At 44.3% G+C, this 288,358-nt stretch overlaps 3 protein-coding genes and 1 non-coding gene across 10 annotated transcripts in view; 3 read left to right on the forward strand and 1 right to left on the reverse strand.

Annotated features, from left to right (window-relative positions):
- Window positions 1–28,930: 28,930 nt before the first annotated feature.
- Window positions 28,931–173,156, forward strand: CNOT4 (CCR4-NOT transcription complex subunit 4). 7 transcript variants are annotated; one of them, XM_056123900.1, is made up of 12 exons: window positions 28,931–28,951; window positions 89,996–90,258; window positions 102,924–103,121; window positions 109,484–109,570; window positions 110,273–110,374; window positions 110,829–110,954; window positions 113,877–114,010; window positions 135,840–135,897; window positions 138,207–138,456; window positions 139,322–139,822; window positions 170,879–171,091; window positions 171,769–173,156. In XM_056123900.1, exons 2-12 carry the CDS (start codon window positions 90,085–90,087, stop codon window positions 172,068–172,070), a joined length of 2,145 nt encoding a protein of 714 aa, XP_055979875.1. In that variant the 5' UTR covers window positions 28,931–28,951; window positions 89,996–90,084; the 3' UTR covers window positions 172,071–173,156. The 7 variants fall into 7 exon arrangements, with proteins under 7 accessions (XP_055979875.1, XP_055979874.1, XP_055979876.1 ...); XM_056123899.1 differs by lacking the exon at window positions 28,931–28,951 and adding an exon at window positions 29,542–29,783; XM_056123901.1 differs by lacking the exon at window positions 28,931–28,951 and having other exon boundaries at window positions 113,877–114,001.
- On the forward strand, window positions 66,814–66,875 carry LOC130032528 (U7 small nuclear RNA). The gene has a single exon (XR_008793842.1). It is a non-coding gene; the product is annotated as a U7 small nuclear RNA (small nuclear RNA).
- Window positions 173,157–216,472: 43,316 nt separating the features above from the next.
- LOC130032419 (solute carrier family 23 member 1-like) lies at window positions 216,473–274,391 on the forward strand. The gene is made up of 12 exons (XM_056123973.1): window positions 216,473–216,580; window positions 222,094–222,234; window positions 224,964–225,121; window positions 241,979–242,138; window positions 257,570–257,751; window positions 260,226–260,346; window positions 262,040–262,196; window positions 262,696–262,949; window positions 270,218–270,382; window positions 272,170–272,278; window positions 272,377–272,472; window positions 274,126–274,391. Exons 1-12 carry the CDS (start codon window positions 216,539–216,541, stop codon window positions 274,389–274,391), a joined length of 1,851 nt encoding a protein of 616 aa, XP_055979948.1. The 5' UTR covers window positions 216,473–216,538.
- A 4,763-nt stretch (window positions 274,392–279,154) lies between these two features.
- STRA8 (stimulated by retinoic acid 8) overlaps window positions 279,155–288,358 on the reverse strand; it is a 10,332-nt gene continuing 1,128 nt past the window's right edge. The window contains exons 2-8 of the mRNA XM_056123974.1: window positions 287,700–287,775; window positions 286,841–286,925; window positions 283,896–284,093; window positions 282,679–282,946; window positions 281,439–281,512; window positions 279,472–279,583; window positions 279,155–279,226 (exon numbers count right to left, since the gene is read on the reverse strand). Of these exons, the coding sequence (XP_055979949.1) occupies window positions 279,155–279,226; window positions 279,472–279,583; window positions 281,439–281,512; window positions 282,679–282,946; window positions 283,896–284,093; window positions 286,841–286,925; window positions 287,700–287,775 (885 nt within the window). The remainder of the gene's footprint in view (window positions 279,227–279,471; window positions 279,584–281,438; window positions 281,513–282,678; window positions 282,947–283,895; window positions 284,094–286,840; window positions 286,926–287,699; window positions 287,776–288,358) is intronic.

Consider the following 288,358-nt stretch of genomic DNA (forward strand, 5'->3'; position numbering starts at 1 on the left):
TGTATGCTTAATAATAATTCGAGTATGCTTATTATTAAGACTTTCAAAAATGCTTGCCAATCTTTACCTGCTGCTCAGGTGTTTTAGATGTGCATTCCTTTAATCCTCGTCACAGCATCAGGAGACAGGTCCAGTTACCTTCCCCGTGTTGTAGACGAGAACTCTGAGGAACAGAGACAGGAAGGAAGTTGCTGAAGGTGAGGAATGAACTGATAGAACCAGGAGCCTCACCCCAGGGCGGGGCTTCCTAGCGCTGCTTACCCTTGGAACAGGGTCTGCAGAGCTTCTTCTGGGAACAGCCAGATTGCTGTTAGACCTAATCCAAGGCCATCCTCCTGTCCCGTGCTCCCTGAGCACCTGACCCAGCTGCTGGTCTGTTGCCTCCCACTTGCTATGCTCAGTTGCCCTCATCTCTCCCCCTTCTCTCTGAGTGACAGAGGCAGATTCTCTGACTCATTCACCACTGGATTCCCAGCACCTGATCAATGCCTGAACTGCTGGAGAGAGACGATGCAAGCATTTTTACTCCATAACTCCCCTCCCTCACAAACACTTCTTGTAATATTACTACGTGCCGTGTCCTGTTCCAAAGAGCAAATATTAAACCGCTCTGTGAAGTACATGCTATTTTGCAGATAAGGAAGCAGAGGCACAGAGAGGTTGGGTAACTTGTTTGTTTTGGAAGTCACCTCAATGCTCGGAAGCTACCCCCCTTGTGTACACAGAAGTTACTCCCTATGAGGCTTGAAGGGCCCGGGGTGTCGGGAATTGAACTTGAGTCAAGGTCACGCAAAGCAGATGCACTAACCCTTTGAGCTATTCCCCTGGTCCCAAGTGTGGGTAATTTGAACAAGGTGACACAGTGGTAATGATGTCGAGACCACAGCCCAGGGAGTCTTACTCCAGAGGTCATGTTCCTCTGGTGGGGTGCTGGAGCACACCTAGTGATGCTCAGGGGCCACTCCTCACTCCTATCAGTGCCAAGGATCCCTTGTGCAGTGCTGGGCTTAAACCAGGGTTGGGTGCATGCAAGGTGGACACCTAACCCCTGTGTTATCTCTGTGCCCCATCTGTCTATATCCTTCACCATTAAGCAGAAAGAAAGAAAGGGTGGGGGGATGGAGGGAGGGAGGAGGAAGAAGCAAGGAGGGAGGGAAGGATGGAAGAAAGGAAGAAAGGTAGTAAGGAAGGAAGGCAGGAAAAAAGGAAAATAAGAATAGGCTGGAGAGATAGTACGGTGAGTAGGGCGCTTGCCTTGCACTGGCCAATCTTGGTTTGATCAATCTCTGCCATTTCTTATGGTCCCCAAATACTTCCACGAGTTATTCCTGAGTGCAGAGCCAGGAGTAACCCCTGAGCATCATCAGGTGTGCCCCCCCTCAAAAAAAAAGAAGGAAGAGAGAGAAAGAAAGAAAGAAAGAAAGAAAGAAAGAAAGAAAGAAAGAAAGAAAGAGAAGGAAGGAAGGAAGGAAGGAAGGAAGGAAGGAAGGAAGGAAGGAAGGAAGGAGGAGAAGAAGAAGAAGAAGAAGGAGGAGGAGGAGGAGGAGGAGGAAGGAAGGAAAGTGAGAGAGTGAGAGGAAGGGAGGGAGGGAAGGAGGAAGGAAAAGAAGAAAGTAGAACAGAGAGAAAGAAAGAGAAGAGAGGAGTGGAGGGGAGGAGTAAGGGAGCAAGGATGGAAGAGAGGGAGTTAGGAAGAATGACAGGCCATATGCACTATATTCTGTCATGGTGGCACTGCTGTTCCTTAGGCTTTTGTGGTCAATTATTTTCCTGGGCGACTTCCTGTACAGTGTGGGTGTGTGATTATTCACTGACCTCCTCCAGTGAAAAGATGATGTACATTACAATTGCAGCTCTGTTCAGGGAAATGCCAGATATTTCTGTCTCCATTATTCTGCTTTTTACTAAGTCTCTAGAAATGTCCCCAGGTGGAAATAATTGTTTAAATCTTAGGGAAAAACGAATGAACCAAATTCTCATAAGCATTGCTAGATGTTGTAGAAGGCCAAGTGGGGAAAAGAGGCTAAAAGGAATTATTTTATTTCCAGACACGCCATATTATTTCTCTGGCTTGGTAGTTCCCCAATGCACCAGAAAATTGTGAAAGACATTGAAAGTTATATATGCTTCATTTATTTGATGTGGGGGCCATGCCCAGTGGTGTTCAAGCCTTAATCCTAGTTCTTTGCTCAGGGGTCACTTCTGGCAGTGCTCAGGGGAGCACATACAATGTTGGGGATTTAACCAGGCTCAACCAAGTATAAGACAAGCACTTTAACCCCGGTGCTATCTCTCAATCCTTTCATATTTTATTTTCATTTTCTGTTTATTTCTTTTGGATGGGGTTACTCTTGACTTTAGTGCTTAGGGACCAAGCAATGTTGGGGTTCAAACCCAGCTGGACCTCCTGCCTACAAAGCATGCATTCTAACCTGTTGAATGCATGGTCATAGCCCCTGTTTAATAGAAAAAAAACAATGGCTGGAGAGATAGTACAGTGGGTAGGGCACTTGCCTTGCACATGGCAGACCCTAGTTCAGTCCCTGGCACCCCATATGGTCCCCTGAGTCTGTGCCAGGAGTGATCCCTGAGTGCAGAGCCAGGAATAAGCCCTGAACATCGCTTAGTGTGCCCCCCTCCTCTCCACAAGAAATAACAAAACTATTTGATATCTACTGAAACGTTGGGAGAAAATAATGCATAGTTTGCGGAAATAGATTTTTTTTTAAAAGTTTTCACGATTAAGTCTCTTTACTGGTTTTTCAAGGACTTGGAATGAGAACTGTAACCTGAGTGATGAATCAGGAATCACTGTGATCAAACTTCTATTTCCTTCCACTTTATTCTCAGCAGTCGGAGACCTGTTTGCTGCACTCAGCCTATTTCCTCGTGCAGCCCCAAGGCTGGTGCTCCTGTAGGTGCATACATACGTGTGGAAGAGCAAGTGACACAGAAGGAAAACACAGTTAAATACCAGACCTCTAGGTTCTGAAAACCTCTTCAAAACATATACCAGCCCCACCAATGAAAGGGACACCCAAATCCTGTTCCCTCAAAGTTCATGTGGCAATGGAAAACTTAGGAGAAATCCAAAACTGTTTTTACTGTGGACCAAATGTCTTTACACAGAATAACTGCATGGTCTTCAGATGTATCATAAACTATTACAGTTTTTTGTCTCTGGATTTTCCCCCATGAAAGTTTTTTTTTTTAATTTTGGCATCATGTTGAGTGTGCAATTAAAAAAAAAAAACTTTCCTTTTCACTTTTCCCCCAAATCAGTAGATTCCTTCTGCAAAGGGAATTACTATTATTAGTATCATATCTTCTTTGGAGATATTTAAATAAATATTTTCCGTGTTTTCTCACAAATGATAATATACCATTTATATCCTTCTGATTCCTGCTTTTCTTGGCTATGTTGAATATTACATACCAGGTTCTAGATGAAAATAACTACAACTGTTATCATTCTTTTTTCTTTATTTTCTTTCTTTTTTTTCTTTTTGGATCACACCAGGCGATGCACAGGGGTTACTCCTGGTTCTGCACTCAGGAATTACTCCTGGCAGTGCTCAGGGGACCATATGGGATGCTGGGAATCGAACCCGGGTTGGCAGTGTGCAAGGCAAATGACATACTCACTGTGCTATCACTCCAGCCCCTATTTTATTTCTTTAAAAAAGTAATTTTGGGCCAAGCCCAGTTGTGGTCAGGGCTTACTCCTGGCTTTGTGCTCAGGGATCACTCCAGACTCAGGGAGCCACATGTGGTAGAGGGATCAAACCTGGTTTTGCCATGTACAAGGCAAGCACCCTACCCGCTGTACTATCCCCTCACCCCCAACTGTATCATTCTTTTAATTTATTTTTGTTTGTTTTTGCTTTGGGGGGGTCACACCTTACAGTGCTCAGGACTGACTCTTGGCCCTGTGCTGATGGGGCTCAGGGGACCATATAGGGTGCTAGGGATAGAACCCAGATCAGATGTGTACAAAGCAAAGACCATAACCACTGTCCTATCTCTCTGATCCATCTGTATACTTCTTTTTATCGATCAGACTGACTTAAAGATTATATAGAATTCTATTATATGAATACACAATAATTTCAGCTGCTATCACTGGGCACTTGAAAGTTACCTTTTGTGATTATGAACAACACTGTAAAGAACATGGGTAGACAAACACAAGAATTTGAGAGAAAAAATTAACATTAGACAAATACCAATAAACAAGACTTTTTATTTTTGGAGACATTTTGGGAGTGTTTACTTCTACATTCTAAAAAAATGGGGCAAATGTTAAATCTATAGTAATTTAGAAGTGCAATGAAATATAAATAAGAAGCTTATGGCCTGAAAAATAATACTAGAATTTGGAGATGAATTACTACTGTCTATATGCAGAAGATGGTTTGCAAGTGAAGTGAGGTGTTTAGGTGTTTAGGTAGCAGAACATGATGGCTGGAAAAAAAAATAACTTTAGTGACTTCTGCACAGTTTTTCCAGTGTTAAAAAAAATGCTCCCAAAGCTAGGAAGGAACAGAAATTGGGACTACAAATTGGAATCGGTTAAGCCTGGGAATGGGACCTCAACAGAATGAATGGGTTTGAAGAGTTTGACAGATAAACAGCGAAGTGAGAGTTAGAGAACAAGGGTAAGAGCATTCACGTGGAAGCAAGGGCCTGCCTTGAACGGAAAGGAGATAACAATCACATCCTACAGATGACCTAGCAGTAGGGTCCACATAAGGTCAGCATGAAACCACTGGAAGTCTCTTTCTGAATATGCTTTATGAGGGTTAGAGAGATGGCATAGGGGTTAAGGAGTGTGTCTTTCATGTGACTGATTTTAGTTTGGCTCTAGTTTGTTACCTAAGAACTGCCAGGTGCAGCCTTAGGGGTCTCTGAACATACATGGATGCACCCTGAGCACTGTCCCTGGAGACCCCCAAGTCCTGTTGGGTGGTCAGGAAAATCTTCGGCACCAGAGGTTCTGGGACTCCCAGGGTTTCTAAACACAACTAGGGAGCATCCCCCCTGGGCCTCACCACCAAAAATAAACCAAAAAAAGCCATTTGCATTCCAACCCATGATCTATCTGGATTCTTCTAATCTGGGAGAGTATCTGCCAGGAGAAGATGGGACAGCAAAGAGGGTCAATATTGAGGCTGGAGCAATAGCACAGTGAGTAGGGTACGACCCAGGTACGACCCAGGTTCGATTCCCAGCATTCCATATGGTCCCCTGAGCACCGCCAGGAGTAATTCCTGAGTGCATGAGCCAGGAGTAACCCCTGAGCATCACCAGGTATGACCCAAAAACCAAAAACCAAAAAATAAATAAATAAATAAACCACACACACACACACACACACACACACACAAAACAAAACAAAGAAGGTCAATATCTCACCCAGTCTGGTCTGAGCCAAAGCCCAGGCATGTGACCAAAGCCATGTTCTCAGACGCCTTCCCTAGGACTCAGTGGGCTGATGTTGCCTGCATCTCATGTGCACGGTGCCTTTCAAGCCCTCACAGTCAAGGGAGGCTTGCAATCTGGTGCTCCCTTAGTGGACAGCTCCACGCCGCCAGTCCTGGCTCTCCGTTTCCCAGCCAATTCTGTGAGTCATCCGCTGTCATTCTAATAAGCCGGTTTCTACTTACGGTGTGGCAGCCCTTTGCTATTCTTCTCATTCAAGGACCCGACTGACAAAGTATGAAATAAGCTAACAGCCTCCTCTGCAGCTGGCCTCTGACAGACAGAAGGACAGGGGCAGGGCCCCCAGAACTGATATCCTGATTTGGATCATCTCTAAAACTCGGGAATACAGATTTCGTATTCTTCATATAACGCCACAGAAGTGACAAGGCAAGGGGGCAGGGATTAGCTACTCTGATGAGTTAAAGCTAAGAGAGATCTCTGAGCTTAGTTAACTCCTTCCATTGGAAAATAGTGTCCAAAGACAAATATCAAGATGCTCTTCAACTTTGTAAATGGATCCTTGTGGTGGTGGGATGTATGGAGGGTACTGGTGAAGGACATGGCAGAATCCAGAGGAAATGAAGGAAATCCAGGGCAAAACTATAGATTTCAGTCAAATCTCATTGCTAAAGGGAGTGGTAGAAGGGAGCAAAGGGTCCAGACTTGGACACTCCGTGAGCAGCCTTGTACTTCATCTGTTCATCATTCCCACATCAAAGGGAATTAGTTTGCTTTGCTTACTTGGCCACATCTTCCGTGGTGCCCTATATACTGTAGGTCCTTAGTATTTGTTGAATGCTTAGAAGAATTGTTAAAGATTGGACACTGCTGTTAGCACATGCCTAGGTCTGGGCATCTTATATTGGGAGGGAGAGTTTGAGTCTAGATGTCTACATCTGAAGCACAAATCATTCCTCTCACCCCTTATTTTCCTCCTTTTCTTTCCTTTTCTTTTTGTCTTTTTGGGTTGGGTCACACCTGGCAATGTTAAGGGGCTCTTCCTGGCTCTGCACTCAGGAATTACTCCTGATGGTGCTCAGGGGACCATAGGGGATGTTGGGAATCAAACCTGGATCCACTGCTTGCAAGGCAAATGCCCTACCTGTACTATCACTCCAGTCCTTCTTCCTTCTATTCTTCCTTCTCTCTCTTTTCTCCCTTTTGTCGGGGGGCCAAACCTGGTGATTTTCAGAGCTTACTCTTGGCTCAGGGAATCATGCCTGGAAGGCTCCGAGAACTAAATAGGGTGCCAGGAATTGAATTCAGGTCGGCCAAGTGCTCAAGTGCTCGCTGTCTATTCCTTCCTTTCTCTTTTATTTATTTTTTAAGTTTTGGGGCCAAACCTGGCTATAATCTCAGGGATCACTCCTGGTGAAGCTCATAGGACCATATGTGGTACCGGGGATCAAACCTGGGTCAGCTGTGTACTAGGCAAGTGCCCTACCCACTGTACTGTTTCTCCAGCCCCCATCCTTCCTTTCTTTTTAAATTTAGCACCTCTCCCGTGGTGCAAGGTACCAAAGTTCCTCCAAATTCTGAGCTACTGTGCTCAGAAGTCACAGCTCTCAGATGAGTATTACAGCTATGATGCCTAGGCCCCAAGCGTCGCAAAAATCTGCAGGGAAGTTTGCTCTTCAGCGTTGACTCACACCACACACTTCCTCTTTCTTGTGCCTCCACCTGCCCTCGGGTCCCTCATTACTCAGTCATGAACTCATGGAGGGAGCCAAGTGAGGGCACAAGTCTGAATAACAAACGCGACTCAGCATCATCCCCTGGCCCTCCAATACCTGGATTGCAATCTGGTATGCCAGGTTTTTTTTTTTTTAAATGTTATTATTTTTTATTATTAGTGAAACACCATGAAGTATAGTTGTAGACTTACAAACTTTCGTGCTTGGGTTTCAGTCATACAATGATTGAGTACCTATCCCTCCACCAATGCCCATTCTCCACCACCATGGGTCCCAGCATCCCTCCCACCCCCAGCCTGCCCCATCCCCCCACTCCACCCTGCCTCTGTCTCAGGGCATTCACTTTTGCTCACTCTTTCCTTAGGGTGTTGTAGTTTGCAATAGAGGTATTGAGTGGCCATTGTGTTCGGTCTATAGTCTACTTTCAGCATGCATCCTGAGCAAGTCCTCCAAACATCCTTTATTTGGTGTTCCCTTCTCTATCTGAGCTGCCCTTTCCCCCAGCATGTGAGACCGGCTTCCAAGCTCTGGAGCAGATCTCCTGGTACTTATCTCAATTATTTTTGGGGTTTGACTTCCCATTCTGTTACTTTATATTCCCCAGATGAGTGCAGTCTTTCTATGTCTGTCCCTCTCTTTCTGACTCAATTCACTTAGCATGACACTTTCCATGTAGAACCACTTGTATGTAAATTTCATGACTTCATCTTTTCTAACAGCTGTGTAGTATTCCATTGTGTAGATGTACCAAAGTTTCTTTAACCAGTCATCTGTTCTTGGGCACTCGGGTTTTTTTCCAAATTTGGGCCACTGTGAACAGTGCAGCAATGAACATAGAAGTGCAAATGTCATTTCGACTGTACTTTTTTGCCTCTCCAGGATATATTCCCAGTAGTGGTATTGCTGGGTCAAATGGGAGCTCAATTTCTAATTTTTTGAGAATTGTCCATAATGTTTTCCAAAAGGGCTGACCCAGTCGGCATTCCCACCAGCAGTGAAGGAGAGTCCCCAACACTGGTTGTTTTTGTTCTTTTGGATGTGCGCCAGTCTCTGTAGTGTGAGATGGTATGCCAGTTTTTTCCCCCTAAATATTCATCACTCTCAGGAGAACTTAAGAACTTCATCAGACATCATCATTCCCACATCAAAAGTGTGAATCCAGCAGTAGAAACAAATAAGATTCTGTCTGAGCTCCATCTTGGACCCAGTCAGCAGTGTCAAGTATGAATGCCACATGCTTAATATTTTTCATTGGACATAGGATGGAATTTTAGGGGGTTAATTTCACACCTCTGAAGGTGAGTTCTTGTCACTCTCCCCTCTAGTGAAGTTCTGTCCTGGGATTGGTGTTTGAATATTATCTGTAATGAACTACTGTGAACTCTTTTTATGGAAATAAAATAAAAAACAAAACAAAAAACAAAGTTCTGTCCTATCCTATTACCTAAAAGACCTTTGGGGTCAGAGATCTAGTATAGCAGGTAAGGTCTTGCACAAGCCATCCTGGATCGATCCCAGCACTGCATATGGCCTCCCAAGTACCACCAGGGGTGATCCCTGAGCACTGTCAGGTGTAATTCAAAACAAAACAAAACAAAACAAACAAAAGACCTTTCCTCTAATTCCTTCCACCCATCTTTCCCTCTGAGAACCACGATAATTTTCACTGAGTCTAGTGTTAAGTTTGTCATTTCTTTCTGAGAAAGCAGGGGCACACCCAGCGAAGCTCAGGGACTATATTGGCTCACTGCCTGGGAAACTGTGCAGTGTCAAGTATGGAACTTGGGTTTCCTGCATGCAAAGTATGTGCTCCAGGGCCAGAGAGATAGTACAGTGATAAGATGCTTGCTCTGCACAAGACCGACTTGGATTTGATCCCTAGCACCTCAGATGGTCCCCTGAGTCTTCCAGGAGTGACCCCTAAGCACAGAGCCAGGAGTAAACCCAAAAGCAGTCGAATGTGGCCCAGAGGCAAACAAACAAAATACATTCCATTGAACTGTCTCTCCAACACTGTTCCCTTGTACTTTGCTAATCCCTCACTTCAGGTTTTCTTATTGCACGCTTAAGTGATAGCATGCCGGAATTGTGCTTCACTTCCTGGCTTATTTCACTCAGCACAAATCACTTTCACCCCATCTGGATGGATCTTCAGGTGATTAAAATAAAGTCTTTTTAACTTCAGTGCAATAAAATCAACACGATGAGAGCTGGAAATCCAGCTCAAGTGGTAGAGCATCTGATTTGTGTGTTTGACATTCTGGTGTTGGTCCCAGGCAATGCATGTCCTCCCCCCAGCGGAGGGCACACTGGGTGTGACCTTGTGGCCCCTGAGCACTCCACAGGCCAGGATCAATGCTTTCACCAAAACCCATGAAGATGAAAAGAATTCCAAAGCAAGTTTCCTGTTTGTGTAAATACATGTGAAAAACCAGAATGATAGAAAGGTCAGTGGTTATTTGAAATTGGAGATAAGGAGTGAGGATGGACTGTAAAGGGGTGTATACAAGGAAACTTAGAAGGATGAGAAAAGTTGTATGTCTTGATTGTAGTGGCAGTTACATGCTTGTTGTGCCTATTGTACTCACTTAGAGTCCTTCAGAGACAGACAGACCCAAGCAAGGCAAGAACGTGGATAAAGGATTTTGGAAGTTGATTCCAAGAAGTATAGGAAGTAAGGAGCTATGACAAGTGAGAGGTGTGTGTTTGTGTGTGTGGGAGAGAGAGAGAGAGAGAGAGAGAGAGAGAGAGAGAGAGAGAGAGAGGAGACATTCAAGAGAGAAGGCATTCATAACCAGTTGATTATGGTGGTTAACTTGAATGACCTTGAATGACCTCTACAATACTGTGTAGAACCTGCTTAAGCATTGTCCCACCGAAAGAATAAGAAGACAGGGAGCTTCTTAACTGACTCACAAACCCTGTGACTTGAAGGCTATTCCAGCACATTGACAACCCCTCACTTCCAGGTTGTTCTGGCCTGCATTCAAGCTTCCAATGACACAGAAGACAATGAGATACAGGGATGCTGGGGACCGTCTGAACTGTCTGCAGCTGCAGTGGCCTCTGGCAGGCTGGTAGGACATGATGTAATATCAATGGCATCTATAATACTAGAGAGGCATCACGATGGCAATAACAAAAACTGAACTCAAAATGGCCTGAACAACAGAAGGAACAGATCAACAGACTTAATTTTATTTCAGGTCTCTTTCCTAATGATCTGATTTTTCAAATCTGATTGTCTCTGTGTAGGAATTATGGCAGGTTCTTTGTGGCAACAAAATGGATGTTGGGTCTATAAAGCTTAAAGCTCTAGGGTCTATATCGTCTTAGACTTGACATCAGTGTAGTAAGAAAGTCACTTTGATATGTTTTTGGAGCCACTCTGATTGGACTTATTTGGATGATTCATCTCTTAACTAAAGAGTAAAGGAGACAGAAAAATGCTAGTTGCTGAGACTTGGACTTAGGCCAATCGTGACCCATCACTGGCTGACCTACTTTGTTTCTCTAGTGATCAGTACATAGTCACATGTCACACACTGGTGGCTCCATCATTTGAACCCAAGGAACACAGAGCAAAGTTCTATTTTCTGGGGATAAAAGATCAGAAAACAGTTTTTAGAAAAAAGAAATTGGAATAAATGCTGGGCAAGCATCAAACAACTCAAGTCTACTATACCATTAATCTAAAACTTAAACATGTTGGTACCAGAAAGATAATACAGCAGATAGGGTGCTTGCCTTGTATACAGTCAATTTGGGTTCGATCCCTGACAACCATTATGGTTCCCTGAGCCTATGAGGAGTGATTCCTGAGTGCACAGCCAGGAGTAACCAACCCCTTACCAGGTGTGGTTCAAAAACAAACTAAATAAAAAGGTGTATTTTTACACCTTTTTTTTTTTTTTACAATTTTTTTGTCACTCCTCTTTAGGCAGTAGAGATAGTATGGTATCCCATTTGGATTCCTAGTTTTGCTTTTAGATTTTTATCCTTTATCTTGAAAATGTCTCTGTTTGGAGATGCATAAAATTTGTCTATTTCACTTTCTCTTTACTGTCATCTCCTACCAGTCACTCCCCTTTTCCTGTGTAGCTTTTCCATGGCTTTTCTATCCAACCCATTTCTTGTCAAGTGAATTCCTAATTCCTTGACTTCCTTTCTTCGATGACCATTTTCTCTATGTGACTCAAGCCGCCACCAGAAACCTCTGCAAATTTAAATGTGTATGAACTGTGGCTCGTGGGGCATCTTTTCTTGAAGGCAGACCTGCAGTGAATTGCCACAACCTACTCCCAACATGGCATAGGTTCACTTTCTAATTTAAGGTCAGGGAACACCTCTTTCGGGAGGCATATGGACCTCTGGTCTGGCATGTGTACTTGGAAGAGGGAGGGTAATGAGAAGGAGCTGCCATCACTGTAGCTGGTCAAGATTGCAGCTGGTATTTCTCTTTTCTTCCTTTATCAGCAGCTTCCTTCACTCTCGCTCAGCATCTTTGCACTTGGAGGCTTTCATGAGCTGTGATCATAGTCTTCTTACTGAGAAGTGTGAGCTCTTAGTCATTATAACATCTTTTAGTACGGGATGACTACATGTCTCCAGTCAGCTAAACTGAGCCAGGGAGTATACCCGAATGTACAGTCTGTGTTCAGACTTCTCTGTCCTCATTGTGTAAAGACAGTCCAGGCTCTGTTGTTGATACAGGCCAATTACCCTCGCCAAGGTGGTGTTTTCTCTTCTCACCTGTTGGTCCCTGATCACAAGAAGAGTTTGAAGTTTGCTGGTGACAGCAGTAATTTAGGTTCAACGAGACCCTTGTACCATCACCCTTTTGGGCACCAGGTTCCCTTCCTTCCTTCCTTCCTTCCTTCCTTCCTTCCTTCCTTCCTTCCTTCCTTCCTTCCTCCTTTCTGTCACTTTTTGGGTCACACCTGGTGATGCTCAGGGTTACTCGTGGCTCTGCACTCAGGGAATTATTTCTAGCAGTGCTTGGGGGACCATATAGGATGCCAGGGATTGAACCTGGGTTGGTCACATGCAAGGCAAATGCCCTCTCCACTGTACTATCGCTCAGGCTCTTCCTTCCTTCCTTCCTTCCTTCCTTCCTTCCTTCCTTCCTTCCTTCCTTCCTTCCTTCCTTTCCCTCCCTCTCTTTCTCTCTCTCTCTTTCTTTCTTTCTTTCTTTCTTTCTTTCTTTCTTTCTTTCTTTCTTCCTGTCACTTTTTAGGTCACAGCCGATGATGCTCAGGGATTACTCCTGGTTCTGCACTCAGGAATTACTCCTGGAAGTGTTTAAGGGACCATATGAAATGCTGGGAATCAAACCCTGGTCAGCTGCATGCAAGGTAAATGCTCTACCTGCTGGACTATCGCTCCAGCCCCAGGACACCAGAATCTTTAATCCTCCAGAGTCCAGCATAAAAGAATGGGTCCACCAAGTCTCCAGAGGTCAACGGGAGAAAACTCTGGATTTCATCTTGATTTACATTGGCCTCATGTTCTTTCTCTTGAGACACAGTGCCACACTGGGTTGGATTTGATGTATACTCTGCATCTAATCCTAGGTGGGCTGGAGCGATAGCACAGCGGGTAGGGCGTTCGCCTTACAAGCGGCCAACATGGCCGACCCGAGTTCGATTCCTCCGCCCCTCTCGGAGAGCCCGGCAAGCTACCGAGAGTATTTGATATGCCAGACACAGTAACAACAAAGTCTCCAATGGAGACGTTACTGGGCCCGCTCGAGCAAATCGACGATCAACGGGAGGGCCTTTTACCTTTTAATCCTAGGTATGCTGTCCTACTAATAGAACAAAATACTAATGATATATTAGGCGAGCTGCATTTATGCAATGCCTTCAACAGGTACCCAACACCCCCCTGAGGCTGGCTGGTTCTGCATCATGGGATGGATATAAAGGACAGCATCTGGAATGATCAATCAGCTATTTCAGGCACATATTCTCATCAAAAGACATGTTAGCAGCTCACCTGTATGACTGCCATCATGTTCAAACTGCTAACAACTAAAGATATCTGTGCCTTTAGAACTCATACACAGAGAAAACTCCTCTCAAAAAATGATGCTATGGGCTGGAGCAATAGCACAGCAGGTAGGGCATTTGCCTTGCACGCAGCCAACCCAGGTTCGATTCCCAGCATCCCATATGGTCCCCTGAGCACCGCCAGGGCTAATTCCTGAGTGCAGAGCCAGGAGTAACCCCTGTGCATCGCCAGGTGTGACCCAAAAAGCAAAACAAAACAAAACAAAACAAAAAATGATGCCAAAGGCTGGAGAGATAGTAAAGCAGGCTGGGTGTTTGCCTTGCACTCGTCCAAGCCCCAGCAACCCATAGAGTTTCCTGAGTAGGATTAAGCTCTAAGCACTGCCAGGTGTGGCCTCAAAACCAAACCAAACCAAGAAAAAAAATGATGTCAAAATAAAGATTTTTCAAACTAGCAAAAGTGGAGAGAATTAGTTGATGGGTCCATGTTAAAGCAAATTCTGAAAGCAGGATGATAGATAAGCAACAGTCATACTGATGTAGGGAAATAAGACTGAACACATAGTAAAGATACAGTGGTGGGGGGAGGGTGCCAGGGGAACTGAATGTTCATTTAAGTGGGTCATTTTAAGAGTCAAATCATTTAAAAAGTGGGGGCTGGAGCGATAACACAGCGGGTAGGGTGTCTGCCTTGAACGCAGCCGACCCGGGTTCGATCCCCGGCATCCCATATGATCCCTCGAGCACTGCCAAGAGTAATTCCTGAGTGCAGAGCCAGGAGTAACCCCTGAGCATCGCTGGGTGTGACCCCAAAACCAAAACAACAGCAAATCATTGAAAGTAACCAGTCAAAATAGATAAAGTTGGGTGTGTGAAAGCAACAGATGAAAGGAGATCCCCAACCAGGCAACACACACACTCTTTTTTTTTTTTGAATTATAAATTTTATTGTGTTTTCTTTTCTTTTTTTTTTTTATTAGTGAAACACCATGAGGTACAGTTGTAGATTTACAATTTTTTGTGCTTGGGTTTCGATTATACAATGATCAAATACCCATCCCTCCACCAGTGCCCATTTTCCACCACCATGGATAATATCCCTCCCCCCCATTCCCCCCTCCCCCCCCCCCCCCCCCGTGGCAGGGCAATCCCTTGTGTTCTCTCTCTCATTTTTGGGTGTTGTGGTCTGCAAAAGAGGCATTGAGTGGCAAACATGTTCAGTCCATAGTCCACTTTCGACATGCATCTCCCCTCCTGGGAGGATCCTCCAAACACCCTTTATTTGGTGCTCCCTTCTCTATCTGAGCTGCCCTTTCCCCTAGAATGCCCGGCTGGCCTCTAAGCTATGGAGTAATCCTCCTGGTGCTGATCTCAGCTATTCTTGGGTATTAATCTCCTATTTTGTTACTTTATATCCCCCAGATGAATGCTATCTTTCTATGTCTATTTCTCTCTTTCTGACTCATTTCGCTTAGCATGATACTTTCCATGTTGTACCACTTGTATGTAAATTTCATGACTTCATCTTTTCTAACAGCTACATAGTACTCCATTGTGTAGATGTACCAAAGTTTCTTTAACCAGTCATCTGTTCTTGGGCATTCAGGTTTCTTCCAGTTTCTGGCTATTGTAAAGAGTGCTGCAATGAACAAACAAGTGCAGATGTCACTTCGACTATGCATTTTTGCCTCTCTGGGATATATTCCCAGGAGTGGTATTGCTGGGTCAAATGGGAGCTCAATTTCTAATTTTTTGAGAATCGTCCATACTGTTTTCCAGAAGGGCTGAACCAGTCGACATTCCCACCAACAGTGAAGGAGTGTCCCTTTCTCGCCACATCCGCGCCAGCATCGGTTGCTTTTGTTCTTTTGAATGTGGACCAGTCTCTGAGGAACACACACACTCTTTCCCATTCTCTTTCTGCCCCTTCCCACCAAGGCCCAGATAACAGGACAATAAGGAACTCTGGCTGCTGGGAAGGACCCTGAAATTTAAAACAAAAAAAAAAAAAAAGGAAGTGGTTTAAACAACCCAGTTAAAAGATAAAAGAGACCATAGAAATTGATTAAAAAGTAAAACTCAGGGGCTGGAGCTATAGTACATACAACATGTAGGGTGGTTTGCCTTGCATATGACTGACCTGGGTTTGATCTTTGGCATCCCATATGGTGCCCTAGCACTGCCAGGAATCATTTCTAAGTGTTGAGTAAGGAATAACCCTGAGCATCACCGGTGTGGTCCCAAAACAAAACAATAAAACTAGTATATGCTGTCTACAATGCTGCTGCCACTTCAGCTGGGTCCCTGAATTAACACATATTCTTCATTTTTTTTCTTGTTAAAAATCATTGGGCCTGGGCTGGAGCAATAGCACAAGCAGGCATTTGCCTTGCATGCGGGTCCACCTGAGTTCAATTCCCAGCATCCCATATGTTCCCCTGAGCACTGCCAGAAGTAATTCCTGAGTGCAGAGCCAGGAGTAACCCCTGAGAATCGCCGGGTGTGACCCAAAGAGCAAAAAATAAAATAAAATAAAATAAAATCTTTGGGCCTAATCAATTATATATTGTCCTTAATTAGTATTGGGAAACATTCAACCATTACCTTAATTCCACTTTATCTCTCCTTTCCTTCTGGGATACTAAGCATATTGGGTCATTCAACTTTTTGGATGATATATATGTTTATATTTTGTGTTTCACTTTTAAAAATTTCACGTGCTTCCTTGTGGATAACTCTACCGTCGAACTTACTAATTTTCTGTCAGTACAATCTAATCTTTTGCTCAACCTACATATTGAGTTCTTATCTTTGTTGAATGATTTTTAGCTAAATCTTTTCAACTTTGTATTATCACTTTCTTGTTAATGTTTTTGGGGCCACACGCATGATGTTTGGGTGCTACTTTTGTCTTGGTGACTGAATATGGGATGGGAGACGCTCCTGACTATCGGCCATGGAAAAAGCACACACAAAAAGCAATCCTGAGCTGATCCACAAAGGAACCAAATGTCGGACTTGCAGCTTGGGGCAGAGTTACACAGGTGAGCCTATTTTAAGTATGTTGACCCTCCACCTGATATGCAACTGTATGCGAGGCAATGAAGGATAATTCTCTGTTTATTTTGTTTTGGAGCCACACTGGTGATACTCATTTTTGGCTCTGAACTCAGAAATCACTCCCGGCAGTGCTCATGGGATGCCAAGATCCAACTCGGGTTGGGCCAATGCAAGGTAAATGCCCTACCCACTGTACTATCTATCACTTCAGTCCCCTATCATTCTTTTTCCCACCAAATTTTATTTTATGAAAGCACCATGAATTACAAAATTATTCATGGTTGGGTATTTGACACACGATGTTCCATCACTGATCCCGTCACTAGCGTCAACTTTCTTCCACCAGTATTCCAAGGTTCCTTCTTTCACCCCTGACCCCACCTGCAATCTTGACAGGCATCAGATAAAAGAAAGATAATTCTTTTAACATACTGCTTTTTATTTATTTATTTTTAATTTATTTTATAAAGTAGTTCACAATATTTGATTACATTTAATATTCAAACACCAATCCCGCCAACCATTACACCTTCCCACCACCACATTTCGGGTGTTTCCATCCCAAACCCCAATCCCTGTCCCAAAGCAGAAATGAAATAATATAATATTTCGCTCTAAGTTTGGTTGCCTACTACTTTGAATTCCCTCAAATGTGGTGCGGTACTCTTGGAGCATGGGTAAGGTGGGTGTGTTCTCCTATGAAGTGTTGTGTGGCTGCGGATGTGGCCGCATGGTCCAGAAGGAAGGTTCACTCCTGGGTCAGGCTTGGCCCGAGCATGTGGAGAGTGGCCGTGAGCAGTGGGCGGTTGAGTTCTGGAAGTTTTCGGCTGCCTGGGCTGGTCACTTGGGGCAAGGAGGGGTCTCACCTGCTCAACTCTGGATGCCCCAAATTAAACAGCCTGGTGTGTGGTCCAGCGGCATAGTAACACACTACTTTTTAGGGACACATTTTCTTTTTTAAATGACGCAAAGTAGTTTTATTATTGAATAAAATTTGATTAGGGGCTAGAATGATAGTACATCAGGTAGGCATTTGCCTGGAAGGCCACCAACCCAGTTTGATTTCCAGCAACCCAGATGGCCTCCTGAGCACTGCCAGGAGTGATTCCTAATCACAGAATCAGGAGGAAGCCCTGAGCACAGCTGGATGTTGCCCCAAAAATCAAAACAAAACAAAACATTTGCTTAGAAAGATATGAAAGAGGAGAAAAAGAGGAACTATATATTCAAAGGAAATACATATTCAAGAGTGAACCCAGGCTTCTCCAGAGTGGAAATACATGAAGAAACTCAGAGACAAGCAAGGGAGATCTGTGTTCATGGGAGCGCACAGACTGAAGAGCAATCCTTCAGGGCATTTTTGTGACAATAGTCAATTATGCAACTAATCTGGTTCAGCAGGTATGAGTTATGGCAATAGAAAAAAGGCAATTATCAGTTGATGAGTTCCAGCTTTTTTTTTCTAGCAGATATATTCTCCAACCTAACAATAAGGTTCTCACCATTCCCTAATTACCTAAGTACCTCCTATTTCCTATTTCCTGTATGTAGCTGAAACATCCCAGAAATGTAGATTATCACCTGGGAAACCCCGCTCCCCTCTTTAGGAGGGTACGTGCAATCTACTTACGCCAGACTTAAGTATAAGTGCCTGTGGACTAATTAGAAGAAACTCTTTGTGGAATTTCCAGCATGTTTTCCTGATCACATCTTATGTTTTTTGGGGGGTCATGCCTGGTGGTACTCAAGATCAACTCGTGACCTTGTGCTTGAGGTCATGCAAAGGGCAGCGCTGGGAATCCAAGCTGGGCCTCCTGCATGCTGCCTTGCACTCTAGCTCTTTTGAGTCATCTTCCTGCCCTTCCAACTCAATTTTATTTGACAATATTCACTGTCACTGTCACTGTCCTCCCGTTGTTTATCGATTTGCTCAAGCGGGCCCAGTAACATTGTGAGACTGGTTGTTACTATGTTTGGCAGATCGAATACATCACAGGGAGCTTGCCAGGCTTTGCCATGCGGGCGAGATACTCATGGTAGCTTGCCAGGCTCTCCGAGACGGGCAGAGGAATCGAACCCAGGTCGGCCAGATCGGTAGCGTGCAAGGCAAACGCCTTACCCGCTGTGCTATTGCTCCGGCCCTTGACAATATTCATAATGTAAAATTTGATTTTACACTATAAATATTACATTTATTTCATATTTATTTGGTGAGTCTCTGCATTGGTGAGAACCCAGTAGGACACTGAACAGCATCTGTGATAGTAATGAGCACGCTTCTTAGGGTTTTTTTTTTTCTTGTCCCCTCCTTTCCTACCCTCCCCCTGCCTCCATGGCAGACAATATTCCCCATACTCTCTCCCTCTTCTTAGGTTTTAAAGGAAGCGTTTTCTGAATTCCCCTGTTACGTTTTCTACCGTTAGATTCTTAGTGGCGTAAGAAAGTTCATTTTACCTCTAGCTTACTGAAATATGTTTTAATAATTGAACACTGACTTTAAAGGAAAGCTCTTCTGCCATGCATTAGAATGATATGTGTTCTCTTTTAATCTGTTGATGTGGTAAACTATACTGACTATAGTTTAGTTATAGGACCAAATTCATATATAAGACTATAACTAAATTATACTAACTAGACTAATACAGATACGTTAGTCTTCATCAATAAACAGGTGAGGGCTGGAGAAATAGTACAATAGGGAGTGTCATTGCCTAGCATGTGAAACACCTGGGTTTGATCCTTGCTACTCCATGTGGTCCCCTGAGCCCCACCAGGAGAGATCCCAGGTTGTGGAGACAGGAGTTAGCCCTGAGCGCAGACAGGTTGAATGAGATGAACTATTTGTAGTGTGAACAGGTGATAGAGACTAGCCTACAAAAATATTCAGTTGGTGTCTTTCAGTGAGGGAAACCTGACAATAATTCACGAATATATGCTTGAAAACATTCCTTCATTGGGAAGCATAACACACAGAGAACATACATTTTATTTAATCTTTTTGTTTGTTCGTTTTTGGGCCATACCTGGCACAAGATTCAGGGCAAACGCCCTCCCTGCTGTACTACTGCTCTGGCCCCAAATTTTACTTAATCTTTTAAAACCTAATAGTAAGGAATTCCTAGGTTTCTAGGGATTGAACCCGGTCAGCTACATGCAAGACAAATGACTTACCCACTGTACTTGGCCCACAAAACAAACAAACCTTTTGGTTTTGTTTTGTTTTGAGGTCATATTTAGCAGTGCTTAGTAGCTACTCCTGGTGCTGAGGGGAACATATTTGGCACTGCGGAGAGAACCATGTCAGTCACATGTAAGGCAAGCAACTTGCTTCTCTTAGTATCTCTCCAACTCTCTCTCTTTGTAATTTTAATGCTATCCACGTATCCCTGGAAGATATTATTTTATTTATTTTTGGTGCCATGTGTTGAACTCAGGGCCTTATTCATTCAGAGCATGCATTCTACCAGCTACATTACCATAGAAAAGACTATTTCGTTCTGCCTAATTTTGAACTTTACATGAAATGTATCATAATAATACTGTTCTATATTCATTTGTGGCTTTCTTCCTCTGCATTTTATTTTGCTTTTAAAATATATTCTCTGAAATTGAAATGTACAGCTGTAGTCTTTTATCTTAAGTAAAGCATTAGACTATTAAGTTACTACTATCACTATATTCAATTATTTTATTAAATTATTAATTCATGCTTTCTCTTTCATTCTTTGGGCCTTCCCAGCAATGCTGGGGATGACCAGGGCTACAGCAAGTTCTGGAGACCATGTGGAGTTCTCGACATATCAGATCTGTGCTCTATTCCTTTGAGCTACTTCCCTGGACCATCTATTGTCTTATTGTTTGATATTAGTTCAGTAGTCACAACTAATGTTGTAAAATTCATATATCAGGATAGATTTGTGTATAATTATGAGCTCTATAACCAAACAGATTACATAAGTTGAATGGTTTGCTTACGAAGTACATGCTAGTGGGCCATTTATATAAATTATTTAAAAAAAAAATCTAACTGGCAAACTCTATCCTGGGAGCCAGTCACCTATTTAATAGATAAAGTGTCAGAACTAGGGGCTGGAGCGATAGTACAGAGGACAGGGCATTTGTCTTGCATGTGGCCAACCCGGGTTTGATCCCTGGCATCCCATAGGGTCACCAAGCATCACCAGGAGTAATTCCTGAGTGCAAGGCCAGGAGTAACCCCCTGAGCATCGCTGGGTGTGACCCAAAAAAGGTAAAAAAAAATTTTTTTAAAGTGTTATTAGAAGCAGATTTATAGGAAGAGAAGTGAGGTAGGATTGTGGATAGTATCAGGTTTTGTCTTTATCAATTAATATTTGGCTCAATATACAGGGATTTTATTCATTCACTTTTATTTTTGGAAACGTTAGATCAAATCATTTACCTAAATGCCTGGGTTTTGCTAGTGCTTGTTTAAATTCTGTGCCCAAGGCAAATATCTCTCTCACCTTCTCCTTGTCTCAGCCCTGCCCTGGTAAACCACTCATTAGCTCAGGCTACAATTACCACTGCGCAATCCTTTTCTAACTGCTCTCTCTGCTCTTGCTTCTGCCAACTACCTCCGACCATTCTCTACGTGGTGGCCACCCTAGTCTTTGGGAAAGGATTAGTTTATTTTTATTACTCCTCTGCTTCTTTTTTACACTAATTTTATTTTTTGCTTTTTGGGTCACACCCAGCGATGCACAGGTGTTACTCCTCACTTCACACTCAGGAATTACTCCTGGCAGTGCTCAAGGGACTATATGGGATGCTGAGGATTAAACCTGGGTTGGCCGTGTGCAAGGCAAACGCCCTACCTGCTATACTATCACTCCAGCCCTCACGCCTCTGCTTCAAATCATACTTTTTATTTTTAATCTATTTTGAATGAAATTTGAACAGACTACTCTGCAAAGGGTTAAACACATGTGTTCTTCTTCTCCTTTAAGTTTCAGATGCTCATCTCCCTAGAGGCTTTCCTAGCAAAAAGAAATCTACCAATAGTTCTGTGTATTATGCTTTTCTTTCCTTCCTGATACCATGGTGACATGCACATCAACATTTATTTGCTTATTTAGTCTGCTTGGTTTGCGTGTGGAGGTATGTTCCCTCTCTAAACTTCTCTCTCCTCGCCTCCCTGTCATCCTGCTTCTTCTTTCTCTTTTTCCTCCACCTATATTCCTTCACCTCCTCCTCCTTCTTTTTCTTCTTCTTCATGCCAGTGATTGAACCCAGAGTTTCACACATGCAAAGCAAGTGCTCTGTTGCTGAACCATATCCTTGCTCTCCTTAAACCCATGATCTTTGATGGCGTTTAGTCTGGGTTCACAACCACAAATCCAATATAGAAACTCAAAACTCATTAAAACTACCACCCCAATCCCTCCCCGCAAAAACAAAACAAAACAAAACAAAAAACCCCAAAACTCAGGCTTTCTAAAGATGCTGGTTCACCATTCACTATTCTCCTTTACCAAGGGAGTTATCATCCAAAAGGTCACTTACACCAGAAATTCTGATAGACATACAGCAGGTAGGGCACTTGCATGAGGCAAACCCAGGTTCGATCCCTGGTATACTTGCTGAGCACTGTCTGTAGTACTTCCTGAGTGCAGAGCCAGGAGGAAACCCTGAACATTGCTGGGTGTGGTCCCAAAATAAAATCAAGCAAAACCAAACCAAAAAGAAATTGAAAGGCATTCATGAGATCTCTTCTATTATCTGGCTCATCATGAAATCCTATAACTTCAAACTCAAAAAAGGTATCTTGAATTCAGCACCTCTTTTCTGTCTCACTGCTTTGAGAATCATATCTGCCATCTGTAAAACTGTTACTGTTTTTTTTTTCTTTTTAGGTCACACCCGGCAATGCACAGGGGTTACTCCTAGCTCATGCACTCAGGAATTACCCCTGGCGGTGCCCAGGGGAACCATATGGGATGCTGGGAACCGAACCCAGGTCGGCTGCGTGCAAGACAAACGCCCTACCCGCTGTGCTATCACTCCAGTGCCTGTTACTGTTTTTTTTTTTTAATTCTTACTTTTCTCCTACTCATTTTTCACACTGCAATGGTCTTTTTAAAAAAATGTATAAAACCAATTCATATACATAACAATACATCAACATAGCAATTTATAAATAAAAAGTTATATTCTCCTACTCCTCTCCCAATGCAATCCATCCAAATAAGCAACCAAGCATGAAAGAGTCAGTTTTTATTTTTTGTTTTTGGGGCCTCGGTCCTTTTGCTCCAGGGATCAAGCCTGGGCCTCCTGCAGATAAAGCAAAGCAGACACCCCAGTTTGCTAAGCCATCTCTCACATACCACACTCAATTCCAGGTTTGTGTGTGTATCTTCCCATTCCTTTTTGTGTGCTGAACACAGAGATAAATTCAAGGGCTTTCTTTTCTTCTTAATTTACAGGGCCCACACTTAGAAGTGCTAGAGCAGGGGCCATAGGGTGCCTCGGGTTGGGTATCTCAGGGTATTACGAGGCATGTGTTCTACCACTTGATCAATCTCTGACCCCTATACTCAGAGTTTTTAGATTGATTTTTTTTTATCTTAAAGAATTGATGTAAACACAGTCTAGCTATTCTTTATCTACTAAAACATGGACATTCAGGCAAGAGAAAGCATTTGGGTGCTTTCCTTGCCTGTGGCCAATTTTGGTTCTATCCTAGTCATCCTGTGTGGTCCTCTGAGCCCTGCCAGTAGTGGTCCCTGAGCAGAGTGCTAGGCGTAACCCCTGAGCACCACTGGGTATGACTTCCCAAACCAAAACCAAAACAACAATACCCCAGAGAATAAACAAACAAAACCCCTCAAAACATAGACTTTTTTTTTCAGGCCAATGTATAGTTCTTTCAGTTTCTCTCTCTTTTTTGGGGCGGGTGGGTGGGGTGGTGGTGACACCCCGCAGTCCTGCAAAGCTACTTCTGGCTCTGTGCTCAGGATTTGCTTCTGGTGATGCTCAGAGGACCAGGTGGAGCCCAGGATTGAACTCTAGCCTCCCGAATGCAAAGCCCATTGAGCTCTCCCTCTCCTGCCCTCCTTTTCTCTTATGTAATATTCCGGAGGCTAAAAGTACAAACTGAAATCAATAGCTTTCCCGGTGATGGAGATTCAGTAGCAGAGTTTATTTATTTATTTATTTTTGCTTTGGTTTCTAAAAAGGCATAAAAGTAAAAAAGTTCATTGACTCTTCTCTCCCCCAGGGTATTCTACCAGCTGTGCTTCAGAGGTGAGCGGCCTGACTCCTGCTCTTAAACTCCCTCAAAAATCCTCAGGGAACAGAGGTCTTCATTTAATACTCTCTCCATGTCTTGCAGTCAATCTGAGTCTTTCACATCTTTACATCAAATTCTCCCCATTTCTGGCATGGTCTTTCAAATGCGTAAATCAGATCACGGCTCTGTTCTTCAGGGGGGTTTCCCCCTCCCATGAACTATGATCTCCGTTTCCTACCACACTCCCCAAGGCTCTGGAATGTTGCATGCCTTCGCCTCTCTTTAATTCACTTTCCTTGATTCCACTGTCCCCTTTGCCCACCATTTCCCTCCCACACTAGCCTTTTGGTGAGGTTTTCTTTTCCCCACTGTTTGCCTGTAAACATCTACCCTGACTCTCCTTCGCTTGCCCAGCAATGAAATTATGTTCTTCTCTTAACACTTTATTTTTTTTTCTTTTTGGTTCACACCCGGCGATGCTCAGGGGTTACTCCTGGCTCATGCACTCAGGAAATGCTCCTGGCGGTGCTTGGGGGACCATATGGGATGCTGGGAATCGAACCTGTGTCGGCCATGTCAGTTGCGTGCAAGGCAAACGTCCTACTCGCTGTGCTATTGCTCCAGCCCCATTCTCTTAACACTTTAAATACCTTCATAATACTCATCACCATATTTACTTCTATACAAGAAATTATATTTATCAGCTAGTATTACTTTATGTGTCTGATTACTTAACTTCTGCCTCCTCCCCTGAGCACTGCATTGTAAGGACAGAACAGTGTTTTCCTAACCATTATTTCACTGCACTGATGCTTCAAGGTAAACACCCTCTGCTAGATGACAAGACTTGCTACATGAAGGAGTCATGACACGAGCTACATAATAGAACTGAACTTTTATTTTTTTATTTTTTGCTTTTTGGGCCACACCCGGCGATGCACAGGTGTTATTCCTGTCTCTGCACTCAGGAATTACCCCTGGGTGTGCTCAGGGGACCATATGGGATGCTGGGAATCGAACCAGGTTTGGCCGCGTGCAAGGCAAACGCCCCACCTGCTGTGCTATCACTCCACCCCCTAGAACTGAACTTTTAAAATAAGAAAAATGGTATGAGGATTGTGTTGTACAGATAAGTCTATATATCGCTTTAACTTGTTGGGAATCATAGAAACCCCAGCAATCCACCAACAGTTCTCCTCCTAATCAAAGCAGCAGTAGACATTTCACTTGTTAAAACTTGTAATTATAACATTGGATTATTATACTACATGAGATACTATCTTACAGGGTTTTTTTTTTCTAATCTTAGCTAGCTGTCAATCTGTGAAATAGTTCTCCCATTTTCCCCGGGCCATACAAGTAAATGCTATTTGAAGAATGCTGTTCTATATGTTACACATACACACATAGACAAGTATGTGCAGATATAGAAATGAACATGCATAATATAAAAAGTTGGTAATGGGATGTCTCAAGCACTGGCTTGAGAAGGTAGACCATGTTGCTAATTACTTGGTGACCTAGGAAATGTCCATAGGGTTCAGGGTATCACTGATGACTCTCAGGATGTGTGGCATTGCCCTCTAGTGTTGGATACTCTAGGAGGAACTACTGGCCTTTGGAGGGAAGATTAGCCAGACCAGCATTTCTTATACATTTTCTACTTGGGACACCTTTTCACCAGACATGGTCCTGGATATATAAAAGAGGTATGCTAAGAAAAAAATTTACTGCTAAGTAGTTGTAAATTTATTTTACATTATTATTATTTTTTTTCTGGGGAGGGGGTGCAAATCCAGAAGTGCTCAGGGATTATTCCTGGCTCTGGACTCAGGGATCACTGCTGGCAGGCTTGCGGGCACTATATCGGATCAAACCCAGGTTATCTGCATGGAACATAAGCACCCTACTCATTAAACTATTGCCCTGGCTCCTGGAAATTTATTTTAAAACAAATTTTTTTGTGAGTCACACACTTGGTTACTAAGGCCATAGTGTAAGAAACGAGATGAAAGATTTTGGTGCCCCTCGTTTATCACTTTTAAATGCCCCAGTATGGGTGAAAATCTGCTAAAGATTTTTCTCAGTCGACCTATATTACATATGAGCACAGTGCTGGATTTTAATATAATTCTAATGGTGGATATTTTAGAAATGCATCTTTCATGGACACTGAGAACAGATTATTGCTGTCCATTAGATATAGGCAACTGACACCAAACCTATGTCAAATGCATTTGTAGATTACTCATATGATGACTCATTCTCAGAGATTTTAAGTATAAGTGCAGGCAAATGAGGACTTGAATAAATATTCTAGTGCATGCTTAGCTATTTATGTTGGTCAGTGTTCTTCAACTTTTTTTATATCTCCAGGCCAGGACCTGTCCTACATACTGGCCCGAGGACCAGCAATTATAACAAGGTGGTAGGTCAGTGGGTTTTTTTTTTTTTTTGCTTTTTGGGTCACACCCAAAAAGGGGTTATTCCTGGCTTTGCACTCAGGAATTACTCCTGTTGGTGCTCAGGGGACCATATGGGATACTGGGAATCGAACCCGGGTTGACTATGTGCAAGGCAAACACCCTATCTGCTGTACTAGCACTCCAGTCCCATTATTACTACTACTACTATTATTATTATTAATTATTTTAAACTTTATTCCTTCCTTAGAGATTTTTTTTTTGCTTTGCTTTTTGGGTCACACCTGGCCCAGGGGTTACTCCTGGCTCATGCACTCAAGAATTACTCCTGGCGGTGCTTAGGGGACCATATGGAATTTTGGAAATCAAACCCAGTTTGTCCGCGTGCAAGGCAAATGCCTGGTCTGCTGTGCTATCGCTCCAGCCCCAGTGGTTTTATTTTCCCTCCCACCCTCCCTTCCTTCCTTCTTTTCATTTTTGGGCCACACCTAGTGGTGCTCAGGGCTTATTCCTGGCTCTTTGTTCAGGGATCATTCATGACAGTGCTTGGGAGGGACCATATGAGATACTGGGTATCAAACGTGGGTTGACTGCATGCAAGACAAGTGCTCTACTGCGTATAATACTTCTTCAGCTTTACTGGGATTTTTGGTGGTGGAGAATGGGCACTGTGAAGGTACGGGTGTTTCATTGTATGACCGAGACTTAAACCCGAAAGCTTTGTAACTGCTCTCACGGTGATTCAATAAATAAAATTATAAAAGATGGGGAAAAAAAAGGTGGAGTTCATGCAAAATTCAATCCGCCTAATCAGTGGCTGAATAAATAAATAGCAGGAATCCTACATAAAAAAAAAACACACACATACTTCTCCAGCTTTAGAGCAGTAGTTCTCAACCTTTTTCACCTGTGGACTGGCACTGGCCCATGGGCTGGAGGTTGAAGACTACTGATTTATAAGTGAAATATAAAGCACAGCATTAAAATTATTGTTATTATTATCTTACAGTTCCAGGGATTGAACTTGGGTTTTCTAAATGCATGTCATTCACTTAACCACTGAGTTTGGCCAGAGACTTTTATTTTATAAATAGGGCATTATTTTGATTTAAAAGATAACATAGGCAAGTAGGATATATCATCCATGAAATTTCTTCTTTTGGGTGGGGGTGATGCTAAGGAATAAACCCAGGTCTTTAATCATGCATTACTGCTGAGCAACACCTCTGACCCCATGAAGCTCATTTTAAGTCAACAAGGAAACATTATGGAATACCCAGTAGAAAAAAGAGTATTGTGGAATATAAAATTAGAAACTATTGGTAGTTGGATTAAGACTATTTGCATGTTAACAATAATAGCAATAATAATAGTTATTAGTGTTCTGACATTAATAATGCACTGAAGCACTGTCCTCTCATTGTTCATCTATTTGCTCAAGCGGGCACCAGTAATGTCTCCATTGTGAAACTTGTTACTGTTTTTGGCATACTATACACCACGGGGAGCTTGCCAGGCTCTGTCGTGTGGGCAGGATACTCTCAGTAGCTTGCCAGGCTCTCTGAGAAAGACGAAGGATTTGAACCTGGGCTGGCTGCGTGCAAGGCAAATATTCATATCTAATATAAGTAATAGCGATATTAATCTTTTCTCAGTGTCCTCTAAGATACATTTCTAAAACACTGTTAGAATTGTATCAAAATAAATTATATATACTTATTATCCTTCTAGTTCTAAATGCTTTATTTCTTTAATAATGGAGCTTCTATTTCACTTTTTAGTTTGCATTTCACTATAAAATTGGTGACATATACAAGAAAAACACATTTACAAAAAACTCTTGACACTGAAACTTAGTGTTTAGGTATTTAGCAAAACTGAGGTGAATTCAAATGACTTCCCACGTTTCCTTGCCAAGTAACCATTTCATATTCTGTCGTTTTAGTTTTATGGAAACTTTTAATTTTATGATGAACTTTGATTTTTTACCAAATAATTGTCTCTAGGTTTGACAGTGAAAAAGTGAAAACTAAACTTACATTAAATGAATGGAATGAAATTCCCACTATGACATTTAAGTTCACATTTTTAAAATTGCAACCTCTTTCCCCATATTCTTTCCCTATTTTTTTTTCTTATCAGTTAAGTAAGACACGCTATGCATTTTGTTGATTTGGTTTTTTTTTTTTTTTGGTGGGGGGAACACCCCCGGTAGTGTTGGGGGGGGTAGTCATCGGCGGTGCTGGGGATCCAACCTTGTGGGTTGCATTGAAGGTAAGCGCCTCCATCCGGATCTTTGATCATTTCTTACAAAACTGCCTCCTTGTCCTTCCCTTCCTTCCAACATCCATTCGAATAGGTAAAAAGGAATTTCTAGAATAGCAACCAGGAATTTTGCGTTTCGCTCACCATGGAATTCCAAGGACTATTTGTCGTATGAATGGGCGAAGCATACACGCAATAAGCAAAAGCCCAAAACCCCTAAAACAAACCCCCCGGAAAACCCCCCAAACAGCGGCTGTTTCGGAAAGCGCCACTCCCACCAGACTTCCACGGGGCAAGCAGGATGGACCCGGAAATCATCGACTCCTTTCTGATTGAGAAACCTGTTCGCGCTCGATCGCGCGCGCTCGCAGGGACTACGGGTTGCACCCCTTTTTTTTAATCCTGTGGGATCCGTGGGGGGGGGGGGGGGCGGGGAGGGGAGGGTGTCGAGTTTGTAAACTCCACGCACGGGAGTTAGCAGTTCAGGACAACGGAGCGAAAAACAGTCCTTTGCACACGGACGTCAGCAGAAAGAACGTCCCCCAATTTCTACCGGCGGGAACACTTTATTCATTTGTTTATTTGTTTTTTAAATTCATTTTTTTTTATAAATGCGCGGGTCTTCTGTTCTCTGCGTCATCGGTCCAGGACACTCTTGGTATTTTTCAGCGAGACGTGCATTGGAGGGGAAGAAGGGAGCCGGCAGCTCCAAGAGCGCGCAAAACACGGAAAAGGGACAACTTGGCTCGCGGGACGCCAACAGATGTCAGTTCAGTGTCTTCAACTCTCACCCCTGATCAAAAGCCGCGCGCCCCTTACCTTGCCTTGGTACCCCCGCCCCCTTTAGCTACCTCTGGTGGGCGGGGCACAAGAGGTGTAATTCGGCTCCCCCTGCTTCCCCCTAAATTAATTAACCTCTGCTCGCCTCCTCCCCCAGGTTTCTTATTCCACCTTCCAGCAAACCCCCTTGCCCTGCCCTGCCCTGCCCTCCCCGAGCGAGGAAAAGGAACCACTCCCGAAGCCCGCGGGCCAAATGACAGCGGACCCGCAAGCCCCCTCCCCACCCCCGCCCCCGCAGAGCAGGAAGTCGGTGTAACAAGGAAAGCAGCGAGTCTGGCAGCAGCCACGTGAGGCGGCGGGAGGGAGGGTGGGGGGAAGTGGGGGAGGGAGGGAGGGAGCGAGGGGGGGGGGGGGAAATGGCAGCGCGAACTTCAACTCCCGGCGGGCAGCTGGGCGGCGGCCACCCTCCGGGGACTACAACTCCCAGCATGCCGCGGGGCCGCCGGCCCGCCGCGCCTCCCGCCCCTCCCCCGCCCCTCCCCGCCGGCTCGGCGTGCGCCTGCGCACAGGAAGGCCGGAGGAGTCTTACCCGAATGTAAGATGGTGGCCCGTCTGGCTGTGGAACCCACCGAAAGCTGAGAGGCTCTCTCGCTCGCTCGCTCTCAGCCGTAAAGGTCGGACTCGCGGAAGCAAATCAGGCCCGAGGCCTCCGGAGTTCTCTCCCCCGACTTCTCGTCCCGGGGCCTGTTGGCGAGGACGCGGCAGCGTGGCGGGGGGGGGGCGTCAGCGACGGCCAGAGCGAGGCACAGGCAGGCGGGTGAGTGAGTGTGTGCGGGGCTGGGCTTCGGGGGACGCCGGGGCTGACCGGCTACGAGAGCGCGGAGGCTTCGCAGGCAGTGTGCAGGCCGCACCCCCTCCCTCCCTCCCTCCCCACCCCCGGCCCCCTCCTCCTCCTCCTCCTCGCCGCCCGCTCCCCCTCCTCCCCCCCTCCTCTCCTCCTCCTCCTCCTCCTCGCTCTCGCCGCCCGGCCCGAGCAGTTAGCACCAGGAAAAGCGAGCGGGGCGGCCGGCTTGCCCGCGCGGCGGCGGCGGGGGCCAGCCGCGGCTGCTCCGGGAATTGGCTGCTAATTGGGGGCGGTGGGAGGCGGGTGTGTGTGTGTGGGGGGGGTTGTGGGTGAGTGGGGAGTAGCCCCGGCCGCCCTGTGGGCTTCGGCGCCGTCGACCCCTCTCGCCTTGGGGTCGGGGCGGCGTTCTCGGGTCTCGGGGACTGTGTGTGTGTGTGTGGAGAAGGGGGTGTCTGCATTCCCCCCCCCCCCACCTCCGCGGCGTCTTTACTCCTCCCCCCTCCCCCCAGCCCGCAGCCCCCGCCGACGTCCTCTTTCCCGGTGGCGCCCCCCCCACCAACTCCCCCCTAACCCTCCCCCCCCCACTCCCCGGCTCTCACTTCCACTCGGACCCGCGCGGCCGCTGCCCCGACGCCGCCCCGCTCGCCGCTGCTGCTCCTGCTGCTGCTGCTGCTGCTGCCGCTGCTGCCCTGGGCTCGCTGTTGGCGGGGCTGCTGCGCCCCGGGCCCCGGCTTCCGAGGGAGCCTTGTCCTCGCCCCCGCCCCCGCCCCCGGGCCGCCCCCCCTTCTTCTTTCCCAGCTGCTGGCCGGCGAGCCCCCCCCCACTTCCACCCTCCACCCCCCACCCCCGCCCCGACTCTGAGCACCCCCCACACCCCTTCCACCCTCCCGAGCTGCCGCCGCTTCGCAGCGTCGCCGGGACCCGCGCATCTGTCATTTGGAAAAGCCGCCCCAGAAGTGGCCGCAGGATGCTGCTCCTGCTGCTGCTCCTGCTCCGGGGCTAACCCACCTGTTTCCCCCTCTGCCCTTGCCGGCGCCTCTCCCCTAGACGGCGGCTGGCAGCTCTCCCTTGCCCACCCCGCATCCCCAGGGGGGAAAAAGAGAAAAGGAGGTCGGGGTGCGGGATGAGAGGGGAAAAAAAGAGAAAGGGATGCCCCGCGTGGGCCCCGGAAAAGTCGAGGAAGTTGCGAAGTGGATGCAGCGAGGCGTGGGATCCTGCTTTGAAACGTTATGAATAGATTAATCGTGGGAGCCCGGCTCCCCGGGAGAAGGGTGGGGGGGGGACACAATGTTTTCATTTGGGCTTTCGGAAGCCGGCGTGGAGGCTCATTCTTGTGTGTGTGTGTGTGTGTGTGTGTGTGTTTTGGTGGGGGGGGTCTCACGTCGTGTCTGTGTTTCCCCCGGCCTTTCCCTTTCTCGAATCGCTTTCTCCGCGCAGGCTAGAGCCGCTTGTTTCTGAATTGCCTCTGCCCAGGACATCCCCAAGTGCCCGCTCGGAGTCTGCCACCAAACACGAGCCCGAGCATTTCTAAATAGGATCCATCTGCGCGCGCGCACAGACACGCACACCGACACAGACAGACACACACGTGCACGCACGCACACGCACGCACACGGGCGTGCACATGCACACACACATGCAAACGCACACAGTGCTCACACCTCTGTGAACAGCACACATAAGTGACGTCTTAAGTCTACGCGGGTTGGCCGTGGCTTGCAGCTCCCCTGTGCGTGGCCAATTGATAATTGACTCAGTGAGTAGTATTGATAGTCCGCTTAATTGATGACATTTTTATTTATGGTTTGAGTGGAAATTTCCTCGCTAGCCTCGTATCAGACTCACCTGTATTTTTTTTTTTTTTCGGTCGTGGGAAGTTATCTCTGACAGCATTTCGAGGATAGCAGGTAGCTGAATAAATTCTCTGGTAAACTGAACTAGCTTTGTACGTGCACACACCAAAAAAAGATTTTTGGGGGGGTGGGGGTGGGTAAAATTAAGTTCCCCATTTTACATAGAGAAAAAGACTGGGAAGGGAAATGACAGCTGTGCATGCACATGGGTTTGGTGACACAGTTAATATTTACATTAAAGGACAAAGCTAGAAGTGGCTTATATTTTCCCATTTTTTTTTTTGGGCAGGGTGGTAGTGATGGGGTTTGGACCACACCTGGAGACACTCAGGGCTTACTCCTAACTCTGCACTCAGAAATAATTCCTGGTGGTACTTGGGAGACCATATGGGATGTCGAACCACAGTCAGTGGCATGCAAGGCGAGCTCCCTACCCACTGTACTGGCGCTCTGGCCCCAGGTTGTCCATTTATGATGAAAGCAAAATCGAAATGTCGTGATTAACGTTATTAAAGGAAAGAGCCTTTAATCAAACCAGTGTGAAATACCGGGAAAGTAAACAGTATTATATATCAGATGCATACTTTTCAATTTTAAACATAAGAGATTGTGTTCTTAATATATGAAAAGTTTGAAGTAGCAACCGTATGCTGCAGTTTAAATATTTGCAAAAGTGAAATGCACAGTTGCCTTGTTAATAACTTTTGCACATTATTGCGATTTGTACAGATTTTACCTGTAGTAATTGAATAATATTCTGTTTGACATTATATTCACCTGGTTCTGATAAATGATTTGTTTTTACAAATTGTTAACCAAGATCAGAAGATATTCTTAATTGTTTTGGCCATTTTATTTATTTTTTTGGGTCACACCTGGAGATGCACAGGAGTTACTCCTGGCTTTGCACTCAGGAGTTACTCCTGGTGGTGCTCAGGGGACCATATGGGATGCTGGGAATCGAACCTGGGTGGGCTGCGTGCACGACGAATTCCCTACCAGCTGTGCTATCTCTCCAGCCCCATGTTTTGGCCATTTTAATCTCCAACTTGGGGAAACTTAAGTCCCTACTCTTCTGAGATTTGGAAGCAGTTTATATAGCAAATCTTGTTCTGTTATAACCCGAGGTCTTAAAAACATTGCTTAATTTTAACTGGTCAGTAGGAGCGTATTTAATGCAATTGATCTCCTACTGAAAGTAAAAAATCTATTTCAGTTGTCTTTGTGATAGGTGGAGAAGCTTTTCACTTTGAATAAACTTAACACACAGAATCCCTTGGCAGTCATACTTGGCTGAATTGTAAGTAGTGTGTTCTAGGATAGGATTGTTTAGCAGAAGAGGAAAATTATTTTAAACTTTTTTTTTTTTTTTGGTAAAGATGTCCTGTCTCCTCCCTACCCCCCCCCCCCCTTCATCAAATTCTTAGTTTCAGCACATTGAAGTAAAAATGAATTTACTTTGGATCTTCAGTTTATCTAAAGAAGTTACCTAAAGTTCTTTGTCGTTTGATAGTAATAGAGAGTTGAAACTTAACTCTATTTTATGGTTAAATTTTTTTGATGTGGCTTGTCCATTGCAGCTTTATACTTCAATGCTGTTTGTTTATTTTAGGTTTCTGGGCCTTACCTGATGGCACTTGGTCTGCCACCAGCTCAGTGATGGGAGTTGCTCCTGGCTCTGCTCAGGGGAATCATGTAATGCTGGGTGATTGAACCCCCACATCCTTCTGGCAAATCACGGGCTCCAGCCCATCTAGCTATCTCTCTGACCCACTTTTGTGCTTTTTTAAATAGAAATAGTTTGGAATATGTATTGTCAGGTTCAGTAGTTGATTGAATTGAATATTCTACAGGTCAGATTTCTACAGGAAGGTTTTTGGATAGGAATTAATGTTGACTTACATTTATTTCTGTCAAGTAGTATAGACTAATTTTTAACCTTATTAGCATCAGACAGCTATAATCAAATGGCAGAATGCAGGAAAATAGATTGTTTTGTAATGCCCTTCAATTTCAGTCTAAATGTGTTCACTAGAGATAATTTGTGACTAATCTCTTTGTAGAAGGAGGAGAGAGTTGCTTAATGAACTAGCATTAGGGTAATTTTTTAATGTTTTTTTTCTGGGCCACACCTGGCATTGCTCAGGGTAACTCCTGGCCCTGCACATAGGAATGATTCCTGGCGTGGTCAAGGTACCCTATAGGATCCTGAGGATCGAACCTGAGTCTGCCATGTGCATGGCAAACACTCTCCCCACTGTGCTATTGCTCCAGCCCCAGGGGAATTTTATTTTTAAAACGATTTTACTTGTTAAGAGAATTAGAAAATACCTGTTTAAGTACTATGATTTTGGAAATCTTTTTTCTTTCTCTCCATTTTTAAAATTTCTTCATTTGTTTTGTTTTTGTTTGGGGGTCACAATTGCGGTACTCAGGGCTTACTCCTGGCTCTGCGCTCAGGGATCTGTTCTGTGAGACTTGGGGAACCATATGGGATGCTGGGATCAAACCTGGGTCGTGCCCTACCCGCTGTATTCTGTCTCTGTCCTGCTTGCAGATTTATTTATTTAATTAATTTATTTTTTTTGCTTGCAGATTTAATGTGAAGCTCCACTCCTAATTGTGTTTGTGTGTGAAAGAGATTGTTGTGCCTCTGAATAATACTTGTTTTTAACTGTTTCAGCTTAGTGTTAATATTTTTAAAGATCATTCAAGTCAGTTTTAATTTTGAAAACTTCAGCTTCTATTGAAAATAGTGTTGTCAGTAAGTATTTAATGTATTATCTCGGCTCTCTGTGAGGGAAGTTCCCTTCATTAGCTCAGTTGCTTCTAGAGAAGAACAGTGGGGAAATAGGTTATAGAGATTTGCTGTTCTAGAAATAGTATAACTAGAATATGCTGCATTCTTTTCTCAAAGGATTTCCTAATCTAAGTGGAACTTAAAAATGGTCTTCATCCCTCTGGAATATCATGTGTTAGATAAAACTTATTATTAACACATTGTGATATTTTTTAAAAAATGTTGTGTCAGGGATATTAGAAAAAGCCCATGAACATTCTTAATGTAAAATGTGACAGTATGTCTGATTATCTGAAAGATAGGAATATGTTTGATTTTTCTTAGAAGTTGGAAGTTCACAGATTGTAAGGTTGACATAACTTAATTCTTTGGTGGTACAGAGAAAGATGATAAGTGGATTTTTTTTTTCTTTTTGGGTCACACCCGGCGATGCACAAGGGTTACTCATGCCTTTGCACTCAGGAGTTACTTGTGGCGGTGCTCAGGGAACCATATGGGATGTTGGGAATTGAACCCGGATTGGCTGCATGCAAGGCAAACACCCTACCTGTTGTACTATAGCTCCAGCCTTGATAGGTGGAATTTTTAAATCACATATTTAGTGGGCTTCTGGAAGATCTTTCTTTATCATTTTCTTTACTCATTTATGATGTGTTTGGAAAGATTGTGTGATAAATGTCAAGTTAGCAAATGTGCTAAAATCCAGTGTGTTTGTCACACATTTCTTTTGTAAAATTACTTTATATTTCAATCAGGAAGAGTGTACAGAAAATTTTAGCACTAGGTGAGCCCCTAGATGATTTCTCCTATAGCAGAGTTTTACTTTAACCAGAAGAGAGAAATTGCTTGCTGCACAAAAGATTATTTTTATTTGCTTGGGAAACTTAGCTTTAAACATAGTAAAACTACAAGACAATTTGAGGATGAGTTTACTTTTCCAACTTAAGGAGTTTATTTGTGAGGTTTTTTTTTTTTAAATAAGGACTTAGAAATCATTTTTGTTTCTGTTTGTTTTTGGTTTGGGGGGCCACAGCTAATAGTGCTGGGGCAGCTCCTGTCTCCTGTCCCCTGTTCCCTGTAGTATTCCTGGTGGCGTTCAGGGGACTACGTAGTATAAGGAATCGAACCTGGGGCTCTCTCCATTGAGCTATACTCCCTGGTCCAATGATGGTTTCATTTTTATTTAACTCATCTACCTGGGAGAGTTGACCTGCTTTAACTGCAGCTGCACTTGCATTGGGTGATACAAGGGTGAAACCTTATTATTACTATTATTTTTGTTTTTGTATTGCTTTCACAGGGTTATATTTAGGCTCTGATTGTTTTTGTGTTAATTTTCCCAAGTTAATGATATATTATTACCAGGACAAACCATTTCTTTTTTGTGTGTGTATGTTTATATGATCTTAAAAGCAAAGTTTTTTTGTTTTTTGTTTTTAATTTTTGTCTTTTTGGCTCACACCTGGTGATGCTCAGGGGTTACTTCTGGCTATACACTCAGTAATTACTCCTGACAGTACTCCATGACCATATGGGATGCTGGGAATTGAACCTGGGTTGGCAAGGGAAACGCCCTACCTCCTATACTATTGCTCCAGCCCTTAAAGCAACATTTCCTTTAGTTATGATAACTGAAATCTGACTTCTTGAGTATTTAGAGATGATAAATATGGAGAAGGGAAAATCTAATCAGATGGGTTTGTGGATATGCTTAAAATCAGTTTAGAAGAAAGTCAGGGCAAAAAGTATAATTAGAAGGATAAAATGTCAACGTTTGAAAGTAGTAGGTGTTGTTGCTCTTGGGGGAAATTAGTGAATGATGTAGGGAAAGTGGTGATTGAATTTGGAAAGTAATCATAAACTAAAGGGAATATAAAAGCATTCCTAAGTTGCAACAAGCAGATACATTGTCATTAAGCCACATATTTAAAATTTCTTGTTTTTTCAGTCCTTTGAATGAGGTACTTATTTTTCTGATTACTTGAGATCTCACTAATTCATACCTTATTCAGGAAGTAGGTTATAAATTTTCTGAAAAAAATTGGCTGATTGGCATATTGAACATTGATTATTGTGACTTTTTTCTTTGTCATGTATTTTGTTTATGGATTATTTTTGATTTTGAAGTTATTTATTTGGACGTTTGTGAGTGCTGTATTTGAACTACAAATAGCATTAATTTTGGTGCTAAGATTAAGTTTTTTCTTAGAGATCATTTGAATTTTCGATATATAACTTTTTACTAATTATTAGATGAGATTTATGATGTTGCAAATTCTCTATCTTGTTATATTTTTCAAGATACATTTTTCTTATGTGAAATGGGGACCAGGGCACTTACAAAGTAAAAAAAAAAGAACGGATTTTATGGGCGAATGAATTAGTACAGTGAGGAGGACTTTGCCTTGTATATGGTTGATCTATGCTTCATCCCTAGTACACCGTATGATCCTCCAGCCCCACCAGTAGAGATGTCAGAATGGAGAGCTGGACCAAAAAATAAAAAACAAAAAAAAACCTCACAACAACAACAAAACTATTTTGGATTTGTTTAAAATGAAGTAAAGGTGTCATTACTTTTAAAAGAGACAGGTACTTTAAAAGTACATTAGTACTTTCGAAGCTCTTGCCCGGAGATCTTCAGGCTGTACTTGGGGTGACCCCCAACTGCAGGGTGTAGCCAACCCTCCATATCCCCCTAAAAAACCAACTCCCTCAGTGTGATTTTTTTTTTTTGAGACACTCAGCAGTGCTCAGGACTTATTCCTAATTCTGTGCTCAGGGATCACTGCTGATGGGGCTTGAGGGACCAGAGGGGGACTGGGGATTCAAACCCCTGTTGGATGTGAGCAAGGTAAACACCCTACCAGTTGTACCATCACTTTGGTCTGTCAGCGTAAGAATTTTTTAAAGTTTAAAAAAAGAAATTGATTTTGGGGTCACACCTAGTGTTTAGTCTTGTCAGTTACCTGCAAAGCAAGTGCCTTACCCTTTTTACTATCTCTGGCCCCTAATGTGAAAAATTTTTAACAAGCATGACAGTAGGCTTAACTCTCTCACTCAACTTTGAAGATGATAAACTCAATGTGATTTCACCTCTATCAATGCTTACGTTACTTCTCACCTTTTTCCTCTTTCCCCTGAATTATTTTGAAGCAATTTTTATCTTGTTTCAGATAAGAAACTGTCTTCATAATGGAATACCATGATTTTTTTTCTTTTCTTGGGGCCACATCTGGTGATATTTAGGGGTTATATCTGGCTCTGCATTCAGGAATTAGTCCTGGCAGTGTTTTGGGGGGGGCTGTATGAGGGTGCCAGGGATCAAACCTGGGTCTGCTGCATGCATGCAAGGCAAGTAAATGTCCTACACGCGGGGCTGGAGTGATAGTACAGCAGGTAGGGCGTTTGCCTTGCACACGGCCTACCCGGGTTCAATTCCCAGCATCCCATATGGTCCCCCAAGCACCACCAGGAGTAATTCCTGAGTGCAGAGCCAGGAGTAACCCCTGTGCATCGCCGGGTGTGACACACACAAAAAAAAACAACAAAAAATAATGTCCTACACGCTGTCCTATCATGTCAGCCCCAGAATACCTTGATTTCTTATTTCAGTTTATAGTTTGAATATTGATTATTCAGCTTGTCAATTGTGTTTGAGTACCCATTATAGAACCACTTCTTAGGAAATGGCTCTGCTTCTTCAAAGAGTTTGTTTGGTTGGGTATACTTTCTAATCATTTATCTAAGACTGTTGATGACATTATGCAAATCATATCTGGTACTTACAATCTGTGTCCTGTATGGTAGTGTAAAGGTCTCTTCATATTAAAATTCTGGGGGTGGGGTTTCTGGGGAAATTGGGACTTGACTAAGAATACATACTTTCTGCATAGGCAAGCATCTTCAGAAGGAGAAGGAACATTCCATACATTCTTTGTGGGGGGTGGAAGCATGAACAAATACTTATTTATGGGAACTTCATGATGTTAGAGGGATGTAGGGATTCTGATCTCAGTGTAATGTTAATTTCTGGCAGTGGTGTCAGATAAATTAGTACATGAGGGTGGTAAAGATTATGAATGGAGTGTTCGGGGTCCAGTTGAATGTGATCTACTAATCAGTGAAGAGCCGTTAGAGATTGATGGGGGATAGGAGATAATATAATAAAAGTGGTTTCTAGAAAGTCTACTCTTTTGGTACTGTGCAGCATATTTTGGGGTTGATGGATGAATTTGAAAGATTGAATGGATGGATGAATTTGAAAGACTAGATCACTGGATGTAAGAGGCTGAGAGACAGTGTGAAAATTCTATAGGATTTGGCAGCTGATTAATTCCGTCTTCCCTCCAGTTCCTTGTGTCCAGAAATGGCACCAACGTTTTCGAGATTAGAGAATTGAGGAAACATGATCTGTTTGTCTTTGATAATGAACTGCAATTTGTTGTCTATGCCAAGCTTTGGAAAGGAAGTGATACATGATTACTCAAATCTAACTTTTTTTTTTTTTTAAAGTACCAAATAGTTACCAAGTGCTGGAGAAGTAGTACTAGGGCTCAGATCCTATCTTGCATGTAGCCGACCCCAGTTTCATATCTGGTACTATGTCATCCTCTGAGCATCACCAGGCATGGCCCCCAAACCAAACAACAACAACCAAAACCAAAACAGGTACCAGTGTTTTAAAATAGTTTTAAGTGTTCACTGTAGAATAAAATTTTGGAAAATGAAAATCTGTTCTTATATGTTTGTGGGAGATGGAATAGTTTCCTTTTGTAAGATATATTCTGGGGCCAGAGAGGGTATGGCACTTGCTTTACATGTGGCTAACCAGGGTCTGATCTCTGAAACCCCATATGGTCTGCTGAGTCTTGCCAGAAGTGATGATTCCTGAGTGCAGAGTCGGGAAATCCCCTGAGCATTGCTGGGTGTGGCCTAAGAACCAACCCCTATCCTTCCCCCCTAGAAAAACCCCCAAAATACAAACAGAAACTCCTTAATAACAACAAAACCCCACACTGGCATTGGAAAGGAGAAACTGGCAGGAAAAGCCTTTAAGTAAAAATCTTTGGGACTAAAGAAATAGTACAGAAGCAGGACTCTTAACTTTGCACACAGCTGACCTGGTGATCCCTGGCATCCCATGTGGTCCCTCACTTTCAGATGTGACCCCCTAACAAAAAAATGTGTGTGTGTGTGTGTGTGTGTGTGTGTGTGTATGTATAATATACATGTTATTGTGTGTGTGAGGTCAGGAGTATTAGGAAACATTTTTGTACAGGGCTGGAGTGATAGCACAGAGGGTAGGGTGTTTGCCTTGTTCATGGCCGGCTTGGCTGAGCCAAGTTTGATTCCTCTGCCCCTCTCGGAGAGCCCAGCAAGCTACCGAGAGTATCTTGCCTGCATGGCAAAGCCTGGCAAGCTACCTGTGAGGTACTCAATATGCCAAACACAGTAACAACAAGTCTCATGACGGAGACGTTATTGGGCCCGCTCGAGCAAATTGATGAACAATGGGAGGACAGTGCTAGAGTATAGCCAGTATATATTACTGATCATCTTTATCATTGTGTGTGTGTTGGGGGAGGAGTTGGGCCACATTTGGCAGTTGTCAGTGCTTACTCTTGCCTCTGTGCTCAGGGATCACTCTTGGCAGTACTTGAACCATACATAGTGCCAGGGACTGAACCATGGTCAGTTGTGTGCAAGGAAGTGCTTTGCCCCTTGAACTTTTTTGGGGGGCAGGTTGGTGGGGCCTCAGCCAGTGCTCAGGGATTGCTCCTTGGCTGACTCAGAGGACCACATGAAATGCTGGAAATTCAACCCAGGTTGACCTTGTGAAAGGCAAATGCCCTACCTGCTGCAGTAATGCTCTTTTTTTTTTTTAAATGTAGTGAGTACTGCTATTTATTCAGCCACTAGCTTAGTTGATTGAATTGGGCATGAACTCCACCTTACCTTTTTTTTTTTCATTTTTTATAGTTTTATTTATTGAATTAACGTGAGAGCAGTTACAAAGCTTTCGGGTTTAAGTCTCGGTCATACAATGAAACACCCGTACCTTCATCAGTGCCCATTCTCCACCACTAAAAACCCCAGCAGATCCCCATCCTGCACCCTCCCCCTACCCGTGGGGCAGATGATTTCCACATTACTCTCTCTCTACTTTGATCACATTCAATATTTTGACACCAGACCCACCATTATTATTTGGGATTTTACCCCAACACTCAGATCTGCTGAAAAGGCAACACTAGACAATTTGTTTTCTATTGCTGGTTATGAATAACATGTCACGTGGCCGCTCCAGGCGATAGCATGGCGGAGCAATAGCACAGCGGTAGGGCGTTTGTCTTGCACGCAGCCAACATGGCCGACCCGAGTTCAATTCCTCCGCCCCTCTCAGAGAGTTCGGCAAGCTACTGAGAGTATCTCGCCTGCACGGCAGAACCTGGCAAGCTACCCGTGACGTATTTGATATGCCAAACACATTAACAAGTGTCACAATGGAGACGTTACTGGGCCCGCTCGAGCAAATCGATGAACAACGGGAGGACCATGACAGTGACCATAGCGTGGCTGCAGTAGTGGCCGCGCAATTTTGGAATTCTGAAGTTTTAACAATTAAATCTGGAGGGATATCTGCCAAAACTTGCTGGGTTTCGAGATTTGTTCCTGAATCTCTGGGATCATGGCCGTTAAGCAGCTTGATCAGGAGCCAGAAAGGCCGTTCATGGGTGGCGACTTGGGGTCTCTTCGGGACGGGGAGGAAAGGGCCGGCTCCACCTCCATCCCTTGAGGCTCCGGGCGTCTCGACACTGAGGGCCCAAACCTGACTGCCCAATGGCCTTTGGAGGATGGCAGCCACCAAGCCTCCTACGGGGAGCAGGTGGAGGGATAACACCCTTTCCTCCCCGGGGCAGCCTGGTGACCTACTGCAGAGTCCACACGCATTTCTGGCAAAAGCCACTGGGTTCCAAGTGAGTCTCTGGGATCATGGCCCTTAAACAGCTTGATCAGGAGTCAGGCTGTTCGTGGGTGGCGACTCGGGGTCTCTTGGGGTGAGAGGAGAGGGTCGGCTCCACCCCCATCCCGTGAGGCCACACGTGTCTCGTCACTGAGGGCCCAAACCTTACAGTCCAATGGCCTCAGTAGAAGGCAGCTACTGCAATAATGCTCTGACCCCAACTCCTGTACTATTTCTTTGACTCCTAAATATCTTTAAAGTTTAACAGTGATTTACTTAGAGCAGAAGCAGGGCAGTAAGTACTATCTATTCCATGCTCATTAGGATGGCCAGCAGGCCAAAGAGGAATGTGGAGACACTAAGAAGTGGAAATGTATTCATTGATTTATTTTTATATACTTTGATTTGGTTTTTTTTTGGATACACTTTGGTTTGTGGATGCATTATTGCAAACAGACCTGGTTAAATATCAGTTATATATATATTGTTTGGAATATTTTTTAGATTTTGAGACCCTTGAAGTTACACTTTGTTACCTTTTTTTTTTGACTCTTCACTGAGCTAGTTTCAGCATCTGCTGTGTGTTTCTTTGTTTTTTGTTTTGGGACCACACCAAGCTCTGCTGAGGGCTTACTCCTCCCCTGAGATAACTCCTGGTGGGGCTTCGGGGAGCACATGCTGGGGCTCAAACTCAGGTTGGCTACATGCATTGCAAGTGCCCTACCCATTGTTCTATAACCCTGGCCCTGTTGTGTATAGCATACTTTCTTTGTTTTGTGGGGAAAAAAAATCATACTTTATATTAAGCAGAAAATGTTTCTTCTAGCTTTGTTAATAGTAAAAGAATACTGTATGTATTGCCATTTGTTACAGTCTTCCTGCTTCTGTCAGTATTAAAATTATCCCTCTCTGTGATCGCATGCGATCTCAAGTTTTTGGCAGTGCAGACGTTTGTCCCACCCACTACGCTATTGCTGTAGTTCTGAAATCAACCTTCTTGAATAAACTTTATGAGGTATTATAGCAGTACTTGGTGGCCATGTTGTACCAGGGATCAAATTTACTGCTTTGCTTCTGATACATAGGCTTGTGCTATACAACTTGAGCCTTCTCCTCACTCTCAGTATTGGGTCTGAAAATATCTCAAGCTTGGGATGTTAAGAACTTGAAAATCAAAGCCATCTTACTTGTCAATCATTTTCTTTCTTATTACTATATTAAAAGTTACTAAGTTACTACCGTAATACCATTGACTGTTTAGGTGCTTGGGAAATGGGAATACAAATAAAGATGACGCAATATGCATTAATGCAAAGTAATTCTTTTAAAAAATGACATCCCTTCTTCCCAAAACTTTCTTAATCTTGTTAACAGGATAGTTACTCTGGACATTTTCTTCTTTATTTAGCTGGTCATGTGTCTATCTAGTAGGGTCACAAGAATAGTAAGCTCTTCTCCATGCAGATTTGTTTTGTTGTGTTAAAGGGACTTTAATATATTAATTTTGTATTATTGAATTGAGATCTGTTTTGTGTAGGAGAATCTTGAGCATTATGTATCTTCTTATTGCCACTAATGAATGTGGGAGAAAAAGAAATATCAGATATGCAGCATACAACCTGAGTATTTGAGAATATTTTCAGTAATTGCTGTCAGTCTTTTTCCCTGGGAAAATTTAATTTCATCCCTTGGAGTTACTTAAACTTGTCACTGTGGGGACAGCAGGGATATGGAGTGGCAGGGGGAAAATGGCTCTTTAATCCAAAATTTCCTTTCAAGTTAAAAAAATGAATTAATATATTTTTTATTAACAAGTTTCATTAGTTTAAAATTTTAATTCTTACAGTACTTAGGGGCTAGAGCGATAGCACAGCGGGTAGGGCGTTTGCCTTGCACGCAGCCAACATGGCCAACCCGAGTTTGATTCCTCTGCCCCTCTCGGAGAGCCCGGCTAGCTACCGAGAGTATGTCGCCCGCATGGCAAAGCCTGGCAAGCTCCCCATGACATATTCGATATGCCAAACACAGTAACAACAAGTCTCACAATGTTACTGGGCCCGCTCGAGAAAATCGATGAACAATGGGAGGACAGTGAAAGTACTTAGGGGCTGGAGTGATAGCACAGCGGGTAGGGCGTTTGCCTTGCACGCCCTGGGTTCGATTCGTCTGTTCCTCTCTGTTCCTTGCTCGGAAAGCCCAGCAAGCCACTGAGAGTATCTTGCCTACGCACAGCAGAGCCTGGCAAGCTCCCCATGGCATATTTGATATTCCAGAAACAGTAACAACAAGTCTCACAATTTGTTGTGAGACATTACTAGTGCCCGCTTGAGCAAATCGATGAACAACGGGAGGACAGTGCTACAGTGCTACAGTACTTAGAAGGAGGACTGGTTTTGTATGCTTGGCTTTGGGGGTATTTGCATAGCTTAGGAGGTTCAACAGGAAAGGTGGAAAATAAGGATTTCAAATTCTGACAGTGGCTACTTTCCTTTTTCATGAAACAAAGGCATTGATAGCACAGTTCCTCTGCTGCATACTTGGTTTCTTTTCTAATTAAGGTCGTTAGTTCTAGAACAGAAGGCTATAAACTTTACTCATTTCCAAACTGAAGTAACTCTTGTTTATTTCAGCCTTTAAGTTGTTTATTTAAATTTCTCCAGCTTAAAACTTGACGAGTACAGAGAGTGGGGCACTTACCTTGAACATGGCTGGCACAGGTTCGATCCCCAGTACCTCATATGTTCCCTGGAGACTGCCAGGAATGATCGCTGAGTGCAGAGCCAGGAGTAAGCCCTGAACCTTGCCAAGTGTGGCCTGAAAACTAGACCAATAAACCAAAAAAGTGGATAAGTTTGTATTTTTTCTCTGCCAAAAGGACGGGGGAATGGGAGAGAGCAGGAAAAATCAGATGCTGTCTCTTAATCTGCTCATTGTTAGTGTAATATTCTAGGATTGTTTTATGAATAACTCCTGCCTTTTTATGTTTTATGTAGTCAGTTAACCATTGGCTTCATGATACACTAAATGAATTTTTAGAAGGCATTTAAAAGATCATAGATCATTTAGCTGTAAAGTTGGTGATTGTACCTGTATAAGGTGAATGCTTAGTGGGATTATTTGAAATTTCACTTTTCTGAAAATCTTTTCTATCCTTCTGTATCTAAACTTTGATGTGAGTTTAGCACTGCCCTCCCGTTGTTCATCGATTTGCTCGAGTGGGCCCAATAACGTCTCCATCATGAGACTTGTTACTGTGTTTGGCATATTGAATACATCACGGGTACCTTGCCAGGCTTTGCCGTGCAGGCGAGATACTCTCAGTAGCTTGCCAGGCTCTCCAAGAGAGGTGGAGGAATCGAACCCGGCTCGGCCGGGCCAGCTGTGCGCAAGGCAAACGCCTTACCACTGTGCTATCCTACTGATGTGAGTTTATGTTTCAAAATAGAAAAAAGTAAGTAAAGTTAGTAGTCTTTAACATTGATGTCTCTGTTTTGTATTCAACTCTGTTTTAATGTAGATAAAAATAAGTAACAGTTAAATATTTTAATGTAAACATGCTGACAAAAGAACACTAGTCTTGTGTCACTATAATTTCGTCATGTCTAGCAGATACTTTCAGTAGTCTTCGAGAATATATGATGTGTTTCTATGTACAGGTTATATTCTATTATGTACTACTAAATTCTGCAATTTTAAAACTTGGCATGGTGTTAAAGGAAAATTGTTCTTCAGTACTTGGAGATAAAGGACTGACTTAAATCTTTTCCATCCATGAACATTGTTTCCAGTAAGCTACATAACCTCTTTGAACTCTCTCTACTTTCATTTATTGCTTCTGACAGTGTGTAGTATTGTAATTTGGAGCCAGACCAATTGAGGATGAAGTTTGACACTCCTACTTGTTACTTGTCAAATCTAGAGCAAGTTACTTTATCCTGTCTGTACCTGCTGTTGTTTGGAATGAGTTGTATATATCAGGTGCTTGGAATAGTGCTTGTTCTCTAAAAAGCCCCAAGTAAGTATTTATGTTGTTGTTATTTGAAATTTTAAAGTCTCCCTCCCTTTTTGGGGGGTGAGGGGTCACACCTGACTATGCTCAAAGCTTGCTCTGTTGTAGGGGTCACTTGGCAGTGTTTGAGGGACTCTTGCCTGTGCTAGGAATCAAACCTGGGTTGGCTGTGTGTAAGACTAGCACTGTAGTCATTGTAACTGTCTTTCTGGCCCATAAGATTATCTTTTTATTTAATACGCAGTTTTGTTTGGCCTGGAATTTTTCTGAATCAGTAAAGTCAACCTAGACAGGTAAAGATAGAAAGATATAAAATAAGATAGGAGATAGAAAATAATTATGGACTGTTTTGAACTGAAGCAGAGAAGTTTTGATTTGGTCAATAAGAGGGGAGTCATTGCAAGATAATTTTATGATTTTGTTTTGTTTTTTTGTTTTTGGGTGAATAGATCAATTGCCATTGAAGATGTGTAGGTGGGAAAATGAATTCGATTGCTGGAAGTCTTTTTTTTTTCTTTTTTTTTTTTTCTTTTTGGGTCACACCCGGTGATGCACAGGGGTTACTCCTGACTCTGCACTCAGGAATTACTCCTGGTGGTGCTCGAAGGACCATATGGGATGCTGGGAATCGAACCTGGGTCTGCTGCGTGCAAGGCAAACGCCCTACCCGTGGTGCTATCACTCCAGCCCCAACTGGAGGTCATTTTTTATGAAAGAGAGCCAATGATCTGAGATTTATGGACAGACACTACAAAGTCTTTGCTTTTCTCAAATGAATTTTCTGATTTTATTGCTACTCCTGGAATCACTTGGGAAATCCATTTAGCTGAGGATTTACCCCCCTCTCCCCCTTTTTCACCACACCTTGCTGTGCTGACTTGCTCCTGACTGCTCAGGGATCACTCCTGGTGGTTCTTGGGGGACCATATGAGATGATGAGAGGAACTTGGATAAGCTCTACATGAGGCAAGACCCTGTCCACTCTACTATCCCTTCAGCCTGTCTTTTTGAAATAATAAATATAGAGAGACAGTGACTGGGAGTGTGAACCGCCAGACTGCTGACTTCATTCAGATAACTCGTTCCTCCCTCCAGTATTTGTAGTTTTTACTCCCGTTACTTATGTGAAGTCCAGCAGGGCAACTCATTACAACCTTAATCCCTCTTTTACATCCGTCACCACCAGTCTCTAAGGAGACACACATTTTAATATCCAATGAAAACTTTCCCCTCTTTGTTCTTTTCATCATCAGCAAAGTTGCCTGTTCTTTTCCTTGAACATTTCCTCTATTTTCTACTTTTCTAAAAAACTTTTCCCCTCTATAGTCCTGAATTGTGAGTACTATTAACATTTTCTTTTTTCTCTTTTCTTGGTTTGCTACATCCTTAACAGTAAGCAGTGAGTCCCATGCACTGAGATTTGAAACTGCATTTCTTGTTCTGTCCTTCCGCACTGAATAGGAATTAAAAAGGGAACGTTTCCACTGAGTCTGAAAATGGGGCTCCTCTCCCGATAAGTCCTCTTGTTAGGTGTCATCTACCACATCCTGGATTACACATTTTCTTGACATTTAGGCCTTAGAAAACTGTTAATCTTGTTAAATCTATGCCTCATTTAATGCTTGATAATTTTAATATATGCTAACCATGGTTCTTCTATTCTTTTTTTTTTTTTTTCTTTTCTTTTTGGGTCATACCCGGCGATGCTCAGGGGTTACTCCTGGCTCTGCACTCAGGAATCACTCCTGGCGGTGCTTGAGGGACCGTATGGGATGCTGGGAATCGAACCCGGGTCGGCCCCATGCAAGGCAAACACCCTACCTGCTGTGCTATTGCTCTAGCCCCTAACCATGGTTCTTGTAACACTATGATCATGTTGGTTATTATTTTCTTTTTTTAAGTTCATCTACTATTTTCTTTTCTCTTTAAGCTTTTTTATTGAACCACCGTGAGACACAGTTACAAAGCTTTCATGTTTGATATTCAGCTATACAATGATCCACCACCCATCCCTCCACCAGTGTGATTTTATTTTCTTTCAGATTATCATATTTAATTGAAGGTAGATAAACACCTATTTTACCAAGCTGATTTTTAGACCTGTGTTTTTCAGTGTGGTGCCTACTAGTTGTTTGTAGTTACTGAGTACTCCAACTAGGCTAGATTCATTTAATATGTACCCAAAGCATAAAATACTGGTGTTTAAAGCCATAATATAAAAATATAAAATATTTCAGTGATATAAAAAATACTGGTGATTCATTGAGGATAACGTTTGAAAATATTAATATGGCTAGTCACGGTCACGGTCCTCCCGTTGTTCATCGATTTGCTCGAGCGGGCCCAGTAACATCTCCATTGGAGACTTTGTTGGTACTGTGTTTGGCATATGGAATACATCATAGGGAGCTTTCCAGTCTTTGCCGTGCAGGCGAGATACTCTCAGTAGCTTGCCAGGCTCTCTGAGAGGGGTGGAGGAATCGAACTCGGGTCGGCCATGTTGGCTGTGTGCAAGACAAACGCCGTACCCGCTGTGCTATTGCTCCAGCCCATGATATTACATAAACTTAAATTATTTTTTCTCTGCATTGCCTAATAAAAAAATTTTGTGTGGGGGGGGGGGGCAGGGGCCACTTCTGGCAGTACTCAAGACTTATTCCTCGCCCTGTGCTCAGAAGCTTGGTGGGGCTCGGGAGCCATATGGCACGCTGGGGATTGAACCTGGGTTGGTTGCTTGCACGGCAGGCTACAACCCACTGTATTATCACTCTGCCCCCAGCCTAATAACATTTTGAGGGAGGAGTGTTTTAGAAGGTATTGGAGGTGCTGGCGAGAGAGTATAGGGGTAAGGAATTTTTCTTGCACAGCACTGACCTTGGTTTGATCCCAGGCACTGTGTGATCCCCTGAGAACCACCAGAAGTGTGATGTCAGCCTCGCTCTTAACCAGTATTAATTTTTTTTTTTAAATCTACTTTTTTTTAAAAAAAGAGATGAGGCTCTCAGGTGGTGTGTAAGAGATACCTGGGGGCCCCTCCTGATAATTCTTGGCCAGGTGGGCTAGTGGTTTGGTGTGAGGGCCCACATTGAACCATGTGGGTTGTTCCTGCTCAGGCTGTGGGGTGCCAGGTACGCCTGGGCTACTAGGCTGCATCCAGAAATGCCTGTGAGTGTGGGGTGCTGGGGGTCAAACCAGGATCAGAAACATACAAGCGTGATCCTTACCCCCCTAATTTTTCTTTCCACTTTTTTTAAATTAGTTTTTTAGCTTCCAAAGAAGAGCTCAGGAGTTCTGGGATCCCCAACTGGGTCATCGATACAAAAGTCCCCAAATGTAATGCTTGTCGCCTCCTCTCTAGGGGACAGGTAACTGCCAGCTGTTCTGCAATCATAGGTGTCTAAGCTGTCCTAAATGTGTACATTAGCAGCCATTTCTGCTGCTATTTCCCTCCATGTCTTAATACTTTAAAGATTTATGTTTGTGGTTATATTTATATTTACTCTTGGTCCGTTAAAAAAAAGATTTGTATTGTGTGTAATGAAATGCCTTTTGTTTGGTTTGGGGCCATACCTGGCAGTGTTTGGGGGGCTACTCCTGCCTCAGTGCTTGGAGATAGTTGGGAACCGTGTGGTGTTTGATGTCGAAACTGGGCCTCTGTGTGACATCATGCACACCAACCTTTAAACTGTCTCCCTGACTTGCAGTGAATGCTTTTGTAGGGATAGGTCTTGATTGTTTAAAAGCAAGTGGCATGTAACGCAGATCCAGGTTTTATTTTTCTAAGGAGATGGTTTTTGGGCCACACCCAGTGGTGCTCAGGGGCTACTCTTGGCTCTGTGTTTTGGAGTCTCTTGTGGATGCTATGGGGGCTTTATATAGTGTTGGGAATTGAACTGGGATCATACATACATATACATATATATGTATGTGTACATATATATTATAAATATATAGCAAGTACCTTAATACTATCTTTTCGACTCCAGAACCAGGTAGTCATCCCGTGTCTGGCCTCCCCCCCCCACACACACACACCCAGCAGTGCTCAGGGATCACTCCTGGCAGGACTTGGCGGACCAAGTGAGCTGTCAGGGATTGAACTCAGGTTAGCTGTTCGCAAGACAAGTGCTCGACTCACTATATTACCTCTCTAGCTCCAGAGCTGATTAGTTTTTAAGTGAACGACTGATTATTGGGAAACTCTTATTTAAAGGAAGATGTTGACTCAAAATAATTCATGATGTCATGTCTTACACATATTAACAAAAATGACTTGTTAGGCATTTGAAAATAAATTACGTACTGAAGAACTATTTTTAAAATTCTCATCCATTCAGTCTATAATGCATACCTAGGTATTGAAAATTATATGAAAGCACATTTATAGGTAGAGTATATAAGAAAAGAAAGGTTGGGTTAGCAAGATTCAGTATTTTTTTAATTATTGAAATTGATAGTGTTCTGCCAATCCTATTCAGGATGACTCGAGTGAACAGCTTGTAGATGACAGACAATAGGCAGATCGGGCGATAGTTGCCAATGTCATGGATGTCTCCCTTCTTGAACAGTAGTACGGTCCTGCTGGTTTTCCATTGGGACGGAACCTTGCATTCAGACAGGTAGCGAGTGAAGAGCCGAGCCAGTGTATTAATGAGTACTGACGGCAGGTTCTTCAGGTGTTCAGGTCTGACCTTGTCTGGGCCGGGTGCTGTTTGCTTCTTTACTGACGAAATGGCGTGTCGGATTTCGGAAGGGAGAACGTTAGGAACGACATACCCATCCTGTGGGTTCCGCAAAGGATTCAGCACCATCGACCATATCCACACGGTAACCAAGCTCATTGAGGTTTCTCGGGAGTTCAAGATGCCGCTCTGCTTAACATTCATTGATTTAAAGAAGGCCTTTGATTCTGTTGAGACGGAAGCGGTCATTGAAGCCCTAGCCAATCAGGGCATTCAAGCCCAATACATCAGGATCCTCCGTGAGCTGTATTGCGGATTCACTACCAGGATCTCACCATTCTACAAAGAAGTGATCGTTGATGTCAAGAGAGGGGTGCGGCAGGGTGATACCATTTCACCGAAACTCTTCAGTGCCACCCTCGAGAACATCATGCGACGACTGGAATGGGAAGGAATGGGAGTGAAGATAGATGGTCGGCAACTACACCACCTCTGCTTTGCTGATGACATTGTTTTAATAACACCAAACATCAGCCAAGCGGCACAAATGCTGGCCGACTTTGACCGTGAGTGTGGAAAGGTAGGACTACAGCTGAATCTTAACGAAGACAATGTTTATGAGAAACAGCCTTGTTCCTGACGCCCCATTCGCTCTCAATGGAACGACCATCTCCGAATGCAACAGCTATGTGTACCTAGGTCGAGAGGTCAACATGACAAATGACCTGGCACCCGAGCTGCGCAGGAGGAAGAGAGCGGCTTGGAACGCCTTCAAGAACGTCGAAGAAATAGCTAAGAGGACGAAGAACCTCCGGCTCCGGGCACATCTCTTTGATTCCACTGTTCTTCCTGCATTAACATATGCCTCAGAGACCTGGGCCCTACGCAAACAAGATGAGAACGCCATTCAGGTCTCCCAAAGAAGAATAGAAAGAGCTATGCTTGGAATAACACGTTTCACTCAAATGAGAGAACGAATCCGGAGTTCTGACATCCGTCGACGATCAAGGATCAGGGACGCTGTCTCATATGCCAAGGTGTCGAAAATCAGATGGGCTGGTCACGTAATGAGATTTAAAGACGACCGTTGGACTAGAGCTGTTACTGATTGGATTCCACGGGATGTCAAGAGACCGCGTGGCCGCCCACCTACCAGATGGTCAGACTTCTTTGTCAAGATCATGAACGATCGGTTTGAGGCCCTCCATGTTCCCGGAGCGAAGAGATGCCATTGGGCTACACTAGCACGCGACAGGGACAAATGGAGACGTTACTGGCGCCCGCTCGAGCAAATCGACGACTAACGGGAAGTTAAGTGATTAAGTGAAGTGAAATTGATAGGAAATAGATTTCTGTTGTTTTTGTGTTATACCTGGTGGTCTGTGTGTTGTGTGTGACTCCTGTCTTTTGCTCATAGAACCTTTTGATTCTGGGGATTGAACCAGGGTGCTCTAATGCGAAGCATGAACTCCAGTCCTTTGGATTATGTCTCTAACCCCAGGAAATAGATTTTATAAGCAAGGATAATTAGCTGGAAGAAATAGGTAGAAAAAGAATACAGACAATATAGATAATAGGAATTGTGGGAAACAGAAAGAAAAACTCACTGAAACTTGCTTTCTTAAATGCTCATTGATTTTGTCAGAAAAATAGACAGGTTTTGTGATTGATTTTTAAAATTTTGAAACTTGTCTATTTCTGAATCTTAACTTTTTTTGTTCTTCCTAAGCTTTGAGGAGATCTGATTTTTGTTAATGGTGTAGAACTTAGGTTTGAATTCATCCATGAGAATAATTTCTGGAACAAAATATTATAGTAAAAAAAATTCTGTTCTGTTCATGTTTATATGAACTGTTCTTTTTTATTGTTGAATTGTATTCCATGCTGCAGATTTATCATAGTTTGTTTAACCTGTTGATGGCTATATTGGTTGTTCTAGTTTTGGGTCTTTTACTGATAAAGCAGTTGTGAATATTTGTAAGGTAAAGGTAAAGGCCCTCCCGTTGATCATCGATTTGCTCGAGCGGGCCCAGTAACGTCTTCATTGGAGACTTTGTTGTTACTGTGTTTGGTATATCGAATACTCTCGGTAGCTTGCCGGGCTCTCCGAGAGGGGCGGAGGAATCGAACTCGGGTCGGCCATGTTGGCTGCGTGCAAGGCAAACGCCCTACCCGCTGTGCTATCGCTCCAGCCCGTGAATATTTGTATACAGATTTTTATTTTAAAGCTTTTTTGTCACACCCAGTGATGCTCAGGGGTTACTCTTGGTTCTGCACTCAGGAATCACTTCGTGGGACCATATGGGATACCAGGGTTCAAATTCAAGTCAGGTGTTTGCAAGACAAGCACCTTACTTTCTATACTATATCTCTGCAGCTCCTGTGTACAGATTTTTGTGTGAACTTTTTATTTCTCTAGGATAAATGTCTGGGAACACATTGCTGGATCATCATATAAGGTTATATTAATTTTATTAGTTTGATTTTGGGAGACATACCTGGCAGTGGTCAGGGCTACTGTTGGCGTGGTGCTGCAGAGTCAATCCTAGCAGTGCTTTGGGTTCATGCAGTGCTGGGGGTTGAATGTGGGTCTGTTGCATGCAGAAAGCATTTGCACTATTTCCCAGAGCTTGGCTCACAGCCTAGAGCATATTGAGTGTAAAGCAAAACAACCCAAACTATATACAACTTAGGGCCAGCAAGGTAGCTCAGTGGTCTGGTGTTTGATCTCCAGCACCACGTGGTTCCCTGGACCCCACTAGGATGTTCCTCCAGGCACTGAGCCAGGAGAAGCCTTCAGCACTGCCAGATGTGCCCCACCCCCACAAAATAAATCATAAAGCTGTTGTCTATTAGTGCTGTATGATTATTTAGTCCCATATAGCTTTATGAGTTTCTCTGCTTTCTTATCAGATTGGGTGTTGTCCGGTTATTTACTTCATTGTACTTTTAATTTGTATTCCCTAGTTGTTTAAAGTGTAGAACAGGTTTTCATGTGCTTAACGTCTATTCATACATGCTCAGTAAAATATAGTTGTCCTTGATCCATTTTCTTTTCTTCAGTTTGTTTTTGTTTTTGGGTCTCTCCCAGCAATGTTCTGGGCCTACTCTGGCTCTACACTCAGGGATCACTCCTGGCAGGGCTTGTGGGACCATATGGGATACCAGGGAACAAACCTGGTTTGGCCATTGCAAGGCAAGTGCCTTACCCGGTGTACTATTTTGCTTTGGTCTCCCTTCATCCATTTTCTAATTGAACTTTGTTGTTTTGAAACATATTATCTATATACAGATGTTTGTCAAATATGTGGTTTTCTTCTCTGTAGCTTTTTATTTTCTTTATGGAGTTATTGAGGAACAGGAAGTCTTTAATTTTGATGAGGTCCAAATTGTTTTTCATATATGTATGTGTATATTTGTGTATAAATAGACTGTGTGTGTCTAAGTTGTGTGTTATGCCCAAGTATTTATCTAATTACTTGAGATTTTCCTTTACATTTTTTCTATAGGCGGATATGTAAGGTTTTATAGTTTTACATTTTACATAAAAATGTGCCTGGTTCATTTTGTGCTAAGACACTTGGTTAGATTGTAATTTTGTATCTTTAATCTTATGGAACTCATTTATTAGTTTTAGTGCGTTTTTTTTTCCCTTTGTAGAGCCTTTGGGATATTTCCCCATTTAGTTTCAGTCTTTTCACTTTGATTTTTCTTTTCTTAGCTTATTTTCTAAGTAGAGCTTCAATAACTATTGAGTTATACTGGTGAGCGCAGTCAACCTTATCTGGTACTTTGTGGAGCTAAGGGGAAAAACGCTAAGTGTATTATTAGCTGTAGATTAAAAAAAATAATAAGTGTTCTTTACCAAGCTGAGAAAGTGCCCCTCTACTTCTATCATCTTGGGTTTTTATTGTGAATTTCATTAAATGTTTTCTGTTCACTATATGATAATTTTTTGGATAAAGGTAGATCATATTAGTGGATTTTTCAAATGTTGAACTAGAACTCCATACCTGGAATGAATCCTAGTAATCCTTTGATACTGGGTTTTATTTATTAATTTGTGTGTGTGTGTGTGTGTGTGTGAGAGAGAGAAGAGAGAGAGAGAGAGAGAGAGAGAGAGAGAGAGAGAGAGAGAGAGAGAGAGAGAATTTGGTTAACCCCACTGTGCTCAGGGTTTACTCCTGCTCTCCATTTAGGGATCACTCCTGGCCAGGCCTTCATTGGGAACCTTATGTAGCACTGGGGATTCAACTCCGGTAAGCTGTGTGCAAGGCAAGCACCTTATCTGCTTACCGTCTCTTCAGCCAATTTGTTAATGCACAGTTTTGGAGGTAATGATCTGATTTTTTTTTGTGTCATACCTGCCGATGCACAGGGGTTACTCCTGGCTCTGCACTTAGGAACTACCCATGGCGGTGCTCAGGGGACCATATGGGATGCTGGGAATTGAACCTGGGTCGGCCGCGTGCAAGGCAAATGCCCTACCTGCTGTGCTATCGCTCCAGCCCCCAATGATCTAAAATTTTTGCTTTGGTATTGTGTTTGGTTTTGATGACAGTATTACTGACCTTATAAAATGTCTTAGGAAATGGTCTTTCTTTTTGTATGAGAGAGTAAGTTTAGGATTAATTCTTAAAATTTGGTCAGGGGGCTTTCTGCAGTGTCAGGGTCCTATATTTACCCCTGTAATACTTGGTCAGGGCTACTCGTTAAGGCCTGGTGATGCAGTAGGGACCGCTAGGGTTCTGCTGATGCTTAGCGGTCATCAGGATATAGCGAGTAGTGTGGGGCCTTGTGGGTTAAAGCATATGGTGCTGGGGATTGAATGTGGGATCTTGAGCACAACAGGCATGTGCTCTAGCCCTTTGAATGGTCTCTGCGGCCCAGTTCTTAATATTTTATGCAGTGTCCTCCAGTGAAACCACCTGGGTCTGGGCATTTTTTTGTCCTGATATTTTTAACTATGAATTCAGTTCGTTTAATACAGTGGACTGTTAAGGTTATTTGTTCTATCTTGATTGATTTTTGTGATTTCTTTTAAAGAATCAGTCCATTTTTTTCAAGTTCTAGAACTTCCAAGTATAAAATGTTTTATTTCCTTATTGTCCTTTAGTGGCTATAGGGTCTGTACTGTCAAATCCCCTATTTCATTCTGATATTTGTGATTCCTTCTAGATGTCCTTTTAGAGCAGAGTGCCGCCTCCCCAGTTATTTGGTCTACTGTTTGCTTTACAGGAAAAAAATTACCCAGTGCTTCCCAGTTTATCCAAGCTTACTGCAAAGCCTCTCCCCGTCCCCTCCCAAACGGGTCCTTTGCCTTCCAGGGGTTGGTATTGCCCACTTGGGAAACACTGTTCTAGGGTTTTACCATTTCGGTTTAAAATTATTTTTAATTTGTATTAAAATTTTTTGTTTTGACTGGGTGACTTTTTGGGGGGGGGGTTATTTTTTTTGTTTTTTTTTTGGGGGGGTTACCCCTTGCTGTATTTTGGACATATTCCTGGCTCTCTGCTCAGGGGTGACTTTTGGTTGTCCTTGGGTTCTCATATATGGTCCCCCACTGTACTATCCCCCCTCATTAAAAAAATGTGTTGTTTCTCCCACTCTCTGGTCAGTTGCTTTTCTGCTTCTAGAAACTTTTTGTTGTTTTGTTTGGGGCTACACCTTTCCACACTCGGTGCTTATACCTTGGTCTGTGCTAAGAGATCTTGCTTGGCAGTGCTTGTGGGACCTGCTGAGGGTCAAACTTTGGTTGGCCATACAAGGCAAGCACCTTATGCCTTATACGATCACTCTAGCCCCAGTTGCCTTTAATTTTATTGCAGTCTTCTCTATTTCCTTCCTTTTGCTTGATTTAAACTTATTCTCCTTTTCCAGTTTCTTGAGGCAGGAGAATATTATTGATTTGAAACCATCTTTTTCATGTAAGCACGTAGTGCTGTAAAGTTTTCTCTGGTCTCTGATTTGGGTGCATTCCATAAATTTTGATATGTTGTATTTTCTCTTCCACCAGTGTATTGAGACTTTTTCTTTGATCTATAGGTGATTCAATATCTTGTTAATTTTCCATTTTATCTTTCCAATGTTTATTTCTACTTGAGTTCCACGATAGAGCTTCTCTGAATGATTTTGATTACTTGAAATTTGTTGCAGTTTGGCTTATTTTCCTAGATTTTGTTTATTGGGATCATAGTTTCATAAAGAGAATGCATTGTCTTACTTTTTCCACTCTGTTGCTTACTGTCTCTTCTGTTTAACTCTTTCTTTACTCCTACTCTTTCCTAGATATATGGGTCACGTTCCTGTTGGGTTGTATAATATTGATCCTTATTTTCTATTATCATTTCTATTTGTATCCTTTAGAATTCATTATTTATTTCCTGTAAGTTCTTTATTTCCATGTCCCACATCTCATTTGGCATATGTAGATTTTTCTTGTGTGTTTGCGAATCAAGAATTTTTCACACACACAAAAAAAGTAAAGAAAGGTAGCTTTTATTGTATGAAACTTACTTAGATACTAAAGGAGAGAAAATGTGGACATATGTGTTCAAGAGAGAACAACGGCTTCTCCAGAGTAAAAAATGCAAGCAAGGAAAGATAGAGACAAACAAGTGAGATATGTTTTCAAGGAAGAACAAGGGCTTGTAGAGCAAGAGAGCAGGATAGTTTTTACCGGAACTTGTTTAGAAAAATGTGAGAGGAATGAACGAGAGAAGTGTGTGTTCAAGAGAGAACACAGACTTCTGCAGAGTGGAAATAGGCAAGCAGTGAAACAGAGACAAGCAAACAAGATATGTGTTTAAGAGAGAACACAGCTTGAAGAGTAAACTTGACATCTAGTTTCAAATAAAATTCGCTTACTCTATTCTAAATAGTCACTAGTTTTTATGATGGCATTGTAATCCATACTTAAAGTGGTGACAGATTGCCCTTCAAATATAATCACTCCCAGGTTGACTATGGCAATATATGTTATGTTATTCTTTCAAAAATCTCCTACGAAGTATGACTCTCTGGATAACTTAGAGGGAGTTACAAAAAAACTTCTAACTGGTGTGTATTAAATAGGAGGAAATTCATGTCTCTAAGTGGTGTCATGGGACACACAGTTAACACCACTGCAGTGGTTTAATAGTATGACGTCAGACAGCAGATGCTTAATGTTGAAGTGTTACAGGGGTTCAGAAAAGTAATGATCAGAGAGTGGGCAGAATTAATTTCCGTGGTCTTATGAAAAGATGATAATGAGTGATAGGTGGAGTGCAAAAATTGAAATGCATATGGAAACACTGTTTAAGAGTACTACTCTTAGTAGTACTATAAACACAAAAAGAATATGGAAGAAGAATGAGAAGAACATTTTGAGAGGGAGTAGAATAATGCACAGTAGACAGTGGAGAAAAAGTTTAGGCACAGAAAATAAGTGAAATTGAGGCAGGATGCAGGAGATGATTTAACGGTTCTTAATCTGAAGATGACTGGAACATTAAGATATTCAGCACTGACAAAATCTGGAATCTTGTTAGAAATATAAAATTACAGACTTGCCTCAGGACTACAAATTCTGCATGTCTATTTGTATATGCATTTAGTTTTGTTTTTTGTATAATTTTGGGCCACATCTAGCCGTGCTCAGGACTGACTCCTAGCTCTGCATTCAGAGATGGTTCCCGGAGACTCCAGGGACCTTATGGAGTGCCAGGGATCAAATCCCAGTCAGCCTCATGCAAGGCAAGTAAGTGTCTTACCCACTGTACTATGTCTTTCATCCCTGTATATGCATTTCCAACTAGAGCTCAAGTATGAGTGAGTTTGATAAACACTAGTTTAATAAACTGCAAATTGAATTTGAGTGAAGACTGATTTCATTTAGACCCTAAGTTTGTAGTCCAGTTGAAACGGAGACTAAAGACTATGAAAGACTTATTAAGGGAATAAAATTAATAGGAGTTAGTGGCTGGGAAAATAGATCCAAGTACCTGACTGCCTGCATGTCAAGCATGGAGAGGAGCTGAGTTCAGTCAGTTCTGGCATTACGTGGTCCCCCAGGGTGTCCTAGTGGTCCCTGCACTGGTGGGTCCAAGCAGGTCCCAGCTTAGTACTGCTGGAAATGGCCCCATAACCCCCCAGAACATTGCTTGGGAGGTCCCTTTAAACAAATGAAATGAATAGAACTTAATGACAGTATTTCAGCAGTGTTTTGAGAATGAATGGGAGTGCTGAATCAAAGATGATGATCAAGTTTTGGCACTTATGTCCTGAAAACTGGGTGGGCCATTGACAAGAAGTAAAAAGCATGAAAGCCTTGGTTATTTTTTTCACTTCCATGGTCTGTGAAGTTTTGTTTACAGAAATCAGTATAATAACAACAGTAGAGGAAAATCTTGAAGGAGTAATAAAAAAGTAAATTCCTCCGAATTCTCAAGTCTTAAACAGTTACTTTAAACTTTTTTGCATATTACCTTGGTTTCTTAATCTGTGCCTTGATTATCATTGTTAGCAGTATAAAGCTATTTTGTGTGCTTTTGATTTTAATATTTTAATTTCCTATTTTAATAGAATTTGTTTAAATGATATTTCTCACTTTATTATTATTATTACTTATCCCATTTTTTAGGCTATAAGTGGCAGAGCTCAGGGTTTACTCCTGGCAGTGCTCAGGGGACCATATGCTTTGCCTGCTATACTATCATATCTCTGGGCCTGATTTTTCTCATTTTAAAACACATAACACCATCTAATATTTTAAAATGTAAGTGAAAATGAACATGATTTTTTAATTTGCCATTTTGAATCATAAAGATGAAAATGTTTGGTCCTGGGGACCAGAGATATCTGGTACAGGGGTTAAGATGCTTGCCTGACATGCAGCCAACCCCTTTCAATCCCGAACCCTGGCAGGGCATGTTCCTCTAAGCACAGAGTTGGGAGCAGTCCTGAGTATGCTGGATGTGGCCTGACCCCCCTCCCCCACTTCTCAGTTGCTTCTAGTACTTTAAGAGAAATGCAGATTGTTGCAACTCTCTGTACAAAGAATTTGGCAATAGTTATCAAAACTAAAAATTGCACATACCATACTTGATCCAGAAATTTTATTTCTAGGAATCTGTTCTGCAAGTATATTGGCTCCAGGTCAATCTATGGGCCATTTTGTCAGATTTACTGATGCTTTATATGTGTATCCAGGAAAATATTTTTCTAAGAAATATCGCCAAAATTGCCTCATTTCATGGGAGAATTAAAAAAAAAACTTAAAAAAAATTGTAGGCACTGTGATGTTGATAATGGCAGTTTTATGCATAAAACATTTCAACACTAGCCTCCACAAGTGTCAGCTTCCTTACACCATTGTCCTAATGTTTCTTGTGCTACTCCATCCCCGTCCCATCCTCTATGCTCTTCTTCCGACCTGCCATTTTGGCAATATTGATCCTTCCAGTATTGTCAGTAGATGGTTTCCCATTTCCTCAGGCACTCTTTTATTTCTTTTAGTAGTAATTTATAGATTTCTTGGGGAAAAATTGTAGATTTTTTTAAGGCACGATGTGAATGGTATTTAAAAAATTCTCTTTTCCATTATTTGCATATAGAAAAACCGTGGATTTCTGTGCATTGATTTTGTAGTCTGCTACTTGACAAGACTGTTGTTTCTGGGACTGTTTTTTTTTTTTTAATCTTTAGAGTTTTCTAGATATAGTATCATGATGTTTTTTTTGGGCTTGTGATTAAAGGCTTTATTACAAATACAAATTGAGGGAAATTCCTTCAGCCCCCATTTTATTATAGAGTTTGTTGTTGTTTTGTTGTCATATATTGATACAATCATAATTTTTATTTTTCTTTGTATTGATTATGGTATATTATGTTCATTGACTTGCCTATATTAAACCATTCTTGCATCCTGGGATAGATCCTATTTTGTTGTGGTGTTTGACCTTTTTGATGTATTGTTGGATTTGGTTGCTTAATATTTTGTTGAGAATCTCTGCATCATTGTTCATGAGGGATATAGGTCTATAGTCGTCTTTTTTTTTTTTTTTGTATTATCTGTCTGCTTTTGGTATCAGGATATTGTTTCCTTATTGAAACTGGGAAGATTTCAAGTTTCTGAAAGAGCATAAAAAAAAAAAAGAAAAAATGAGTAGGTCGGTCTTCTTTATTCACTAGTAAATCTAACCTGCCTGGACTCATTTTGGGGGAGAATTCTAATTACTTTGTCAATTTCCTTGGTAGTAATTGGCCTGTTGAGGCATTCTGTTTCCTAGTGATTCAGCCTTGGGAGGTTATAGGAGCCAAAAATGTATTCATTTCTTATTGGTTCTTAATGGTTTTCTTTCATTAATCCCTGGAGCTCTTTTAATCCCTGGAGGCTTCTAGCATGAAAGCCTGCATTCCAAGTCATTGATCTCGAGACCCTTAGTGATGAAATTTTAAAATGTGGAATTCTATTTGTATATGATATATACATTAATCTTTCATAAGATTTTGTTTAGTAGTTGCTCAGGATTATTTTGTTACATAGATAAACACTTGCAAAGGGAGTGGGGTGCTGGAAATATGAATTTCAGACTTTAAAAAATTTATTTAAATAAAATAAATTGAATTAGTAGCTCAGATGCTGGAAATACAAATCTTCGGACTGACTTAAAACAAACTTCAGCTTGTTTAGAATTTACTGCTAAATTGCATTAACAGCTTGAGAAGATTGAATCACTTTTGTTTCTTTAAGTTATTCACTTTAACTGTGTTTCTAGACACAGAATTTCTGGTTAGCCTATAATACTGTCATTGTACATTTTTCATTGTGTTGATTTTTTTTTTTTTTTGGCTTTTTGGGTCACACCTGGAGATGTTCCGGGGTTACTCCTGGCTCTGCACTCAGGAATCACTCCAGGTGGTGCTTGGGGGACCATATGGGTTGCTGGGAATCGAACCCGGGTTGGCCGTGTGCAAGGCAAACACCCTACCAGTTGTGCTATTGCTCCAGCCCCCCCTTTTTTTTTTCTTGGTTTTTGGGCCCCACTGGTGTTGCTTAGGACTCCTGGATCTCTGCTCAAGGATTTACTTCTTGCAGGGTTGGATGACTATAATGGGGTATTGGAGATCAAACCCTGGTCAGCCACGTACAAGGCAAGAACATTTCCAGTTGTATTATTTTTCTCGCCCCTATTGTGTTGATTTGCAAAAGAGGTGAACCAAACTAATGTATCAGCGGTGGAGCCATGCCTCGATATCAGTGTATTTTCTTTAGAAGAAGTAGGTATTACTATTTTCTTTTCCTTTCTTTTCCTTTCTTTTCCTTTCTTTCCTTTTTTCTTTTCTTTTCTTTTCTTTTCTTTTCTTTTCTTTTCTTTTCTTTTCTTTTCTTTTCTTTTCTTGTCACACCCAGCAATGCACAGGGGTTCCTCCTGGCTCTGCACTCAGGAATTATTCCTGGCGGTGCTCGGGGGACCATGTGGGATGCTGGGAATCAAACCTGGGTTGGCTGCGTGCAAGGCAAGCACCCTACCCACTATGCTATCACTCCAGACCCATACTATTATATTTTCTTAAGAATTCAGAATAAAATGATCTTTGTAAATACTTTATTTAAACCTCAGTTTAAGTTTCGTAGGAACATGAGTCAAAAGGGGATTGGGAATGTGTTAACATTTTTTTTTTTCTTTTTGGGTCATACCTGGCGATGCTCAGGGGTTATTCCTGGCTCATGCACTCAGGATTTACTCCTGGCGGTGCTTGGGGGATTATATGGGATACTGGGAGTTGAATACGGGTCAGCCACAGGCAAGGCAAACGCTCTACCCACTGTACTATTGCTGCAGCCCCTCTGTTAACTCTTAAGTAGAACATTTAGTTACACAATCATCTTATGTACTACAGTAATGTTTTGAATAAAAATTGGTTTAAAATAATTAAGATTGGGGCCAGAAAGTTTGTGCAGAAGACAAGGCACTTACCTTGCATATGACTACAACAGTCATGATTCTGGTTTGAATCCCTGTCGCCTCATATGGTTCCTCAGCACTGCCAGGGGTCACTTGTGACCACTGAACCAATAGTAGCCCTGATGGCTGCTGGCTGTGTGGCTGAAACCCTGAGTCCTCTCCACCCCCTAACCCACCACCCCCATAAGATTGGCTATTAGCATAGTGAAACAGAGTGTCCCTGGAAGGAAAGTCAGAGTACTATTGTCCTCTTGAAACAGAGGAGTTTTTTGTCTTTTGTCCCTTCAGGCACTTAATAGAATAAAATGATGCTTTTATTTGGACTTTGACAGTCACTATACTTGAGTCTGTCTCTGTCTACTCTGTTCATTCAGTTAAAATGTGTACCTTTTAATTATTTGCCAAATTATAAACAATATATTTTACAGGGAAGTAATTAAAAAATCTATTTGTCATTTAAGAAAAGTATTTTTATTTATATTTAATTAAAATCTATTAGTGTAGTCTCTTTTCCTAAGCGCCTTCAAATGTGGTTTTCAAACTCAGAATTTTAGTAAGAAGTTTAGAAATAATCTTTAAAACTCATTTTAAATTAAAAATTTGGTGTGGACTCTGGGGATTGAACCCAGGTCTGATGCATGCAAGGCCTACATTTTACCACTGGCTGGTTCTTACTCTAAAATAATCTTTTTAAAAAATATTATTATTATTATTATTATGATTATTGCAGTCTGGCAAACTCCCCATGGTATACCCAATATGCCAAATACTAGTAACAATGATGGGTCTCATTTTCTTAACCCTGAAAGAGCCTTGAATATGGCACTTTAAAATCTCAGGGCTAGGACGAAGGAGACATTACTGGGGCCTGCTCGAGGCATTCGATGAACAACAGGATGATCGTGATCGTGATTATTATTATTATTATTATTTGCTTTTTTGGGTCACACCCAGCAATGCTCAGGGGTTAGGATTACTCCTGGCTTTGCACTCAGGAATCACTCCTGGCGGTGCTTGGGGAGACCATATGGGATTCTGGGAATCAAACTCAGGTCAGCTGTGTGCAAGGCAAACGCCCTACCCTCTCTGCTATCACTCCAGCCCCTAAAATTTTTCTTATTTTTAAAAAATTTTTTTCCCCTTACACTTTATATAATACTTGGTTTTTCAAAGATGTTCATGATGATTTGTTACAGACATGTATCATTCCAACACCATTATACTTTTAAGTTTTGGTTATTTTTTTTGCCTTTGGGGTCACGCCCAGCCATGGTCAGGGATTACTCCTGGCTCTTTGCTCAGGCACTATTCCTGGCAGTGCTCGGGGGACCGTATGGGATGCTGGGGATTGAACCCAGTCGGCCATGTGCAAGGCAAACGCCTTACCTATCGCTCCAGCCCCAAGATAATTTTTTTTTGTTGTTTTTGCTTTTTGGGTCACACCTGGTGATGCACAGGGCTTACTCCTGGCTCTGCACTCAGGAGTTACACCTGGAGGTGCTCAGGGGACCATATGGGATGCTGGGAATCGAACCCGGGTTGGCCGAGTGCAAGGCAAACGCCCTACCCACTGTGCTATCTCTCCAGCCCCCGATGATTTTTATTTATTTATTTATTTTTTATTTTTAGTGAAACACCATGAGGTACAGTTGTAGATTTACAATTTTTTTGTGCTTGGGTTTCGATTATCCCCGATAATTTTTTAACTTAAACATGTGACTAGTTATTTTTCAGAAAGCAAGAAATAGTTAAATAAGAGGTTGAATAAATATTTTTTACTGTCCTGTTGGTGCCTTTTTTTGTTGTTTTGTTGTTATTTTGTTTTGGGGCCATATCTGGCCGGGGGTTTCTCCCAGCTCAGTAATCTTGGCCATGCTCACCTGTTGTGCCATCTTTCTGCCTTACCCTTTATGGCATTTTAAGGACACTTATTCAAACCTCCAACCCAAAGAGTTTATTAAGACCTTATTCTAATTATGTTAATCTTTTGTTTTGCTTTTAACCTGTTTTCCCTTTTCCCTCCTTTGCTACTGTTGTGATAACCTGGTATTATTGTAAACATTGGCTTATGCTTCTCATTCAGTCAGTCTTGGTGCTGGCCAGGGGTCGCAAGCTTTGGTTGCAGTACTTGCGTATGTGCTTGCTGGAGGTCATGCTCATTTAGTAGTGAATCTTGTTTTCCAGTTTACTGGGGCCTGTGGTGCTCACACACGTCAAATGAGGGTTTACACTCCTGGCTGGTGGTGTTTGTACATCTTGAGTTGTTGTGCTTGACAGGGACTGCACATTTATTTGAGGTGCCCGCATGCACCTGGTTATTGCGAAAGTGACCAGAAATTGATGTAGTCCTGGGGAATCACAGACAGATAGCAGAGCAGCCAGGGTCATGGATCATGAGTTTCAGGTATATAGCATTATATTTATACTACATCATGATCATCCACAGAGCCTGGTTTTATCCTAGCACCATTTGTCTCTGTTATATATGTATAACTCTTCTCTACCCATGCATAGAAACTGTTTGGGGGGAGAGATGTTCCCAAGCAGTGCTTGGGGGTCGGGGTTGGAGCCCTCGGTCTGCTGGGGTATGAGCCAGCTAGATTGAAGTTCAGAGCTTGAATCTGAGGATGTGGGGCTGCTCAGACCTGCTGTGGCAGCTCCCATCAGGCTACACTTGCACATGCTCTATAGGTCCTGAAACACTGGGGTTCAGATTTGGCTCTCAGCACTCAACTATCCTATTGGTGCTCTTCCCTAGACTTTTTTTTTTTAATCACTAACTATAACCCTCCTCTATTCCTAGTAGTTTACTTGTAATTTAGGCTCATTGTCTTAAGATTCAGTGTTCTAGAACTTGTATTTGAAGATTTTATTCCTTCCCTCCCTGACTTTAATGTTTTTTTTTAATTTTTAGTTTTTTTTTTTGGGGGGGAGGGAGGGTACATCCAGTGGTGCTCAGGGGTCACTCCTTGCTTTGTGCTCAGGAGTTACTCCTGGCAGTGCTCGGGGGACCACATGGATGCCAGGGATTGAACCCAGGTCGCCCTGGTGCCATGCAAGCAAGCACCTTACCATACTCTGTACTAGCCCCTCTGTCACTTTTTTTTTTTAAAGGGAGGGAATATTTTATTTTTCCCCAAATCTTCACCACTGGCCTAATAGTGGAACCAAATTCCAGCAGAGTAAAGTAGGTGTCAATGTCAGGGCTCCAATCAGGAATGGATTGATAGAGATTTAATGTATGGCTTTAAAAAATGGAATAATCTGATAAATAATTCACATTACTGAAATGCACGAATCTTATATAAGCGTTCAATTAAATTTTGACACATGCCACCTGTGTAACTTTCTTAAGATACTTAACATTCCAGTCACCCCACAAAATTCACTCATATACTTGCCTACTTAGAGTACCTGTCCCCAGAGCCATTCTGTTCTGATTTGTTTTCAGAGCTTAGTTTTGGCTGTTAATAGAATGTTTTATAAAAGGAATTTGATGATTGACATCTACTTAGCATATCAGCAGTTCCTTTTTATTGCTGAGTAATATTGTATCTCAATTATTTGTAAATTGGAAGAGCCTGTGTAAGTCGAGTAAAGGTCGTTACCTATACAGTGCATTTATTAATTATTAATTTTTCTTCACTGAATAAAAACAACAACAACAGCAGCAGCAGCAGTGGCTGATATTATTTCTGATTCATTCTAGGTGCCTAAAAAGATTTGCTGTTTTGAAATTACAGTACATGAACTTCAGTTCTTTGGAAAATTCACAGATGGTGAAAGACAGAGTAAACATTACTAAAAATTGAAATGCTCAGTACTAGAAATGGAAATGTATTTAAGGGAGGAGTACGAGTTTGGTCTAAACATCTAGTCTGCTAGCTGCTTTTAAAAAATTGAACATATTTTTTGTCACTTATCCTTTAGTAAATTATTTAAATATGTCCTAACCAAAGATTTTTTTTTATAGAGCTTGTAATTTTATTTTATTTATTTACTTATTTTTTCTTTTTGGGTTACACCTGGCGATGCTCAGGAGTTACTCCTGGCTCTGCACTCAGGAATTACTCCTGGTGGTGCTTGGGGACCATGGGATGCTGGGAATTGAACCTGGGTTCATTGCATGCAAGGCAAATGCCTTACCTGCTGTGCTATCGCTCCAGCCCCGAATTTTTTTTTCTTACAGTAATATGACTTGAAATTTTTTTCCTTAATATTTTGGGACCTTCCTGGGGGAATCTGGTGATCAGGCAGATACTTGCTGGTGGTTCAGTACTAGGGCCCAAGAGTACAGGGCTGTTCAGGCCCTGCAGTACCCAGGGATGCCAGGGAGGGCACCCACCCGGTGATGCTTGGAAGCCTCTAAGGCACTCTGCAAGAATCATGAGGACACGTAGTGCTGGGGATTGAACTTGTGTCAGCTGTGCACTGTACTGTGTACTTTCCTTACACATTTCATGTGTGCTTTGGTCCTCAGGCACACAGCTTGGGTGTATGTGGCCTCTGAGTGTTGCTCGGGGCTATACCTCCCCCACACCCCCTCTAGCCCCCAAGTCCTTGTGTTTAATTGTAAGACTTAATACTGAATTTAAAAATAACTACACCTCAAAAGTTTACATTTTTAGAATTTTAGGGCTAGAAGAGACTTCAGAAATTTTGTTTATGTAATCTCTTAATTTTTTTACCTCAAGTGCACAGAAAGATGATACAGAAATAAAGCTTTTTGAAACGGATTTTGTAGTGTTACTGCTCTTTTAGAATTTGTCCAGCAGTTTTATCCATTGTTTCTGAAAAGTCCACACAAAAAATAAACAGAAACCCCCCTGTTTTTGTAAGAACCTGAACTGTAGTCTAGATCTTCTACTTTTTTTGGGGGGGGGGGGTCATAATCCTTACTGTGGGTCTGGTTGAAATAAATTGTAGGAAATATATATTTTTTAAATACTAAAATAACTGGGCTGGAGCGATAGCACAGCGGTAGGGTGTTTGCCTTGCAAGCTGCCTGCCTGGCCAAACCCGGTTCGATTCCTGCGCCCCTCTTGGAGAGCCCAGCAAGCTACCGAGAGTATTTTGCCCGCAGGGCAAAGCCTGGCAAGCTACCCCTGATGTATTCGATATGCCAAACACAGTAACAACAAGTCTCAAAATGGAGACATTACTAGGCCCGCTTGAACAAATCAATGACTAAAATAACTAAAAATTGAACTCACTATATAAGACTGTCCAATGAAGCATGATGTCTGGCACATAGAATTTAGAAATCTAGGATAACCTTTCTCCTTCAGCAGTCTATGTAAATATTCTCTAAATTGGAGGTCAGCAAACTATAACATGCAGATCACATCCTGTGTATAGTTTATGTAATGATCCATGAGCTTGTTAGATCTTTTCTATTGTTAAAAGGTTATAAGAAGAAAAAACAGAATTATGCAACCAGGGTTGTATGTGGGATTCCAAAAAATTTCGTCAGTCTCTGATGAACAAATCAGAGAAAACTCTAAATGGTCACATTTCAGGCCATATAGATTTAGATTTATAGTAACAATGATATTTTGTTTTTATTTTATTATTTTTACATTTCTGGCCATTTAGATTAATGGTAAAAATAATATGAATGAATAAAATGAATACAGATGGAATATATGTTACTACATTTTTTTTTTTTTAGATATACAATGTTTTTATTTCCATCATTAGGTTTGATCTATCCTGGGAACACTGTTTACATATAGAGTTGATGATACTATCCTTGTATAAAACATCTTAAAAATTACTACATTTTAGTAACATAATTAGGGCACTCACTGAATTACAGAACATTTCTGTAATAGAAAATTACGTGCTGTGAGTCATCATTCATGCTTTATGCAGAGACATTAATTGCATTTCAAGAATGTTGTGTAGAGTGATCCTTTAACAAAAGGCATATACACAAGTGCATATATAATGTGTAATTGATGTTTATGCAGGTGTCAAACTGTATACTAAATACAATTGGATAGCAAGCTTTTTTTTACCCAAATTGTTGCTTTTTAGTGGGGGGAGTAATTTCTATAGTGAAATTAATGATCGACTTTTGATAATTGAAGAGAGAGAGAGAGAGAGAGAGAGGGGGGTTCCTGCCTCTATGGCACTGGGGGGAGGGGACCGAAAGGGAAACTGGGGACATTGTTGGTGGGAAATGTTCACTTGTGAAGGGAAGGGTGATCCCAATCATAAACAGCTTTGTAACTGTATCTCAGCATGATTCAATAATTAAAAAAAAAATCCCCTTTCCCTTTGTTGGTGTGGTGTCACTTCGAGAGATTTGTGACTTTAGAACATAACATTTAGCTTAAAATGCATGTCTTCCTTTTTCCCCCACTTCAGTTCCCTTTCCTCATTTACTCTTTTCTTTTTCACAGCACATTATTGAAGGATAATTTATATAAAGTAACTTGTTGACCTTTTACTTGTTTATAGTACACTTGTCAGCACTACTTAGATAAGATACTAGAACATTTTCATCACACCAGCATTTCTTGTGCTCTTGTTTATACTAAGAAACAGCCATTCTAATTTTCTCTCAGCTTTGCCTGTTCTCAAACTTTATAACTCTCAAATTTTTGAGATTCATAAAAAGTTACTCGTATGTTTAGTTTCTGTTGTGCGGTAGTATTCCATTGTACAGATAATAACAATTTACCCATCCTGCTGTTGATGGACATTTGAGTTATTTTCTTTTTTGTGGAGAGGGACTCATAAGTATTCTTGCACAGATCTTTTTGTACGCATATATATTGCTTTCGCTTTGATATATACTTAGGAATTTCTGGGTGGTCTGTTGTTCAATTTTATTGCAAATTGTTAATTTCCTAAAGTAGTAATACCATTTTATACGCTCATCTGTGTGGGTTTTTTTTTTTTTTTGGTTTGTTTTTTGGTGGTGGGTTTCCCATCCAGTGTTGCCTTCCAGGGGTTATTCCAGGCTGTTGGTCAGGGGTTGCTCCAGGCTGTTGCTGGGAAGGAGTCATGGGGCCTTTTGCATGCAAAGCTATCTGCCCAGCCTCAAATATGGCAGTACCTGTTTGCTGTACTACCTTTCCAGCTCCTGGAAAGGGGCTGTACAGTTTGGGATTGTACTTAAGGAGTGCCTCTTGGGCACAGAGTGGATAATGCGTATATATGATATAAACTATGTACAGGGCATAAGGAAAAAAATAAACCTATGTCACTTGATCACTTGACATCCCGTTATTCATCGATTTGTTCGAGGGGGCGCCAGCAACGTCTCCATTCATCCCTGTAGCATGCTAATGTAGCCCAATGGGAAGGAACATGAAGCACCTCAAATCGATCGTTCAGGCTCTTGACGAATAAGTCTGACCATCTCATAGGTGGGCGGCCACGTGATCTTTTGACATCCCGTGGAATCCAGTCGATAATAGTTCTAGTCCAGCGGTCATCTCCAAATCTTATTACGTGTCCAGCCCATCTGATTTTTGACACTTTGGCAAATGAGACAGCGTCCCTGATTCTTGACCGTCGACGAAGGTCAGAACTTCGGATTCTTTCTCTCATTTGAGTGAAGTGTGATACTCCAAGCATAGCTCTTTCGATTCTTCTTTGGGAGACCTGTGTCACAAGATAAAATCCCCCTCCCCCCCCCCCCCCCCCATTTTGCACCACACCCAGCAATGCACAGGTGTTACTCCTGGCTCTGCACTCAGGAATCACTCCTGGCGGTGCTCACGGGACCGTATGGAATGCTGGGAATTGAACCAGGGTCAGCCTTGTGCAAGGCAAATGCCCTACCCTCTGTGCTATCACTCCATCCCCAAGATAAATTTGTTTAAAAATTAGTTATGCAGGGAGTTTTTGACATCCAGCTATCTGTGGTTGCCAATTGTCTTATGAACATCTGAATGATATGCTTTGTTTCACGAATCAGTCGTTTGAAGGAAGAAAGGTGTTGTGTCTGTTGAACTAAAACACTTGAGGACAAACTTTTTACTACTTCAGAATTTGTGTATCACTGGAGCGATAGCACAGCAGGTAGGGCGTCTGCCTTGTATGCAGCCAACATGGCCGACCCGAGTTCGATTCTTCCACCCCTCTCGGAGAGCCCGGCAAGCTCCCCGTGACGTATTCAATATGCCAAACACAGTAACAACAAAGTCTCCAATGGAGACGTTACTGGGCCCGCTCGAGCAAATCGATGATCAACGGGAGGGCCTTTACTTTACTTTTACAGAATTTGTGATTCCACACCAGGTTTACGTCTTACAGATTTCTGTAAAAAGTATCCTACTTGGGACTGAGCAATACTACAGCAGTTAGGGTGCTTGCCTTGTATGCACACGACTGGGTTTGATCCCCAGCATCTCATATGGTGTGCAAAGCCTTGCCAGGAATGATCCCTGAGTGCATAGTCAAGAGGAGTAAGCCTTGAGCACTGCTGGATGTGTCTACAACCTCCTTCAGCCCAAATAATTACACTTGTGAAAATTTTGATGTATAATTAGTTTCTATTTTATAACCTGTTCATACAGTAATAGTAATTCATAATAACATCAAAATTGTATCTATGTTTCCTTCAGAATAAATCATATATTGAGCAGCCACAAAAAGACCACAAAAGAAGTCTGATTGCTGTGCACTTTAATGGAGAAAATCTTTGGATGCAGTGGGTTAAGGGTTAAGTTGCTTCATGTTCTTACTGATTCTTGGAATTGTTAGGTTTATTGATTACAGCTGTTCTGCTGATTTATCTCTGTGTGGTTTTTGTATTTTATTTTTTAAATTTAATTACCATGATACAAAATTTGGGTTTCACTCATACAGCGTTCCAACACCTATCCCTTTACCAGTTTACATTTCCCACCACTTATGTCCCAGTTTCCTGCTCTCCACCCCACCCTGCCTTTATGGTAGATCTTTCTCTCCCCCCCCCCATATACCCCCCACTCCTGACTTTATGGCAGACACCTCTCTCTCTCCCCTCTCCCCTCTCCTCTCCCTACCCCCTGCCCCCCTTTTAGGCACTGGTTTGCAATACTTTTGCTGAAAGGTTATCCTTAAGTGTATCACTTTGATCACTCAGTTCTTGTCCAGAGTGATCATTTCCAGTTATCAATGTTAATAGTGGTCCCATCTTTGTTCTAATTGCACTCCTCACACACACCCTCTCCCCATCTTGTTGCAAACTTCCTACCATAGATTGGTCCTCCTGGCCCTTGTTTCTGTTGACTTTGGGGTAGTCTCGTTATTTTGTTATTGTTTTTAGTATATCCTGCAAATGAGTGCAATCATTCTGTGTCCCTCTCCTTCTGCTCATTTCACTCAGCATGATACTCTCCATGTCCATCGTGACCTCATTTTTTCCTACCTGTCTCGTTGTATTCCATTGTGTAGATGTACCATAGTTTCTTTATCCAGTCACTTGTTCTTGGGCTCTTGGCTTGTTTTCAGATGCTGGCTGCAATGAACATAGGAGTGTGCATGGCTTTTCTGCATTATGTGTTTGGGCCCCTAGGTTATGTTCTCAGGAGTGGTGTTGCTGAATTGTAAGGAAGATCACTTTCTAGGTTTTTTTTTTTTTTCTTTTTGGGTCACACCTGGTGATGCACAGGGGTTACTGCTGACTCTGCACTCAGGAGTTACTCCTGGCGGTGCTCAGGGGACTATGTGGGATGCTGGGAATCAAACCCGGTCAGCTGCGTGCAAGGCAAACGCCCTACCCGTTGTACTATCTCTCCAGCCCCTCACTTTCTATTTTTTGAGGAATGTCCATATCCATATTTTTTTCCAAAGAGGCAGTTTTTTTCAGCCCAGCCATGAATGAGAGTCCCTTTCTCCCTGCATCCATACCAACACCGGTTCTTCTTGCTGTTTTGGTTGTGTGCCAATCTCTGTGGCATGAGATGGTATCTCACTGTGGTTTTGATTTGCATCTCTCTGATAAGTAGTGATGTAGAGCATTTTTTTCATGTGCCTTTTGGCCACTTATATTACTTCATTGAGGAAGTTTCTATTCATCTCTTTTCCCCGTTCTTTGATGGGGTTTGATGTTTTTTTCTTGTTTCTGCCATCTGTATGTTTTTAACTTGTGTTTTCATAATGACCAGTGATACTGAAACATCCTATTTTTCTACAGTGTCTTTATTGCTAACATTCCAAAATTTAAGTACTGTGAGCATTCCTTTTTGGGGGGCCTTTAAAAAAGGTGTTAAGGGTATCTGTGGGTCACATCCTGAGACAAACGGGCAACTCAGCCTGAGAATTCAGTGTTTAGTCCATCAGTGTGATGCTGCTCAGAATACAGCAGTCCAGGCTCCACCAGTGAATTCTACAACCACCTCTGAAATTTTGGGGTTCATGAGATCATGTAGTTCCAAGGTTCAGACACAGGTCTTATACATGGAAAATATTGGCTGCTGTCCTTGAAGCTGTCTTCTTGGCAACCATAATTGCCATAATTGAAGTACCACAAAAGTGAGCACTCACTATGTTTGTAATTTTATTGTAAATTTGAAATTTGGTTTTAAAATTCTTCAACTTTGATCTTCAGGATTACTTGAATATTTTAACTCTTTAACATTTCCCTATAAATTTTAGAGTAAGCTGACCAATCTATCGTTCCCTTTCCCCTACTCACATTTGGATATTGGTATATCATTGCCTGCACTAATTTGGCGGCTCTTAATATCGTAAATATTGTCAAGTCTTCCATTTCATTTTATAACTCTTGTATGTTTATTGAGATCTTTTATAACTTTCTGCAGTGTTTTATAGTATATGTAGATATATTTCTTTGCTTTAAAACTTTTTTTCATTGAATATTTGTGAGATGAACCCTTACAAAGCTGTTCATGATTGGGTCTCCTTCAGTACCCCAACCCCCACCCCCAACCTCCCTCAATAGCAGGCATTTTTTCTTATTTCTCTCTCTCTCTCTTTTCCTTTTGTGCATTATGAGTTACAATACAGGTACTAAGAGGTCATTGTGTTTGCTCAGGGCATTTGGTATTTTTATCAGACTGGAGTAGCTTTTTAATTGGGTGGCTGCGTACAGGGAGGTGGGGGGTAGCCCATCCTGACCCTGAGAAAGCTTGGAGGTTTCAGTCACAAAACCCACTTACGCGAATTTTCAGCAGATTATATCTCGGTGAGGTCCATCCCAAGATGGGACACGGCATGATTTTGGATTATGGAAGAAAATGGCTGCTGGGGGCTCTGCTTGGGTGGGCCCCAGGCTAACCGGTCCCCCTCCAATTTACCCTGGTATACTCAGCCTTGCACAGGTCCGTGATTAACTGTGACTTTTGATCTCTTTCGAGATTTATTTATGAGTCTCTGAAGCCAGGCCGATAAATGAGTGTGTAGCTGAGCCAGAGGTGGTTTTGGGCGTGACTACCACATACTTAAATTTTGGCCGTTTAATTTCTTGGGAAACTTGGTCCCAAGCTGTTGGGGTTTGACCAGAGGCACAGTGACAAGTTTGGGGTAACAGGAAGCCTGAAGGCACCATCAAACTACTGATACACTCACCCCACAGGTACAGGTTGATCTCCTGGTGGCACTGTACACCCATATATTTCTTTTGTTAATTTCTACCAGGTATCTTTTTGATGCTATAATAGTATTATAGTTTTGTTTTCTATATCCATGGTATGTTACTGGCATTTAGAAATACAGTGGATTTTTGCAGATTAGTTTTATTTTCTTCAGTCACTTGTCACTTGTCCTGGTTTTCATTGATTTGCTCAAGTGGGCGCCAGTAACATCTCCATTCATCCCTGTCGTGTGTTAGTGTACCCAGTGGCTCTTTCAGCGTCAGGGGAATGAGACCTGTTATTGTTACTATTTTTGGCATTTTGAATACGCTACAGGTAGCTTGCCAGATGCCGTGTGGGTGGGATACTCTCCGTAGCTTGCTGGGCTCTCCGTGAGGGACAGAGGCTCTTGGGGTGGCCTCTGTTTTATTTTCAGTCACTGTCACTGCCCTCCTGTTGTTCATCGATTTGCTTGAGCGGACCCAGTAACATTGTAAGACTTCTTGTTACTGTGTTTGGCATATCAAATACTCACAAGTAGCTTTCCAGGCTTTGCCATGCGGGCGAGATACTCTCGGTAGCTTGCTGGGCTCTCCATGAGGGATGGAGGCTTTGGGGGTGGCCTCTATTTTATTTTCAGTAACTTGATAAATCCACTTAGTGGTTCTAATATTTTGTTTTATGCTACATGTGGTATTACTTGGGGGCTACTCTCAGCTCTGCGCTCAGGGGTTGCCCAGGGCCTCTCTTACATGCTTTGCAATTCATGCGCACACCTAACTGAATTGTCTTATTTTTGTTTTGTTTTGGAGGTACACCCTATGGTCTGTGGGACCTGTTTCTGACTCTGTGCTTGGGACTCAGTCCTGGTCGTGCTCGAGGGAATATCCAGTGCTGAGACTCAACCCAGATGTCTTGGTGTATTCATAGACTCATTGAACCATAGCTGTGCCTGGACTTTTAAAATTTTTTTATTTTATTTACTATTTATAATAGTCTGTTTAGATGGAATTTAAAGATGAGTAAAACAAGTCCTTTGAGTTGAGTAAGTTTGCATTACTTGGAGATAAATCCTTTTTTTTTTAATATAGTTCTTTGTTTTGGCAGGGGTGTGATAGACACATGTATTCACTTTCACTATTATTTCCTCAGTCTGAACCTTAGTAACAGTGATTCTTTATTATTTATAAGATATTTTAAAACTTTTTGGCACATTCTCTAAGATTTTATACAGAAATAAAGGTTGCTTATGTTTTCTATTTGAAGTAGAAGTGAGCCTCTTGTATATGTAACTAAGGTTTCTGGAGTGTGTACAATTACGTAGCTTTATAGTGTAAAACGACCTCTCTAGATTTCACTGAGTCAAAATGGAAACAAGATACACATGGAAATTGGGGAGAAACAAAACCAATTGGAACCTTTCCTCCTTTCCTCCCTGCCTGTTTGCCCTGTTGCTTGCTCTCCTTGCAGTCACAGGTGGCCTCACTTGATTGTGTGGTGCTTGTTTACGTTCTGACTGTAGTGCTCTTGGTGGGCTGCTGTGCTTACCAGGATTTACATCCCGGCCATGGTCTTGTACATCTTTAGCTGTGGTACCTGCACACACGTGACTGTATACTGATGAATATTCTCTTGTGGCACCAAGGGTCCCAGGTGATAATAGCTATTGGGACTGTGCTTGGCACAAGTGGGCAGCACCAGGGATCCAACCATCTAACATTTGCAAGGCAGGTGTTTTTAGCCACTGAGTCATCCCCTGGGCACCCCCAGAACATTTATTTTTGTCTTGTTTTTATAGAAGAACTGGTAGCTATTGCTTCTATGTATTAGGCCCCTTAAAAATATTAATTCTGGAGCCAGAGTGATGGTACAGTGGGTAGCGTGTTTTCCTTGTATGCTGTCAACCCTGGTTTCATCCCTGGCATTGTGTATGGTCCCCTAAGCACCACAGCAAGGAGTAACCCCTGAGCATCACCGTATGCGTCCCCCACCCCCCAAAATACACTATTTTTTTGTTTTATCATGGATAACTGTTAACTTCTATATACTAGGGTATAGTATATAGAAGGATAGTCAAATAACATGCTTCCAGAGAGAATTTATATGTAAGCTTGATTCTTTTATTTAGGTAGAGTCAGTGTTTAAAATCCACCCTCCTCCCCTTATTAGAAATCGTTTACTTGGGGGCTGAAGCGATAGTACAGGGTTAGGGCACTCAGGCCTCAAGCTTATTTTGATGGTTTTTTTTCCCTTTTTTGCTTTATGCTTACCAGGGTTTGTGCACTTTTTGTTGTGCTTGTTATAATCTGGGCATAGTGCTTGCTGATGGCATCACACATTAGTTGTGCTTGCCAGACTTGTGTACTTGGCCATGGCAATCGAACATCTGTTGTGGTACCCACTTGGGACTACAGACTTGGTTGCTGTGCTCATTCACATGTGGCTGCAGTGCCCTGGAGAGTGCATGCGCTGTTACAGCGCAGGGGCCCAGGAGTGGAGACTCACACCTAGGATCGAACCTGTGGCCTCAGGCTTGCAAAGACTGGCACTTTGGTCACTAAGTTCTTGTGTGTGTGTGTGTGTGTGTGTGTGTGTGTGTGTGTGTGTTAAATCTACGACCTGGGTGTTCTCAGGTAGTTTTTTTCCTTAGAAAAAAATGCAGGGTTATAGATTATACTCCACCTAGGATCGAACCTGTGGCCTCAGGCTTGCAAAGACTGGCACTTTGGTCACTAAGTTCTTGTGTGTGTGTGTGTGTGTGTGTGTGTGTGTGTGTGTGTTAAATCTACGACCTGGGTGTTCTCAGGTAGTTTTTTTCCTTAGAAAAAAATGCAGGGTTATAGATTATACTCTTTGTTTTCTTTTCATGACTTAATTGTTATAAATGGTTGTTGTTATAAATGGACATTTTATATAGTAGGTAAAGGTAAAGGCCCTCCCGTTGATCGTCGATTTGCTCGAGCGGGCCCAGTAACGTCTCCATTGGAGACTTTGTTGTTACTGTGTCTGGCATATCGAATACTCTCGGTAGCTTGCCGGGCTCTCCGAGAGGGGCGGAGGAATCGAACTCGGGTCGGCCATGTTGGCCGCTTGTAAGGCGAACGCCCTACCCGCTGTGCTATCGGGGTGTCCTCCTATGCCTCTGAGGGTTTGTTATTTCCTTGATTGTTTAGTGATGCAGTTTGATTACTTAAAGTCTTTCCCAGCTTTCAAGTGTTAAGCATCTTTTTCACTCCTTGGTGTTGCGGGTTTGGGTGTGTAGCCAGGTGACCTGGGGTGACAGGATTCTCTTCTGCTCCCTCTTTCCTTAACCACACCCAGGTAATAAGCTCCGCTAATTGCTAGCTGACTGCTCTCTTATCTCAACAGTGCCCCAGATCACTTGCTGCTTCTCAGCATGATCCAGACAAATTTTGGTACCCTTGAGCTTATTGAAGGATTAATTCTTAAATTCATTGCTTGGGGCTCATTTTTTCCCCTGCCTTTTCCCTGCCACATTTTCCCCTGCTTCTTTTTATTCTCTCCTAAAATTAGCTGTTTGACATTTTGGCTTTATCTGAATTTTCCTCTTGTGTTTCACCGTAGCTTTCTGGTTTTGAGGTTGTTCTTAGACCTAAAGTTTACGCAATGAAGTTTGTGCCTTTGGAGGAGATTGAGAGTTATTTTATAAGGACTGTTTTCTCTCCCTGGCAAAATTTTTGGCTCTAGAACTGGGTAGGAAGGACAGTTGTGCACTGTCAGGGGTTTCTTTTGGCTCTGTTCTTAGGGGGCCCTCCTGCAGGCCCATTGAACCATTTATGGTGCTGGGGATCAAACCTGGGGTTGGCCTTGTGCAAGGCAAGCACCCTACCTGCTGTACTCTTCTCTCCGGCCCCGGCCTCAGGTCTTGTCTTTTCTGGTGTGGCAACTCTGCTTTCTGAGGTAGCTGGGTGGAGGGCAGTATAATTTCTAGTCATTTTAACACGCAGCAACAATGCAGGAGCTCTTTCCCTTGAGTGTCAGTTGGGTGGAAGAGGGGAGGCCCAAATACTGGTTGAACTCACCCAGAATTTAGCTTCTAACATCGGGTAACGTTGTATTAGGCAAGGACAAGAATTGCTGATATCCCTTTTTCTCCTGGAAGATAACTCTTTGGTTGTCAGTGACAGGGAGGGTGCCCTGAATTCTTGGATACCGCAGTCTGGCAAGAAGTTTCTGTTTCCCTGAGCTAGGGGTTTGATATGGATGGAGAAAAGGAGCAGGTCTTGATTTAAATACTAGTCATGCCCCCCCACCCCCACCCCCCGCCCCTGCGAGTATTTTCTAGATTTTCCTGAGTAATTGTTTCTTCACCCGTCGGATCATTTGCAGATAATTGAGTGGTTGGTTTTAAAATAATTTTCATCAGTTTTGTTAGTGAATGGGTTTTTGGACCTCCTCACACTGTGATGCTTGAAATAGAGTCCAGAAAGATGTTTTGAAATGCTGTCAATCCTGCCATTCCTCACTGTAAAACTCCGAGGGCTCAGTCTTTTCTTTTCCTCCCTCCCTCTCACCCTCCCACCCTTCCTTCCTTCTTCTAATGGCTCATAATCAATCCTTGCAATACCCTAGACACCTATCCCTATAAAATTATACCAGCCAGTTCTTTCCTTTGGTTATTCTACTCTGGTCTTATAATTTGCTGCTTTTCAAATGCTCAGGCATGTTCTCTCCTTGGGGCCTCTCCCACCTTTTCCATTCCTGCACTGTTCTTAACCATATATTAGCCAGACTAAGTTGGGTGTCTCCTTTACATGTTAGATGTTCAATGAAGCATTCTCAACTGCCTGATTTTCTTTTTTTCCCTTTTTTGTTTTTTGTCACACCTGGCAATGCACAGGGGTTACTCCTGACTCTGCACTCAGGAATTACCCCTGTTGGTGCTTAGGGGACCATATGGGATGCTCATAATCGAACCCGGGTCGGCCACATGCAAGGCAAATGCCCTATATGCTGTGCTATTGCTCCAGCCTCCTGCCTTTGATTTTAAAGCCTTTCCCTGGTATCTTCTACTTTATCATTATTATCATTTATCATATTCTTTAATGATTTATTATTTAGATCTTCAGATTTAAAAAATAAAAAAAAAAGAGCAGAGATTTTTTTCCTCATATTACTAAAGACCTAGTTTGAAAAGTAGTACGAACACTTTCCTATAAAGAAACTTTTTGCATCATTTTTAGCAGACTATTCATAACAAGCAATACAAAATAAATTATTTAGGTCCTGCTCTGGGGTTGGGGTGGAAACATTCAAAATGTGGGTAGGTGTAATGGTGGTGGGATTGGTGTTGGAATATTAAATGCAACAAGTTATTGTGAACATCTTTATAAAAATTAAAATTTAAGAAAATAGTATGAGCCTCAGCAACTGTTTTTTGAATAAAGATAAAAATTGACTTTTATTACTGCAATTTATTTTTTTTTTCTGCTTTTTGGGTCATACCTGGTGAGTCTCAGAGGTTACTCCTGGCTCTGCACTCAGGAATCACTCCTGGCAGTGCTCAGGGAAACATATGGGATGCCAGGGATCGAATCTGGGTTGGCTGTGTGCAAGGCAAATGCCTTACCCTGCAATTTAATTTTTTATTTCAGTGTAATAAGTCAGTATTTTTTTTAAACCTAAATGAGATTTCTGGACCATCCAGACAGTCCTAAGCTTCGTGTGTGTGTGTGTGTGTGTGTGTGTGTGTGTGTGCGCACATTGACACGTAGATATGCTGGGTATATGTATAATGGTACCTTGTAATTATTTTTTAAAGGGAAGAGATACTAGTGTTGGTATTTAGCAGTGGACCTATTCACTTAGCAGACTTTTTAGAATAACTCTTTAGTCTTTGTGCCTTTATGTTTTGTGGATGTATCTAAACAGAAACAATGGATCGCTCACTGTTTTCTATTTTTGAAGGTTGTCAGTCACAGCTGACATATACCAGAGAACTCATTTCTTTTATTCATTCTGTAGTTACCAATACAAGAGTGCTTACTGTTGCCAGCAGCCACATGTAGCGTCTTGATATATTGTAAATATGATACATCAGGGACTTTCCCTGGCGAGTGAGAACAGTCTGTCAGAGAAACAAGATTTAATCGCTATAAAACAATAGAGAGGTCAACTATAAAGTGTGCTTTATTTGTTTTGTATATTGAATGGTTAAATGGAAAGTTAAAATGTTCTTCAGATATGAGACCAAGCATGTGCAGTCATATTTATAAAAAGCTTTCTGTAATATATAATAATAGCGTGTAATTTTGGATGTATAGTATATTCACCTGACTAATTTCTCTGTAACTATTCAATAAAGTTACATCATACACTCAATGTAACAGTTCAGAAATTCAGCAAATAGATCAGCAAAAGATTAATTACTTTTTTTTTTTTTTGGTTTGGGTGCACACTGGCGATGGTCAGCTACACGTTTCTGCAAAATAAAATTTGGGGCAACTTCGGGAATTACTCCTGGTGATGTTCAGGGGATGCCGGGCAGAGAACCGGGTCAGCTGCTTGCAACTTGTAACTCCTGGTTCTGTGCTCAGGAATCACTTCTGGCAGTGCTTTGGGTTGTGGGGATTGAACCTTGGTTCAGTCTTTATATCTTGTAAGGAAGCACCCTACCTCTGCTCTACTATCTCTCCAGTACAAAGTGTTAATGACTTTAAATGAAACAACAATAACGTTTTTATTTTTATTTTTTTATGTAGGAGTAAAGGTAAAAGGTAAAGGCCCTCCCGTTGATCGTCGATTTGCTCGAGCGGGCCCAGTAACGTCTCCATTGGAGACTTTGTTGTTACTGTGTCTGGCATATCCAATACTCTCGGTAGCTTGCCGGGCTCTCCGAGAGGGGCGGAGGAATCGAACTCGGTTCGGCCATGTTGGCTGCGTGTAAGGCGAACGCCCTACCGCTGTGCTAGGAGTATTGCTGTTTATTCAGCCATTGATTAGGCTGAACAGTAACATTTTTAACTTTTCAAAATTACTGTTAGTCTATAGCTAATCTAATTGGATAGTGTTTTAAAAATATTTTTATTATGATGAAATATTTGCATTAAAAGTGCCATTCTAAGTATTTTTAAGTTTGTACTTCAATGACCTTAAGTGCATTAACAGTGTTGTGTTATAGTCATCATTTTCTGTTTCTAAATTTTTTCTCAGTAGCTATAGAAACTCTGTGTCCATTAAACAGTAACTCTCTATTCCTCACCCCCTAGTCACTGGTGGCCTCTGTTACACTTTCTATGACAATGAATTTGCCTATTCTAGATTCCCCTCACCTAAGACAAGTCTCAGATTATTTTTCCCTTTTTGACTTAATTCATTTAAGGTAATGTTTTCAAGATAGATTCAGTTTATAGCATGAATCATGTTTGTAGCATGAATCATAATTTCATTTCTTTTCTGATTAGTAATGTTCTATAATTTGTATGTATGTAATGTTCTATCATTGTGTGTACATTTTGTTTATCCATTTATTTGTTGATATACTACACTTATTTCTAGATTTCACTATAATGCTTTTAGCAGTGCTATTGTACACTGGTATGTAAATATAATTTAGTCTCTGCTTTCAATTCTTTCATTATATACCAAGAGTGAATTGCTGAATCATGTGCTACTGTGTTTAACTCTTTGAGGAATCAAGTTCTTTCCCACAGTGATCATAGTATTTTGTGTTACAGTTGGGGCTGGAGCGATAGCACAGCGGGTAGGGCGTTTGCCTTGCGCGCAGCCAGCCCGGTCGCAGCCAGCCTGGCCGAGCCGGGTTCGATTCCTCCTCCCCTCTCGGAGAGCCTGGCAAGCTACCGAGAGTATCTCGCTGGCCCTCACGGCAAAGCCTGTGAAGTATTTGATATGCCAAACATAGTAACAACAAAGTCTCACAATGGAGATGTTACTGGGCCCTCTAGAGAAAATCAATGAACAACCAGAGGACAGGATAGTGACAGTGTTACAGTTACTAAAAAACATTTTTTAAAAAATTGTTTTCTCATTGTGTTTTATTTTTGCCCACCTCCTGCTCAGGAGTTACTCCTGGCTCTGAACTCAGGGATCACTTTTGGCAATGATCAGGGGACAATATGGAGTATCAGAGATTAAACTGGGTCAGCCACATGTAAGGCAAACACCCTGCTTGCTGTACTATCGCTCTGGCCCCCATTAAAAGATTTTTATTCCTCCCCTTTCTTTGTCTTTTGACTAGAGTGCAGTCCTACTTCTCTTTGTTGTTGTTGCTTAGAGAGCAGCGGTACCTTATGCTTGATGCTGAAGCTTGCACATTTGGTTGCAGTGTGCATCAGGGATTGCACCCTTTACTCACTGTACTTGCACACACCTACCTGAGCTGCAGTTGGAAATCACTCTCAGTGCCTGGCTCACAGATAGCAGAGCTCTTGGAACAGTGTGCAGTGCATATGAAGGCATTAGGGTTTGACCTTGTCGCCTTGTACTTGCAAGTTCAAGTGCTGCAAGGCACTTGGGGGACCACTATATAATGCAGTTTTATATAAATATTTCGAATAGGTCTTAAACAGATGATCAAGTTAGTATATGGCACTTGAAGAACAATAAGGAATTTTTAAATTTTATTTATTTATTTTAATAAATACTGCTATTTGTTCAGCCATTGATTAAGCTGATTTAATTGGGCATGAACTCCTCATTACTTTTTTTTTTCAGTTGTATCACTGTGAGATAGAGTTACAAAGCTTTCATGTTTGAGATTCAGCCATACAATGATGAAACACGCATCCTTCCACCAGTGCACATTTTCCACCACCCATATCCCAGTCCTCACCCTGACTCTGTGGCAGACAGTTTCCCCAATACTCTAATTTTGGGCATTATGTTTTGCTTTTTTTTTTTTTATTTTTTTGATTCCACTGTTCTTCCTGCATTAACATATGCCTCAGAGACCTGGACCCTACAAAAACAGGATGAGAACGCTATTCGGGTCTCTCAAAGAGGAATCGAAAGAGCTATGCTTGGAATATCACGATTCACTCAAATGAGAGATAGAATCCGGAGTTCTGATCTTCGTCAACGCTCAAGAATCAGGGACGCTGTCTCATTTGCCAAGACATCACAAATCAGATGGGCTGGACATGTAATGAGGTATACAGACAACCGCTGGACTAGAGCCATTACTGATTGGATTCCACGGGACATCAAAAGATCACGTGGACGCCCACCTACAGGATGGTCAGACTTCTTCGTCAAGACCCTGAGTGATCGGTTTGAGGCTCAGCATGTTCCTAGAACGAACAGATACCATTGGGCTATGCTAGCACGCAACCGGGATAAATGGAGACGTTACTGGCACCCGCTCGAGTAAATCGATGAATAACGGGGATTAAGTGATTAAGTGATATTTTGCTCAGAATTTCCCACCACCATTCAAGCCTACCTCCCAGACACTAGATAATTTATTTTCCATTGCTCATTTTGAATATCATGAGAGCTTGTACAGTCGTGATTGTAAATGTAAATTTCTAGATTGTGAATGGTTGGGTTCCAGAGACATCTCTATATGGCACTAATCCATTTTGGGATTCAGTCGGGAGTCTCTGGGCCAGGGCTGTTGGTGCGTTAAGATAGCACCTGGAGACAAATTGGGGGCATGACAGTCTCTTGGGCAGGCGGGGACCAGGGGAGGGACAGCCTGGGTCCTCTGCCACCATGCGGCCTAGAGATTCAGTCCTGGAACCTGCATACCTGGGCCTTGCTTGTGGAAATTCTTGGTCACCAGGATTCCATCTGGAGTAGGTGGGGAGACTGTACCTGCTCCATCAGGGGTGCCCCGGTGAAATTGGCCCGGTATGGGACCCAGAGAGATCTCCAGCACTGTAGTGTCTTCCGGGACTTGCTACTATGTCTCTGGGCCAGGGCTGTTGGTGCGCTAAAATCCACATTACAAAATTTTTAGCAGATTATATCTTGGTGAGGTCCATCCTGAGACGGTTGAGTCAGGCTGGGGTTATGGTGGTGACTTTTTATTGTGGAAGCAAGTGGCTGCCGGGGGCTCTGCTTGGGTGGGCACAGGCCTACCCGCCCCCTCCAATTTATCCTTGTCTGTTCAGCCATGCACGGGTCAGAGCTTTTCTGCAGCTTTTGATCGCTTTTGAGATTTACTTAGGGGTCTCTGAAGCAAGGCTGACAGTAGAACTTACAGTGGTGCTGGAGTTGGTTCATGGGGTGACTGCCAGTGCTTCCATGTGTATTGGGAAGTGGGGGGAGGTAGCTCACCCCAACTCTGAGGAAGCCTGGAGATTTCAGTCACAAAACCCGCATACCAGAATTTTCAGCAGATTATATCTTGGTGAGGTCCATCCTGAGACAGTGAAGTCGGGCTGGGGATATGGCAGCGATTTTGAATTGTGGAAGCAAGTGGCTGCTGGAGTCTCTGTTTGAGCAGTCACAGGCCAACCTGCTCCCTTCTGGTTTACCCAGTCTAGTCTGTTCAGCCATGTGTGGATCCAAGGTTAACTGTGGCTTTGGATCTCTTTTGGGATTTATCTATGGGTCTCTGAAATAAGATCAAAAAATGAGCTTGTATAGCTGAGCTGGAGGTAGTTTGTGGGTGTGGCTCCCACATACCTAACTTTTAGCCCTTTAATTTCTTGGTAAACTTGGTCCCAAGTTTTGTTGGGGTCTGGCCATAAGTACAGTAGCAATTTGGGGGTATCAGGAAGCCTGAAGGCATCATCAGTCTGCTGATGCACTTGCCCCGCAGGTACAGGTTGATCTGCTGGCGGCACCATACCCCTGATAAGGAATTTTCTAACTTGGTTTTGGGTAAATGATTTTTATTAAGTTCACTTGCCAAAAGCTTCTTGATAAATAAGATTCTTGGTGTCTCAGGCACAGTATTTTATACTTTAGAATTTATACTAAAGCACTCTGAAAGAGATATTTATAAATTTTTTAAAAAGGGATAATGTTTTTGGACACTTACACTTGCATATTTTGAGCATTGCATGCTGAAGATAGCCAGCTGTGATTTTTAAATCACACTTTTTTTCCCCCTTCCCCCACACCCACTGATGCTTAGTACTTACTCCTGACTCTCTGCTTAAGGATCACTCCTGGTGGGTTTGGGGATGCCAGGGATTGAACCTGGGGCATCCATGTGCAAGACAAGACAAGCACTGCACCTGTTGTTGTATATCTCTTCAGATCCTTGGATCATCATCCCCCTCCCCCTTTTTTTGGATCAAACCCAATGATACTTAGGGGTTACTCCTGGCTCTGCACTCAGAAATTACTTCTGGAAATACTGTAGACCATGTGGGATTCCGGGGGTCGAACCCAGGTCAGCCCTATGCAAGACAAATGCCCTACCTGCTGTATTATTGCTCCAGTCCCCGAATCAGTCTTTTTAAGTTGAAAAACGTCTGTGTTGTTTAGTCTTTAGTTTTATCTTTTATAAGAGGTATAAATGTGTTTAGCAAATGCAGTGAGGTTAGTGTATGTAAAAATGGATTTTTTTTTTTTTTGCAATTTCAGAATTAAAAAAAAAGTCAGTTACTTCTTCCAGTCATTACATACTCCAAATCTCTCATCCAGAGTGATGATTAGGGCTGGAGCAAGTTGGGCACTAACCTTGCATGCAGCTGACCTGTGTTTGATCCCTGGCACCCCATATAGTCCCTTAGCCTGACTGGAATAGTACCTGGGCTGATAGCTGGGTGCACTCAGGAGTGAGCTCTGAGTACCACCAGGTGTAGCCCAAAAACCAAAGAAAAATTGAAAAAAATCATTTAAAAGCATCGTTTCTGCCACCTATTGTTTCACCTCATTCTGTTTTATTCTTATTTTAAAATTAGTTGACTGGCTTATAAAATAATTTTTCTTTAGGCAACAACTTGGGTTAGGGTGTTTAATAGTGAGAGTTTAAAGTTTATCTTAATAGTTTAGTTCATTGCTTTGACATAATTTTCCTCTATCCAAAGTCCTATTAAATTTTGTTTCTCGGGTATTTTCAGGTGAATAAATTGAGTCTCAGAACTTTGAAATGTCTTACTGAAGATTGCATAGCTTCTTAGAAGAAAGGTTGAGGCAGAAATCAGCTCTTACCCTGCATTATAATAGACTGCATTCCTGCATTTTACTGCTTGTAGGATTACCTCGGGCTATGGGTTGCATGGCCTCTCTCCATGGTGCTAGAAGTGTACAAAACCTATTTGCCTCTGTATTAGCCATCAACACACTTCTTGCTGTTTTCTTGCTGTTCTTTTCCTTCCTCTAAATTGGAGGACACATACTCTTGCAGCCTTTAAAAAAAGATAATAGAAGCAATCAGAAAACAAAACCTCAGCATATCTTTTATTTATAAGAATTTACTTTCCAGGAAGCTCTTTAATTCATAAATCTGAATATATTGTTTTCTTCTCAGCAGCCCTTAAGTTACTAAGGAACTGAAGCTCGTTTATAAATTTTAATTATGGCAACATCTTAGAAGAACAGAGAGCTGGACCCTTGACTCAAAGGGCTGGAGCACATGCTTTGAATGGGGGGTGGTCTCCCAGTTTATTCCCCAGCACTGGGTGGTACCCTGAGTGCCATCTGGTGTGACTGAAGCCAAAACAAGCAAACCGACAAACAAAAAGCCCCATTAGAAGTTTAGACAGCACACTTCAGTTATTCTAGACAGCACACGTTAGTTATTCTAGACAGCACACTTCAGTTATTCTAGTTGGTTTTCTTACTGTTAACACCTGTGTGTCAATCTCTTTTTCCCTGGGTATAGTTTTTGGATATTAAAGTTGGGGAAGCTATTCAAAATAATGTTTGAACTGGTTATCTTATAGATGAGGAAAATGATAGTGACTAAATTGTATCTGTAAGCTAGGATTTCTGAGTTGCCTATAGATACATAAGCTTCTCTTTTATATTGAAATAATTGAGACTTTTAGGAAGATTCTTTAATTATTAACAGAAGTTTTAGATTTTCCTAAAAGAGATAAGAATAATTTCATTTTTGGGGAGAGGGGTGTTTGAGGGGAGCTTGACAGTGCTCAGGATTTGTGCTCAGGGGTCACTCCTGGCAGGCTCAGGTGCCATATAGGGCACTAGGGATTGAACCCAGCCTGGCTGTATGCAAAGCTAATGCGCTACCCACTGTACTATCGCTATGGACCTCGTTCGAGTTTGTTTTAAAATCTAAAACTAAAAGGCGATATTATCTTTTTTGTTTTTTTGCTTTTTGGGTCACACCCAGCAATGCCTAGGGGTTACTCCTGGCTCTGCACTCAGGAATTACTCCTGGTGGTGCTCAGGGGACCATATGGGATGCGTGGTATTGAACTCGAGTTGGCTGTATAGAATGCAAGTACCTGCTGTACTGTCAGCTACATGCAAAAAGCAAGTGCCATCACCCCTGTACTATCTCTGTGGTCCAGATATTTGTCTTTAAATTGTTTTTGCTAGATTTCTATTTATTTTCTGGACACCAGCTCTTAATTATGTACATTCAATTAGTTTTTTTTTTTCTTTTGTATGCTTTTAAATTTGTTTTCTTCTTTCCGTGCTGTTAAGTAATCATGTCATTTGGTTTTTGTACCACACCTGTCTATGCGCAGGGGTTACTCCCGGCTCTGCACTCAGGAATTACTCCTGGTGGTGCTCAGAGGACCATATGAGGTGCCAGGGTTCAAACCTGGATCGGCCATGTGCAAGGCAATACCTTACCTGTTGTACCTCTGGCCCCAATAATCATATTTTATTCCTTCTGAATTTTGGGATTTTGTTGTTGTTGTTGTTTTATTTGGGGGGCTGGAGCCATAGCACAGCGATAGGACGTGTGCCTTGTGCGCAGCCAGCCCGGCTGAGCCGGGTTCGATTCCTCCGCCCCTCTCGGAGAGCCTGGCAAGCTACCGAGAGTATCTTGCCCACACAGCACAGCCTGGCAAGGTACCCATGACGTATTTGATATGCCAAAAACAGTAACAAGTCTCAAAATGTAGACATTACTGGGCCCGCTCGAGCAAATCATGGAACAACGGGAGGACAGTGACAGTTTTATTTTGGGGCCACATCTTGTGATGTCCTCAGACCATACCTGGCATTGTGTCCAGGGGCCACGCCCATCAGTGCCTGGGGGACCATACACGGTGCTGGAATTCAAACCAGGGTTTCTGCTGCAGCTGCATGCTAAGGCAAGTGCCTTAACCTTTATACTACCTCTCTGAACCCTGAGTTCGTTTTCTTACATTAGGAAACCTGTATTTCAAGATTTAAAAAAATTCTCTTGTGATTTTTTTGGGAGTTCCTATGGTTTACAAACTTGTTGGATCTCATATGTGAACTCTTCTAGCACCACACCCATCATCCACTGGTTGTTTCCCTTCACCATTGTCTCAGTGAGACAGACACCCCTCCTCCCCCCACCCCTACACACACAGCTTCCTACTGAAGACAAGTTCTCAGTTTCTATTGCCTTCAGCATTTGTTGTTCTGCTATTCTGTTTCATCATATCCCGCATGTAGAGGGATCATTCTGTCTCCTCCCCCGTCTCTGGACATCCATTTCTGTTCCATCGGTCTGAGAGTCTCCTCATTCCAGTACCACTGTTTTAATTACTGCTGCTTTATAGCATAACTTAAAATCATGAAAGAAGCAGCCTTCCATTTTGTATTTCCCTAGAATTGTTTTGACTGTAACTCTTTATACAGATAATTGCATATTTATTTTGATTGTATTTGATACATATATGTACTATTTTATATGTATACTGGCTATGTGTGTGTGTGTGTGTGTGTGTGTGTGTATACACACTGGATAGTCCGGTATTCTTATTTTTTACCTAGAAATCAGACCATCTTTGTCATATTTATTTGTAATGTCATTCTTATCAAAAATTATGTCTTAAGAATTAAATATTTAAGTGTTTTTTCTACTCGCTAGATATTTTCTTTCTCAGATTATTTAAATTGTTGGAGCTTTAGGGTTTAGAGAGATAGTACAGTGGGTAGGCACTTGCCTTACATGTTGTTGACCCGTGTTCAATCCTTTTTAACCCATATGGCCCCCCAGTCCTTCCAGTAGTAAGTCCTAAGTACTACCCGGGTGACCCCAACCCCCTTCCCCCCCAAATGTTGGAGCTTTGTGGTAGAAAATTGTCTGATGGAGCACATTTGTTTCCACAAGTATCCTAGTATTCTTGTACACCTCTTTATATAAACTTCAGTTAATTTGTCAGATAAGTTTAAAAATCATTTTTTAAACTAGTGTTATATATTTAGTTATATCTTTAACATAAAATAATTGGCTTCAATACTTGAGAGATGGGCTGGAGCGATAGCACAGCGGGTTGGGCGTTTGCCTTGCATGCGACCAACTTGGCTGACCTGAGTTTGATTCCTCCTCCCCTCTCGGGGAGTCCGGCAAGCTACCGAGAGTATCTCGCCCCCACGGCAAAGCCTGGCAAGCTCCCCCTAACGTATTCCATATGCCAAACAGAGTAACAAGTGTCACAATGAAGACGTTACTGGACCTGCTCGAGCAAATCGATGAACAACCGGAGGACAGTGACAGTGACTTGAGAGATAACTCGAAGGACTAAGTGCTTTCTTTGCATTCAGGACTTCCAAGTTGGATCCTCAACACTAGATTTCACAAGCACTGGGCAAGGAGTAATCCCTGAGCACCATTAGGTGTGACCCCCAAATAAAACACCAGCCTAACTTTTTATTAGCCACTTTAGCTTAAATTGGTACATATATAATTTTATTGCCTAAAAATATAGATTATTGAAATTTTAGAACTTGGAACTTGGTCTTTTTTTCTCTTCCCCCTTCCAGTTGTTTTGGTAGGGATTTTGTACCATTACCATAAGAATACTTTGTGCTTATTTTCGCAGGAGTTTTCATTCACGTGTTTGTTACCATGTTCTGTGGCATATTATTTTTCAGCATAGCCTATGTTTTCTCTGGCAAGGATTTGTTATAACATGTATTTGTAGATAACTGACACCACTTCTTTCAGTGTGTTGACACATTTTGAAGTACTGTAGCACTCCTTTATGGGGCAGTCTCACTTACCGGTACGGTCAAGATAAAATGGTTTTAGAGAGTGTTTAAAGTCTGAAGCTACTGCTACTTTATATTTTTATTCTCATAAAATGTGTTAAATTCTTGCTTCGATTAGTACAGAATGTCTTAGCATTTCCAAAAAAGGAAGTTCTTCCAGTTGAATCAGAATAAATTAATAATGCCTTCCTTTTTATTTTGACATGTAGAAATATTAAAAATTCCATTTCTGAATCTAAAATGATAACAGAAATCGGTCTAACTGATTGATTTTTTTTTTGGGGGGGTGGTTCTTATTTTTTGAAAGATATAAGTAAAGCCTATCTTTTCTTTTTCATGCAGGTCTTTGAAGTTCTACGTTTTCGTTCTCAGTGTTCAACTTTCTTCTCCCTTAAATTATTATAAACTTTTGCTGCTGTTTAAACGTGAAGATGTCTCGCAGTCCTGATGTGAAGGAAGACCCTGTGGAATGTCCTCTCTGTATGGAGCCTTTGGAGATAGATGATATCAACTTTTTCCCTTGCACCTGTGGCTACCAGATTTGCAGATTTTGCTGGCATCGAATTCGCACTGATGAAAATGGGCTTTGTCCTGCGTGTAGAAAGGTAAATACTCAAAATAACTTAGTTTCCTCTCCATTGAGTAATTAGATTTTAAAAAGTTACAGGAACCTCAGAGGAGTTGTTAATGCATGTCATTAACATTTTAAGATGTAATAAAGGGGCGGGAGAGATGTACGGGAATGAAAGCGCTTGCAGAATATGTAGCCTGCTCCAGTTAGAACCCAGCACTGCATAGGTCCCCAAAGAACAGCCGAGAGTGACCCCTAGTGACCTCCCAAGCTCTTCAAAAAAACCAAACCAAAACAAAAAAAAAACCCCATCCATAAAAGGATATAGTAAGTGGAAAGAGCAGTGTCTTGGAAGCCGGAGTCAAAATCTTGACTTTGTTATTGATCAGGTATGTGATGTTGATCAGATCATACTTTTTTTTAAAAAATTGAGTCTTTGACTTCCCTCTAACTCTAAAAATCGTGTCATTAAATTTTTTTTCCCCGAGGTTTATTTTAATGAGCAGATGCAACCTTTAAGTTGTAGTGAATAACACATTAGAGTGAGTAGAAATGCTTCATTTCTATTTTGAAGAACTTTGTGACCCTTGAGCTTAATTCAAACATCTATTCTTTGCTTTTTCTTTAATGTCTTTTAATATGAGTTAAAAACTTAATTTTGTTGTTTTTGGGCTACACCCCGTGGTGGTCAGGTCTTACTCCTGCCTCTTGCTTTGGCTTTGATTTCAGGGATCACTTCTGATGGGGCTGTAAATGGTGCCAGGGAGTGAATTTAGGTTGACTACATTCAAGGCACGCACTCTACCCATTGTACTATAGCTGTGGCCCTAAACTTTTCATTTTCCCATTTCAGTGAGTGCTTATGTTTATTATGACACATAAAACACACATCTGGAAATGTGTTTCAGATACTTCTTTTTAAAATTTATATTTTTAGGAGCATTTGGGATCAAACCTGGGGGCCTCACCAAGGCAGGCAGGTGTTCTACCATTGAACTACTCCATTCCCAGTCTCATACTTACCTAATTTTAATTATTTTGCCTCTTAGTTTTCTCACTGTAAGAATTAAATGTCAGGAGGCAGGACTGTGTTCTTTTATTTTTTCCAGTTCAGTGGGCATGTGGTACATATTTTATATATAATTTATAGTGTGTAACATGTAACAGAGATTTATAATTTGTAGTTAAATATGTAATATATCTTATATAGTTAATACATTAACAAATGGGAGATAAACAAGAATCTCAATATTAGCTTTAGTCAAAGTCTAATAACTTTGTGGTTACAGCGATAGTACAGCGGGTAAGACGCTTCCCTTGCACATTGCAGCCAACCTGGATTTGATACCCAGCATCTCATAGGGTCTTCATAGCACTCTCCAAGAGTAACTCTTGAGTGCAGAGCCAGGAGTACAGGAGTAATCCCTGAGCATTACTGGCATAAGCCCCGCTGGGCCTTGTGATTAAATGCCAGAGGCCAAGGAGGCAGTGCTGCTCAGCCCCTGATGTGTCACGGACCACCAGGGTCATCTGAGCCTGCACCTGGCATTGCTGGGGGCCTCCAGGGCTAGTGATGTCCTGTGGTTCTTGGAAGTCCATATGGTGCTGAGGATCAAATCTTGGTTTGGTGCATGCCCTGTGTTAGATTTTAAACAGACGTGCAAGAGTGTGTATGACATCTACATTTTATAACAGTACAGTTATGAATACTTTCCTAATGAAAATTAGGGTTATTGACACGTATAATTCCACTGGTTGAATGAAAGCTGAATCTTCTTTATGCATTACATGATAATACGTAAAATGGAAAAATAAAAAAGTAACAATATAAGCATGCTCTTTAATGGTATGATAGTCAAAGATTAGATCATCTAAAAGAGCAAATAGGATTATTTCCAAGGTGAGACAAATGAGCTGGTATAAAAAGGGAATGGGAGGCTGTTTTTTTTTTTCCTAGTAAATCTTACTGAATTGTTGGATTAGGAATATATAACATTAAAAGTAACCTTGGGGCCAGGGAGATAGCTCTGTGGGCTGGAGGAAATGCATTGCGTATGTGCCTCCCTGCACTCAGTTGCTGGCTCTGGATGGCCTTAGAGCTTTGCTGGAATGGTCCTGAACGCCCTTCGTTATTGCCACCAGCTCCCTGTAGACCCAAGTGCACTGAGCTCTCCTGCTGGCCCGCCTGAGAGTCAGTGGGAACAGCCCCAGGGCTCCTGAGCTTGCTCAGTACTAGTGAATGTAGGGGAAGAAAGAGAAAGTGGGCAAAAAAGAAAGAGAACACAGTAATCCAGACATAAACCGTAATTAAATTTCAGATCAAGCATATTTCAGAGGTACAAAGAGGAAGTTTAGACTGGAGGTAACATGGGGACAGAGGTGGAGGGTCAGTAGCGTGCAAGAGCATTTTACAGTAATATAAACTTGGGCTGGAGTGATAGCACAGCGGGTAAGGCATTTGCCTTGCATGCGGCTGACTCGGGTTCGATTCCTCTGTCCCTCTTGGAGAGCCTGGCAAGCTACCAAGAGTATCTTGCCTGCACGACAAAGCCTGGCAAGCTACCTGTGATGTATTCGATATGCCAAATACAGTAATAAGTCTCACAATGGAGACGTTTCTGGGCCCACTCAAGCAACTCGATGAAAACGGGAGGACAGTACAGTGCTATCATACACTTAATACTGCTTTGTAGCCCCATTACCTAAATTAAAATTAAAATAATTTAAAAAAAATGGTTCCTGAAGTCCTGGACCTTTCTTTGCTTTTTTTGTAGTAAGGACCATACCAGTGATGCTGGAATCCGGCAGTGCCACACCCAGTGGTGCTGCAGGGGTCTTGGGGTGCTGGGAGTGCACCTAAGGGGGTCCCATGCCTGTGCTCTCCCTCTAGGGCTGCCTCCTCAGCCTAATGAACTTTTCCTTATTTATCAGCAGCATTCTTAAGTATAGTGAGCTGACATAAATGTCAGGGAAACTGTATCCACAGTGGAGAGGCGTTCATGTCTTGCATTTTGGAAATACAGATGAACTGTAAAAATGGTAAATTCTGGAGTAGTGAGGTGAGAAGTATGTATATGTTTGTGCATGCACACAATTTTATACAAACACTTTGTATAAAACTTTAAAATTTTTTAAAAACAGGTTACATAGACACAGAAATATTGACTGTTAGGCTGAGTGGAAATATCAGCCAGTAGAACTTACATCTATTTTTTGTTTATCGTGCTTGGATTTGTAGAAAGGCGATTTATTTATTGGTGCTCAAAATCTAAACTATTATGTCTTAAGGTTTTTTTCTTTCTTTCTGGGACCAAAGAAAAAATATTTTAGATCTTTTCTCTGTTTACCATGTCTCTTAATCTCAGGGGAGGGGGGAGAGAGAGAGAGAGAGAGTGTGTTTTCTTGATGCACTGTTGGATGATGTCTTAATTTATCCTCTCACATTTGATTTTTTTTCAGGTCCTGTCTTTCACTAAGTTTTTGAAGTTTTGCCTTTGTGCCTGCCATTTCTAGAATTAGTGTTTGTTCCTTTTTTCAAACTTAATATGCTGTTTTAAAAAACAGACTCTTGAGCACTGCTGACATTTCTCATTTTATTAAGTACTCATTTAAGCAATTAAGCATTAGTGAATGAAATGGTGTCTAGTAGTATCAATAGCAGGAGTCTAGGAAGGTAATGTTTCTGCCGGTGGTTGTTCATGTTGTATTTTTTAATATGCTTGATCTATACTGCTACCTAATTATTGTCAGTGAGAAAATAATTTAGATTTCGCCAAGATTCGAGGATTTGGTCTCCTCTGCATAGGCTTTGATTTGGTTTCTGAGGGATCCCATCAGTGTTGCCATTAGGGATGCGTCTAGTATAAAGATCTTTGTCACTATCTTTCTTAGAGTTGTAGTTTTCACAGCTTCTTAAGGAAGCTTCCCCCCACCCCCCTTTTCTTATTTTCTGTCCAACTCCTTTTTCTTTTTCTTTTTCCTTGGTCTGCTTGTCTGTGGTTTTGATACAGAGACTGAAATTTTCCTTTGGGGATAAACTGTATCTCATCATGTCTCCAGTCTTCTCTACCTTGGATTGACTTTAGGCTTTGAATATTGGTCCCTCTTCGCATTTCTCTATTTTCCCATTTGCTGTCTTCTACTTCTCTCTCTGGATTTGAACTCTAATCAGTCATTAGCTTGGGACTTTCCCACTGCTTGTTATTGCTGTTTTTAGGATGTTGGTTAAAAAATAAGTTATATATTATTTTTTTCTTGTCTTTGGCAAGAGTGTTAATTAACTCACTATTACTGGAAATTAGAAACTCCCAAAATAGTATGATAAAATTAGATGTTAAAAGCAAAGGAGTAAAAAGAAATCCATCTGTAAAATAAAAGTTACAGCCCTCTATTTATCTTGATTCAAAGAGAACAAAATGGAAATTAAAATTATTTTAAATGATAATTAAAATTATTTTAGATCAATGATTTTAACAGTTTCTTGTAATATTTGGAACAAGGCTACAGATATATTTAGAGGAAAAGCTATAAATTATTACTATACAATAACAAAATTAAACTTTCCCTCCACTTAATGAACTAGATAGATAAATAATGAACGTTATGATAGTGGAAGCAGATTTAATTAAATGGAAAAAAAATTACTTTCAGTAAAGGTTTGCTAGTGTGTTCTGTGAAAAGGCCAATAAAGTGCTCAAGCTCTTAGCAAATCTCTGATCAGAAAATTAAGAAAAAACTCATGTAAAATCAATTACATTACAAATAAAAATACGTTACAAAGAAAAATAGATCATAACTTTGCATATGAAAGACATTAAATGTTTACACTAGAGACTATGAACCATTCTAATGGTGTGGCATTTTGTCGCCAAAGTAACAAAAATGCTTTTCGACAAATGCCCTTGCTTATCATTGTTTTCAAATGTAATACACGTGCCCTGAAAAATAAATTTCTGCTTACAAACGTTTTTGATCTCTTATTTGTAGAAAGTTAAGTTTATTGTGTATGTTTTATTCAGAAATTAAATCAAGGGTATTTGTCTCCTTATTGTTTTTATTTATTTATATTATTATTATTATTAGCATTGGGTTCCACTTTTAATTTTCCATTTGTGGGTTTCAAAAGGAAGGAATGTTGGCACGCATGGGACTCCAAGAGCTGTTCCCCTAGCGGACCCAAAGCAGCCGACGGACTAAGGACTGGGGGAACAGAGAAACAGGGCCACAGGCTTGTTGGTAGTCAGTTTATTTCTCTCTTCTCCCCTGCGTAGTCTAATCTCTCCCCTTACTGCACAATTGTAGTCATAGTTTTGCTTGTACTCCCAGTCATCATAGTTTAATCTTCCTTGTCTCCTCTTAGACCTCAAAGTCCTCTACTAGTTCTCATCTAGTCCTTATCTTCATCGTAGTCCCTACTCTCCCCTTACAGTATAGAAGGGTGGAAGTATGCATAGGTCATAACAAACAGAGGTAAAGCCACTCCTTGGTTGGGGTACGGGGGAGTTCTAGGAGATTAACTCAAGGACAAAATCTCATCTGAGGGTTCAGCACGCCAGATTACCAGGAGATCCGTTCAAGGGCGGGATTTCATCCAGGGTGTATTGCTTTCTCCTTTCCTCAGCTAGTAATCCATGGAAACAATCATAGTAAATTTACTTCTTTTAATACTTCTAGTCATTTTGTATGAACACAGTAAGAGATACTAAGCTTAAAGATTGGCTTTTCCTGGGGACATCTCCCTATATATTCCAGACCACAGTCCTCAGGCCAGGTTAGTCGTTCCTAACCCCGATCAGGATCCTTATTCAGTTACTTCTTTTTGGGTCATGACAGAGTTTGTCCCATGCCCATGCTCTTAACTTATACTTAAAGTGCTTAGCTTGTCCCCTTTCGATGCCAGGGTAGCTTACAGCTTGCCCTGGGTCCATCCAGTCCCTTCATCAGGACCCTGTTTTTGGAGTGCTAGGAACTAAGGGCAACTGAGACTTAAGTCAAGAGTACAAGAGTACATTTATTTTGGGGTCAATTCACTTCTGTGTTACAAAGCATAGCATCAACTGTCTTCCTGTGTCTATATGAAAAGGACATTGCTAAACGATGCAAACGATGTAAAGGAAAGAGAAAAGTAATAGGATTATTAGTGCTTGATGGAATTGTGTATGCCTCAGGGGCACTGTTGTACGAGTAACTCAATAAACCTAAGCTCCTGCATGAGGAGCAAGGACATTCCAATGTTATCCAACATCTGTCTTTCCCTCCTTCATCAGTTTAATAATTAGTCTTCTGATTTGTACAGTAGGTATTTTCAGTGGTATGTATAAATGGAATGCATGCTCTTCTAATACTCTTTTATAAAAACTTTATACAAGACTGTAGCATTGTAGCACTGTTGCACTGCCCTCCCGTTGTTCATTGATTTGCTTGAGTGGGCACCAGTAACATCTCCATTGTGAGACTTGTTACTGTCTTTGACATATTGAATATGCTACAGGGAGCTTGCCAGGCCCTGCCGTGCGGGCAGGATACTCTCAGCAACTTGCCAAGAGGGACGGAGGAATCAAACCTGGGTCGGCCACGTGCAAGGCAAACGCCCTACCCACTGTGCTGTTGCTCCAGCCCGTGCTATCGCTCCAGCCCTATACAGGACTAATAAGACTAATTTGATATTTGTGTTGAGATTAACTTGGCCTGTTTCACATTGTCTAGAAAATTTAATTCTCTAGCAACAGAGATGCAGTTTCATAAATACATTGAAATTTTAAAGTTTATATTAATAATTTTCTTTGAGTTGATGGATTGAGTAGAGGGTAAACCATTATACATTAACTTGTCTGATTGTGTTCTAGTATTGGTATCTTTTACGCTTTTGCAGTTCTACTTCAATATAGTTGAGATTTAGAAGTCTGATGGAAGAATATTTACATAGGAAGGAAGAAATAAAATAAGAAGAGTAGAATAAACAGTATTTTTATACATAACAATGTGAACACATCAGTACTGTGCACCACAGTGAGAGTTAATATTGCATTCTGAGTTTTGTTGTCCTTCTTCATCAATATTTTTGTGTTTATGCATTTCTTAGCTTTATCCTATTTTGTATCTTAATACTGTTAATTATGTCAGAGAATGTTTGTGAAGAAAAAAACCAATGGGTATTAAGTTCCCCCATGTTTTCAGAAGAATCTGAGTCATCATCATTTCTCAAATTGTCTCTGGTAAAAAACTAAATTTGTATAGGTACTTCCCACCCCCGCCCCCAGTCTGTTGAGGTTTGATACTGGTCCTCTGACTCATGCCTAGTATGCACCTTGTATCACCTGATCGAGCACACTCACATCTTACTTTACAAATGCTCCACTGACATGTTGGTGCTAAGTTGCCATAGAAGTTTCATTAACTCCTTATTTTCAGGTTTCAGACTTTTTCTTGTCTTGGATTGCATGGTATAGATTGTACTTTGAAATGAAACTAGCAGCAGTTCATATGCTAGATCTTTGCAGGGGGTGAAAGGACAAGAACTTTCAAAGGAACTTAATGCTAAACTCTTCAAAAGGGGCTACCCATAAATTTAATAGTACAAAACATCTTTTCCATGGGCAAATGAAAACATACAAGCAATTTTATGAAAAGATACTTTAATTGGTTTATGCGTTCGTTTTATGCTTCTGCCTTTATAGCTCAAAATAGCATGTGATTTGCATTATCTAGGAACATTAAGGTTTGAAAGACAGTAAATATAGAAAGGTAGCAGAAAAGAGAGAAAGGTCTGAGAGGAAGCACAGAGTGAAAATTTCAGTAGGGGAAGATTGTTCATCTTTGATCAAAGGATTGAACTTATTTTAATAGATCTGTAAACCATTTGGTTCCTTGAATTAAAATGCAAGAACATTTTGAAATACTTTTTCTTTTTAAAAGACAATTAACTGTGCTAAATTGCCAATTCTAGAAAGTAGCATGTTGTACGTTGTGCAAATACTGGATGCTAAAATAAGTGACTCTAACTTAATATTTGATCCTAAGAAAAGTTCTCCGGTCATATAAAAGTTCAAATAAATTACTGAGTTAAGTCTTTTGTATGCTTCTCCCTAATAAGTAAGTATGGAGTTTGCCAAACCGGCTGGAAGATTAGTTTATTTAGCAAGAATATTTAGATACTTAATGTGTGTAAGTGGTATGATATGGATATGTAGAACATTCGGGGCTTCTAAGAATATTATTAAGAATAATATTAAAAGGGGTTGGAGGGATAGGTTTAAGCCTTTGTCTTGCAAGTAGCTGGCTCTGGTTTGATCCCTGGCACCACATATGAACCCCTGAGCACCACCTGAGATAAATTCTGAACAGAGCTAGGAGCAGGCTGCTGGGGGCCCAGGCTGTGGTCTAAGCACCCCATTACCCAAGAAGAAGAATAATAAGCATATGGTCCCTGATTATTTAAAAACAATTTTTTGAGACAGTATGGCATTACTGATTGAAATTAAGGAACATTAAGAGAAATCTCTACTTTCTTTAGCATTATAGTATTATATTCACAAATTTGAAGGTTTTCACTTGTTTTTGGTTTTTGTTTATATGAAAATAACTGCCTTAAAGTCATAGCCAGTCTTCAGACTTTTGGATACTCCCACACTTACTTGTGTCCGTTGTCTCTCTCCCTTCTCTCCCTCTCTCCTTCACCCCATACTTCTTCTTATCGCAGCCCCTCCATCCCTCCCTTCGTATGCACTTACTTCCCTCCCACGTTTCGATGATTTCGTTTCTCTTGGTCCCACTACTGTGTTCTGAAGGTCACAATCTCAGCCATTTCTGGTATCTTATTGTATCATTTCAGATGTGACTTTCATTTCCCTTCTACTGCTGGGGGTGAAGTATATTGGGCTACATACAGCAGTGCTGGGGAAGTCTCCCATCACTGCTGAGGTCAGTGCTCCCTGGGATCAAAACAGGGCTGACCACATGCAACACAGACAATGCCTTACTCCCTGTGCTCTTTCCAGCCCCTCTTCCACTATTTCTTATTATTAATAACGGACTTAATCCATATGAATTTATTACGAGTACAGTAAAGTTGTGCCCTAGGATTACATTCATTAAGATTCATTTTCTCCCCTCTGTAGGGTGTTTTTGTTTTGTTTATTTTTTGACTGAATTTCTTTTGCCACATGCAGTCCTTAGGCACAACTTTAACTCTTAGAGAAATGGAATAAAATACTATGATCCCATTTTATAGAAGAGAAGACTGAGTCAGGTCACATAACTTAGCCAAGGTGTTTTCAGAAAGTAGAGTGAACCAGGATCCAAAGTTGGACAGTCTGACTCCATGACTTTTTTTTAGTACCAGTAACCTTGGCATTAATAATAGAAATAAAAACAATACTCGAATGATAAGAAAAAAAAAGACAACATTGTAATTGCTAATATTTATTGGGGATTTTTGTGTGCCAGTAACGGTAATACTAACTTTGTGAGATTTATTTAATCATTATTCCAACTTTGAGATTAATTTCATTTTACATTGAGAATTCTGAGACTTTGGGTTTAATTAACTTGCCAAAGGCTTTAGTAAGTGATGACACTGAATTTAAAACTGCTGAACCAGAGTATTGGTGGATTGTTTATTTATCTCCCTGTCTCCCTTTTAGACTGGGGATATATTAAAGAATAACCTCATTAATTTTCAAGCGGATAGCTTCTTATTAAATATTGTAGCACATAAACCTATACTTAGGATTTATCTCTCTGGCTGTGTACTCTTTGTCACTATTCTGTTTGTTTTGGGGCCACACCTGACTCAGGGATCACTCCTTGCAATGCTTAGGGGACTTGGTATGCTAAGGGTTGAACCTGTGTTTGCTACATGCATGACCTGAATGCCCTACCCTGTCCTATCTCTCCAGCCCCACTCTGTCACGTTTACAGTACCTTTTAAATTTAATTTTCCTGTACATTGTGTGCTGTGTACTAAAGGGAATTCTAGTCTTGGTTTTCTTACTTGAGAATTTTTGGTGACAATTTAAGTTATTTTTGTAGTTTTGGTAACATTTTTTGCGGTATTAACATTCATGGTTTTGATCGCGTTACCACACCTCATTACCACCAAAATGTCCATTATTCTCCACCAGTGCTTTTTATGGTACTACTGCTCCCCCTCTTCATTTTCCCTTACACCCTAACCACCTGCTTGGTAATCTCAGTTTTGTGTTCTAAGGCTGAGGTTTTGTCATCATTCAATATTTATTCCCCTTGTTTTGTCTTTCTGCATACCAACCACAGATGGGTAAGATCATTGGGTATTTGTGCTTTTCCCTCTTAGTTTGCTTAACATGATGACCTCATTTCCTCGTCCATGATGCCCTCAGTTCCTCTTCCATGTTGCAGCAGATGACAAGATTTCATCATTTCTTAACACCTAGTTTTCGCGTGCGTGCGCGCGTGTGTGTGTGTGTGTGTGTTTGTGCGTGTGCTGCAGCTTCTTTATCCATATATTTGTCATTGGATAGTATAAGGTTATTTCCATATCCTAACTATTGTGTTAAGCAGTGCAGTGATTTTGGGTGTGCATTTATCTTTTCAAAAGTTTCAAATATCTTTTAAATGTTTTCTTATTGGGGGCTGATGGAGATGTGGAATTGCTAGGTTATATGGGAGCTCTGTTCTTTTTTGAGAACTTTCCATACTGTTTTTCCAGAGGTGCTGAGCCAGACAACTTTCTCATGAACAGTGGAAGAGGGAGGATCCATGTTGTTTCTACTCTTTTTGACCTATTCATTCTCACTAGTGCAAGATCATACCTCATTGTTGTTTGATTTGTATTTCCCTGATACTAAGTGATGATTAATGCCTTTTCATATACTCACTGGCCATTTGTATATACTCTTCCAGGAAGTATCTGTACATCTCCTTTGCCCCTCCCCACCCTCCCTTTTTTAACATTTTGCTTTCTTGGTCACACGGTCACACTGGCGATGCTCAGGGGTTACTTTGACTGTGCACTCAGGAATTACTTCTGGCTGCTGTGCTCAGGGTCCATATGAGATACCAGGGATTGAACCTGGGTTGACTGTGTGCAAGGCAAATGCCCTCTCCTCTGTACTAGCACTCTGGCCCCTCCCCAGTTTTTGATGGTGTTACTGGTTTTTATTTTTTAATTTTTTGAGTACTTACTGTGTATCTTGAATATTGATTCTATATTTGATAAATGATGTGCAAATATTTTCTCCCTTTCAGTAGGGTGTTTTTTTAATGTGTTTTTTCCTTTTTTTTTTCTTTTTGGGTCACACCCAGAGATGCTCAGGGGTTACTCCTGGCTCTGCACTCAGGAATTACTCCTGGCGGTGCTCGGGAGTAATGGGATGCTGGGAATTGAACCTGGGTCAGCCGCATGCAAAACAAACGCCCTACCTGCTGTGCTATCGCTCCAGCCCCTGTGTTTATTTTTTTTGACTGTACTTCTTTTGCCATGTCAAATCCTTTTAGTTTGATACTGTCACTTATATTTTTTTGTTGTTGATTGCCATTAGAGTCAAATGATTGAAAATATTTCTGATCATATTCTAGAGAGTTTTGCATTGTTTCCCTCCTTGTAGTTTGTGGAGTCTAATCTTAAAATCCTTAATCCTCTTGAATTTAGTGTATGGTATGGTGTGAGATATGAATTCAGTTTGGATTTTTGACATGTGACTATTCAGTTTCCCCAGCACTGTCTGTTGAAAAGGCCTTCCTTGTTCTATTTTATATACCCATCTCTCTTGTCATAGATTAATTCTCCATAGATCTGAGGGTTTATCTCTGAACTCTTGGACTCTTCATTCTATACCTTTGTTCTGAGAATCTGTCTTTATTCTAGTACTGTCACTGTCACTGTCCTCCCGTTGTTCATCAATTTGCTCAAGCGGGCCTAGTAACGTACCATTTTGAGATTTGTTGTTACTGTGTTTGGCATATCGAATACGTCACGGGTAGCTTGCTGGGCCCTGCCATGCGGGCGAGATACTCTCGGTAGCTTGCCGGGCTCTTCAAGAGGGGTGGAGGAATTGAAACCGGCTCGGCCAGGCTGGTTGTGTGCAAGGCAGACGCCCTGCCGCTGTGCTCTTGCTCCAGCCCATTTAAGTACTACATGGTTTTAATTACTATAGTTTGGTAGAGTGTACTTTCAAGTCAGGAAATGATGCTTCCTATCTTCCTGTTTCTTTGGTGTTTTGAAACTTTTACATAAAAATAAACTGTGCCAAAGTTCCCAAAATGTCTTTTTGGTGAGCACCATATACCCTTACTCCTCCTGACTGTACTCAGGGATCACTCCTGGCAGTGCTTGGGAACGATACACAGTGCCAAGAGCAAAAATGTTTTTAAAAACCATTGTATGTACCATTTAACTCTTATTAAATAAAATATTTTAAGCAATTGAAAGATCAGAAAAGGGGATATTACAGAGGATATTACATATCTGAAAGAAAAGAAAAAAAAGGAAAAAAAGAAAAAAAACACATACAATAACACCCTATTGAAAGGGAGAAAGTATTTGCACATCATTTATCAAATATAGAACCAATATTCAAGATACACAGTAAGTACTCAAAAAATTGAACAATAATATTACATATCCATAATACAGAATTTGGTGTATTTGACGGTGGTTATTTCTACAGTTGTTTGATGTATTTAATGCTAATTTTTATTTTTATATTTTTTTGCTTAAAGCCATATCCAGAAGATCCAGCAGTTTATAAACCACTCTCCCAGGAAGAACTGCAAAGAATAAAGAATGAAAAAAAACAGAAACAAAATGAGAGAAAACAGAAAATATCAGAAAATCGCAAACATTTGGCTAGTGTACGTGTTGTGCAAAAAAACCTCGTCTTTGTTGTAGGTCTGTCTCAGCGCCTCGCAGACCCAGAAGTAAGACCTCTTTTGTTTTCTTTCTCAACTTTACATTTTTTCCTACTTCTTATCCTTATATGGAAATAACAGCTTTCTTTGCCCAACTGCAGGATTCCCTTGAAAATACTAAAAATTAGTGGAAAATGATAAAATAAGCTTTAAATAATTGCTAAGAAACCAGAGACCTGTTTTGATCTTAGGCAAGTGTCATAATCTTCTTTGGCCTCATTTTCTTCGGTTACAAAACTTGACAGTTGAACTAGATCTTTGTAGTCTCCTTTAGTGCTAATAAACTGAAAACTGGATAAGACTCCTATTTTGCTAATGTGAGATATGACCACTCTGGTCCTTTCCTCACCTCCCATAGCTCTATAAGGAGCTGGAATGATTTTGCAGTTACACAAATCCACTAGAAATCTTAATCTGTAGTTAAAAAAATTTTTTTCCCACATAGTAATTCTTGGTTATCTATGCACTTACAGAATTGTTGTAGTATGTCATTTTCATTCACTTTAGATCAGTTTGGGGGAACAGTTGAGAATTTAATGAAGGGAAATAATGGATCGGTTCCTTTTTCTTTATAGACAGAAGGACCTGTCTCTTTTATTTTACCTCTTTTATTACTTCTTTCTCTTGTTCAAGGACAGCCTTATTAAAGTCATTGAACTCATTGCTTTTTTAGATGCTCTTGAATGCAGAGCTGCTGACTTTTAATTTCTAATGTATCAGGATATACTGATAAAGTTTATGGGTAGGCAGAGAGAAGTTAATTTAGGTAGATAGAAACTGATTGACAGTTTTTATAGTAGTAGGAGAGAGCTGGGTTTGGGAATCTGCCTTGTATTCTTGAGAAGGTCTTAAGTGTAGTGCTTGTCATGACACAAGTCAGAGGGAAGATTGTAGTGAATCTGATTAGGGAGGTGGGACTTTTTGTAGTGAATTAAAGGCCCCACAAGGAGAAAATTAAGAAGTCTAAAAATAAATTTTGTGGAAGTTAATTGAGAGAGATTTAGAAATTTTTATTGATAAGTAGTTTTCCTCAGCTTGCCTACGAAGGACATCAGGATCAGGAGAGAAGAAAATAGGGAGAAACCAACAAGCAGCCTCTATCATAAGTAGTAAACATGGAAGCAGTTCAAGATTTAACCAAAGTATAGGTTCGAGGATGTTGGCTTTAGTGTTCTACAGGTTCTTTCCCAAATTCAATGAGGATATGAGTAAAAGTCATACAAGAAAAGAGTTCTTCAGAAAATTTCAAGGAGAGGGCCAGAGCAGTAGTACAATGGATAAGGCTTGTATGCAGCTACCCAGGTTCAGTCATCAGCACCCCATATGGTCTCCTGAGCCCCTGATTGTTAAGCCAGTAGTACATTTTGGGCCTGAGTGATAATATAGCAGATAAAGTGCCTGCCTTGCATGTGACCAATCCAAGTTTGATCCTTGGCACCCCATTTGGTCCCCTGAGCATGTCAGGAGGGATCTTCAAGCCCAGAGCCAGAAGTAAGCCCCAAGCAGTGCTGAGTGCAAAAAGCAAAAAATAAAACAAGCAAAAAGATTTTAAGGAGACCGCTCATTTTGGATTCTACTCAACCCCCATGTACTTCTTTCTTAAAAGAATCCCAGTTAACCTATGACCATTTCCTTGAATAGCTTTGCACTAACTTATCTTTCAGTTTGGCCTTTTTTTTTTTTAAACCAGAGGGCACTTTGTCTTTGGAAGATTTTTAAATAAGCTGCCTCAAATTACTTCTGCTAATCTTAATGACTGGAACCTTTTGCATTTACGAAGCTGCTTTAGGTAAATGTTTAAGCATTTTGTGATTTTGTTGCTGCTCTTTGTTTTGTTTTGAGGCCACACCCAGCAGTGCTTGGGGGCCGCTTGGCCTCTGTGCTGGGAATTGCTCCCTGTGAAACCTGGGGAATCCTGTGTCTTGGATCAGATCTGGGCCTCCTAGAGGTTGAGCTTTCTTCAGCCCCTTTGTTCTTGTATTTATCTTTGATATATAAAAGAATTTGTGTATGCCAAACCAATATATTGTCAATACTTCATTGATCAACAGGTAAAATATATTAGAAGGTAAAATTGAGGTGACGATTATAGATACTGATGATTATTTCTCAGTCCAAAGATAGTACATGTTTAGTATTCCTTCCGTAAATTTACTCTTGAACACTGACCTTAAATTAAGTGCTTTGATGTTGAAGATAGAGCAGCTACCCTTAGTAAGCTTGCAGAATAATGGGAAAGATAGAATTTAAATTTCATCTCATTGGAAATAAGAAACTGAGGCACAGAGAAATTGAGTTTCTTGCTTTTGATCATACAGCTAATTATTGCTGAGCTAGGACCAGAAGACACCGTTACTAAAGCTCCTCTTCCAGTGTATTTTGCACTAGTGATTGACCTGTTACTAATCTATGCACCCATCTATCTGCTTACCAAGTTCTTGTTTTTCTGTGGAGTGTCCATGAACACTTGACTTTGTTCTCAAAGAATATAGGAATTTTGCATATTAAACTTGCCATTGGGTATTACGGATTTTATCACATTACTTTTCTTAATATTTAAAACTGGCTCACTGAAATAAATGGCATTGAATCTATGGATAATGTCGTGATGTACAGAGTGCTCTGCCTATGCCCCATATTCTTTATTCAGTAGAGTACTATTTACTAGTTAACTCTTAAATTTAGACAGAATTTGGAATATTCAACGAAATATAGACAGTTTGACTTTTTCTTTCCTGATGGACCATTTTTTACCAATTGCAATCTATTTACCAGTACCTGGAGACCTACCATATTCAATATTCGGTCAATTTTTTATTTGATGCTAAAACACTTCAGTTTTATATTAAGCATTTATTGAATACCCACAATTTTCCAGGGACTATATAAGACACTAAACATGCAGCAGTAGACAAGAACAGTCTGCTTACATGTAAAATTAATATGCTATGAGAAGCACTGTGTGCTCTGGAGACAGATAGCACCTATCTTTGGTACAGGGGGAGTTATGAGCCCTCTCTTACCTTTGGGGTAAAGTGCTTTGGCACAGGAACTGTATATAAATGCTTCTGGATGAGAAAGAGCTCGGTCTGCAAGTGATTTGTTTTGCTGGAAGATTAGAGTGCATTGGTGAGAGATGAGGCTGATGGTGAGGTAAGTGGTCACAGGTTGGAAATGGCTAACTATACCGAGGAGGTTTGCACTCCATCTTATAGGCAGAGGAAAATTGTTCAGTGTTCTTGGGGGCGGGGGTGTGGGAGGGGCACACACTCAGTGATACTCGTACTCCTGGCTGTGCACTCAGGAATTACTCCTGGTGGTGGTTGGGGGATCCCTTAGGATGCTGGAGATAAACAGCCCAGGTCTGCCACGTGAAAGGCAAGCGCCCTGCCTTGCTGTACTCTCTCTCTGGTTCCGTTGAGTGTTATTAAAAACAGAGTAATGTGGCTAGAATTTGTGATTTGCAAATACAACTCTTGACAGAGTGCAAGTGTAATTATAGAAATCTATGTTGCTGTGTGAAAGTGGTGTACCACATAGTAGCCAGCACTGTTTCTAGAAGCCAGTGATCAGCCGTATCAAGCCAGTACCCCCTTTTCAGAAAACTGTTATTTTAGGGCTGGAGAGAGAGTACCAGGGTCAAGATGCTTATCTTGTATGCAGCTGACCCGATTTGATCCCCGGCATTACATATGGTCCCTCAGCATCATCAGGTTCGGAAAAACAACAACAAAACACAAATATTTTATAAAAACCCCTTGGCTTTCATGAAATGACTGTTGGCATATGTAATCTGAAAATAATATGTAAGAGAGGTATGCGTTTATTTCTACGTGTAAATGTTTGGTATTTCTGCTTTCAAATTTTGCTACTTAAGGTATGACTCTGGGCTGGTAGCATTATTATTACTTGAAAGCTTATTACGCAAATGCATAAGATTTATCCAACTATTGGATCAAAACTACAATTTTCAGTAGATTCTCAAATGATTTGTTTGTATATTCAAGCTTATAGAGCCATTTTCCGCTAAATGAGGTGCTTTTTATCAGTGAGAATATGACAGACTGCAAATATAGATTGTTGCAGGTGTATATATTGCCAATTAGGGTAACATGAAATGCCAGAGCTGTTATTTTTCTGAAATAACACTTAGTAGAATTCCAAACAACAGACTTGTTGACTTCCTTAATTAAATATTGTTTGCTCTTTTGGTGAATCCAGTGTACTGCAGAACTAGGGAGAAACCACCTTGTGTTTATATATAATACAGAATTTGTTTCTGGGCCCACTTTCCTAAACAGGCTTCCCAGCCACATTCATCTCTCCAAAGACCTTTGAAAGTTCTACAGGATGAGTCTGTGGTAGGCAGAACTAACCTCAGCTTTGTAAGGCATCCTCAGCCCCACCCACTGACCTCTTTAGTGTTTCCAGACAACCTTCTCCAATTAAAGTTCAAGATTTCCCCCAAGTGTTCCTTTTGGGGGGAAAGAGCCACACCCAGCTGTGCTTAGGGCTTCTGGCTCTGTTCAGGGGTCACTTGTGGCTGTGCTCGGGAGACCACGTGCGGTGCCAGGATCGGTCCTAGGTCAGCTCAGTGCTAGCACGGTGTCCTGCCCACTCCCTATACTATCGCTACAGCCCCCATTGAGCTCTTCTCTGCCTTTATCGAGAACTGTTATATTGACTCAGATGTCATTTGAGGTGCTGACATGTAATATAACCCAGTATTAGCCCAAGAAACAGATTGAAGCAGGTATTTTGGCCTTGGGGCATTTCCTGAGTTGATAAGCCTCTAACTGGGAAAAACTTTTTGGAATATTAAATGGCCAGAAAGCTTTTGAAACCGTAGTCTAAGTCCTGGCATTAAGCAACTCTGGAATTACTGTCTTCTCCACTGTTGCTGTCAAAACTCCCCTTTGGTTGGATGGAAAACCGATCAAAAACCAGTGTAAATCACTTCACCTTGTAATTCATTATAATTGCGGAGGAGCCACAATATAGGCAGGGGTGCATACCTTCTGTGCATAGGGACCCAGATCACGTTCCCAGCACCGCTTGCTTCTTGAGCACTTCTTGACGTAGACCTAGAGGCACCCAAGCACCACCTGAGTCATGCTGGATTACTTTCGGCCTGGTTGACCTCGTATTGAAAGAAGTGACCTCCAAGCCCTTTGAGCACTGCTTGGGCGATTGCCCCTTCCCCCAGAACATTTTGGAGATATGAACACCTCTGTACTTGCCAGAACCTAAATGAAAGATGGTAAGAGTAATTCATGCGAAGTTATAGACTGTTAAGAATTAGCGACCTCGAAGCTTCGATTCTGTCATGTGCAGAACATACTAGCCAGGTTACAAGTCTTTGAGAATATAATCAAATGTTTGGAGCATTTGGAAAGAAAGATTGCTCAGATTTGGAGCAGAATATTTTTATTGAGAGAGCTTGCTGTTGGGAAAGATTATAGTAGCAGTAGGTCTATATAAAATTCCAGGACAAGAACTTCATAGGGAAATTTTTGTATAGAATTAAGTATTGGTCAGATTAGTTTACGTTAACGTGAATTTTATTGTAAGAGATGCTTAAATCGATGCTCACCGAGATGACAAAATAAAGAAGCTTAACAGTGAAGGTAAATAACTACCAAGAAATAACTAGGTAATAAAGAATTGTAGATCATTTGTATCTAAAGTCTTTTGGGTTTGTTTTCCTGTTACCTCCTGTTTCTTTTTATTATAAGAAAAAGATGAGGGGGTTGAGGGAATTCCCAATAGCTGACAACTAAGAAATGATAAAAATTGACATAAGGAAACTGTGTGTTGTGTGTGTGTGTATGTGTGTGTGCGCTTGCATGCATGTGTGTCTGTGTTTATACACATTGATAATCATAAGCCAGACAATAGAGAGGCATTTTATACCACAGTTGAATTTATAACAATTTAATATATCAAGTATATATAGTAGGTCAATGAATAAAGATCATTTCTACTTAATCTATTCACCAGTTTGCATGTCTGTCTTTAATACATAATTTCATTGTTTTGGAATGATCTTCTTATACAGATTATCTATTAGGAAAGTGTGGTCAAGATCTTTGATCTATTTTGTGCTTAACAAAGTAAGGTCCCATAGATTATTGGTGCATAATAGGTAATTCTAAACTTAGTGAGTGTCCATTTCTATTCACTAGGTTAATAAACTCTTGATTTATTGTAGGTTAACCACAGAAATTGTAATTAGGAAATAGTGACATATTTTAGAAAATTTAAAAATTAGAATTATCCTTTCTTAAAAGAGGGTTGTAAATGTTCCCATTATAAAGATAAAGTTGATGAAAATGGGGACAGTTTATACCTTATTTCTTCTTCTCTTATAGGTTTTAAAACGACCAGAATATTTTGGGAAGTTTGGTAAAATACATAAAGTTGTCATCAATAATAGCACATCATATGCAGGCTCACAGGTAACTAATTATAGGGATTTTTGCCGTTCCTGTTATAGTCCGGGCTTGACCTGGGCTGTTCAGAAGGAAAATGTTCTTTGAGAGAGCATGAGGGTTAAATAATTGAGCGATGTAGTGACCCCTGTTGGTGGGATGGGGAAATTTTGGGTGCTCATTTGACCCCTCCAGTAATTAATTAGTAAATTAATACTAATAAGAGGGAAATGGTAAAAGAAGATTTAGTGATGGTTTGAATGGGAGGGGGAGTTGAGTGTATTTTCCGGCAATATAATAATTATAGATGATTTACAAGTGTTTTTAGATATTGGAAATCTAATACAGCATTTTTTGTTAGATTGATCATAGCCAGTAGAATACTTTTTGCACATTACATTTAATTTTGGTTGAGCAAAATTTGACACCACTGTGTCTTCAAACTTGTGTGTTTTTTTTATCTAAGATTTAAAGTTTGTTTCATAACCTTTGACGAGCCTGTTCAGATAATTAAAAAAAAATTAGTCTACTTAAAGTAAGATAAAATTCATTGAGCATGATTTTTCAAAAAAAAAGGAGCTGCTGTAAGATTTACTCAAGATTTTTAATTATTACAATTATATTTATAATAGTCGTAAAGACGTTTAGAATTCCAGAGGCAAATTGCGAGAGAATCTTTCAAAAATGTGTGCTTAATTTGAAACTAATGACAGTGGGTTTTCACTTTAGGGTCCAAGTGCCAGTGCTTATGTCACCTATATCCGATCAGAAGATGCTCTCAGAGCCATACAGTGTGTCAACAATGTGGTGGTAGATGGCAGAACACTTAAGGTAATATGGGCCTCTTAATTTGTTTTATTTAGGTGGAATGGATTTTATATACCTTCTTTTTTTGGGGGGGGTCAGAGGTTACTCTTGGCATGCTTGGGGGACTATATTGGATGCCAGGGATTGAACTCGGGTCAGCCATGTGCTAGGCAAACGCTCTACCTGCTGTACTATCGCTCTGACCCCTATACCTTCTATTTTGCTCTCAGGGAAGATTTTGGTGCTCCATTTCTGTAGACTGAGATGTTTACTTTTTTCAAATGAGCAAATCCTCTTGAATGAATGTTCTTAACAATAGAACAGTTTACATTGATAGAATTCACAACTGTGTTTTTGTTTTCTTGTGTCCGTGGCTCATTTTTAGGTTATTAGTAAAAACACTAAATATGGAAATTTTCATTGTTGTAACCATTCACATTTTGGTAACTTTTCCCTCTTCCCCCTCTTCTTCCTGCAGGCATCTCTAGGTACAACAAAATATTGCAGTTACTTTTTAAAGAATATGCAGTGTCCAAAACCTGACTGCATGTATCTACATGAATTGGGGGACGAGGCGGCCAGCTTCACAAAAGAGGAAATGCAGGTAGTAATGTGACTTACCACGTATGCAGAAAATGTCTAAATAATTTATCTAAATAAGTTAAAATTGCAGAAGCAAAAGCTAGGGATATTTTATAAAATTGCTATCACCAGTAGCACTTTCTGTTGTTTCATGTTAAAAACCATGTACTAAATTTGAAAATGCTAGGTTAATGAGGGTAAATAGATTTCTTTTCTACAGAACTTCTGAGATGCTTTTAATTAACCAAGGAAAGCATTTTTGGAAATGCTACTTTAAGGGGAAGCATCCGCAAAAATGAAAGCTAAGTGGGATACTATAATTATGCCTCCCCCGCCCCCCCCCCTTCTCCCTCTCTGCTCTTTACAGAGCATACTAGAAAATAGTACAGTTGTTGCCGATAAGCTAACGTGGATTTTATGAAATTTCCCCACGAGAGTGTCTGAGTCAGCATCCTGTAAAGAGTGAACTGAAAGTTTGCCCTCCTATCCTGTGTTCTTTTTTATGTTTCCTCTTCTGTCTCCTTTCAATTTGTAGTATAAACATGCTTTAACAAGTAAAAGTGTTCACCATACGGCATATTAAATGAGGATAATACCAAAGCACAGTGGTGTACTTCCCTATTGTAGATGAGGACTTCAGCTTGTTGCTGTGGACTTTGGCAGGAATACTTCTCATTAGAAGGTGGGGGGCATTGACTGCTACCTTTTGTTCTCCAGGTCACACTGGAGTCTAGTAAGGAGCTCTTTTAAGAGCAGATGGTTAAGTAAAGGGAAATATCACCTTTTTTAAAAAAAATTTTAATTACTATAGGTCAAATCCCATCATGATAATTTGTAGAAGAATTCTTTGACATTTTTATGATGTGTCAAAATTAGGTCACTTTAAGGGGATGGATGACGTATTTCTTATTTATCCCGTAAATGTTCTTGATTTTTTTAAATTAAAAATGAAAATTTTTGGATAAAATGTGAGGTTGAGCCATTTCAGACTGAATTTTAAATATTGAAGAGTGCACTTTACTCACAGATATGATTCCAATTTAAGTCCTGTCAAAGACTTTGAGTCCTAGCTCATTTCATGTTTAAGTATTTCTGAATCATCAAAGAAAATGTTCCTTGGAACTTCTTTGTAATGGAATTTACCCTGCCTCCTTAACTGCCCCTATAGACTCTATTGACTATCAGTTTTATCTTTTGGTGGCTAAGGAAAACCAATGTTCTCAATTATGGACTAAAGAAAGAATTTCAAAGTTTTTCATCTTTTAAAGATAAAATTCACACAAAATATGAAATTAATTTAAAATTTTAAATGAATAAAAATAAATCCACAGCAAGCTGTATTTTTCTCAATATATTAGTATTTCCTGTTGTCCTGAATTTCTTGCTCTTGAATAGCATGTGGATAGTATGTGAATGAGTGACCGGCTGTGCCAATAAACGTCAGTTTAAAATTACTACCCAAAGGGGTTCTTTTGTTAAATCTTCTCACTTTAGAAGGGATTGGACAAATTATGTGGAAAAACTCAGATCTTTCCTTATAACTGCATAATTCAAAATTTTGTATCTCATGAGATATTTATAGATCCTATTGAAACAGGCAAGAGCCCTCTCAGAACAGGGAATGATGCATTAGGCAGTATGTGTTACACAATAGAGATTTATTAAATAGTATGCTTGTTTTTTAAAAATTAGTTTTGTGTTGGTTTTCTTATAAGCCCAATTTAGAATATTCTTTTAAAGTAGTTAGTATCCGTGAAGGTAAGTTAAAAATGTTGTAGTCATGATATATGGGCAGATATACAAAAATGATTCAGGAGCTGAGAAGATGCTTGACGGCACTCTAACACATTAGAAGTCTCAGGTTTGCTCCATAGCACTACTTGGTCCCCCAAACATTTCTGTTTGTGCCTCCATCCCCCCACCTGTAACCCTCCACCCCCCCCCCCCCCCCCCGAGATTCAACATAATGGCAAGTTTTCATTGTGAGATTCAACATAATGGCAAGTTTTCATTGTGTGCCTAATTTCTTCCATATCATATGTGATACTGGCAGATAGCTCTCTGGCTGTAGAGTTCTACATCGAACAGGGTTTTTCTATAAATGATCAGTTAATAAATGTTTTAGGTTTTCTGGGTCATTCGGTCTCTGTATGCTATTCAAATTGCTCTTATAGCATGAAAGCAGTCTTGGGCTGCGTGTGAATGAGTTGCCTGTTCCAATAAACTTTATATACAAAAACACAGTGGCTGACTGTTAATTGCCACCCTCTGGTTTGGAATTTTTAAATATATTAATTTTATCCATAAAAAAGTAATGTGATTTTAACTTAGTCTAAGGATAATTAATGACCGTGTTTTCTTAACTGTGTCTTCCATATAGATTTACTTCTTTTGAAAAGGAAATTCACTTTCAGAAAATCAAAGAATAGCCTAGTAAACAGTTTTTCAGGGGCATAGTACAGCTGGTAGGGCATTTTGCCTTATATGTGGCTGATCAGGGTTCAATCCCTAGCACATCACCTCTTCCCCTAAATACTGTCAGGAATAATCCCCTAGTATCACTAGGTGTGGCCCCAAAAGAAAGAAAAAACAGCAGCAAGAGCAACAACAAAAAACCCCAACCAATTCTTACATCAGAGATGCAGAAGTAGGTCAGTAGGGCTCCCTCTAGTTTTTGAAATAGCAAAAAAGTTGTCTCTTAATAGTTTTCCTACACTATATAGGGGGTTATGAAATACCTCACTGGAATACGTGCAGGTAGTTTTATTGGAAGAATTTTCTTTGATAGAGATGAGACTGTGACATTATTTTCCCATGTTTCTCAGCTGCCACGAAAACCCTTGCATGTTTTATTTAGGATACCTTTAATAATTCAGAAAGTAATTCAGAATTTAATCCAGCCATTTTATGAACCTTATTGCAGTTTAATTTATTCTTCCACTAGGCGGGTAAGCACCAAGAATATGAACAGAAGCTACTTCAAGAATTATATAAATTAAATCCCAATTTTCTTCAGTTATCTACGGGTTCAGTTGATAAGAATAAGAACAAAGTGACCCCACTACAGAGGTATGATACGTAAGTACCAGTATTAGTATTATCAGACCTTACCTTCATGTCTGTCTCTCTCCTCTTTTCATTATTCATCTTTTTCAGGCGGAATCCTTCTTGACAGTGTCTATCATTTATGCAGAATTGTGCTATAAAGGAAATGTTGAGTCACAGTTTCTGGGTTTGAATTTTTGCTGCTGCTGCTCCCTGGTAAACTTCAGCTGAGACTTTTTTGGCTTCCCTTTTGCATTGATTTGCACACTACCTGAACCCCCAGAGCATCCTCATTGCTAAAAAGGAAATTAAGAGATAATGGTTATTCAGAGACTTGTCAACCTAATTGAGGTTTCCATTCCTAACATAATTAGGGGTGGGTGGGGAAATACTGTGGAAGGGAAAGTGTGTATTTTCTGAAGCGTTGTGTTGGGGACATACATATTCAAGGCTATCTGATCTCAGTACTCACAAGCCTTATGTCCTAAATAAGGAGGCTCTCCCATATTCAAAATCTTACTCATTTTAGGAGACAACTTGTTTTCAAATGGGGAACAGTGTGTGTCAGTATTTAAAGAAATTCAGTCTTCAGTGCATTTCCTACCTGATAATGGTGATCTTCATATCTTGGATAGCATTTAGATATAGCCCATAAGAAAACAACATGGTTAATAAAAAGAATCAGTTGGAGATTTTTCCCTGATTGTTTACTACATTAGGATCTTTGTTTTTTAAATTTGGTAAATTTTTATCAAATGAAATTGTTTAAACATCTGTAGTTTTCCATAGGTTGCTTTTCTTTCCTAAAAACATTTATTCCATTTGTGATATTTTAAAATGTTACATGTTGTGGACAAGTGTCTGTTTAGCACTAAAATAATTTACAGATCATTTTTCAAATATTGTTATTAATGCCTAAATAGGCTTATAAATTGCTAAGAGTCAGTTTAGTCAGTTTCTTCAAAAATGCATTTCTGTATCTTAAGATTTTCTTGGCGGGGGGAAGGTTGGGAGGCAGATATTTTGGGACCAAACCCAGGCCACCCAGGAGTAAACCCTGAGTGCATACTTAAGTGATGCACTCAGGGATCACTCCAGGTGGAACTTGGGGGACCATGTGAGGTACTAGGAAGTTAGCCTGCACAGCATGTGCCCTGCCCACTTTACTGTCTCTTCAGTCCCTGTATTAAGTTCCTGAAGTCCTTGCTAATTTATTGTTTTGAAAATAAAGATTATAAAGATTTATTTTATATTATAAATATCTCCTGTCAATAGAGGAAAACAAAATTTCTGTGATCTTTGTGAAGTATGTTACTATCAAAGCTAAAATAAAAGCTAAGCCTTAAAAAGTCTGTAGGGATTGATGAACTTCGATCTTTTTCGTAGATGTTTTTTGTACTTTTTTATCCTTGTATGTCGTGTCATTGTAGTAGAAGTTACATATGTCATTATTTACTTCATGAGTTCCCAGTTCTGTAATTATCCTTTTGTTGTCTGTTTATTTTTGTTTTGTTTTGGAGTCCTCCCCAAGGGTACTAAGAGGAACTCCTAGCAGTGTATGGAATCCGTGTGGTGCCAGGTATCAAATCCAGGGCCCCGGGCATGCCATCTAGGTACTCCAGTCCTTTGACTGGCTCAGTTTTACTTCTTCTTGTGTCTGTGTATGGTGCCGGGGATCAAACTCAGGGCCTCAGATATGCAAGGCAAGCACTCTACCTTTGAGCTTTACCCCCTTCTAGGGTTATTTTAATTAAATTTCAGTTATTGAATTGCTGCTTGGACTCAGTAGTACAGAGAGCTACTCCCTGGAAGTCCTCTGCTTGTTCTGAGGGGCATGTGGTGCCAGGGATCAAACTTGGGGCTTCGTTGAGCTGTCTCCCCAGATTCAGATTATCGTAGTAAAAATTTACTTCAGATTTTTTAAACATTTATACATGTTGTTCACATTAAAAATATTCTAATAAAGTTATATTCTTTTTGTTTGTTTTTGTTTTGGAGCTAAACCCAGCTGTGGTCAGGGCTTACTCCTGGCTCTGTGCTCAGGAATCACTCCTGGTGATGCTCAGGGATCATATGGGATTGAACCCAGGTTAGCCACATGCAAGGCAAGTGCCGTACCTGCTGTACTTTTCCAGCCCCATAATTAAACTTATATCCTGAGTGTTTAGCCACTAGAAAATGCAGAGCAGAAATGAAGACTTTAGGTGGTTGTAAGTATAAAAATTATATATTTTTATGGAAGAATTTGGAAAGATGTAAAAATACGCATAAGAAAATAAATATTACTTATGACCTCAGTTTTCAAATTTTCTTCACTGAAAATGATGTATTTTCATTGTGTGTATAAGTCTTTTTTCCTTTTGATTGTATATATACATAAAAGACTTTGGTTTATTACATTTGAAAATGTTCCTCTATTATAAACTTTTCCCAGTATCACACATAACATAGTTTTTATAGCTGCATAGTATTCCATTATGAGTATTTCAGATTTATTGACTTAGTCTCCTACTGTTACTTGTTGTTCTTTTCATTTTGATGTTATTACTTATAACACTGTGATGTACAAGTTTGTTTTGTTTTTGATCTGTTTTTTATGATCTGAAAATTGTTGAGTCAAAGATTCAAAATACATAGTTCCTTAAATTCAGCTTTCTATTATTCATTTACCAATTTGATAAACAGAAAGCTGTTCGGGTAACTGAATAACCTATTTATGCATTGTGAATTCATTGATTTTGCCATATTTGATTGGTATACCTAAGTGTTCTGTGTGCAGTTTATGGACTTAATTTTCCCCAATTAGTTGACCAATCTCCTTCAGAATTCTTGTGCTTTTAGAATCAACTTTGGAGTAATTTATCTTCTACAATGTATCACTGAGTTTTCTGAACTATTTACATGGCCTGTCTTGGGAAGGACTGTCTACCGGTCTGTCCTCAAGTGTTATTCTTGGCTCTGTGCTCAGGGATCATTCCTGGAGATTCCGGGGACCATATGGGATACCAGGTATCAAACCCCAAATAACCACATTACAAGACAAGCACCTTAACCCGTGTCCTATCTTTCGGCCCTCATTTTCCTTTTTCATGGCACTAATTCCCAATGTTACCTTTTCTTATTTGAGAATCACTAAGCTGAAAATTGAAGAACAGTGTAAGAAAGTGAAGCAAGCAGACTTTTTTTTTTCTTTTTGGGTCACCAGGCACAAGGGTTACTCCTGACTTTGCATTCAGGAATTATTCCTGGTGATGTTCGGGGGACCATATGGGATGCTGGGGATCGAACCTGTGTCAGCTACATGTAGGGCAAACGTCCTACCTGTTGTGCTATCACTCTAGCCCCAACTAGCAGACATTCTTATCCTTTACTTTTTAAGGGATTGCTCCAGTGTTTAAATTATTCACTTTTTTTTAATTCACTCTTAAAAATGGTTTTGACCTTTTATTTGAGATTAGTATTTTAGTAACAATATGAATATCTTACTATTTCTGATTGATTGCTTTTTAAATTCTTGGTGGTGTTTGGGATGAAACACAGGGTCTCACAAATATACACAGTACAAGTCTTCAAACTGATGGCACTGTATCTTTGGCCTTACTGCAGTACTTTCTTTCAAGTGGTAGCGAAAAATTAGAATTTACCAGATACCTTTTTTGGCATTTATGACAAGTATTTAACTTCCTTCCCTTTAATCTTTTTTTTTTTGGGGGGGGTCATCAGTTAAAGAATTATTAACATTCCATTAAATATGTTTTTGTGTGTGTAGTTAGAGCACATTTATAACTGTCTTGGTAGTAGTAGAGAAGTGTTTTAGGACTCCACGTGTTATAAAAAATATAAAAGAATAAAGGGAAGAAAGGGCTAAGTTTAAAACATGATATCCACTTAGTAACAGCCTAAAGTTAGTGATGCTGAACTTTAGTTGTGACCAGAACCTTACCTGATGTCATTACAAATGCTTTGCCTCGGTACATTTTCCTTGCTGTCCCCTCCACAGGGGTGGTGTTTGTTTAATGAGTACCTTTCCCCTATGTCCAGTTAAAGACTCTTGAGGACCCAGGTAACAGAGGCCTTTTTTTTTTGTGGAATAGAGGGCCAGACTTTTTTGTGACTTGCCACTTCCACCAAGATAGTGACTTTAACTGTGAGGGTTGGCATTGGTCTCCATTTCCACATTGCCACCACACAGGGTAGGATCAACATAAGGACCCATTAAGAGGTAGCATGACTCTGTAAATTAGCCACCTTTTTCCTTTCCCATAAGGAAGACTTGTCCAGTGGTATGATCAGTAATGTAATTTTCCATGGGCGTACCAAGAGATGCATTTTCTTATTCAAGATGTAGCACTGTAGCACTGTTCTCCCATTGTTCATTGATTTGCTCGAGCGGGCCCAGTAACGTGTCCATTGTGAGATTTATTGTTACTGTTTTTGGCATATCGAATACGCCTTTGGGAGCTTGCCAGGCTTTGCCGTGTAGGCAAGATACTCAGTAGCTTGTAAAGCTCTCCGAGAGGGGCGGAGGAATCGAACCCGGGTTGGCCGAGTCAGCCGCATGCAAAGCAAATGCCCTACCGCTGTGCTATTGTAATTAAGTTTTCTAGAAGAGAAAGGAGAAGTCTGGTTTTTGATTTTTTCCCCTTCTCCTTTTTTCCTGACATTTCTATATAGAGTAGTAATTTTATAGACATTGCTACTCAAATGTTAAGTTGAACATTTATAATGTTAGTTAAATAATTAAGCTCAAATAAAATAATTAAGTTCAAATGTAACCTGCCCACATGGCAGAGTCTGGCAAACTCCCCGTGGCATACCCAATATGCCAAATACCAGTAACAATGATGGGTCTCATTCTCCTAACTCTGAAAGAGCCTTGAATATGGCACTTTTTAAAAAAATCTCAGGGCTTGGACGAAGGAGACGTTACTGGGACCTGCTCCAGGCAATCGACGAATAAACAGAATAAATGACTAAGTTCAAATGTTAAGAGTCCCATTGAATCCTCGTGGCTTACTGATACATCTGTAAGTAAATTTTTCTGTAATATGTCTCACTGAAACGAGCAAGAAGTTTTAGGGGTTGGAGCAATAGCACAGCAGGTAGGGCATTTGCCATGCATGCAGCCAACCTGGGTTCGATTCCCAGCATCCCTTATGGTCCCCTGAGCACCGCCAGGGATAATTCCTGAGTGTGGAGCCAGGAATAACCCCTGTGCATCACCAGGTGTGATCCCCAAAAAAAAGTTAAAAAAAAATGAACAAGTTTTAGAGTCTTGCTCTTTGTCCCCTCATTATTATGTATTGAGGTTGATATCAGTTAGATTGTATATTGAATATAAGTGCGCAGTTTTTCCTATTTTAAGAAGTTAATTTGAAATGATGAATATAGAAGGTAAGAATGGGGAGTCAGGAAGCCATGCTTAAGGATTAGATATTTTATTCTTTGAGGCTTTGAAATACCCTAAAAGGTAGTTAGGTGGGCTGCTCTGCCCAGGGCACTGAACAGGCCTAAGAAATGTGGGAGGTATACTATAGGGTATGTAGGACACTGAGGTAAGTGCTTATGACTTGCTGCTGTGTCTAAGTTAAAAAACAGTCGCCATTGATGGCAGCTGTAGACTTAAATTAAAAGAGAGTTGAATACACATTAGGTGTCTCTTGTGTTCATTTAACCTCAATAGCCTTGTGTGGTAGATACTGTCATCTTACTACTAGCAATAAAACCAAGTCCCAGACAGGTAGATTGCTCCATAGCTGGAAGCCTGCCTCATGAGCAAAGGGGAGAAGGCAGCTGGAATAGAGAAGGGATCACTAAGAAAAAGATGGCTGGAGGAATCGGTCGGGATGGGAGATGTGTGAAGAAAGTAGATACAGGACCAAACATGATAATCTCTCAGGGTCTGTATTGCAAACCACAATGCCCAAAAGTAGAGAGAGATTATGAGGAATCATATTGGCCATGGAGGCAGAGGAGGGTTGGAAAGGGAGGGTATAGCGGGAATATTGGTGGTGAGGAATGTGTACTGGTGGAGGGATGGGTGTTTGATCATTGTGTGATTGTAACCCAAACATGGAAGCTTGTAACTATCTCAGTGATTTAATAAAATAAAAAAAAAACCCAAGTCCCAGAAAGTTTACATAATATACCAGTATCCTGCACAAGTCAACAATATACCATATTCCATATTCTGACAAAAGTAGCTGCTATTCTTTCAGCTCAAGTGCATTCTTCAACATACCATTGCTTAGTCTGAAAGTCACAAGGTTCATGAGCCTTGTAATAGCACTGCACTGTCCTCCCGTCGTTCATCGATTTGCTCAAGCGGGCACCAGTAACATCTCCTTTGTGAGACTTGTTACTGTTTTTGGCATATCGAATACATCATGGGGAGCTTTCCAGGCTTTGCCGTGCGGGCAGGATACTCTCAGTAGCTTGCCGGTCTCTCCGAAAAGGGCTGAGGAATTGAACGTAGGTCGGCCAGGGTTGACCGCATGCAAGGCAAATACCCTACCCACTGTGCTATTGCTCCATGAATCATTAAATTGAATGAGAACATGCTGTAGCTATATGTTATTTGATCTGAGAAACTCTGGTATTAAACTTAGTTTAAATGTAGTTGAAGTATATAAATTCCAAGGACATGTTTTAAGCAAAACATCCTTGAATTACAGATTGGTGAGTAGAGGATAAGCCAAAGAAATGGTAAAGGAAAATTTCTGTCAAAAGTTGTCATTTGTAGGGTTGAAGCAATGGTCCAGGCGGGAGGGCATTTGCCTGACATCCAGCCGACCCGGTTCGGTCCTCAGCATCCTGTGTGATCCCCCGAGCGCTGCCAGGAGTAATTCCTGAGTGCAGAGCCAGGAGTAACTCCTGAGCATCATCGAGTGTGACTCAAAAAGCCAAAAAACAAAACAAACCCCAAAAGTTGTCATTAAGAAAAAAATGTATATTGAAACAGAGAAGGGTTTTTGCTTCCTGAAATCAACCATAAACTGACGGTGTAGGCAAAGTACCATATTTATTCCTCTGAATGTGTACGGTCTGTGTTCTCCTCTGGCTTTGTTTGGTTAGCGTTAGGTTTTTGGGTTTTTGTAGAGGGGCACACCAGCAGTGCTGAGGGCTTACTCCTGGTTCTGCACACAGGGATCACTTCCGGCAGAGCCCAGGCTCCGTATGTGGTACCTGTGGATTGAAACCAGGTGTATAAGGTGTTGAAGGAAAGCACCTTATCCCGTGTGCTTTTGTTCCAGCCCCAGCCTTGACATTTAGAAAAGGCATGTGCCATAGACTTGTTAACTCCCGAACATTTTAAGGACAGCCGTGTGTGTGAGTGTGTGCACGTACTCACATGCACTTTTTTTGGAGAGAGTAACTGTGACCGAAAATAGTCATGCTTTGCTATTCTAGAGGGCACTGGTATGCCTGTAGCTGTAGGGTACTGAAGAGGGAGTCAAACAGCAGTAGAAAGTGGTGATTGTCTAGAGAAGAATTAGTGGCATGAAAGGTGGCATGTGTGTTTCGTTAAATGGATTCCAAGAAAGACACTTCCTCTTTTATAATGAAAATGAGCTGCAATTTTGTTTTCATTTTTGCATAAAACTAAGGGGGTACTTGTTGGTAATTGAGTAAATGAATTAGTAAGGCTTGCTTAAATTGGATATTTACATTAAAAGGAGTAAATTGCAAATTTCTCAGGTTGGAATTCTCTTTTTTTTCTCACTGTGCTTAGATCACTTACTGCATATGTTTGTATACTCAAAAAAAAAAAAAGCGAACTGAGGAGCGCTGCGCCTAAATACAGTATATTTAAAAAGCTGTAGCAAGCACTAATCCAAAGAATTTTTTCCAGAAGGAAGGGTGTAATAAGTTTTGTTTTTTAGGGAGAGATTAGAAAGCATTGTTGATTAGATACACCAAATGAACAATTATAGATGTGAATTCAACTTAAACATACAGTACATTTTAAAAGATAGTTCTTTATTACTGAAATACAAAATTAAAATAGAAAAACGAGACTTTCCTTACCAATTTTGAAAGTTTGCCACATTCCACAACTGTTTAGGATAGTGAATGTCAGCCTTAATATTAAGATAATTATTTCCACTTCCTAGTATTAAAAATAGATATTTTTATTCATGTTAGGTTGTTCCTAGATTTAAGAGAAAGTTCCAAATATTTGCTAAATTATAATCTGCCCAGGTTTATTTTGACATTTTTTTCCTTGGCCCTGGTTGTATCATGTTATTTCATGTGTGGCCATATTTTAATAGTAAAGTTATACTTTAACATGTATACTAGAATCTTGTACCAAAAAAGATAAACACAATAAAGTCAAGCTACTTATCTATAACTTAAGTTTATAGTAGAGACATTTGGAGCTGCTACTTGCTACTCCGCCATCCAGGTGAAGCTTGCTTCCACTGACATTGGCAGTGCCTACGCTAGAATGGGGGCTAAGACCCTCTCAGCTAGGTCCCAGCAGCCTCCACAACTGACCTGTACCATTTGAGGACCCACACCACAGCTCAGAAGCGACAGATGAGTCAGCAAATTACATGCTGCTCACAGTTACGCTTTCTGTCATTCAGTGAAGATGGGCAGAAATGAACAAGAACAATCTCCATCCTAATACCTCAGTATGTTCCAGGAGTTCTAACTACAGAATCATCACGAGATCTCAAAAACAAGTAGAAACCCACCAAGTTCAATGAGCAAAAGCATTATCACCAGAGACACAATACGAATCAGAAGTAAATTCTCCGACTGTGACTTGAGTGACACCATGAGGAGGATGTTTAGCCAATTCAAAGAAACATTGGCACAGGTAGTCAGCAAAGCACAAGTATAAAAGTGGAAATGAAAAAAAACTTCTATAGTTAGAAATGAAGAACATGGGAGGTGGTATAAAAAACTCAGTATAAGTTCTGAAACAACAGAAGTTCTGAACAGCAGAATAACAGCAACTGAACAAATGATCAAATAGCTCCAGGATGAGAAGAAAGAAACTTCTAGGAAATAGCAGAAGGTGGAAAATAGTCTGAGAAAAAAAAAATGAACAGCACACTAGAGAATTATGGGATAAATTTCAAGAGGAACAGTATACGAATCATAAGCGTCTCTGAAGAGCAGGAATGCAAATTTGATGAAGAAGCAACACTTAAAGGAATCATTGGTAAGAATTTCCCAGACACGAGAAACATAGGCACCAAGATTAAGAGGCCCAAATGGTCCTAACGAAAATAGACTCAACTAGGAAGACTCCAAGACCCATTATGCTCAAAATGACAAGATTCAGAAACAGAGACAAATATTGAAAGCAATTGAAAGGAACTTTCCATACAAAGGAAAGCCCATAAGATGTACATCAGATCTATCAAATGAGATTCTACAAGCCAGGAGAGAAAGAAAAGATAAAGAGTTCAAAAACTCAGTGAAATGAACATCTCACCAAGAATACTCTGTCCAACTAGATCATCATTCAGATTTGAAGGAGACCCTAAAGGTCCCCATGAAAACAAAACCAATTACAAAAATTCCAAGATACATAATACTCAAAATGACAACATCCAGTGATAGAGATAGATTATTGATATTAGGTAGGTCAGAAAAGGAACTTACTTACAAAGGAAAGTCTGTAAGATGTACAGCAGATCTAGCAAATGAGACTTTACAAGCCAGAAAAATATGGCAGGATATAGTACAAAAGCTTGACAGAATGAACACCTCATTAAGAATCCTCTGTCCTGCTCAATTATCATTCAGATCTAAGGCGTGGTATCAAGCTTCCTTGACAAGCAACAGCTTAAGAGTGTTCATAGCCTTAAAACCAGTTTTGCCAGAAGTGTTAAGTTTGTTATATGTCTGCCAAGGGGCAAGCTGGCAGGTGGGAGGGAACTTTGTCAATTTTTTTTTTTTTTTTTTTGCTTTTTGGGTCAGACCCAGCGACGCTCAGGGGTTATTCCTGGCTCTGCACTCAGGAACCACTCCTGGTGGTGTTTGGGGGACCATATGGGATGCCGGGGATTGAACCCAGGTTGGCCGTGTGCAGGGCAAACGCCCTACCCGCTGTGCTATCACTCTGGCCCCACTTTGTCAATTTTAAAAAGAAAAATAGATATTTGAAATAGACATCATGCTGACATCTTTCTTCAGTATTACCTTAGGGCAAGCTTGAGAGTACAGTGGGTAGGGCGTGTACCTTGCATTCTGCCACTGGGTACCACATTGGTTTGCCATGCACAGATCAGGAGCAAGCCCAAAGTACAGCTGGTTGTGGCCTCCAGGCAAATGATCCCCACCCACCACCGCCCTCAAAAAAAGCACCCAAAATACTTATTTACATCCAAAATGTAACCAAGTCATCAGTACAGTCCTTAATATTATTTTGCTTTTTTTTGGGGGGGGGTCACACCCAGCAGTGCTCAGGGGTTACTCCTGGCTTTGCACTCAGAAATTACTCCTGGCGGTGCTCGGGGGACCTATGGGGTGCCGGGGATCGAACCCGGGTCGGCCGCGTGCAAGGCAGACGCCCTACCCGCTGTGCTATCACTCCGGCCCCTTATTTTGCTTTTTTGATTGTGATAAGGAAATTAGAATTTCTCAGTACCGTTTCTATTTCTCTTCTTACTCTACAAAGCAAGCTTTTTCTTTGCTCCTTCTACGGTGTAATCACTTATGTGATAAATTTTAGAAAGCAGCCAAGAGGCTTTTTTCAAGACTTTGTTTAGCATCTTCAGGGAAGTCAAAGGAAATCAAACTCAAGCACTGACTTTGGCCAAGGGGAGAGGGGGGCAAGTCAGAAGCCGACGAAGTTGACTGAGCTTCTGAAGATCTAAATGGAGGCATAGCTGTGTCAGACTGCTTGTAAATACTTGTGAAGTTTAGTGCTTTTATCTGTAAAGCAGGAATGTAAATGAGATACTTGTTAATTTCAGAGAACTGAGGAGACTTGCTGGGGTAGGTAGAAGCTTTTTTACCCTTTTCACTTTCTCTGAAAGTTGTCTTAGCTTAGACTAATTGAGTTAGAAGCTCCAAGAGCAGTCTGGGCAAATACTTCATAGTTCAGATCAATATAAGTAGTTGTAGATTTATTTTTTGAGACGTTCCCATACACTGGATTTCCAGTTGTTGCTTATGAATTGAAAAATGTTTACTGTTTGTGTAACCAAAGGTGGCCTTCCACCTCTTAGTCTTTTCAGATAGACTTGTCATCTGCTGTTTTGTGTGGTAGGTCAGAGGGACTCTTTCTCTGGCGCTGGAACTTCTCTGGGGGAATTGGGAGATGAGAGCAGCTGGGGTGGTCAGAGACCTTAGCCAGACTCAGACGTCAGGCAGCACAGGGAGGTACGCTGCAGGAATCCCAACAGCCCATTCCAGTAGCAGCGGCACAAATAGCTGCTTGTTGGGTATCAAAGCTAGTGTGCTATATTCCTACTACTTGGACCAACTGAAATATTAGTATGGCCAGCATACTCAATATCTTGAGTCCCTTTTGCCACAGCAAAACTTGGGGGGAAAGTCTCTTAGAACGTCTAGACCCAGTTGAGAACCTTTAATTTCTTTGATTCTGGTTCAGGCACAGAGGACTCAGTTGGAGTCTGTGTAGTTCTTGTATGTAGGGCCAGCGGCCTGAGATCTTAGAATGAAGTTTATAATCGAAAAAAAATAAGTGAATAAGCCAGCTGTAAGGCCAGCAAGATGTTTTCTGTTTTGCACAAACCTCCAGGATATATATTATCTTTGGACTCTTCCAAACCCAGGTGGGAGCAGGGAACTGTCAGGTTTAAAGGAGAGAGGATGTGCTGGGCGCCTCCCAGACAGCTAGACCAGTTACCCCAATTAGGTGACTGCTGTCAAAGTTGGAGGTGTAGGAAGTTTAGTGGCACAATGCCTGCATTGGATGGAGTTTCCTCGAAATGGGGGTTGGAACAGCTGGAGAAATGGGTCACAGCTCAGACAAAGTGGTGGTCTTGTCATTGCTGAAGCAGCTGAATGGTCTGAATCATCAAGCTAGCTATCAGGACAACCCTCTGAACAAAGGAGCAGACCTCGGACGCAGCGTTGCTGCATTCCACAAAGCCTTTGTAGTGGGAATGCAACCCTGCACAGCCGAAACTTCTCTCATCCCTCATCCTCAGGATTGCGAATGAGACTCTGGGAAGGTAGTGAGTCACAGATCACAGCATTTCGGTCGTTCCGTTCCATTGACAGGAGTCTCCCTCAAAAGATTTTCACAAGTTCAGCATTCTCACTTCAAACTAGAAAACTTTGACCCCAAAGGAGGGGCAAAGTCAGGGCTTAAGTTTGCAGTTCAGCCACTGAATCTGCAAGAGCAGTACTTCATTCATTGGTTCTGGAAAGGACAGCAATAAGGAGTTTCCCAATATGACAAAGTAACGCGTCGTCAGACTGTGTGGTGAGAGATGCACCTCCCAGGAGTGGGAATCACCTCCAGGTAGTGATTTCTGACATGAACCTCCTGGGCGCCTCGACCGTAGCTCTCAGCGTCAGTGTGCTCAGCTTCTTCTACAGCCCCAACTTAGCTCCAGTGGAGCTTGCTAGATGCTGCAGCGTCTCCGTTGTTGGCTGAGACCTCAGCCTGGAGCCGTTTAGAGTCCTAAGGGACAGCTGTTAGGGCAGATCTCTGGGACAGAGGGCACACTGTTGTCCTGGGATAACTTCATTAAGTGAGTGAGCTCAGCAAACTACCATTCTGAGTATGATTGCACAAAATTTGGAACCCTGCTGTATGACCACCTGGAGGATCTCTGGAAATATGGATGTGTCATGGACTTCATGAGCTGAAGTTGGCAGTGCCCGCTGCTGAAGCAAACCATCTTTGGTGCCTTCCTACAGTCTTCAGTCACTTATCAGAAAGGGCCGTTACCTGTTCCTGGGCAAAATAGTAGGATGATGATAAACTGCTCATCTACCCTCTACACCAAGGAGTGTTTGTAGATATTCACATTAGACACAGTCAACCATCAACACCTGAGAACCTGTTACACTTTTCCCATGAACCCTTGGTACGAGAATTGGGACCCTACTACAGGATAGTTAATCTCCTGGAACAGAGGGAATACCAGAAATAGGTTCATTGTGGTCTCTAGCAGCTGATCTCTAACAGTTTCTCTTGTTGCTTAAGCTAATGCCAGAAACGAAGACGGAGCCAGAGTTGGGCTGGAGTTAGAACCACTAAGCAATGGAGTTTAGTGAAGTAGGTGTAGAACTGGGGCCATACTAGGCATGGTGTCGCAGAGCGCCAAAATCTAGCGCAAGACTAGAACTGAAGATGGCATTCATCATGGACCTGTTCGCAGGGAACCCCAGAGGACAGCTGTTCTAAGATACTGGAGGTGAAAATGAAGTGAGTCCCTGTAGATGTAGCTATTTCCTGGCCAGTGTTTTGGGGAAACAGTATTGTTCATTAAGAAGCCTTCCTGAGAAGTGACTTACAAACTTTGTGTTGACCAAGGGTGTTGTGTGTGCAGGGGAAAGCTGATAGATTGTTGTTGTTGTTGTTCTCTCTTGTCTCAGTAGCTCTTGATCAGAATAATATATTTCATAAAGTAAGCTTCTTCTTTATTAAATGTGGTGTTGTTGAAAGTTCTTTTTTCTCCTTTTTAATCTTCATGGCATGATGATGGGTGCTTATAAGTGAGTGTATCATTGTCACTGTCACTGTCCTCCTGTTCATCGATTTGCTCGAGCGGGCCCAGTAACATTGTGAGACTTGTTACTGTGTTTGGCATATTGATTATGCCACGGGTACGTGGCAGACTTTGAGTGCGGACGAGATAGTCTCAGTAGCTTGCTGGGCTCTCCAAGAGGGGTGGAGGAATCGAACTCGGGTCAGCCATGTTGGCTGCATGCAAGGCAAATGCCCTTCCCGCTGTGCTATCGCTCCAGCCCAAGTGAGTGGATACTGAAAATCAAAACAAATGTATTCAACCTGTAGCTTAAGCAGAGAGCTCTATGAAGGAAGGAAACTCCAATACTTCATTCTAGGAGTATTGTGAGGACTCATGTCTGTTTATGGATATTTGTTTTCTGTCCAGCCATTAGAGACCCAGTTGGGTCACATTTATCAAATTAAATTTGTAAACACCATTTTCTTTCTATTGCAGTTACATATTTATAGGTATTATTCCATCTTTTCCCTCCCATTTTTTTTTTTTTTGTATATTTGTATTTGTAATGTAGAGTTTGATTCTGGCATTTTTACAGCCCACTTAGGAAATAAAGCAATTTCTAGTCTTTGTTTCTTTTGGGGGTGGGGAGAAAGTGATTGTGCCACGTCTGGTGATAATCAGGGGTACTCTTGGCTCTGCAGCCAGGAATTGGTGGTACGCAGGGCACAGATATGGAATGCTAGGGATCAAATCTGTGTTGGCTGTGTGCAAAAGCAACATTGTACTATCTCTCCATCTCCAAGGTAGGTGATTCTACTGGTTTTTTGTTTTGTTTTACTTTTTTTTTTCTTTTTTGGATCACACACCCAGCGATACACAGAGGTTACTCCTGGCTTTGCACTCAGGAATTACTCCTGGCGGTCCTCGGGGGACCATGTGGGACGCTGGGAATCGAACCCAGGTCGGCCACATGCAAGGCAAACGCCCTGACCGCTGTACTATCGCTTCAGTCCTCTGCTTGGTTTTAATCCTATGATACCCTCATTATTTATTCTGACTGTAATATTTTCACATATTGCCTTTGAATTTAGCAAGACTGAATTCATTTCATTTGAAAACTATTATTTAGTACTCCTTAATGGTGGTGGATAGAGAAGCAACATCAAGACACTGACATACTTTTGTAACAGCTTACATACATTTATTTATTTATTTATTTATTTATGTTTCTGCTGCCTGTCAGGTTGAAATCCCCAGTCTCAATTATTTATTTATGTTTCTGCTGCCTCTCGGGTTGAGGTCCCCAATCTCAAATTACAAGAATAGTGCAAATTTGGGGAAGAGGGTAGTGTAGGTAGCACCGGGAATGTTTGCATAATGGGACAACAATTGCATGTACTAAATTTGATGTGAATATTTTGGAATTCTGAGATTTGTTGAAGGCTTGCAACTTCAGGGGAAGACCTGGGCAGTTCATTTTGCTTAATTTCAGTTCCTCAAAAGTAACTTCAGCCTCATCCCTGGCACTGGCAGGGAGCTCATCACATTTTCTGGGGCATTTACGCACAGCTTAAGTGAATTAGCATGGGCAAGAAAACAGTGTAGATCTCTGCTTTAGTTTCTGGTTACTGCTCTTGATGATGTAAGGTGGAGAGAAAGAGACACAGTAGGTACTACTGCACCTGCCCACATAGCTATAGGCCTCTTCTTTGGCCAAAGTGAAGCCCAGGGGATTTGAAGGACTGGCACCTCTCATTCTCCCATTTTACCATTTCTCCTAAAAATAAGGTATTAAAGGCCATGACATTAAATTACAAAACAAGTGCACATGGGGGCTGGGGGGAAATGACATTGTATCCAGGAAAAGATTTAGAAAAGACTAGAGAAGATCTTAAAATTATATCTGAGGGCTGGAGTGACAGTATAGCAGGTAAGACACTTGCCTTGAACTTTGCCTTGAGGTTTATCCCTAGCACCCCATATGGTCCCTTTGTGCGTGCGTGTGTGTGTGTGTGTGTGTGTCTAGAGAGAGAGAGAGAGAGCACGCGCGCCAGAGACCTAGAAGGAGAAAGCTGTAGAGAATATTAGAAGTAATAGCTGACATTGTCTTAGTTTGGAACAGAAATATAAACATCCAAGAACTCAGTGAGCTGGTAGATAAAGAAAACTGTATGTACTAAACCATACTCAGATGTTGATAAGACAAAATCACAGAGAGAAAATTAAAAACAGCAAAAGAAGCCAGTTATGTGCAAGTAATCCTCAAGATACAAAGCAGGTTTGTCCTAAGATAAGCTGCCACTACCCTTGATCTTAGCAGAGAAGCTGAAGAGCAGTTACTGTCTTGTTAGAAAGTTTGAGACCAGGGGCCAGAGAGATAGTACAGTGGGTAAAGTCCTTGTTTTGCGCATGGCTGACTTGGGTTTGATCCTCTGGCATCGAGTTACTCCTGAGCACCACCAGGAGTACTTGCTGAGTGCAGAGCCAGGAGTAACCCCTGAGCATTGCCAGGTGTGGCCAAACAACAACAAAAGAAATGCTGGAGACCAGAATACAGTGTCATAGGAAATTAACGACCAAGGGTATCTGGCAACAGGGTCTTTTCAAGAAAGAAACCCCTCCTATCCCCAATACAAGCTGAAGAAGTTTGTCACCTTGATTCCTGCCTGCCAGAAATGCACAAGGGACCTCTGCACTGCACTGTCCTCCCATTGTTCATCGATTTGCTTGAGCGGGCCCAGTAACATCTCCATTGTGAGACTTGTTGTTACTGTGTTTGGCATATTGAATACCTCACGGGTAGCTTTCCAGGCTTTGCCATGCTGGACCTCTATAAATTGAAATTAAAGGATTTAGACAGTGAGTGAAGATTATATGGAAGAAAAAAATCAATAATTTTTTTTTTCTTGGGGGTGTAGTGATAGTACAGCAGATGGGGCTCTTGCCTTGCAAGTTGCCAACCTGAGTTCAGTCCCCTACACCCCATATGGTCCTGTAAGCACTGCCAGGAGTGATACCTGAGCCTGACGCATGGGCCCAAAACTAAAAACGAACAAAAAAAATTTCTTGTAATGAGGTACATATCAGATCTGAATAGATTTGGAAAGAGACATCATAACAAATATCTTTTGTGACCCCAGGGGATGGAGAAATCATTACCAGAAGGAAATCTGGAGAATTAGGAAAGTTTAGAGATGACACACTTTCATGGTAATCAAAAAAAAAAAATGGATCAAAAAAGAAATCACAAGGAAAATTAGAAAATTCTTAGACTGGTGAAATGAAACACAGAATAACAAAACTTTTAAGAAACAAAAAACGTGATTCTGAGGGGAAAGTTTATAGCTATAAATACATTCATTAAAAATTATAAATAGCAATAAAGGGTGTTGGGAGGATCCTCCCAGGATGGGAGAAGCATGCTGAAAGTAGACTAAAGACCAAACATGATTGCCACTCAGTGCCTCTTTTGCAAACCATAGCACCCAAAAGAAGAGAGAACAAAAGGGAATGCCCTGCCACAGAGGCAGGGTGGGATGGGAGGGGGGGTTGGGAGGGATACTGGGATCAGTGATGGTGGAGAATGGGCACTGGTGGAGGGATGGGTACTCGATCATTGTATAACTGAAACCCAAGCACAAAAATTTGTAAGTCTACAACTGTACCTCATGGTGTTTCACTAATAACAATTTAAGAAAAATATATAAATAGCTGAGCACGGCTGGGTTTGGCCCCTAAAATAGCAAAAGAAAAAAAATTAACAAAGGGGATAAAGTATTAAGATTAGAGACAAAAATTAGTGAAATTAACTTGGTTCTTTGAACGAGTTAACAAAATTGACAAACATTTAGTTCAATGGACTATACAAATGAAAGTGTGAATATCACTACCGATTATGTAGAAACACAAAGGTTGATAAGAGAGTGCCCTTACAATTGTATGCCAACAGGTTGGATAATCTAGGTGAAATGTATGCATTCCTATAAACATGAAACCTGAATAAATAAGGAAAAAATAAATAATAAGTAAGGAGATTGTATCAATAATCAAGTGTCTCAAAAGAAAAACTATGAACTTGATGAATTCTACCAAAGGTGTGAAAAAGAACCAATACTTGTCATTCTCAAGTATTTTTTAAAAAAACTTAAAGAGGTGGGAATAATTCTTAATTCATTCTATGAGGTAGCATATAAAGCCAGACAGATGTCAGCAGAACAAAAAACAGGCCCTTTATCCTGGTGATGTCCTCAACAAACTGCCTGGAAATAGAATTCAGCAGCATATCCCAACCATGAGTCAATTTATTCCTGAACTTCAAGGTTGTTCTAATCAATAAAACTAAAACTAAATCAGTGTCATTTGCCAGATCAAAATTCGCATCATCTCAATGATGCAGAAAAACGTTTGACAAAAGTTGCGCCCTTTATGATTAAAAATAAGGCAACATAAGAAAAGAAAAAGACCTTAATATATAAATACTATGTAAAAAACCCACAGTAATCATCCATACCCAGTGATGAAAGGTGATGAAAGAGTGAAAACTTTTGCTCTAAGATGAGAAACTGCTTTCACTACTGCTATTCAAGATAGTACTAGATGGGCTAGCCATGGAAATTAACAGAAAAGACTTTTAATTTGGGAAAGTAAAATTCATCTCTGTGCAGATGATATATTTTGGAAGTAAGATCTAAAGGTTCCATAAAGACAATAGTGTAACTAGAAATTGGTTCAGCAAAGTGGCAGAAGACAGTGTTGTAAAACATATTTTTTTTAAAGAATGAAATGGGGCCTTACCTAACACAATAAACAAAGCTATTTAGAATGGAATTAATTGTGTACATGTAAAAACTTAGACAATCGATTTGACCCAGAATACATAAAAGGAACTTGAGAAACTCAACAAAAATGAAACCACCTGATTCAGAAATGGCAAAAGAGTTGAATAGATAGTAGATAGTTTTTGTATGTAAATGTATACTTATAATCAGTAAGCCTGTGAAATGCTAATTAGTATCACTAATCGTTAGGGAAACAAATACAGTGAGTAACCATCTCACAAATACTAGAGTGGCTAATTACTGTTGCAATAAGTGGGAATGTAAAACCACTATAGAAAAGAGTATGGCAATTTCTTAGAAAATTAAAAATAAAACTACCTTATGGTTCTGTCAACTCCACTTCCAGACATACATCTAAAAAGAGGAAGGGATAGCGTATGTCTCATTTTATAGCTGTATTATTAACTATAGCTGAAATATGCTATGAGAGAGGTGAGAGCCCTCTCCAACCCAATGGACCCAGCCCCAGCAGCCGACCTCCACTACCCAACCACTGCCACGCTCCAGGCCACTTTCCAGATGTTCAGACCAAGCCTCATGCATGAATGAAGTCCCACGGAACCCAGATGATGCGGAACTTCATGACCTTGGACTCTGAACTCAACGGACCCCAGAGCAGAGATCCTCTGCCTGCTTCCCACAGTCTCTGGTGACTCAGGGATCACACACATAAGCCATACCCTGCCGGCACCATATAATCTCCTCATCGGCCACCCTGTAGAACTCGGGATACTCCTCCCAGACGGGAGTATAAAATGAGGCTCCCAGAACCATGCCACTAGACTCCACGCCAGACTGTGGGGCGGGTGAGAGCCCTTCCCACCCCAAGGGACCCAGCCCCGGCAGCCGACCTCTACTACCCAACCACCGCCATGCTCCAGGCTGCTTTCTGGACTGCGCGGCCGTGCAACACATTATAAGATACTCCCTACCCATTTTCCACAATTATTATACCATATCTGGTGGGGTTCAGACAGTAGGCAACAAATCATGGAGAAAAATACATAAATATATGCCTCTCAGAGAGCCTGGCAAGCTACTGAGAGTATCCTGCCCGCACGGGCAGAACCTGGCAAGCTCCCTGTGGTGTATTCGATGTGCCAAAAACAGTAACGACAACAGGTCTCATTCCCCTGACCCTGAAAGAACCTCCAGTCGTTGGGAAAAGTCAAGTAAGAAGAGGCTGCTAAAATCTCAGGGCTGGGAGGAATAGAGACGTTACTGGCTCCTACTTGATCAACAGGATGACAACCCGTGTGTCTGTAATAGTCAGACAAACTTTGAGGACATCTTTGTTTTTGAAATCAGGTGGCACAAAAAGACAAATACAATAACTCAAAAGGGCTTAGTGAAGGCTGGGTTCAGGTTATGGTGGGAGTAGCCCCTGAGTGCTGCTGGGTGTTCCCCCCACCCCTCCCCCCATGTACACAATAAAACAAAACCAGAAGCCTAGTACAGAATACATTTATAGAGGTACTTAGATTAGTCAAAATCAGAATGACCAAGTACAGTAGTAGATAGGGGGAAGTGAAATGGAGAGCAACTATAGTTTCTCTTTCATGACTTGGAGAGTAAAAAGAGTATTGTGGTTATAATTCCACAATAGTGAAATGTTTTAAATACCACAAAGTTGTGCATTTCAAAATGATTGACATAGTTTTACGGTAATATATGCCCCCTTGTCTTTCAGTACTGGAAGTTTATCTCAAGTTATTTGAATTATGATCATCATACCAAACAACTTTCTGAAACATTGTTTTATAATTTCCATTCATCTCTGTCTCTGATGTCTCATCTCTTTTTGTCCTTAACCACTGTTGTTTCTAAAATCATCCTAGAAGCATACACATCTCTTAGCCCTATTTGTGTCCTTTAGACCTGTGAAATACTTGCTACTTCTCCCTTGTTTTCTTTCTTCATTTTCTTTTCCTTCTCCCAATGTGTGAATCTTTAAAAATGCTGGTTGAATTTGAATTGCCTAAGAAAACATTCCCATTTATTCTACTCCTGGATTCTCTTTCCTTTTAGGAAAGACCTGAGGCATTTAATACATAGTTTGTTTAATAGATGACATTGAGACTTGTTAGTGTGCATCTGCCTGCTTTCTTCTCAAATTAAGTTTAGTGGACCTAGAAAGCTTATCTTTTTCTTTTGGCTGGGGCACCATGTACCACGCTAATGGCAAAAATGACTGTATTCAAGAAATATACCTTAAACTTCCCTCCTGTACTACCTCTCCATCTCCTAGAGGAAATTAAATAACCTTCAATCTTAAGGTTATTTCTATTACCCGCTCTCCGTAGTAACACTGTGGATTGATTGATATTTTGCAGATAACAGTAAAAGTATAAGAGCATTTGGCTATGTAGTTTAGAAGATGTACTTGCTCTTCAGATTGAGTTCTGGCCATTGTTAAAATTTTCTAGAGGAAGTAAATGTAGTATACACAAGTTAATTCTAAGGTTTTTTGCTTATGGTTGTGGACAATAAAACAATTTTGAGAAATTTGGAGTTTTGATTTTGTGTGTGTGTGCGCTTTAATACTGTAACAAATAATTAGTACCTGGGTTCTGTTCTTAATATGTTTGTTAGTCCATATGTTATATTAAAGTTATATAAATGATTTGGTAGGTTAATCTTGTGTAATGTTCATAAATCAGATTTTGTTTCTAAATCAGATTAGTTGGACTTGCCATTATAATTCTGTTACTTCACTGTACTGCATTTTCTTTATATGGAGGTTAAAAGTTTGAATGTTTTCTTAAGCATCAATAGTGTATATAAAAGCTTATTTCTGTTAATTGTGTGTGTGTGTTTATACACATGTATATGCCTTCTCTGGGATTATGAAAAGACATTTTATTGTTATTAACAGCTGATAGAGAACATTTTGATAACTTCTGTACCCATCTTTCAGACCTAGAAAAACAGGGTGGGTATTATTTGAAAATTTTAATTAAGAGTGTTTTTCACCTAGAGAAAGATAAACTTTTGTCGTATTAGAGTAGTGTCCATTTTAATTCATTTCAAGTAGTATATTTTCTTCATAAGACATTTCACCCCATCCTCACTTTTTCTTTTTTTGGTGGTACTGGGCACCAAACCTAGGACCTCCTACATCAGAGGCATACGCTGTACCACTGAGCTACAGCCTTAGCCTCTTTGCCCATCGTATTAGAGAATCTAATGAGAATGAAAGTGTCTCAAAGATAGGAGTCATATTTGTGTCTTCAGAATCTAACGTCATGTTATCATAATGCTTCGAGAAATTTAAGATGATAAGAATACATTTTTCTGACTTCTGGGGAATTTGTTTTCATTGTGGGAGGGAATGGCTTTACTCTGATTTTATTCGATTTTTTTTTTGTTTTGTTTTTTTGTTTTTTACAGCCCCATTGATAAACCTTCAGATTCTCTCAGTATAGGGAATGGTGATAATTCCCAGCAGGTAAGATTTTGATACCTTATCACTTTATCTGCCATCTGTCCCCTCCCAAGGTAATTTATGCTAGTGAATTTTATAGGTTGTGAAAAAGATTTTAAATGCTGGAAATTAAAAAAAAAAATTAGGGCTGGGGAAATAGTTTGAGCGGTAGAATTCATACCTAGTATGTGCGAGGCCCTGAGTTTGATCCCCTGCATCAAATCCCCACCGCGTGCCCCCAGCATTGTAGGGTATGTTCAGACAGCTCCCTGACCACCACTGGATTCTGCACCACAGGTGTGCCCCTGTTTTCATTCTCCCACCAAAAACTTGAAATTTGAAAAAGATAAACTGAAAAAGAAAATGATCTTTTAGTGGATATCTTTTTAAGTGTATTATATATAATTAGCTTTCTTTTTCTCCAACAAATGCAGAGCATAGATTTAGCCCTCTTTTGATAATTCAAATATAATTATAACCATATGTTATTGTACTGAGTTGCAGTACATCAGTCTCCTTAGAGCATGCGGATACTGATCTTTTTGATCCCATACAAAATGATTGCAGAAAAGCATGACTGCTGTTCTTGATGTTAAAAATTACTTTTCTGCTTGTCACTTGGTGTCTAATTTTCTATTTCTCTCAGTATTACTAGCCCCCGTTTCCCCTTATCCCAGTAACTATGGATTTTAAAATAATAACTCATTGTTAATTTGAAAGTTGCAAGCATAATGATATGCAGTGAGCTTCTGGTCTTCAGTGCCTGCTTTATATCATCTTGTTTATTGCTTGTTTTTTCACTGCTTAAATTTCTGTACATCTTTTACATTGGTTTTAAAAAATGTAGTTCTGATGTCTTCCATAAAATATGTCTAGTTCCCCACAGTGTTTGTAAGAAACTTAGAGATCTGTAATGCAGTGCTTCCCTTAACGTTTCTCACAAATTCCATAAAAGAATTTTAAAATTATATTTTTGCATATTTTATTAAGATTGAAGATTTTAAGTAAGTTAAAGTAGTTATAAGATATGCTTTTCAGCAGAGTGTACCTATTGCATTTAAAAGTAAATGTATATTTTTAATTAGTAAAAATTTAAATATCAAAAATTTTGTTACTTCATCAGTCATTTTTTAAAAATTTCCACAAACTCTTCTGTAACAGTCAGAAATTTTACATCATTCTTTTTTTCACTTTAAGTTTACTTTTCTATTTCCACCACCATTGCAGAATTTTTTCTTATTGCAATATAGTTTATTCTTGACAGACATATGTACTTCTTTTAAATAAAAAGGCATAAATTTTGAATCAGAACCAAATATTTTTGCTGATACAGAACTTTAGTTTCTTCTGAATTTTTATTTTTAGTGTTGATTTTATCAGAGTAACTTCCAAGTATAAAATTTTATTTAAAGTATAAGTTTTAGTAAATCCTTAATACTAAAAGTACATTGGAAATTTATCTAAATGAGGTGGATAGAGCCATTTAAAAACAAGTTCTCATTTGTCCATGATGGTTATTACCTGTAGGAGACCATTCTACTTGTGTTTTTAGCAGTAATCCTACTCATATGTTGATTTTTTTTAAAATGTGTACAAAGATCTTGTCCATGTAAATAATATGTGGAGGAAGTAGTGATATTAGCATCATGCAAATTTGTGAACTTCCTCTGATTCTAAATGCCTGGGAATTATAAGGGGATTTATCATCACAATTACTGATTGATTGAATCTCCAAGTGTTTTTTTCAGGAGGCTCAGAACCACTACCAGTGATAGCTCAGCCTGCTGTGCTGGCCTATTGGTCCAGTGCTTGGACCAATACTGGTATGAGCCCACTGTGACAATCCTCGGCAGTGTTTGGGGGACCAGATTGTGCCAGGGATTGAACATGGGCTTTTTCGATTGAACCTGCCCTCCATTTATCTTTCACACAGTGTTTGGAAATAATTTGATCAGATCTTCTTTCCGTTTTGCTCAAAATTGAACCTTTGGAAATTGCCTAGTTTACAAAAGAATCTAGGTATTAGAGTCAGTCTTTTATCACCAGTCTGTTTCCAATAAATATTTATTTAGCTCCCAGAAAGGTTTCACCTTTGAGCAAAATATTATAGTTAGGTCCTGGAGAGTGCACAATCCTGTTTTCTTCGAAAATGAAAGAAAGTAGGTTGTATAAGAAGGAATCTGTTTAGTCTTTTTAGGAAAGAGCACATTAGTTTTCTGTAAATTCGTGCTCATAAAAATACATCACAATTCTACTACATTTAGTTGCAAGCCCTGTTAATTGTGGCATTTTAAAATGTGTGAACTTATTATTTTTTTTCTTATTTCATTTAGATATCTAATAGTGATACGCCTTCACCACCACCTGGTTTATCAAAATCCAATCCAGTCATCCCCATCAGTTCATCCAATCACAGTGCACGGTCTCCTTTTGAAGGGGCAGTGACTGAGTCACAGTCGTTATTTTCGGACAACTTTCGCCATCCCAACCCTATCCCAAGTGGGCTTCCTCCTTTCCCCAGCTCCCCACAGACATCCAGTGACTGGCCTACAGCACCAGAGCCACAGAGCCTCTTCACATCAGGTACAACAGCACAACCTCATGTCAGTCATTCCCTCGCGCTAACAGAAGTCCCTTTGGGGATATGTTTTTGTCTTGTTTTTCACCCCCATTCCTTAAGAAACAAAAAAGAATGTAAACATTAAATATGGAACAGAATTTGATGGTCAGATAAATCACTGTATGACCTGAAACTTAACAATGTTAAAGGATTTTTCAGAAACCAAGACTAGATCATTTTCCTGATAATGAATGAGAGACCTCCTTTAGGAAGTATTCAACACCTACATTTTTTATCTTGTTTGTGTTGGTACAGTTAAGTTGAAATTTTTTTATCTCCTCCAGATAATAAAGACGTATGTATTTTGGCACTACAGTTTTATGCATTTTTCTTATTAGTATGAGGGCAGCATAAAATTAATATTAACAGTTGCACCTATGGAGGAAGCAGTTAACAAAAACTATGAAGATTAAAGAGATCATTTTTAAGTGAAATTACATTTTTATCTAGCAATATATAAGACGTATATTTAAAGTTATATTTTGTCTTCAATAAGTACACTTCAAGAATAAGCTTTAATAGATTTCTAGATATTTACTTTACTTTATTTAAAGAACCTACTTAGGGATTTTATCATAAATGATTCAAGGTATAATTTGAATATCAAGAACTTTTTTGATTCACAAAAATCACTTTATATCATTTATTTGAAATTAATAACGAGTGAAATCATTGCTAGAAGCATATGAGGACTTTTTCGTAAATTCACTGTCATAATGTGCTAAGAGGTTGTGTGATTTTTCATATATTTGAGATTTTCTTGATGCTCGTTAAGTGGGAGAGTGAGCTATGTACTTAAAACTTCTCACTTAATTTTCTTTCCAACAGAAACAATCCCTGTATCATCCTCTACAGACTGGCAAGCAGCATTTGGCTTTGGTTCTTCAAAACAACCAGAGGATGACTTGGGTTTTGATCCCTTTGATGTCACTCGAAAAGCCTTAGCAGACCTGATTGAAAAGGAACTGTCAGTCCAAGACCAGCCTTCCCTTTCGCCCACATCTCTTCAGAACTCCTCGTCTTCACACACTACGACGGCCAAAGGTCCAGGTTCTGGATTCCTGCATCCTGCTGCACCTACAAATGCCAACTCTCTCAATAGTACCTTTTCAGTCTTGCCACAGAGGTTCCCTCAATTTCAACAGCACCGAGCGGTTTATAACTCATTCAGTTTTCCAGGCCAGGCAGCCCGCTATCCTTGGATGGCCTTTCCACGCAATAGCATCATGCACTTGAACCACACAGCAAACCCCACCTCAAATAGTAATTTCTTGGACTTGAATCTCCCGCCACAGCACAACACAGGTCTGGGAGGGATTCCTATAGCAGGTAGGTTCATTTATAGCCTTTGAGAATTTGTGACTATGCCTTCAGGTTGTTGGGCGGGTAGGGGGGGAGCTTCTGAATAACAGCACTTATCATTAGTCTTGGAAATTTCTGTGGGAAAAATTAAAGTCCCTATCATAATTATTTTTTTAATTGGATGGAAGCCTTGTAATATTGAGCTTTATAAGGATGGTGGAGTATTATACCTAGATATGACTTGGAAGCATTTTATTTAATCTAAAGCATTTTACTTTAGAACAGTTGCTAAACTTTCACGTGGCATAGAAATGCAAAAAGAAAAAGAGAAAAAATGGGGGTGTGTGTGGAGGCTTTGAAATTATGGTGCTGTAAATCCAACACCATGGTGAAATTTCTGATTTTACATTCTAGAAGTAAAATGGTTTAAGAATTTTTCAAAAGATGGTGATTAGTGAGAGCACGAGGGATAAAGCCACTCGGGAACCATTTTTGGCAGTTTTGACTATTGCACGCACACATACGCGTGTATACACAAACATTCACGCATACCAGAATTGTGCTACATGTTAATGAACTACAAATTGAGAACTCTGGTTTACTGTTGCACAGATGCGTATATGTGCACAAACAGATTCTCTGTGAAAAAGAAATTGTTCAAGGAAATATTTCCCCATTTGGCCTGTCGTGTCCTTATTTTGTGGGGAAAATGTTAGGTTCCTCTAAAGTGTTGCCAGAATACTTCTGGTTTCATACCCCTTTGCATTTTTCAGAGCTTTGGGTCATAAGGTCCCAGTCAACATTTTTTAGGTTAATTTATTTTCTTATCTAAAGAGGTCATTCTTAACTAATAATTTTTCACTTACTTTGGGCTTTAAAGACGACTGGCAAGAAATGGTTTCTCTTCTGAATATTTTCAAGTAGAATGGAATATTCCCTTCTGTTACATAATAGGCAGACTTAATTTTTATCCTCTGTCATGGCCTCTAAGAGATGGCATGACACATCATTATTTTAATAATGTGATGCTATCATACTAGTGAGGTATTTGTTCTCTTGTGTTTAGCAAAGTTGGTAGGTGAATTTACAGAGATCCATCAAAATTCTTCACCTCTGTTCCCTTACCAACACCATTTAGTTTTCACGACAACTAGGTGGATTAAGAAAGCATGGTTTGTGGCTATTGATAGAGTAAAGTTCATGGTTAATTCAGTGAAATTAACTTTCATAAGCTTGACACACCTAATGCAGTGATTTGCACACTGGTGGGATGCATGATTATTTGTTCGCTTAGAGGTAATAAGCCAGAGTGACATATTTAGTTCTCTCCTATATAATACTCACTTTGAAACACTGAGTGTTCAGTTCCCAGTACTTCTTTCTTCCATTTAAGTCAGCATAGTAGAGTGTTATTTTGTTCTGTTCGGATTTGATCATTTAGAAATGTGATATTTTAATTATTAGTATATTTCCTAACTGATTATAACATTAAAAGTTAAAGTTTCCCTAAATATGCTAAACTTTTCAAAATAAAACATTAAACCAATTATAATGAATATTTGGGTTCCTATCCCAACAATGAACTAAAGCTATGTGGGTAATACAAAAGAAGTATAAAATATGGATACTCTTTCCAGGCACTTTACAGTGAGATTGAAGAGAGAAAATTAAGATTATGTATGAGAGTAATAACTATGATACTGGAATCGGAGAGATCGGTGGAGCCTGTAATTGTTGGGGAGGCTTCATTGGTGAAGTAGGAATTGATCTCTACTGTGTGGTTTCTTGGATTTGGGCTAGCAGGAGGGAATGAGAAAGGCGTTTCATGTTGATGAAGCAACTGAGTGAAGAGCACAGGAACAAGACGTAGTATGTTGTTGCATTAAGCGTTCAGCTGCCCTTTGTGACAGGAGGTCCTTTTTATATATTGTCTAGATAGAATGGACGAGAACAGGGGACTTCCAAGAGTGAGGCAGAACAGCCTGGACTTGCAGTAAAAAGGAGGATGCCTTGCGGAAGTACAGAGCTTAGCTGGCTTTTAGTTGGTTTTGGTTTTTTTTAACTTGTGTTTGACTTATTTTATGGCGACCTTCGAAAAATTTCCTATTCTTTCAGTTTTCTAGTTGTATTCTTACCAGCACAAAAAGAGCAGCAGTAGATAATCTGGAAACAGCAGAGTGCTAGTAAGTAGTCTGATTTGTGAGTATAGTTGTCCTCACATTAGTCATTTGAAGTTTTCATCGAAATTCAGAGGAAAAATGTGGCATTTAGTTGATGGTTCTCTCGTGGGTTTTTCTGTTTTTCTCTTTTTACGTTTACTCAACCATGGAGCACTACTTTTTCAGATAGTCTGAGAAGGAAGTCACCAACTGTAGGTTTCGAATTATATTTTGTGAGAGGTGGGGACAATTTACTATTCAGACTTCGTTTTCTGCTAGCATAGGTATTTGAATGGTGACTGATATTAAACTTATAAATTATATTTAAGACTGAGATGACTACAAAAATTTTAGTTTTAACATACCAAAATATTTTAAATTGTTAACAGGAGTCACACAGAATATTCTCATGGCTTAAAAATATTTTACGAATACTTCAGGAAGCTGAACAAACTCAGCCCTAAAACGGAGTAGTTGTATTATTGTAGTCACATATTTAGGATTTTCAGAAACAATTACAAATGATAAAGCAAAAATTAAAAAAAAACTAAATACATCTAAACAATGTTTAATTGAATAGGTAGGCAGTTTCTGCCTCTCATCCCAAGAAGTTAATTCCTTTTTACTTGAAGTTGAACTGTTGACAGAGGTTCAGTTTTGTATCATTCACTGTCAAGGTATCTTACAAAGGAGAGATGGTCAGTGCTTCATAGTGGAAAGAATGTCCTGTTTCAGGGAGACCTGCCACTGAAGATAGTGCCTAGATAATATTCTACACTGGAAAAGACACATCTGTTTATTCTTAACTGTATTCAGCAGAATAGGATCCCTGACATTCAGGAGCAAATAATCAAAGATGTCGGTCATCTACATTTCACACCGATACTGATTCTATCTTTGTATATATTTGTATTTTAAGGTCTTAGTTATGGTTTGTTTCAGTTAATTACTAAGGATTGATCTAGCTGAAACCTGTCATGAAAAGGCTTTGACAGCAAACGTGGCTTCCATTTTCTTTGCATAATTGAAAACAATTTTGTGTTTAAAATTAGTTATCTCCTCCTTAATTAGGTGAGATCTTTTTAGCAGCATTTTCTTGGCTACATACCTAGATTGCTAAATTTAGAAGTAGTTTTAAAATATTCTTGGGAGGAAACTTGGATTAATGGGCAGCTATAGTTAAGTCTATTCAGATTTTTCTCTCTTAATTACTGGGACTCTGTGCTTTTGTTTAAAAAATGGCTTATTTTGTCCAGTCTTTTTAGGAATGGTAAGGGTGTATTCCAGAGAGGTTAAATGATTTGTTCAAAATCACACTTTAAGTTAGTAGGTGTAGCTAAGAACTCAGATTCCACATTGAGTTATTAAAATGTTTTTGATATAGCACTGCTGCTCTCCTTATATATGAAGATCACAGGATTGTACTTGAACTTGGCTTTCTTCCCGTAGTCATTGATTTTTGCTCTCACACATTCTTAGATCCCTTTATTTCAACCATATCTTTTCGTCAGACTTTATCCCAGGTCAGGAATATAGTCATATATTTTTTAAGTTGTTTATTGACTCTGAAAATGAATCTCTTGCATAGTCCTCGTACCATGTTCTCACCAAAAACTCTAGTCTCAAATTTCCTTTATGCAGTCTCCTTTCTATGTCCTTGGGGTTTATAGAATCTTTGCCAATTTTCTGGAAAAAAAAAAAAAAGGAATCTGTCTAGAGACTGAATGACTTTTTCTTCATGGTGTCAGTTATAACTGTCTTTTCAAATGTAATATTGCAAATTTGTTTTTCAAAGAACTCTGCCATGGTGTTTTTATTCCATAATGCTAAAAATTAATTATCTGAAAAACAAATAATAGTCAAAGTCTGTAAGCATTGTTTTAAAATACACTTAGAAAAATATTTGAAACTGTTTAGGCTTGAGGTTTTTTCATGCTTTTTGTTAATTCAAATTTTACATATGAGAGGACTTTTTCTTTCAATTTTCTTTGTTTCTGAGTTAGCCATTTTAACAGTGACTTGATTGAATTTTGTGTCATGTGAAAGAAGTCACTTGTAATCAAGTAATTATCAATTATAATTAGGAGAACTGATCTCATTTCATGTATAGTTCTCTGACCTAGAAGTAGTCATCTCACTTTCAGTCAATTGGATCATTGTATTTTAGCATTTTACTATTTTCCAATTACTTCAAAAATCTATACTGAGTTTTCAGATGCTGTAAATTCTCTAAATTAATATTTAATTTTAATTTCTTTTTACTAAACACACTTTCAATGTTTATAAACTTGTATTGTCATTTTTCCATTTGAAAAATCACATGATCACCTTGCATAAATTTAGTTTTTAGTTTTACTTAGATTAAAAAAATATATATATGTACTGCTTGCCATTAAAAGTATCTGAATTTCTAAGCGGTCCAATTGACTTGGAAAAGAATGGCTTTCCTGGTCTTTTTTTTTTCTTTTTGTTTATTTATTATCCTAAATCTATTATATTGTTCTTGTCTCTGATAAAGGATTAAAACTAAGGGTGTGTTTAGAGTAATGACTTTCTAGTTACTTGATACGTTTATATTTTAAGATTCATGTCTTGTTTCACACCCAGATTCCAACCTTTAAGCATGTGTTTTGTATATGTATCAGTATTCCAAATATTGAAATCATTTTAAAGGGACTGTTAACAAATCTAGTCACCCATAACTAGACCATGACTGACTTTTCCACAGGGGAAGAAGAGGTGAAGGTTTCGACTATGCCACTGTCAGCCTCTTCCCATTCATTACAACAAGGACAGCAGCCTACAAGTCTCCACACTACTGTGGCCTGACAACAGAACTGAAAGGAGAGGATTAGACTCTGGGGTGCTTGCATGGGCAACCGGATTTTTGCATGATTCCTTTCTGATTTTGCATTTAATGTATACACCCAAAAGAGCCAATATAAACGTTCCTCATGCCTACAACTAGTGTGTTACCTCATAGTTGCTAAAGTATTTCTTCATTAGGCCTTTAACACCATTTATTAGCATAATTTTGGCATTGTTTCTCATGAGTGATAATATTCTTAACTCCTACAAATAAACTTGTAGTTCTAATTAAGATCCCAGATGAGATTAGCTAGAATTGTTCTTATTTTGGCTCTATTATTGAAAATATACAAAGGTAATGGTAGTTCTTTGTTTTTTGATCTGTGAAAAAAATGGTAATATTCTAATATACTCATGAAAATTTGAAAATCAAGAAGATAATGTCTATTGCATTCTTTGAATACCTGAGAAGAATACATATAAAACAAAATTGGTGGTGTCATTTAATGCTCAGAGGATGTTGTCAGAAATTGTTTTTAGTTGTATGGATTAATGTCCAATATTATGCATTACATGTTTAGAAACTGTTTTTGTTCTCTTATTTGCACATTTGCACTTTCTTTTTGAATGGTTGTTAATTATACATAGATGGTTAAAAGATAATTATTATAGACTACATGCAATATACTATCTTTTCTAATGCACTGCCTAGTATACCAGGAAATGCCTCAGAAACAGAATTTTAACTTAGTTGATTTATCAGAAACTTGAATATGGGGGTACATATTGTGTGTGAGAAGCAACTATACTAGTACAATATTTTTATTGAACAAACCATAGTTCTGTGGGATACCTGTTTGGAAATTTCACTGTTTAATAATTTAAAATGTGATAATAAAACTATATCACAAGTACACTTGATCAGAATGAGACTTAAGGTGAAAGAGAAGAAATTGGGATCCTCTAAAATTAGGCCTTGTAACTTGTCATAGATCATTTCAGTTAATCTCAGAGAATAGTGGAGTACTTATTAGGATCTAATGTGAAGCACTGTTTTTTGGATAATTCTTAGTATTTTGAAGTAGGTTTAAAACTGATAATGAAAGAAACGACTCAATTCTGAGTAGTGGGTGAAAGCTGATTCCTAGAGCCTGGGGCTGTATTCTGCCTAACTTGAGCTCTGGGGAGCAAAAAGAAAGTCCTATCTTTTGAGGCTTGTGGGGGGAAAAGAGGAAAAGAAAAAAATCGTTGTGATAAAAGATATGCCTAATTAAAAATAAAAAGGTAACGCAAGTACTAAAAGGGAAGGCTGAAGAGTTAAAATAACAGTAAGCTTTGGGAGGAGATGATAACTTAAAAATCATGTTGGAATTGGAGTTTTTGAGGTCACCTGTAAAAACTAGTTACTCTCTACTAGGTAGAATGCTACAGATTAAATGACTTTGTCCAAGGTATGGTGGAATATATTAAAAATCTAAGCTCTCCTTCAATTTATTTAACTGAGGTTATACAAGAGCTAATTATGTAGTCATTTCAATTGTTTTTATAAAATTCCACATAAATGACAATCTGCTTCTGGAAAGTGACTTTAGGGTGGGAATCATTATAAGAATTTCAGAGAAATATGAATAAAAATCCAGTAGGCTTATAGAAAGAAGCCTTTATCATGGGTTGATTGTGGTTTCATTTTTGCTCTAAGAAGCCAAGAAGTCCTATTGAGGTCTCCTGTGGTGCTAAGGCTCCTGGATTCTTACCACTTTTGGTTCCCTGCAATGACACTTTCTAGTCCGTAGCTTTCTCAGGCTTGATTGCAAGCCTCTCATCGCCTGGATATCTTAGAGTGCTCCGAGGCGCTTCGCTCCCATTTACTCAGTTGTGAGAAAAACCTGTGGTAACTTGCTCTGGCGCGCCCTCTCCCCTCTTTTCTCTTCTTTCTCTCTCTCTCTCTCACCCTTCCTTTCTCTCCCTTTCCCTCCACTTCATCTCTCTCTCACTCTCTCTCTCTCTCTCTCTCTCTCTCTCTCTCTCTCTCTCACACACACACACACACACACACTTTCATACACACACATTTTTAGTGCTCGCCAGTCCTCTGAGTAGATTCCCAGAACTTTTCCCTTGCCCGCTGTTTTTCCCTTCGCACTTCCACATACCCCATACATTGGAAAAAGACTTCTTGGCCAATTAGACTTCCGTTTATATATTTTCACAAAGAATGGCTCAAGGTTATCTATCATTTCTCTAACTTGGTAAATTACAGATTATTGTATGCTTAATAATAAGCTTAGTAATTTTGATTATTTAATATTTGATAGAGTATTTTTTTAAATGAGTTCTTAAAGTCATAGTCATGATTATACCAAAGTGTAGAAGAAATTCCACAACACCTGACAAAAATACTGCTTCACATAGCAAGTAAATTGGTGAAATCAATGATAGTAAAGAATGAGTAATTCTTTAACGTTTCAAATTAATTTTTGATAAATTCTGTATGATCTGTCACACACAGGGAAGCTTTATATGCTTTTTATAATCTTAACCTTTAAAAAGTGACACAAGTCTATTTAAATCAGGAATTTTTAACCTGGATTTTAGAACTCTTTGAAAAGTACGTGCAAAGTTAGTTTTTGTGTGTATATACATATGTCCAGCTTTTTCTCAGAAAAGATTCACAATTACTAGATTTGTAAAGTGTCTGTAGACACCCCCAAGAAAGAAAAAAAACTGTTGCCATAAAATGTCTTTAGTGCCACTATAGGAAATAGAGACTTGGATTGAATGATTTGAGTTATATGGTGAATGTGAAGTGCCTCTTTATTTTCTTGACAAATCCATTAGTAAATATTTCTGGTTAGTAATACTTCCTTTTTCATTCTACTGTTGCATTTTGTTTTTCCAGGTGGTGCTTTTGTATACTGTCCCCTTATTTCAAGAAAGCATTTATTAAATATTTGAGTGCCTATTCTGTGTAGTGACCTGAGCTAGGTCTTGAGGGATACAAGGTTGAATAAAGTACAAACCCTGCCATCAAGGAAAACAGTCTAGTGACAGTTTTATTTCTAATAAAATGGCTTTGTTCCATGGTATAGTGGGGGTAAGCTAACAGCTGTTCGTAGATACCATCCCGTTTGTTAGCTGAGAGTGTCGGACTCTTACTTCTATGAGGTTAGATGTATTTGAGCCCCAGGAGCAGCCGTAGCAGTCCAGATTCACTTGACGACGCGTCACTCTGACAGTGGCAGCAAGGGGTATTGAATACTGATCCCTGCAATTAAGGAATTTTTATGTGGAGAGTTAAAAAACGTCATAGATACAAACTTAATACTTCGGCTTAAGTATTTCTCTGCTGTGTGTGTGTGTGTAGGTGTAGTCATACCTTTTATTCTGAGTGCTGTGAGAATAACGTAGAGCTTTACATTTGATTGCATTGTGTCTGCATGTTTCTCCTGACACGGCTCCTGTTTGTGTGGTCTTCCAAGCACCTGTCCAAACTGCCAGACTTCTTCTCTTCAGCTGTGACATGGGTCATAGGGAGCTGCTCTCACCGAGGTAGGGTCTCAGGAAGCCCAAGAGAAAGGGTGAATGGCACGTGCATTGAAATCTTCAGGAAATGAAGACCATCGTGTTCTTTATGCATGCATGAAACCTGGGGGACACTTTTTTGTTGAGTTGTAAGATCTCAGATGAACTTTATTTGTTTGATCATGAAGCTGCCCCTTACTTGCTTAATTAACTTTTAAGAAATGGATGTCATAAATTGCATATACAGTAACTTAAAACATTCTTAAAAAGAGATGAGAGGTCAGAGTGATAATACAGGGGTTTAGGTGCTGGTGCTTGCCTTACGTGTGGCTCACCCTGGGTTGACCACCCAGCACTGTGTATGGTTCCCCAGGCATCACCAGGAGAGCACTGCCAGGTGTGGCCCAGTCCCCCTTTCCCTGTGGCCTCCCCCCCAAAAAGTGATGACCCAAAATCATGATTGATACCTGTCTTTTTATATCAAATATGACAAAGTCAGTTTGTTGTCCTTAAGTACTGAACAGCTACCCACGACATCTCTCCTTCTTCTGTTTCAATGGCAGCAGTTTAGGCAGGAAATGTGTAGTGAGCTATTCACACATTATGCTGATACCAAAGTAAGAATGTTTCAAGGAAAAAATGTGATCTAGTTCAAGGTTTTGTGAGCAGTAATACAAGTTTTTGAGGGATTATTTAAATTCAGATGATGGGTGATGGCAGAGTAGAGTAAGGAGAACAGATTGAAAAAAGGTAGTCTGTACGGGCTAAAGAGAAGCATAGTAAGGAAATGAACTCTCATCTGTGGTAAAAAGGGTCATCTAGAAAGGTGAGTTAGGTGTTCTACAGACCTACAAACAAGGGGGTAGTCTTGTGTGGATATGGTCGATAGTAGAGAATTACGGGTTTTTAAATAAAAATGTATCTTGTTTATACCATTTTTAAGAATTCATAATATATTTGCTTGAAATTAGAGCCACTTTTAGAAAGTAGCCCCTAGTATGTCATTGTTGGCCATTGCAATAAGATGAACCAGTAACAGTAGGAATGGAGGAGAAATTATGTTACAAATGAGAAATCATGAGATCTCAGAAAAAATAAAGGGTATGGCTAGATCTTGTGACCTTTAAAAAAAATAGCTTTCATTAAAAGAAATGGAAGCCAGATTCTGAGTCTACATGAGGAAAATGTCAAAGATACAGATTCAGTGATCATTGACTACTTACTTTAGACATTTGACAGCATAAAAAGAAAACCAAGATGCTCACTAGATGGGTACTAGGTCTTAGAAGTCATTGCTTTAAGTTGAGAAAGATAGACCATTAAAAATAGCATACAAAGCCAGCTGAAAGGAAAGGACAATACTGAAAAGATTAAATAATCTAGGAGAACAAAGGAGTTAAGTTCTGGTTGAGGCTAAGCTTAAAGAGGTGGGATATAACTTTCTGCTGTTTGCAAGAACAACCAGAGATGATAATAGAGAAAGTAATAGATGAATGCTTATTATATAGGAATGGGAGTGAAAGGGTGGAGTTGTGAGCCTTAGAGAAAATTGACAAATACAAGAATATACTAGAAATTTATTCAGATGAAATTCAACAATTGCTGAATCAAGATAGACCAAATTTAAATTTTTATGTCCAAGTATGTATCTCAGGTTTGACCCAAAGCACTAGGAGTGGACAAAGCTAATACTGAAAATTAGACAATTAAGGAGGGAAGAACACGGGAAAGTATTTGAGAAAACACCATTGAAATACCTGCTTATGGTCAAAAGTTCATTGGTTTTTTGATGGGAGAAGTGATTTGTAGATTCTGCTGAAGACAGAAAGCCAGATTGGATGTTATTAAAGACAATGCTAATTAGGGAATCGTGGTCAGTGTGATGGCTGCCCAGTGCTGAGTGAAAATCAGAGGAAGGATGATGTGGAGCTGTCTTATTCCATGACTAAAGTTGGAAATGTTAGCTCTGATAACCCAGTGGTTCTTCTCTACCTCATTTTCTTCCAGCCCTTTCTTCAGAATAGTGAGACTATATGAGAGAGAAATCTTAAAAAGCACAGGGTTGCCTGGGTCAGGTCTCCTGTAAATTTAAGATGATCCAAAGGAAAACTTCCCACAGAAATATTCCTCAAAGCATGTGGAAACAGTACAAGGGAAAGCTGGGAGAGTCCAGAAGTGATACTGCATCGGCATTGGCCTATGAGATAACGGATCTATAAGCCCAGATGAGAGTAAGGTCTTGGCAGACATGTTACTTGGAATGTGAAGGCAGAGAGAGTAGATAAGGCATATAAATCTGATCGTTTAGGAGCCCATATTTACAGGCATGAGCTATTTCTTCCAAGTCCACACACAAACTGAAAACAATCTGCTTTCCACCTACATTGGAAAGTATCTCTTCTTTCTTAGTTGGAGTGGATCATTCTGCTTTAAAAGAAGTTGGGTGTAAAAGTAGATCGCTAAAACAAGTTGTCTGTAAAAGTAGATTGCTAAGGGGTGGAAAAAAGAAATGAAGACTTTTATCATAGAAGTTCTTTATAAAATACTTTGAGAACCAGAGAGATAGCACAGAGATGTGTGCATGCTTTGCATGCAGGAGGTGGGTATTGGTCCTTGACACAACCAGCACTGCTGAGAATTACCTGAGGCATCCCCCTCTCTCCCACTGCATCCTTATCTGGGATAAAAAAGTATTTTAAAGTTTGAATAGTTTTACCTTATAACTAGGTCCTTTAGTTTGTATACTTTGTGGTGATCTGTAGTACAAATTGCTAAAGGCAAGGGTCAAGAGAGAGATGTAAAGACAGACATGCTGTAACATTATTTTCTCCTTATTTAATAGCAACAGTCCTTTGTTGGAAGTTGCCTTAAAAATATTCCTTCGGAACAGAGCAATAATACTGTAATACTTGCCTTATATATGGCCAACCTGGGTTTGATCCCCAGCACCCCATATGGTTCTCCGAAGCCTCACCAAGAGTGACCCCTGAGTGCAGAGCCAGAGGTAAGCCCTGGTACTGCTAGGTGTGGCCCAAACAAAACAAAACAAAAAAGAATTCTTTAAAACTCACTTATTCTTACATTTCAGTGACATTTAAAAATGATAGTACTTCAGAAGCACAAATCATTGCCTAGGAATACTTCATGAAACTATGCCGATGGTACCAGAAGCCACTGTTCTTGCCTCTCCTCAATGCCCTGTGATCTACTGCCGTGAGCAATATTCTTAGCAGTTTTTTTTCTTGTCTTTGTGTCATACCCTGCAATGCTCAGGGATTACTCCTGACCCTGCACTCCGGAATATCACTCCTGGCAGTGCTCGGGACCAGGCCACATGCAGGGCAAGTGCCTTACCTGCTGTGCTCTCTCTCCAGCCCCGTTAGTAATCTCCTGTTGCTGAGCAGACCACCCTTTACTCAGGAGTGCTTTCCAAAGAATCAATTGAGAGTAGTCAGTTCACTGTGGAAATTCATGCTCAGTTCCAAAGTGTTTCAGAGAATCGTTCGTGGTTTTCATTACAAAAATCTCATTTAAATCTTCAGTTTCTAATCAATGTCAGTCACTCGAGAGTTGGATTGAAGTTCCGGGAACTTTATGAGATAGCTGGAAATTGTTGAACTAGAAAACCAATCCATTTTCTCCAGATTCCTTTAGACCATGCTTCCTAAGGGTAACTGTTAACTTCATTCACATGTTCTGGTCCATCTTAAGGTCCCGGGAGGTGCTAGACTGACCTAGCGACATCCTGTGCTCAGAATAGTTTTGCTGTTCCACCTCCAATTTGGTGCTCAGTGGCACTGTTGGACCGTGTTACGAAACAGCACCCTAAAAGCTTTTCCCTCTTCAGATGATAGCCTATAAATGCCTCAAAAATACCCCTTTTAAAAATACAACATACAGTTAACATAAATTCAATGGCACAGTCACGAATGAAGTCAATAATTAAAGTATAATAGTTCTTTAATGTTCATGATATTAGAATAAATGGCCCACTCCAACTGTGCAAAGTTGGGCTTTTTCCTTCTTGGGGCTCTGGTCAGAGCTGCATTCAGACTCTGTCCCGAAGACTGAAAGGCAAATGTTAACCCTTAAGGTATCCCCAACTTCTCTATACAGCACTGCTTACTCAAGCTGATAGGTCAAGCAACTTTTAAACTCTGTCATTCAAAGAAAGAGGGGAAACAAGAAGCTGTTGGCTAGATAATTTTAGGATTATTGCTCTCTCTTGTATCATACAAGTGTTTGTGAAGCCACTGTCTGAATAGTTTTGAAATGGCAACAATATTCTTTCTTCCTGACATTTAACTAGGCATAGTATAAGAAAAGGTTAAACTCTAAGCCTACCTCTCTGTCTGGATGTCAGGTTGAATACGAGTGTGTGTGTGTGTGTGTGTGTACATAGGTGTTGATTTATATATAGTAGTTTTAATTTTAATCCTTATAGAGAGGAAAAAGTGTCAGCCTGTCTGACTTTCTGTGTATTTATTCCTGAGGTATTTTCATGAATTCATAAATGGGCTGGAGCGATAGCACAGCGGTAGAGCATTTGCCTTCTGCGTGGCCGGCCCGGCCAAGCCGGGTTCGATTCCTCCGCCCCTCTCGGAGAGCCTGGCAAGCTACCGAGTGTATCTCGCCCGCAGGACAGAGCCTGGCAAGCTCCCTGTGATGTATTCGATATTCCAAACACAGTAACAAGTCTCGCAATGGAGACATTACTGGGCCCGCTCGAGCAAATTGTTGAGCAACGGAGGACAGTGCTACATAATTTGAGGTTGGATGCTATATTTATATTCTTTCTCTAATTTTTTTTTTCTTTTTTAAGAAACTAAGGCCCTATTTACGATTTGGAGCGATTGTCCAACTGAGAGGGCATTTGCCTTGCACGTGGCCAACCGGGTTTGATCCCTAGAATCCCATATGGTCACCAGAGCACTGCCAGGACTAATTCTTAAGTACAGTGCCAGGTGTTACCCCGGAGCACCATGGGTAGGGTCTAAAAAATCCAACCCCACCCTCCTAAGAAAAAGAAACAAAGACCCCGGTTAAATGCAGTAAGGATACTACACTAGTGCCCACCTCATCCCAGTCAGGTTTTATCTGAATATTTTCAGAGCTTTCCTCATCAGGTTTTACTCCTAGTAGGCACACCTGTTCCACGCTCATACTCTTTGGGAAAAATATAAGGAAAGGGTCACTGTCACTGTCACTGTTCTCCCGTTGCTCATTGATTTGCTCAAGCGGACACCAGTAACATCTCCATTGTGAGACTTGTTTTCGGCTGAAAAGGGGGAAAAAAGATATTGAAGTCCTGCCATTTTGAGCTCTAAGAATATATATAAAATATATAGCTCTTATATATATAACATATATAATAAAAACTCTGGAGCGATAGCATAGCAGGTAGAGTGTTTGCTTTTCACGCAGCTGACCTGGGTTCGATTCCTTTGTCCCTCTTAGAGCCCAGCAAGCTACTGAGAGTATCCCGCCCACATGGCAAAGCCTGGCAAGCTACCCGTGACGTATTCGATATGCCAAAAACAGTAACAAGTCTCACAATGGAGATGTTACTGCTGCCCACTCGAGCAAATTGATGAACAACGGGAGGACAGTGCTACAGTGCTAAAATATATAACAGTTTTGAACAATTCTCCTTGTGAAGATAGTAAACAAGGCCCAGAGGATTATGATTTGCTCATAACTACGCTGTAGCTACAATTTAAAGTTTTTGTCTGTCCACATCTGAATTAGCTTTCATAATATAATTAATTCAAGAAAAAAGACAAGATTCAAAATACATCTTTTCCTATGTTGTGCCTTTCATTTTATTATAGTAGCTAGCACTAGTCAACAGTTTTCAGCTGTGTATATCAATGGAAATAACGAAGATTTTCTTCAAATGACCACCTATTGGCAACTTCTATCACAGCTTCTATAACTTGTGAAAAAAGTCTTGTACTAAATGTGATCCAAAGATCTTGGAGTGGAATAATTTTAGGTGATGATGTGGTGATAGGAAGAGGCAGGTGTGGTGTGGTGTGTGTGTGTGAGAGAGAGAGAGAGAGAGAGACAGAGAGAGCGCACATGTTGTACACATGTGCGTGGAAGATACCCTTTTCGGCAGTCTTAATGTAATCTTTGAAAAATCACCAGTGTTCGAATCACAATAAGGAAAAGGAGTAAAATAGCTGGATTCCATTTAACCCAGGATTTTTCTACAGTGCCAAAGAGTTTTTATGGACCAACACACATGACCTCTAGACTTGGGGCATTTCTAATATTACAGAATGAAAGAAATCTTAGAGAATGGCACCGAGATGCTCTGCACGCACGTTGAAGAGCTACTGGATGCTACACCTTGTAAATTGAAAGCATATCTCCTCATCACTTTTTCAATCAAGGAGGTGGTTGTTTTCTGCATAATGAAGCTGAGGGAAAGCGCCACAAGGACTTGAAGATGATAATTCATCACCATCTTCAAGAGGATATGCAGGAAAACTGACTGCAATCAACTTGCGTAGCCTAGTGCTTTTTCCTAATATGGTGAGATCTTATCCCAAGAACTATACTAGTGTTGACACTGTTATCAGTCTTGCAAATTCAAATAATGTGCCTACGGAACGGAACATAGTGACCTGGAACATGACTGGGATGTGATTAAATATTGTCATTTTGTGTGTTGGCAAGAAGTCTGAGACCCTGAAGCTGTTTATTTTTCCCTTTATTGCGTTCTATAAGTTAAGTCTGCAGCTGAAGGTAAAGGATGCCATCAACTAGGAAGCTTTCTAACTTTCTACACACCATTGTTTCCACCTACGTTTCCTCAAAAATAGAAGTTCTTGTTAAGTTATTGTGGATTATTGGTAATATGTTCACTATCCCCTCCCCATTTAGGGTAAGATTTGCTACCAGGTATGTTTCTTTTTTTACTTCTAAATTGTTAATATGCAAGTTAACTTAACCATAGTCATTCTCCAATTTAAAAATAGGTATAAATTTTACGTATCTTGAGTTTTAGTGTTAGAACTCAAGATTGCTGCTAGGTGTAAATTTCCAAGACCTCACCTGTTTTAAATGGTAGATAAATAGAAGGATTTCTTCTATACAGAGATCTTGTATAATCTCCAAATAAATGCACAGTCCTGCCATCTTTGTTTCAGAACATTCTTTTAGGTTGTAGTTCTTGGCTACCATAAGCTTAGTCTGACTGCTTGTGCCCACCTCTCTGCCAAGTTTCTTTTTCATTCTTCAGAGGAGTCAGTTCTCCATATAACTTAACTACTATTAGAGCGGGGAGCCTGGACTAGATCTTACTACCTCTGATTCCTCTACAGATCCCTGCCAGGCTTGAAATTTTCCTTTTTCAAGGGAGAAAGCTCCCTGTTAGACTGCTGAACGTTTTTTTCAGAGTCTCTGCATAATTTGCTCCCCAGTAACATATCTTTTGTTTTCATACCAGCTTATGTGTTTCTTCTCTCTCTTAAATCAAAATACATTTTAGAACAGAAAGCATAGTCTAGGCTTTGGTGTAGAAGGAACAACAAATCACTGCACTTATATCAAATTGGATAAAAAAACAAAACATTTTGACCACGTAAGATTTGCGTGTTTCACTTTCATCAACTTCTAGGTGAGTCTACCTCTTTTAAGAAGCTCATATTTTGCCCAAGTGATAGTATAGCAGGTAGGGCACTTGCCTTGCATACAACTTAGCTGGGTTTGATCCCTGGCATCCTGTATGGTCCCCTGAGCCTACCAGGAGTAATTCCTAAGTCTAGAGCCAGGAATAACCCCTGAGCATCACCGGGTGTAACACCGCCCATCCTCCCTTCCCCCCCAAAATCACTAAGGCAAGAGCTGACACTATGACACCAGGGGTATTTGCTGATGCCAATTCAATCCCTGCTACCCCATATGGTTCTCTGAGCCATGTTAGGAGTGATCCCTAACTACAGAGCCAAGAGTAAGCCTGAGCACAGCCAGGTGTGGCACAGAAACAAAAAAGTCACTACTTGTAGACTAAATATTTCTAAAAACTCTGTGACTAAATTCAGCATGTTATAAAAATTGTGTGATTTTTAATAAAATTCATTTTTGTTGACTAAAATGCTAGTATAAAGCTCCAGGATATGGTGAAGTATGAATCGCATTTTTAAGTTTATATTTGAGATTATATTCATCTAATCATTCTTCCGTTCTGTCCTTCCTGTCTTTCTTCACAGTAATTCAACACAGGTTGAGAATGGGTTCTATTAACAATATCTCTGACAGTCTTCCAAATGCAACAATTATCAGTTATGAATACTTCAATCCATATTTTAAATGATTCTTACACTAAGACCCCATAATGGAATAGTGATGGACATTCAGCTCTTCAAATTAATTCATTGGGGCCATTTAAAATGTCGTCTCCTTTTGTAGATCTGTATAGGATGTATTTTTAGTAGGACTAAATCTTTCTTAATGTAGACCACATTTGAAAATTGGAAACAAAAGTTTCATTTTCCCTTGTATGTGAATAAATGGTAAGAAGTAAGAGCAAACAGTCATTTTTTTTCAAAAATCATACCTTTTGCCCAGCTAAGATAAATTTCAAAGTATACTTGCTTTTGGAAATCAAATACTTATAAAGCAATATCAAAAATAATGAAACAGTATTTTTAAAATTGGGTTATTGGTACAAGCAAGAAATGCTTTTAGATATTTACGTATTTACATGGTATTGGGTTAAAATAATACATACCATGACTATACCTATATCTATTTCATGTAGTTTTTATAAAAAAAATAGGGAGAAAGTATATTTCATAAAACTTAATTTTCTGAAATTGAGAAATAAATGCTTTTATTAATGCCTAAAATGTTATTCGAAAAAATGAATGCACAACTGAAATCTGAAGAATTTGTTGACTAAAATTGTGTTTTCAAAAATGCTTAGTTTTAGGCATCTTTTGAGGGAATTTTTTTTTTTTTACTTCGATGTAAATCTTCAAGATCATTTTGTGTTGGTTTGAGCCATCTTTTAGAAAAAGATGAGTTTGACTGTTCTTCAGAATAAAAATGAGCTGTCAGATCAGATGGGGTGAAAAACCAAGTTTGATGTAACAACTTTTGGAAATCATTTTAGTGTGGAAAATGATGAACATTTTTATTTTCTAATTTTCTGGTTTCTTAAGAAATCAGGAATTTCAATAGAAATATAATCATAAGCAGATGTGCTACATAGGCATCAAAAGACTGGTTTGAATGCAAACCTGAAAAGGAACTTTTACTCCCATAAAAATATTTTATGGGCACTAAACAAAAGATTATTTGAAATGGCGAAACCAGTGGTCAACTAAAGAAATAAACAAGCAGAGCAAAAGCCTGTCATGTAGGAGACTACATCAGATTGTAATAGTGTCAGGCTTCAGAGAAAACGTTACAGAGGAAATAGTCAATAAATTGAAGGGAAATTCATCACTTGGAAAGCCAGGTGAGGGGCTGATTACCTCTGGAGGTCTTAGAACCTGGATCTGCTTTGTGTCACATCTAGACTTTTGGAAGCATTCAGTCACTTAGACGGGAGTTAGAACTCCCTCCTTGGACTTCTGTGGCCTTAAGTGCTACGGTTCCTCTCACCATTGCATTATCTTTCCTTTTTTCTATTTCTTTCTCTCCAAACTCTGGACACTTTAGCCCTTAACTTTTCCTTATTTTCCCAAGATCACCCCTTCATCCCATCACCTCGTATGAACACTAATCTTATAAAAATTATATATGCGTGCCCTTATAGACATGCCTCTTCCCTTAAAATATTTGTGCAGTTCAGTTTGTGAGATGCTCGTAGACAGCCCTCTCAGGCAACTTTCAAGGGTTTCCCAAAGGCTCCTCTAGGTGCTCGGCCTGGCTGGCACTTTTGGCAGCCCTACCTGTGCTGGCGAGTGTTGGAGGCCATGCGGTCTGGGAATGGAACTTGGGGCTTTGTGAGTGCCAGACATGTACTCCAGCCCTTTGTGTAATCTCCTCAGTCCTCAATTAGCAAAAAAAATTTTTAGAACAATCTCTAGGTAATAGTAAATTATCCGAGGAGCTTAATACTTTCCTACATAAGAAACACTCTCTGGGGCAACTTGTATTTTATAACTTTTCCCCCCTCTCTTTGTTAAACTAAAATCTGATCTTATTTGTATGTATCAGATATGTGAAGGCAATTGTCTAATAACTTTCAGGCATAGATGAAACATCCTTAGTTCTTTGGACCATCCTACTTTGAGCATATTTCTACTTTTCCCTCTTCTGCATCTCTATTTTGTCTTGACAATGAATGCCTTCCTCAAAATATTATGTTCATTCTTTCCTACTATAATGATGTAGATGTGATCAGATAACAGGCTTACTTTTTCATTAAAACTGCTCTCCTTGCTGATATTTATATATTCCCTTACCATTTAGAGTTGTTTTTACTTATTTATTTTTTAAATAAAAATATCCTGGGGCGTAGGTATTATTTCTGTCTTGTAACTTAGGAAATAGGCTCTGAGTGGATATCATTTGCCCAATGTAATGCACTTACTAATCTAGACATAACTCGTGCGTGCATGTACACACACCACACACACACACACACACACACACAGTGTTACCTTTCTGGGAATATCATTATCCAGTTGTCATATCAAAGATTAAATGCCTATTCAGTAAAACTGCTAGCTCCTTTTTCTACATACATAACTGATTATTTGATCTCTTACATCATGTGCTTTCCTGATAGGTTTTTTAAAAACATCTGAATGTATATTGTTAGATTTTATATGTTTGGATTTGGCGTAGTTAGATGGTATGGTGTTTGAATGTGATCATTTTACAGGTTTGCCTTATGAAAACACTATGTGATAATAAAATGATCTGTAAATGTTATTAGTAATATTATTAATAACATTCTGTGAAGAGTTCAAGAATAGTTGGACTTTTAATGATCCGTTCTATCATCGCTAACGTTGATTTTTAATTCAAACATTTAAATTAACAGTCTTTGTTAAGTATAAAAAATTAAAAGATTGAAGTCAAGGATACATCAAGCAGAATCACAGAAATTTTTACGTTTACAGTACAGTGTGTTAGGTTTTATGAAAACCCTTCTAAACACTTCTCTTACCCATTTCTGCTCTATCACTTTATCCCTGCTGTGCCACTTTTAGCACCAAAAAAAAAAAAAAACTACTGGGACTGCTGAATTCACAATATTTTAAGCAAGCTCATTCAAAACATAAATTACTTTTATATGATTGGCTCATTCTGAAAATGTACCTCGACACTCATTGATTACTCTGTTTTACGGGTTTGATTGATGTAATCAGTGGAATGGAAAAGGAAGGGGAGTTGGAAGGAGGACATTCCCAGTGGGATGCAATTGTCAGTTGGAACTGCCCACACAATAATTTTATCAGCCTCAAAATTGTGTTTTACCAGTATATTTCAGTTGTAAGGGAATTGAAGTTCAAACCAAAAATCTCTATTCTATTTTTAAAAAAATGCTCTCAGTTGTAAAGGGAGAGCAGATGATTACTACATCCATTATGGTAATTTCTCAAGGTGTCATCCAGCTTCTTTTCTGTTAAAGAGTTTTCCCCAAAACTCAGTAGATACGTGTATGGTCTACCCTTTTCACCTTATCTGGCACTTACCTGGCTTTTTGGCCGTATCTGTGAGGATTAATAGCCCAGCGTATAAATTCATGTTGCGCCTAGAGATTTAAATTAATTTCAATTGAAAAGATGTTCTTTTCCTAGCTTTGCCTCTGCTGACTTACAGTTCTCTTTCCCACATTGCTTAATATGTTCTTTCTGGTTTGAGGATTGTGCTCTTTTATAAAGAAGATGGAAGGAAGCAAAATGAAGATGGAACGGCATAGATCTGCCTCTCTCTGGCTTGACTTTAGGACAGCAGTCTGAGTCCTGAGGCTTTTTCTAATTCTTTGCTATCTCAAATGTAGCTTTTTCTTGCCTTCAGCATTTTTCACAAGCCTCAGATCATTATGGATTCTGATTTTAATCCTCGAGGATTAGGATATTAACATTTGTACAGGTAGGTTACACACCCTGTCCATCTTTTTCTAAGCCCTCTTCTGAAATCTAATCCCTTGAGATTCCCGCGCCCCACTCCCCACCCCAGGCAACAGCTGGTTTCTCTAAATTTCTCCCCAATTTATTTATTAGAATGATATATGACTGCATAATTTGACTGTTATTTTAACACCTTCTGTGACCTATGAGTCCTGCCCCCTATCACCCTCCATATCCTTTTCCTGACCCCTCTGGGAAAGCGGTCCCTTACCCCCCAAGAAAGACCCTGGAAATAAATGTTCAGGGCTGTTTAGGAAATATTGAACACCTCTTGAAGTTCAGGTTTAGGAACTATTGGCTGCATGTAAGAGGATGAAATCAAATTGCCTTTTCGCAGAGGCGCTCAGTCTGGGAGAAGAAACTAGCATGTAAGCAGGAGGTCGTTTGCAGTACATGGTGGTGACTGTAAAAGTAGCCAGCCAAGATCTCTCAAGTCTAGTGATTCTTTGCTTCCTCAAGGCCTGAAATTATGTCGCACACTTTTAGGGTTCCTGTTGTGTTCACAGGAGCTTACCAGTTTCTCATTGGTCAGAACTGAGTTCAGAATAAAAGTTTCCGTCAGAGACTCATGTAGCAAGTTTCTTCACGTTTATTTTCTAGTAGCACATTTAAGCTGCAAAGATGTTAGGTTGATTGGTACCATCTACTGTCAGTTCAGTTCTGTAATTTGTGGGGAGAATTGTTCTGATTATCTGTATATCCTTTCTTGTGTGTTCAAGTCCCTTGCTCATCTTGTTTCTCTTTGCAGAGTTTTGTTCAGAGGAGTTCCATTTCATGCTCATTTAAATGCTTTGCTAGCAGATTTGGATTATTTTATCTGGGATCTTTTTGTCTTTCCCTTCCACGTAACTCTTAATATTGCTTAATTCTGGTTCATATTCATTGAATCTAGTCTGATTTTTAAGAACGCTATTTTTGTTTTTCTTTTGGGGGGCCACACCTGGAGGTGCTCAGGGGTTACTCCTGGCTCTGTAGCCAGGGATCCACCCCTGGTGGACTCTGGGGACCATATGCAATGCCAGGGATCAAGCCCAGGTCAACCTTGTGCAAGGCAAATACTGCACCCACTGTACTACGCTTTGGCCCCAAGAATGCATTAAATATTAAGTTTACCTTTTACTCCTATTACATAGTTTTTTTATTTAAAAAATACTATATAGCTTTAAATATGGTCATTATGTGTATTTTCCCTTTTCAAAAATAATAGTAGATATATGATTTTCTGGTTCTCATCAGATGATCTGATTTTCACTCCAAAATAGATCTATAGATCTGGAAAGAACATAATTCTCGAAAAGTGCATGCTATGTAGGATCCAGCCACTTATGTTTGAAATGTTCTGTGCTTTATGATTAGCTGCTTTTGCTGATCTCTATGAGGTGTCCTTTCTCTCTTCCATATCAGTTCCATATCCTCTGACAATATGTAGTCATTTGTCCACATATAGGATCATGGGATTATTTCTTGTTCATACAGAGAAGCATTTGGTGTCACTTGGTGGAGTTACTTAAACATGTCTGCCCACCCCTTCCTGGCCTAGGCGTCCTGCATGAACAGGCTCTTGTTGGTGGCAAGAATCAACCCTTCGGTGTCAGTGTCGGGCTGATTACTGACTTTGACATTCATAAACTAAAATCCCAGGCAAATTATTTAAATTGCCAGAAACTGCAGCCTCTTTTAATTGTCAAAATGAGGTCAATACTTAGCTCAGCAGATTGTTCACCCTAACCTAGTCGAGTACATAAACTCCACAGTGACTGAATGTCTGGAGTAGAAAAATGAACAGAATATTGTTTCTCAGCCTGTTTAATATCCTGAACACATATTTCAGTACTTCTTTTGCTCTGTGGACGAGAAATCCAGTCGTGCTTAGGGGCTATTCCCAACTTTGTGCATAGAGGACCAGATGGTGCCAGAGATCAAACCAGGACCTCCTGCTTGCAGAGCCTGTGCTCAGCCTGTTGGGGTCTCCCTCTGGCCCAAGAATATCTTATTTTTAAAAGCATTCTTTGTTTAAATCTAGTGTGTTGGAGATTCTAAAATGAAAAATCAAGAACAGCAGATCCTCTCTAAGTTTTTTTTTTTTAAACCCCAGTATTGACTGATTTCTCTTTTGAGGGATTTGTATCTTTGGAGTGAATCAGTTGATTCATAGTAGTATTATGACAGGAATTAGAGGGAGGGAGTATGATTTTTCAACTCTTCTTTAACTTGGATCTTCAGTTCAGCAAGTCGCTTGAGCTGGTTTCTAAGACACTTAACTACATGCTGAAGAATGACAGATAACACACTTGCAGGCCTTCAACTGGAGTTGGGAGAGAAAAGAAAGGCGAAGGTCCTAAAAGTAGCACAGGACCAACAGTAACTCTGGTGCTTGTCACTGCAGTTTGCTACCAGACGAGTATGGTTCAGATCATGTGGTTTAGATCGTCTAGAATGATCAGTGTGGAAGGGTAAAGACTTCACTGGCAGGTTCGGTAAAAAGTAACTGAGATCACGAGGAAACCGCGGGAGGAAGGTGGGAAATCAGTGCATGAATCCGGGAGCAGAAATTGTACTTAGCTGGTTCTCGTGTGATCCCCTTCTCTTCGTGTCATTGTTGTGTCCTTCTACAGTGGGAATAAGTTGAGATTCTTTTGTTACAAGGGAGAGGGGCAGCCCCCAAGCATTGCTCAGGAAATTGTCTAGATCTGGATTCTGTCAGTCTGATAATTCAGTCTCTGGATCGGTGATGTGGGATTCCAGTGACAAACTCAGCAGTCCTTGAGGGGGCCCAGATGATGCTTGGGATTCAGCTGGGGGCCTAGTGCATACAAGGCATGTGCTTACGTGCTCCAGCCTTTGGTGCTGTCTCCCTGGCTCAACGCAGATTTTTCTTATTGCTTTGTTCCAAGTTCTTCTGTTCTTAAAATTATTTTCCATCAAGTTGTTACTCTTTCATTTTGTTTAATCTATCCGTCCAGATCTGTTAAACCCTTAGTATTTTTTTCTCTCTCAGCAAATCTGTTCTGCAATATTGTTCTCTCTGGCTTCAGTAAACCCTGAAAATTTGAGAGCTCTTTAAGTAGAATATTTTCTTCATAAATGAACTGATTTTAAGTGATTAAAAATACTTGCAAAGTAGTTATTTTTCCCTGTAAGTTTTTAACACATCAAACTTATTGTGTGCTTTATCATGAAAACTTTCATCTTCTGATAGAAGAAATTCTGTATAGTTATTTTAAGTTTTAACCTTGTAGGGACCAACATGATTCATTTGTTGTTTTTTAGTCGCTGAAAGATACATTGTTGAAGTTTGGGAAAATTCCAGCTTTCTTAAAATCATATGCTGATGGAGTTGGGCTCCCTCCCTAAACTGATAGAAAATAGTATATTGCGGGGTGAGGTGGGGACTCATCTAGACAGGGGTGTGATGGCTAAGACAGACTGGGCCCCGTATCCTTTTTAAAATGCATGAAGATAAAGTATTCTAAGAAAAAACAGAATGGGAACTGGCTTTCTTTTTCTGTTTGGTTTTGGTTTTGGTTTTTGGATCACCCCAAGCATTGCTCAGGGGTTCACTTGAGAATTACTTAGGAGACCATATAGGCTGCCAAGGATCAAACCCAGGTCAGCTGTGTGCAAGGCAGATACCCTGCCCGCTGTATTATCGCTCCAGCCCTAGGACTAGAACTCTGATCAATATCTGCCTATACCAAGACATCTTGGTTTAATTAAGTAGCCTTAGCATTGGAAAGAGTCTCTGACTTGTACTGGAAAGGACAACAGTAAGGAAAAAGAAAATGAGGGCTTTTGAGAAAATATTAATACTCTGGGAGTAACCTCAAGCTATCCTTAAAAATTAGGACTAGAACAGACATTTAGGGATCTCTTATTTTTGGCCTACACCTGGCAGTGGTCAGGACTTTCTCCTAACTCTGCTCTGGTAGTGCTTGGGGGACCATATGTAGTGCTGGCGGTTAACCCCATGCACGGCAAGTGCCTTACCCATGGTTCTGTCTCATCTGCCCTATCTTATCATCTGACGTAAGCGTCAGCTCCCCACTTGGGGGTTGTTTGACTGACCAAGAGCAACTTAAGAGGTCTTTGCTCTGAGGTCAGCACTTAATAAAGGACTAGCCAAAGGATAACGCCCAAATACATGGGCCAGTCATCCATCCAAAAGTGACATAAAAAATAATGGCCCATGTGTTCATGGCATCAAGCTAGTTTTATTAATAAGGACTATGTGTTGATTGCTTATTGAAGAGACCTTCAGGACGAAGCTACCCAGAAGGCAGAGGCAAGAAATGGAGAAGAGGGTCAGTCCTGACCTCATGGGACAGATTGTATCCAGGGAAGCACAGCCTTAGGGTTGACTCTTGTCTTTGAGTCCCTCTTTGCCATATGTGGAGCTCACCATGAAACCAATTTGAAAATCATCTTTCAGGTGAAGGGATTATATAAGCGTGTCGAGAGGGGCAGCTTCCTACAATAGGAGCCAGTGTCATGGCATTTATGTGGTCTGTAGTTTTGCATTTCTTAATAATTAACATGTTGGGCTGGAGTGATAGTACAATGCATAGGGCACTGGCCTTGAATGCAGCCAATGGGAGTACAATCCCCGGCATCCCCTATGGTCCCCCAAGCACTGTCAGGAGTAACCCCTGAGCACTGCCGGGTGTGGTCTGACAAAAACTAAAATAATAATAATAATTAACATGTTGCTGTGAATCTGAGGAACAGAACGGAAAGAAACCCGTTTTGCCCTCTGTCATGTTCACTCTGTGTCCTTGCTTAAACCAGTCATCGTTTCCACCTTAGCGTTTTCTCTGGAGGATCTGACAAATGGGCTGCATTTTGTCTGTAAGGTGTGTCTGGTGGGGCCAGAACAATAGGTCAGCAGGGAGTGCATTTGCCTTGCACGCTCCTAACCCAGGCTCAGTTCCTGATCCCCTCAGCACTGCCAGGAGTAATTCCTGAGTGCAGAGCCAAGACTAAGCCAAAACGCGGGGGAAAAGTTAATTATTAAAAAAGACGAATCTTACGTAGTTGAATTAGTCTAAGATAGGTAAAAATAGCCAAAGATGTAATTAGCCGTAGGAGTAGCAAAAGCAACTGTACGAATGGATGGCCTCTACTGCTCTCTCCCATCACTCATGTGTCTAACTGCCTCTTTTACTCGGCTCAGTTTTTACAACATTCACGGATCAAGCACAACCCTGACATTCCTTCTGTGACTTTCATGTGGTTGTTGGACGTTTTGCCCAGTTACTTTTTCTAACCTTCTTTGCTTTCAAGCTCCTTGAGGAAGTCATCGTTTCCCCGTATGCTTTTCACCACCCTTGCATACCATGGGCACTCAGTAAATAGAGGCTCGGACTCTTATTTTGGCAATCCTGACATGTGTATTTTAGAATCATTCTGGTGGTAGCAGTTGTGACTGAAACTAGATTTGTCAAACCAGTGTGTGGTTGACTTGTTGTATACTGGCGTTAGCCTTACCCACATGCTACCTAGAATTTTAAGTATAACTTCCTCTTTAATAAAAAATGGCCCAGATAGAAAAACTGAGATTATACTGATACTTCTTACGCCGTGAAATAGAAGAGAGTGGTGCATCACTTCTTGAAAGTACTTTTAATTCTGAGTCCTCCCTAAAAAATAAAACTACAAAGAGCTTCCGCCTGCTCCCTCTTGGCGTCTCGGTGTCCGCCATCTGCCAGAGGCCATTGGACAGTCAGGTTTGGGCCCTCAGTGACGAGACACACGGGGCCTCACGGGATGGGGGTGGAGCTGGCCCTTTCCTCCCCATCCCAACAAGTCCTCTAGTCACACCCACGAACGGCCTCTCTGGCTCCTAATCAAGCTGCTTAATGGCCATTATCCCAGAGACTCAGAAACAAATCTCGGAACCTAGCAGGTTTTGGCAAGAAATCCCTCCAGATTTAATTGTTGAGATTTTGGAATTTCAAAATCATGCGGCCACTACTGCAGCCACGCAGCATCATATGTTATTCATAACCAGTAATAGAAAACAAATTGTCTACTGTTGCCTTTTCGGCAGATCTGAGTGTTGGGGTAAAATCCCAAATAATAATGGTGGGTGTGGTGTTGAAATGTTGAGTGTAATCAAAGTATAGAGAGAGTATTGTGAAAATCATCTGCCCCACAGGTAGAGGGAGGTTGTGGGATGGGGGTATACTGGGGATTTTGGTGGTGGATAGTGGGCACTGGTGAAGGTACGGGTGTTTCATTGTATGACCAAGACTTAAACCCGAAAGCTTTGTAACTGCTCTCACCGTGGTTCAATAAATAAAATTATAAAAAATGGGGGGAAAAAAGTAAGGTGGAGTTCATGCACAGTTCAGTCAGCCTAATCAGTGGCTGAATAAATAACAGTACTCTTACATAAAAAAAAAAGAAAAAACTACAAAGAGCTGGATATACCCACTCTCCTACCCTTAAAGAATTGAGAACCAGAAAGTGTTTCGTTGTTCGACTTATATTATGAATTGCATTTTTAACATTTAGTCTGACCATAACTTGTAAAGCATTTAGTCTTACCAGTTACACATTAGACGTGTATAGCTGTGGCAGCCAAGGCACTTGCCTTGCACTTGCATGCGGCTGACCCAGTCTCCACCCCAGCCCCTCTGGTTCCCCCAAATGCCACCAGGAGTGATTCCTCAGTGTAGAGTCAGGAGTAAACACTGAGCACTACCGAGCGTGGCACCCCCCAGCCCCCACCCCAAAGAAACAAAATTAAATATTTATTAAAAATAAATAGCCCTTCCTTTAGTATTGAATACATGTAGTGATTCAATTTTTCATTGTTCTCTGGTCTTTTACAGTCCTTGTGAAAACTCGGACTGCTTCCGCTTATCTCAGTTGTCTTCGCAGTTTGGTGGTGAGAGGCTGGTTGATTGGCTTGAGTTGTGCGGGTCCCCTGTGTTCCTGGGAGACTGAAATCCTCTTCCCTGACTGTGGTCTGCTCATTACTGAGACTCCTGAAAAAATTGTTGCTAGTAATCAAGTAATAAGTGGGCTTCAAATTGTTACCCCTTCTCTCTTACCCTACAAGAGTAAGAATGTTATTCCAACTTATAGTATGTAGCATTTCAGGCTCTTCACAGATTCACTTCTGTGTCCAGTTTTATATTAATAGCCATTGCGGACTGCCCGACACAGTCCCCCAGCAATTTTCAGCCCAGTATTTTCTCCCCTGGGCCTATTAAGTTGTCTGTATCAGATTGAATCCCATTGTGATGTTCTGTATAAATAAAGGGGCATGAAATTGTGTGGAGTTGAATCCAGTGGTCAAAATCTTGGATGATCTTTCCCTAGAAGTTTTTTGGCATCTGGAGGCTTTTTTGATGATCAAAATAGGGTGTGTGTGCGTGTGTGTGTGTGTGTGTGTGTGTGTTCATGTACACTGATGCTAAACATTCTACAAGTGCATCAAATCATTAATAGTTCAGCAAAGAATCATTTATATCGTTCAAAATGTCATGCACTAAAAAATTGAGAGATCCTGGTCAGTATTGTACAGATACAGAATTACTGGAACCTCTGACAGCCCCAAACAAATTTGGGTCAGAGGCAGCTGGGGTCAGCAGGGGAAGAAGGGAGGGGACAGGGTTTCACTTACAAAATCGGCTGTGATGAGATCAGCTGTTTTAATGGGATTGGGGTTCCTGGATTTCCTTTCTCTTGAGTCTTCTCTTCGTGCCAACACTTGGCATAGCAATAGCAGGGGAACACACGTACTTTTCTTGAGAACCATATCAGAAGATGTCAGTCCATTTCTTTGTAACATTTGCAGCTGCACTGCAAGCTCCTTGCCAGTACTTCCAGGCTCTCACGATGTCTGGGTACATAATTTTGTCTTGTGGAAAGATTCTCAGGATTATAAACTAATCCTGCTTCATGCAAGGTGTCTTGTAATCGTAGTCCAGTTGGCAGGATCTGAGTTATTTACTTTTTATTGTGTGCCAGATGTGAATTTCTTTGGCTAGCATTCTCTTGCTTGATTTCATCCTCCTGAGTTCAGAAAACAGATATTGTTTTGTTTTTGTTTTAAAAAGGCTTTTTTAGAGCAATTTTAAGATAACAGAAAAATTGAGTGAAAAATACAAATTATGTCTCTGTATTCCCCTATCTCTGCTCTTATGAACCAGTCTCTTACAGCTTTATTGTGGTATTAATTTTTAAATAAATGAAATTAATGCAGCTATTGTTCTAGTAATGTGAAAGTCAGGGTTCCTTAGTTCCTACCTCTTGCTAAATGTAAGGCAAAAAGTAAGGAGAAAAAAAGGTATAGTGTTTTCTGGGTTGTTTTCCTTTTTCTGCTCTGTGAAGGATAGTGGCACTGCTATTACTGGAGGGCTTCTTAGGACTTCAGCTATCTCCCTCAGATTTTCCCCCACATGGGTAATACATCTTCTTTTAGTGGAGTGGTATTTTCTTTCTTTCCTGGGAACCTTGTCTTGTTTGAAATTCAGTTTCTGGTTAGTTAAAAAGCCATCTAACAGTTTGCTTCGAAGGTTACAGAGTGTGCCATTGAGAATATTCTAGGATTTTCTTAGTGTGATCTTGTTGAGGTGCGGTTGGCCTAGGGGGCAGGAAATTAATGGTGGCGTTTGTTAGAATTTTATCTCTCTGGCTCCCAATTCCACTTTGTTTCTTTGACCAAGATATTTCTTTATCTTGTTAATCATGCTGTTAGATATACTATAATGCTGCTCTGTTTCCCATTTGCCTCCTTTTAATCATGGGCCTCAGAGTTCCTAGGGTGTTTTTTTTTTTTTTTGACCCACTAAAAAGTCAGTTAATAGAACTGGTGTTGTGACTCAACGGTAAAGTACAGGTCTCCAGTGTGTAACTGCACTGAAAAGAAAAGAACACACACACACACACACACACACACACACACACACAAACCTACCCATAATCATGTATACAAAGTAGGTCAAAGAGAGTGTATTAAAAACAAACAAAACAAAGCCAAAGACGCTAGACATTCGTATAGCGTCTGGGTTTCGGTCCTCGCAATACAAGTTCTGTGGTCTTGGGTTATTTTGCAGTTTGCTTCATCTGTCAAATGCAGATGATCCCTTCTCTCCTGCCTATGTCACAACCTGAGGATCAAAATGAAATGAGTAGTAATTGATCCTTAGATTATCCAGTAGGCAGCGGAGGAGGGATCATGTGTACAACACAGTGTGGTACAAATGCAAGTAGCAGTTCTGAGCGCAGGGCCTGGCAGTGACTCTGGAATAGAAGTAGACTGGAAGAGTTTGTTTTCTGTTGACTTGTTTCAGTGGTGGACATGGCCTTTCTTCATCTCAGCTAACCTAGATGACTTGTTATATTTGGTCATGATGTTTTGTCCTTTCATAAATACGGGCATTAGGGCTAAACACTTTGCTTGCCGAATCATAATAAGGTTCTCCGTAGATTGCTACATAACACAATTATAAAAAAAATATTCCAAATTCAGAATAGCATAGACCGTCCACGTGACGGAATATTTTCATCACCACCATCCATTGCTCATCAGTTCTGCAGAGCCAGAAATCAGGATTTTGTGCTCTTCTCAAAACCTCTATCTGGTGTCTTGACTTCTGTGTTTAATAAGACAGCTGTTCTAAGTAATAGTCAGACTTTATCCTTTCCCCTCACCCCATCATGCTCTGTATCTTGGATGGTGGTAGTCGATCAAGGTGGTTTCATCATAGGAAGAACCTTTTTTATGCTGATAGTGCCTTATGTTTGATGCTCTTACTAAATAGTTCACGACAAGTGTAGGGCTTCAGGACGGGTGTTTTGAAGGGCTGCTGGGTGTGTTGGGGCGGAGAGACACACTGGCAGAATTGACTCCATCTGAGGCTGCACAGCCTCTACCTCATTGGCCTTTATGACTAAGGGGGGAATAATCTTTTTGCATTCGAAAACTTACTCATTCCTGCCTTTTTCCTCTCAAGTACATTACCCATTTTACAGTCAGGAAGAGCCTAATTTTCTCTTTTTGATGGGCCTAATCTTTATTCTTCAAAAAGTGACTTTTCTTCCCATTTAATGGGGCTCAGAAATTCTCCAATATTGAACTTTGCAGGCTTGCTTTTTAAGCATGGAGTGTAAATCAGATGCGCTGGCTGAATGCCTCGGTAACCGGAACTTCCTAGTGTAGCTGCCACTAAACGGTGCTCGGGAGCACCAAGTCCTTGAAGTGGATTATTGATTGATAAACGCGTCCTGGTGATTAGGCCTCAGAAGGACAAGAAGCAGCTCCCTCTCCCGATCCTTGAGCAGTTTCTCCTCACTTGTCTCCGGGGCTCTGATCTCGAAACAAAAACCCTAACCAAGTTTATCTCACTAGGACACCCCATTAAATGCTCAGTAAAGAAAGAATAATTCCTCTCCCGCTTAACCACTAAAGAACCACATATGTTTCTAACGTCAGCTTTTATTTTTTTTTTTATCTTTCATTTTTTTGTTGGTAAATCTCCCAGACAACAGCAGTTCTGTAGAGAGTTTAAATATGAAGGAATGGCAGGACGGGCTAAGGGCACTTCTACCCAACATTAACATCAACTTTGGTGGACTGCCCAATTCTTCCTCCCCCTCCAACGCCAACCACAGTGCACCAACGTCCAACACTGCCACCACCGACAGCCTGAGTTGGGACAGCCCTGGCAGCTGGACAGACCCAGCCATCATCACAGGTAACTCTCTTGCTCCTTCGGCTCCACTGACTGCCGGCCGTTTGGTTTCCCGCAGACTCTCTTCAGCACCTGTCTCTTGGCACGAAGCCGTGACGGTGTGCCGGCTGGCTCCCTTCCCCAGGGCCGTGCAGTGTCAGTTGACTTAGAGGGGTGAGAAGGCTCTTGGTGCCTTGGTTGCTTCTTGCGGTGTAAGTCAGTGCTCACATCTGGCAGCCCGTGTGTCATGTGTAGGCGTCAGAGTACAGAAGGGTCAGAGTGCAGGAAAGGACATACTCCACTTTGTAAAATAAAGCTCTCTATTATAAGGCTATCTTGTGTGTGTTTTCCCTGCTAAAGAAGGAGAACCACAATTGGGGCTTATCGGCATATGATTCTCGAGGATGCTGGGGACGGCGCTTCCGTAGTGGACGGGGAGGTGTGGATTTTTCCATCCATACACCGTGTTTCATTGTGGGTGGGAGGAGCTGCAAGGAACCTAGATTCCAAAGGTCTTACTTGGAAGGAGTTTGAATATTGCCATTTCTCCTGGGTTTTTTTTTTTTTTTTGGTTTGTTTGTTTGTTTTGGATAAATGAATCACTTAAGACATTTTTTGTTTGACGAACTTCTTGCTCTTTCTGCACAAACTCATCATTTTCCCTCTTGTTGTTTTGTTTTGTTTTGTTTCTCTCTCCTTAGGTATTCCAGCATCTTCAGGAAACAGTTTAGACTCTCTTCAAGATGACAATCCTCCACACTGGCTAAAATCCCTTCAGGCCCTCACAGAGATGGACGGCCCCGGTGCTGCTCCGTCACAAACCCACCACAGCGCCCCCTTCAGCACACAGATCCCTGTGCACAGAGCCAGTTGGAACCCCTACCCTCCTCCTTCAAACCCTTCCAGCTTCCACTCCCCACCCCCCGGCTTTCAGACGGCCTTCAGACCCCCCAGCAAAACCCCCACAGATTTACTACAGAGTTCAACACTGGACCGCCACTAGGGAAAGAGGAGAAACCAATAGAAAATGCAGGATTTCCCCCCTCCACCGTTTTCTCCCTCTCAGCTCACCCACAGTTCCCCGGTCATCTCTTACATTCTGAAGAATCCAGTTCCTGATCAATTTGATTTTTTTCTCCCTCCCCCCAGATGCAATGTGATCACAGGGCCATTTACCATCTTTTTTAAAAAAAAAAAAAATTGTAAGTTTCTGTTGATCCAGCATTTGAGTGACACTGTTGAATGTTTCCTACAAATGCCTTTTTAAGGAAAAAAAAAATCAAAGGGCAGTCTCGATACTTAGAAATTTACTGTTTGTTGCACATAATAATGACATAATCTGCTTAGCAGAGATGATGATTAATCTATAGGAAAGGTCAAATAAATGCATTATCAACTGCAGATGTTGAAAAACCAGGTGAACTGAAATGAGATCGCTAAATGCTTGGGGGAGAGCAGTGGTCCCGACATCCATCTTGAATTCAGCTTATCATCATCATCACAGGGAAAATATTTTAATTTCACTTAAATTTTAATTCGTTTTTGGAAACTTGATGGAAAGAACTTGATTGTGCCATTAAGCAAAAGAATTTATTGGCTGTCAATGGAAAGACAAATTGTCATAGTAATTGGCCTATTGCTAAAGAATCTAGGAGACGGAGAGTGCTTTTTAATGAAAGAAGGAAAAAATGGAGATTTAAATTTAAAATAAATTCAGATGTTTTAAAGGGGGAAAAATGTGTCCACAGACTTCATACCTATGCATAAAAACCAAAAGAGAAGTGATTTCTTCAGTCTTTCTCCTCTGTCCAAATCTTTTTTTCTTGTCCCGTAAATTCACCTGACTCGGACACTGGAGATAGCACTGCTCTGAGGCCATCGGTCACCATCCAGAGCCTATCTCTGACCTCCTCGCCTGCAGATTTTACTTAACCCTGTAGTCTCTGGATGTTTGTGCAGTATTGAAAATACAGGAGAAAAGAAAACAAACCTGGTTATAACCTGCCGGTAAAACTAAACACAAAGAAATGTACCTCTTTCTTCAGAATTAAAACTAAAATCTTAAATAAAACAGAAAACTTGATGATGACCCTTGGGTGCTGCTCGTTTGTTTTTCCACTTTATCGTGTGTGAGTTGGAAACATTCTGTGATGGCCACTTTCCACTGGGTCTCCGTGGGTTTTGCATTGGCATCAGCCACCGGGGATGATGGTTTAGAAGAAGAAACTAGAAAACTGTTAACTTTCTGTCAGTCACCACGGTTCAGTTCTGAGGAGGAGCCTGTCTTGGTCACAAGAGTTGCTCATCCAGTGACTTTCTGTGAGGGAGGCCACCTTGTGGTGTTGTCTGAAGGAGACCAAACCCTGTAGCGGGGAAGCTTTGGGTCCCAGGAGCAGATGGGGGTGATGGATTTTCGCTGAGGTGTTGGTTCTCTGGGAGAGACTTGGCGGGAGCAGTGGCCTCCTTGTGGGAGTGCTATGACCGATGAGATATTGGGGAACACTGATGTGGACAGCTAGGGAGTAAATTTGCAGCCTGCCTTCTGAGGGCTCACGTCTCACTGGAGAGATGCTCAAACCACTGACAGAAAGTAGAAGAGGGCAAAGGAACTGTTTCCTCTCAGCTTCCCAGGAATCTGTATGGTTTGTATATCATGACTTAGGTCACTTTCAGAAGACCCAAGCTGGCATTGAGTTGTTTTCCTTCCCATCTCCGAAGGGCATCTATGTCAGATGAACTAAAATAAATGCAAATCTTTATATTCTGTGCTTTCCAATGACTTTTCTCCTTCCTACCTTCATTTTGTACTTCAGCTTGTGACCAAAAACAAAAACCCATTTCTAACCCGTTTAAAAAACTTGGAAATGGGATTTTCTCAAATATCACAATAGATGTTGACCAAGTGAATAATATTTTTTTAATGCTTTTGTTTTTTAGAAAAAGGAAAATCTTTTTTTTTTTCAGTTAACCAAAATGTATTAGAAGTAAAAAGTACAGGGTCTTTTTTTTTTTTTTCTGAGAAATTTGCATTGGGCTCCTAACTTCTTCTGGCACTGAAAAGTGATGGTCACCAAGACAAATAATGTTTGGATAGCACTGATAGTTAGGTTTTGGAGGAGTGGGATGGATAGTACTGAGATACGGTTATCAATAGAAACTGCATTTTCTTGACAAGGAGTAAAGTTCTATCAGTCTTGCAAGGCAGCAGTACTATGATTATGCATTTAATGGTATGAATATATAGAGGGTTTATAAATAGTTTAGGTATCATTTAAAGACTTAATGATGAGATGTTTAACTCTGGTATGCCTGTATCCCAAGTTAAAACTAGAACTTGCAGTATCTTAAAAAGTCTACTAAGCCCCCCCCCCCATTTATACTTTGGAGTTTCTCCATCTTAGCATATCTATAGAATAATGCCTTTGTAAAAGCCATCTGGTCAACCAGAACTCCACTAAGGAAGGAAAGGGCCATGTATACAGACGAACAGCCTTAGAGTAAAGATGCTGTTAAGGGGAACAGAAGCTAAACAGATACTCTGCTTCCCAGTTTGGGGGAAGAGTGGTCCAGGTCCTGAGTAAATCCAGGGCAGTTGCTTGTGCAAAGTGGTTCTGAGCGGGTAGAGAACTGTCCGAAGGAAAGGCTGCTCTGTTCCTGGGGTCACAGCTCCCTCTGGAGGAGATCCCAGCTGAATCCATTCCCAGGGGCTGGTTTAGCATGATTATCCGCTGAGAAGTCTCCAGATTGAATAAAACCTCCTTCGCATTGGTCAGAAGCAGCTCAATCTGGGAAAGAACGAGGGTCTGGTGCACACAGAATCTGTGGGGATCTCAATGCTGACAGCACTCCCTGGCCCAGGTATGCCGTCCCAGTACTCAGATCTGGTGCACAGCTGTCAGTCTTAATCACTCCTTTGTGTATCTGTGTGTGTGTGTGTGTGTGTGTATGTGTGTGTGTGTGTGTATTTTAAAGTTTTTATCCCTTCATGCTAATTTGCTACTACTCTTTATATGTGTGCATATGTGTGTGTGTGTGTGTGTGTGTGTGTGTGTGTGTGTGTGTGTGTGAGCTGGAGCGATAGCACAGTGGGCAGGGTGTTTACCTTTCACATGGCTGACCGGGTTTGATTCCTCCACTCCTCTCAGAGAGCCTGGCAAGCTACTGAGAGTATCATGGCCGAGCCTGGTAAGCTCCCAGTGGCATATTTGATATGCCAAAAACAATAACAAGTCTCACAATGGAGATGTTACTGGTGCCTGCTCAAGCAAATTGATGAACAATGGGAGGAGGACAGTGCTACAGTGTGCGCTCTCTCTTTCTGAGAGAGAGAGCGGGGTGGGGGACTCTCAAGGTCCCAGGCCAATCCCAGGATATTTAGCTATGAAAGTGGGTGGTTCAGTGCTAGGGCCTGGGATGTGGTGGTATTCCCATTGTGGTGCCAGGGAACACCAGGACCAGCCTGGAGGCTCTCAGGTCCTTCTGGTGCTACACCTGACAGTGCTCAGGGGGCCTCATGCTAGGGATCAAACTGCCATGCATGCCCCCTAACTACCATCTCCCAGGTCCCAAGAAATAATAGATACTTTAAAATTCTAACTCTATGCATTGGGGCCAAAGAGATCATATAGTAAGTAGGGGTTCTTGCCTTGCATGTGGACAACCTGGGTTTGATCCCTGGCACCCATTATGGTCCTCCAAAGCCCACTAGGAGTTTGAGCACAGAGCCAGGAGTAAGCCCTGAGTACCTCAGGGCATGGCCTGTCCCTAGAAAAGAGTAATTCTTACTATATGGGAGAGGGGTGTCCCAGTAGTGCTCAGGGGCCACTGGTGTTGCAGGGAGGAGGTAGGCATGTGCTGGGGATAAATGGGGCCATGTGCAAGATATGTGATTTACCCCTTTAAGTTCTCTGCCCATCTCCTAGTCTACTCTTTATTTTTGCTGTTCTGGGGATTGAACTTCAGTCTGACCCATGCAAACCGTAAGCTTTGCAATTGAGAAATAACCCAGGCCGCCAACTCTTTTGTTTTTTTTTAAATATTATTCTATTATGGGCTGGAGCTATAGCACAGTGGGTAGGGCGTTTGCCTTGCACGCAGCTGACCCGGGTTTGTTTCCTCCATCCCTCTCGGAGAGCCTGGCAAGCTACTGAGCATCCCGCCGGCATGGCAGAGCCTGGCAAGCTCCCCGTGGCATATTCGATATGCCAAACACAGTAACAAGTCTCACAATGGAGACGTTACTGGTGCCCGCTCGAGCAAATCGATGAACAGTTGGAGGACAGTGCTATAGTGCTATTCTATTATACTGGAGTTATTGCTTCCAATAACTTGAGAAAGACATATAATGGATAAATATTTTTAGTGATTTGCATATCTAAAAATCTTGCTCAGTTATTAGTCTGGTGGATACAGGATTCCAAGTTTTCCCCAGAGTTGTATTTTTTCAATACTGTTATTTAAAATACAAAAATGCTCTGATCCTTTCTTTGTATGTAACCTTTTCCTCTCTGACAGTGTGAAGAAATTTTGTCTTCTCTTTTCTTCCATGTCACGGCAGCACTCCTTGGTGTGAATCAGTTATTAGGCACAGTGGACATACAGCAGGCTTTTATAACCTGGCAACTTTCATCCTTTAGTTCCGGGAAATCTTGACTGACTTCAGTGAATATCTTGCAATTATCTTTTGGTTCCTTCTGAAATTCTATTAGTCATCATCTGGCCTTTCTGGACTTCTGATTTGCCATCTCTGTGGTCTTTGCTCTTCTTTGTATCAAGTTTTATTTCAACTTTATTGTTTGTGGTCTCATTTTTATATTAGTCCTGTGTCTCCAGGTTGGTGTCATTCTACTTTTGTGCTTTGATCCTTATCTGCAGTATTAAAAGACTTAGGTCACTGGTAATCCTTAGTTCTTCGCTCTTGGGTAAGACTTAAACTGACAGGAAGTTTGGAAAGCAGGAGTAGTGTGCTAACTTTGAGTTTCCCAGTTGGAAAAGGTGGACAGGTACTGGATGCTGTACTGGCGGCGGGGAGAGTGGGGGTCTCAGCTGGTTGATGAGCTTCCATAAAGTGTCTCACGATGGCTGGGCTAGCTGGTAAGTATTGGTGGTTTTCTGTATTCACTGAGCATGGATTACTTCATCTATTTTGAGTCCTTACTTTTCTAGAGATTGTCTCCAGTATCTACCAGTCCAGTCTGTGGTTACACTATAGATACAGAGTTATAGAACGAATCTGTGGGGTCTGTCTTAATCCTAGCACTACTCTACCTTACTTGCTTTAATCCCGGTTCTCAGGCTCCCTGGTTCTCCATCACCTTACCCACTGTACTATCTCTTTGGCCTTTCAATTAAACTTTTTTTAAATTTACAGTCAAAATTGAAGGAAGCGATAGCACAGTGGGTAAGGCATTTGCCTTGCACATGGTCGACATGGCCAACTCGGGTTTGATTCCTCCGTCCCTCGCAGAGAGCCCAGCAAAGCTACTGAGAGTACGAGAGTATCTCGCCCGCACAGCAAAGCCTGGCAAGCTACCCGTGATGAATTCAGTATGCCAAACACAGTAACAAGTCTCACAATTTGTTGTGAGACGTTACTGGTGCCCACTCGAGCAAATCGATGAACAATGGGAGGACAGTGACAGTGAGAGTCAAAATATACAGTTCGAAAAAATATATATGTGTATTTTATACAGTTTTTTTTCCTGCAAGTTTCCAAACAGAATTAGAGTGCCAGCCGGCACCTAGAGGGTTCCGTAGTATAAACTGATGGAGTTTCAGCTTCATCCACAGTGAACTTGAAAGTATTGCTAGACTTTTGCTCAGATCAGCCAAGTCAGTTCATTCACCACGAACAATCTGCTTCTTGATGACCACGTGATTCTGCAGTCTCCTCACATGTTCTCTCTATTTTTCGTATGGTGATTTATTCTAATTTTAGTAGGGCTTTAAGAAAGAAATGAAGATGTGGGTCGCCCTTATTTGAACCAAATCATTGTTTATCAGGCTGTAAGGCAGAGAAACATCTTCCTGTTGAATATTTTAAGTCCTTGGTATGTTGCCCAAATGTTTGTTTACCTCAAGGTAGTTTCCTCTCTTAAACATCCCCTTTTCCAATGAAGCTCTTTTTGTTTTTGTTTGGGGGCCATGCCTGTCTGTGTTCAGGGCTTTCTCCTGACTCTACTCAGGGAATCACCCTTGGCAGGGCTTGGGGACACGATATGCAAATCCAGGTCGCCTGCAGGCAAGACAAGCCTTACCCCCTATACTGTCTCTGTGGCCTTCCAGTGAAGCTCTTTTGATTTACAGTCAAAATCTGCAGTCTGTTTCCTGCTGAGTTTCTAAGCATAGGATTATTTTTATGGTTAAATTTCAGTTGGGATGTTGAGGGCACGTTTTACTACTGTTTGGGCAAGAGGGATTGCAGGCAAGATGGATACAGGTTATTATCTTGGCTATATTGAACAAAAACAACACTAAAATTTGCGGAAGAGGCAAAAAAGAGCCTACCCTTGACTGTATAGGGAGGGTAGGAATTTTGTTTTATGACTCAGTAGTGTCCAGAGTATGTATGTACGTATGTGGGCATAGCAGACATTGAACATGTCATTTGAGTTTTCCATGATTTTTTTTTTACCCTAGTTTGTTTTAATTGTCCTTATTAGACTAGGGTTTATAAACTTGGATGACAAATCGAAGCATAATCATGAGGCATATTTGTTGTCAGGTATGGCGATTTCTGCCCCACTGGTCTGCGTAAGTGAAAGATATCTGAGCTCGTAAGCATGAACTCTTAAAAAACAAAAACAACTTATTTTGTCACAATAATCGGTACTCCTGACTTGGTGCTCGTTATCACCTTGTTAATTTTGTTCAGCTTTCAAGCGCCCAGTTCTCTAACAGGAAGAGCTGCCTTCGGGAAGAACATTTCTAAAAAGCAGCTCTTAATAAACTGATTGGAAGAAATGAGTGTATGATTTTAAAAGTCTCTTTTTAAATAGAATAATGCTTCCTGTTGGCAGCAGCCCAAATAATTTTGTAAAGAACAGAACATTGGCTCAAATGTCCAGGGCACATTGAGCCTAATGGCTAAATGTATTCTGCATTTGTTCCTTCTCCGAGAGAAGCTGCAGGTAAGAGAAAGGTTGGTGGGTGTGATTTGTACCTTCCACAGCTTCCCTTCATAGTTGAAGAGGTAAGAGTGTCCTAGGAATTAATAAGTCAAGTAGGATTTTGAATGGGGTAAGAGTTGGGTGATATAAGAACTTTCCAGGTTCGTAAATAACCCAGGGACATTTAAATGAGAAATAATGGTCTATTTGACTTTTTTATGTTTCAGCTCTAGCAAACCCAAAATGCTGTCAATAAAATGTAAGGTATTTTACATGTGGTTCTTTTCCTTGTTGTTTCAATAGCATGAATTTCACAGCTTTGATCAATCTTGCATAGTAAGCGAAAGCTTAGAGAAAAAGGCCCGGAGAAGTTGGGCTTTTATGCCGGGTAACAAATATAATAGCAGAGCTTAGTTGCTGTCTTCAACTACATTTATCCACTTTGTTGATATTTCCTTTCAGTTCAAAACCACTCTCTTGTTTTCATTTATCAGGTCACAAAGGATGGCATTATCTATTTCCGCCTTATAAGTGGTAGGAGAGAAGCTATGAAAAGATACTGTGTTTATCGCAAATCAGAGTACAAGTAGAAGATTAGTGGAGGTGGTGGGGGGAGGCAAGGGGGGGTAGATCTCTCAGGCAATTTTTGTCACTTAGGACTTATGTTGAATTTGGTTGACAATACAGAGTCAGCCACTGTCTTAGAGCACCTACTTTGGTCAGGGCCTTCCGCCAGTTCCTTCCAGAGGTCCAACGATCAGATGATTCCTGCTTTTATACTCTGAAAATCTTGGTCAATGTTGAAGTAAGTATAGAACCACAGGAGTTATCAGAAGTACAAAGTGTCCAAGAGAAAAGAAAATATTTTTTTTGGCTTTTTGGGTCACCCCGGCGATGCTCAGAGGTTAGTCCTGGCTCTGCACTCCGGAGTCACTCCCAGCAGTGGTTGGGGGACTATATGGAATGCTGGTGCCTGAACCCAGGTCAGCTGTGTACAAGGCAAACACCATGACCACTGTACTATCGCTCCTGCCCCTCCAAGAGAAATTTTCAAAAAACCTCCAAGAAGGGAAAGCCTTGGTCTACGGAGACTGTGTGAGCTTTGAATGATGTGGAAATGAGATTGGTTTTGTTTTTTGTTTTGTTTTGTTTTGTTTTTGCTTTTGGGGTCACACCCGGTGATGCTCTGCTTACTCCTGGCTCTGCACTCGGGAATTACTCCTGGCGGTGCTCAGGGGACCATATGGGATGCTGGGAATCGAACCTGGGTCAGCTGCATGCAACGCAAACATCCTACCCACTGTGCTATCACTCCAGCCCCGAGATGAGATTGTTCTGGGCATGTTCAGGGACTGCATCCCAGTTGGAGAGGAACGTTTTCCACCCAGGAATGCATGAACCGGTGCCAGCCAGGGGTGTGAAAGGTCAGAAACCATTGGTCAACTGCCTTGATTCTAACTGTCCGCAGGGGTTAGAAGGATGAGGTACGTGCTCTGGAGGACTGGTGAGACAGGCCTGGGGATGGTCAGGCACTGTTTTTTCTTTGGAAGTTCACCACTTGCTGTTTCTAAGAGAGACATGACAAACTTCAAACATGCGTTCAAAGGTGGGAATGGTGAGGAAGGGAAAGACGCTGAGGTCAAGGTCTTTGGGTAGGTGAAGCCACTCAAAAGAACCTTGGCCTCAGAGAGACCGCCAGTGACTGTGACATTGTCTGCCAGGTGTGGTATGTGCCTTAGTATAGCAAACGCTACAATGAAAAGGTCTCACTAGCCAACTGGAGAAATAGCCCAGGTAATGGCTTCGTTTATAAGAGGGCTGGGAATGGAATGAAGGGGAAAGAATTCTAGAGAGAGATATTAGAAACTTGAGTTTTTGCAGTTTGGGGCGCCTAGTTAAACAGAGAGCAACCAGAATGTTCTTAGCATTCTCCTAGACCCGAAGGAGTTCTTTGAGGGGAACAAGCACATCTGCTTTTTTTTTTCTTCTTCTTCTTCTTCTTCTTGGCTCACACTCGGTGATGCACAGGGATTACTCCTGGCTCTGCACTCAGGAATTACTCCTGGCAGTGCTTGGGGGACCATATGTGGGATGCTGGGAATCGAACCCGGGTCGGCCGCGTGCAAGGCAAACGCCCTCCCTGCTGTACTATCGCTCCAGCCCCGCACATCTGCTTATTTATTAACTGCTACATCCAAGTACTTAGTGAAGGCTCCGGCACAGAGAAGCCTCTCCACAAGTCTTGACTTAAAACACTTGACTGGAGTGTACGTGGCTTTGACGCAGGGACCTGGAATAAATGATGGGGTGTGCTGTGATTAAAAAAGAAACATGGTAGAAGCCAAAGAGATCACGCCTGTGACTGACCCAGGGTTCCACCCCTGACACCACATGTGGCCTCCCAAGTACTGCCAGGGGTGACCCCGAGCACAGGGTCAGCAGTAAGGCCTGGGCACCACTGTCTGCTGTGGTCCAAAAGAGCAAAAAGAAATACGGACTCATCAAAGGAAGACGAGTCTCATCTTTGGATTTGTTTGTGACGAGACGGCAGCAGGTGACCCAGGGGGAGGTCGCCTGTGATCTGAGGGAAATGTGTGTGGACGCAGGAGAGAGGCCCGAGTAGAAGCATAATTTGGAAGCCATTTTAGAGGGGAGACAGGTGAGGGGGGGGGGGAAATTGAGATGAGAGCGGGGAGACGAGTGCCAGTGGAGACCCTTTCTGGGTTAGACAGAGTTGGAACCGCCCTAAGCTTGGGTCAGGCGCTCCCTGAGAAACAGGGTGTCCGGCTGGCAGAAGGGCAGCAGAGAGGGGCACCAAGGAACTGCTGCTTTCAGGAGATCAGTGCGGGAGGGAGAGAAGATGGAAATAAAGGAGGGAGGGAGGGAGAGAGGAAGGAAGGAAGGAAGGAAGGAAGGAAGGAAGGAAGGAAGGAAGGAAGGAAGGAAGGAGCAAGCAAGGAGCAAGCAAGCTATTGATGGGAGATTGGTTAAGATCTCCAAGGGAAAGTTCTGGAGACAGCGAACCCCCTGCCCTAATCTAATAAAGAGGAGCAGCACAATTTATGAAAGCAGTCAAGGGAGTCCTCCTTCATCACAAAGTGTTAAGTCTGATTAGAAGTCAGAAAAGATAAAACTATTTGGAAAAGTGAATCTGAACAAGAAAATTGAATTAAATGGATATATATATATATCACTGTCACTGTCCTCCCATTGTTCATTGATTTTCTCGAGCGGGCCCAGTAACGTCTCCATTGTGAAACTTCTTGTTACTGTGTTTGGCATATCGAATACATCCCAGGTAGCTTGCCAGGCTTTGCCATGGAGGCGAGATACTCTCGGTTGCTTGCCGGGCTCTCCGAGAGAAACGAAGGACTCGAACTAGGGTCGGCCACGTTGGCTGCATGCAAGGCAAACGCCCTACCCGCTGTGCTATCGCTCCAACACTGTCACTGTCCTCCCATTGTTCATTGATTTGCTCGAGCAGGCCCAGTAACATCTCCATTGTGAGTCTTGGTTGTTACAGTGTTTGGCATATCAAATACTTCACCGGTAGCGTGCCAGGCTTTGCTGTGTGGGCGAGATACTCTCGGCAGCTTGCCGGGCTCTCCGAGAGGGGCGGAGGAATAGAACTCGGATCGGCCATGTTGGCTGCGTGCAAGGCAAATGCCCTACCCACTATGCCATCGTGCTATCGTTCGTTCCAGCACTATATATATATATATATATATATAGAGAGAGAGAGAGAGAGAGAGAGTTTTGTTTTGGGACACACCTGCAACACTACATGTATATTTACACATACCTGCAATGTTCCAGGATGACTTCTGGCTCTTCACTCAGGAATTACTACTAGCAGTGCTCAGGGGACTGTATGGGATGCCGGGGATCAAACCCAGGTCAGTCAAGTGTGAGGCAAGTCCCAAGCCCATATTATTTTAATTATCAACACCCGCCTTTTTATTGAGGTACTATGATTGCAGTTCTGTAAATGATCATTTCAGGCACCCATCGTTCCAACAAGAGTGTCCGCTCCCCTCCCCCAGTACCCCCCAAACCCTTCCCATCCACCCCCACTCCCTACATAAGCCCAGTTCTGTAGACCAACTCTCCGGTCCTGTTTGTTGCCCTTGGCCATTGGTTGCTCCCTTCCGGTTTCTTTCTCTCCCACGTGTTTGCCCCTCCCCTCCCCCTCGTCACAGTGATGGCCGATGCATGTGGACTGGGCTCTATTCCATTCGTCCCCACCCGCCACCACCCCCTTCCCTGTCTCGATGACCAGGGCTGCACACTTGGTTCTGGTTCTGGCACTTGCCCACTGTGGCTGTGACCCTGGGGAACGCCCCACCCCACCTCAGAAGCGCCTCCAGGATCTCAGGACCGGGATGAACCCCACAGCCTGGTAGGTCCTTTCCCACTGAATCTCAAAATTAGCTCTTAGGGTGAGGAATACTTTTTTTTTTCTTTCCTTCAAGAGATAAAGGCAAGACATCATTTTATTTTCTTTTTACTTTTTTTTTCCTTTTTGGGTCACACTCAGCAATGCACAGGCGTTACTCCTGGCTCTGCACTCAGGAATTACCCCTGGTAGTGCTCAGGGGATCATATGGGATGCTGGGAATTGAACCCGGGTCAGCTGCGTGCAAGGCAAATGCCCTACCTGCTGTTCTATCGCTCCAGCCCCCTTTTTTTCTTTTTAAATTTTCTGAATTTTATTTTTATAAAGTTGCCCACAATAATTTATTACATTGAATATTCCAACACCAATCCCACCACTGTTTCACTTTCCCACCACCATTAATTCAAATTTTCCCAACCATCACCCAAATCTTCCCCAATAGCAGGCCCTAAATAATTTATATTGTATTGCTTGTTATGAATAATCCACCAAAAATGATCAAAAGAAATGTTTCCTTAGAGGAAAGTGTGTGAAGACTGTTGTATCTTACCCTGGAGCCATGAAGCCCTCGTGCAAGAAATTACTAGCATGTTGTTTCGGGTTGAGCCTTGTGTGCGAATATGTTTTTAATCTAGATGGGTTGTCTTCTGCTTTACACCCCATCCGATGTGGAGTGCTGTTCCTGGTGCATCCATGGTGTAGGGTAGGAGGTGTCACTCCAGGAATGAAATCAAGACATCTTTTTTTAAAATTTTTATTAGTGAGACACCATGACATCTTAAGGGAGCACATCAGCTCAATGTAACAAGAGCCTGAAAGGCAGATCCACGGTTTGGAGCTTGAGAATATAACCGTGTGTGTGTGTGTGTGTGTGTGTGTGTGTGTGAAAAGAATGGATGAAAGGCAAGCTTACCTCCTTGAGATTAGCTACCATTCTCTGAAATGGTCGTTCTCAGTGGGACTGACAATGGACATTGCTCAGAAATACTTACCAGTCTTTTTTTTTTTTTTTTTTTTTTTTTGCTTTTTGGGTCACACCCAGTGATGCACAGGGCTTACTCCTGGCTCTTCACTCAGGAATTACTCTTGGTGGTGCTCCGGGGACCATATGGGATGCTGGGAATTGAACCCAGGTCGGCCGCGTGCAAGGCAAACGCCCTAACCGCGGTGCTATCGCTCTATTCCCAGAAATACTCACCAGTCTTACAGCAGAGAGAAGGGGCTGCTAAAGGCAGAAGGAAATCCTGGCTGGGCCTTGGGCAGACCTAAAGGAAGCAAAGAGGGTTTGGGTTGCTGGCGGGCCAACAGCAGGGGGCGCCCTCGAGCCGCGTTGCCTGCCTCCCGGGGAAAGATTGTGTGCACAGTGGCCAGTGTTGAGGATGGCGGGAGCTGGTAGGATGGCACACGCACTGACTCCTGAAGAAACTAGATTCCCCCTACTTGATTCCTGAAGTTTCTCCCCAGCATGTAAGATTGTATCATTATGTAAGGATTACTGCAGAAGTTGGATTCAGCCAGAAATCAGAGTTTTGTATAAAATTTAACAGATCGCACGTAATGCATTTTTTTATGATATAGTGAGAGCTGAATTCTGTTAGGTTTCTTCCAGGGATGTTTGTTTGTTTGTTTGTTTGTTTGTGGAGAGCTGCAGATCTCAAGGGTCCTCTCCTCAAAGTGCTCGGGTAACCACGTAGCTCCCAACCATGGGAGCTTGACCCAGGGCTCCCCCTGCTGGCAGAACACGCGCTCCAGTCCTTTGAACCATCTCCCTGGCTCCCTATGCTTCCTTATTAATGATTCTAAACTCAGTCTTTTCTTTCTGATCTCTGTCTCTTGAGCACTGTGGTGCTAGGCTGTGATGGTGTCGGTGCAGAGTTGAGAATAGGAGAGATGAGACTCATTCTCTGTGTGGCCACGGTCTACCGTAACAGTCCAGCAACAGTGAATATGTACTCCTCTCAAAACTGCAGAAGCGTGTGTTTTACCACCTCGGGATAAGGGAAACATTTGCAACAAAAAATGGAATATAAGACTCCAAAGAAAAGAAGGGGGCAGGGGCAATAATAGTACAGCAGATAGAGTGTTTGCCTTGCCTGTGGCTTATCTGGGTTCAGTTCAATCCCCAGCATCCCAGATGGTCCCCTGAGCATAGCCAGGAGTAATTCCTGATTGCAGAGCCAGGAGTAAGCCCTGAGCATCACTGGGTGTGCCCTGCCCTGCCTCCCCCTCTCCCCCACCCAAAAAAAGAAAAAGAATAAAAGGAAAGACTACTGGGCTGGAGAGAGAGGATGGGGTTCAGGCACTTGCTTTGTGTCCCACCATCTTCCATTTTAATCCCTGGCATCACATTTGGTCCCTGACCACTGCAGGGGTCCCCGTAACCTCTGAAAACCATCATGTATACCTTCCCTGGAAAAGAAAAAACTGGTTTATATCCTAACTCTGGAATTAACATTAAGACTTTCGACATACAAGTGGTACTACATGGAAAGTATCGTGCTAAGCGAAATGAGTCAGAAAGAGAGGAACAGACATAGAAAGACTGCATTCATCTGGGGAACATAAAGTCACAAAAAAGGAGACTAACACCCAAGAATAGCCGAGATAAGTGCCAGGAGGTTCACTCCATGGCTTAGAGGCCAGCTGCACATGCTAGGGGAAAAGACAGCTCAGATAGAGAAGGGAGCACCAAATAAAGGGTGTTGGGAAGATCCTCCCAGGATGGGAGATGCATACTGAAAGTAGACTATAGACCGAACATGATTACCACTCAATGCCTCTTTTGCAAACCACAGCACCCAAAAGGAGAGGGAGAACAGAGGGGAATGCCCTGCCACAGAGGCAGGGTGGGATGGGGGGTTGGGGGATGGGAGGGATACTGGGAGCACTGGAGGTGGAGAATGGGTAGTGGTGGAGGGATGGGTATTTGATCATTGTATAACTGAAACCCAAGCACAAAAATTTGTAAGTCTACAACTGTACCTCATGGTGTTTCACTAATAAAAATTAAAAAGAAAAAAGATTAAGGCTTTTACCATAAATTAGATCAGCAACAGAGAGGATAAACTGGAGAAAGTACTTGCAGCCTCCATGGCTAACTAGTGATCACCATCCCTAGTAAAGAAAGGTTAAGAAGGGGCTGGAGCGATAGCACAGCGGATAGGGCGTTTGCTTTGCACGCAGCTGACCTAGGTTCGATTCCCAGCATCCCATATGGTCCCCCGAGCACCGCCAGGAGTAATTCCTGAGTGCATGAACCAGGAGTAACTCCTGTGCATCGCCGGGTGTGACCCCCCCAAAAAAAAAGCAAAAAAAAAAAAAGATTAAGAAAGCCGACAGCGGGAAGGCGTTTGCCTTGCACGCAGCCAACATGGCCGACCTGAATTCGATTCCTCCGCCCCTCTCGGAGAGCCCGGCAAGCTACCGCGAGTATCTCGCCCGCATGGCAGAGCCTGGCAAGCTCCCCGTGACGTGTTCGATATGCCAGACACAGTAACAACAAAATCTCCAATGGAGACGTTACTGGGCCCACTCGAGCAAATCGATGATCAAAGGGAGGGCCTTATTTTTTATTTTATAAGAAAGCTGACAGAGCAGTCTGCTTGCAAAGGACAAGAACGGCTGATTCTAGTTCAGATCCCAACACCACATAGTCTCTCGAGATCCCCCTGGAGTGACTCCTTAGCACCACTGGCTGTTACCCAAAAGTTACCAGAAAATGTTTTTTAAAAACCGTGTAACCCCAACAACGGCCAGGATCCAGAGATTATCACAACAAGCTCCCGAGAGAGCACAAGGCAGAGTCTCCTACCCTGTGTCTGACTATCCTCGCCAGGGCCCAACAGCTGAAGACCTCCAGGCCCCAACCAAGGCCTTACTGGGGCCACTCTCCACACACTTGGATAAGCCTCAGACATAACAGAACTGGCAGAGGAACCCGGGTGTGTGGGACCCGGGGCTGAGATCTCCAAGCCTGCACGGTTTGGAACTGGACCTGTCAGTAGCTAGACAGTTAAACCCTCCAACTGCCGTGTAACCCCAACAACGGCCAGGATCCAGAGATTATCACAACAAACTCCCGGGAGAGCACAAGGCAGAGTCTCCTACCCTGTGTCTGACTATCCTCGCCAGGGCCCAACAGCTGAAGACCTCCAGGCCCCAACCAAGGCCTTACTGGGGCCACTCTCCACACACTTGGATAAGCCTCAGACATAACAGAACTGGCAGAGGAACCCAGGTGTGTGGGACCCGGGGCTGAGATCTCCAAGCCTGCACAGTTTGGAACTGGACCTGTCAGTAGCTAGACAGTTACACCCTCCAACTGCCGTGTAACCCCAACAACGGCCAGGATCCAGAGATTATCACAACAAACTCCCGGGAGAGCACAAGGCAGAGTCTCCTACCCTGTGTCTGACTATCCTCGCCAGGGCCCAACAGCTGAAGACCTCCAGGCCCCAACCAAGGCCTTACTGGGGCCACTCTCCACACACTTGGATAAGCCTCAGACATAACAGAACTGGCAGAGGAACCCAGGTGTGTGGGACCCGGGGCTGAGATCTCCAAGCCTGCACGGTTTGGAACTGGACCTGTCAGTAGCTAGACAGTTACACCCTCCAACTGCCATGTAACACCAACAACGGCCAGGATCCAGAGATTATCACAACAAGCTCCCGGGAGCGCGCGGCCACATTTGCGGCCACACGACTATTTATTTACTTTTCTCTAAGTTTTCAGGGTACCTTAAATATCCAACCCGCACGGCAGAGCCTGGCAAGCTATCCGTGGTCTATGCCAAATAGACCAAATTGATATGCCAAATCCAGTAATAAATGGATCTCATTTCCCTAACCCTGAATATGCAGAGTCGAGAAGGATATGGAAGGAGAGGCTGATAAAACACCAAGGCAGATATAGGCTGCCAAAACGCAAAAAAACAAAAATGATTGTCTGTACTTTTAATGCTCGTACGCTGCCATCTACTGCATCCATTGAAGACCTTATGGTACAAGCGCGAAAGATCAAGTACGACATCATTGATCTGACCGAAACGAGAAGACATCAATCCCATCATGCTGTTTTCGACACTGGAGAAGAACTGTTCCTTGGAACATGTGATAAAAGAGGTGTCGGTGGTGTTGGTATCCTTGTCAACACAAACTTAGTCACAAGCATTGATTCATTCGAATGCCTAACAACCCGAATCGGACGATTACACTTGAATAAATGTGGCTCACTACCGGCAGTTTCTATCTTTGTTGTCTATGCACCAACATCCAGTTATGGTGAAAGAGAAACTGAGAAATTCTACATGGAGCTGGAGAAGTTCTATAAAGAAGATCACACCTTCTACAAGATCATTGTCGGTGATTTTAATGCCAAGATAGGACCAAGAAGATCAGTCGATGAACTCCACATCGGAACCCATGGCCTGGAATGGAACGAACAGGGTGACAGACTGAGTTCATCATGTCAACCAAAACCTTCCATGGTAACTCACAATTCCAAAAGGCTGAATCTAAACGTTGGACATGGGAGTCTCCCGAAGGATGGTTCCACAATGAAATAGACCACATCATATTCAATCGGTGGTTTTGCCTAACCGATGTTGCTGTTGTCCCAAAAGTCCAAACGGGATCAGACCACCGTCTTCTTCGTGCAAAATTCTACCTCACAGAACGAGGAGAAAAGAATGCAAGGTTTAAGAAGAGGACTCCCAGAACAACCACCAACTGGGAGCTCTTTGGCTCTATTGCGGCAACATGGGAAGATGCCGTCATTGACAACATTGATGAAGAATACGATCGAATGATTCAACACCTCCATGATTGTGCAAGGAATGACAAGAGAGAGATAACCACAAAAAACCGTCTTTCTTCGAACACTCTTGAACTTATCCACCAACGTGGCTTGGCACATGCCTCAGGCAACCACAAGCGAACATCCGAACTGGCAAAACAGTGCAGAGAAGCCATCAAGGATGACCTCAAAAACAGGAGAGCAGCAGTACTGGTAGATGCAGCAGAAGCTGGGAAAAACATTTGTAATGCCCGCCTGTCCTTCACCAACTACAAAACCAAGATGACTGCCCTCCGACATCATGATGGATCTATCACATCGTCCAGAAGGGCAATGGAGAAGATTATTCATGACTTCTACTCAGATCTCTTTAATAGACACATCCACTTGCCCACATACCACATACCACATGATGGATATGTCGTTCCCAATGTTCTCCCTTCCGAAATCCAACATGTCATCTCGTCGGTAAAGAAACAAAGAGCACCTGGCCCAGACAAGATCAGACCTGAACACCTGAAGAACTTACCATCAGTACTCATCAATACATTGGCTCGACTCTTCACACGCTACCTGTCTGAATGCAAGGTTCCATCCCAGTGGAAAACCAGCAGGACTGTACTACTATACAAGAAAGGAGACATCCACGATATTGGCAACTACCGCCCTATCTGCCTATTGTCTGTCATCTACAAACTATTCACTCGAGTCATCCTGAATAGGATTAGCAGAACACTAGATGAAGGACAACCATGTGAACAAGCTGGATTCCGAAAAGGATTCAATACCATCGACCATATCCACACAATAACCAAGCTCATTGAGGTATCTCGGGAGTTCAAGATGCCGCTCTGTCTAACGTTCATTGATTTAAAGAAAGCCTTTGATTCTGTTGAGACGGAAGTGGTCATGGAAGCCCTAGCCAATCAGGGCATACAAACTCAATACATCAGGATCCTTCGTGAGCTCTATTGCGGATTCACTACCAAAATCTCACCATTCTACAAAGAAGTAATCATCCATATCAAGAGAGGGGTTCGGCAGGGTGATACCATTTCACCAAAACTCTTCAGTGCCACCCTCGAGAACATCATGCGACGACTGGAATGGGAAAACATGGGAGTGAAGATAGATGATCGGCAACTACACCACCTCCGCTTTGCTGATGACATCGTTCTAATAACACCAAACATCAGCCAAGCGGCACAAATGCTGAACGACTTTGACCGTGAATGTGGAAAGGTCGGACTACAGCTGAATCTTACGAAGACAATGTTTATGAGAAACAGCCTCGTTCCTGACGCTCCATTCGCTCTCAACGGAACCACCATCTCCGAATGCAACAGTTATATATACCTAGGTCGAGAAATCAACATGATGAATGACCTGACACCTGAGTTGCGCAGGAGGAAGAGAGCGGCTTGGAATGCCTTCAAGAGCATTGAAGAAATAACTAAAAGGACAAAGAACCTCCAGCTACGAGCACATCTCTTTGATTCCACTATTCTTCCTGCATTAACATATGCCTCAGAGAACCTGGACCCTACGAAAACAGGATGAGAACGCTATTCGGGTCTCTCAAAGAGGAATCGAAAGAACTATGCTTGGAATATCACGATTCACTCAAATAAGAGATAGAATCCGGAGTTCTGATCTTCGTCAACGCTCAAGAATCAGGGACGCTGTCTCATTTGCCAAGACATCAAAAATCAGATGGGCTGGACACGTAATGAGATTTACAGACAACCGCTGGACTAGAGCCATTACTGATTGGATTCCACGGGACATCAAAAGATCACGTGGACGCCCACCTATAAGATGGTCAGACTTCTTCGTCAAGACCCTAAATGATCGGTTTGAGGCTCTGCATGTTCCTAGAACGAACAGATACCATTGGGCTACGCTAGCACGCAACCGGGATGAATGGAGACGTTACTGGCACCCGCTCGAATAAATCGATAAATAACGGGGATTAAGTGATTAAGTGATAATTTTAATAAATGGTCAAAGAAAAGTGTGTAGCACTGTCATCCTGTTATTCATCGATTAGCTCCAGCAGGCACCAGTAACGTCTCCATTGTGAGACTTGTTACTGTTTTGGGCATATCTAATACGCCACAGGGAGATTGCCAGGCTCTTCCATGTGGGCGGGATACTCTCATAGCTTGCCGGGCTCTCCAAGAGGGACGGAGGAATCGAACCCGTGTCGGCCACATGCAAGGCAAAAAAAAACCATCCTAACCACTGTGCTATCGCTCCAGAAATGTGAACAACAAATAAATACATGCAAAGATGTTCAGTCTTATTGAGAGGAGTTTGCTTATTTGGCGAAGGGAAAATGAAAGGTTTGGAGAGGGGCAGGAACAGGGTGTCTTGAACATTCCTGATCATGATAAATTGCCTTTACTGAAGAAGGGTTTGGCCGTATCAGCATTGAGATTGCACTTCACTCTGACCCAGGAACTCTGCTTCTTACAGTAGCACACCAAGAATTATCCAGAAAGGTGTTTGCTCTACCTTGTTTATAAGGGAGTGGGGTGGAGGTATGAGAAGACAGCCTGAATGCCCGATGGAGGCATCTGTAGGCTGTCAGATTATGGACATCATGTAAAATATAAGGGGATTAAATGCACTTCTGTGTGCAAATATGGAAGGATTTGTAAGACACAAGGTAAAAAAAAAAGTATGAATTTCCTATAGAACTATATAGAGTTGGTTGGAAAGGACAAGAACTGAGTGCTGAAAGTAGATAAAGGGATATACATAAGAACCTCTAAGCATCTGTGTTGCAAACCATAATGCCCAAAAGGAAGGAAGAAGAGGAAGAAAGAGAAAAGCATCTGCCATTGAGGCAGGCTGGGGAGGTTTGGAGTGGGGAGAGGGTAGGAGGGATACTGGGGACATTGGTGGTGGGAAATGTACATAGATGAGGTGACCGGTGTTGGAACATTGCATAACTAAAAGCCAATCACGAACAATTTTGTAACTGTGTGTCTCACGGTGATTCAATAAAACATGATCTAAGAGCAAAAGCAAACCAACCAACCACCAGACAAACAAAAAAAACCCCTCTACTGGGTTGGTCCTGAACAACATGAGTGTGAACTATGCCGAGTTCTTTACCTACAGGTTTCACATGTGGGGTCCCGGTGAGTCAGTGTGTCTTGGATACAGTTGCCCGCAGATACAGATACAAATATAAAAGTCAAGTAAAAGGACTTGAGCACAGTCGGGAGTGGACTTGAAATCAATCCCGCCCCTTTACAAGGAACCATTGTAGTTAGTTTGGAGAGAGCCAACGTTAAATGTAGATTTTCAGGGACCGGTCCCCCTAACCCCCTATTACTAAAGGCTCAAATCTATGCACTATCCTACTATTTTTACTGAATCCACCTAAAAACTAAGCCCCACCCCCCAAAATAGATTACCTGTGCCCAGTCTAACAGCAGAGGCAAAGGGCTAGAAGGCGACATGTCGATATCACTCCTGGGAATATATCCCAGAGAAGCAAAAATGTATAGTCGAAGTTGACATCTGCACTTGTTTGTTCATTGCAGCACTCTTTACAATAGCCAGAATCTGAAAAAAAACCTGAGTGCCCAAGAATAGATGACTGGTTAAAGAAACTTTGGTACATCTACACAATGGAGTACTATGTAGCTGTTAGAAAAGATGAAGTCATGAAATTTACATACAAGTGGCACTACATGGAAAGTATCATGCTAAGTGAAATGAGACAGAAAGAGAGGGATAGGCATAGAAAGATTGCATTCATCTGGGGGATATAAAGCAACAAAATAGGAGATTAATACCCAAGAATAGCCTAGATCAGTACCAGGAGGATTACTCCATAGCTTAGAGGCCAGCAGGGCATTCTAGGGGAAAGGGCAGCTCAGATAGAGAAGGGAGCACTAAATAAAGGGTGTTGGGAGGATCCTCCCAGGAGGGGAGATGCATGTTGAAAGTAGACTTTGGACTGAACATGATTGCCACTCAATGCCTCTTTTGAAGACCACAACACCCAAAAGGAGAGAGAGAACAAAAGGGAATGCCCTACCACAGAGGCAGGGTGGGATGGGGGGGAGGGGGGGTGGGAGGGATACTGGGATCCATGGTGGTGGAAAATGGGCCCTGGTGGAGGGATGGGTATTTGATCATTGTATAATCGAAACCCAAGCACAAAAATTTGTAAATCTACAGCTGTACCTCATGGTGTTTCACTAATAAAAATTTTTAAAAAAAAGGTGACATGTCAAACTGATCTTGGAGTGACTGGGGTGGAATTGTGCACACAGAGATGGGGTGGGAACAAACAGAGGGCTTCCTGGAGAATTTCCTGCCGTGCCTTCAGGTATTATAAAATGCAAACATACACATGACTGCGCTGAAAGTTCAGTAGAAGACAAGTGGAGGAACTGTTCTTCCTCGGGGCATCAGAAGATCAGGTATAGGCTGGCCCCAGGGTTGACTGGTTTACAGTTCTCTACCCAGCAGAGATCTATGATGGAGGAACGCATGCATGCATGCATGCATGCATGAATGAATGAATGAATGAATGGAAGAGAAAAGACCCACTAAGAAATGACACACAAACCCACATCTGGGATTTGGGAGGGTTTTTTGGCCATACCTGGCAGTGCTTACTCTTAGCTCTATACTCAGGGATCACTCCTGGGGTTGCTTGGGGACCACATGGGGTGCTGAGGCTTGAACCAGTCAGCTGCCAGCAAGGCAAGTGCCTTAGTCCCTGTACTAGCTCTCCAGCACCAACAAACCAAAAATCTGAAAACCTTGGCACCTTCCAGAACCACTCCAGCAGCCAGGTAAGCTGTGTGTGTGTGAATGTATGTGTGTATGTGTGCGGGCATGCGTGTGTGCGTGCGTGCATTTTTGCGTGCCTGCTCCCGCGCACACACAGTCTCTACCACGAAAGAACTAGGCTCAGCCTCCTGGGCTGCAGTCCTAGGTCCTCGTGCACGGTAGAGGACAGTGAGGTGAGGTGACATTGGTGAACGGGTCTGGGGTCTGTGCGCTCGACGGTGAGAAATAGCCAGGAGGAATTTTATTCCCTGGCAAGAGCTGTGGGCAGATGGCCGCAGTGCCTCTGTCGCTGACCTGGACCCTCCAAACTGTGGCGCTGACACAGTGCGCTAGTCACAGTGCTACTAGTCACAGTGCTACACAGTGCGCTAGTCACTGTGCTACTAGTCACAGCGCGTGGGGCCCAGAGTCTAGGCTGGCTCTGAGCGTTCTCACCCCGAGATGAGGAGCATCTGAGCGATGAAGCTCTGTTTTCTCTCGGGTTGCGGGGAGAGAAGTGCAGGAGTGTCCGGGGGAGTCACCGGAAAGGGCCATGGTGGAGTAACGCACATTCAAGAGATTTTGGACTCATGCGGCCAGAACCGGAGCCCCCTGCCTCTTTAACCAGCCAGGGAGACTAGGCAAGTTACGAGAACCCACTGTTTCCATATGTTGAATCGGAGCATCACTGTCATCACAGTGCAGAAACTTCAACAAACTCTTCTGTGTTCTTAGTAACTCTTCGCCCCGTTCAGTACATGTTTGCAGTTACCTACATGTCCCTCTAGGCTGGGCTCAATAAAGAAAAAAACAATCTTTAGGTGAGAAAAGAAAGGGAATCCCCCATAGGGAGAATCACCTGCCAGCAGAGCTCTGTGTGTGTGTGTGTGTGTGTGTGTGTGTGTGTGTGTGTGTGTGTGTGCTCTCCTGATCCCCCTGAGTGGGACTAGAACTTGGGGAAAGACACTGAAGGGTGACCCCAGAAGAAGGAAGACTTAGCAGCAAAGGCTTCAGGAAAGGAGCACTGTTATTGAGAAATTAACTGAAGTGACCTTCAGAGTTGCTGCCAAGCTAGAATTCACTGCTTCAGATAACCCGGAGTCTGTGGAAAGCAAGCCCCGCTTTGATGGATTTGCTCTGAAGATTTCCAAATAACTTTGAGATGCCTGGGCTTTAGCTAGGCGGTTCCTGATCTGAAACAGCAAGAAGAGTCCTTATCACCCTGGGTCTTCCTTTCCCTACTTCTGCATGGGGGTTCCTATGTTCCTGCGGCTGAGGTTCTAGGCTAGTAATGAAAGCGCTCCCCAATCTGGCTCACGGTACAAATACAGAGTCCTTGCCTGCTGGAGTTTCTGGCTGCATACCAAGAACTGAATGCTTTCAAGAGCCTGAGCTATCACAACGCAGCAGGTAAGGCTCTTGCCCTGCACGCACCATCCTGGGCACTGCCTGGAGTGATCCCAGAGTGCAGAGCTAGGAGTCAGCCCTGTGCATTGCCTGGTGTGCACAATTCCATCCCAGTCACTCCAAGATCAGTTCGACATGTCGCCTTCTAGCCCTTTGCCTCTGTTGTTAGACTGGGCACAGGTAATCTATTTTGGGGGGGTGGGGCTTAGTTTTTAGGTGGATTCAGTAAAAATAGTAGGATAGTGCATAGACTTGAGCCTTTAGTAATAGGGGGTTAGGGGGACCGGTCCCTGAAAATCTACACTTAACGTTGGCTCTCTCCGAACTAACTACAATGGTTCCTTGTGAAGGGGCGGGATTGATTTCAAGTCCACTCCCGACTGTGCTCAAGTCCTTTTACTTGACTTTTATATTTGTATCTGTATCTGCGGGCAACTGTATCCAAGACACACTGACTCACTGGGACCCCACATGTGAAACCTGTAGGTAAAGAACTCGGCATAGTTCACACTCAAGTTGTTCAGGACCAACCCAGTAGAGGGTTTTTTTTTTCTTTGTCTGGTGGTTGGTTGGTTTGCTTTTGCTCTTAGATCATGTTTTATTGAATCACCGTGAGATACACAGTTACAAAATTGTTCATGATTGGCTTTCAGTTATGCAATGTTCCAACACCGGTCACCTCATCTATGTACATTTCCCACCACCAATGTCCCCAGTATCCCTCCTACCCTCTCCCCACTCCAAACCTCCCCAGCCTGCCTCAATGGCAGACGCTTTTCTCTTTCTTCCTCTTCTTCGTTCCTTTTGGGCATTATGGTTTGCAACGCAGATGCTTAGAGGTTCTTATGTATATCCCTTTATCTACTTTCAGCACTCAGTTCTTGTGCAGAGTGATCATTTCCAACCCAACTCTATATAGTTCTATAGGAAATTCATACATTTTTTTTACCTTGTGTCTTACAAATCCTTCCATATTTGCACACGGAAATGCATTTTATTCCCTTAAATTTTACATGATGTCGATAATCTGAAGGCCTACAGATGCCTCCATCGGGCATTCAGGCTGTCTTTTCATATCCACACCCCGCCCCCTTATAAACTATAGCACTGAATGCTTTCATCTCATGAAAAGCTATTGCCGAACTTCCTTGTTGTCTGGGAATACCGGCTTGAGGGCCAGGGGGATTGTTTCCTGAGTGTCAGTTAGGAGCCCCGCGGCAACCCCCACGGTTCACGCTGCATTTTGGATCTCAGTACTCCCAGGAACAACGCTCAAGGATACCTTAAGTCATGATCGGTCCCAGCTTTGAACCCTCCCAGCCCTCCTGGGGAACAGCCAGTGCAGGGCCTTGATTGCCCCCTACCACTTAGATGACAGCTTTGGGTAATTGCTCTAATTATGTTTGACACTTGAAGAGCGACTAATTGTCTAATCATAACCAGATGCATCAGGAAGTGCTGTTCCCCCCCACCCTCCCCACACCACCTTTCTTTGGGGGAGAAGCTGCTTCTGCATGGCTGCTGGTAGGGTACTCACAGTGCCGTGGGGATCCTGGTCCAGGAAGTGTCTTAGGAACCACCTCTGTGCCACCTCTCTAGCAAAGAAGGCTGAATTTTTTTTTTTGCTTTTTTACGGGGGTCACACCCAGCGATGCACAGGGGTTACTCCTGGCTCTGCACTCAGGAGTTACTCCTGGCGGTGCTCAGGGGACCATCTGGGATGCTGGGAATCGAAGCCGGGTTGGCCACGTGCAAGGCAAACGCCCTGCCTGATGTGCTATTACTCCAGCCCCAGAAGGCTGACTTTTTAACCTCCAAGTAGGTAGATGAATATTTTATCTTTTTTTAAAAATAATTTTTGTCACAAAAATTTGTAAGTCTACAACTGTACCTCATGGTGTCTCACTAATAAAAATTTTTAAAAAATAATAATTTTTCTTTGTGTTTTTGTTTTGCTTTGTTGGGGGGGGTCACACACAGCAGTGCTCAGAGCTCAACTTCAGGCTCTGCACTCAGGGATCATTCCTGATGGTGCTCAGGGAACCCTATGGGATACTGGGTATTGAACCTGAATTGGGTGCATGCAAGGCTAGCGCCCTACCTGCTGTACTATCTCTCCAGTGCAACTGAGACCATCTGTGACAGGAGAACAGGGAGGTCTTTATTTACCACTGGTTGATCAGACAATGGGTCTAGGCCAGGTCGAGCACCTGAAACCTTCGACAAAACCCAAGAGTCTGTTTTTATAGGGCATGGCTGCAAACGCATCATGACTTTGCCTTATGCTCAAGCAATGCAGGAGTAATGTCCACGATGACACCTTATCAGTATGGATAGGCCCATCCAGAGTGCAGACTGGGCGGGCAGGAAGCTCTGCAGGGATGCCACGTCATGGCACCTTGTTGGTATGGCTGGAGAGTTCTCCTAGCTTAGAATAGGGAGGTGCATCCAAAGTGTAGACAGGATGGGCACCTTTATTGTTTTTGTCTGTTTCTTTTGTTTGGAGGGAGACACACCTGGTGGTCCTCAGAGCTTCTGACTCTGCACTCAGGAATCACTCCTGGTGGTGCTCAGGGAACCATATAGGATGCTAGAACCCAACCCAGGTCTGCCACATATAAGTGCTGTACTATCGCTCCGGCCCTAGGGTGGGAATTCAATTTTCCCATTCATAAACAAAATTATCTCTTTAAAATACATGCTATAAATAAATGATAAAGTCAAAGATACAGATAATACATTTCCATCACAGCACACACAGTCACACCAAACTAGAGCTCAGGAAAGAAGAACGAGTTCGAGAAAACCATTTGGGAGATGCCCATATTATGAACATCACCGCAAAGTGTGAGCAGCATGAAATCAAGATAATTTAGGGAGGAGGAACGATCAGCCACTGAAAGAGAGGAGAAATAGAAAAAGAAGGATCCAAGAACCAGTGGGTTGAAAAGAGAAAGAAACCCCAGGGAGAAAGAAGCATAATGATGTCAGATGTCACCCAGGCCAGTTAGGATGAAGAGGTAAAGGTAAAGGTAAAGGCCCTCCCGTTGATCGTCGATTTGCTCGAGCGGGCCCAGTAACGTCTCCATTGGAGACTTTGTTGTTACTGTGTCTGGCATATTGAATACTCTCGGTAGCTTGCCGGGCTCTCCGAGAGGGGCGGAGGAATCGAACTCGGGTCGGCCATGTTGGCCGCGTGTAAGGCGAACGCCCTACCCGCTGTGATATCGCTCCAGCCCTAGGATGAAGAAAATCCCCCAAAATAAACTTGGAAACATAGAGGCAATGGATGGCTTTTTCCAGAAGGAGGTGGAAGTTTGAATACAGTGAGTGGGAGGAATCTGCAGAGATGAGTTATTTCCTTCATGAAAGATTTCTTCCTGGCTCGTCTTCAAGCCCGTGTTCTCCCTTGAACACATTATCTCGCTTGCTTGTCCCTGTGTTTCTTCCTGTGCTTCTTTCCATTCTAGAGAAGTCTGTGTTGGCTCACAAGCACACACTCCTCTTTTCTCTCCCCTCACGTCTTTCTAAATAAATTTCCATTAAAATTATCTTGCTTCACACACACACACACACACACACACACACACACACACACACACACACACAAGTTCTTCCTCTGAGGGGCCAGAGAGATAGTTTCCCTCCCCACCCTGAGCAGAGTCCCGGCAGCTGAAGACCTCCAGAACCAGCCACAGCCATGCTGAGACCACTCTCCAAACGTTCGGACAAGCCTCATGCATGAAGGAACCGGCAGAGGAACCCAGGCATGTGGGTGCCGGAACTGAGATCTCCAAGCCTGCTCAGATCAGTGCTGGGCATTCTCCACCCAAATCTTCCATCTTCCAGTAGGTAGGTATTACACCCACCAGCTGCCACCGGCGCCAGGTAGTCCCATCAATGGCCAAGACCCAGAGACTGTAAAACCCAGCTCCTGGAAGCATGCGGCCGCATTTGCGGCCAAGCAACATCTTATTATCTCATTTTTACTTTGGAGAACCCGGCAGGCTACCAAAAGTATCCTGCCCGCACGGCAGAGTCTGGCAAACTTCCCGTGTCGTACTCAATCTGCCAAATACCAGTAACAATAATAAGTCTTATTCTCCTATCCCTGAAAGAGCATTGAATATGACTCTTAAAATCTCAGGGCTAAGAAGAAGGAGACGTTACTAGTGCCTGCTCGAGGCAATCGATGAACAACAGGATGATTGTGATCATGTGATCTTGCTTCACACACACACACACACACACACACACACACACACACACACACACACGAAAGTTCTTCCTCTGAGGGGCCAGAGAGATAGTACAGCAGGAAGGGCTCTTGCCTCACATGCCGTCTACCTAGGTTCAATCTCTGGCACCCCATAAGGTTCCCTGAACCCCACCAGGAGTGACCCCGAAGCACAGAGCCAGGTATAAGCCCAGAGCACCACCAGATGCGGCCCGAAGTCTTAACCAAACAAAAACAAACCTTCCCCTGATTTCCCTCATAGGTAGGATTTAAAGATACTCAGTCAGGGCACAAGAAAGGCCCAAGGATAACAGGACTAGAAAGCTGGTCCACAGGACTGAGAGGAAGGGGCCTTTGGGTGGATGAATGGAAGTGGGTGCTCTAGTGACGGGTGCAGTGTTGGAACGCTGTGTGAAGTCACCATTAAAAGCACTGTGAGCCCCAGATGGGGGTGGGTGAGACCCCTCCCCACCCCAAGGTGCCAGCCCCGGCAGCAGAAATCCTCCAGAACCCAGCCACCGCCATGCTCACGGCCGCTCTCCACATGCTTGGCCAAGCCTCATCCATGAGTGTAGCTCTGGAAAAACCCAGGTATGCGGGACTTTGTGACTGAGAACTCTGGGTTCAACAGAATGGGGAACGGAGATCCTCTCCCCGTTCCCCCACCCCGTCCCCCGTCTCTGGCGACTCAGCAGTCATGCCCATAAGCCACCTGTGCCTAGCACCAGATAATCTCGTCATCAGTGTGCTTTAAATATATATAAATCACACAAGGCTCAACTTTGACAACATGTAAGTAATTGCTTATAGAAGGACTTGATGGCCCCTGGGTAAAATATAACAATCTCCACACTCTTTCCTCTAAGGGTACTTTTTTTGTAGCACTTTCGGCAGTTTTTCATAACAAACAATACAAAATACATTATTTCGGTTCTACTTTGGGCCAGGGATTGGGGTTTGGGATGGGAACATCTGAAATATGGTGGTGAGAAGGTGTAATGGTGGTAGGATTGGTATTTGAATATTAAATATAATGAAATAGGAAAGGAAGCTCAGATAGAGAAGGGAACACCAAGTAAAGGATGTTTGGAGGACTCGCTCGGGATGCGAGATGCATGCTGAAAGTAGACTACAGACCAAACACGATGGCCACTCAATACCTCTATTGCAAACTACAACACCCTAAAGGAAAGAGTGAGCAAAAGAGAATGCCCTTCTACAGAGGTGGGGTGGGGTGGGGGTATAGGGTGGGGGGTGGAAGGGCTACTGGTATCATTGGTGCTGGAGAATGGGCACTGGTGGAGGGGTGGGTACTCGATCATTGTATAACTGAAACCCAAGCATGGAAGTTTATAAGTCTACAACTGTACCTCATGGTGTTTCACTAATAAAAAAAATAAAAATGGAATGAAATATTGTGAACTACTTTATAAAATTAAAAATTATTTTTAAAAAAAGAGCACTGTGAATCACAGATCCTCAATAAAAAGGAAAACCCAGAAGTTCCTTCCTCTGCTTTGCAAGTATCTTGTTGCTGATCCTTCTTCTTTTATGGGGAGGGAATATGCTTGACCTCCTCCATGCCAGGGGGTCAAGCCCAGAATCTCCTCTGTGCCAAGCTCTGGCCCAGCCTCAGTTTCCATTCTGTATAGGTGTGTGGACTTGCATCTCTCATGTCTATTCAAGCACGCCCCACCCCTGTGCTTATCTTTGGCTGTCACTGTCATTAGGGGAAGCTCCTGTCTCTTACCCCCCAGCCTAACCAGGAGGCTCTTCAACCAAACTCTGTGTCAGGAAGCTGACTCCTGTCTCTGGGTGGGGGGTCCTAGGAGAACCCCCAGAATTCTTCTCTCCTCCCGAGCAATGAAGACCTTCATGCCAACTTCCCAGCAGGCCTTGAACGTTGCGAGTCCAGTTTGATGCTCACGACACCTGAAAAGCTGCTGACTGGCCACATCGGTCTGGCCATCAGCCACCTGTACGACACAGACTCCAGCATGAGGTCCTTAGCCTCTTGGCCACTGTCTAGAAAACACAGGACTGAGTGCAGTGACTGAAGCCTTTTCTCCGTTCTGATCCGAGTCCACGTGGTGGCCACTGAAGGAGGCCAGAATCTCAAGAGTAACTGGATCGGATGGACATGGAGAATACCATGCTGAGTGAAATGAGTCAGAAAACGAGGGACAGACATAGAAGGACTGCACTCACTTGTAGAATATAAAATAACATAGTATGAGACTGACACCCAAGGACAGTAGACACAAGGGCCAGGAAGATTGCCCCATAGTTGGAAGGCTGCCTCATGAGCTGAGGGAGAAGGCAGCTGGAATAGAGAAGGGATCACTAAGTCAGTGATGGTTGGAAGAATCGTTCCGGATGGGAGATGTTGTGCTGAAAGTAGATAAAGGACCAAACATGAGGGGCTGGAGAGATAGCACAGCAGGTAGGACGTTTGCTTTGCACGTAGCCGACCCAGGTTTGATTCCCAGCATCCCATATGGTTCCCTAAGCATCGCCAGGAGTAACTCCTGAATGCAGAGCCAAGAGTAACCCCTGTGCATCACCGGGTATGACCCAAAAAGCAAAAAAAAAAAAAAAAAAAAAAGGACCAAACGTGATAACCTCTCAGTACCTGTATTGCAAACCATAATGCCCAAAAGGAGAAGGGGGGGGAGTATGGGAGAAAAATGTTTGCCACAGAGACAGGGGAGGGAAGGGTTGGGTAGTGGGGGTGGGGTGGAGAAAATACTGGGGACATTGGTGGTGGAGAATGTGAACTGGTGGAGGGATGGGTGTTCAATCATTGTATGATTGTAACTCAAACATGAAAGCTTTGTAACTGTATCTCACGGTGATTCCATTAAAAATAAATAAATATTTTTTTTAAAAAAAAGACTGAGTGGATGAGATCATCACAGTCCACACAGGGCCTCCCTGAAACCTCTTCGCTGTGGGGCCCTCAAGCTTTGGGGACACCCCTAGTTTCTCGTCCCTGGTTCCCATCAGGGTATAGATCCCTCTTCCTGGACTGGCTTCTGGGGCTCCTGGGGTCAGCCGATGGATACGTGTAGGCCAGGATCTGGCCTGGGGACGCAGGGGCCACAGCTGATGGGGAGACAGAGAATGTCGCTGCTCCCGACAGCCCTTCAGAAACAGGCTGAGTCTCTCCTCCAAGTCTCCTCGAGCCACGTCCCCTCCCTGTGGGATCTGGGGGCCTGCAGTCAAGTCAGGCTGGGCTCGAGCCCCTAAAAATAGTGCCAGGAACATGACAGCTCTAGCACGTTAATGAAGACACCAGGACGTGCCGTGACAGCTCCCGCCTGTTAATGATGAAGACGCCTGCCGGGACGGTCCCGGAGGGGACCAGCTGCTGCCACTTTCTCCATCCAAAGGCAGCTCCGCCGGGGACAGAGCTGGGACAGAGAGGGCCGAGAAGGGATGCTGGTTGTCGAGGCTCACTTCTCAAAATGAGAAGTGTGCCGCTAGGCTCAGGTCAGATGAGTTTTCGGTGGGAAGCCGGGACGGGGGTTCATGTGTGGGCCCCATCATGAGTGCTGCGACCAGCTCGCAACCCGCCTTTTCATTCTCTGTGCGGATGCCCTAGACTCACTTTCCAGCTCCTCCCCCAACTCCTCACCCTCCACTCCTGCTCCTCCCTGACTCCAGGCTCTTTCCCTCCTCTCTCCTGGCTCCTCCCGTCCTCCTTCCCTGCTCCTTCTGCCCCTCCTCACTCCTCCCTACTCCTCCTACCCACCCCTCTCCTCTTCTTCTTCTTTTATTCATTTATTTATTTATTTATTTATTTTTATTAGTCAAACACCGGGCTGGAGTGATAGCACAGTGGTAGAGTGTTTGTCTTGCACGCAGCTAACATGGCCAACCCGAGTTCGATTCCTCTGCCCCTCTCGGAGAGCCCAGCAAGCTACCGAGAGTATCTTGCCTGCATGGCACAGCCTGGCAAGCTACCCATGATGTATTCGATATGACAAACACAGTAACAACAAAGTCTCCAATGGAGATGTTACTGGGCCCGCTCGAGCAAATCAATGAACAACGGGAGGACAGTCAAATACCATGAGGTACAGTTGTTGACTTACAAACTTTCATGCTTGGATTTCAGTTATACAATGATCGTGTATCCATCCCTTCACCAGTGCCCATTCTCCACCACCAATGAACCCAGTAGCCCTCCCACCCTCTCATCCCATCCCCCCATCCCACCCCACCCTGCAAGAATAGTTGAGATAAGTAGCAGGAGGTCTGCTCCATGGCTTGGAAGCCGGCAGCACATGCTGGGGGGAAAGGCAGCTCAGATAGAGAAGAGAACACCAAGTAAACGGTGTTTGGAGGACTCGCTCGGATGGGAGATGCGTGCTGAATGTAGACTATAGATCACCCAGCTCCTCTTACCTCCCACCACGTGTACAAGAAGCCAAGGTCGAATGCCTCAGGATCACCTGTCTACACAAACCAGCTCTGCTCTTAGCAACCACTCTTTCCAGCAAGAATCATCTGCCTGTTGACATCACTGGTACCCCTTGAGAATGAAATTCTGAGTCTATTATATATATATATATATATATATATATATATATGTATATGTATATATATACACACAGTGATAGCACAGCGGTAGGGCATTCGCCTTACAAGCGACCAACATGGCCGACCCGAGTTCGATTCCTCCGCCCCTCTCGGAGAGCCCGGCAAGCTACTGAGAGTATTCGATATGCCAGACACAGTAACAACAAAGTCTCCAATGGAGACGTTACTGGGCCCGCTCGAGCAAATCGATGATCAACGGGAGGGCCTTTACCTTTACCTTTTATTAGTGAATCACTGTGAGGTACAGTTACAGACTTACAAACTTTCGTGCTGGTGTTTCAGTCATACAATGATCAAGTCCCCATTCCTCCACCAGTGCCCATTTCCCACCACCAATGGTCCCAGCATCCCTCCCACCACCCCCACCCCATCCCCTCCACCCTACCCTGCCTCCTCTGTGGCAGGGCATTTCCTCTCTCTCTCTCTCTCTCTCTCTCTCTCTCTCTCTCTCTCTCTCTCTCGGTGTTGTAAGCAGGAAGATCACAGGCCAGCTTCCACCTTCTGAGATGGAGCTCTTTCTAACGCTTCATTAGCATCCGGTTCTGTGCATCTCACCCCATCCTCCGCCTTAGGTTGGCCCACCTAAGGAACAATCTCACCATGTCAAAACCCTGGGTCAGGCAGAGATCTCTGTGTGACTTGTTCTGTTCTTTCGTTCATTGATGCCTAGCAGCCAGAACTTTGGGTGGTGAGTGATGCCCAGCATCACCCATATGAATGCACATGCCAACAGTGGATCTCTGGAGGCAGATGGTGAAGGACAACACCCTAGACCCAGGTAATGTTGGGTGTTTCTGTAGGCTCAGGGTACAGCAAGTTGGGAAGGATTTGAAAATGGGGATTGACATGACCATATTTGTGAGGGATTTTTTTTTCTTGGAGGGGGGGATACTTAAGGACTAATCCCAGATCTGTGCTTTGGGTGATTCCTGATGGGGTACAGTGCTGGGGTTCAAACCCAGGCCTCCAGCATACAAAGGCCAGCGAGTCAATAGCCCCAGATTTTTTTAAGAGTTCACCCAGGGAGGTCACCAGTTGCCCCCCACGAGCGGCTCTCCAGCACGGCCACGGCCCCAGAAGCACAAGGACTTAATGCAGAACCCAGCAGCTTGGAGCACAAAAGTGAACGGACTATGCGTTAATCCAGGCCATCATGTCTGCCCGGAGGGGAAAGGGTGTTGCCCCATTCACCCTCTCCTCTCTGGAAAGAAAGATGGCGACCGCATGGGAGCCTTGTGGAGAGCAGGTATGAGCCGGGGGTATGGGGGTGACTAAAACCTCATGGGAAGGGGGGCGTTCCGGTCCGTCCTTCACGCCCTACTGAGGTCACCAGTTGCCCCTCACAAGCGGCTCTCCGGCACGGCCATGACTCCAGAGCACAGAAACCAATCTCTTAATTATCTGACTTTCAGTAGAAATACTTCCAGGGTTAATAAGTAAAATAGCGGAAATCTAAAACCAACATTTAATTCTTGAACCCAGCTGTAGAAAGCAAATCATTTCACAATGCTTTTTCAGCATGTCTGATTGGGGGTGGGGGGTAAGTAAGTAAGTAAAAGTAAGTAAAGGCCCTCCCGTTGATCGTCGATTTGCTCGAGCGGGCCCAGTAACGTCTCCATTGGAGACTTTGTTGTTACTGTGTCTGGCATATCAAATACTCTCGGTAGCTTGCCGGGCTCTCCGAGAGGGGCGGAGGAATCGAACTCGGGTCGGCCATGTTGGCTGCGTGCAAGGCAGACGCCCTACCCGCTGTGCTATTTGCCTTGCACGCAGCCAACATGGCCGACCCGAGTTCGATTCCTCCGCCCCTCTCGGAGAGCCTGGCAAGCTACTGAGAGTATCTCGCTAGCACGGCAGAGCCTGGCAAGCTCCCCGTGACGTATTCAATATGCCAGACACAGTAACAACAAAGTCTCCAATGGAGACGTTACTGGGCCCACTCGAGCAAATCGATGAACAACCGGGGGGGGGGGGGTAAACTCTAAATAATAGTGGTGCATCTTTTATTGAAACAATGAATCAAATCAAAGCAGATAGAGTGCTAACTAGAATTCATCTGCCTCACAGGCATTGGGAGGGGTGGAGGGTGGGGTTTTATTGGGGTTCTTCATGGTAAAAAATAAGTATTGGTAAAGGGAAATGTGTTTGATATTTGCATGACTGAGACCTAAACCTGAAAGCTTTGTAACTTTTCCCACAGTGATTCTATAAATAAATAAATTATTTAAAAAAAAAAAAAGAGTTGACCCAGGGCTAGATAGAGTGAGCATAAGCAGGCTGGGTACTTGCCTTGCAGGTGATTCAGTCCCAGGCACCCCCTGTGATTCCTTGGGTACTGTCAGGAGCAATCCCTGAATGCAGAGAATAAGCCCTCAGCACTGGCTTGCATTTCAATCATACAATGATCGAGTATCCATCCCTCCACCAGTGCCCATTCTCCACCACCAATGGTGTGGGGCTCCCCAGAAACAAATGAAGGAAACGAAACAAAATAAAAAGAGCTCATCCACAAAATCCCAAGGCAGCTGGTGCAGCAGAGAAAGGCGGGAGGTTGGTGTTGGTAAGCCATTTGCTGTGACTAGAGAGAGCGGGGCGCAGGCTTTCATTAGCAGGTGATGTTGGCAGAGGAGGGGAGAAATACTTCTGGTGGTCCCAGCCCTTATCTCTAGTGGCTGATGGTCATTCACTGATGTGGGAAGCAGGCAGCAAGCTCTGTGTCTTGCTTCTCTGTACTCCCCTCTGGCTTTCAGAATGGGGAACTCTGTTTGCCAAGAGTTCTCTGCAAGAAGATGAAGGAAAAGAAGGGTGGGACCAGGGGCCGGAGCAATAGCACAGCAGGTAGGGCTTTTGCCTTGCACGTGGCCGACTGGGGTTCGATTCCCAGCACCCCATATGGTCCCCTGAGCACTTCCAGGAGAAATTCCTGAGTACATGAGCCAGGAGTAACCCCTGAGCATTGCTGGGCCTGAGCATCGCTGGGTGTGACCCAAAAAGAAAAAAAACAAAGGGTGAAGTGGTACTGGTGTTAGTGGCCCCTGAGGCCAGCCACTGAATATCCTGCAACGAGACTGGCCCTGGGGCAGAAGGAGGACTCAGGGCTCCTGACCAGAGGTGGGTGGAGTCCAACATCCTGCCCCCTGCCCTGTGTTAGCTAAGGAGAAACATCTTAACGTGCAGCTCACCCCCTGTGCCACAGAGCCCCCTTGGATGTGATCAAAGATAAGGTGTGATACTTTGATTTAGGTCAAAAGCCCACTGAAGGCCCGGAGGGTGTCTGCATATGTCTGCTGCCACAAGACCACAAGACTGGACGGTTTCAGCTACCACGCGGGTTCTTAACTGTTCCTGGCCCCAACGCCTGGTCGATCAGCTCTTCATTCTTCATAATAAATGCCTTTTCCCATAATAGAGCTTCATCTGTGTTGCTGCCATGGAACATGCTAACTGGATGCCCTCTGGACGCCCTCCGATTTCCCGGTCCTCCCTGTAAGTGGGCAGTAGGAGGTCAATCACAAGCTGTGAGCCACGAGGGAGTCCCACCAATGGGACGGTCACTGGGCTCTGGGTAGCTGGGCAGGACCCCTTGCCCAGGCTTCTCTATCTGACCCTCAGCATGCTGAAGCACCCTCCCCCCCCACCCCACCACACACACACACACACACACACACACACACACACACATACACACTCGAAGCCTCAGGAACACGGAAGCTGAATGTTTTCTGGAAGCGCTATAAGGATGTAGGCACCCCATTGGCTCTAGGCTGTGGAATTGGGGCTACTCGTTTGGGCACTTGGGAACAAGCCTGATGATGATGAGGTGGGGGTCCCGGTGTCCACCCCTGCACGCTGTGTGCTGGTGTCCAGGCCCCACGGCGACCACAGGGCAAAGCTATTCAAGTGTCCAGTCCTGGCTCTCAAGACGTGGGGTTTCTCTGCCCCCTGCCCTCCCCCCCACCCCCGGGGGCTCTGCCTGGCTGACAGTGTTGCCTGGACTCAGAGATAGTGAAAAGCTGACGGCTTAGCAGAGCCAGTTATGCAAGAACAGAGAGAAAAGACTATTGAGGCCGAGTTGTTGGTTGGGATTGTTCTGGGGAGCAGCCTGGAATGACCCCGGTGCTCTGCAAGAGTGAACTTGAAAACCTTGTAGCTCAGGGAACTCCGCGAGAGAAAGGCCAGGTTCTACCGTGAAAGGAGAGAAATGTAGCTTGCACAAAGCACTTTGGGATACTCTCAGTTTATTGAAAACATCCTTATGTTGCGTCTGTCACTGCCACTGTCACTGTCCTCCCGTTGTTCATCGATTTGCTCGAGCGGGCCCAGTAACATTGTGAGACTTGTTACTGTGTTTGGCATCTACATCGTATAATTCAAGACAAAAAATTAGATGTTGAAGCTCTTTAACTTGGGTGTTTGGGGGATCCCATGGGGTGTCCCTGCAATTCTCAGCCACTGGGCTAGCCGTTCAGGGCCAAAGGATGTGGTGCTGCTCAGCACCAGGGCCAGCAGGGTCACCACAGTGGTGCTCAGGCTCTCTGAGTGCTTTTCTGCACTGTGCTGCACCTTTTCTGCAGTGCTCTCTGATGCCATGTAATGCCTGACTTGGGAGAACCCTGTACTGTCCCCCCAGCCCCTTGTGGGTGTTTGGGGGAAAACAACAACTAAATCACAAGGGTTTGGGACTGGTGTTCTAGAGAAGAGACAGCAAACGTCTATAGATGACTCGTGTGTGTGTGTGTGTGTGTGTGTGTGTGAGTTAGAGAGAGAGAGAGAGAGAGAGAGAGAGAGAGAGAGAGAGAGAGAGTGGGGGCAAGACAGGGGGGCATTGTTTAGGCTTTGTGGTCCTTACCCAACGCTCTGTTTTGGCTTTCCTGGCATCATCACCGCTATAGAGAATACGTAAACCCGTGGGCATGAATGTGCTCCAGTAAAACTCTGTTTGCAGGTTAGGCTGTGGGCCAGGTGTAGTCTGTGAGTCAGACTACATCAGACCTTGCTCCACATACAGATTCAACTGCGCGTGAACATGGGGATAATGAGAACCAAGAAGCTGTGAGTCCCGCATCAAAGTCCAAGAAGCTGTGAGTCCCTCATCAAAGTCCACTGAGGCATGTACCAAAACCAGAGCAAATAATTTTTAGCAAGCCTGAACCTAACAACCTACAATTCTACTTCTAATAAAATAGCCATTTTTTAAAATTATTAAGGATTCATGGCTTCCTATTGTATTTTCCCCCAAAAACTTTATTTTATGAAGGCAGCATCTAGTACAAAGTTATTCATGGTTGGGTATTTGACACACCAGGGTCCATCACTGACCCCACCACCAGTGTCAGCTTCCGTCCACCAGTGCTCCCAGGGTCTTTCTTACCCACTGTCCCCCCAGTCCCAGCCTGCCATCTTCACAGGTATTTTTTTAAATTATTTAACTGAATCACCGTGAGCTACAGTTACAAAACCATGTTTGAGTTTCAGTCATACAGTGATCGAACACCCATCCCTCCACCAGTGCACATTCTCCACAACCAATGTCCCCGGTATCCCTCCCCATCCCACCCCTCCCGCTGCCTCTATGGAAGACAATTTCCTCATGCTCTCTACTTTTGGGCATTACGGTTTGCAACATAGATACTGAGGGGCTGTCACGTTTAGTCCTTTCTCTACTTTCAGCACACATCTCCCACCCTGAGCAGATCCCTCCAACCATCATTGACTTAGTGATCCCTTCTCTATCCCAGCTGCCTTCTCCCCCAGCTCATGAGGCAGGCTGCCAACCATGGAGCAATCTTCCACAGGCATCTTTTATGTTTTAAGTTTGAGTCTTGGGGCTGGAGTGATAATACAGGAGGTAAGGCGTTTGCCTTGCACATGGCCAACCCAGGTTCGATTCCCGGCATCCCATATGGTCTCCTGAGCACCGCCAGGAGTAATTCCGGCATGCAGAATCAGGAGTAACCTCTGAGCATCGCTGGCTGTGACCCAAAAAGCCAAAAAAAAAAGTTTGGGTCTCATGATTTCAGTGTTGTTGACTCTATGATTTGGATATTTAGCTCTATTTCTTAATATCACTGATGTGCCTGAGTCCTCTTTAAACTTCCCCTGTTGCTTCTCATCTATTTCTTCTCCCCTTCTCCTTCACTCATCTTTTTTTCTTTTTCCACCCTGTACTCTGGGGCCAAGAGTTATCTAGGCACCCCTTCTTTAGCTCATTGTATTTCCTCATCCAGTTACTCTAAAATACCACATATACGTGATATCAATCTATGTTTGTCCTATTTTTTTGATTTACTTAATTTAACATGACAATCTCCCAGTTCTATTCATATTGTAGCAAACTGCATGATCTCATCATTCCTTATAGCTGTGTAGTATTCCACTGCGTATATTGTACCACATCTTCAAGATCCACTTATTGTTGGACATCTAGGTTGATTCCAAATCTGAGGTATCGTACTAAGAGCTGCAATGAGTAATGGTATGCACATATCCTTTTGAATGAATGCTTTTTTGTCCTGGGGGGTAAATACCCAAAAGTGAAATTTCTGGGTCTTATGGTAGCTCAGTTTTAAGTTTACTGAGAATCCTCAATACTGTTTCCATGGGGGTTGAACCAGACACCATTCCCACCAGCAGTAGATGAGAGTTTCTTTTTCACCACATCACTGCCAACATAGATTGTTCCCAGTATTTTTGATATGTGCCATTTTGATTTCCCTAATAGTAAAATATGATGAGCATTTATTTTTCATGTACCTGCTGGCCATCTGTTGGTCTTCCTCAGAGAAATCCCTGCTCATTTCCTCTCCCCATTTTTGGATAAGGTTTTTGGATATTTTTGTTACTGATCTTTGTGGGTACTTTGTTTATACTGCATATCAACCATTTATCTGATATGTTGACGGCAAATATTTTCTCCCATTCGGTTATCTGTCTTCTAATTTCAGTCTGTGTTTCTTTGTTAATTCAATGCAGTCTCATTTGTTTATTTTTTATTTTGTCACCTTTGCCAGTAGCATTGAAGACACCTTTGAGGTCCAGATCTTGGAGCATTCTCTCTCTTTTTTGTTTTTTTAATTAAACCTTTTTTGAGGAGGGAAGGGGTCACACCCAGAAATGCTCAGGGGTTACTCCTGGCAGTGCTTGAGGGACCATATGTATGTGAGAGGAGGGGGCAGAACAGAGGGGTATTGTTTAGGCTTCGTGGTCCTTACCCAACGCTCTGAGTTGGCTTTCCTGGCACCATTACAGCTATAGAGAATACGTAAACCTGTGGGCATGAATGTTCTCCAGTAAAACTTTGCCTTACTTGCTGTACTCTGCTGTACTCTGGCCCCCAGGTCTTGGAACATTGTGCCTATATTTTCCTTGATGTGTTTTATAGATTCTGGTCTTATCTCAATGTCTTTGATCCACTTTGAATTGACTGTTTTGTTCTTTTTTGTTTGTTTGTTCATTTGTTTTGCTTTTTGGGTCACACCCAGGGATGCACAGGGGTCACTCCTGGCTCTGCACTCAGGAATTACCCCTGGCGGTGCTCAGGTGCTCCAATCCTTTAGGAAGTGCTGCGAATTGGAGATTGGGAGTTCCCGTGTGAAAAATGGGGTCGGGTTTTAGGTCCTTCAGGTGTCTGAGGAAAGATCGAGAAGGGTTTCCAGAGAACTGCATTTCTTCTTCCCCACTTCATTTAAACACCGCGGTTTACGAAGTAGTTCCTGATTTGCTACCGGCATTCAATATTCCAGCACCGCCATCCCCTTCCCCGCATTTCCCAACCTCCCCTCCAGCCTGCCTCTCTAGCAGGCCCATAATCATTTTATTTTATATTGCATGATACCACTAAATGGCTAGCGGAATGATCAAAAAATACTTCTTTAGAAGAAAATTTGTGAAAATTGTATCTCCCTCTCACCACGGGGACATTAAGTCCTTGTCCTTGTTTACTAAACTGTTGTTACAAGTTAAACCTTCTGTGTTAATAGTTTTTTGTTTTTGTTTTTTGGGTCACACCCGGTGTTGTACAGGGGTTACTCCTGGCTCATGCACTGAGAAATTACTCCCGGCAGTACTCGGGGCACCATATGGGATGCTGGGAATCGAACCCGGGTTGGCCGCGTGCAAGGCAAATGCCCTACCCGCTGTGCTATGGCTCCAGCCCCTGTGTTAATGTTTTTGTTAGTCAAGATTGGTTGATTTCTGCGTCACAGGACAATCTTGTGTGCTGCTACAGGGATGTTAGTATTAGAGAGTTTGGAGATGTCGCATGGTTGCAAATAGAAAAATCCAGAATATATAACTGGGTAATCCAACCAGAAGCATGGCAGTCGCTTTGAGGTGTGGGAGCCGCTGCTGGCTGCCGGGGTTTTGTTAGGGTGGGAACCAACCCACCCCATTGCTCCCAAGATGGCCCCAGAGAGAACACGTTTCTTAGTTTTGTTACTGCTTGAGCTAATTACAAGAACTGTGTATTTCTGTAACTTGAAACTCAAGAGTTATAATCTCTGAGTGCACGCGTGCGCACGTGTGTGTTTGTGTGTGTGTGTGTGTGTGTTGGGAGGGAGTGTTAGGATGAATTCTAGTCAGGAGGGGAGGGGGGCACAGCTGTGACTATAGGGGAGTTGTGGGGCTCAACAGGGGCCTTCCTGTGAGACACTGGCAGAAGCCAGGTAGACCTCTCCCATCCCCCAGGGGAATGTAAGGACCAAAGCCAGTGGGAGTCACACCTGAGAGGTGGAAGGAGCTAGATTCAGGAACCTTCCAGCTTGCCCGTCTGAGATGCTGAGGGAGGTGGGAACCCCTCAGATGGTATCAGTAACCACAAGTCAAACTCGAAGGCAGAAGGCACTGGTACAAAGAATGATGTGATGCTGAGTGAAATGAGTCAGAAGGAGAGGGACAGATAAAGGATGACTGAGTTCATTTGTGGTATATAAAAATATAATAGAAGACTAATATGCAAGACTAGGAAAAACAGGGGCTAGGACTGGCCAATGGTTGGAATCTACCACAAGTATGTGTGAGGCGGAGGGTAGGTGAGATAGAGAAGGGGCCAGTCTGGCTGGAAATGATCATGCTGGACAAGAACTTAATTGTTAAAAGTAGGTAAAGGGATATGCATGACAACTTTTCAGTATCTGTAGTGTGAACCCCAGTGTCCAAAGGGAGAGAGGTGGGGAGAGTCAGAGAGAGAGGGAAAGAGGGGAGCAGAGAGAGAGAGAGAGAGAGAGAAGCACCTACCATAGAGGCAGGCTGAGAGCGTGGGATGGCGGGTAATGGGAGGGAAACTGGGGACACTGGTGCTGGGAAATGTGTACTGCTGGAAGGATGGGTGTTGGAACACTGTATGACTAAAAGCTAATCATGAATAGCTTTGTAATCTCAAGTGATTCAATAAAAAATAAATGATGTGAAACTATGTCTGACTGGAAGATAGGGCGTCAGGAGGGTTCAGGAACCTGCTTACTGGCAGTTCACCGGGTAGTGACCTACAGAGGTCATCTTCCTCATTCCTCAGCTCTGCCGCTAGCCCTGCAGTGGGAGAGGGGGCAGGGCAGAGTCTCTGAGAGGGTCCTTCCTCCTGCAGTTGATGGGCCCCCGCAATTGACTTATGTGAGCCAGGGAGGAGAGAGATGGCCATTTTCTCCCGATCTACCTCTGCCATCCAGATCCAGCAGAGAAGGCCAGGACTGATAAGGTCTGCGATGAGCCCCTTCTCAGCACAGACCACCCATCCCACCAGTCCCACTAGATCAAGCCACACCTGATGTCCACTTGTCCTTCTTGACGTGGGAGTTAGTCCCCACCACCTGATCTCATGGGGAGCCACGCACCCAGGCTGGAGTGAGGAATTGCCTTTGCAGGCAAAGAGAGTCAGTTGTAGGCCTCCCCAGGGCATGCAGGTCCTTGTCCTTCCCGCAAAAAAAGAATTTCACAGCAGTGAAGTAAGAACAGCTTTTATTTGGCCGCTTTGAGAAAGGGGAAGGAAGGAGAGAAAGGGAGAGAGAGTAACATGCTCCAGAGACAACATGGGCTTCTCCAAAAGCAGAGAGAGCCTCAGTCCATCTCAAGAAGGGAGATGCGGGCAGCACATGTGCTCAGGCACCACATGTGCTTGACCACGCGGGCACAGGCTACACATGGGCTCAGGCATCATATGCGTACCCTTCCTTTGTTCAAGGTGGCTTTTATAGGGTTTTTCCCAAGCCACCCCTCATGCGGCTTCTACCCAGCCAAGAGTCCTAAGAGTTTGTTGCCTGGTGGTGGCCACGGGGATAGATTTGGGAATGGGCCGTGGTCCTCTTTGAAATTTCTTTCCTTGGCCTTTGTTCCCATGGCAGGTTCTCCCAGAGTGGGAATCCAGCCTCTGCTGGGTGTGTTGGCACCAGGTGTAGCCGTACCAGGCCTTAGTTCCTGTGTCTCCAGGTGGGTTTTTTGCAGTCTTGGACTAGTTTCTTTTTTGCTTCCTAGAAATTTCATTGCCATAGGGGCTCTGCCCGGTCTACCTGCCTATGTTTCCATGTGACCCACCTAAGGTGGCAGGGGAAAAAAAAAAGAGGCCCACCATGACCCCATTTTCGCCCACAGGGAGGGATGAGCTGGGGGCTGCTGGGGGCTGCCTGTTCCTCCAAGCACACCTGCCCCGCCTTCCCTCAGTAGGAGAGCTGGGCCTCCCGCTATGGAGGGTTGCACGACCTTTGGCCCCTGGCCTCAGCCTTCACTCCCCCCGCAGGAATGTCACCCTAAGCGTTTCCAGGGAAAACCCAATTCCAGGGGCCCATGCCTTCTCCAGTCTCTCCGCAGGTAAACAGGGATCCTTAGATCCAGGGGGCTGCAGGGCAGCCCCTCAGAGACCTCCCTCCTTCCCCCCCCTTCTGGGACCCTTCCCCCTGCTTCATCCTTCCTGTCTCGGGAGCGTCCGGCTTGTCATGTCTTCTGCTCTCCGTGGCTGCTGCCGTCGGGGCGGGGCGAGGCGGGTCCTCTGCTTCCGTGTTGGTTACAAACACCTGGGCACAGGGTCCAGCCGACCCCTCCTGAATCTCTTCTCCCCGTGAAACGAGGGCGGGCGGGCGGGCGGGCGTGCACCGCTCTCTCTGACCGCACTGGGCTGCAGGTGATGGCCAAGGAAAGCACCAGGGAAAACTGACCAGGAACCACCCTTGGCTTTCCCAGAACTGCCAGGAGGGGCCCTCACCATTGTGTTTTTCAGGGCTGGCCCCCCGACTCCCTCTGGCTGGCATCTGTGGTTTCCCGGGTTTCCCGAAACTCAGGTGACCGGGGCGACTCTTCCTTCCAGCATGTTCCACAACCCAAGTTGCTGGGGCCCGGGGGCTGGGTTAGTGTTTTGAGGAGGAGTTTTTAGGTGTGGAAGGGAAGCAAGAGACCATCTTCCTGACATCTCCTTCCAAAAGGGGAGTCCTGGTGGCGGGTGTGCGTGCGTGCGTGCGTGCGCGCGCGTGTGTGTGTGTGTGTGTGTGTGTGTGTGTGTGTGTGTGTGTTTCTGGCTGGTGGGGATTAGAGTCCTTTATTCTCTGACTTTCTGGGGAGTGGGGGGGGGGGACTTGGCATCCCCCAGTGGCTGCTCCTCACTCAGCATTCCTTCCCCTGTGGTGTCCAAGCCTATTTCACCAGGACTCAACCAGAGTGTTGGGAATAATCACTGTGAGCCAAGGGGGCAGCCCGGCTGTGGGTCCGGACCCTCCCCTTCATCCCCCCACCCCTTTCTGGGATCCCTGAAGCGTCCTCCCAGGAAGTGCCCTCACGCACCACACCCCATCAGGTCGCACCATGCTTTGACTTCCTTCCTGTCCCCCAGGGAGTGGGGGTGGTCAGAGGGGGGGGGGCGTGAATCTTGAACTTCTCAGCAGTTGCCCAAACTTAACACATGGTGTTAGCTCTGCGGGGATTGTTCACGTGCACCTTGAACTAGCCGCCTGACAGCGCAGACAGCTGGGGTGTGTGGGCCCCACCCTTGGGAGCCGCGCCAGGGCATGAGCTCTCTCTAAGGCGCTCTCTTTCCCTCTCTTGCTCTGCCCTTCTTTCTGGACGGGCTTGTTGAGGATTTCATCTGCAGAGGCTGCGTATCTGCTGGGTCCGCAGAGGAAGCCCATAGAAGCCCCCAGGTGGCCATGAGCTCTGCCCTAGTGAGCCCGGAGCTGCCCCAGGCCCTGGTGAGTGCCGGCTCGGAGACAGGGGGAAACCTGGGTGTGGAGGGGTAAGAAAGGGTCCCGCTGGGGGGGGGGGGGGTGGTCCCACATGCTTCCCAGGGCCCCTGGTTCACCGGGCTCCTGGGATACTTGTGCAGCTCAGAGCTGGAAAAGATTTAGATGAACAAGTGGGCGGACAATGAGTCCTCCCGATAGCGCCTGAGGCAGACCCCACCTCCCTTACTCATCCCCCACCTCACGGGTCCCCCAAACACGCCTGATGGCCAAACTGTGAATGAACCACTGAGGAATGAGGAAGAGAGGAGGAAGAGGCGCTGGCCCTCACCTGCTCCCCTGGATCGCGTTCTGCTCCAGCTAAATGTTTGTTTTACCTCTTTTTCTTGGCGTTTTTATGGTTTCTTTGACGGATGCCTGGAAGGGAAAGGCAGGTGGGTGATAAAGAGAGAGTGTATGTGTGTGTGTGTGTGTGTGTGTGTGTGAGAGAGAGAGAGAGAGAGAGAGAGAGAGAGAGAGAGAGAGAGAGAGTGGCAGTTGCCCCCTCTGTCCCCAGGCACTTCAGTACTTTCTTCACTGCCATCAGAACCGCCCGAGTGGGTCCTTCCGTTCCCATTTTACAGGTGGGGAAGCATGGCAGGCAGGTGCGGCCCCAGCCTGGCCCCTGCCCCCACCCATGCTCCACACTGCATTGTCTACCCAAGAACCCAAGGGTGAGACTAACCGGGGACCCCCTGGCGTTGCCACTGCCCGCTGCAGGCAGGAGGACACTCTGGCCCCAGGCCAGGGCAAAAGGAGGCCCAGCGAGGGGTCGAGAGCCCCCTAACCCCCCCTGCTTGGGCCCCTTTTTTATTTTCACTTTCGGTTTTTGGGTCTCACCTGGTGGTGGGCAGGGCTGACTCCTGGTTCTGCGTCCGGGATGGCTCTTGGTGGGGCTCAGGGGACCGCAGGGGTTGCTGGAGCTCAAACCCAGGTCGGCCACATGAAGGTAAGTGCCCTGCCCGCTGTCCTATCATGCTGACCCCCCCGGGCATCCTCTGGACAGGCCCCAAGAGAGTGCTCCCCACCCCCACCCCTCCTCGGCACCCCAAGTAGCTGCTCAGAGGAGCTAAGGAGAATTGGAGAATTTGCTTCCTGCCATGCCGGGTTCAAGTCCTAGAGCACCCACCAGCCTCCCTCCTAAGCACGGAGCCTGGGGGGGGGGGGGGGTGGCCCTGAGCACTGCTACGTGGGTCCCCACTCCCAGCCCCCAAGTCCAAGTGTGGAAATGCAGGGAAGTGAATCGGAGTTGCAGCTGCTGGGATGGGCACCTTTGGGGCCACCCCTGGGCGCCCAGGTCACCGGACCCATGGCTTCCGTGTGGGCACCAGGTCCAGGAATCCCTTTTATGGGATGGGTTTGGTCTGTTGGAGGATGTGAGGGGGAAGGTGGTTTCCTGCCCCTCACGCCCCTCTGGAGCTAATGACCCCGACAGGGAGAGCAGCGGGTGCCACAAAAATGTGTCTCAGGTGATAAAGAGGGACAATGTGTTCTGGGGACTGTGAGCTCAGGGTCAGAGGGGATGGGCGTGGCTGAGAGAGACTGGACCCAATCATTGATTACAGCCAGGTGCGGGGGTGGGGTGGGCGGTGAAGTGGGGGATGAAGGCAGTGCTATCCCCTCCCCTGCCTCCCCTGGGCGGGCTTCCATACTGGGAACCCACAGTGCTCTCCCAATGGTGGCTATTAGTGGGACGTGTGCACAGCCTGCAGACAAGTACCCGTACCCACATACACGGGGATGTTGGAAGCGCCCCATTACAGCGTTCGGGATTCTCCCAATTCACATCTACTGGTGGCATGTAGTGGATCGAGGCCACAGAGGCTGCCAAAAGCCTTACAGTATTCACAACAGCCCCACAAACACACATGCACACACTCATGTGCACACACTGCCCGGGACAGCCCCCATTCCTCTCTCCCTTTCTCTATCTCTCTCCCTCTCTCTCTGTCTCTCTCTCACACACACACATGCACAAACACACATACAAACACACACAAACACACACACACCTCTCTCACTACCACCCCCTCCTCTCACACACACACACACACGCACACACACATACACACACAAACACACAGATACATTTCTCACTCTCTCACATACAACCCCTTCTCTCTCTCTCTCTCTCTCTCTCTCTCGCTCTCTCACATACACACACACACACAAACACACACACAGTGCCAACTCATCCAGAGAGACAGTGATGCAGAGGCTGAGTGTCCACCTTGGAGCCAACGGTCCCCCAAGCGGGCTACCCATGAGGTGGTCAGGGGCAGCCCCTTGTTCTTCCCCGCCGACTTTCTCGCCTCCATTTCTCATGGTGGACCCAGTGCCCCCCATCTTGCCTCCTTGGGCCCCCAGAGCAGGGCCCCGGATCCCTGAGGCAGAGCAGTCCCCGAGGGATTGCCTGTCCTAAGAAATCAGGCAGGAAACAGAAAAGTCTCAGGGAAGGAAACGTTTCCACGGGTAAATGTGTTGTCTGCACAGCCAGGCGTCTCCTTCTAGAACATTCACCTTTGCCAGGAGGAAGGACCCCGGGGTGGGGGGAGGGGGGAGACATCGAGCCTGATTCCCATGACTCAGACCAGAGCCTGACTCGGAAGTGCTCTCTGAAGCTCAGTTGAAGGAGAAGGTAGAGGCAGGGAGATGGGATGACAGAGGAGAACTTGACATACTTCTAGAAGCTTCTCTGTCAGAAGCTGCCTGCTGCTCTGGAGGTCTTAACCATGCACTTTACAGACCCCATCAGGTTGGGAACCCAGGAAACCATAGGGGCCCATCACCTAAAGGTGCCCGAATTTGTGCTGACCTCGGCCCTCTTGGTGCCAGAGACCTTCCCCTAATAAGCGGTAGTCCTTGCCTCAAGCCCAGGTTTCATGCCCATATCCCACCCGTGGCTCACTTTTTTTTATTAATTCACTGCGAGATACAGTTACAAAGCTTTCATGTTTGAGTTTCAGTCATACAATGATCGAACACCATGCCTCCACCAGTGTACACTCTCCACCACCGATGTCCTCAATATACAACCCTCTTTCCAACCCTCCCCTGCCTCTATGGCAGACAATTTCCCTCATAGTCTCTCTCTCTCTCTCTCTCTCTCTCTCTCTCCCCCCCCCCCTTTGGGGAATTATGGTTTGCAATACAGACACTGAGAGGTTATCACGTGTGGTCCTTTATCTACTTTCAGCACACATCTCCCATCCCGAACAATTCCTCCAACCATCATTGACTCAGTGATCCCTTCTCTATCCCAGCTGCCTTCTCCCCCAGCTCCTGAGACAGGCTTCCAACCATGGAGCAATCTTCCTGGTCCTTGAGTCTACTGTCCTTGGGTGTCAGTTTCATGTTAGGTTATTTTATATTCCCTGACTCACAGTTGAATGTGGTTTACCACAAACTGTGTTGTTAAGGTCTTGGCATGGTGATACCAGAAGCTCAAGGAAGACTTAACAACCAACCAGTGTTTCTTGGGCAATTAGACTGTGCCAGGCACTGAGCTAGATGTTTTACACCCAGCTTCCCCAGCTCCTCTGAGGTGACGTACCACTGACATACCACTGAATGCACTGGATTTTGCTTTTGTGTTATTTTATTTGGGTGAGCACACCCGGCAGTGCTCAGGGACCACTCTTGGTGGGGCTCAGGGGACCAATATGGGATGCTGGGGATCAAACTCGGGTCAGTTATGTGCCAGGCAAATGCCCTCTCCACTGTGCTATGGCTCCATCCTCCACTGCATGCATTGGATGTGGCGAATGTGTCTCAGTTTAGAGACACATTCCTGGCCTCACATGTGCCAGGACCACACAAAGATATGTGCATAATGGAAGGTGTGTTGGTTTGTACACTGATATTGCAAAATGGTCCTCGCACTAGCTAGCATCTCTCTCAGGTGGGGTGATTGTTGTTCCTCTTGTGGTGGGAATACTAGAGACCTTTTCCCATCTGTGAGACAGTTGTTAGTCAGTATAACTCCCCAGGCTGCAGAGCGTCTTCGAATAGTATTTGCTTTTATCCTTGGGCTGACTTCACTCCATTACTTCACCCTCAACTTTATTTTTCCCAGCTCTCTGTGAATTGGGCAGTCTGGGCATTTCCATGGCAGAGATGAGAAAAATTGAGTTTTGGTGATATTAGCAAAGATGTCCAAGGTTAGGAAGAGTTATCCAGCCAATAAATAAGTTGGAGGCAAAGCTCATCATGAATAGTGACTGTTGGTTAAAATGGTAGGAGTGGAAACTGGCTATTGCCCCAAGAGATTTCCCTAAGTGTGTCCTCAACGGTATTGTATGTTGAAGCTATTCCTGTTTCTCTTCATTCTGTCTACACTGAGCTCAGGGCCTGCCCTACAAGCTGGGACTACAGAAAGAGGGGGCAGGACTAAAGCATTCTGGCAACTGACCCAGCTAAAGAGTTAACTCTAGGGGGTACAACCCAGGGATAACACGGGGGCTTTGCAAGGAAGGAGAGGTCGGGGGATGAGGAGGCAAACTGGACTTAACATGAGGGTCTTTCAGTGATGGAGGTGTGAGGCCACTCTGTACATCAAAGACATAAGTATCAACGTAAATGTGAACATGTGACCCACATTATAATTACATGAAGGCTGAAGAGATAGTACAGGGGTTAAGGCACTTGCCTTGAGAGCGGTTGACCTCAGTTCAAATCCTAGCATCCAGGATGACTCCTTAAGCACCACTAGGAGTGATCCCTGAGCACAGAGGCAGGAGTGAGCCCCTGACACAGCTGGAGGTGGCCCTAAAACAAAACAAAACCAAAAAAGTAAAGTAAAACATAAAAATAAAAAGAGTTTTCATTTTGGGGGTGGGGGAGCACACTTGGTGATGATCAGGAGTTACTCTTTGGCTCTGTGTTCAAGGATCACTGCCTGGTAGTGCTCAGAGGACCATATGGGATGCCGGGGATCAGACCAGGTCAGCTGAGTGCAAGGCAAGTAAGTGCCCTGCCCACTGTGCTATCACTCCAACCCCAATAAAATGAGATTTTTCTAAGGAGGAGGAAGTGGGGAGTTGGGAGGGAATGTTGGGTCATTGATGCTGGTTCAGTGACAGGACTGGATGATGGAATGACTGGCTGACTTGATGCCTGGAACTGGAATCAGTAACTGTGTGAGTCACGGAGAGTAGATGAAATAAGTGATAACAATGGGTGGAGGGGCTTCAGCAGATGGGATGCCACGACTGTGAGAGCAGGTGGGAGGAAGCGATACCATCGTGGGACCCGGTTCCCCATTCCTGTGAAGTCTGGGGGGGGCCTTGGACTGGAGCCCCCAAAACTGTTTCTCCAGACAGGAGCTCAGCCTCTCACCTGACTCCAGATAGATCAGACCAAAGGGCCAGCTCCATGTGTCCAGGGGACCGTTTCCGGCCTGCAGTGACCGTCTGACACGCCCTCAGCTGGAGTCCAGACATCCTCCTGACCCTCCCAGCACCAATGGCCTTTTCTGTTCCCAGCAGGAGGACAAGGACACGCCCCGCCCAGAGGATGGCAGTGACCGGAAGAGGGGAGGCCACGGGGGCCCCAGCAGCAGCCGCCTGGCCTATGGCATCCTGGATAACCCACCGTGGTACCTCTGCATCCTGCTGGGGATCCAGGTACTACCCCCGCCAGCGCTGGGGACCCCCCGGGCTTTGCCTTCCAAGCCACACCCCCACGCACACACCAGCTTGGGCTGTTAGGCTGTACAGGCATGGCCGCTGCTCTTCTTGGCCTCCAGGTTGCTGCCCCTCAAACACTGTCCAGGCATTGAGGCCAGGAACTGCAGCAGACTCTCCCTCAGTCTGATCAAAGAGGGCAGGGTTGGGGCCAGGGAGATAGGACAGTGGGTAGCACGCTCCTCTTGCATGCAGCTGACCTGGGCTTGATCCTCCACACCACAAAGGATGTCCCAAGAACTGCCAGGAACGATCCCTGAGCACAGAGCTAGGAGTAAGTCCTGAGCACAGTCAGGTGTGGTCCCCAAACTCACACACCAACCAAGGACACTGGCTGAACCACTGTTTTGGGGGGGTAAAGATCCCAATTTTGGGGGGTTTTGGTTCTGGGGGGCTTGGTTGTTTTGCTTTGGGTTTTTTTTTCTTTTTGGGTCACACACACCCAGCGATGCACAGGGGTTACTCCTGATTCATGCACCCACGAATTACTCCTGGCTGTGCTCGAGGAACCATATGGGATGCTGGGAATAGAACCCGGGTCAGGCCATGTGCAAGGCAAACGCCCTACCTGCTGTGCTATCAGTCCAGCCCCAAAGATCCCAATTTTAATGTGTTTGATTGACAGCAAGTGAAAAGTTTGCTAACTGATGCTTGGGGAAAATTTGGGAAATAGGCATTTGCCAATACTTTATTGTGGTGGGGGGATGTTGGGGGGGACACCCAGCCAGTGCTCTGAGAGCTGGAATAACACCCAACTAACCAGACCCGAGAGTTTGGTCATTGGGGCCTGGGTGCAGTCCTGGTTCAGGTGCTGCAGTGTTGGGGAGCCCCAGAAGTCCCCGGCGCCACACTGGGCATTCCATTTGGTGGACTCCTTCTGGGGGTCCACTGAGCAATTCCTGTGAACACATGAAACCCACACAGCCCGCCTTGCAGAATTCCTCTGTGAGGACACTTGCAGTTCTGGTAACTTTGCTGGGGCCGGTCAAGGCCCAGGCACACAGTTCACTGAGACTGGCTGAGACCAACGGTCCTGTGGAGACTGTCTTGTGTGGCAGTGGCAGCTGGAACTGCCCCTGAAAGAAGACGGGCCATTCCCGGACTATGTTCCCACGTGTTTCCTCATTTCCATCACCTGCCGGCAGGCCCTCAGATCAGGCTGCTTGGTGAATGTCTTTCACCACAGTGCGAGGGAAATCCCTTCCAGGGGGGCTGTGAGACCCCACAGGGTCCGCCTCTGACTGGACTTCCCTGGGACGCTTTCACCCTCCTACCTCCCAAACGCGTGTGTCAGCTGTGCCAGGGGGCGTGATGGACAGACAGACACCCTGCCTAGGGCTGGGGCCGGTCTCGGCTCTGAGCCCAGCGAGAGGCTCTCTGCACCCCCGGCCAGGGCGGAATAGCCATCTGGGAGAGGAACGAAGGCTGATGACTGTGGAATGCTAAAAGAATTTGGGTCTCCTTTTAGTTTTTCATTTATTTTGGTTTTTGAGTCATATCCAGTGGTGCTGGGGGCTTGCTCCTGGCTCTGTGCTCAGGGCTAAGTCCTGGCAGGCTCAGAGGACCATATGGGGCGCCGGGAAGAGAATCCGGGTTGGCCGCTTGGAAGGCAAGTGCCCTGCCCCTAGACTGGCTCGCTAGACCCTGGATCTTCTCTTAGAAGCTTTGTGGTATTTTTTCTGAGCATAAATATGCCTTCAGAGCTAAACTATTGTTTAAACTATTGCTAAACTATTGACACCAATGAGCCTGGGCTCAAAGTGGTTTTTTTCTATTTTGTTTCATTTAAAGTTCCAGTTTCCAGAACCTATCAATGCAGTTAAGTGAGAGTTCCTCTTCTCTCTCTCTGTCTCTCTCTTTCTCTCCCTTCCTCCTTTTCTTTCTCTTTCTCTCTCTCCCTCCCTCCTTCTCTTTCTCTCCCTCCCTCTTTCTTTTTCTCTCTCCCTCCTTCCCTCTCTTCTTTCCTCCTTCCCTCTCTCCCTCCCTCCTTCCCTCTCTTCCTCCCTCCTTCTCTCTCTCTCAATGCAGTTAAGTGAGAGTCCCTCTTCTCTCTCTCTCTCTCTCTTTCTCTGTCCCTTCCTCCTTTTCTCTCTCTTTCTCTCTCTCCCTCCCTCCTCTCTTTCTCTCCCTCCCTCCTTCTCTCTCCTTTTTCTCTCTCCCTCCTTCCCTCTATCCTCCCTCCTTCTCTCTCTCTCTCTCTCTCTCTCTCTCTCTCTCTCTCTCTCTCTCATTTATCCCTTTTATTGCTGAGGCTGAGGTTACTCACTACGGATTCAGCCCTGCTCAGAACTCTGGGTCTAATGTCTGGGATGAGCTGAAAATAATTTCGGCCACTAGCTCTGAGCAAGCGCTTGGCCTGCAGTTCAGTAATGGTCTTGCCCTCCTCACCTGTGTCTGGCTTTAATGAGCCCCTTGCTCCTGCTCTGAACCCCTCCAGTCTCCGCCTTGGCTTCCGATGGCGCTGGGCTCCTGCCCTTGAACCCCACGCTCTGTCCGATGGGGCCCCAGCTCCGGCTCTAGGCCTCCCGGTCTGCCCGTCACTCCTGGCCAGGCTCCTCTGAGCTCAGAACAGCTCCTGGCTAAGGCGAGGAGGCGGGAGGAGGGCTCGGGGAGCAGGTGATGGATGGCAGCAGGCCGCAGGCTGGCTCCTGTCTCGGCTCTGTTCGCAGCACTTCCTCACGGCGCTGGGGGGCCTGGTGGCTGTGCCGCTCATCCTGGCCAAGGACCTGTGTCTGCAGCATGACCCCCTGACCCAGAGCTACCTCATCAGCACCATCTTTTTCGTCTCGGGCATCTGCACTCTCCTGCAAGTGTTCTTCGGGGTCAGGTAAGTGACAGTCCTTGGAATGAGGCAGCTTTGCTCTTTGGGCATGCGCGGGGCTGCAGGGTGGCACCGCGGTGGGGGGGGGTGGGTGGGAGGGGACCTGGAGCCCCTGGGGGACCTCGAGTGAGACATTGGCCGGAGTCCCGGATGCCACACTTCGCGACCAGCAGGATTTTCCAGCACAGAAGCCCACCTGCAGACGGGTTCTGACCCATTCTGGCCTGTACGGACTCAGGTCAAGCCCTGCGTGGGGGGCATCAGGGTGGTGGTGGGGGCTCTCAGAATCCCAGGGTCTCTCTCTTTTCTCGTTTCCCCCCGTTCCCCCCTCCATATGCCCCCAAACACACAGAGATCACATGGGCTATGTCAAAACCTTGAGAAGCACACTCAAATGCACATGTTCTCAAATAAATCAAGTTCTCGGCATATAACGTGCCAGGCTCACTGTGAAGTTCAGGTTTTCCAGTCCTGGAATTGGGCTTTGGAAGATGCAGCACAGGGTGGAAAGGCGGTAGGAACTCCCCTCCCCGACCCGCACAACTAGCCTGTCCCCTTCCCTTCCCACCTCGAGGGGTGCACGAACCTCTAGCTGTGTGTCAGAACCCCCCCGCCCCGGTCCTGCCCTCCAAGGCCCTGAGAGGCTGGCCTATGGCCGGAGATTTCCTGGCTTCTCTCTTGAGCACTGTATACCCTCAGCAAGCCCCTTGCCCACTCCAAGCCTCTGTGTTCTCTGCCCGATGGAAGTGTCCAGTGCTCTGACCTCTAAACCTAGCTTAGACCTCTGAGACTCTGCAACCATGACATGGGCAGGACAAAGCTGGACAAAGCTTCCCACACCTAATGGGCAGGGAAGGCCTGCAACTGCCTTCTAAGTTCTGAAAGGAGCACCAACTCATCAGGGTTCAAAGAATGGATACCCCACACAGTGCAACGGGCCAGGAGGAACAGAAATCAGACGGAGAAAAGGAAGGTGTTTTACGGGAATTAGGAGGGTGCGCAGGGAACAGAAAGGTTGAAGCCAGGGAGGGCAGACCTCAGAGCTCAGGAATCGAAGGTCAGGCGGGCGCCACTGCGGGTTATCTCCTAACTCGAAGTTAATGAGGCACTTCTCCAGACTAGCAGGAGACACCGCTGAGATTGCAGGGGAATTTCGGAAGATCTCTGTCATTAAAACCCTGTTACCTTATCAAAAGCGATAAGAGGTTGGGCGGAGGCTCTCAGAGTTGTGCCCACAGGCCCGGTGCCCAGCGGTGGGGCTGGCAGTCTACAGGTCACGCCCGCCCTACCCCAGCTGGAAAAGGTTCTGGGGTGCCCGCTCCTGACCCCTGGGGGGTCTGACACAGGCCCTAGCTCTCAGGATCTCAAAACAGGCCCTCGGAATAGATTCCTGCTTGTTTTCCGAGAACGGTTCCAGCTGTCTCTCCCTTTCCGTTTTCTGGAAGAATCTCACGGGTGGACTGGGTCCTCCTGCCAACGTGCCTGGGGAGGGGCCCAGAGGGCTGGGCCTTCGCGGAGCCTCTTGCAGAGGGCGAGTTGGAGGCTGGGGGAGGGGCCTTTGCAGCGCCCGCCGCTTCTCTGAGGCCACGCCCACCCGGGGGTCCCGGCTCTGCCCTAGTGCCACCCGTTTATTCTGCAGACAGGATGTGCCCATCTGTCTCCAGGGGTGCAGAGCCACGCCCCCTCCTGCCCTACAGACAGCTTAGGTCCTCTGAGGTTGGGCCAGGGTGATGGGGACTGTTGAGGGACCAGATAGATCTGGCACTTGAAGGAGGGAGAGGGTGTCTTCTCTTGCAGTGGGTAGAGTTTGGGGAGTGACTGGCAGCCCCCCCCACCCCTCCGTCCCCCCATCCTCCCACCCTTCGCCCCCTGGGCTTATCAGAACTGGTACAATGCAAAGAGGAACAGTCTTTGCCCTATAGCCAGGTGGCTAAGGTTCTTGTATTTCGTTCATTATTATTATTATTATTATTATTTTGCTTTTTGGGTCACACCCAGTGATACTCAGGGGTTACTCCTGGCTCTGCACTCAGGAATCACTCCTGGCGGTTCTTGGGGGACCATATGGGATGCTGGGGATCGAACCCGGGTCGGCCGCGTGCAAGGCAAACTCCCTACCCGCTGTGCTATCGCTCCAGCGCCGGGTTCTTGTATTTCTCACAATACAGCGACCCTTTAAAATTCAAGAGATTGGGGAGATACGCGATGACCTGAGTTTGATCCAGCACCTCAAGGGTGGTCCCCAGCACTGCCCATCTGAGAGCTGAACCCTCAGGGCCTTTCTGCCAGGCTGAGCAGGGCTGGGCATGGTCTCCGGTCCCAACTTTCTCAGCACCACTAGCGGGGCAGGGTGGGGCAAGATGTGGAAAAAGAAAAAGAGGAACGGAGCCATAGTGCAATGGGTAAAGGCTCTTGCTTTTGCCCGGCTGGCCCGGGTTAGCCCCCTGGCACACCCGGAGTGAGGACGGTGCACAGACAGATGTTTCCCAACATAAAATCGAGACTCTTAAAAACGGGAAATGTGGGCTGGAGAGATGAGCTGAGTGCAGAGCCAGGAGTAACCCCTGTGCATCGCCGGGTGTGACCCAAAAAAGCAAAAAACAAAAAAACAAAACAAAAAAAAAACGGGAAATGCTTTGCCAGGGGTTCGATGAAGTTGGGAGCAAGAGAGGATGACTCATAAGAAATGGCTGTGAGGCACACTGGTCCCTTCTCTATCTCACCTACCCTCTGACCACACACCCTTGCGGTAGATCACAACCACTGACCAGCCCTCCTAGCCCCTGTTTTCCCTGGCTTTGAATATTAGTCTTCATATATATATATATATATATATATATATATATATATATATATATATGCCATAGTACAGTGGGTAGGGCGTTTGCCTTGCACGTGGCCGACATGGCTAACCCCTCGGCCCCTCTCGGAGAGCCTGGCAAGCTACTGAGAGTATCTCGCCCTCATGGCAAAGCCTGGCAAGCTACCCGTGACGAATTCGATATGCCAAACACAGTAACAACAAGTCTCACAATGGAGACGTTACTGGTCCCGCTCGAGCAAATCGATGAACAACGGGGGGACAGTGACTATATATATACATATAGACTCCATGCCAGGCTGTGGGGCAGGTGAGAGCCTTCCCCACTCCAAGGGACCCGGCCCAGCAGCTGACCTCCATTGCCCAACCACCGCCACGCACGCGATCTAGGCCACTTACCCGACCGCATTTCTGACACATTATAAGACACTTCCTACCCATTTATGCCTCATGGAGAACCCGGCAAGCTACTGAGAGTATCCCGCTCGCACGGGCAGAGCCTGGCAAGCTCTCCATGGCATATTCGATATGCCAAATATAGTAATGAAAATAGGTCTCATTCCCCTGATTCTGAAAAAGCCTCCAGTCATTGGGAAAAAGATGAGTAAGAAGAGGCTGCTAAAATCTCAGAGCTGGGAGGTATAGAGATGTTACTGGCGCCCTCTTGAGTAATTCAACGATCAATGGGATGACAGTGATACAGTGATGTATTTTTTATCTATCACAAATGAATGCAGTCTTTCTATATCTGTCCCTCTCCTTCGGACTCATTCACTCAACATTGAGGGTAGAAAAGATAGAGAAGGAACTATGACAATAATAGTTGGAAATGATCACACTGGACAAGAACTGAGTGTTAAACGTAGGTAAAGGAATATACACAACCTTTCAGTATCTGTATTGTGAACCACAATGCCCAAAAAGGGATAGAGACATGCAAACATACATACACACACACACACACACACACAGAGAGAGAGAGAGAGAGAGAGAGAGAGGCTGTTTCTACCTCTCTGCTTAACCTACCACAGCCATCAGCACTCAAGAAAAATGCCTGGCTTGGATCAGAACTGGTGAAATTTGTCCTAATCTCCTTCTGGGTCCACTGCCTTTCTGTCACAGAAAAGAATTTTAAGAGGAGGCAAAACAATGCAACAGGTAGTTTTCATTCAACAAAACTTGCTTAGAAAGATATGAGACGGGAGAGATGGAATGGGTTCAAGAGAGAACACAGGCTTCTCCAGAGTGGAAAGAAGCAAGCAAAGAAACAGAGAGAGAAGCACCACCTAGACATCCTGGTGATACTCAGGACTCACTCCCCAGGGGTGTTTGGGGCACCCGAAAGTGCTGGAGATAGAACCAGGGCAGCCATGAGCAAGGCAACCCTTAATCCCTGTACTATCTCACCAGCTCTGCAGTGAACACCTACCAAGAAAAAAAAAATCACTTAGTATTCATGTTCAAGTATTCTTGTCTGCTGGGTGGCCTGGATTCCAGCCTCTTGAAATCTTTCCTCTCTGCCATCCTTCAGTCTCTTGCCTGGAGGGAAGTGGAGAGTTTGTTCTAGAAGATAAATGTTCTAGCTTATTGAACATTTAAAGAACATTTAAAGTGTTTGGGTTTGTGCATTACTATACTAATGGCTACTGTAATGATTTTGAGATATAAATGATATGTATATCATTTACTAGTCAAAGATAGGGGGAAAAGGCTAGAATAAATTGAATGGCTATTTCTAGGTAGCATACATTATATGTGAAAGGTATACATTACGTGTAGCACTGTAGCACTGTCCTCCCGTTGTTGATCGATTTGCACCAGTGGGCAGCGTAATGTCTCCATTGTGAGACTTGTTGTTACTGTTTTTGGCATATCAAATATATCACGGGGAGCTGGCCAGACTTTGCCGTGCGGGCGGGATACTCTCGGTAGCTTGCCGGGCTCTCCGAGAAGGGCGGAGGAATCGAACCCAGATCAGTCCGGGTTGGCCGAGTACAAGGAAAATGCCCTACTGCTGTGCTATCACTCCAGCCCACATTACAGGTGTACTGATTAAAGTTTAATCAGCACACATTACAGCAATCAAATTAAGGTTTTGTTGTGCCCAAGTTTCAGATCCTCAGTTGCAGAGAGACCAAGTCCACACATGATAATGCAAAAGCAAAGGAACTTTAATATTAGCCCGCGCCAGCGCTAGCTCGAGCTAGGTTCCAAGTCTCCTCCAACACAGTGAAATCTTGACAAGAACCCCAACTCCAAATCACAAGCAGCTTATATAGGGTTCAGTTAAGACACGGTTTATATACTAGTCTATTTTCAGCATTGCCCTGTTGCAACAGCGGTCAGCAATTAGACAGCAGGTACCAGTAACAATTTGGGTTTTTTTTTTTTCCAAGAAGGGTGCAGTGACCCCTCATGACTGGCCAGATCCAACTGCCCAGTTTCTTATCTTGGTGAATTCCCTCAATTGGGAATTTACCAGAAACTGCAAGTCCTTCTTCAGGGAAACAGAAACTGAGGCCTAGCTGAGACTTAATGTTAGCTGCAGCTTGTCATGACATTGATTTTTCTCTCACAGTTTATCTGGTTAGTAATAAAAGAACACTGAAACAAAAATGTTAATGATTATGTCTGGGTAGTAACATTAGGGTGATTTAAATTTATTTGTTCGATTCCTCTGGCCCTCTTGGAGAGCCCAGCAAGCTACCGAGAGTATCTTGCCCACACGGCAGAGCCTGGCAAGCTCCCCGTGACGTTTTTGATATGCTAAACACAGTAACAACAAGTCTCATGATGGAGACGTTACTGGGCCCACTTGAGCAAATCGATGAACAACGGGAGGACTGTGACCGTGAAATTTATTTGTACTTTTTCTTTTTCTTTCCTCTTTATTTTTTAAAATTATTTTATTTTTTTCTGTTGACATCATGCTCACCAGTGCTCCTAGTTTGGTTCTGGAGTTTGCCCCCGGCAGTGCTCAGGAGATGGAGAGGGTCCCCCTGCATACAAAACCTGCACTCACACACTTGACCCTTTGAGTGTCTCTGCAGGTCACTAGCCAACCTGGACTTTTTTCATTGTTGACCATTCATTTTTCCTCAAGAACCACACAGGGGGCTTAGAGAGATAGTCCAAAGAGGGTGGGACACTTGCCTTGCATGCAGACGGCCTGGATTCAATTCCTGGCATCCCATATGATACCCCGAGCACTGCCAGGAGTAATTCCTGAGTGCAGAGCCAGGAGTAACCCTGGGCTTCGCCAGGTGTGTCTCCACTCCCATCCCTCCACCCCTACCCCAACCCCAAGAAAGGTGTATATATGACTCTATCACTGAAATAAATAAAAGCCCATTGAGGGGGCTGGAGTGACAAAGTACAGTGGGTAGGGCATTTGCCTTGCATGTGACTGGTGACTGAGCTGGGTTAGATCCCTGACACCCCTAATGATTCTCTAAGTCAGCCAGGAGTGATTCCCTAAGCACCGCCAGATATGGCCCCCAAACAAAAAAAAGCCACTTGAAATGTTTTTGGTTTTTGCTTTTACACATCTGACTTTGTGGCGAGGTGGGGTGGGGTTGGGGGGTGGATGGGGTTGGGAACAACTGTTGTCTTGGCATTAAAAGACGGTACAATGTTGAAGCTTCCCAGGAAGTCCCACGCCTGAGGTTGGGGCTTGCTCTGGGTCACTAATCTTGGTTTGCAGGGGTGCCCTAACCCTGGTCTGTAAGGGCATGACTCACTGCCGGTAGGGTGGGGCGGAGGTCTGGATTCCAGCTTCTTGAAATCTTTTGCCCTCTGGTCTAGAGGTCTAGTATCTGGTCTACAGAGAAGGGGAGGTGTGTGAGGGGGGAGGGGGAGGTGAATAGGGTGGGGCAGGTTGTGGGTGTGATCTGCAGGAAATCCCTGGGTGTCTGCATTCTTCCCCTAGACCCTCTTTGATGCCCCCATCCCGTCCCCCGTGGAATAATTTCTGTTCTTGGCTGACTGGCTCTTGTCTGTCTGCGTAGAGGTCCACAGCCTGTGTCTTGGCGGTTGTTTCCATGGGATGCCATTTGCCTGCAGGGCCTCTTACCCTGTGCTTTTACCTTCCGGAGTGGGCGCTGGGGTCTTGTTCAGTCCCAGGATCCCTGGGGCTGGCATGTGGCTTGGCGCTGAAGCATATTCTGCATGTGTGTGGGGAGCGCTGGACTGGACTTCTGGGACCAGCAGTGACAGATTGCGTTTTCCTTGTTATTGGAACTTCTGAAACTAGATTTAATACCTTTTCGGTGGTGCATCAAGATGGGTTAAGTGTATTGTCTGGCATTTTAATCCAGAAGTCAGTGTTTTTCTTAGTTGATAGACATTTCAATACTTGTTAAGAATGTTAACATTTTTGGGGGCTGGAGCAATAGCACAGCGGGGAGGGCGTTTGCCTTGCATGCAGCCGACCTAGGTTCCATTCCCAGCATCCCCTATGGTCCCCCGAGCACTTCCAGGAGTAATTCCTGAGTGCATGAACCAAGAGTAACTCCTGTGCATCGCCGGGTGTGACCCAAAAAGCAAAAAAAAAAAAAAAAAAAAAAAAGAAAGAAAGAAAGAAAGAATGTTAATACTTTGTGTTTATTTTTTGGCTTCTGGGGTCATGTCCAGTGATACACAGGGGTTACGGGGTTACTCCTGGCTCCGCACTCAGGAATTACTCCTGTTGGTTCTCAGGGGACCATATGGGATGCTGGGGATGGAACCCTGGGTTGGCCACATGCAAGACAAAATGCCCTACCCACTGTACTATCACTGTGGCCCTAGAATGTTAACATTTTATCCTTATTAGTTGCCATAAATATTTGTAGTATATCTTTATTTCAGTTGAGATGTTTTTGCCATCTCTGAGGCCATATCTCAATGGTAAAATTTATCACTTTTCTCTTGTTATTTCTTCTTTTGTTTGGGAGTTGCATCGGTGATGCACAGGAGTTACTCTGCACTAAGGAATTACTCTTGGTGGTGTTCAGGGGATGTGGGGGATCGAACCCAGGTTGATCGGGTATAAGGCAAGGGACTTATTCATGGTGCTGTCTTTCTGGTCTCTGCCTTGTTATTTCTTGATCTGCTTTTAGGCTTAGTAATTATTTAGAATTATTTAGAATCTCTGTAGCACAGCGGGTAGGGCGTTTGCCTTACAAGCGGCCAACATGGCCGACCCGAGTTCTATTCCTCTGCCCCTCTCGGAGAGCCCGGCAAGCTACCGAGAGTATTCGATATGCCAGACACAGTAACAACAAAGTCTCCAATGGAGACGTTACTGGGCCTGCTCGAGCAAATCGACGATCAACGGGAGGGCCTTTACCTTTACCTTTTAGAATCTCTGTACCCAGTAAGGCAATTATTAATTCTAAATAGATACTTGTATGTATGTATAGATTTAAATTTTTTTAACTACTGAACAAACTTATAATTTATTTAGGGGACTTGTGTAAAGTGGGGATTTATTATTTTCTTCTTCAAAGCTAATTTTCTCTCCATCATTGGTTTATTCAATAATCTGTTTCTCATAGAGAAATAAGACTTTATTTATCACATATTAAGTTCTTACATATCCTAGAATTGGTTTCAAAGCTATTGCTTTTATAGTAGTAAATTTATTAATCCCTGCTATGTCTTCATTGAACACATGTTGTTTTAAAGTTAATAACTTTGTAATGTACACTGTCTGATTGGGGATGTTTTTTCTTGTTAGTTTGTCCTTTAAAAATCTGTTACTCTAATGTTTAGATTCTTCCAGGTTAAAATCAATTTTAAGTAAAATAATTTCATTGAGGTTTTAACTATAATTGTGTTATATTTATAGATTAACATAGGATAAGTGATACTCATCCTAAAATTGATTTTTTCTTCCAATCAACATGGTAGAGGTTTCATTTATTCAAACCATCATTTGTATTATTAGAATTGTATTTAAAATTATTATCTCGAGTTAATCTATAATGAACTGAATCTTTCACAATTTTTGCGTAATTTTCACTTGCTTCTTGGAGAACATTCTCTAAGTCTTCAGAGAAGGGAAACCTCTTCTTTTTGTTGCAGGATTTTGTTTTTGTGCTACACAAATCTGGCAGTGCTCAGGGCTTCCTCCTGGCTTTGCACTCGGGCATCACGCCTGGTGGTATTTGGGGGGAACATACATGGTGTCGGGGATTGAACTGGGGTCAACCACATGCAAGGCAAGTGTCCTAACCTTTGTGCTATTGCTCCAGTTCCTCTGCCTCAGGATTTTATTGAATGCTTTCTGTCCCTTCACTGCTTGTCTGGAAGAGATCGATTAGTCTCAGTGTCTAATATACAAGATCAATGTGGCTTGCGTGTTGCTGTCAGAGAGAACTGTTGAACTAGCTTTGACTTTGGAGCTTCATTCTCTTCCCTGACTTCTGCACTGCCCAGTTTGGGCCAGTCAGGTTAGATAGCATCCCGCCCCTCCAGAGCTAACTGGGTTTCTCACTCTCCACCATCACCCGGTGAGGTCTCCTCTCCCTGCCTGCCTTCAGCAAAGGTCCTGTTGGCTGGGTTTATAGCATATGTCCTGGTGCTTCCTTTGAATAATTTTCCATACACTGCAACTCCCCTCTCTTTTTCATGTAAATTCCCACTTTTCTTTGTTGTCTTGGAAAGTGAACCCAACCGTTCTTCCGTATCCCTAAACCCTGTTGGCGTAACCCCCTTAAATTAAGCCCAGATCAACATCTTGAACAAATGACACGCGGGCTTTGTAGGAGTACAAGTGAGTTCAGGAAGTGCCACAATGCTTCACGGTACAACTTCCCAGTTCTTCCCGAAGTTAGACGTTTTTGCTTTTAGAATCCAAGATGGGTTTGCAAAAAGGAGAGAAAAATCTTCAGGAGAAACTCTTCATAGGGTTGTTCTTACTGCAAACCTTGGTATCAAATTATTCTTCTATCAGGCACACTGCTGCTTCCGACTCCTGACTCAGACTTACCAAGCTGGGTTCCCTGCTTCTCTGCTGAACCCCAACACTGGCACTATCCCCCAACATCTTACTCAGGCAGTTCAGGACTACCTGACTGGCCCTATTTTTGACATGTGATATAAAAATGCTGTGCAGGTTTAAAAAGACTAGATGGACCAAGCTGTTAATCTCACCCCCAAACTCAGGTCTGGTTTTTCCAACCAAACACTATGAGACTTTTAAGGTGCACCTTTGAGACCAAAAGGTTTGACATTTTGCCCCTTAGAGAAATGTAAGCCCTCACTGTAAGGGAAATGGTAGGGGTTGCCTCTTCTTCAGACTAGACTGTCCAGATGAGTCGGTGAAGGACAAAGCAGGATTGGGGTAGGGAATCTGTCCCTGCTGTTGTGAGTTTAATGGCCAACTGTGAGCTTGGCAGTGGAGTCTGATGCCCACCAGACCCCCATGTCTCTGAGCCCAGACCAGCTTATTCTGACATGGTTCACTGAGATAGGTTTGGGGGAGACAGGGTGCAGAGGGGAACAAGGAAGAGGTAGGAAATAAATTGGAGGGTCTGAGAATAGTGGTAATCTTGGGGAACATTCCAGATGACATCCTTTCACGCAAATCTAGGTGAAAAACAAAAACAAGGGCCCTGGGAGGGACCTCCAAGAGTTGTAGCACATGCCTGGCATGTGCAGGGACCCAGTTCGGATCCCCAGTGCCATATGTTCTCCTGAGCACCACGGGATCTGACCTGGTGTTTCCCACCCCAACCCCTCCAGGACTGCTGGAGAGACTGAAATAGAACAAACAGGGGCCGGAGCAATAGTACAGCAGGTAGGGCATTTGCCTTGCTTGTGGCTGACCCAGGTTTGATCCCTGGCATCCCATATGGTCCCTGAGCACTGCCAGGAGTAATTCCTGAGTGCAATGCCAGAAGTAACCCCTGAGCATCACCGGGTGTGACCCCAAAAGCAAAATGAACAAATACATAAAATATTTTCGGTCACGGTCATGGTCACGGTCCTCCCGTTGTTCATCGATTTGCTTGAGCGGGCCCAGTAACGTCTCCTTTGTGAGACTTGTTGTTACTGTGTTTGGCATATTGAGTATGTCACGGGTAGCTTGCCAGGCTCTGCTGTGCGGGCGAGATACTCTCGGTAGCTTGCCGGGCTCTCCGTGAGGGGTGGAGGAATCGAACTCGGATCGGCCATGTTGGCTGCGTGCAAGGCAAACGCCCTACCCGCTGTAAAATATTTTAAATAAATAAATAAAATACAACAAACAAAAACTGAAACCAGGGGCTAGAGAGTACAGCAAGGAGGGCTCTTGCTTTGCATGCAGCTGACCAGGCTTTGATCCCCGGCATCCTATATGGTCCCCAGAGGACTATCAGGAGTGTTTCCTGGGTGCAGAAGCAGGAGTGACCCCTGAGCATCACTGGGTGTGGCCCCAAAATAAAATAAAATGGAGGAGGAGGAGGAAGAGGAGGGGTGGGGGAGGAAGAGGAAGAGGAGGAGAAAGAGAGAGGGAGGAGGAGGGGGAAGCAAAGAAGGACGTAGGGGGATAAGGGGGGTAGGGAATGAAGAGAGGGAAGGGGAGGGGAAGGAAGGAAAAGAGGAAGAGGGGAGGAGGGGAGGAGAGAGAAGAGGAGGAAGGGAGGGGAAGGAGAAGGGGGAGGAAGGGTAGAGGCAGGGGAGGGGGAAGAGAAGGAAGAGGAGATGATGGAGGAGGCGAGATGATCTAAGGTAGATCCAAGGACAATGTCAGAATGATAAACTTCCAAATGATTCATGGACTCCAGAAGGAGCGCACTACTGTGACCTCACATGAGAGAAAGCATGAGCAGACATTAACCGTTCTGTGTTGCCACAAGCTCGTGAGACTTTAAAAGTGAGAACAGAAGAATGACAGGGCATGGTCCAGGAAAGCTCCAAGGAGTTGGGAGGGCCAGGGTCTATGCTACTTGGTGGTGATGGTGTGTGGGGAGGGTACCACAGGACCCAGGGTCTATGTTACCTGGTGGTGGGGGTGGTGGGGGTGGGGTACCACAGGACCCGGGGTAATTGACAGGCCCAGGCTGGCCACAGGGATTCCAACAACACAAAAACAGACAAGGGACCTAGGAACCAAGCTACAAAAAACAGAGCTGTGAGCATGGGAACACCAACCAGCAAGGTAAACAGACCCCGACGAGAGCACCTGCTATTTACAAAGTGTTTGATGAGCGCTTGCTTCTTAGAGAACATTCTCTACACTCTCAGGAAGTGCCCACACATTTCAGAGGAAATCATAAATATTGAAAATTGCTGCTTTTTCTTGAGCTCTTGTATGCTCCAGGCATCAGACATGAATCATTTGGAAGTTTATCATTTAGCACTTAATTATACGTCATCTTGCCAGCTACTCCTGGGGAGAGTGCTGGTAACTTGCTTTTGATCAAGGAAGACACTGGTACTGTCCAGCAGTATCTGGTGACCCGAGTACACCGGGCCAATTCTGCTGCCATCTGTGACTGGGGCCGATAGACTCAGTCTGTAGGCTGATGACACCGTAGGCAATTTAATTCAGAGCCAACAGTGATTACATGGGGGGCGAACGGAATGCAGTACATGCAGGATGAGGGCAGGCGGGAAGTGGGAGACGAAGTCAGATCAATGACTACATGGGGAAGATGGTATAAGCAGAAACAAAATTATTTACCTAGATTCCATCACTGTTGCCAATCTAGATGGCCTCGGTTCCAATATCACCAATGGGTTATTTGTCTAGTTTCCATCGGTGTCAACATATCACATTCCAAACCCAGCCACTGGTGATTGCCAATCATTAATGTGTCCGGGAGCTGGAGCAATAGCACAGTGGGTAGGGCGTTTACCTTGCACTTAGCCAACCTGGGCCAACCCTGGTTCGATTCCTCTGCCCCTCTCAGAGAGCCCGGAAAGCTACCGAGAGTGTCTCGCCAGCATGGCAGAGCCTGGCAAGCTACCAGTGATGTATTCAATATGCCAAACACAGTAACGACAAGTCTCACAATAGAGACGTAACTGGTGCCCACTCGAGCAAATCGATGAACAATGGGAGGACAGTGGTACAGTGCAGTGCTAATGTGTCCGGGAAATGTCAGCACCCCTGGCCCCACTATGTCACCCCCCGTCTGGGCTATGGGAGCATTCTCACAATTCAGCTGGTCCAGTTGATGCCAAACCCGAACTCCAATAGACACCAAGTTTCACAGGAAAGAGGCAGCATGCAGAGGTTTCCTGGTGAATAGGGTAAAGCCAGACTCAAAACTTGCCATTGGTCTATATTCTGTGCAAGAAAGGTGTTGGAGAGCAGTGAGCAGCCCTGGTTAGTCAGGAAGAGATCCAGCAGTTGTGCGGGCTCCCAGCCCCTCCTGTATAGTGACAGAATTCTGTTGGGTAGCTCTTATATCTCCATAGTGTAGACTTTTGAAATTCAACAGTTTATGATTCACAAAGAGACATTTAAGAGTCAGAAGGCCCTGTAGAAAATAGTGATAATATGTACTCCAGGGAGTATGGTATGATGTAGAATAATTATAGCATTTATAGAATTATTCTATAATTGCATTATAGAATAATATTAATAGTATACTCCAGAGACTATAGTATAACAGAGAATAATAATAGCATACATCACTGTCACTGTCCTCCCGTTGTTCATCGATTTGCTCGAGCGGGCCCAGTAACATCTCCATTGGAGACTTTGTTGTTACTGTGTTTGGCATATCGAATACGTCACGGGGAGCTTGCCAGGCTCTGCCGTGCGGGCGAGATACTCTCGGTAGCTTGCCAAGCTCTCCGAGAGGGGCGGAGGAATCGAACTCGGTTCGGCCATGTTGGCTGCGTGCAAGGCAAACCGGGCCAACCGGTTGGATTCCTCTGCCCCTCTGGGAGAGCCCATGCTATCGCTCATACATACTCAAGGGATATTTGTTGTTGTTGTTTTGGGGCCACATCTGGTGATGTTCAGGGGTTATTCCTGGCTCCAAACTAAGGGATCACTCTTGGCAGTGCTTGGGAGGTCCATGTGGGATGCCAGGTATAGAACCCAGTTCAGCAATGTGCAAGGCAAGTGCCCTACCTGTTGTACTCTCTCTCCAGCCTCAAGAGAGATTTTTTTTTTTTTAAGAGGACACTGCCAACATGGTAGGCGATGCAATTAATTACAAAATCAGAGGAGTGTGAGATATGTGAGCCACGTGTCAGGGTCACTGTAGAAGGTAAGATGGAACAATGATGGCCAGTAGTGATCCCAAGGGCACTAACCAAGCATGCAGGAGATGTGTCAAAGGGAAACTAGCAGAAATGCAAGGAATATTCTGTTCTATGTGTACTGTCTATTCTCTTTATGTGTATCTGTCTGTCTATCTCTGTCTCTCTCTCTCTCTCTCTCTCTTTCTCTCTCTCATTCAGATAAGAGTTTATGGAAAATGAGTTGGGAAGGGGGAGAGAAATGAACAGAAAGTAAAAGTTTTCCACTGGAGATCCTGGAAAGGTAGGACAGGGGTTAAAGCACTGCCCATCTAGGGCTCTATCCCGGCACTCTGTATGGGGTATTCCTGAGCACAGCATCGGGAGTAAGTCCTGGGAACCACTGAGTATGACCCAGAGACAAATAAACAACAGAAGAGTTTTTCCATTGGAAAATGACAACATCCAAGTGAAGAACAGGGAGCAGAGGGTTTCTTGATCCACCAAGTGAACCCAGAGGTAGTAGGGATGCTGAAACACTGCAGCAACTCCACAGGGGAAAATTCACCTTGATCTTACACATAAAGGTGTTTGTCATTTTTCTTTTTTTAAAAAAGACAGAAGTAGTCAGTCTTTCTGGCACATTATCCCAATTAAATGTAATAACTTTTTTTGAAAGAAAAAAAAATGTGTGCAGTTCAACAGCTGCTTAAGTACTTGAAAGTTTTTGAAATACTTCCTTTAAAAATTTTCTGAAGGGGGCTGGAGAGATAGCACAGTGGGTAGGGCATTTGCCTTGCACACGGCTGACCCGAGTTCGATTCCCAGCATCCCATATGGTCCCCTGAACACCGCCAGGTGTAACTCCTGCAGAGCCAGGAGTAACCCCTGTGCATCGCCTGGTGTGACCCAAAAAGCAAAAAAAAAATTTTTTTCTGAAGTGGGGAACGAGAGAAATAGTAGTGGGTAGGGCACTTGCCTGGAGTGCAGCACACTCGGGTTCCATCCCCCCGCGTCCCGTATAATCCCCTGAGTCATGCCAGGAGTGATCCTTGAGCACAGATCTAGGACTAACCCCCCCCCCCCCCCCCCCGCCACACACACACACACCCATCACGGAGTGTGGCCACAAAAAAAAACAAACAAAAATTCAAATTGGGTTTGAATCCCCACTAAGAATTCCCGAAAGTATCTTTAAAAAGAATACAAATAAAACTCATCATTTTAATCTTATCATCAGCACATGTAGCCAGCTCCTATAAGCCGGCACAAACTCCCACGCACGGCTGCAGTCTCCCATGGCTTAATGAGCTGCAGACGGAAGTTTGTTAGGGTTCCATTACACGCCTCTTAACTGAGAGAAGGGGAACAATAAGACCCAGTGTGGCCGGCCCCCCATATGCCACAGGCTTGGCTGGAAGGAAGGAAAAACTAAACCTGGATCCTACCCTCCCCAGGAGAGGCTGAGTCACACTCCTCATAACGTGGGGTGCAGAAGCTTCATCACAGAGCCTCTATTGCAGGTCTAAAAGTCTCCCACCAGTGCTTGGTTTGTTAGCACGAGCGGGGGCTAAGAGATGTGTAGAACCCAAGTGGGAACTTTGTCTCACTTGTGGTACCGCCACCAAATGCCGTAGTACCCCAGTCCATGCTGACTTCGGGTCCTCAAAAAACACTTGGGGTTTCTTCATTTTGCTTATCTTGGTTTAGGGGCTATACCTGGTGGTGCTCAGGGCTTCCTCCTGTCTCTCCACTCAGGGATCCACTCCGTCAGGGCTTGGGGGGGGACCCATATGGGATGTCAGGAATCACAGCTGGATCGACCACATGCAAGGCAAATGGACTTACCTGCTGGACTATTGCTCTGGGCCTGAGAAACATTTCTGGCCGGCTAAGTGTACAGAAGGTATCCTAGCAAAGAGGAAAACACAAGAATTGGCATCAGGGCATCAGTTCTGCTGACAGAAGAAAGAAGACTGGATTGATGGCAGCTAGGAATGCTGGTGGAGGGTCTCGGGACACTTTGGAGGGAGTGGGATGAGGACATGTGTAAGCATGAGCACTAAACTCTTGATCCAAAACTATGATTAAATGAAGTGCCGGAGCACTAGTACAGCAGGTAGGGTGTTTGTCTTGCACGTGGCCAACCTGGGGTCCATCCCTGGCGTCTGTTCCTGGAGCCCGCCAGAACTGATCCCTGAGCACAGAGCCAGAAATAAGCCCTGAGCATCACCAAGTGTGGCCCAGAACCCCAAATAATAATAATAAAAGAAGTTTTCAAGGGGTTGGGGTGGGAGGGGACTTGGGGTCAGGGGTGAAGGGACATGATGGTGGCTGTGGAGTTGGCACATAATTACCCGAAACTGTGTTATTAACCGCCTTATAAATCCCCTTGCCTACATTAAAACTGGGGCTGAGGGAGGCACCCAAGGAGAGGTGTGGTGTTGACAATACACAGGGACAGGGTACCCAAGTTTTCAGACTGTACAACCCCTGTGTGTGTGGGTAGGTGGCAAATTCCACGCGTGGGAGCCAAGTGGGGACTTGGGTCTCCTGGGAAAGTTTCTGGGTATTGGGGTGGGCAATGACCGCCCCCCACCCCCACGGAGCTTCCTCCTCCGTGCCCTCTTGGATGCTCTCCAAGCCCTGACTCTCTTCCTGGGTTGACATCTCCAAAGCCAGGGTGAGATCCGTTTGTCTGTCCCGGCTCTCAGGAATGGCTCACAGCTGGGTAGGAAGCCCCTCCCGCTGCCTCTATAAAGCCCCCCCCCCCCATGCCAAGAGGAGGAGGATGGAGTTCAGCCCGTGAACGGAGTGAGGCGCCCCTGGGCACCACGCTGACCCAGCTGCTGAGTCACCTCCCTGTCTCCCGTCCCCAGGCTGCCCATCCTGCAGGGAGGGACCTTCGCCTTTGTGGCCCCGTCCCTGGCCATGCTCTCTCTCCCTGCCTGGAAGTGCCCCGAGTGGACGTCCAACGCCAGCCTGGTGAACACCAGCTCCCCCATCTTCATCGAGGAATGGCAGAAGAGGATCCGAGAGGTAAGGGGGCAGGGGGGTAGAGTGGAGTGGAGGTAGGGAGAGGGGCAAGCTGCGGGGGGGCTCCTGAGCAGGGGGAGGGAGGGAGGGGCTGTGTTCATCCCTGATTGCTTAACATGCAGAGAGGCGAGGTGGAGCTCTAAGTTCCTGCTGGAAATGAGACAAGGTTCCTGCCACTGGTGGGGGTAGGGGGGTTGGGGAAAGGAACCTCTGGGGCTCTGCGTGGTGGGACCGGGTGGGAACAGGGAGATGGAATTAGAAAAGGACAATCATTCTGGGGAAGGGAAGGAAAAGGGAAGAAGCTGATGAGTAGGAGACGGATGGACCCTTCCATCAGGATGGTCGCTCCCACCCAGCTCCAGCCAGAAGCGCGTTTCGGGAGCCAGGTCTGGGCAGCGGGGAGGACAGCCGGGAGCACTCCCTTAGACGATGCATGGGACGTCATTCTCTGTCAGCCGCCGAGCCTGGAGCCAAGTGGGGGAGTGGCTGGGATGGGGATGGCGGTGACACCCGCAGCAGATGGTGGCTGCTGAGCACTTGGAGCTTTGCAGACACGCTTCCCAGTGTCTCGTGACGCACAGGGGGCCACGGGGCCACCCACGGGGGTCTCAGGAGTGAGTAGGGGCGGGGGAGCAGCCCTGAGCAGAGCCACCCCACTGGCAGGTGCTGGCTGCGGGCTCTGCCTCCACCTCTGCTTCCCTGCTGTCCCCAGACCCCTGCGTCTAATGTCCCTGTAGCACTGGGGGAAGGGACACAGAGTGGCCTTGATGAGGCACTTGAAGTCTGGCTCAACTCAGCGACAGATAAGGAAATCTGTACATGCAGGATCCTTGGCCCAGAGTTTAACTACATCCCGATGGGGTGACAATCTGGTGAGTTGTCAGACGCCAACATCCTCACCGGGAGCCAGGGATGAGGGTCCAGGCTGGCTCATGCCGGCAGTGCTATTTGAGCAATGGGAGGTTTCTTTTGTGTTCTGGCACACCCGGACATCTCCTTTCTGCTGGACCTTCCCCCCACACCCCCAGGTCAGTAGCCAGAGCAGAGCTAAGACCCAGAACCACTTGCCACTGGGGTCCCAGAACAAGGCAACAGGGTGAGGCACCAGTGAGGACAGTCCCTGCTGACCTCCTTCAGCTCAGCTTCCCCGGGCTCACTCGCACTGCCTCAGAGTTTCCCGGGGCTCGGGACCATGAGGCTCAAGGAGAGACACGCCATGGACAGCCGGGAAAGCCAGAGTCTGCACCATTATAGCCTCATGTCTGTGGCAAGTCCCATCCCCTGTGTGGGAAACCCAGAGTGAGGGGAGTAAGGGATAGGGGACGTGTCTCCCCGTCCTATCCTTGACTAGTGACGCAGAGTAGAATCAGAATCAAGCTTTCCCGTGCACCCTCTACTCCTCCACTCCTGGTGCCACTGCTCTTGTACGACAACGTCTGCTGTTGCTGCTACAACATGCATGACTCTTTCTGCTACTCCATTACTACTACTCCTTCTAGCACTGCTTCGATTTCTGCTACTTCTGTTACTACCACTCCTTCCAGTACTGCTTCGATTTCTCTCACTTCCATTACTACTACTCCTTCCAGTACTGCTGTGATTTCTGCTACTTCTGTTATACCACTCCTTCCAGGACTGCTGCGACTATAAGTCCCACTACTTCCACTACTACCATTGCTTCTGTTACTTCCAGTACCACCTCCACCAGTAGCGTCACTCCGGTCACTGCTGGGACACCTGCCACCTGCATGTTTAATATTATGCTCATTCTGCTTTCTCTCACCACCTTCCAATGTTGGAGCGTAATGCCTTTCTGAGGTTAACTTTTAAATCCGACAAAATCCTAAAAAAACAATAATAAAATTACCGGTTGAACTTGGCCACATAACCAGAACCTGGTTGAAGAGGCAGAACATTACCTGCAGCCCCCAGAAGCCCCCAGAAACCTCCCTCCAATCGCTTCAAGCAGGGGTCCCCTCTATTTCACTTTCTAACACTCTGGTTCAGTTTGCCTGGTTTTTAGCTTTATATACAGAACTGTATAATACCTATTAGCTTGTATTAACTTTTTCATTCTACTTCAGATTTACAGTGTCCTTCCATAGTTTTGTAAGAATCAGTAGATTTTCATTCTTCTTACTGAATAGTATTTCATTGTGTAATGACACAGTTTATCTTGCTATTATCCAAACTAGATATTGAAGGGTCCTCCCGTTGTTCATTGATTTGCTTGAGTGGGCAGGGCCAGTAACGTCTCCATTTTAAGACTTGTTGTTACTGTGTTTGGCATATTGAATACATCACGGGTAGCTTGCCAGGTTTTACCATGCGGGCGAGATACTCTCGGTAGCTTGCCAGGCTCTCCGAGAGGAGCAGAGGAATCGAACCCGGTTTGGCCGGGCTGGCTGTGTGCAAGGCAAACACCCTACCGCTGTGCTCTCGCTTCAGCCCATTGAAGGGTAGTTTCCCAATATTGCTCTTAGAGTATTGCAATGAGTGTGCACTTGCCCCCAGCAAGCGTGAGGCTGTATTTCCATTGAATGGATAAATGGACTTGTTGAGGCCTGGAGTGGGGCTCATGGCCAGGGATGTTCAGAGAAACCTGGGGATGTGTGTTCTGAGGATGCTTATATTCTCCTCAGAGAACCAATAAAGCATACACTTACAGAGAGACTTATTACAAGAGTTGACTTCTTTGGTGATGGAGTTGAGGGTCTCCAGGGTCTGTGCCTGCAAACTGGGGAAACCAGGAAAACCCACAGTGATAGCCAAAGGCCTGAGGATGGGGGACACAGAGGAGGAAGAGGGGGATCAGTGATGTAAACCCCCCTGATTCCAATGGTCTGAGGACTGAGGGTGCTGAATGCAGAAGACAGTGGTCCCAACTCCAGCAGAAGACCGGGCTTCACCTTCCTCAGCCTTTGCGACCTCTTGGACAATGCCCCCCTGCTCTGTTGGGGAGCACCACCTGCTTTCCTTGGGTGACCAACCCAAACACAAACATCTCCTTAAAACAACCGCACAGACATACCCAGAAAGGATGTATCACCAGTGACCTCTGGCTCCCTGTACTTGCTGTTCCGTAAAGGAACCATCCTGATGTGCCCATATTCCACCTCAGGAAACACGAACACAAGATGTTCCTTTCTGCACTCCAAAGTGCTTCCTGCGTGTTCCAGTCCCTCCACGCCCTACTCACAGTTTGGATGTATCTCATTTTGCCAATCACCGTCATCCTTTAGAAGTGCTATTAAATGAGTTAGCGTTAAACTGTCATTGTCTATCCTTCACTGGTGACTCTGCTTGACCTCCTAGGTCAGTTTTGTGCCTCTTTCTTACTATTAGCTGGTAGCAAAAGTTCAGGATCCCCAATTAGACTTTGCTAGCTAGCGTCATGCCTGTGATTTTCAGTTTCGTTGAGTATAACCCTTGGCCTCATAACCAACCCCTGGCACATCTTAACTGGGTACAGACATTCATAGAACAGAACTTCTCCTGCTGTGTCTGCAGAATGTGGAACCAGCGACTGTCCCAGCATTGCTGGCCCTTTGCCCATCTAGTCCAGTCTGGGCTTTTCTGGGTCTCATCTGCCTGACTTCCCTCCTTCCTGCTCTGAAACTGTGCTTAGCCACTGCTCGTCTCAGCCTTGCTCAAGGCAAGCAGAGTTTTCGAGATATTCCAAATTCGAACATATTGCTGGAGTTCGACTGTCTGATGAGTTACTATCCACTCCCGGGGGTGAGGGTGGGTGGGTGGGGGGGCTCTTTGGTCTGAACCCTTAGCACTATAGCACGGCACTGTCCTCCCGTTGTTCATCGATTTCCTCGAGCGAGCCCAGTAACGTCTCCGTTATGAGACTTGTTGTTACTGTGTTTGGCATATCGAATATGTCACGGGTAGCTTGCCAGGGCTTTTCCCTTCCCTCCTTTTTCTTTTCCAGACAGTCACTATATTCCTCTCCGGATTTGGCCACTTCTCAGACAGTGGGCCTTTGAGCCTAGAGTTCATTGATCTAATTCTGAATTACTGAATGATGGGGTGATTTTTTTTTTGTCTTTTATTTTTTAAGTCTTTTAAGTAGTGATTTTCAAAAACAGTATCTCTTTAAAAATTAGTTTATTTTTAATTACCACAAGGGTGTGTGGGGTGAGGGTCCTGTCCACTTGTTGTTCATCGATTTGCTCAAGCGGACACCAGTAATGTCTCACAACAAATTGTGAGACTTGTTGTTACTGTTTTTGGCATATTGAATACGTCACAGGGAGCTTGCCAGGCTCTGCCGTGCGGCGAGATACTCTCAGTAGCTTGCCGGGTTCTCCGAGAGGGGCGGAGGAATCGAACCCTGGTCAGCCATGTCAGCTGTGTGCAAGGCAAACGCCTTACCCGCTGTGCTATTGCTTCAGCCCAGGAGTGAGGGTAGTTAAGAGAAAAAGGAGGGTCCGTTTGGAGAGCATTAGTTGGAAATGATCACTCTGGACAAGAACTGCATGTTGAAAGTAGGTAAAGGGATATCATGATAACCTTTCAGTATCTGTATTGCTAGCCATAATGTCGTAAGATGAGAGAGAGAGAGAGAGAGAGAGAGAGAGAGAGAGAGAGAGAGAGAGAGAGAGAGAGAGAAGAGAGAGAGAGAAGAGAAGAGAGAGACCTGCCATGGAGACAGGCTGGGGTGGAAGGTGGATTGAGAAGTAGGAGGGAAACTGGGGACATTGGTGGAGGGATAGGTGTTGGAACATTGACAGAAACCCAATCATGAACAGCTTTGTAATGCTCTACCTCGTGATGTTTCAGTAAAATTTTTAAAAAATGATATTTAAAAAATTGGTTCATTTTTAAATTGAATCAGAGTGAGATCCACAGTTACAAAGTTTTTCATGACTAGGTTTAAGTCAGATAATGTTCCAATACCCGGCTCTTCACCAGGGTGCATTTCCCACCAGAATGGTGGTATTTCAGAGGGAAGGTTGACCAAGTAGCTGATTGACGCCCCTTCTCCTATGAGGGGACGCCAGGCAGCAGGGGTCAGGTCACGTTGTGGAGAGAGACACCCCTACCCCTCTCCCTCCTGTGGAATTGGAGCAGCGGTGGGTCCTGCTGAGCTAACTCAGGCTTCCTCTGCTGCTCTTCTTCCTTTCAAATCAGTCACTTCATTCACTCCCATGCCAAAATGCCCCCAAGGCACACTCAGGCCTAGTCCACATCTACTCCTGCTGAGTTCTCTGCTTCCTTTCCACCTCAGGGTGGGCCCAGGCATCAAGACTTTTTCGCCTCTGAAGAGCAGTTGAGGCGGCAGCATGATCATCTTCCCTAGAGCAATTCTCTTACATGCATTTACCACTGAGCCACATCCGTAGCCCCAAGACCAAGAGATTCTTGGGAATTTCCCTGGTTACGTGGGTGGACCCTGGCTGCTGGCCCAGATGATCAGTCCATCTCTGAATCTTAATTACTGGATACCCTCTTCCCAGTGCGGGAGGTGCTTCCCCAGGGAGCATTCCAAGAACAGGAGTCTTGAGTACACAGGTTTCTGGGGTCATTGTTTTGTTTTGTTTTTCTGTCCCCCAGGAAGCCTGTATTGACTTTGGTCGATCCAAGTGAAAATCAAGCAAAGGAGGCTTGAGCAATAGTACAGCAGGGAGGCCACTTGCCATTCATGCAGCTGACCTGGGTTTGATCTCTGGCACCCTATAGGGTCCCCTGAGGCCCCCAGGACTGATCCTTGAGTACAGAGCCAGGTGTAGCCTTTGAGCATTGCTGGGTATGTCCCCTCTGCCCCCTGCCAAAAGTAAAAAGGAAAGAAACAGAAAGCGAATAAAAGTGAGGAGAGGAGAGCAGGAGAGAGGAGGGGAGAGGAGAGGACAGGAGGGGAGGAGAGGGGAGGGGAGGGGAGGAGAGGGGAGGGGAGGGAAAGGGAGGGGAGGGAAGTGGATGGGAGGGGAGGGAAGAAGGGAAGGAAGGGAAGGGAAAAGGGAAGGGAAGGGAAGGGAAGGGAAGGGAAGGGAAGGGAAGGGAAGGGAAGGGAAGGGAAGGGAAGGGGGGAGGGAAGGGAAGGGGAGGGAAGGAAAGGGAAGGGGAGGGGAGGGGAGGGGAGGGGAGGGGAGGGGAGGGGAGGGGAGGATTTCCTGCCCGCTAACCGCCAGGACGGGGGTTCCCTTCCACCCACCTCTACTGAGGACTGCAGTTCCTTCTGCTCAAGAACCTGTTGTCTTTACAGTATCCGAGAAGAAAGCGGGACCGTTAGTTTGTCTCTCCTGCCAGGCCTTCCCTGGGTGGCGGGTGGACCAGCTGGGCCCTGGAGGAGCAGCCTGTGTCCACACACACTCCGTTTCTGGCAAAGAGCCTCCCTGGGGCCAGGGCAGTGCTGGGACGGGGGAAGGAGGAGAGTAGGCCACACTGTGCCTGCATCCAGCCCCGTAGCCTAGGGGCAGAGACCGCCTTTGCCTTCCCTACACCTACTCCGTTGTTCCTTTGTGTTTTGCTTTTTCAGGGACCACCCCTGGTGGACTCAGGGAACTATGTGGGATGCCAGGGATCAAACCTGGGCTGCCCGCGTGCCAGGCAAGCACCTTACCAGCTGCACGCTCTCTCCCTCTACACCTCCTGTGTTCATATTCTGGACAGAGGGTGTTCTTTCTTTCTTTCTTTCTTTCTTTCTTTCTTTCTTTCTTTCTTTCTTTCTTTCCTTCCTTCCTTCCTTCCTTCCTTCCTTCTTTCTTTCTTATTTATTTTAACATTTAAAAACGTTAAACTCTGTGGGCTGGAGCGATAGCACATCGGTAGGGTGTTTGCCTTGCACGCAGCCAGCCCGGCCCAGCCGGATTCGATTCCTCCACCCCTCTCGGAGAGCCTGGCAAGCTACCGAGAGTATCTCGCCCGCAAGGCAAAGCCTGGCAAGCTCCCCGTGATGTATTCGATCTGCCAAACACAGTAACAGCAAGTGTCACAATGGAGACGGCACTGGGACCGCTCGAGCAAATAGATGAATAACGGGAGGACAGTGCAGTGCAGTGCAATTTAAACACTGTGGCTTACAAAGCTGCTCTCGGTACAGTTGTTTCAGGCATACAATAATCCAACACCAGCCCTCCACTAGTGTGGCCTTCCCTCCACCGTTGTTCCATTTCTCACCCCCCTCCAACCCTGCCCCTTGGCAGGCACAAAGTTATTTATTTTATTTTGCATGTTATAACAAAAAAGGGTAAATGGGAGTATCAAAAAATAGTTCACTAAAAGAAAGTTTGCGAAAATGTTTCTATCTCCCAATGGGGTTATTGAAGTCATTGAAATTTACTGAGCTGTTTGTGGCTAGTTGAACGTTCCGTGTTGCTGTTTTTGCTTCCTGAGATTAGTTGGCTTCTATGTTACTTTCCTGTGTAATTTTCTATACTCCTCCTGGGCTGTCAGTATTGTGGAATTTGGAAGTATTGCTCAGGAGCTGTAGAACTGGGATGATTGTTTGACTTGACATCTCTTCCGAAATTAGTCCTGAAACGTTGAAGCTGGGCTATTGTTTACATAGCAGTGGCTGTGTCTACCTGCAGCTTTTAAGACCTAATCCAGCTTTGTATTCTATATGGTCGGTAACATGCTCTGTGATGGGCTCAATAGTGCTTCCGGTGCTAGAATTGACTTCTACCAGTCGAGGAAAAGGGTTCTTTAAATGACTTACGTAAAGTGTGGATTTCCATCCTAAAAGCGTCCTGAAACTAGATGTATGAAGTTTTTTATTTTGAGACAATTATTAATTTATATACGGTTAGTGTATCATTTTTCAAGTTTCCTCAGTGATAGTATTTTGTAAGAGTATAATTCAGTAGCACACCCAGGATATTGGTATTGATACAGTTAAAATCTGGAGCATTTTCATCACCATAAGGATCTTTCATGTTGCCAACAGGTGTATATATTATAAATATCTTTTACTTGTTATCTGCCTATATTCAGATGATGTTCAAGGTCAGGTCAAATTTCCATTTCTTTTTTTTCCATTTTTTATAATTTTATTTATTAAATCACTGTGAGAGCAGTTACAAAGCTTTCAGGTTTAAGTCTTGGTCATATAATGAAACACCCGTACCTTCACCAGTGCCCATTCTCCACCACCAAAAAAACCCCCCAGTATACCCCCATCCCACACCCTCCTGCTACATGTGGGGCAGATGATTTCACATTACTCTCTCTCTACTTTGGTTACATTCAATATTTTGACACCTGACCCACCATTATTATTAGGGATTTTATCCCAACACTCGGATCTGCCAGAAAGACAACAGTAGGCAATTTGTTTTCTATTGCTGGTTATGAATAACATATGATGTCTCGCGGCTGCAGTAGTAGCCACTTGATTTTGAAATTCCGAAGTTTTAACAATTAAATCTGGAGGGATTTCTGCCAAAACATGCTAGGTTCCGAGATTTGTTCCCGAGTCTGGGATCATGGCCGTTTAGCAGCTTGATCAGGAGCCAGAGAGGCCGTTCGTGGGCGGTAACTTGGGGTCTCATTGGAACAGAGAGGAAAGGGCCGGTTCCACCCCCATCCCGTGAGGCTCCACGTGTCTCGTCACTTAGGGTCCAAACCTAACTGTCCAATGGCCTCTGGAGGATGGCGGTCACGAGCCACCAATGGGGAGCAGGCGGATGGACAGCACCTTTCCCCCCTGGGATGGCCCGGCAACAGTCACCTACTGTGGAGTCCGGACGCATTTCTACCAAGAGTCACTGGGTTTCGAGATTTGTTTCTGAGTCTCTGGGATCATGGCTGTTAAGCAGCTTGATAGGAGCCAGAGAGGCCATTTGTGGGCGGCGGCTGGGGGTCTCTTTGGGACAGGGAGGAAAGGGCTGGCTCCACCCTCATCTTGTGAGGCCTCGCATGTCTTGTCACTGTGGGCTCAGACCTGACTGTCCAGTGGCCTCTGGAGGATGGTGGTCACCGGATCGCCAGGGGGAACAGGCCAAGGCACAAAACCTCATTCCCACCTGGGGTGGGCTGGTGCCTATAACCTACTGCAAGGACCATACACATTTCTGCCAAAACGTGCTGGGTTTCGAGGTTTGTTTCTGAGTCTCTGGGATCGTGGCCGTTAAGCAGCTTGATCAGGAGCCATAGAGACCGTTAGTGGGCGGCAACTCAGGGTCTCGTTGGGATGGGGAAGAAAGGTCCGGCTCCACTCCCAACCCGTGAGGCCCTGTGTGTCTCGTCACTGCGGGCCCGGACTGTCCAGTGGCCTCTGGACGATGGCAGCCACCAAGCCGCCTAGAGGGAAAAGGTGAAGGGACAGCACCCTTTCCCCCCTGGGCTGGCCTGGAAACAGTAACCTACTGTGGGTCCGGATGCATTTCTGTCAAAAGCTGCTGGGTTTCGAGATTTGTTTCTGTCTCTGTGATCATGGCCGTTAAGCAGCTTGATCAGGAGTCTTGGAGGCCGTTTGTGGGTGGCAACTCGAGGTCTCGTTGGGGTGGGGAAGAAAGATCTGGCTCTACCCCCAACCCGTGAGGCCCCTTGTGTCTCACATCACTTCGGGCCCGGACTGTTCAGTGGTCTCTGGAGGATGGCGGCCACTGGGCCACCAGGGGGAACAGGCCAAGGCACAAAACCTATTCCCACCTGGGTTGGCTCAGCGCTGGTAACCTACTGCAGGGACCAGATGCATTTCTGCCAAAAGTCATTGGGTTTCAAGATTTGTTTCTGAGTCTCTGGGATCATGGCAGTTAAGCAGTTTGATCAGGAACCAGAGAGGCCATGCCTCCAATTATATAGCTGAGCCGGAGGTGGTTTGTGGGTGTGTCTCCCTCATACCTAACTTTTGGCCGTTTACTATCTTGGTAAACTTTGCCCCGAGGTTTTGGGTTCTGGCCAAAGGCACAGCAGCAAGTTTGGGATATCTGGAAGTCTGAAGGCGCCATCAGGCTGCTGATGCACTCGCCTCACAGGTATAGATTGACCTGCTGGTGGCACCATACCCCCTAAATTTTCATTTCTTAAAGTGTTAAGTTCAGAAACATCTCCTACCAGAAGGAGTCCATTAAAGTGAGAACCAACATTGGGTGACTTTTGGCTTGAATCCAGCCTGTAGGTCCAGTTTTTAGTGCCCAGGACCTAAGGATCTAAGGTTCCTCTTCCCCTTCCCTTCCCCCCCACCCCACCCCCCCTCCCCCACCTTATCTTGTTTTCTTAACTTAAGACACGGTGATTTACAAAGTTTTGAGCTCTCTGTCACTGTCACTGTCACTGTCATCCTGTTGTTCATCGATTTCCTTGAGCAGGCACCAGTAACGTCTCCTTCGTCCTAGCCCTGAGATTTTAAAAAGTGCCACATTTGAGGCTCTTTCAGAGTCAGGAGAATGAGACCCATCATTGTTAGTGGGTTTTGGCATATTGAATACGCCACGGGGAATTTGCCAGACTCTGCCGAGCGGGCAAGATACTTTCGGTAGCCTGCCAGGTTCTCCAGAGTAAGAACTAGATAATAAGATGTCGCACGGCCGCAAATGTGGCCACGCACTTCCGGGTGCTGGGTCTTATAGTCTCTGGGTCTTGGCCATTGATTGAATTACACAGCGCTGGGGGGCAGTTGGTGGGTGTAACGCCTACGTACTGGAAGGTGGGGGATCTGGGTGGAGGCCTAGTCCCGATCCGATCTGAGCAGGCTTGGAGATCTAAGCCCCAGTCCCGCACACTATGAGATCTCTATATGAAAAAATTGTTTAAGTCTATTAGGCAATAACAAGATGCCACTCACAAAGTCTAAACTACCACGAGGCCTTTAACAGAAGAAGTTTGTCCTCACTGCCCCCTCCCCCACCCTACCGCATAAATATAGGGTCCAGGTGTTGAGACCAATACCTTTCTTCCTCAGATGCATGATGCCCAAACCCAGGTATTCTCTGTGGTATTGCAGCGCCCTCTGCTGGTCTGCTTTGCTGTTGGGTTTTGGTTTTGGTTGTTTTTTTGTTTGGGGTTTTTCTTTTGAACCATTGCTGTGAAGAAGAGAAGGTTCTTAGGAATTGCAGCTTTGTTTTATTGATTGATGTCCTCCATTCACTGAATTTTCCCATTGGAACTTGAGGTAGATGCTTCAGGGCGCCATACATTCTATTTATCCACACACCGACCAACAGCTGCAGTCCCAGCCTCGTGAACCAGGTGCAAACACAGGACGTGGGGGAATAACTTTGGGGCCCTGGGTTCGCTTCCTGGAACCACCAACCAAAGAAAAGTAAAGGACAGATGGAAATGATCAATTATTTGATTTTAAGGAAATAGGGATTGCAGAGAGGTATAAAGCCATAGGAAGAAATGCGCCTTCAGTACATTACCGGTGTCTCCCAAAGTGGGTGATTATCCCTCCAGATGGGATAGCTAGAACAGTGTGTGTGTGTGTGTGTGTGTGTGTGTGTGTCTATGTCTGTGTGTCTGTGTGTGTGTCTGTGTTTCTGGGGGGGGGGGGGAGGAGGCAGTAGAAGTTTTAAGTGCAGGGGAGCTTTCTGTTTCTTTGCTTAAAGAGATAGATTTCCAGTAGGGCATTGAGTGAGACTTCTGAAAAGGGGGAAGTATGCAAAGTCAGTCTGGGGCCCACTTAGAGTCATTTGAACATCACCTCCTAGTACCCTGTAGCTGACTCCCACTTAGACCCCACTCACCTCAGTCACACACGCAAAGGTTGGAGGAACTGTGTTTCCAAAAGCAGACTCACATCCACAGTCAAAGCTGCCTGCAAACAAAGCTGGAAATTCTAGTGAAAATACAGGAACAGCTGATGGTCGCTTAAGGAATCAGACTCAGACCCGGGCTTGATGGTCAGCTGGAAACCCGAGAGCGGAAGAGGGTCCGTGAGATTCCAGCCTCCAGCAGAAGGAATTCTCCAGGAAATCTTTTATCCTGCCTGAAGAACTTTGGAAAGTGTCAGAACATAAAGTGGCATGAGAAATAAGAACCCCAACTCTTCCACCATACGAGAGTGTCATAGGAGCCAAAGGGAGAAATTACAGGAAAATCTGGTCTTGTCGTCGACATGCCCATTCTGAGCAGAAAAAAAAAATATGCAATCTTTTTCTTTAGGGATGTTCTCTCATTCCGGGATACACAAGACTCTCCTGGGGGAGTAAAATTTACACCCTGCACTAACCTCACACGCGTCATTTCATTGGGCCACACAAGGAAATGATGGACTCCGCATAAATTAGAGACAATGGAATGCTTTGGAAGAGGATATTTAATTAATGTTTAAATGGAAGAAAATTGGAAGGCAACAGTTACTTCAGGAAGGAGGATAAAATGGTAGATTTGAAGATAGAATAATGAGAACTGTAATAATAGTGTATCGTGACAGGTGTGTAATGAAAGCATTCAGGCCTGAGGAGGAGAAGGGGGAAGAAAACCCTTACTTAGTTAAGTAAATTAGAGTACTTGCTCTACTCTTAACTAGGGGTGTCTGGGGGAAACGAGTTAACCAGGGCCCGACTGACTTCGGAGAAAATGTCCAACTCTAGTTCACTGGTTTGTAGATGGAAGCAAAAAGAGTTAAAAATTTCTACCCTAGTTCATTTTAACCATTACACCCCACCCCTAAAAGGAAGGGACAGCTGAGAAAAGTGTGTAATGTAATATTCACAGCCCAGAGGCACAGGTTCCTGGAAAGATGGAGGCCTCATCCCGAGGAGGCTGGAAGCTTCCAAGGGCCCCACTGACACAGTGCCAAGGTCAGGATTCCTCATGCACAACTGTCACAAAGAAATGATGGGGTACTCAAAGGGCCCCGACGCCGACAAGGCAGGGATGTTGAAACCATCAGGTGAAGAGACTGGGAAGTTAGAATCACGGCTGAATGTGCTCAGGACTCCACAGGATGAAGGGGACAGAATGAACACTAGCCAGGCGACGTTAGCAGAGAGATGGAGATCAGAGAAAGACCCAGCTGGGTGCTAGCGATCACCAACACCATCATAGAAGGAGGAGCTTGGAGGAATCGTTAGCAGATTGGGCACAGCTGAGGAGGTAGCAAGAGAATTTTCGAGAAACAGACCAAGAGAAGAAAGATGAGAGTGAGAAAGAGTGAGAGTGAGTGAGAGTGTGTGAGAGAGAGAGTAAGAGTGTGAGCATGAGTGAGAGAGTGAGTTCAGAGAGAGAGAGAGAGAGAGAGAGAGAGAGAGAGAGAGAGAGAGAGAGATTGTCGTGCATCCCAGAACTGTGGAATAATGGTAAAAGGTCTAAGAGATGTGTCCTGGAAACACATTGAGAAGAAAACTAGAGAAAAGAACAGAAGAAATATTTGAAGCAATAATCAAGGAACTTTCCTCTTCCTTTAATATCAGACATCAAACCCCAGGCCAGCTGAAGGGGTGGGTATTGGAACATTATATGACTGAACAACTTTGTAACTGTGTATATCTCATGTTGATTCAGTTGGGAAAAAAAAAACATCCCAGGAAGTTCAGAGAAACACAAAACAGAAATGATGACATTTAGGCATATCATTTTCAAAACGGAAAAATTCTGAGATAAGGGGAAACAGCCTGAACAAAGGCAGAGGAATGGGCTGGAGTGATTGCACCATCTGTGGGGTGCTTACTTACCTTGCATGTGGCTGACCAAGGTTTGACCCCACATGGTTTCTGCACTCAGTAGGAGTCATTCCTGGTCACAGGGCCAGGACTAAACCCCGAGCATCACCGAGTGTGGCCCCGCACTGCCCACTCCCTCAAAACAACAGCCAAAGCAGGGCCTGAAGAGATAGTACAGCCAGAGGGGTGATTACCTGACACACACAAGCTGGATTTGATCCCCGGCACCGCATAGGGTCCTCGAGCACTGCCCGGAGTGACCCTGCACGCAGAGCATAAGCCCTGAGCATAGCTGGATGTAACCCCTCTGCCAAAGCAAAAATAAACAAATATATAAGTAATAAAATAGAAAAAACATGATGCTGGGGATGATGACTCAGACGAGGACTGGAGCACAGGCTTTATCTGTGGGAGGACCAGGTTTGATCCCCAGCACAGGGGGGGGGAGGGGTCCCTACCTCCACCCCAACACTGCCAGGGATCGACCCTTGAGCATCACCACGTGTGACCCCAAAACTAAGTGATTAAAACTGCAAAGCAGAAAGAGTGGAAGACAAAAATGGAAATGAGAAACAAGGGCCGAAGAGATAGAACAGCGGTAAGGCGCTGGCCCTAGCACAGGGCCGACCCGGGTTGGATCCCCAGCACCCTATAGGATCCCCAAGCCCCACCCCCAGGAGGTATTCCTGAGTGCAGAGCCAGGAGTAAGATCTGAGTACCACTGGTGTGGCCCCAAACCCCCTAAAAAAGAAACAAAGGCACAAATTAGGCAGTAGTACTAAGCATGGGGGATCTGAACCTTGCTTCATTCAAGAGAATAACACCAGGAATGTATTTGAGGATATGTGAGTCTCCGACTGCTTCCCACTATGTGCGTCTCTATGTCAGGGCAGCCGGGCCTGCCGGGGCGGGCCACAATCAAGCATCAACAGATGCTTTCGGCAGGCGATGGTCAGCCAGAACCAAGGCCCAGCAGTGTGGGGTCTGCAAGAACCTTGGGCATGACTGGAGCCGCCAACTGGGTAGCACGGGCCCAAGGAAAGCAAGACTCACTCGGTGACTTGCAGAAAGATCATATGGGGGCTGGAGTGATAGCACAACGGGTAGGGCATGTACCTTGCACGCGGCCAACCCGGGTTCGATTCCCAGCATCCCATATGGTCCCCCAGAACACCGCCAGGAGTAATTCCTGAGTGCAGAGTCAGGAGTAACTTCTGAGCATGACCTGGTATAACCCCAAAAAGCAAAAAAAAAAAAAAAAAAAAAAAAAAAGAAAGAAAGAAAGAAAGAAAGAAAGAAAAATCAGGTGGGCCAGAGCAATAATACACTGGTCTAACACGCCGCCCGAGCCTATGAATAAAACTTCCGGGTACAGAGCAAGACTCTTTGGTTCTCCAGAGCCGCTCAGCCCCCACAGCCTGAAGCAGGTGTTCCCCAAGAAGGGGTCTGTGCCTGACCATCCGAGGACATCCTGGGTGGTGACGGGGCTGCTGAGTTCCCTGGCACCATCACTAGGGCACAGAGGGACCCTGAGGTCTCTTTCCTGAGCGACCTGGAACATCCCCAGGCCTGAAGCTCTCTCAGGCCTTATCCTCTTAGCAAATTTCAATTATAATAATAATACATTATCATTACCTCTGATGACTGTTATATATTAGATGCTCAGACCTTACTCACTGATAGCAAGTCTTATGAAGCTGAAAGTATTTCCTTGAAACAATATATTGTTTCTCAAAACTAAAAAAAAAATAAAGTCGGGGTCCAGCTTTGCCCTACCCTGCCTCTATGGGGAGTGGAGACAGGCTTGGAAGGGGGCTGGGGTCTGTCACAGAGGCTGAAGTCCCTTGATCAACTTCAACTTCCGCTTCCTCTCAGTTGCAGGGATCCATCATGGTAGCATCCTGCGTCCAGATACTGGTGGGCTTCTCGGGCCTCATTGGCTTCCTGCTGCGCTTCATTGGCCCCCTGACCATCGCGCCCACCATCTCCCTGGTGGCCCTGCCTCTCTTCGACTCTGCGGGCAATGACGCTGGCCTCCACTGGGGCATTTCTGCCTTGTAAGTACTCACTTCTGGGGGTGGGGGGGTGGGGGGGGAGGCTGCCTGGTTCTCGGGGGAAGAGCAAGTCCTGGCTGTGGGCAATTTTTACTTTTCTTTTTGGGTCACACTCAGTGATGCTCAGGGGTTACTCCTGGCTCTGCATTCAGGAATTACTCCTGGCAGTGCTCAGGGGACCATATGGGATGCCGGGGATTGAACCCGGGTCGGCCACTTGCAAGGCAAGCGCCCTACCCGCTATGTTATTGCTCCAGCCCCCTGACTGTGGACTCTTGTGAATAATTTGGGTTGGTTGGTTGGTTGGTTGGAGCCACACTTTGTGGTGCTCAGGGGCTGTGTGTCGCTGTGGGTCCTTCCTGGAGGTGCCGGGGGTCAAAACCCAAACTCCTGGCTGTAAAGATGCGCTCCAGCCCCTTGATCTGTCTTGCTGGCCCCCTCTTGTGGATTATTTTCATGAACATTGTGTTATGTTACAAGGCAGTACAAACATTACTCAGAGTTATATTATCACATATTGTTATTATCATAAACATTTGGGGGAGGGTGTGGAGACACATCTGGCTGTGCTCAGGGCTTACTCCTGGCTCTGTGCTCAATGATCACTACTGGTAGGCTTGGGGGACCCTATGGCGTGCTGGGGATTGAACCCAGATTTGCCGTATACAAGGTTAGTGCCCTTACTGTACTATTGCTTTGACCCTTTAAAAAAAATTGTGGAGGGGAAGGGGTTGAGGTTATTACTTGAGTTATTGTGACTCTTTTTTTTTTTTTTTTTTTTTGCACCACACTGGCGCTGCACATGGGTTACTTCTGGCTTTGCACTCAGGAATTACTCCTGGCGGTGCTTGGGGAACCATATGGGATGCTGGAAATCGAACCCAGGTTGGCCGCATTCAAGGCAAATGTCCTTCCCACTGTGCTATCACTCCAGCCCTATTGTGGCTCTTTATGCCACGTCAGTATACTCACCCTGAGTCCATCCCCATCCCTGGACACATAGAGCAAGTTGAGTGTAATGTCCACTAGGCATGGTGACCAGTGGACTCCACTCAACTAGGCCATAGTCCCGATGAGCAAACATTTGTCACCCTCCAACCCCAGAGGAAAGGCTATGCCTCGGGCGTCTCCATACAGCAGAGATGTGAGACTTGCCCCCAAGTTCCTTTGACATGTGATAGAATGTGGTACCCACTGCGGGTCGGGTCCAACCAGCCTAGAGGGCCTGGGAGGCCTTATGGAAAATGAGGCCTTCTGCTCGTCACACGCTTGAGCTGAGCCTCATGCACAAGAGAACCTATTTCAGGACACATCATAAGACATTCCCTACCTGTTCTCCAAGAGTACTGCACCACATTTGATGGGGTTCAAATAGTAGGCAACCAATCAGAGAGGGATATATATATATATATATATATATGAAAGTTCACAATGCTCAACCTTTAACAACATATTAGTGATATCTTATACAAGGTCTTAATGGCCCCTGCCAAAATAGAACAATCTGGGGCTGGGGCGATAGCACAGCGGGTAGGGCATTTGCCTTGCACGTGGCCGACCCAGGTTCGATTCCCAGCATCCCATATAGTCCCCCAAGCACTGCCAGAAGTGATTCCTGAGTGCAGAGTCAGGAGTAACCCCTGAGCAACGCTGGGTGTGACCCAAAAAGCCACAAAAAAAAAAAAGAATCTTCACATTCAATCCTGTATGGATATTTTTTGTAGCATTTTCAGCGGTTTTTCATAACAAGCAATACAAATATCATATTTCAGTTCTGCTTTGGAACAGGGATTGGGGTTTGGGATGGAAATATCCCAAATATGGTGGTGGGGAGGTGTAATAGTGTTGGAATTGGTATCTGAATATTAAATGCAATCCAATATTGTGAAATACCTTATAAAATAAAAAAAATTAAAAAAAGAAAAGAAAAGAAATCGGAGCGGGGGGGGTGGGGGGGCTGGAGAGATAGCACAGCAGGTGGGGCATTTGCCTTGCATGCAGCTGACCCGGGTTTGGTTTCCAGCATCCCATATGGTCCCCCGAGCACTGCCAGGAGTAACTCCTGAGTGCAGAGCCAGGAGTAATCCCTGAGCATCACCGGGTGTGACCCAAAAAGCGAAAAAAAAAAATCGAACCCGAGTTGGCGGGGATTTGAAAAGAAAAGAAAGAAAAGAAAATGAGGCCCTCATCCTCTCATCAGAGCTGGGAAGGGTCTTGGGACTGGCAGCGGGCACACTCTTCAGGAGGACATGCAGGGTGCAGGGACAAGAGGTGCCCCAGACAAGCCCCCCTCCATCGGCCCCAGAGGCTCCAGGCTCGGTGCTGGCATTGCTCCTTTGGCTGCTTGCAAGTGATGCCGGCAGCCCGTGTGCCAAGCACTCCAGCCTGGGAGCCATCTCCCGCCCCTCCCCCCACAAGTGGTCTGCCCCCACGGCCCCAAGGCCCCATCCTCCAGGGCCGCTGTGACTCTGTTCCAGGACCATCTTCCTCATCGTGCTCTTCTCGCAGTACCTGAGAAACGTCGCGGTGCCCGTGCCCATGTATGGGCGGGAGAAGAAGTGCCACACCTCCAAGTTCTACCTGTTCCAGGTCTTCCCCGTAAGGAGCCCAACCTCCCCCCCCCTCCACAACCACCCCCAGCCTGCCACACCCCTGGGGGTTCCCCAATCCCCGCTCCCCGGCCTGTGCTGTTCTGTCAGGTATGTGGGAGCTGCCTGCTTCTCAGGGGGTCTGTGTTCCTGGCACTTCTCGGGCAGCTGTGGGTCCTGCACCAAGTTTCCGCTCAGTCACTGAGGGACAGTCTCCTCCTCCCTGAGCGAGGTTCCGGGAAAACTCTGGGGTTCAGGGAGACTCTGGGGTTCCCCACTGAGTATCTATGCCCAAGGGCCAGACTGCCAACCCTTCCATTCCCCTTGGCTCCTGGGTAATCCAAGTGCCCCGTGCTGAGGAAGGTTCTCATTCTAGAACCTTCTTGGTTGAGTCTACAGCATTGTCAAGTACAAGCCAATCTATGAAGGTTGACTGAACTGCAAATCCCCTTTTTGTGTGTATGTGCTGGGGTGGGAGAGCTCACACACGGCAGTGCTCAGGGCTCACTCCTGGCTCTGTGCTCAGGGAGCACTCCTTGTGGAGCTCAGGGGACCATATGGAGTGCTGAGGATGGAATCTGGGTTAGTCGCCTGCAAGGCAAATGCCTTAACCCTTGTACTCTCTCTCTGCACTCTGTACCCCCCAGGTCTAGTCGACTTTTTCTTTCTGGCTTCTTTTTTTGGGGGGTGAAGGTAGTGGTGGAGAGGGCAGTTGCACCCAGTGGTGCTCAGGGATCACTCCCAGCAATGTTTAGGGAGCCCCGGGTGGTGCCGGGATTAATCCCTGGCTGGCCACGTGCAAGGCAGGCACCTTACCCACTATGCTATCTCTCCAGCTCAAAATCACTTTCTTTTTTTTTTTTTTTAAGGAGTAGGGAATACTTGGTAGTGTTCAGGGATTACTCCTAGCTTTGTGCTCAGGGAACACTCCTGGCAGTGCCAGAGGGGGTCTTATGGAGTGCCATGGCAGTGACTTACCCCTGCCCTGTCTCTTGCTCCTGTGCTTCACCCTTTTATTTGTTCGGTTTGGTTTTTTGGCGGGGGGGGGGTCACATCTGGAGATGCACAGGGGTTACTCCTGGTTCTACACTCAAGATTTACTCCTAGCGGTGCTCGGGGGACCATATGGGATGCTGGGAATCGAACCCGGGTCGGCCACGTGCTAGACAAACGCCCTACCCGCTGTGCTATCACTCCAGCCCCCGCTTCATCCTCTTGTGAAAGAGATCCCAGGCAGTGATGACTCGGCTCTGTCCACAGCCCTATAGACCCTCGTTCTGAAACTGCAAACACGGGTAGATTTCTGGGTCCTGCCCAGAAGTGAAAATTCCACCTCTCGGAGGATGCCCTTGGACAGGCTCTGTGGGTTCATGAGAGTCGTTCCAGTCCAGGGACGAGGAGACCGAGGCCCCGAGTAGGTCCTGTGCCCAGCAGTCGTGGGGGAAGAGTCAGACTGGGGTCAGCGGACGTGACCCCGGTGGTTCTCTGGGGCCACCCGCTTCTCCGCTCTTGAAGACCTACACACCTTTCTTTCCTGACACCCCCCCACCCCCCGTGTCCCCAACCCAACCCCCACAAGCAGCAGAACTGAAGTTCTCCCGAGAGCTTCTCATTTCCAGAGCTTTCCGGATCACATCCTTGTATGCCCCACGGGAGTTGGGGGGTGCCAGGCTCCGGGCGGTGCTGACGGTCCTCCTTGGCAGGTGCTGCTGGCCCTCTGCCTCTCTTGGCTGCTCTGCTTCATCCTCACGGTCACGAACACCCTCCCCTTGGACTCCACTGCCTACGGGTTCCAGGCCCGCACAGACACCAAGGGCGATGTGCTGAGCCAGGCCCCCTGGTTCCGCTTCCCCTACCCAGGTAAGGGCGGGGCCGTGGGTCTGGGACACGTTTAGTCCTTCAGGGCAGAAGAGATTCCCTCAGCCCTTCCCCTGCTCCCCGTCCTCCCTGGAAACCCCTACATTTGGGAAAAGCCTAATCAGAGCGGTGGGTCTCCTGCATCTCATGGGTCCCACACAATGGAGGCTCAGGAGAACATTCTGGAGTAATGAAATTAAGGTCCTTGCTTGCCCCATGGCCCTTGGATCAAGTTCCAGGTGGGGAGGCAGAGAGGGCTGACCTGGCCTTGGGGACTCCAGAGATGGGCCTCTTCTGAGTGAGGTTATTCCAGATGTTTCCGGGCCTTTCCAGAAAGAAGCCCCATGGCTATTTGTGCATCTGAGGTGGGCGCAGCAGGAGTCAGAGACTCCGTCTATGGGTCAGGAGGACTTGGGCCTGCTGGTCCCCGTGGCTCTTTGCAATCCTCTGCAGAGACCCCCGGGCTGGTCATGGGCGCCTCACCACCCGTCTGTGTTCTCAGGTCAGTGGGGGCTCCCCACCATCAGCCTGGCCGGGGTCTTCGGGATCATCGCTGGGGTGATCTCGTCCATGGTGGAGTCAGTCGGCGACTACTACGCCTGTGCCCGACTGGTGGGAGCCCCGCCACCTCCCCGGCACGCCATCAACCGCGGGATTGGCATTGAGGGTCTCGGCTGCCTGCTGGCGGGGGCCTGGGGCACAGGCAACGGCACCACGTCCTACAGCGAGAATGTCGGGGCGCTGGGCATCACCAGGGTAAGGCTCCCCGGGGCTGCGCTGACCCCCTGGGGGGAAGTCCAGAGGTCAGGCATCTTCTCAAGCTCAGTGGATTCACTGCAAAGGGGGCGACCCTGGTCGGGTCCCAGCATGACTGGGGTAACATCAAGGGCTGTGCTGGGGAGATTTGGCTTTCTGGAGGCTCAGAGGGAGTTCCGCTTCCTCCCATCCTCAAGGCGGCCCCGAGGTGAAAAAAATGGCCTCAATGGAGGGGTCACGGTGTGAACTTGGGGGCCAACTTGGTAGGACATGGGCAGTCACGTGGGGAGGAATCAGGGTCGGAAGTTAATTCAGAAAAAGGTTGAGAAATGTGACTGTGGCATAGGTGACGCTGGAACCATCCAGTGAGGCAGCAGAACCCTTGGCTGCAGTTGGTGGCACTGTCTGTCACCAATTGCCACTTTCTGTTTGCTTAAAGAAGGCCGATTTCTGATGGTGGTGATGGAGGGGTGTGTGTGTGTGTGTGTGTGTGTGTGTGTGTGTGTGTGTGTGTGTGGTGGGGGGTGAGTGTATTTTTTCTCTCTGAAAATGGCTTCTGTGTAGACCATGTCCATTCAGGAACCTGGGCTCAGGATTCTCAGTTGCCACTTTCCTCAATGGTGGACTCCATTCTCCATGCTCACGGGGGTCTCTGTCACTGCTCCTTCCACAGTCTGCGGCCCTGACCAGGAGAGTTGTTCTGCCCTGAGGACTCAGGCAGTTACATTGGTGCTACCTGCATATTCAGATTCTCTCCCCACTTCAAAACTCTCAACCCAAAGTCCCAGTGCCCTCTGCCCAGGTCTGGGCAGTGGGGTGGACACTCTTTTTTTTTTTAATTAATTTTATTGAATCACCGTGAGATAGTTATAAGCTTTCATGTTTGGGTTACAATCACACAATGATCAAACACCCATCCCTCCACCAGTGCACATTCCCCACCACCAATATCCCCAGTATCACCCCCCCATTTCCCACCCTCCCCCTGCCTCCATGGCAGATATGATTCCCCATAATCTCTCTCTACTTTGGGGCATTATGGTTTGCAATACAGACCCCGAGAGATTATCATGTTTGGTCCTGTATCTACTTTCTTCACACATCTCCCATCCCGACCGATTCCTCCAGCCATCTTTTTCTTAGTGATCCCTTCTCTATTCCAGCTGCCTTCTGCCCTTTGCTCATGAGGCAGGCTTCCAGCTATGGAGCAATCTATCTGTCCCGTGTATCTACTGTCCTTAGGAGTCAGCCTCATGTTATGTTGTTTTATACGCCACAAATGAGTGCAGTCCTTCTAGGTCTATCCCTCTCTTTCTGACTCATTTCACTTAGTATGATACTCTCTATGTCTATCCACTTATAATCAAAGGTCATGACTATATCTCTCCTGACAGCTGCATAGTATTCCATTGTGTAGATGTACCAGAGTTTCTTGAACAGGGGTGGACGCTCTTGAAGACCTTCTGTGGCGCTGGGAGTTCCCTTGGGTAGAGAGTCCTTCTGGGTAGGGTAAATATTGCTGAAGAATTGGTGTTTTCTGATGCCCAGGTGGGTCCATTTGACCTGGTCTGGCCAGCATCAGGCCTCCCGACCTGTCTTCACCTGATTTCTGGCTCTTTCACGGATGTCTGCTCAGAGCCGCGCACCCCCAGCATGGCACCCATGAAACTCAGGAAGCAGCCGTCCTTCCTTCCCCTCACGGAATCCTTGCCTCAGCTTTGTCAACGCTCGCCTGGGAACACCGGGTTTCTGGGCCAGTTCTCCTCTCAGCCGCTGGCCATTGTCTAACCCAGCTGCTACCTGGATCTTTCTAGAACCCAGTCCTGACTAAACTAGTCCTTACTTAAAACTTTCTTTCTGGCTCCTCGTGCTCCACAGGAAGTCTCCTCAAGTCCCTGAGAATTCTTCAGGGTGGTGTCTGAGGTGATTCATGTTGTGTTTCCTCAAACTCCAGGGTATCTTTGTCACAGTTTCCAGCACAAGTTCGGGAAAACACAAAAGTGCCTCACCACCCCACCCCAACCCAACCCTGCCTACCTTTTCCCTGTAGTTCCCGCTGTGGCGCTGAGGTCTTGTATGGATTTAATATCAGACACATCCGTTGACTAGAGCCAGAGAGACTCTGGGCCGTGAGGCTGTGGACTCTGGTGCTTACTAAGGAGAGAAACCTTTAGGAACGCTTTTCCTCCGGAGGGTCACAGCTCCAGGAGGAAGTAGTAGACACCTTTTTTTTCATGCCTAAGGGAATAAGACATCTCTTATAGGAGAGAATATGGTGTTTAATCAACAGAGCAAACTTTCTGACCGCGTGTCGCTTCTTAATTGAAGGCCCCTTTCCTTACCCTTTTTTTTTTCTTAAGTGAAACACCATGAGATACAATTGTAAGACTTACAAAGTTTTGTGCTTAGGTTTTAGTTATACAATGATCAAGTACCCATCCCTCCACCAGTGCCCATTCTCCACCACCAATGAACCCAATAGCGCTCCCACACCCCCATCCTACCTCTCACCCCTCCCCACCCCTGTGGCAGGGCATTCCCTTTTGCTCTCTCTTTCCTTTAGGGTGTTGTGAATTGCAATAGAGGTATTGAGTTCATGTTCGGTCTATAGTCTACTTTCAGCATGCATCTCGCATCCTGAGTGAGTCCTCTAAACACACTTTACTTGGTGTTCCCTCTTCTATCTGAGCTGCCTTTCCCCCCAGCAAGTGCTGCCAGCTTCCAAGCCATGGAGCAGACCTACTGGTACTTATCTCAACTATTCTTGGGTGTTCTTCTCCCATTCTGTTACTTTATATTCCTCAGATGAGTGCAGTATTTCTACATCTGTCCCTCTCTTTCTGACTCATTTCATTTAACATGATACTTTCCATGTAGAACCACTTGTTTGCAAATTTCATGACTTCATCATTTCTAATAGCTGCATAGTATTCCATTGTGTAGATGTATCAAAGTTTCTTTAACTAGTCATCTGTTCTCAGGCACTCGGGTTTTTTCCAAATTTGGGCCACTATAAACAGTGCAGCAATGAACATAGAAGTGCAGACGTCATTTTGACTATATTTTTTTGCCTCTCTGGGATATATTCCCAGGAGTGGTATTGCTGGGTCAAATGGGAGCTCAATTTCTGATTTTTTGAGAGGTGTCCATACTGTTTTCCAAAAGGGCTGAACCAGTTGGCATTCTCACCAGCAGTGAAGGAGAGTCCCTTTCTCCCCATATCCGAGCCAACACTGGTGGCTTTTGTTCTTTTGGATGAAGGCCCTTTTGAGGAGTGCTGAAGGCAAGAAACTTGCAGGCTCCAAGAAGCCTGATTATGCGCGGTGACCTGGATTCGCACGTCCCCCTTGTGGCCCCGACAGGCATTGCTTCTGTTGCCTGGAACGTGAGTCCAGACAACTCTGGTCAAACTCTGGGAAAGAAGTTGCTGGCCAGAGAGCCTCCTCCACCTCTCTCTGAGGTCCGGTTCCCTACCCAGAGTCGAATCCTGAGATTGAAAAAGGCCCCAGGCTGCATGTTAAGTTCTGTGGTGGCAGACTTGCTGGTGACTGCCATGGAGATATTCAAAGAACTTCAGTTCAACTTGACAAATTGATTTATTGGGCCCTGCCTTTGTTGTCGCAGTCCATTGTTAGGATGGCAAAAAAAAAAAAAATTAAAAATTAAAAATAAAGCAAAATGTTTTTTTTTTTGCCATCCTAACAATGGACTGTGACAACAAAGGCAGGGCCCGATAAATCAATTTGTCAAGTTAAGTTTACAACTGTACCTCATGGTGTCTCACTAATAAAAACTAAAAAAAAAAAAAAAAATAAAGCAAAATGTTCTTTTGTCATGGTTAATTTTTACCACATGTCTTTGAATGAAGACAATTTTTTTTTAAAGTAAGGGAGAAAAAACAGACCAAGGCATCGACAGACTTTACCTCAGCGTATTTTGGGGAAAAGGTAAAAGTTTGCATTGTGGTAATAGGTTGCCTGAAGTCTAGCTTTGTATTTGTCCTTAAATCTCCAGGTCAGCCACACTATGGTTTTGCAATAGATTCCCAGAACATTTTTTGTCTTGTCTATCTGAAATGATCTGGGAGCATTGTTGAAGGATCGTGGGGGTAGACACAGCGGGTAAGAAACAGGTTTCAGAATTAGCTAAACACATTCATTGGTGATAGCCTCAGGATGGCCTGGAGTGATAGCACAGTGGGTAGGGTGTTTGCCTTGCAAGCGGCCAACATGGTCAAGCCGAGTTCGATTCCTCCGCCCCTCTCAGAGAGCCCGGCAAGCTACCGAGCTCGCACGGCAAAGCCTGGAAGCTCCCCGTGACGTACTCGATATGCCAAACACAGTAACAACATGTCTCACAATGGAGACGTTACTGGGCCCGCTCGAGAAAATCGATGAACAACGGGAGGACAGTGCTACAGTGCTGAAAGAAGGAAATTTAATTATTTCAATATCTAATAGCACTCTTCACCCCTCCCCCCCCGCCTTTTGGGTCACACGCGGCAATGCACAGGGGTTACTCCTGGCTCTGCACTCAGGAATTACTCCTGGCAGGGTTTTGGGGACCATATAGGATTCTGGGAATCGAACCTGGGTTGGCCGCATGCAAGGCAAATGCCCTACCCACTGTGCTATTGCTCCAGCCCCTTTAATAGCGCTCTGAGGGATAATACATGCTTCCTTAACATCCCCAAGCCCTCAGCCATTTAAGCAAAAGAAAATGAGGAGGGGAAAGACCCCTAAGCAGGGCCAGGTGGGTGGTAAGACATGAGCACATGAACAGCACATGCAGAAAAGCCCTGGCATGGGTCCCCAGCACCTGTAAGTCTCATCCCAATGTACCCCTGGGAGGTGGCCTCTATTTTTAAAAATCATCCAAATCAGGTCATAGAATTTAGTGTGGACTCTGGTGCACCAAAACTCACTTTTAAGATATTTTTGTTGGTCTGGGGGTACACTTGGCAGTGCTCGGGTGTGACTCCCAGCTTGGTCCTTTGTCATGGGCATTTGAAATCAAGGAGTGGGATGCCTCCAGGTTGGTGTTTCTTCCCCAGGATTTCTCTGCTGTTTAGGGGTCTTTTGAAGCTACATGCTAGTATTATAATACTCTTTTCTGTATCCTTGCAGCTGTTATTGATATTTAAGAGGAGTTTCATTGAACCATTGAACATGGCTTTGGGTAACACGAACATTTTAACAAAATTACATTCTTCTGACCCCGAACTAGGGTAGCACTGTCCTCCCGTTGTTCATCGATTTGCTCGAGCGGGCACCAGTAACATCTCACAACACATTGTGAGACTTGTTGTTACTGTTTTTGGCATATTGAATACTTCATGGGGAGCTTGCCAGGCTCTGCCGTGTGGGCGAGATACTCTCGGTAGCTTGCCGGGCTCTCCGAGAGGGGCGGAGGAATCAAACCCGGGTCGGCCATGTCAGCCGCATGTAAGGCAAATGCCTTACCCACTGTGCTATTGCTCCAGCCCACCAAACTAGGGTATCTTTCCATTTTGGGGGTGTCCTCTTTGATTTCTCTAATCAAAGTCTTATAATATGCAGAACTTTTATGTCCTGTTTTTTTTTCCCAACGATCTTATTGTTTTTGATGTATGGTGAATGGAATCCCCCCACCCCACCCTGGGTTTCTGGTCACTTCATTCTTAGTTTGTTAGAGAAAGAACTGGTTTCTGTGCTTGGTTCTGTATCCTTCTGAATCTGTTGAGGACCCTGACAGCTCTGGGTGCAACCTCTCTTCATCGGAAATGTTGATGTGTAGCCTTCTTTTCTTGTAGCGCCTTTATCTCACTTGGATAAAAATGCTGTATATCCAGGTCATGCTGACCTCATGCAGTGAGTTTGGGAACTGTTTCCTCCCTTTGGTATTTTGGAAGGGTTTGAAAAGGCTCAGTATTCATGCTCTAGACTTGAGATTTGCTTACCCACTGGTAAAACCGTCTCTCCCTGGCTTTCTCGTCTGTAAAATATAAAATCTTCTTGCTTCCCTTCTATCTCCCGCAGTGACCCAGGAAGTATGTGATAGGAATGCTCAGTTTGTTCACACATGCAGCACTTGGGTCATGGCTGTGGGAGAAAAAGCCCAGGAGAGCCCTGTCCCAGATGGTGTCCAGTGTGAAAGGGAAGTATAAACCCCTGCTCAGAGTGGACAGTGCCCCAAGCCCCGTGCAGAGATGGCCCACGTGTACTTGGCCTTGGTATGCATGAGCCTTACAAAGCCATCACTTCCGTCCATGGAACGCTCACCAGGGTTCATGCATGGTATTCTGCACACAACCTCACTGAATCTGGCCATGTATGGTCCATTCCCAGGCTGGCATGCAAAGAGATCAGATAACCATGCCTGAGTTCCACGACCATGTAGAGCCAGGACTGGAATGGACTCTCAGCCTCCCTTTTTTGTTTGTTTGTTTGTTTGTTTGTTTGGGGGTCACACCCAGCTGTGCTCAGGGCTTATTCCTGGCTCTGCACTCAGGGATCAGTCCTGGTGGGGCTCAGGAAACCATACGGGGTGACAGTAATCAAATCCAGGTTAGCTGTGTGCAAGGCAAGTGCTCTACTCTCTGTACTCTCTCTCTCCAGTCCTTCAATCCCCTTTCTATTTTTTGTTTTGTTTTGTTTTGTTTTGGGACCATACCTGGTAGTGCTCAGAGATAACTGACTACCTTCTCTGCACTCAGGAATCACTCACTCCCAGTGGGCTGGAGCAATAGCACAGCAGGTAGGGCATTTATTTGCCTTGCATGCAGCCAACCCGGGTTCGATTCCCAACATCCCATATGGTCCATCGAGCACCACCAGGAGTAATTTCTGAGTGCATGAGTCAGGAGTAACCCCTGTGCATCACTGGGTATGACCTCAAAAGCAAAACAAAACCAAAAAGAATCACTCCTGGGAACGAAAACAGATTGACTGCATGCGGAACAAGTGCCTTACCTGCTGCACCATCTTTTTGCCCCTACAATCCCCTTTCTAAAGCCTCTGACCCCCCAAGGGGCTCTTACCCTGCTGTCCAGGCTCTTTAGAGGAGGCACAGTGGCTCAAGGACCATGAGAATAGCAGAGGGCAGAGGAGGGGACTGAGATGGGGCCCATGCTCAGCCCCCCTCCCCCTTCCCAAATCCCAAGGAGGAGCAGGGAGAGCAGCTGTTTTACAGGTTAGGCTGGTCACTCCTGTAACCTTGTTCAGCTGTCCGGCGGGCCGGGTGGAGGGCCCCGGGTGGTCTGGCGCTGACTCTGGTCCCCTGGGCTGCAGGTGGGGAGCAGGATGGTGATTGTGGCGGCGGGCTGCGTGCTGCTCCTCATGGGAATGTTCGGGAAGATCGGGGCGGCCTTCGCCACCATCCCCAGCCCTGTGATCGGAGGCATGTTCCTGGTGATGTTCGGGGTCATCACGGCTGTTGGCATCTCCAACCTGCAGGTGAGCCACAGACCTCTGGGAAAAGTGACCACCACACCCCTCTCCTTGGGGGGTTTTATTGTGGAGAGTGAGGGGGTTCAGATCAGACCTGGTGGTGGTGCTTGGGTGGGCCACTCCTGACTGTCCTCGGAGGATCATGAGGTTCTGGGGGTCACACCAGGGTCTCCTGTGTGCTGATCATGTACTTTGCATCATCCCCCTGTACCACCTCTCTTTTTTATTTTTTTACTTATTTTTATTTTTTATGTAGGAGTACTGCTGTTTAGCACAGCGGGTAGGGCATTTGCCTTGCATGCGGCCAACACGGCCAACCCAAGTTCGGTTCCTCCGCCCCTCTTGGAGAGCTCAGCAAGCTACTGAGAGTATCTCGCTTGCACAACAAAGCCTGGCAAGCTACCCGTGACATATTCGATAAGCCAAACACAGTAACAAGTCTCACAATGTTACTGGGCCCACTCGAGCTAATTGATGAACTACAGGAGGACAGTGACAGTGACAGTGACTGCTGTTTATTCAGCCATTGATTAAGCTGATTGAATTGTGCGTGAACGCCACATTACTTTTTTTATCTTATATTTTATATTTTTATTATTTTATTTATTTTTTATTATTTATTATTTTTATCTTATATTTTATCTTATATTTTATATTTTTTTAATTGAATCACTGTGAGATGCAGTTACAAAACTTTCATGTTGGAAATTTAGCTGCACAATGATCGAACACCCATCCCCATCCACCAGTGCACACTTTCAACCACCAGTGTCCCCAATATATCCACCCCCCATCCCAGTCCTCATCCTGCCTCCATGGCAGGCAATTTCCCCAATACACTCTCTCTGTCTCTTTCTCTCTGTCTCTGTCTCTGTCTCTGTCTCTCTCTCTCTCTCTCTCTCTCTTTCTCCTTTTGGGCATTATGTTTTGCTCAAATTCTCCCACCACCATCCTCTCTGTCTCTCTCTCTCTGTCTCTCTCTCTCTCTTTCTCCTTTTGGGCATTATGTTTTGCTCAAATTCTCCCACCACCATCCAAGCCTGCCTACGAGGGGCAGATGCTAGATTATTTATTGTTCGTTCCTCATTTTGAATATCTTGGGTGCCACGGCCATGCACTTCTGGATTCCTAGATTGTAGATGGTTGTGTTACAGAGACATCTCTGTAGGGCACTAATCCATTTTGGGATTCAATTGGGGGTCTCTGGACCAGGGCTGTTGAGCACCGCCTCTCTCTTTTTTTTTAATTTTTATTAATGAAACACCTTGCGGTATAGTTGTAGACTTACAAGTTTTTGTGCTTAGGTTTCAGATATACAATGATTGAGTACTCATCCCTCCACCAGTGCCCATTCTCCACCTCCAGTGCTCCCAGTATCCCACCCCCCCATCCCACCCCACCCCTGTGGCAGGGCATTCCCTTTTGTTTTCTCTCTCCTTTTCTGGAGCACCTCCTCTCTTAAGCGGAGCCCCCAGGGATGGAGTTGAAGGACCCAAAACTGGGGCAGGGGACGGGCAAAAGGAGTCCCCAGCTCTGCACACAGCAGTGGGCCCCCAAGATGGAAGAAACAGCCCAAAAGAGTCCAATTAGAATCCATGTCAGTTGGAATGAGATGATTCAAACTCCATTTTCCAGGGGTTTGTGGGGATGGGGTGGGCGGTGACTTGTCTTGCCCAGTGGAGCCCATGCTCTCCTACGGTGTGGAGAGCACCAAGGGAGCACCCGGAGGGAGGGTGGATGGTGGGCACTGCATGCCCCCCCCCCCCCACCTGGAGGTCCTCTTTCCTCTGCAGTACGCAGACATGAACTCATCCAGAAACCTCTTCGTCTTCGGCTTCTCCATCTACTGTGGACTCGCCATCCCCAACTGGGTGAACAAGCATCCCGACAGTCTCCGCACAGGTAACTCCAACCTCAAGGCCATACCCCGAGCGCCGATGCAGAGCCCTGGGGTCTTGGGAATCAATCCCCATTCCCCCCCCCTCTCATCTCCCTTCTAGGGATTCTCCAGCTGGACCAGGTCATCCAGGTGCTACTGACCACCGGCATGTTTGTGGGAGGCTTCCTGGGCTTCCTCCTGGACAACACCATCCCCGGTATGATGCTCTGTGCTCTGCCAGCTGCCAGTTGTCAGGATGGGGGGATGCTTTGCCTTGGGGGCTCCTCAAAGGGCTCTGCAGCCCTAGTTGCTGGGTCAGGTGGCCCGTTATGTCCCCGAGGGGGTCTTGGATGGGTGGGTGGGGGCAATGCACAGCCTACATTAGCTTTAGAGGGGGCGCATAACAAAATATCACAGACCAGGTGGTTTAAACCACTAAAATGGATAGCATGGCAGTGTGGATGTGCCAGGTCTGAGACTGGGAGGGGGGTGCTTTCTCCTGCTCCCCCCTCCCCCGGCATGCCCGCCTCCTGCTGACCTTGCTCAGCCTTTCCTCCCTGTGGACACACTCCTGGGTCTCTCTGTGGCCTCTTCTCTGAACACACCAGCCAGAGTGGCTTCCAGCCACCCCAAAGCGTCCTCCTGTCTCCATGCAGTTACTCTCCCAGCTAGGGGTGAGGAAGTTGCCCTGTGGGAGCCAGAGTCTGGGAGTGGGTAGGGAGCGCAATTCAGCCCCACAGGACAGCCCGGAGTGAGAAACACAACCAGAAGGGCAAAACTCCAGAAACCCAGTCCCTGCTCGCAAAGACTCTGCAGTCTCACTAGCGGGAGACAACACACTTTTGTATTCATGCACTCACTTGCTCATTCATTCATTCATTCATTCATGATTTCTATTGAATGCCACTGAGTGCTCACCAAGTGCCAGGAGTGATGGTCTGAGAATGCCAACAGTGGCAAGAGGTGCCTCCCACAAACCCTCCAGGAAAGGGGAGAGACAGGACACATAATTGCACTCAGTTATCAGGGTGTGGGGGACAAACCAGTGTCCCAGGAAGACATTGGGCATGAAAGGTGAAACTGCAGAGCTGACACCAGCATTGCTGTTCACTGTGGGGTCTCTGCATCCACCGTGCGCGCGCTCTCTCTCTCTCTCATGAATGCACATGCATGCGTGCACACACACACACACACACACACACACACACACACACACAACACCCAAGAAAGATAGGCACCAAGGAAGAGAACTAGAACTAGTCTGTCTATCCATCTCTCTCTCTCTCTCTCTCTCTCTCTCACACACACACACACACACACACATACACACACACCAAGATAGGTATCAAGGAAGAGACTTAGTTTGTCTATCTTTCCATCTCTTTCTCTCCCTCTGTTTCTTTCTCTCTCTCTCTTTCACACACACACGCATGCCCACACATATATACACACGCACAAACACACACGCCAAGATAGTACCAAGGAAGAGACCTAGTCTATCTGTCTCTCTCTCTCCCTCTCTTTCTTTCTATCTCTCTCTCTCTCTCACACACACACATGTACACAGCATACACACACACACATACACATACTCACAACCCAAGATAGGTACCAAGGAAGAGAACTAGTCTATCTAGCCATCTCTCTCTCTCTCTCTCTCCCTCCCTCCCTCCTTTTCCCGGATTCTCTGCACCAGCTGTCAAATGTGCCCCCTGGTGCAGAGCTGTGGGCTCAGAAGAGCCCGGCCCCTGCAGGAGGGGAGAGACTGGGGGTCCTGGGAGCCCGCCGGGGAGTCAGTAGCCGGCCTGGGGCTGGGCGGCCTGGGGCGCGGGTGCCTGGCCAGGCCTGACGGCTGCCTCTGTGTCTGCAGGAAGCCGGGAGGAGCGCGGCCTGCTGGCCTGGAGCCAGCTACAGGAGGGGCCCGAGGAGAACAGCCGGGCCGCCGAGGTCTACGGCTTCCCTTGCGGGATCGGCACCTCGACCTGCGCCCGCAGCTCGTGCACACGCTGGCTGCCCTTCTGGCCCCGGCTGGGGACTTCCGGCGCGAGGGGGGAGGTGGGGGTGAGCCGGCTGGACCTCTGCTCCCAGCTGGGCTCGGGAGAGCGCCCCCAGGGCACCCACCAAACCATGATATGAGCTGGGGGTGGGGAGCAGCCTCTGGCCTGGGCTCTGGGCGCCCCACTCACCAGGCTGGGGTGGTGGTGGGGTCACAGGGAGTGTGTGGGGTGCTGATCACCCCACTCCCTCTGGTCCACCCGACCCTGAGCCCACTGTGGACCCTTCCGCCTCCTCTACCGTCCAGGGCACAAGTAGACTCACCCCCCCCCCCCCAGGGTACCAACTGGGTCCACATGCTTTGGGTGGGACAGGGTGGAGAGACAGTGAGGGCCAGGGGTGGCCAGAGGCGGCAGGAACGTCCTTCCTTCATTGAAGAAGTGGGGATCCCTGACCCCCATGTTTCTCCTGCTCCACCTCTGAGCTGGGCCCCATGACCGGAACCCACCCCAAAGCCTCCAAAGGCTGGACCCCCAGTGATTTGCTCCTTTACTGCTGTCGCCTTTCCCCCATGACCCCGTGGCCATCCCTCTGTTTCTCAGCCTCCCTTCCAGGAGTGAAGACACAGCCTGGACACCCAGACTGGGGGGGGGGGGATGGGGGAGAGGGGGTATGTGGAAGTAGGACCCCTGAACCCCCCATCCCAGGTCAGGGAGGGTAGGTCCAGGAGCCACTGTCTCCCAGAGGTGTTAGAAGCTGAGATCAGCCCTGATGCCTGGGCAGTTCCAGAAACTTCTATTTCCCCAGGACCCCCCGGGCTCATGCCATGAATTCTAGATGGGACTTAGGATAGGCTAGTATTAAAAATTCCCCTTCTAGGAACCACAGAGATAGTGCAGGGATAAAGGCATTTGCCTTCTGTGTGGCTGACCCGGGTTCCATCCCCAACACCACACAGGCATCCCCTACCCCGAGAACTCCCAAAAGTGAACCCTGAGCCCAGAGCCAGGAGTAAGCCCTGAGCTTACTGTGTGTAGCCTGACAACGAAAACTGTTTTCATGTTCTGTCCATGTATGTTTCTCACCTCATAAGACCTCTACTTACTTGGCCAAATCCACTTTCTCAGCTCTGAGGAGAAAGAGAAGAACGTTTTCTGTGGGTTTTGGGGGAACATCCAATATTGCTGCAGGGTCCTTTTCAGCAGAGATGCGCCCGCTTTCTACCCCCGTATTCTTTCATCTCATCATGGCATGGGGTAGTGGGGTGTGAGCCCTGGACTATTTTCCAAGTCTGTGGCTCCCCAATCACCCATCAGAATGAGTGTGAAAGGGTGGTGTGTGTGTGTGTGTGCGTGTGTGTGTGTGTGTGTGTGTGTGTGTACTGGGAGAGAGACAAGTTTATGTATATTAAAGATTAGAAGTGGAAGGGGGTGGTGGTGGGCAGCTTTCTCTGTAAAGACAACAAATGTGGACCTGAAACCAACACAATCCTCCCAAATAAGAACCAACCATGGTGCCTCGGAGCAGCTAGAGCCGGATGGAGAGACATGGGGTGACAATGGTCCCTCTCGGTGCTTTCTTCCTTTCCTCCATTAAAGCCACATTTCAAGCCACTGGTTCAATGTCTGCATGCTGGGAGGGTGGGCTGGTGGGCAGGAGGCGGCCACAGACTGGCCTTTGGGACGCTCCTTGGGAGGAATGAGTGTTTCTCCATGGAGAAAAACAAAATTAGCGGATTTCTTAAGCAATGAGTCTGGAGACTCCAGAATTGCTGGTAGAAATGCACAGATAACTCCGTTAGACCTAAGTTTTCCTTTGTTTTGTGTGGTGGTGACTCCAGCCCATGTGAGAGAGAGACAGGGAAGAGGCCGGTGACCTCTAGTATGTGCAGTTCCAAGCTCACATGTGCAGGGGAGTTTAATATAAGCTCTGTTAGGTGCTGGTTTCAGAATGACCCATTTCTGGGCATGGAGAGATAGTGCAGGGGTTAAGGCACTTGCCTTGTGTGTGGCCAACCGCAGTTCGAATCCTCAGAATGACCCATTTATCAATTTACCCTTTTTTAGTGTGGTCACATCGCTCACAGCTTGCCCTGGGTCCATCCAGTCCCTCGTCAGGACCCTGCTTTTGGGGTGCTAGGAAGTAAGGGCAGCTGAGGCTTAAGTCGAGAGAACAGATGTCCAGGAGGTAAATATCAGAGTCAGTTAACTCCCACGTTGCAAAAGCAAAGCATTGACTGTCTTCTTGTGTCCATACAAAAAGGACAGTGCTCTGAATTAACTATGAAAAGAACTTAAGGAGAAGAGAAAAACAATATCTACAAGTTCACAGAGCACAAAGAAAGAAGTTACAAATAAACACAGAGGAATGGGAGCACTGTGATGGGAGTAACCCAATAAACCTAAGCTCTCTGTGGCAAGGCAGAAAGGATAAACAAATGTTATACCACACTCTTTTTTTTTTTCTTTTTTGGGTCATACCCAGTGATGCTTAGAGGTTACTCCTGGGTCTACACTCAGGAATTACTCCTGGCAGTGCTTGGAGACGATATGGGATGACGGGGATTGAACCCAGATCAGCCATGCGCAAGACAAACGCCCTACCCGCTGTACTATGCCTCCAGCCCCTAGCGTGGTCACTCATGATAACTGTTCCTGAGTACTGATGAACTGGTCTCTTGGCTTGCCTATATTTAGGTCCTAGGGTTGTTGCAACAAACTCCCCCCCCACACAATGAAAACACACAATGTGTTGTCTTGCAGTCCTGTCTGGAAAGAGCCTCACACAGGTCAAAGCAGGTCATATCAGCGGTTACGTTGCTCTGGAAATTCCGGAGGAGAAACGTGGTCTGACCCTCAAGAAGTGGCCCATATTCCTGGATACTTAGCCGCTACGCCAAGGTTCTCAGTGCCACCTGGCAGTCCAGCTGCCTTTTCCAAGTATGTTTGCTCTGTCTCCTGTTTTCAGAAATTCTGTCTCCTGCGTCCTCATCCTGATTCCCAGTTTCCTGGCTGACTGAGAAATCTTTGGAATTGCAGGCCAACGAGACTTGTCTGGGTACCCACAACTCTCGGCATTTCCCCCATGACCCAGTGAACAGCCCCTCGGGGCTCTTCCTTAGAATTGTCTCCTTCCCAAGTGCAGTGAGCCCAACCCCCTGTCACTAGGACTTTTCTACAGAAATCTCCTCTCCTTCTCTTGCATCCTCACATCCTTGCTGTCCTGTAGGGTTCTGTGTCATCATCACTCAAGCTGTGATTTCTTTGACTTTAGAAAATAGGTCTGTGGCTGGAGTGAGAGTACAGCAAGGAAGGCGTTTGCCTTGCACATGGCTGACCCGGGTTCAATTCCCAGGATCCCATGTGGTTCCCCAAGCACCGCCAGGAGTAATTCCTGAATGCAGAGCCAGGAGGAACACCTGATCACTGGGTGTGACCCAAAAAGAAAAAGAAAAGAAAAGAAGAGAAAAGGAAAGGAAAGAAAAGAAAAGAAAAGAAAAGAAAAGAAAAGTAGGTATGATTTTGTGAATGGGTGAAATGATTGGTGCAAAGTGACCAGAGTCCACATGAAATCTGCTGCAAATCTAGGAACTGGATTTAACTCTGGCAGAGCCCAGAGTTCTTAGTCAAGAGCAAGGTCAGTATGGAGCTGGGTAGACGTCTCGAAGGGCTGCAGTGCACATGCCTGACTTGCAGGAGAGTCAATCCCCCCTATCATGGGCTCCCTCAGGCACCGCGAGAGCAACCACTGATCCCTGAGCCGGGAGCAGACCCTGAATACCACCAAGTGTGACCCGTAAACCAAACTACATCTTTGTCTTCATATGTCTATATACCCTTATCTCTATCTGTATGTTTATCTACATACGCCTTCCTTTCCACTATTATCTATACGCATTTATCTGTATCTTGATACCACTAGGAAATCTGTTGTCTCTATCACTATCTCTGTGTATGTTGAATGATAGTGGAGACTTACAGGTCCAGACCTATAGAGTAGGTGGCCATGCTGGGAAGAGTTGCCGTTCAAACCTTAAGGCAGCCTATAGATTCCCCCTCTTCAGGGGCTATCAGGTCTTTTCGTGCCTGGCTGATTGGATGAGGCCCAGCCACACTACCTAGGATAATCTGCTTCCCTCAAAGCCAGGATGAACCCCCACCCCACCATGTCCAAATGTAGTTCAAAAGAGAACAACCAAAAATCCTATGGATTTAAGTGTTAATCTCACCCGAAATATACTTTGCTAGAAACACCTGGAATAACTTCTGACCAAACACACAGGGACTGTGGCCTAGTCTAAGTTGACATGTAAAATTGACCATGGGACATTTCACACCTGTGCAGGAAATGCGCAGGACTCTGTGGGTCTGGCTCGGACCCCACCCAGGAGACCTTATTAGCAGAAAAAGTGAATTTGGTTACTTCTGCCCTGCTGACCCAGAGCACAGGCTTGAGGTTAGCCTCATTTCTGGCCTCCCCGATCATGCAGAATGAGCTTTCCAGAAGCTTCCAGAACAATCCTTAAAGCCAGCATGTGCTGAAGGTGCCAGTGTCGTGGTCCCTCGGGGGACAGACCCTGCCTGTCTTCTTGTGGGCTGTGGCTGAAGCCTCAGCTGCATATGGTACCCCAGAATAACAGCTGCGAGGGTAAGCCAGTTCTAATAACTCAGTGGACACCACCCCCCCCCAAAAGAAAGACTATCACAAGATCTTGATGCTCATAAGAACTTTATAAAACTCAGAAACAAAAAAAAAAAACCATCAACACGCTTCTGGAACACACAAGAAAACAACTCAGAAGCTGGGGCAAATACAACTTTAACTATCAACGTTCAAACTGGAGAAACGGTCCACATTCATACTGGAGAGAAACGTTCATCCTCGTTCATTCGAGCCCTCCTGCGTTACAGATCCTCATCGTCAAAGGTCTCTAGGCACCTCAGCATAATCTCATTATTAGCAGGAAGTTCTGTTTCCTCCTGCAAAACACAGTGTGGAAGAGCATTCCGTTAGTGATGGCAATGCCCCGGGCAGATGGAACAACCCCCCCATCTCTGGGGGCCCTGTCCTCTCTCTACCCCACATCTCTCCAGCTGCAGTCACGCAGCATCACAGTGGAGATGCACCCCCAGTGAGCTCCGGAGCCCCCCCCCCCGACTACTGAGCCCGCTGGGCTCTCTGTGTGGGGGGGTATCTAAGGCTGCCCTGCCCCCACCCCTACCTCCTTGATAACAGTGTTAATACAGCAAAGGCCTTTGAAGAAATCGACGATCCGCTTGTAGAGCTGAAACTTCTCCTCCAGAGTGCTGGCTTCGCCCCCGGCAAGCTGCCAACTGCCCAGCAAGAAGGAATGGCAGGTATTAAACATCTCTGCCTTCCACGGCTGCCGGGGACCCCTAAAGTGACAGTGCCAACCCAGCACTTGCAAAATAGCGAGTGGGCTCCCAAGCCCCAATCCTCCATCCGCCAGGGTGCCTGGAGCCCTTCTTTAAGATTTGGTTACTAGAGCAGAGCCGGGAGCGGGCGGCACCCCTGCACCCCGTCCCAGAGGGCCCCCTCTGCTGGGTTACCCAGCACAGCCCTGGGGCACCGCACAGAAGGACCTGTTTGCTGACCCCAGGACTGGGCCCAAGGAAAAGGCGCATCTGGGCAGTGATTTGACCTCACTGCTTTCTGGAATGAGCATGCCAGGAGCTTAGGCCCCACTGAGTGCAACCCTACCTTTGCTAGGCTGTACTTCAGCAATTCTTCACCCACGTGTTTGCAGCCTAAAGCCTGCCCTTTTCAGCAAAATAGGGGATCCCCCACATGCAGTCACTCTGGGGCGGACGGGCATCTCCTCGTGGCTCGGTCCTCCCAGGGCATGTCCATGACCATCACTGGGGTCAGTGTCCCCCTCACTCCCACGACAATGGCTCTGTGGTCAGACAGAGCCTTGGGACTCCAGGCTGGGCCCTCAGGTAAGGCCAGGGCTTTTCAGCCTGAGCAGGATTTCAGCCTCACAAGGGGCAGATTGAGGGCACCTGCTTTTTGTCTTATCATGCCCCCAGGTCCTGGGACTGGAGCTATAGCACAGCGGGTAGGGCGTTTGCCTTGCATGCGGCCGACCCGGGTTCAATTCCCAGCATCCCATATGGTCTCCTGACCACCACCAGGCATAATTCCTGAGTGCAGAGCCAGGAGTACCAGGAGTAACCCCTGTGCATTGCTGGGTGTGACCCAAAAAGCAAAAAAAAAAACATGCCCCCAGGTCCTGCTTCATGTTCCCTTCTTGGGGGCTCAGCCAGGCTCCTCGGCGCACTAAGCAGCAGCTGTCTCTAATGTCACAGCTCAGAGAGGCCTGTTGTCGTGCCCGCCTCCTGGACTGACCACTGTGCCCTTCCCACGGTCACCTCGGCCTGGGAAACAGGGCAGCAAGGATAACCTGGACCATCTCTGTCTTGAGTCTGGATGTGGGGAGTTCCCTACTCCGAAAAAAACCAGACAAATCACCCCCCCACGACCAGGACACAGTTCCGGGCCCAGTCCACGAGAGTCCTAGAGAGAAGATCACTCAGAATGTCCTCCGAGGGACCGCGGGGAGAGGGTCCCAACATCCCAGCGAGGGCATACACACACACACTCATACACTCATGTTCCTGCCAAATCACAGAGTTATCACACTCATCTTCATATGCACACACTCATATTCACACGCTCATTCACAGATTCATGGTCACAAACATCTGCATTCGCATACACACTCACATTCACACACAGTTACTCACACACAGACTCATTCACGCATGTTCGTTCACATACACACATTCACACAGGCTCATATTCACACACATACGCGCTCTATATACATGTACATTTCACAGACTCATATCCACACCCTTATATTCATATACACTATGCACACATAGATGGACACTCATATGCACTCCCACCCATACACACTGGGGCACGCTTCCACCCGCACGCACACACCATCATACACATACCAACACCCCTGCGCAAACATACTCATACGTCCACCCACTCACATTCACACACATACATGCCCCCATAACACAGTCATAGTCACACCCACATAGACTCATATTAATACACACGTCCACTCACACGTAACCCTCGCCACACACTTACACACTTGGACACACATCTAGCCTCACACACGCTCACACGTCTCACCCTCTTCCTCACCTGGGGGTCAATGGACTGGGAGCCTCAGTTTCATCCAGGAGATGTGTCACATCAAAAGCATCTTCAAAGAGCATCTGAGAGAAGCAGAGGAGTTGGCGAGGGACCAGCCGGCAGGCGGTTAGCAGCTTGCCCGAGGCTGTGGCAGGAGCGCTCCAGGGAAGGGCTGGCTCACCCCCACTTTTCTCCAAAGCTCTGGCATCTTAAAGCTGGAACCCGAACCCACAGCTTCCCCATGGATGAAGAATAAGTTCTTGCCCACCTGGAACAACTGCCAACCAACAGTCCAACTTTCCCAGAAAAAAAATCAGGGCAGAGCAAGGGGTGGCATTTCCAGAGTAGTGGCCATGGATAACCAAGGTCTCTGAACTCCAGGGAAGCTCTGAAAGGCCAAGAACACCTGCCCTGGGCTGAGGATGCAGGGGCAGCTATGCCCTGTGGCGCCTGCCACCTCCTGAGGCTGTCGCCATTCTGGATGACCCGCATTACCCGTCTCAGATGCTCTAAGCACCTGAGCTCTGAGGAGCATGTTGACGGCGGAAGTGGGTTTTCTCCTGCTGGTGTAGACCCCACCATTCCCCTGCCTTTTCACAAAAGAAGCAAGATGGTCCTGGGGCTGAGAACTGACCCCTCCTCAAGAACGGGGCCTGCTCAGCGACATGTGAGTCTGTCTCTATTGTGTCAGTCCCTGACTCGGAAACTGACTTCTCTAACCAGTTCTGACTAAGTGGAAATTTCTGGAAAAAATTCTTTCTCCTTGGGAAAGAGCCACGGGAAATCTTCCTCTCCTGATGTGAGGGACAAGCAGTCAGAGCTCCCTGGCTGCCAGCTGCCACCCCTCAGACAAAGAATCAGGGAGTGCAGGGACCGAAGAGGCAACAAGCAGAAAGAGAAGGAAGAACCCAAGTGGGAGGTGACAGGACTGAGGGACTAACTGAAACCCACCCAACCCGGAGACCACCCTGCCTCTGAGTTCACTGTTTCATTGTGTAACAAGAACAAGCCGCCCAAAGAATCCCAGCAGACAGAATCTTCTAAGCCTCCTCTCCCACGGTCCCCACAGAAAGGTCCAGAAACTAATAGGAGAAAGAGAAATGTCGTTCCACGTTGGCAAGGTCAAGTCAGAGAACTCATAAGCCAGGTCTGAGAGGGCGCCTCAGCCTTCAACCCCAGTCCTGGGGACTCTGGCCAGGGGGGAGGAGAGGAAAGCGTCATTCTAACCCCACTCCACATGTCTGCTCACCTCCTCTGGGGTGGAGAAGAGGGAGCAGCTGGCGCCCTGGCTGTCAAGTCCACTGTCATTGATGCTGCCCCCAGCATAGCGCTTAGAGGGCGCCTGGAGGTTGGTGTTCTGTGACCAGGCCTGCAGGAGAGCCGTCTTCCTCTCCTCAGAGAGGTTCTGCCACAGGTGGGAGATGGCAGCAGAGACCAGGGGCAGCATGGTGTCCTGGAGAGAGATAATCCCGCTTCTTGTCAGCAGGTCCATGGTCTGCTTGTAGAAGTTGAGGTATCTGGAACGGAAAAGGCACCAGCTCCCAGACTTGAAGTCGGCAGCTGCAGTCCCTCTGTCAGCTGTCACCCGAGGACTTTGGTCTCTCTGCCCCTCACAGGGCCGGGCCATGGCGCTCACTTAGCCTCACTGGTGCCTGTGTAGGCCTGGGAGGGCAGGAGCTACCACTGAGGCCAAGGATGACGCGTTTCGGTGTTTTGAGGTCAAAAGAAGGTTATGAGCGCATACGCTGTCTGAGTCCATGTGCTGCTTGCGCCCACGTGGCTGAGCACATGTGGTGCCTGAGCACATGTGGCATCCACATCTCCCCTCTTGAGATATGTACTTTCATGCTTTCATGTCTAATGCTGGGGTGTGTGTGTGTGGGGGGGGGGGGGGTTCTTTCCACCCTTGGAGAAGCCCGGGTTCTCTCTTGAGCATGATGCTTTTCACTCTCTTCCACTTACTCTTCCTCTTTCCCTTCAGACCTCCAAATAAAACCGGCTTTACTTTAAAAAAAAAGAAAGAAAGAAAAAAAGAAGACAGTTAAGAGGAGGCGAAGGGGCAGGCTCTGCTTTCACTCCTGGGCATGGCTGCTTAACGGTCTCAGTCTCTGAATGTGCATACACGAGAGGGAACTGCATTGTGATAGTCCTGAAAGTCAGTGTCCGAGTGAGCGGGCCAGCCCCCACCCAGAGACCAGCAGGGCTGTGCAGGAGCCCAGCGGGCAGTGTAGGCTAACCAGCCATTCCCACCAGTGATAATGCCCAAATGAGATTTGTGCATCTGTAAACTCCTGGGCTGAGTCAACACTGTCCACCACGGACGTAGCTCCGAGCCGATTTCCATGCATGCCCCCCCCCCCCGTTATCTTCATCCTCAGCCCCTCCTCTAGGGAGCTTCTGAGATTGGGGGGCTGGACTGTAGCTCCCCCCTCCCCATGACAATCACTGCCTTGAAGCTGTTCACACCGTTCAAATTCCAGGAGGTCTGGTGACATGGCTTGGCTCTCTAAGACTACCACTTTCTTCTCTTTCTCCTCTTCCTCTTCCTCCTCCTCTTCCTCCTCTTCTTCCTCCTCTTCCTCTTCCTCCCCGGCATCTTTCCCCACTGCCTCGACTGTGTACCAGGTAGCAGAGCCTTTCAGAAGAACTTCATTTGAGATCAAGCTGGGGGAGAAAGCAGAAACAAGACAACAGAGGCAGATTAATGTCCTTCCTGAACTTCCACACACCCCCCAGGAGCACCGTGGTTTCCTAAGCTAGACTGCAGGAGGGCTGGATCCCACTGAAAAAAAGTCACATCAAGGCTACATACCAGTTCCGTGGCTTACAGAAGGAAAGTCAAATGGTTGTCCCAAGAGATTCAGAAATGCTCTTGGCAACATGAAATCTCACAGCAAACTAGGAATCCAAGGGAACTTCTTCCGCTTGACAAAAGGCAGCTGCAAAAACCTGCAAAAACCCTCAAACTTCCAGATAAAAGACTGGACATTTCTCCTCTCAGTCAGGAACTCAGCATGATGTCTTCTCTCGTTACTTCATTCCAAATCACGCAGGCTTCTGGGCATCTACCCCTCCAAACACAAGTGCATTCACTTGCAAACGTACATGCACACTTATGTCCATCGCAGCTCTTAGTACAATAGCCAGCACTTAAAAGCAACACAAATGTTCAATGATAGACGAGTGGGATTAAAAAAAATCTCACACAGACATACAATAGAATACAATGCAACTGTAAGGGAAGATGAAATTCTGCCCCTCTCTGCAACATGGATGGAACTGGAGGATACCATGTTAAGCAAAATAAGTCAGAGAGGACAAATAACAGATGATCCCTGTGTTTATTTGTGGAAAATAGAGACAAAACAAGGGAATAGAGGCTGGAGTGATAGCACAGAGGGTAGGGCATTTGCCTTGCACGCGGCCAATCCAGGTTCAATTCCCAGCATTCCATATGGTCCCCCAAGAACCACCAGGAGTAATTCCTGAGTGCAGAGCCAGGAGGAACCCCTGAACATCGCTGGGTGTGACTCAAAAAGCAAAAAAAAAAAAAAACCCAAGGGAATAAACAGTATTGTTCAATGACAAATCCCTGGTCTTGTATGACAAAACTGACTAACAAAGAGTAGGAGGAAGAACGGAGGAGAGTAAAGGTCAGACAAGAGGTGACATAAGGACAGTGTCGGAGGTCATGGGTGACGGGGTACAATAGCAATCATAAACATTAACACTATTGTAACCATCTTACCTAAACTATAATAGAAAAATTACAGCAGAGGCAGAGAGATAGTACAATGGGTAGAGCACTTCACTTGCACGCAGCTGACCCAGGCTCTATCCCTGACAATCCATATCGCCCCAAACAGGCCAGGAGTCATCCCTGAGCACAGAGCCAGGAGTAAGCCCCAAGTACCATCAGATGTACCCCAAAACCAACCAAAAAACCCAAGAAAAATCCTTGTTATCAGAACTGAACCTAGATAATGAAGTTGGAGTCTTAAGTCAGGAAGGAAAGGACGGCTCATGCCCCAGGTGGGGACAGGTCACTCGTAACTTGAGAAAGACCCACACAAACACCTGCCTCCCTCACTGACACCACAGCCTCCCAGTCTTGGTGGCAAAATGGGACTCTAAAGACACTATCATGTACACTTAACACATATAAAACATACAATGCCATGTGCACAAACATACATTGCATGTATACTCAATATACATACACTGTCACGAACACGTAGCATGTACTCATCACAAGGCACTGCCAAGTACATAACATGCAAACACTGCCATGTGTACCCAATACATACAACATACAACGTGCCCCTATGTGTACACATACACAGCATGCTGACACACTGTCATGTACACTCAATCTGTATACAACATGCACACTTCCATGTGTGTGTAACATGAACACAACAATGCACGGACTTAACAGGTGCAACATACAAACACTGCCATGTATACACATATATAACATATAAACACAATGTCATGTCACACCATACACACATTGATGTGTATAACAACACATACACAAGAAAACACTGCCATGTAGACTCAATACATACAGAACAAACACACTGCCACATACGTGTGCACAACAGCTACACCACACATCATATCTACATCCTCTCATCTGTGACCAGAGTGAGCAATACAAACTGTCTCTATGGAGGACAGTGACTTTGGGGGGAGGGCTACACCTCACGGTTGTGCAGGATTTGCTCCTGGCTCTGTGCTTAGCCATCACTCCTGGCAGTGCTTGGGGGGCCCAATGCATGCTAGGGGTTGAAGCCAAGTTGGCCCTCTGCAAACATCAGGCACATGCCCAGCCCTTTGAGATGTCTCCCCAGCTTGGGGTGAGGGTAAGGGGTTTCTGCATTTCTGACAATTTCTTTCATTTTTTTTTCTTTTTGGGTCACACCTGGCAGTGCACAGGGGTTACTCCTGGCTCTGCACTCAGGAATTACTCCTGGCGGTGCTCAGGGGACCATCTGGGATGCTGGGAATCGAACCCGGGTTGGCCGCATGCAAGGCAAACGCCCTACCCGCTGTGCTATCTCTCCAGCCCCAATTTCTTTCATTTTTTTGACATTTTCTGTTATAAGGATAGTTTATTTTTGTAACTGGAATAGATTTACACTGCCGATTACAAGAATAAAACAGCAGGGTTGGAGAAGAGACTTAGTGGTAGAAAGTGCGCCTAGCCCGTGTGAGGCATTGGGCTGGACTGCAAAATAATAATAATAATAATAATTAATAATAATTAGAGGGCAGGCTGCAAGAATAAAACATAAAAGGATGACCCAGCACCAGGCAACGGTTCTGGCGCGCTGCTGCCACCTAGCGGAAGAGTTTGAGAACAGCTGAGTCCGCCTCCCGTCCCGAGACAGGTGGGTCTTGCTTACCTGGGGTTTGCGGCGTACATGCGGGCGTATTCCTCCTTGACCTCTTCCAAGCTGCTCGCGTTCCCATCCTTCAGGTTGTAAGATTCTGTGCGAGAGTTGGAGTTACAGGTCACCAAGGTCAAAGGCCAGCCTTTCTGGATTAGGAGAATCAGGCCTGGGCGGCACACAAGTTTGCCCAGGTTCAGAGGCGTCTGCCTTCCCTTGTGCGGGGAAGATTCTGGAACTGGCTCTTCCCAATCAAGACCTCCTAGGTATCCTTTTGGGGGCTCAGGCTCCTCGCATGAGGAACCCCAGCCAGCTGTCTCTCCCCTGCGGAGTGCTGTGGAGGGGATCAGATTCTGCCCTCTGCATCTGAATTTCAAACCCACAAGGCTCTTCTCTGACCGCTCAGAGCCATCAGCCAGTCTTTGCTGCCTCCACAGGGGGTCTAGCATTCAAATATGTGTTTAAGTGCTTTCAAGTATTTGATCATTTTCTCTTGACCCCCTCCCTCCGTCCTCTTTCGCTCTTTCTTCCCTGGCAGTCCTCAGGACTTAATCCTGACTCTGTGCTCAGGGATCACTCCTGATGGGGACTATACGTGGTGCCAGGAATCGAACCTGGGTGGGCCACATACAAGGCCAGCGCCCTACCTGGTACACGATCATTCTGGTCCCTGTTCTCGGTTTCCAGTAGAAAAAACAGAACTCACCTCCCGACCCCCACAGGGGCCAGTCAGGCTGTGTGTGTGTGTGTGTGTGTGTGTGTGTGTGTGTGTGTGTGTGTAACATAAAGACATTTATTACACACATTTTTTTTTCTTTTTGGTCACACCTGGCGGGCGGGGGGGGGCGGGGGGGGGGACATAAAGACATTTTACCTTTCAGTTTCAGCAGATTATCCAAGGTCTGTTCCAGTTCCTGGATGTAGTTCTTTGCCTTATTCAGAACCTGCCACTGAGGACAGAGACAGAGGGCTCTGAGCAGCCAAGGCCAGGGGTCAGAGATGGGGAGCCGGAAGCCCTGCCCCAGTCTGAGGCCACACCCCCTCTCCGCTACACTCAGTGGCTCTCTGACATTGGTCCTGAGGCTCGATGGATGTGTGAGGGTTACTCTGCAGCCTGGAAACAGGTCTCACTGAGGTACCCAGGTATTCCAAAGCAGGGGCCAGTAAACCCCCTTGCAGACACCCAACCACCTCTAGCCCCTGCCTCAGCAGTGGAAGTGAGGGCGAGCATCTGAGGGACTGCTGGCCCAAACAGCCTCTGCTGGGATGGCACAAATTGCAGCTGCAGGCTAGCACACATGTTCTGTCCTAACCATTCACCTGTGCATGCACACACATGCACTCAGGGTCACACCAGTGTTGCTGGGTTATCAATAGTGGTGCGGGGCAGGGTTTGTGGTTCCAAGACGAAACCCAGGCCTCTCACATGCTAGGCCCGTGCTTTGCCACGTGTGCCATCTCCCTGAGCCCCAAATAATGCTCCTTATTGCTAGACGCCTGTGACCTCAAGACTCCAGGTGGAAATCGTGGGGT

The sequence above is a fragment of the Sorex fumeus genome, unplaced genomic scaffold (assembly GCF_029834395.1).
Source record: "Sorex fumeus unplaced genomic scaffold, SorFum_2.1 ptg000048l, whole genome shotgun sequence".
NCBI classification, from domain to species: domain Eukaryota; kingdom Metazoa; phylum Chordata; class Mammalia; order Eulipotyphla; family Soricidae; genus Sorex; species Sorex fumeus.

What these genes read in the sequence shown, in the direction of transcription:
- CNOT4 (XM_056123900.1), top strand. Translation starts at nt 90,085, where the DNA reads ATGTCTCGCAGTCCTGATGTGAAGGAAGACCCTGTGGAATGTCCTCTC. An exon ending in TCACAAAAGAGGAAATGCAG is followed by an intron (nt 110,955 to 113,876) that starts GTAGTAATGTGA and finishes TTCTTCCACTAG; the next exon opens with GCGGGTAAGCACCAAGAATA. An exon ending in CCACTACAGAGGTATGATAC is followed by an intron (nt 114,011 to 135,839) that starts GTAAGTACCAGT and finishes TGTTTTTTACAG; the next exon opens with CCCCATTGATAAACCTTCAG.
- LOC130032419 (XM_056123973.1), top strand. Translation starts at nt 216,539, where the DNA reads ATGAGCTCTGCCCTAGTGAGCCCGGAGCTGCCCCAGGCCCTG. An exon ending in GCATCCTGCTGGGGATCCAG is followed by an intron (nt 222,235 to 224,963) that starts GTACTACCCCCG and finishes CTCTGTTCGCAG; the next exon opens with CACTTCCTCACGGCGCTGGG. An exon ending in GGGCGCTGGGCATCACCAGG is followed by an intron (nt 262,950 to 270,217) that starts GTAAGGCTCCCC and finishes CCTGGGCTGCAG; the next exon opens with GTGGGGAGCAGGATGGTGAT.